This window comes from Podarcis erhardii (assembly GCF_964252035.2).
Source record: "Podarcis erhardii genome assembly, chromosome: 10".
In the NCBI taxonomy this organism is placed as follows: domain Eukaryota; kingdom Metazoa; phylum Chordata; class Lepidosauria; order Squamata; family Lacertidae; genus Podarcis; species Podarcis erhardii.
The window spans coordinates 50,225,115-50,431,279 of NC_138500.1; the positions used below are offsets into that span (position 1 = coordinate 50,225,115).

Consider the following 206,165-nt stretch of genomic DNA (forward strand, 5'->3'; position numbering starts at 1 on the left):
CCCAAGGGTCATCTAGTCCAACCCCCTGCAATGTTTTAAAATGTATGGTATGTACACAAAAGTCGATGCTGACTCTGGAGCGGTTGGTGTTGATTCTTTACCGCTGCTGATTTTTGCAGCTTTGGGTGTTAGGTTGCTTTTACTGTCCCTCTCTGTGTGTGTCTTATTTCTATTACATATTTGATATTGCGATCTGTCCTGGAGGGTATAAAAACTACGTATCTAATAAACATATGAATACCATGCTGTGTGTTACATGGTGCCTGCTTTGGCAGGGGGTAGACATTGCTGGAGGCAAAATGTGTCCAGTCTTCACCCTGAAAATGTAACATTAGATTCTAGAGAGTCTGTAGAACAGAACAGAGCAGCCGAACCCCGGGGAATGGCGACTTCAGCAAGTCATGGTAGCAAAAATTAAGCAACAAAGGGACATAAGGACTGATTGTGAATCCTACTGAGTTCACGGAAAATCAAAAAAGCATTTTTGTTAATCGTTTTCCACTGGATAAAGCATGATTTCCAAGAGACTGATGAAAAAAACATTCCTGTGACTGGGCCACATTTCCCAGTGTCAGAAACTGATTCCCAGTATTTTCATTGGCACTGCAGCGATGTATTAGAGGAAATTAAAATGACTGTGTATAGAAAAACGGTGCGAAGCAGCCATAACCCAATTTAGCATTGTTTCCAGTTGTGTATAACCCTCCAAGGACTTGTTAATTTTCATGCCTCTGTGCAAGTTCCAGTATGAAATGACGACAGTCTCTTTTGCCCTCTACTGAACTGAACTGGTAATAACAACTGACAATAAAATTTGCTGCTGATCATATAGGGAGAATGCTGAACCAACGTGTACTGTAAAGGTGCATTGCAGGATTCATGCTTTCATCATGGTGTGTGTGTGTATACATCCTATAATTCCAGTTGTATGCTAACACAGCCATAGGGCCAACCCAACGTATTTTGTTGCCTGAGGTGAAGGACAAGACCACACCCTGCAAGCCCATCAACAGAAACAGACTAAACTGGCAGCTGAATCTTAGTTCAGCACTGGTGGAAGGACAGCAGCCTTACTGCACCTAAAGTTAGCAAGGGGTTGCAAGGCACACACAGCTCTGCCCTCTACCACCTTCCTGCCTCTGCCTGCCTCCCAGCATCTTCAGCCTGAAGCAGCTGTCTCACCATGCCTAGCAGCAGAGCCGGCCCTCTGCAGCCAACTAAGGACCTTTTCTGACACTGCACGGGAGCAATGTCCTCAAACCCAACAAGCACCCGACATCCACTTAAAACACTGACCTTCTAAATAAATGCAATCATTTTTATAGATAATAGGCCTTGCAGAGTCACACCCATCTAACCCAGGGAGCACCTAACCCAGATCCGGCCCTGAAATAAACTAGGGGCAGAAATAATGTTTATTTAGGGGTTGGTTGTTGTTTTTTAAATAAATAAACATATAGTCAGGCAGGAGAAGGAGGAGGTGATGTGGGCAGATGATCACCACCAGCAGAGTTTCAATCCTGTGGGGTGCTGCTTAGCAAGGAAAGGTGATTGGGAAACAGCACCCTGCAGAACTGAATCCCGAGGGCCAAAGTGTGTGTTCCTTCACAAGTATCTTCAAGTAGCTTGACGTGCCGGTATACCAGTCAAAGCTCCGCAGGCCCCTGACACAACAGGTACTGCACAATGTGAAAGGAATATTATAAAATGGGTAAGGTAAAGGTAAAGGTGAGGGACGTGGGTGGCACTGTAGTTTAAACCACTGTGCCGCTTGGACTTGCTGATCGGAAGGTCAGTGGTTCGAGGCCCCGAGATGGGGTGAGCCTCCATTGTTCGGTCCTAGTTCCTGCCAACCTAGCAGTTTGAAAGCACACAGTGCAAGTAGATAAATAGGTACCATTCCGGCGGGAAGGTAAATTGTGTTTCCATGTGCTGCTCTGGCTTCACCAGAAGCGGCTTAGTCATGCTGGCCACATGACCCAGAAACTGTCTGCAGAAGCGGACAAATGCCGGCTCCCTCAGTCTGTAAAGTGAGATGAGTGCCGCAACCCCAGAATCGTTCGCGACTTGACTTAACTGTCAGGGGTCCCTTTACCTTTACCTTCTTAAAAGGTAAAGGTAAAGGACCCCATAACGGTTAATCCAGTCAAAGGCGACTATGGGGTTGCGGCACTCATCTCACTTTCAGGCTGAGGCAGCCGGTGTTTGTTCACAGACAGCTTTCTGGGTCATGTGGCCAGCATGACTAAACCACTTCTGGTGCAACAGAACACCATGATGGAAACCAGGGCACACAGAAACACCATTTACTGTATTTTTTGCTCTATAAGACTCACTTTTTCCCTTCTAAAAAGTAAGGGGAAATGTGTGTGCATCTTATGGAGCAAATACAGGCTGCACAGCTATCCCAGAAGCCAGAACAGCAAGAGGGATTGCTGCTTTCACTGCACAGCAATCCCTCTTGCTGTTCTGGCTTCTGAGATTCAGAATATTTTTTTTTCTTGTTTTCCTCCTCCAAAAACTAGGTGCGTCTTGTGGTCTGGTGCGTCTTATAGAGCGAAAAATACGGTACCTTCCTGCCACAGCTTTACCCATTTACTCTACTTGCACTGGCATGCTTTCAACTGCTAGTTTGGCAGGAGCAGGGACCAAGCAATGGGAGCTCACCCTGTCACTGGGATTTGAACTACTGACCTTCTGATCAGCAAGCCCAAGAGGCTCAGTGGTTTAGACCACAGCGCCACCCATGTACCTATTAGAAAATGGGGCAGCAATACTAGCAGGATAACAGGGAAACTAATGCAATATGCCCTATGTCTAAATGCAACCCAGCCAGATGGGCAGAATATAAATAATACAATTATTAGTAGTATTAAATGTAACAAATGGATGGTCACTTAAAGAAACTGTGCCCCAGCAACTTTGTCACCAACCTGTAGTAGACAGAACTGTGAAAAGCTGGGATATAAATATTGTGAATCAATAAAACCATCCTGCCAGGATGTTGACCTGAATATTTCAACTTTTGGGTGGTTGCTGCAGCCCTGCTTCACCTGAGTGCAAATGTGTTTCCTCTGCCTTGCATTTAACTTTTGTCACCGTTCTTCCCTTTGGCTATCAGCCAGCGAATCACCTAGGAAACCCAAGGACTGGTTGCCATGGGCACTCTGCTAAGCATCTGTTCCCTTCCTTGCACAGCACATCAGCACAGGAGGGGAAGGAGGGTTTTTCCAAAGGATCGTGGTACTGAAAGGATAGGTCTTGTCCTCATTTAGCCCACTCAACTTTCTGCAAAACTGGCAGCGTCGTCGTCACACAACAAACACGTATGCCATAGAACTCGCTGTGCTGCGACAACGGAGTTCTAGGAATGTTTTGACCTTACATAACTTGATGAGGCGCTGCCCATAGTTCAGTACAAACTGCTAACAGTGAGCCAAAGAGAGAAAAACTGGGAAATCCTGTTCCTTTCTACATACTGATGATTACACAGCTAGTAGTATAGACAAGGCCCATGTAAGCAAGTCTGCCTTTCTGTACTGTGAAGCTGTATTTTGATCCTACTGAAGGTTATAAGAAATAGGGCAAGGTGATGCATGTGTTTGGAGGCAAATTTTAACTCATGTTTTCAGGCAATGCCATTTCTTCCCGTTCTTAGTGCTGAGAGCATGTAAACCCTGTTGTTCCATCTGCCCAGTGTGTTTTCCCCTTAACTGCAACATCTGAGCATTTTTCAGTAATTGCAATCCATCATTTGGCCACAGGAGGGCATATTTATACAACCTTTAACTAAGGAAACATTTTTCTAACCATAAATAAAAAACCTTAACCTTTGCTTCTCAGAAATACCAGCATGGGCCTTACAAAATATTGAGGTCATATTAAGGAACATTTTCCCAGGCTGGATTTCTTTTTTTTTTCAGACATGCTCCATTGGTTTGCTAGCATGTTTCATCAATGTCCAATTCCTCCAAATGAAAGAAATCAAAATTCCTCACATGAGGAGACGAGATGAGTAAAACCCAGCCTGCATGTTTCTTTTATGACTTTTTCCCAAGTAAAAAATGGGGAAAAACACTACATAAACAGAAAACAACCCCTCAAAAACCATTTCTCTGAGAGTACTACAATCATAAAACACATTTATAAAATGCTTGATGCTTTTTCTGTAGAAATGTCAATATATTATTTGAAGCGTGTCTTAAAGTTTCAATTTACATTTCCCCCTGTGTGCCCTGACAACAAAAGCCCCCACTAAATAGAATGCTTCACCAGACAGAAAATCATTCCCTATAGAAGCTAGAAAAATTGCACCAATTATCCATCTGATGGGAGTAGGGTGCCAGGTCAAACACTGCTGGAAATAACGACTTCTAGTCTAAAATCCCTGCCTTTGAAACCTGACATTTTGGAATAGGATTGCACTTAGTTACTATTCAGTGATGAAAGCAAGCCATTTTCTGCCCTTTCGTTAATTCACATATTATAGAACCGAGTTCCACCATTTACTGCAGATTCCAGGGTTGATTCCCAGTGAACTCTCGTTTGGTTTAATGCTCAGCTTTTGTATAGCACTTTCAAGCACTTCGCATGCATTATCTAGGTGTGATTCTTACAACAACTCTACAAGGCAGATTTGGGATTATTTCCCCAGGGAATGAGGCTGAGAGACTGTGCCTTGCCTAAGGCAGCTAGTGATTTTGTTTCAGAGGAAAGATTTGAACCAGGGACTTCCAGGGAGCAGCAGTTTCTTAGCAACCAAACAGCACCACCTCTTCCTTGGCAGCTATGTGGCAACCATGTCACCCCAATTAAAAAGATCTTCTGCCATCCATGCCCAAGGTACATGCTAACAATCACTTGACCAATGCAAACTTTTTGGCTATCAGTACTATACAGGCTAGGTGATGATGCCTAGACATCACCTTGCCAACAAAGGTCCGTATAGTTAAAGCTATGGTTTTCCCAGTAGTGATGTATGGAAATGAAAGCTGGACCATAAAGAAGGCTGATTGCCGAAGAATTGATGCTTTTGAATTATGGTGCTGGAGGAGACTCTTGAGAGTCCCATGGACTGCAAGAAGATCAAACCTATCCATTCTGAAGGAAATCAGCCCTGAGTGCTCACTGGAAGGACAGATCCTGAAGCTGAGGCTCCAATACTTTGGCCACCTCATGAGAAGAGAAGACTCCCTGGAAAAGACCCTGATGTTGGGAAAGATGGAGGGCACAAGGAGAAGGGGACGACAGAGGATGAGATGGTTGGACAGTGTTCTCAAAGCTACCAGCATGAGTTTGACCAAACTGCGGGAGGCAGTGGAGGACAGGAGTGCCTGGCGTGCTCTGGTCCATGGGGTCACGAAGAGTCGGACATGACTAAACGACTAAACAACAACAACTATGCAGGCTAGCTAACTACCCTCCATTGTTATATTTCCTCCTGGGGCTTTGTCAAATGGGCCAACAATTTTTGTAGCTCAGCTACAAACTTCAGGTCACCTTGTTCACCACGGCATCCTGGAGGCAGTCATGTTTTGGTTTGTGGCCTGAAACAGTAGCTGCTACCACCTAAGCTGCATCTGCAATGGGCTAAAAACCCTATGTTCTAGGAACAAGCTTGGTTTGATTTAAGAAGCAATGCTGTGATCCTAATGCAAATTTGTACAACTCCTAGCTTGGAAGGTTTCATTTCGCTCTTACTAGAACTGACATATACACAGTAACACCAAACAAACAGATGTAGAAAATCCCAGGTATTTGATTATCTACCAAGCTTTGCGGATGGTGATGAGATCAGAAACTGGAATATTTGTACAGCTGTATGTATACAGCTGTTTTCTTCACAAATCAAGATGGCAACCAAAGCCTATTTATTCCTGTATTGCAGGAAGATGGTCTAGACAACTCTTGTGGTCCCTTCCAACTATACAATTCTGTGATTCTGTACAGTCAAATATTTCAGCACTAAAGCTTTAAATTGCAATCGGATTGTTCACTCCTACCTGAATTTATGTTTCAGGTGTTGGAGGAGGCCTTATGTGGGCCAAATCTTATGCAACTGTCTATGCTTATATAAGGGATGTGGGTGGCGCTGTGCGTTAAACCACAGAGCCTAGGACTTGCCGATCAGAAGGTCGGCGATTCAAATCCCCATGACAGGGTGAGCTCCCATTGCTCAGTCCCTGCTCCTGCCAACCTAGCAGTTTGAAAGCACGCCAAAGTGCAAGTCCAGCGGGAAGGTAAACAGCGTTTTTGTGTGCTGCTCTGGTTCTCCAGAAGCGGCTTAGTCATGCTGGCCACATGACCCGGAAGCTGTACACCGGCTCCCTTGGCCAATAAAGCGAGATGAGCGCTGCAACCCCAGAGTCAGCCATGACTGGACATAATGGTCAGGGGTCCCTTTACCTTTATGGTTATATAAATTCTTACTTTCTTTTTAAAAGCTTTTGCCCTGATTTTATAGTAGATATTAAAAAAGACAGTTCAGCATCAGGACACACAAATTCAATGAAGAGACATTCAATTAAACAGAAATCAATGGCTATGATCCAGACTTCAGAAAATCCAAGTAGTCCAGGTATGGAAGGCCTCCATGCCAGACTATCCAATAGGGTTTGTGTGTGTGTATGTGTGGCTCATTTGCACAATACATTTAACATAGGAACACACAATTATGGCTTCCCCAGTAAATCTTGGTAACTGAAGGTGCTGAGAATTGTTAGGAAACCCCTATTTTCTTCACAAAGCTATACCGTATTTTTCGCTCTATAACACGCACCTGACCATAACACGCACATAGTTTTTAGAGGAGGAAAACAAGAAAAAAATATTCTAAATGAAACAGTGGATATATGATTTTTGTGGTTCATGCTGTGGTCACAGACATGTGATCTGACGGTGAGTTTGGGGTAGCCCAATGCAAAAATCCTGAGGATCCATGTGGATCCATGCTTTGTAACCACGTTTTTGCGCCATTGCGACCCCATGAAACAGTGGGTGCGTGTGTGTTTTGGTGCAGGCTGTAGCCATGGATATGCTATGTGATCTGATGGTGAATTTGGGGTGACCTAGTGCAAAAATCCTGAGGATCCATGTGGATCCGTGCTTTGTAACCATGTTTTAAGTGGGGAGGGAAGGAAAAGAACTCAAGGGACAAGGAGCTCGCGTGGGGGGTGTGGAGAAGGATGCTGCTGATAATGCAGGAGAGGCTCCTCTCCAGCTTTGCTCCTTTAGAACAAGCAGGCTCTGCGTCTCTCCCTCCTCCCCGGCAAGGAAACCATGATAGTAACCACTCTGAGACAAATCAAGAAAAATTGCGACCAACACTCTCCCCCAACAAGCGCAGTGAGGTCAAAACACACACACACGCAGAGAGGGAACTGGCCCTAAAGTCGCAGGGCGCTGGGGGAGTGAACGGGAAGCAAGAGAAGGAGAAGGAGCCCTCACACACACAGAGACACACAGAGTGTCAATTCTAAAGTCGGAGGGACAGCGCAGGGAGAGTGACGGGAAGCAGGAGGAGGAGAAGGAGCCCTCTCTCTCTCTCACACACACACAGAGTGTCAATTCTAAAGTCGGAGGGACAGCGCAGGGAGAGTGAAGGGAAGCAGGAGGAGGAGAAGGAGCCCTCTCTCTCACACACACAGACACAGAGTGTCAATTCTAAAGTCGGAGGGAGAGTGCAGGGGCGCAGGGAGAGCGAAGGGGAAGCAGGAGGAGGAGAACTATAGCTCAAGCACACACACACACAGCCCCTACAGTGGCTAATCCAAAATCGGACAGCAAAAAACTGCAGGCAGGGACAGAGAGTACGGTTTTTTTTAAAAGCAGCCAACCCCGCTCTGCTTCTCTCCCTCCTCCCGGCTAGGCTGGCTGAAAAGCTTCGCTGCTACTTAGCAGCTCTGTGGGGAGTGCATCTCACTTAACCTTTCAGATCCCTTGCAGTGATCATGTTCCATATAACTGGCTCCCTCCTGTGCTTTGACATTTAATGTGCTCCCCCACCATGCTTCCATATTTATTTATTACTTGTAAAGTGTTTATAGAATTTCTTTTTATTTAAATATTTATAGGCCGCAAGGCGGCGTACAACATACAAAATTGCAATAAGACGATAAAAGTGAGGGCTGCGTACACACCATACATTTGAAGGACATTTTTTTTGCCTGCCCACAAAGAATCCTGGGAACTTTAGTTTAAGGGTGTTGGGAATTGTAGCTCTGTGTGTTCGCAGCCAAAGATTATGGCCGACAGTCCTCATGCACAGACAAAAGGCTGCTTATCTTTCACCTTATCAGTTTCAGATGATAAGAGGAGAGGAAACTTCAAAGGTGTACAGGAATCAAGAGTTATACATACTAAAGTCCTCTGAAATTCAGTGAGGTCTAGACAACTCTTGTGGTCCCTTCCAACTATACAATTCTGTGATTCTGTACAGTCAAATATTTCAGCACTAAAGCTTTAAATTGCAATCGGATTGTTCACTCCTACCTGAATTTATGTTTCAGGTGTTGGAGGAGGCCTTATGTGGGCCAAATCTTATGCAACTGTCTATGCTTATATAAGGGATGTGGGTGGCGCTGTGCGTTAAACCACAGAGCCTAGGACTTGCCGATCAGAAGGTCGGCGATTCAAATCCCCATGACAGGGTGAGCTCCCATTGCTCAGTCCCTGCTCCTGCCAACCTAGCAGTTTGAAAGCACGCCAAAGTGCAAGTCCAGCGGGAAGGTAAACAGCGTTTTTGTGTGCTGCTCTGGTTCTCCAGAAGCGGCTTAGTCATGCTGGCCACATGACCCGGAAGCTGTACACCGGCTCCCTTGGCCAATAAAGCGAGATGAGCGCTGCAACCCCAGAGTCAGCCATGACTGGACATAATGGTCAGGGGTCCCTTTACCTTTATGGTTATATAAATTCTTACTTTCTTTTTAAAAGCTTTTGCCCTGATTTTATAGTAGATATTAAAAAAGACAGTTCAGCATCAGGACACACAAATTCAATGAAGAGACATTCAATTAAACAGAAATCAATGGCTATGATCCAGACTTCAGAAAATCCAAGTAGTCCAGGTATGGAAGGCCTCCATGCCAGACTATCCAATAGGGTTTGTGTGTGTGTATGTGTGGCTCATTTGCACAATACATTTAACATAGGAACACACAATTATGGCTTCCCCAGTAAATCTTGGTAACTGAAGGTGCTGAGAATTGTTAGGAAACCCCTATTTTCTTCACAAAGCTATACCGTATTTTTCGCTCTATAACACGCACCTGACCATAACACGCACATAGTTTTTAGAGGAGGAAAACAAGAAAAAAATATTCTAAATGAAACAGTGGATATATGATTTTTGTGGTTCATGCTGTGGTCACAGACATGTGATCTGACGGTGAGTTTGGGGTAGCCCAATGCAAAAATCCTGAGGATCCATGTGGATCCATGCTTTGTAACCACGTTTTTGCGCCATTGCGACCCCATGAAACAGTGGGTGCGTGTGTGTTTTGGTGCAGGCTGTAGCCATGGATATGCTATGTGATCTGATGGTGAATTTGGGGTGACCTAGTGCAAAAATCCTGAGGATCCATGTGGATCCGTGCTTTGTAACCATGTTTTAAGTGGGGAGGGAAGGAAAAGAACTCAAGGGACAAGGAGCTCGCGTGGGGGGTGTGGAGAAGGATGCTGCTGATAATGCAGGAGAGGCTCCTCTCCAGCTTTGCTCCTTTAGAACAAGCAGGCTCTGCGTCTCTCCCTCCTCCCCGGCAAGGAAACCATGATAGTAACCACTCTGAGACAAATCAAGAAAAATTGCGACCAACACTCTCCCCCAACAAGCGCAGTGAGGTCAAAACACACACACACGCAGAGAGGGAACTGGCCCTAAAGTCGCAGGGCGCTGGGGGAGTGAACGGGAAGCAAGAGAAGGAGAAGGAGCCCTCACACACACAGAGACACACAGAGTGTCAATTCTAAAGTCGGAGGGACAGCGCAGGGAGAGTGACGGGAAGCAGGAGGAGGAGAAGGAGCCCTCTCTCTCTCTCACACACACACAGAGTGTCAATTCTAAAGTCGGAGGGACAGCGCAGGGAGAGTGAAGGGAAGCAGGAGGAGGAGAAGGAGCCCTCTCTCTCACACACACAGACACAGAGTGTCAATTCTAAAGTCGGAGGGAGAGTGCAGGGGCGCAGGGAGAGCGAAGGGGAAGCAGGAGGAGGAGAACTATAGCTCAAGCACACACACACACAGCCCCTACAGTGGCTAATCCAAAATCGGACAGCAAAAAACTGCAGGCAGGGACAGAGAGTACGGTTTTTTTTAAAAGCAGCCAACCCCGCTCTGCTTCTCTCCCTCCTCCCGGCTAGGCTGGCTGAAAAGCTTCGCTGCTACTTAGCAGCTCTGTGGGGAGGAGAGAGGAACATAGAGGACGGGTTTTTTTAAAGCAGCCAAGCCCGCTCTGCTTCTCTCCCTCCTCCCCAGCTCGGCTCGCTGACAGGAGCCGCTTACACCTGCTTTGCTGTTTCAAAGCAAGCCACGGACTGCTCACAACTGCAGCAGATTCCCCCGCCATCTGTAGGCATTCGCTCCATAACACGCACAGACATTTCCCCTTACTTTCTAGGAGGAAAAATCTGCGTGTTATGGAGCGAAATTTACGGTAATTCCCAAAGTTTCCTGGGAAGAGACATTGACTGTGAAACAAACTCTGAGAATTGTATTTCTGTGGGGGAAGCAGGGGTGTCTCCTAACAACTCTTAGCTCCTTTAACAAACCACAGTTTTCAGGATTAATTGGCTTCAAAATAACAGCAAAGCGAAATAACTCCCATCAGGCCCAGCAAGGATGGCCAATGACCAGGGTTGATGGAAAGCCTTAGTTCAACATCTGGAGTGCCAAAGTTTCCCCACACTTTATCTATATGATTTAGATAAGAATTTGGAGAAGGAAGAGGATGAAATATGATCATTTTACTGCTATTGTTGAAATTGTGCTTTCTTTTTTTTACCTTTGAGTTATTTGTATCTCTCCCCCCCCCCTTTTAAAAATTTTATTTATACTTTTCAGGTTTATACATTTCTTGGACATTTCAAAACTTGACTTCCTTCCCCCTCTTTCTGCGGTTCCTTAAATTCATTTTTAATATCATCTGCATATCCTAATTAACTTAATTTGCTCATTTGTTCATCTTCTTTAAATATATACTCTTATGAAACTGCAGGTTATTACAATAATCCTGCCAATGTTTTTATCTGTAAATATTGAATAAACCAATTCCATTCTTTTTTAAAAAGTTTGTTATCTTGATTTCTTATTCTTCCGGTAAGTTTTGCCATATCTGCATGTTCCATAAGTTTTTGTATCCATTCTTCCTTTGTTGGGACTTCTTCTTTCCATTTTTCGGCAAGTAACATTCTTGCCACTGTCATTGCACACATGAATAAGTTTCTATACAGTTTGAGTTATTTGTATCTTTTATTCTTTTAACTTTCTTATGTCAGTTGGTTAGAAAGTTAGAAATATTTTCAAAAAATAAATGCATACATATTTTTATTTGGAAAATTTAACTAGTAACAATTTGGCTTAAGTTCAAAGGCAAGAAACCATGTACTCTTGGGCAATAATTTTCTGACGCTTATCTACTCCATGATGTCTCGCCCAACATTTTTCACACTTGTGCTTTTTCAACATTAAAAGTCTTGAGCAGTAATTGGATTTAGCATATTTTTAAAAGATGAGGGAAAGGTCAATCGACAGCAAGCTTGTTTCCTTTTGATATTAGTCTGGCACATGAGCTAGCTATCAGTGTCAAAAGGGGTGAGATGTAAACGCGCAGAATGTCAGACAAATGCAGAACTCACATACTCCTTCCTTTCATTCACTTGGATGAAACAGTTACATAACATAGTTTTACAGCCACTAGAAAAAAAAAGCCAGATGGCAGCGATTAATCTTTGTTTGTCATGATGCACCTTGGGTGAAACCTATTGCTCATTAAGTGCTTGCAGGGAAATGTCACTGCAAAGAGTCACACAATGTGCTAATTGTATGATCTTGTTTCATAAACAACAACATGAATATACAGTGGTACCTCTGGTTGCGAACGGGATCTGTTCCGGACGCCCGATCACAACATGAAAAGAGCACAACCCGCAGCGGTGTGTCTGCGCACATGCGGGTTGTGATTTGCCGCTTCTGCGCATGTGCGTGACGTCATTTTGCGCTTCTGCGCATGCGCGAGTGGCGAAACCTGGAAGTAACCCTTTCCAGTACTTCCGGGTTGCCTGGGACGTAACTTGAAAGAACGTAACATGAAGCAGACGTAACATGAGGTATGACTGCATACACACACACACACACACACACACACACATCAACAGTGTGCAGAAATCAGTTTATTAATGGTGCTATCCTACACACCAGTTGGTAGAGCATGAGACTCTTAATCTCAGGGTCTTTTGCCCCACATTAGGCAAAAGATTCCAGCATTTGCAGGGGGTTGGACTAAATGACCCCCGAGGTCCCTTCCAACTTTACAGTTCTATGATCTATTTGATAATAAGCCTCACTGAATTTCAGAGGACTTTAGTATGTATAACTCTTGATTCCTGTACACCTTTGAAGTTTCCTCTCCTCTTATCATCTGAAACTGATAAGGTGAAAGATAAGCAGCCTTTTGTCTGTGCATGAGGACTGTCGGCCATAATCTTTGGCTGCGAACACACAGAGCTACAATTCCCAACACCCTTAAACTAAAGTTCCCAGGATTCTTTGTGGGCAGGCAAAAAAAATGTCCTTCAAATGTATGGTGTGTACGCAGCCCTCACTTTTATCGTCTTATTGCAATTTTGTATGTTGTACGCCGCCTTGCGGCCTATAAATATTTAAATAAAAAGAAATTCTATAAACACTTTACAAGTAATAAATAAATATGGAAGCATGGTGGGGGAGCACATTAAATGTCAAAGCACAGGAGGGAGCCAGTTATATGGAACATGATCACTGCAAGGGATCTGAAAGGTTAAGTGAGATGCACTGTGCAGCCCTAGATTTTTTGGGGGAGGTTCTTTTTTTTAAAAAGGCATTGCACCTGTTAAATATGCACAATTGGAGGGTTGGGAGAAGACATTTAATAACAAAGACAATTACTTTTTTTAAAAAAAGAACTCAATGCGGGTCCTTATAAGGCACCCACAACACAGCTGTTATGGCTGAATGAGATCAGTGTGCAAACTATATTTTTCTCTGGAACAATGCAAAGAAAAGACCCAGGGCAAAATCCTATAAAGAAAGATCCTTTCCAGAGCGTGCGTTTTGACACAGGCCTAGTGTTCTGTGGAATAGGTCTAAACAGTTAGCTCTGATTCTTTTAATTTTTTTATTTAAGCTTCCTAGCATAGCAGGCCCAGCCATGCTCTCATTCCTCTCATATGCAAATATTCTATTGTTTGAGTCCACCCCAGTGGAGGTTTTTGGTTTTGTTTTGTTTTTAACAAAGATTCCACATACACACACAACCAATTTGAAAGGGGGGGGGGACAACGACATAACTTACTATTGGCCTGATTCGTACAGAGATGGATATCGCTTACGATGTCGTGCTTGGAAGCAAACGAAGGCGCTTGTTCTTTGTGGGGAGGGCAAATTTGCCAACGTTATTTCATACCTGGGAGATTTCCAAAGTCCTGCTGTGATGACATTGATGTAGTGCTGCTACTCTGTTATCATCTGTGTATATTATCGAGTGTAACAAATACCTTATTCAGAGGATGCCCTAAACTTTGCATTTGGTGACATTCTTGCTGCTGTGTTAATATCGGGTCTATTAAGCAGCACCTCATGGTCCATTAACCTTTCTTTAGGCCTGACCCCGTGAAGTTTAGGGGTCTTGAGCACAGTGTGAAAAGGCAACGGGTTTCACTCTCACCCAAGGAGCTCATTAGGACTTTATAGAAAGACACACAAAAAAATACTCGCATAGTACCAACATTTGCAATGAGGAGCACTCACCAGACAAACAGCCTGGTGTCAGGAGGCAGCCATTGTTCTCCTTTTTCCAGCGCTGCACACCAATTTAGCAAGCTAACTAAAGGGAGTGCTCATTTGTAATCCACCATTTCATCCTTTGTCACCCAGATTCATTTACCAGCATCTCCATTGGTCCTGAAGTTCAGCTTCCTGAAATTCCCGCTTCATTCAGGAATCAAACGGGCTTAAGAGGGAATCACACCTGGCCTTTTCCAACGATGGTGTTTGGGATTTCTTTCTTTCTTTCTTTCTTTCTTTCTTTCTTTCTTTCTTTCTTTCCTGCAACGTTCCATTTGGGTAGGCTCTGAAAGTTTGTTTGCAGACTGAGAGCTGGGTTGTGACCATCTGTGCAAACCCAAACAAAATACATTTCAGTTGTTCTTGGGTAGGGGAACTTCCCAGCGGATTGTGCCCTAAGCATGTTCTGTCCCCTGCCAGAATAAGATATTTCATCCTCTTCTCTGTGAACATTAGACTTTATTTTGATTCATTAATGAAAGTCATCATGGAACCATCTGTAATTTTACTTTTCACATGGAGATGTTATAAACACACACTTCTAAACACTGCAAATTTGAAATCATTTTAGCTTAGCACTTTGTGCTTATATTGAATGATGCAAATATACCAAATACAGAATTAGATTTAGGGCCAAAAATATGCTGCTTCTTCCTCTTATTTCAGCCAAGTTGACTAAATTAGGATAAAGTAGTAACTGTAGATGAAAGCAATGTCGTTATTAAATAGTACCAAACCATTCACTGCAGCTTTAGTAAAGAGGAAAGAAAGAAGCACTCATTCACAGTTCCATCCACCAGGTCTCCTTAGTTTCTCAAGAAAATGTAACGAGTCATTGGCTTATTTCTAAAGGGAGCTGTTCTGAGGCTCAACCCCTCATGAGAATCATCCTTTCCCCCACTACCAACGTTTGCTTCTCTTCCTTTTTACAGGGTGGAATCTACACACATATAAAAACCGTTCTGAAAATGCTTTTTTAAAAGAAGCGTTTTAAAAAATACATTGAATTTTTCATAAGGCTCCCTATTCCCATGTAGAGTCACATTGTAAAAAGGTAAAGGGACCCCTGACCATTAGGTCCAGTCGTGACCGACTCTGGGGTTGCGGCGCTCATCTCGCTTTATTGGCCGAGGAAGCCGGCGTACAGCTTCCGGGTCATGTAGCCAGCATGACTAAGCCACTTCTGGCTAACCAGAGCAGTGCACGGAAACACCGTTTACCTTCCCACTGGAGTGGTACCTATTTATCTACTTGCACTTTTTGGTGTGCTTTCGAACTGCTAGGTTGGCAGGAGCAGGGACCGAGCAACGGGAGCTCACCCTGTCGTGGGGATTCGAACCGCCGACCTTCTGATCGGCAAGCCCTAGGCTCTGTGGTTTAGACCACAGCGCTACCCGCGTCCCAGAGTCACATTGTATATTGCACTTAAAACACACTTAAAATGTTTTATTTGCAGCTGTATAGCTGAGTCCCAAGAATGATTTAGAACAGAGGTGGAGTCACTGGCGGAGGAAGAGGAGTGCGGGGGGAGCACGCTGCCCCCAGCAGTGCGATCCCGGTGGGGGGCCATAGTGGCTGCACCCCCCCCCGCGCGCTGGGCACCACGCCCCCAGGATGTGCGCCCCTCCCCTGGGACACACGCCAGCCCCACCCCCCAGTGCCTGAGCATGAAGCTCCGCTACTGGGTGGAGTAACATTTTCAGTCTAGGAGGGCCACATTCCATCCTGATAGCCTTCCAGGTACCACATGCCAGAAGTAGGCAGGGCAGAAGACAAATGAGCGTAGAGCAATGAATATATTTTTTCTTCATACAGTAGGCTGGTTTCCAGGGAGCCAAGAGGCATTATTGAAGTTCAGGGACACATTTCAGCCTGGCAACAGCACTCAAGTAGGGTATGAAGTGCCCTGAGACCTGCAGGTATAAGGTGGCATACAAATTTAATAAATAATAACATGAAATCAGGCTTCTGAGGGAAGTGGCTGTGAAGGCAGTGTGGCCTGCGGGGAGTCCAACAAAACAAAGAGAGACACCTGGAAGGTCACATTTGACCTCTGGGTCTGAGGTCCCTGATGTACGGTAACATTGCCATCATCATCATTATATTACACTTTCATTTTACTGTATGTCAAAAGCTCTTTTACAGATGCAATACTGACCAAAGAATATATATATATACCTATGGATTGATTAAACAACTTTTAATATCTCCTTGAACTGAACCATTAAAGTCCAAAAGGGTTTGTCAGGTAATGCAGTGTGTGTGCAGCAATGCAAAATCCAGAGAGAGAGAGAGAGAGAGAGAGAGAGAGAGAGAGAGAGAGAGAGAGAGATGTTCAAAGAAAAAGTACACCTTGTATTCTTGGCTATACAACAGAGGGCTTTGCAAACACGTTTGGTACTGTAACATTCTAGACAGCATTATGCTTAGCAATACATATTTAGTACATTACATGCCTTAGAAAGCTTGCATTCTGTGCTTGTAAACTTCAGGCAAACAAACTAGATAACGTTAAAAAACAGAAAGAATAATCTATGGTAATCTGAAAGTAAGCTCTTTACCTCAAAAGTAGACTGGGTTTATGAGAACTTTGGTTTATTGTTGGTACTCTTCACTTCTCCCTGCAATTTTATTTGTACTAATCAGAGTGCCTTGATGCTAATTAATTGCTGCTGCTGTGCAAAACACAGAAATAGGACCTTCAAAGGGGCAAAAGCAGTGCCTTGATACGTTTAAGTCACTGATTTAAGTCAAAATTCATATGGTACATAAAATGGATAAAGTTACCTGGGGAGCTGGTTTACACCCCAATGGCCACTTGGGTAATTTGACATTCTGGACATAATGGTATTATTGTGGGGTGGGAATGTGCATTAGATGGGAATGTGTACTACTTCAGAATGTGCTAAATCAGATCTCCTGCATTGCCCTCTTGTTCCTAATGCTACATGGGAAACTGGAATTCTGTCCCAAATCCTGACCCAACAGTACCAATGACTTTTCTTTTGCCTGCTCACACCAGAGACCTGATGAAAGGGTCCATGTCTACATGCTTTCCCACCAAAGGCCTGTTAGCCTAGCAAGTGTTGACATTGCTTGGACCAACCTGAAGATGAGAGCATATGGTCTTGTGCTCTGTGAAGTTCAGTGGTTTGGGCCCTGCTTAGGCTTGTAACCTGTTCTCTATTTCAAGGAAAGCTTGCTTGTTGAATATCAAAATGCGGTAATCTTAAATGGAGAACAGGCGGAAATTATAATCCTGGCAAGGGAGGCCTGTGGTTCCTGTTTTGCCATTTGTCGACAAAGGTAACACAGAACTTGGAATGCAAAAATCTGAGAACGGCTAGGGTTCCAGCACATGCTCCATTTCCTGTGCACAGTTACTTTGGAGTAAGATTCACTAAATGCAGCGGGACTTACTTCTGAGTAAACATGCTTAGGATCACAGTGTTAACGACTCTCAATTTTTGGCTTACTCTCCAAATTCCACACAAATGTTAAAATAATTTCCAAGGGGCCGTAAACAGATCTTTTTACATACATATTGCTATTTAATTATCCAGCCTTAAATATTCTGCCAGCCGGTTATCTACAAAGGCATTCCTGTCTACATGGTTCCTAGTTTAGGTTTATTACCTCCCCCTCCAAAATCTTTCTTTGCACATGCAACTAAGTGTAAGAATTTAATCGTGAGGCTTTATAATATAGAAGCAGATTGTATTCTTCCTACGTTTTAGGTTTTTAAACAGTAAGAAAAGGCTAAACTTTTCCAAGTGCCTGCTTTCTTCTTCTTTCACAGCTATTTGTCTTTTATTCCTGTGGGAACCTTTGTCTTCAGCGCATTTGCTTCACCTTTTAGGGAAGAGAGAGAAAAGCCCAGTGAACTCTCTGCTAGTCCCTAATTGTCTTTCCACCTGACAATCAAAAGGAATCTGGGCTTCTGCGAGGAGAAGTCAGGAAACACTTTTGAGCAACAACAAATTGAAACATTTACACAAGGAAGCAGCTCTTTTGGAAGTGATGGGAAACTTCAAATTTGATTACAAGCAACCTTTGGCTTCCTATCTGTTGAACAATAGGCCCTGGTGTTAAGGGCAATTTCCATGCACAGCATGCGGGTCCCATTTTTTCATCCTTAGACATGGTTGTTTACTGTTCAGAACTGTTTATGCATTTTAATCAGGCTTATTCAGCAAGGCTTAATAAATCACCTCCAAGTGGATGTTCCAAAGCAAGAACTGTTGTGCTTGGTTTCTTGCTTTCGCCCTCCCCAGCTCCTTTCTTGCATTCCCAGTGTTTAGTGCTTTTGGGGCTTGGTGGATATGAAAATAAAAATCAAAGGTTGATGGAGTCAATGAAATGATCATTAGGTGCATGGCTTTAATGCCATCCCCTCCCACATTTTCTTCCAGTGGCTTTTTCTTAAGCTGCAGGGACTGGACTTTAAATTCAGTCCTTACAAGGATGATTTCACAATGGGAACCTACCAGGGCCAGATTTAGATGAACAGAGGCCCTAGGCTACTCCACTTGTGAGGCCCCTCCCCATCCCCCACCCTCACAACTAGAAGAAAATGGAAGTCTTATAAACAAAATTGAGTGAAGCCAAGGATGATGACGGGTATTTAAAATTCTACAATTCACAATTTCTCCTCTAAAGGACATAAGATATTATTGTTAAATACCATGGTGATTTTTTTAAATGCATAAAATTAACACTGAAAACTTTTGCAATAAATGAACTTTGTAAACCTTTTGTGGCCTAGCATTTAACCATGGCTCAGAATCCTCTGAGGTTAAACTTTGGAACTCTTGGACACCTTAAGGTTCTCAAACCTTTTCTGAGTTACTAACAACAGCTGTATCTGCTTTGACTGTTTTAGCCATCTCTTCAGCATACCTTTAGGGTGGTTTACCCTTTGTGGCCCTTTCAGATCTGCATACTATACACGTCTTCCATGCTAGGCTTCTCCTCTGTAGGAGAATGCTGGGTCGTCCTCTTATATACCTGCTGGGATTGACAAGGCATCTGACCCTCACCTGAATCTCATAGCTCTCCTGTATCTGCCTCTGATTAGTTATCATTTAACTCTTGGGGGAAATAATTAGCATCACACGTCATTTGCATGGAAGTTGCTGGACCAATTAACCAACTAGAAGCACCAGTTTTCCTATAATTTGATATTGCTGGATAGTTTTGATGAATTGCAAAAGCATTTTTAGTTTGCTTTCTGTTGCCACCCTGGAACTTTTCTTTATTATGCCACTTTGTTTTGTACAATTCCTAGCAAATGAAGGAAAACAACTTTTCTGCTTGTATATGTTGATAATATAATTTTGGTTACTGAGGACAAACAAAGTTGTACAAAAACTAGGTTGGGTGCAGGCCTGGCCAGGACATAGGCATCCTGACTGTGACAAAGGTGACCTATTTACTTGCTTGCTTGATTAACAGCTGTTCAAGGTCCCTGCTCTCCCTTCTTATGGTCTTTGTACTGGACCTGGAGACTCCAATAGAGAGCATTCCATGTCAAGAAGGAGGGCAAGTGGGCACTCTATCAAACGACAGGGCAGAAGTTACACGAAGCAGGGCCTTTTCACTGGTGGTGCCCATTGTATGGCTCGCTCTTCCCAGACCTGCTCTCTTTTGGCCTGTATTTTGGAGCTTTATAATTTAGGAAGGCTTTGGATGAACTGGTTGACAAGTCTTATCAGTTGCTGACGTATGAGCAGATTTTATTTGCTGCTCTTCTGGGCTTCTGGTGCACCAGGGTTTACACCAGTGTAATAAAGTTGGTCAAGATGCCAGAAGGGATATAATTTATGAGCTTTCTCCATTATCTGCACAGCAGGGAGTGTTCAGTCAACAGTGCAAAGGCTGAGCTGAAGAGTTCCCTGCTGGTTACCTGCTTTCAGCAATAGGGGTCACTGTTTGGTAGTACCCAATTAGTTAGCTGTCAGATTCTAGAGCTCCCTATTGGTGGCTCTTGGGTAATTACAAAATACAGAGTCCATTCATAAAACACAGTATTCATTAATAAAGTAGTAACATAAATCTCCATTGCTACATATTGAGTGTATATTTCAGCAGTTGAACATAGAATTTTATGGCCATGCTGTAGTGTAGTGCTTATGCGACTGAATAAAAGGTAGCTGGGCTCATTGTCTCGGGGTTTTTTTTTTTGGGGGGGGGAGAGGTGACAAAACAGATTTCCAATAAGTGCCCCCCTATTTCCATAACAAGTCCTTGAGTCTGTACTCTGAATGGTGACACCAGGGACCTAGAAGGTGCAGGGCTTGTCAGTCTAACCCCTGCACAGTCTCATCAGGGCTGAGCTTAAGGCAATTGGAGCAATTTGGCCAAATTGGGCCCCGCAGGCTGCTCCTAAGGGGGCCCCTGCACCAGGGCAAGCTAGATGGATTTTATTTATATCTATAAGATTTTGCAGACTTTGGCTGTGAACTGGGGTCCTACAAGAAAAATTAATTCAAGTTGTGCCCCAATGCTTCAAATTGGGCCCCACTTGGTCTGAAATTAAGAGAGACTTGGATAGTTGGACAAAATTGAAACTTTCTTTGTTAGGCCGAATTGCTGCTATTAAGATGAATGTATTGCCAAAAATGTTGTTTTTGTTTCAAACATTACAGATTGTGGACAAAACGGAGTGCTTCCGGAAGTGGCAGAAAGATATATCTAAATTTGTCTGGCAGGGCAAAAAGCCCAGAATTAAGTTTAAGATGCGAAAGAAAGAGGGGGCTTTGCCCTGCCAGACTTAAAGTTGTACTATGAAGCCGCAGCTTTCTGCTGGCTAAAAGACTGGCTACTTCTCGAAGACACTGACGTACTGGACCTGGAAGGTTTTAACAATGCTTTTGGTTGGCATGCATACTTATGGTATGACAAAGTTAAGATCAATAAGGCCTTTAAGAACCATATTGTCAGGAAAGCAGTGTTTAATGTCTGGACAAAATATAAAGACTTATTGGAAAATAAAACTCCAAGGTGGCTTTCACCTCTGGAGGCTAAGGCCCGAAAAAGATCCAATATGGAGGCCAAATGGCCAAAATATTGGGAAATATTAGAAAAAGATGGAGACAATTGGAAATTGCAGAGTTTGGAGAAAATGAAGGATAAGGTGCGAGACTGGTTACATTATGCTCAGATTAAAGAAGTTTTTTAAAAATGACAAAAAGTTAGGGTTCCAGGTGGAGAAATCGAAGTTAGAAACAGAATTGTTAGAACCAAAGACCAAGGTACTATCTAGAATGTATAACTTGCTGCTAAAATGGAATACACAAGACGAAATGGTTAAATCGGCTATGATAAAATGGGCACAGGACATTGGGCATAACATTATGTTTGAGGACTGGGAAAGGTTGTGGACCACTGGGCTGAACTTCACCGCATGTAATGCTCTGAAGGAAAATGTAATGAAAATGATATATAGATGGTACATGACCCCAGTTAAACTTGCCAAAATATACCATTCGTCTGATAATAAATGTTGGAAATGTAAAGAAAATGAAGGAACATTCTTTCACCTCTGGTGGACATGCCCTAAGGTGAAGGTCTTCTGGGAAATGATATATAATGAGCTGAAAAAGGTATTTAAGTATACCTTCACAAAGAAACCAGAGGCCTTCCTTCTGGGTATTGTCGGCCAGAAGGTGTTAAAGAAGGATCGAACATTTTTTATGTATGCAACAACGGCAGCAAGGATTCTCATCGCAAAAAACTGGAAAACTCAAGATCTACCCACACTGGAAGAGTGGCAGATGCAGCTGATGGACTATATGCAACTGGCCGAGATGACCGGCAGAATCCGTGATCTGGGAGAAGAGAAGATGGAGGAAGACTGGGAGAAATTCAAGATGTATCTACAAAAACATTGTAATTTGGTTGAATGTTAAGAAGGATGCTAGATTATAAAAAACTGGCCACCACTAAACTAGATTTAAATTTGATGATAAGTGAGACTAAAGAAAATATAAAATTTTTTGGAAGAAGTGCTAGATTATATTTGAATGAGTGGACATGAGATTGTAAACAAGTTGATAATTTGTTTGGAAAAAATTTTTAACGATGTAAATGGGAGCGGGAGACGTGAGGGAGTCCAAAGAAGTGATGAAATTGTTGTGATAGAAGTAAGATCGTTTATTATGTGTGCATTTATATTTAAAAACTTTAATAAATATTTATTAAAAAAAAACCAAATTGGGCCCCACTGGCTAGCCCTGAGTCTCATAGTTGCTGGGTCTGAGATGCCCTGCCCTTGCATGAAGTCTTGGGTTTACAATTTTGGGAGAGGGGAAACTGTGGCACTGGGGAGTAGGCAGGCTGGCAAGGCCCCCTAGATTTAGAGGCCCAAGTTGTCCTGCCCTCACATGAAGTATTGGGTTTGCAATTTTAGGAGAGGGGAGACTGCAGCACTGAGGAGAGGGCAGGCTGGTGAGGCCCCCTAGACTTAGAGGCCCGAGTCGCCCTGCCCTCGCATGAAGTCTTGGGGTTGCAATTTTGGGAGAGGGGAGATTGCCCGCTGGGGAGCGGGAGGGCTGGTGAGGCCCCCTAGATTTAGAGGCCCTATACTTCAGCCTACTAAGCCTATACATAAATCTGGCACTGGAACCTACCATTAACTCCTGGAATTTCAAGTCTCTTAAACGAGATGAAAGAGATGACCTAGTTCTTGCCTGGTGAGTGTTTGCAAGGCTGTCTCTGTAGACAAGCAGTTACAGGTATATCGGTGGAGCATTAAGTAAAGAGTGAGAGGAAGCCAAGGACAAGTGAGTGATGCAAAGTGATTCATGGGACAATTCCAGAAGCGAATAGTAAATTTAATGGTACACAGTTCTCAGGTCTGTATTTGAAAGAGGAAATATTTAAATTTGAAAGCCAGAATAGAAAGATATGCTTCAGCCGACTGCTAACAAGTGTCACATAATACCCGTTCCACATTTGTAAGAATTCAAGTCGTTTAGTGTGGCAGCAACCACAATTTTGGAACTTCCTGCCTATTGAGATCAAGCCTTCATTGTATACTTTTCGGTGCCTGCTAAAAACATTCTTGTTTAGACAAGGCTACTCAGATGCTTAGAAAGTTGAGGTAATCTTCATCACACAATCATGGAATTATAGACAGAGAGCCTGGAGAAAGGGAATTTCTATAGACCACAGAAACTCACTCTCCCCTACCTTCAAGTCTGCCCTGATGCTGCCCCGAGTACCCAGGTGGGCATGGCTGGGTTGAGACCAACCTGCTCACCCACCCAGGTCTCAGTGATGCAGGCCAGTCCCATTGTGTTGAATGGGGCTTACGCCAAGGCAAGCATGCTTAGCACTGCAGTCAAAGTGAAGGGTTAGATAAGAAATAAACAGTAGGAAAGGGCTGTTTGGTAGCAGATTTTGCAAAAAAAAAGTGGGATGAGGTTTCTGAAGGGGACAGAAACTGACAAATTGGAAGGAATTGTAATGCAGAGTATGCTGTTTCAGATTAGTGTCCCTTAAACTTTAATGCTGAACAGGAAAGAGGAGAAGGTGTATGGGTTTAGCAAGTGGTATGATTACTTGGGGGACGTGGGTGGCGCTGTGGGATGTGGATGGCGCTGTGGGTTAAACCACAGAGCCTAGGACTTGCCGATCAGAAGGTTGGCAGTTCGAATCCCCGCAACGGGGTGAGCTCCCGTTGTTCGGTCCCAGCTCCTGCCAACATAGCAGTTCGAAAGCACGTTAAAGTTCAAGTAGATAAATAGGTACTGCTCTGGTGGGAAGGTAAACAGCGTTTCTGTGTGCTGCTCTGGTTTGCCAGAAGCGGCTTAGTCATGCTGGCCACATGACCCGGAAGCTGTGCGCCAGCTCCCTCGGCCAATAAAGCGAGATGAGCGCCGCAACCCCAGAGTCGGTCACGACTGGACCTAATGGTCAGGGGTCCCTTTACCTTTATGATTACTTGGAAAGGAAATGCCTGATCAGTCTCTTACTCTTGTGTCTATCTGTCTGTGGGTGGGTGATGCTGCAATGGCCCACTGAGTGGCTTGTTAGCTTGTTGTAACAGCATCCTGTGGTGCTTTGTGAATGCACATTCACAGCTACATTGCTTTATTCCAATTGGGATCCTGTTATAAAGGGTGCTTCCAATCCTAGGCATGCAGGGCAACCCTGATTTAGTTGGCTCTGTGTGTAAAGGCTGAACTTTTCTTTAAACAACAATTAAAAAAGATTGAATAGATGGCATGGTCACACCCTAGCTCCCTTCTCAGTTTGATATGACTCAACAAGCTCTTTGCGAAAAACAAAACATCAAAAAAAGACCTTCTCTGGTGTCAGGGGCTCAGGAGCAGAGGCACAGGGAAGAGAGGAAATGGAGAGCGAAGGGGAAGAATCCGAGGGGAGCGTAGGAGAAGAGGACAGTGGCCCGAGGGATTCCATGAGCCTCTCCAGCGAATCGGAAGATTCACAGAAGGGGGCGCCAGTGGCCAGGGGTAGGGGGTTCCCAAGGGGAACGCCCCAGGAGCAAGGGGGCAGCAGGGACTCCCAGAGCAGTAGTTGGAAATCAGGACCAGCTTCCCCACCAGAGCAGAGTGGGGGGGGGGAAGAGTCCCAAGTATCGGGGCCAGTACATTCCCCACCAGGGAGAGAAGACGAGGCAGGGCTGACCACGCCTCCATCGGAGAGTCGGACAACGGAGGGGAGGTCAGATCCGGCCAGTATCCCGGAAGAGGGAAGCAGTGACAGAAGTAGTGTAACGGTTAGGAGGAAGGTCACGGGGTTGGCGCGAGAGGCAAGTTCAAATGTACAGGAGCGCGGCACAGCAGAGAATGAGGATTGGGAACCGGGTCCTAAAGCCCGCCGGAGGCAGGGGGAGGAGCTAAGCGACTCAGCGTCGGAAGAGTCCAGAAAGGGCAATGCGCCAGCGGGCAGGAGGACCCAGAGGAGGAGAGAGCAGCGGAAAAGGTGGAGCAGGGCTAGGATCTTAAACTGGTGTCAGAGGGGAGGAGACTCAGACGGGACTTCGCCGATCTAGGGTTTAAGACGTAGGGCTGCACGCTGTGGCTTTGAAATGGAAACTGAACTTCAATAAAGACTTTTGTACATTAAGACAGCCTAGCGTTGGTCCTCTGTGAGCTGGGACCTAGAGGCAGCTCTGACATCTGGCAAATTCCTCTTGACGGGCTTTGCAGATTTGGATGACGTGCCACATTAGCAAAGTGCCACAGAATTTGACTGAGGGAACTGAGCTATAAAAAAGCAGAATTGCTGTGTGTTAGGATGCAATCAGGATTTCAATCTGGACTTAACGCCGACAACTACCTTCAGTAAAAAGCTGATAAAACAGATGAAACGAGAGTCATGTGGTGGTTAGAGTCTCAGACTCGGACCTGAAAGACATGAGTTTGAATCCCCTCTCAGCCATGAAGCTCACTGGGTGCCTTTGCTCCAGCTGCTGCCTCTCAGCCTAATCTACCTCACAGGGTTGTTGTAGGGAATCGATGAGGAGGGGGCGAACCATGTACACCACAGTGAACTCCTTGGAGGATATAAAAGCAATAAATGCAATGCAATAAAATAAAAAAGTTATTCTTTTCCCTCAACCCCTCCACAGATATTCCACAAATACAGGCTTTGGCTGTTACTAGCTTCTTTTTTTAAATCATATTTTCTAACACGTTATTTAAAAACAAGGAAATGTATTTAAAGAAATTAAAACACCACCTAGTTGTTTTACAAAAGCATGATAAGGAGATTATACAGTATCTTACTTTGGTACCAGAGCCCAAACCATAAAATACTTGCACTTTTAAGGAGCAGTGAGATGAAAAAATATATACCACACATATACTTTTTTTAAAAAAACTGCAACATCTCCTAAATAGTTTTCTCAACAGAAGCGCATTCAAAAAGTTTTGCCTAGTGCAGCATCATGATAATTATGTCTGATATTTTCAGAGCAATTTAACAACTTTTGTTGTAACGCAACCAGGGTTAATGTCATCCTTCCCAATAGATCAGGTTTGGTTTTTCTTAATGCATCAGTGTTGGCAAATAATGAGGAATGCGCAATAGCTGGGACAGATGCCAATGGCAATTCTAATCAGCTTCAAAATTGGGAGCCAGTGATGGCCCATGTTGGATAAAGGGCTTGAAAGTCCTCTGAGGAACCTGGAAGACAGTCAGAATTTGGTTATCACTTCCCCACAAGCAGACTCAATAAGGAACTGAAGGAACTAATAAACAGATGGGGTTTTTGTTTGTTTGTTTTAATGACCATGGAACTGTCCCTTTAGAGATTTGCTAGAATTCTCCCCAATAAAAGGTATTTTTTTGTGCAACACCTTTTTACATGTGATGACTCCCTTGTGCATCCCATAGTAAGCTTGGAGCATACACTCGCACTTCTGCAAGACACCCAAGCTCAGCCACAGGGCATTTGCCCCCCATCACCGGCTGTCCCCCACTTCCCCCTCCCTAAATCCGGAGATCCCTTTGACAGTCTGTCCGGGAGAGCTACACTGATTGCATAGACAATCCGAATACAGTGGTACCTCGGGTTACAGACGCTTCAGGTTACAAACTCCACTAACCCAGAAATAGTACCTCGGGTTAAGAACTTTGCTTCAGGATGAGAACAGAAATCATGCGGCGGCGGCGCGGTAGCAGCAGGAGGCCCCATTAGCTAAAGTGGTGCTTCAGGTTAAGAACAGTTTCAGGTTAAGAACGGACCTCCAGAACGAATTAAGTATGTAACCAGAGGTACCACTGTACAGGGAAGAGAAAGTGGGGGGCAATAGCAAACGGAAGGGGGCATTAAAGGAGCCCTAAAGGCATGGGTACAGCCAAGGGGGAAGCAGCTGCATCCCCTAAATTAAATAAGTAAATAAAAACACTTAACTAAAAGTAGAAATTGTAGAAAGATTTGGACAGGTTTTTCTGAGCGTAATTTAAAACAACTGTTGTTGAGTTATTTCATGCTGAATCTGAGAATGATGACAGGTGGGTGTCCTGGCTCTTGCCCCCCTTACATGATAAATCCTGGCTACGCCCATGCCTATGGGGTTTACAATCCACATTAAGCCAAGGTGCGGATGGGCCCAGAGTGAGGGCAATCAGGGAGTACTCACAGCTCCCTTTTCCTCACCAGCTCAATCTGGGCAATATCTGCCAGGGGTGAGCATTGGAGGGGCACGCATAAGGAACCGGGAAGCCCCTTCAGCGCCGGCCAAGAAGGGGGACCCGGCGATCCAATGGTTTCGAGGAGGCTCCATGCCCATCCAATGGCGGAGGGCGCCCCCGCCCAGCTCTTCGCCCCCATCCGCGCTTGCTTTGTCGCCCTTGTCCATCACTCCTTAAGTCTCCTGGACGTAATTAATGAGGCCGGACACACCTTCTCGTCCGCCGCGTCGGATCTCGGCAGAGCGCGAGAGGGACACGTCGATCGCGCACGGAAGGAGACCCCCCTCTCGGACCCCACCCCTCTCCAAGGACTAGAAAGTGGGTGCGTGGAATGGGGACACGCGCGGCCCCCTCTACGGATCCCGTCTGAGGTGCCGGCAGGAGGCTGATCGTCCGGGGTGTGTGTGTGTGTGTGTGTGCCAAGGCGTCGGATCCGGGCCAGGCTCCCCCTCCTGCCGCCTCCCGTCCCCGGCGATGCTTCCCGGAGCCTTGGCTTGGCCCTGCGGCAGCTCGGCTGGCCTGTTCAGCCTGCCCGCCCCGCCGGGCTTCGGCAACTTCGGCAAAAGTTTCCTGATCGAGAACTTGCTGCGGGCCGGCGGCGGGGCAGCTCCGCAGCAGGGCCCTGCCGACCTGCCCGCCGCGCCCGTCCCGCTCAAGCTGTGCCCGGCAGCCGCCGCCCAGATCAGCAGCCCTTGGCCCTTCCCCGCTCCGGGCGCCTCGACGGCGGACAGAGAAGGCAGCTTTGCGCCCGCAGCCACAGGTGAGCCAAGCCAGCAGCCAGGCAGGCTTCCCCGCTCCCCAACCCGCTCTCCGCCTAAAGCGATCCCGGCTGCTCAGGATCCCCTTGCTCGATCTTGGGCTAGCTGCAGATCCACGCGCTTCCTCCTCCCTCGATCATTTCGGGTTCGGCGGCTGGAAGCGGCGCGCGGGAGAGCAAACCCGGGACTCGAACTTTCGCTTCTTGCTGGCGCAGAATCCGGAGTCCCGCTTGCTCGCTCGCTCTCCGCGAAGTGCAAGAGGCTTTCCCGCTCTCGATCCCCGTCGCCCGCTCCGCGTCAGCTGCGCAAGAGCGAAAAGTCGCTCCCTGGATCCGAACCGGATCCGGTTCTCGACTTCGCACTTGTTACGTCTGCCCTCTGAAACGACGCGGAAACGCGCCGCCTTAATCGTCTCTTTTTGCCACCTTCCGTTTTAGAAGATCGATCTCTATCGATCGATTTCTGTTTTATTGATTTCATAAAATTTATACATACACAGCTTGATAGAATAATGTTCTTTTTTTTAAAGCAGTGTATTTCCTTGGGCTATTTGATCCAGCGATTTCAGGTAGCTTCAATAAAATAACTATGCCAATACCCATACCCCCTCCCCCAAATATATTTAAAAACTCAGTAATATTAGCGAAAGTGAGTAAGTAATAGGGGGTGGTAGTTGTTCCATATGCGTTGGTGGTGAGCACTGGGGTTTAAATGTGTATTATGCGTAGTATTTGTGGGGTGATCTCTTTGGGATGCCGTGCAACTTGGGAGCAGCAGGCCTGTCTGAGCCGCCTGCTTTCGACCAGTAAGCAGCAACTTTCCCTGCGGATCTACCAGTTTATGAACTCTTCCAGTTTCCCTTTGCTCTAGCTAGTACAGTGGTACCTAGGGTTACAGACGCTTCAGGTTACAGACTCCGTTAATCCAGAAATAGTACCTCAGGTTAAGAACTTTGTTTCAGGATGAGAACAGAAATCGCGTGGCGGCAGCTGGAGGCCCCATTAGCTAAAGTGGTGCTTCAGGTTAAGAACAGTTTCAGGTTAAGAACTGACCTCTAGAATGAATTAAGTTCTTAACCCGAGGTACCACTGTATTCAGGACTCTGGTTATTCATTCAGTATGAACGCATCCCTATGGAAGTGCTTGCCTGAGGCATGTCACCCTAGTCAGCTGGTTTGTGTTTCTTGGGACCAGACCAGGCATGATGTTTTGTCACCTAGCTCACCCTAGCCATGGAGATGAGTGGGTTGCAGGGCTGTGCTATAAATCGCCATACCACCCACTGCTGTGGGGAAGGGCAGCACACCCTCCACCACTGCTGGGGGGTATGGCGGGACCCTTTGCCACCATTATAATGGCAACATAGAGGGCCTGGAGGGCTTCACCTAGACCAGTGTTTCCCAACCTTGTGCCTCCAGCTGTTTTTGAACTACAACTCCCATCATCCCTGACTAGCAAGACCAGTGGCAAGGGATGATGGGAATTGTAGTCCAAAAACAGCTGGAGGCACAAGGTTGGGAAACACTGACCTAGACCTGAGACTCTGCTGTGGAAGTTGTCCTCCACTGAAAGGAATCCAGTGGTAGCTCATTCCATGGCAGGCCACCTTTCATAAACGTATTCAGAGGCCCACGTTGAGAGCTGATATGTCAGGAAGCAGCTGTCCGAGTACAAACCTGTCCATCTGGGACAGTTCCAACGTAATTTCTTCTGCCTGTTCCTGAGCTTAACTTTTCAGAAATGCCAACCAGAAATACTTGGAGGCTCTTGTGATAGATAACAACTGAATCCTTAGAATCCTTTGGTAGAGGCGCTTGGACAACTGGTGTGTGTGTTTAAATAAGAACAGACTCTCAAGCTTGTGAAAGCCGAAAGGCCCTGTCAGAAGCATCTGTGGAAATGCATGCTCTACTTCAGGTTTAGTCACTTGGAACTGCGAAATGGCTTTTGGCAGATCTGCTGTATAATAAATGTCATGGGACTTGCAGCCTGTCTTAGTTGTTGATTCTCATCTATTTCTGTTCTCAAGCCTGCAAGCAATTGGCTTCCATGAGAGTCCGGCTGCCAATTAGATGAGAGCAGAATGGGCTCTTTGTGGGTGCAGTTTGGGGGAGCGTTTTTTTAAACAGTGCCGAGTCTTACCCTGGGTTTTCCACTGGGTATAGCATACTTTTCAGTGGCCGTGGACTTCTTTACTCAGTGCATCAGGAGTAGGGAACACAGTGCCCTCCAGGCTGTTGAATCCCCGTCAACCCCAGCCAGCATGGGCAGCGGTCAGGAATCATGGGACTTCAGGTTCAGCAATATCTGGAGGCAAGTAGCGAAGAAAGCAGGGAGGCCAACAGTAGATGGCGCTAGAGTCAACGACGGGTGGAGCCAACTACTAGTTTTCTTAATGCTCTCTCCCCTGTTGAGTTTTACCAGGTAAGAGCTGAGACTAAGGAGGAGGACACAGATTGCCAGGGCCTAGACTAGTAAGTAAGTAAGTAAGTAAGTAAGTAAGTAAGTCAGTCAGGCAGGCAGGCAGGCAGGCAGGCAGGCAGGCAGGCAGGCAGGGGCTGGATGAGGGCAGACTGTGGTTGGTTCAGATAGTGTCCCACTTGCTCCAGTGAACCAGCCTCCAACATCTGGAGGGCCACAAGTTCTCCAACTTCTGCTTGTTGTTGTTTAGTCGTTTAGTCGTGTCCGACTCTTCGTGACCCCATGGACCAGAGCACGCCAGGCCCTCCTATCTTCCACTGCCTCCCGCAGTTTGCTCAAACTCATGCTGGTAGCTTCGAGAACACTATCCAACCATCGCGTCCTCTGTCGTCCCCTTCTCCTTGTGCCCTCCATCTTTCCCAACATCAGGGTCTTTCCCAGGGAGTCTTCTCTTCTCATGAGGTGGCCAAAGTATCGGAGCCTCAGCTTCACGATCTGTCCTTCCAGTGAGCACTCAGGGCTGATTTCCTTCAGAATGGATAGGTTTGATCTTCTTGCAGTCCATGGGACTCTCAAGTCTCCAATGAGTTTAAATCCATCCATTCTAACTCTTCACCCCATGAAGGAGCTTCACTCCATAAAGGATTTCCACAACTTTCCCCACCCAAGAGATTAGGATCTAGGTCAAAAATTCCAGGTCTACTCCTTTGGAATCTGTATAGAGCAAGGCTGAGGAAACATGTGGCCATTTGGTGATAAGAGTCCAAGAATGCCTCTGAGGCTACAGGCTTCCCACCATCTTAAAGCTAATGCGAGACGCATGAAGTCAGGGATGGCATTGCATCTGGACCAAAAGGAGTCAGGACATCAGGCTGAGCACACAGAGGTTGCATCTGTGCACACACTGGCAGGGGGCAAGGCCAGAAAGGGCTACATGGAAGTCTGCACTGCCATTTTGCCAGCCCTCCCTGGATTGGCTTGACAGGCACCTGCCCAATACAGGGCTGTGGTACAGGAGCAACCAATTGCTTAAGGGATGTTTCATCTGGAAGGGGGAAGGTTTTGCCTGCAGAACAAATTGATGGAGAGTGACTTGCTCCTCTTCTTCTTTTAGCTCTACACTGATCCTATCGGAAGGGGAGTTTGAGACAAGGTGGCATCACATAGTGAAGTAGATTGGTCACAGCATCAGTGCAGTGCATGTAGATCATGCTCAGAAGTATCATTATGAAAGGGGGAGGGGTCCTTAGGCTTGCCAATCAGATCTTAGGGCCTGGGTCAGGGAAAGGAACCACTCTGCGGGTTGCTGGAAGTATGCACTAAGGGCCAGCTTTCAAAATTAGCCAGGTGCCAGGCGTAGTTTGTGACTGGGGATTGTCAGAATGTGAGCACTTTGAGAAGTCTTTTCGCCACTTCCCCTGCCGCAGCATGAGTCACCCTTGCAAAAAGGGAAAAAGGGCAACAAGACCTCTTCCTTTTTTCTGCCCACAGGCTAGGTTCCAGGAACCATGCGGTGAATAGCTTTGCTATCCTATGCTCAAGGCTCATCTATGTGGGATGTAATCCACTGGGAGCAGTCAATATAACATTTCTTGTTTTCCTAGAGTGGACATGCAAGGGGATGTTGGTCCAGCCATTTGAAACTTCCTGTTCCTCCTGGGCTGGAGCATCCATCCTTGCATGTGACTAGAAGTGGGTGTGACCTTACCTGTCCAGGTAATAAAAGGACGAGTCACGCAGCGCACTCTCTCTTTTTCACTTCCTTCTTCGTTGGACCAGCTTTTTAGCTAGGAGTGCTCTGCTAGCTGTCAGCTAGCAGAAGCACTGGGACTATTCCCCATATAGGGTAGATCCACATGTATATCTTTGTAACTAAGTCTGCCTTCAGGAATCCAACTGTGAACTGATGTGAGTAAACTTCTTTTATTGACTTTAAATAAGATTGTCGTATCTTTATTCTTTTAAGAGGGATTAAAGGGAACTTACCAGAAACACACAATTCAATCATAGACAGACTGAATTGTATAATAGTGAGAGGCTTACACAAGCCTGCAACCAGCTATCTGCTGTGCATGTAAGAAGGGGGAGTGTAACTCTGCTACATGAAGGAACTTGCTAGCACAAGTTAGGAAGGATATTAATAAACAATATATCCTCTCCTGCCACCCTGAACATTCTCACAATCTGCATTTCCATTTGTCTCACGATTTCTAGAAACAGGTCTGAGAGGTTTTTCTTTCCCTGGGAAAACCTGCCATTTAGTGTTGAACTGGAACAGACATCAGTTGGGTTTTCTGCGGATTGACACTTGTCCTACGGGCAGCAGTGGGATTAAATAAAATCATCTCATTCCCATACGTAGAAATCATGGGACGAATGCAAATGTGCACGAGCCCTCAGTGTCCTGAGTCTTAACACTTGGGGTGGATGGGACAAGTATTGATTCGGGATTTCCTCCTTCAACATCTGAAAGGTGTGGCAGAAGCAGGCAGGGCCAGGTTTGTCTTAAGGATTCCCAAAGGAGATCACAAGATGGTTCCTGCTTGCTGATAATTCACACTGGAGATCTTTCGCTGATAATGGCTAATAAAGTTATCTGCCCTGGTTTACCTTCACTATGTGCCCTAACTTTTTATTCCAGGTGCACACACCAATGTTATTTCTTCTATGGAAATTTAGCTTTAAACAACTGCTGGAGTATTTATTTACAGTGGTACCTTGGGTTACATACGCTTCAGATTACAGACTCGGCTAACCCAGAAATAGTACCTCGGGTTAAGAACTTTGCTTCAGGGTGAGAACAAAAATCGTGCTCCGGCGGTACGGCAGCAGCAGGGGGCCCCATTAGCTACAGTGGTGATTCAGGTTAAGAACAGTTTCAGGTTAAGAACAGACCTCTGGAACGAATTAAGTACTTAACCCGAGGTACCACTGTACTGCCGACACAGTCAGCCATAATTCCATTATGCTGATCATCACGTTGGTTAACAAGCATCTTCCTGAGTGGCTTCTTCATGTGTGGCAAAGGGAAGAGGACCAAAAGGGAAACTCAAAGCAGCACAACTCAGAGAAGTCACTCTTGGCAAATATCTCGTCAGCTGCCTTCCCACACTGGAGCTCAAACTGCTTTTGAAATGTGGTGAATACAGTGGGGGAGGGTATTTGGAAGAGGCAAGGAAGCACCACTTGTGCTCCTGCAATCAGTTCCAACAATTTGGTGCCTCATCCTAAAGCATCCTTATTTTGGGAGTCGGATGAAGGGAAGCGCAGTGAGATTTCTGGGCTGGTGCCTGTGAAGCAGCTGAGCGGAGACCCCTTCAATCTGTCTGCAGCGAGCCATTAGCATGCAACGGCTTGCCGTGCAGGTAGGGCAATCGTCCAAGAAAGGGTTGCACTTCGCAGTGCCATGGAGAACATTTCCTGATCCACGTGGCAAGTCACACTGCACAAACGACTGGCATGCAAATAGCCCCTTTCATTGGAGCGAACTATTGTTTCTAGGCATTCTGTATTAGGGTTGAGATTTAAAATGCGCTTGGTGGGTATTCAAACAACCTGTGTGTGGTTGGAGCAACACATTTACTAACCCACAACTCTGGCATTTTAGAACCACTAAAATTATTCAGAGTAAATAGCACAGTGGCGTAAAACAGCTGTTGCTTGGCTATTCTGCAAAATTAGTTATCAAACTGGAGATAATGTCAGCCAATGTTTCCAGAAGTTAGAAGCATTAATGAATCATGGAACTTAACCTAAGCAAGTATACGATTGACAAAATAACTGCCAGCAAATAAATGTGCATGGAGGGTTCATCTGGTTATATTTTTAAGCAATTAATGAGATGAAACGGATTTTGATGAAGTTTCTTGCACAAGGAGATGGCTTATCATTTCTCTGTGTTTGCATTTAGGCAGAAAAAAATGCGGCTCCCGTCACAGTGGATGCCTGACGGAATCCACTTTTTACCGAGAAAGCAGTGGCGAAACGCTAATTGGCTTTAATAGATTTCTATTGTAGCATTATCTATACTTAAAAGTGTTGTGAATGCCAGCAACATTCATTGGACTCAACCCTGTGTTTGCAGCTCTTCTGAAGCCCTTTTTCTTGAGAGCCCCGCCAGTTTATTCGACGTGCTGCGGTGGGTCCTGTCAACACCCTGCGTCTCCCACTGCTTTTCCAAGTAAGTTTTTATGCTTCATCAGTAATGCTTGAGTTATTCTGTAAACCAAAGCAGCAGGATTTAATGTGCGCTGGGAAGAGGGGGAAAAAAAAACCTAATTGGTGATGCAATGGCAAAGAGCTCATGCCTCTGTAAAAATCACAGCAATTCCATTCAGAAGGGTTCCAAAGATTTATCAGACTTCAGTACACTGAGTAATTGTGAGAGATTTTAAACCCCATTGAGAGAAAGTGCCAACTAAGGGAGGCATCTGGCTTTCAGAGAATTGGGAAAAGATCCACAATTTGCTTTCAAGGCCTGAATCAATGGTCATTCGTAAATGGGAAATGCAAAAACAAAATGCCAGTCTTTTTTTTTTATTAAAAAAGCAAACAAACAAGCCAAAACCTAACTCTTAGGAAACATAAGGATTCTGTTTTTGAAAAGGGACATCCTTTCCACATTTTAAACTTGGGGCATTATAGCGCCAAAGATTTTTAAGTCCCACAGTTATCAGTGGAAGAGTTCAACATATGGATGAATCTCCCTATTAAAGTTGGTAGGACTTGAAAATGTATGCATAATACCTTTTTAAAAAGTTTTCTTTCCGTTTGGTCAAATATGAAAACACACAAATAGGTGTGTATACAAAATTACAAATTACAGCTCACAAAGGTAGCAGAGAAATTTAGAAGAAATTTCACACCAAATTAAAGTCGTCATCATTACCATGACTGCTTGTACTGTTAGGATTCCTGAAATAGCATGTATCAGCAGATAATAGGGTGGAGGTGGAGTAAATGGTCATTTGCTCAGTATAAGAGTTTGTTTCACTCATTTGATTGAATCCCATACCTATTTCAAAGCTATTCAGATTTTGCTGTTTTTGTTAAGCATTTCCAGTGCTTTAGATATGTGCTTCTAGGTAGGTAGTGCTTCTAGAATTCCCTGTGAAAGGGGTTAATCATTAAACCACCTTGGGAATAGGTGGGCGGGGGAGGGGGGTCTCCTAAAACTCCAAGCACCTTTAGAAAACTACAACTCCCAAAATTATTTGAGGAACACCATGACTATTTGAAGTGGTATCATAGCGCTTCAAATGTATGGTGTGAACACGGCCCATGGTTTTTCTGAAATTATTCTGACATAGTAACTGCAAACTAACTTGATTGTACTATTCCGTCCCGCCCAAGTCTTTTATCTGAAGAGGTACTTTCTATGAGTTTAATTCATTTTATACCACTTTGATGACATAATTTTCAGGCTAGTCCAGTAGATTTAGATCCAACAAGATAAAAAGATAAAGGACCCCTGGATGGTTAAGTTCAGTCAAAGGCGACTATGGGGTTGTGGCGCTCATCTCGCTTTCAGGCCGAGGGAGCTGCTGTTTGTCCACAGGCAGCTTTCCGGGTCATGTGGCCAGCATGACTAAACCGCTTCTGGTGCAATGGAACCCTGTGATGGAAACCAGAGCACACAGAAACATTGTTTACTTTCCCGCTGCAGCAGTACCTATTTATCTGCTTGCACTGGTGCAGTTTTGAACTGCTAGGTTGGCAGAAGCTAGGACAGAGCAATGGGAGCTCACTCCATCGCGGGGATTCGAACCACCAACCTTCTGATTGGCAAGCCCAAGCGGCTCAGTGGTTTAGATGACAGTGCCACCTACGCTAGTCCAGTAGATTTAGGTAGGCTAGCACAGTAGATTTAGGTACGATCCCCTTTCTTGACACATCTGCTTAGGTTGCAGATGTTAGGAACCCAAAAGCTTCCATCCTCACAACAACAGAAATTATTGTTGATGGTAACTGGAATATCTGAAGGAAGCGAAATTGGGGTGAAATGCTCTCAAAAAGAATGAATATAGTGAAATAATAACATCAGAGCCCTGCTGGCTCTAGTCCAAAGGCCTATCAGGTAGGAATTTTTTTTCAACTGGAACTTGCCAGAACTCAGTTCCAGCACCTCCCAGGTGGGCACCACTGCCATTCTAAGAGAACAAGGGAGGTGTTCATGGTGAGTTCCGGCCCCTCTTTTTCTAGAAAAATAGCACTGCTGTCAGTACTGTGGGTCTGTTTCTTTGGCACTCCCTCCCGGATATGATCAGAAAGACCCTCTTCCAGTTGAACTTCAAGGTATTTGACAAAGACCTTTCCTTGTCATTTTAAAGTAAGTTATGCTTTGACTCTTTATGGGGCCGATGAGCTTTCTGTTTGTTTTGAATACTTCTCTGTTTTGATTGATGGATTATTTTACTGATCGCTCTTGTAAACTGCTTTGTCACCACCTATGGTGGAAAGCTGCCCTTGAATATTGAAAATAAATTAAATAAGCCAGAAAAATCCAGTTCAGCATCCCAATGCCTATGGGAAGACCCCAAGCAACAATCTAAATCCACGCTGGAAGATATGGCTGCTGGAAGGATCTCCTTGTGCTAGTGACAGATTTCTAGGAGGCGGCTGCCTAGTTGGTTGGGGGGGGGGGCGATGGTAGAAGAGGCTTCTTTATGAATGTTTCAGGAGGCCAGTTGCTAAGTCGAATGATTCTTGACAAGTGAGGCAGTAAATGCTGCCAGTTTAATGAGCTGCAAGTTTCAGAGCCGCTCTTTAGGGAGCTGACACTTTCCCACAGAGCGTTTTACATGGGCCCAGCTACCTCACAATGGGCAACAGCGCCGTGACCAATTGCCACTTTCACTTTACTCATCCACACGCGACCTCACCACCATTTTTCACTGTGCCGATGAACTTTAGGAACCATTTTGGGCTGAAAGGGCCGGGCCAGGGGTCACTTGCCCTTTTGTGTGGCCATAAAGCGGGGTTCTGTGCGCAGATCTTTTCTCCTGTCTCGCATTCCGCGAGGATTTCTGGACACCATTTAAAGCACTTGACTGAAAAATAAAGCAGTGAATGAAACTGACTTTTATAGACTCATTCTAGCTCATCTTCCCATATAACCCTGTCTACCTGAAAAGGGATTTAGTGAGCTGAGCCGAGCGCATACAGGCACCCACTGAATACACTGGGCCCATTATCAACTGCGGCAATTGTTTATTAACCAGGACTGATACACTACTATTTTGGAAGTGACCTATTAATTGTCCATTTAACTAGAGCGTATTGAATTGCAATGGAAAAAATGGAAACCATGACGAAAGCCTTTACTCGCTCCTTCAAGGTGGTCTCTGCCACAAAGGCAAATGAAGATTGTTCCACAGATTAAGGAGACATTTATCACCATATACTAGAATGCAAAGGAGAAGCTTTTCCCCCCAAAAGTATTTGGTACCATATTAGCGTTTGTGTCAACATGGTATTACATCCTTCAAGGGTGGAGTTCAGCTGCACAGGCCTGCAGGCTTGTTGCAGCTGATTTGTCCTGACAAAACCGTTGTGATCTATAGGTGAGCTTATTCTTCTGCCTACAGCAGATCGGGGGTGAGGGGTGGGAATCCATAAAGTTCTTTATCACAATGAGGACATTGCTCAGAATGTAAGATCTGATTTAAACTTGTGGTTTTATTTTATTTTTTGTAGTGGTTAGCTCTATACCTCCTGTTAAAACAGGTTAGATGTTCGGTTTGTCTGAACTAATCTGAACCAATCAGAGATTATAGGAATCTTGTGAGTTATCCAGAGTTTTCTAGAAGACTGTGGCCTAATTCAAATAACTTTACTTGGCCAGCATTCTCATCACGCACACTTAGGAAAGGGATGTAACTGAATGGCAGAGCATGTCCTTTTCACATAGAACATCTGGGTTCACTTGCTGTAGAATGAGATGTAATATTTAAGGACAGATAAGTTGCATGGGCTTTATCTGCAGCAGTTTATTGTGCTGCAACAGCATCTCTGAAACATAGCGGTATGGGAACTCTTTGAAATTGGCCTGCCAAATTATATGCAGGATTCCCCACCCCACCCCCAAAATCTGGCTAATTGGATTAATGACACTAATGTGCGCTGCTCCGTTTTTCTTGCTGCAGGACAGGAAAGTGTTCTGCCTCTTCTAACCCAGGATTCCCGATCCCGGAGAGGCATTTTAAGAAGAGCTGTTTTTTCTGAAGATCAAAGAAAAGCTTTGGAGAAAATGTTCCAGAAGCAGAAATACATCAGCAAAACAGACAGGAAGAAACTGGCCCTCAATCTGGGTCTCAAAGAGTCACAGGTAACAGAGAGGTTTGGTACCTCGTCAGCTGTGTTCTGAACCTCTGCTCAGTGGCGAAGCTGCATTGCTCTGCTACCAGGGGTGGAGAGCAGGCGTGGGCGTGGCTGGCATCCCCGAGGGCGTGGCACCCGTCTGCAAGGGCGTAGCGTGCCCCGAGGGGCATGGCACCTGGTGCGCGCACGGGGAGGTGCGCAGTGTGTGTCTGGGGGGGGGGGGACGACCACAATGGCACCCTACTGGAATAGTGGTCTGGGGGGGCAGTCTGCTCCCTCTGCACTCCTGTTCCTCTGCCAGTGCCTCTGCTCTGTTCTTTGTTTGAGCAGAAGTATAACAGGGTTTTGTTAAGCTTCTAAAGTGGAGTTCATCTTGGTACGTAAGGGTGGCTTTTGGTTAGGCTCAGAGAGGGGAATGAAAAACTTAAGGCCTCGGTCCAGTGTATCTGAAGGCGTGTCTCCACCCCCATCATTCTGCCTGGACACTGAGGTCCAGCCCCGAGGGCCTTCTGGCGGTTCCCTCACTGCGAGAAGCCAAGTTACAGGGAACCAGGCAGAGGGCCTTCTTGGTAGTGGCACCTGCCCTGTGGAACTCCTTCCCACCAGATGTCAAAGAGAACAACAACTACCAGACTTTTAGAAGACATCTGAAGGCAGCCCTTTTTAGGGAAGCTTTTAATGTTTGATGTATTACGGTATTTTAATATTTTGTTGGAAGCTGCCCAGAGTTGTTATTATATTATTAAGGTGCATATGGTAGGTGGAATTATCTTAAGAAACCAACAATAATAGTGTCGAATTACCCCACCAACAGGTCAAAATCTGGTTTCAAAATCGAAGGATGAAATGGCGAAACTCCAAAGAAAAAGAAGTGCTGTCAAACAGGTGCCTGCCAGAGGAAGGTCTTCAAGAGACCTACCTTTCCAAATCTTTGAATTTTACCTCCTCGCCATGTCCTGTTTGGGAAATAGCTCAACAGCAGTCAGGTCCAAGATGGCAGAGCCTCCCGGAACATTCTGAGAGACAGAACGGCAGAAGCGGCTTGCAGATACCTACGAGAGCAAACTCCTCTCCCGATACATTACATTTGTATCGAGAACAAGACAGCACAGAGAAGGACGTTGTATCATATGGGGTGGGGGGAACTGATGGAGCAAAATGATAACTGACCATTGATTGAGGATGATTCCTCCCACAAGACTAACTGTATTTTATATGGACACTGAATTAGTTTCTATACTCCGCCATTTGCTAAAACAAAAATGTAACACGCTGGCAAAAACTAATGCTATAAGAAAGATTCCCTAGTCAGTTGTCTTCCCTCATATGTGCCTTCTGGACTTGAACAGTACTTGTAAGTGAAGTAGGAAGGAACTGACGGTAAGTGAACTTTAAAGGTTGAATTTGAAGTTCAGAATACATGGTGGTACACACAACATGCAACTGGAGTGTTTGTGGTCATTCTCTCCAGACCAATTAATTCAACATTTCACAACACTAATGTCTTCTCTAAAGCTGGGATCTGAGGCCTTCCTTCCATGTGTTGTTGGACTCAAACTCCCATCAGCGCCTGTCAGCATGGCCAATGGTTAGGGATGAGGGGATCTGTAGTCCCAACATCATCAGGACAGCCACAGGTTCCCCATTCCTGTGACAGAGGATCAAATCATTTAAAAGCAGGTGAAAAGTAAAGGTAAAGGACCCCTGGACGGTTAAGTCCAGTCAAAGGCGACTATGGGGTTGCAGCACTCATCTCGCTTTTCAGGCCATGGGAGCCGGCATTTGTCCACAGACAGCTTTTTGGGTCATGTAGCCAGCATGACTAAACAGTATCTGGCGCAACAGGACACTGTGACGGAAACCAGAGCACACAAAAACACTGTTTACCTTCCTGACGCAATAGTACCTAGTTATCTACTTGCACTGGCATGCTTTCGAACTGCAAGGTTGGCAGGAGCTGGGACAGAGCAACAGGAGCTTACCCCGTCGTGGGGATTCAAACTGCCGACCCAGTCAGCAAGCCCAAGAGGTTTAGACCACAGAGTGGCAGGAGTTATGGCCCTGGCATTCTCTGCATGTTGAAAAAGTCAGCCATGTTGTGGCTGCCTGTTTTAAGAATGCCTTACTGCACTGCCATATGAGGAGGTCAATTTTATAAGTGCAATATGACCATCTTAGAAGTAGAAGCCGCCATGTGACGAAATGTTCCATACCCCATACCTCCTCTAAAGGTCATTAGGGAAGCGATAAAACCTATAATGCATGATGATATCAGCTTATCGTCTTTACTTGTCATAGATAATGTGGTAGATGTTGTGGGGCTAAGGTGAGATGATGTGGTAGAATGTAAGTCCTGGCAGTAAACTCAGTCATGGCTAAGAAGATACCAGAGAGTCAAGTAATGGCAGATGAGACAAAACAACAACAAAAAAGAACCTGAGAGCCTATTTATGCTACAATTTTATATCAGTTTTGTACCAATTTCCTGTCCTGTCTTCCCCAAAGAGCCCTGGAAACTGTGGTTTGGTGGATACACAGAGAATCCTCTATAAAGAGATTCCTTACCCTTTAGATCAGAAGAATCTTTACAGTGGTGCCCAGCAAGACAAATGCCTCGCAAGACGAAAAACTCGCTAGACAAAAGAGTTTTCCGTTTTTTGAGGTGCTTCGCAAGACGAATTTCCCTATGGGCTTGCTTCGCAAGACGAAACGTCTTGCGAGTTTGTTTCCTTTTTCTTAAAGCCACTAAGCCGCTAAGCGCCGCTAGGCCGCTAAGCCGTTAATAGCTGCTAAGCCGCTAATAGCCGTGCTTCGCAAGACGAAAAAACCGCAAGACGAAGAGACTCGCGGAACGGATTAATTTCGTCTTGCGAGGCACCACTGTATTTGTATCAGCCACTAGCCATAGCAATAAAATAAAATGTACTGAAGATAGAGGTAAAAACATAACTATACAAAATACATTTTGGAGGTTTACCTAACCTTTTATAAAACCAGCTTTTGGGGATGAAGAAATGTCACTTTTAAGCCAATTTTAGGCTCCAGCCCCAAGTAAGCTCACCCGGCAGCACGTTCCATTGAGTGACACAGAGCTTACTTGCAAGTAAATGAACATCGGATAGTGGCATATCTGTGGTGGAATTGTGCCCAAACAAGAAATGAGGCAGAAGCCAAGAAAAACCAAGGAGAGCTGCCTCTTCCATTGAAGTGAATGAGCAGCCTTCGCTCCACCACATCTCTGTGTGTGTTCCACTCTAGGCCAGGAGTGTACTGAAGCGAAACCATTTTAAAACCTTGAAATCAAAGTAAGGAGCTAGTCCATCTGATGTTATGGGAAAGAAATACAAGAGAGAGAGAAATAATACTATTACACACCATCCCAATCTATGTGCTGTGTGAGATTCCGGGGGTACTAGGTGTGCTTGCCAGGGTTTATTATTATTTATTTTCCATTCTGGGCAATGAGGTACCATGGAGAAATGTGGTGACTTTATGATCTATAGTTTATTTACACATATTTACAACCTGCGTCTAGCTGGAGGGAATTCCCAGCATCACACTTCCAAGAGATTGTCCTGCTTCTCCCATAGTTGCAACAGCATTTGGCTGCAAAACACAGATATCAGCCATGCGCTCTTTTTCACTGTTACAGCCTGTCATAGTCAGCCCATATGGAGTTCTGATCCAGCTTGCAAACTGACCTTCCTGCTAGCTTACATCAGGCCCAACGAAAATCCTAAACCTTTTTCAAACCTTTTTGTCTCTGCCCTTGGTATCTGGTACTGAATGTCTTGATGGCTCATATTTTGTTATGTTATTGCTGGTCTTTCAAGGCTGACACAAGTGTTTGGCACAGCTTACTCAAAACTGGATTAATTCTAACATTTACTATAAGGGGAAGATCTAGCACCCAGGAGTTTAAGGGATCCTTGTCCCCACAAACTTATAATAATCATTATCGAAGAACCAGGTGTGCTTTTCCGGCTAGTGATCATTTTACTAGTTCCATGCTCACATTAAAAAAATGAACTATTTAAAATGCAATTTCATGCAGCATTTGATTTGTGAGCTATCACCAAAGTGCATTTTGTCTGCTGTGTTAAGCCACATAGTCATAATTTGTCCTCTTTAATTTTTCAGCCGATTACAATGGAAAAGAAATCGGGGGCAAAGCTATCTGAATCCAGCTTTTCAGTTAATAATTCAATGAGACCGCAGGCATGATAAAGACCTTTATAAATTATTTTGCTCACCGTCCACAGACAATACGCAATGCTAGTCCTGGAAACTGCCTTGCCATTGCAGATTTAAAAAATTCAGCAACTATTTGCTGGCACAATCCTACATTTGAGAACTTTTAAGTAGTTTTGTACTTTGTTGGAGTCTCTCCTGAAGCAATGGATAAACTCATAGTCACTCATTAAATTGCCTTCATTATTAATGGATAAACCAGCTGCTTCGGATGATCCCACGCCGCTGAGCGAATTGCTGAAAATCCCCATTGATTGCATCTGAATAAAATAAAGAAAAATGAAATGAAATGAAGACAGGATGTACACAAAACCAAACCTACATTCCTGAAAAAAATAATGATAGGACTAGAGTTAAAAATATCAGAATCAGAGTTCGTGAAATATTCAGTAATAAATAGTTTTAACCAATGTGCTCAGAAATAACTGACATGGCATTATTCTAAACTTTCAAGACTAGCATTTTAGCATTAAACTAGAAATGTGGAAGTAGTACCAGGGATTTACATAGGCTGTGACTTAACTGCAGAAGCACAGAATTTTATTTTTTATTAAAAGAAATACCGTGGTAATCTCAGCATTCATTTAAAACAGCACAAGTTTCTAGTCCTTACAGATTATAGAAATGGTGGATTGGGCAGGGAGAACTGAGAAGGATTTCCAATAGTTAGGAAGCCAGGATTGCAGCATAGTTCTTTGCCTCTTCTAGTGACCACAGAGAAGAATAAATATTCATGGAATCCCATGTAAAAATCCATTCATAGCTGACTTTTTGATACTATACTTCTACCACTTGGGGCGTTCACTGGAAATTTCAAGGTGGAGAAAGCCAGGTTTATAGGATGCTAACTTGGGCTGAAAGCCTCAGAAGTAAGAGCTATTGAACTCAATGGGGCTTGTTCCTAGGTAAGTGATGTCAGGCTTACAGCTATGGACAAAGAGCATTCTTTCTCACAGGGATACTTTAGAAAACTTATACCAATGGGATCTCTTCACTAAGCACCCTTTGCTTCTCTGTTGAGCTCTTGAGATTCTCCTGAGGCTCCACCCCCTCCTTAGCCACACCTCCTCTTCCCAGGCCACACCCCTCTCCAGCCTGCTTCATACTCTCCTTGACTGCTGTTTGCCTGCCTGGAATTTGTCCTTGAACTCTGGTAAGGACACGTGGTTCTTAAAAGGCTGCTTAGAAAGGAATGAGGGCTGGGAAAGGGCTGAATAAAGATCCCTAAGCCCTGTTGTAAGGCTTGTTTCCCACAGGGCACAACATACAAGTCACAAGCAAAGTTCGGTCCTGCCTGAATTTAACCAAACTAGCCTTCTCCGTGATTTTTTCCACTCCCGTCTCCAACTCCTGCACCATGCTGCTGATTTCCTTGGCTTTGTGCAGGTTCCCATCTGACAATTTAGGACGATGGACTCTGCTCTGGTCAAAGTGGGACAGAGGCTCTTTCCAGGCTTGCAAAAGCCTTAGGATCAATTGCGTTAGCTCTTCTCTCTGAGTGTACAAGAGAAACAGATAAAAGAAGACAAATTTGCCTTGGCTGTCCTTTCCATCCCTGTTCCCTTCCAGAATATTCAGCATTGTGAGTTGGGTCAGGACTCCCCATGAGTGAAAATCTGCTCATGGGATGCTCTGCTGAAGGAAGCAGAGGAGGTGAGTCCCCCTCCATGCCCCAATTCCTCCTTCACCTTGCACCTCCCAACGCCACCTCCCATGCTGTTCCAAAGGGTGCACTGATCTTTCATGGCAGCTTTTTGGGGGGTGAGGGCACAGAGATGGTGGTCAGTGAAAACTGCTTCCTTCTTCCTCTGGTGCAAGCATGGCCAACATGGTGGCTTCCAGGTGTTGGACTCCAACTCCCATCAGCCATAGCCAGTGTTACCAATGGTCAGAGATGATGGGAGTTGCAGTCTGGCAATATCTGGAGGGCACCATGCTGACTGACTCTAGTGGGAGAGAAAAAGACTATTTTGTGACTGAAAGGAGGAAGAGGGCAAGGGAGATGGTAACAAGGAAAGAGGAAGGGATGAGATGAGGAGGAAGGGAGATTAGAAGGCGACTAGCACAGCCCTGAACTCTTCAAGCTAGACAGGTGAGAAATGATGAAAAATTACACAGAGCTGCAGGAGGAGAGACAAGTGGTAAAGAAGAGGAAGTAGGGAGAGGAAGAATATGAGGTTAGACCATATGGGCTCCGCGGAAAGAAGCAAAGACATGGGCAGAGTGCAAAAAGGAGAGAGGTGGTGGGCCAGGCATCAGCAGAGCAGCAAAGGGGGAGGAGAGCCACTGAGGATTCCCAAAGGTTGGTGTAGATCAGAGAGGTGCATGTTGTAATACAACTTGACCAAGTTAATGGCAGAGGAGAAGGAAGAGGGAGCATAAATTTAATGTGGATGCAGGCAGCCAACTCTTCCTCCAGAACATGAGCGGTTTTTGGCATTCTAGTGCAATGAATTCACTTCCTTAAAAAACAACAACCAACAACCACATTTTGCGATAATGAAAGTGCACTGGATAGAGTGGGGCATTTGATTGACATAATGTTGTAGAACCTCTCCACCAAATGTTAGACATAGTGTCACCTCCACAAAAGCTTTCTGTAAGCAAATCCAAATGGGTCCCCAATAAAACGTGGGCATCATAGAACCCCCCCCCCCCAAACTGGGCAAACAAATCAACTTGAATAATCACTAAAAAGTTGTATGGAAGTGATGTTTGTCAGAGAGACTGTGCTTGCAGGATCCACTGGTTGTCTAGTGGCCAAGTCCCTTGCCCCCAAGCTGGGTAACTGGCTACATCAGCAATGTAGATCATGCCCTGTTGTACTTACTGGCATTTTCTGAACATATTCTTTGGCATTGGGAGTCAACAACCAGGAGGTGTGGCATTTGCCAACAGATTTGGTCAGCTCGTTCCCACCAGGTAGAAAATATTTCCCCTGCAAATGAAAGAAGAAGGTCTCAGGAGTTAATTTGCCAGAGCATAGATCTTTTCCACAGTCGACAGCTTGAGGAGGCTGCATGGATAGGACAGCACCTAATACTTTCCTGATGGCACAACAAAACCAGATGTTGTCTGGTACCATGTGCATCCAAAGGTACCATATTGCATCCAACAGCTACGGCTCCCAAAATACATATGAGGAAATAGCTATTGAACTCACAGGTTTGCAAGCGATGCACACGGAGACTTCATGTTCAGGAAGATGGGGTTATGAAATAAAGACTGCTATCCTAGCATTATCCATCCATCCATCTTTTCATTTTAATCCCACCTCTCCTCGAAGGAGCTCAAGGCAGTCTACATAGTTCTCCCCTGCCCTCTAACTCTCACAACAGCCCTGCGAGGTTGGTTAGCCTGGGAAAAAGTGATGTTCCCCCCCTAAACCACAGCAGTGAGCTTTAAGTAAGAGTGGCAATTTGAAGCTGGTTCTGCCCCAGATCTCTAACCACTACATCACAATGGCTTTTAAACTTCTGAAAGGAAGAAATTAGTAGGTGTCTATATGTGTATGTGTGTGTGTACACACAAAAAACAAAACAAAAACAAACACACACACACATATTTATATGGGGTGGGAAAGAACATCTTTATTCAACATCTTTATCAACGACTTGAATGATGGACTCAAGGGCATCCTGATCAAATTTGCAGATGACACCAAACTGGGAGGGGTGGCTAACACCCCAGAGGACAGGAACACACTTCAAAACGACCTTGACAGATTAGAGAACTGGGCCAAAACAAACAAGATGAATTTTAACAGGGAGAAATGTAAAGTATTGCACTTGGGCAAAAAAAATGAGAGGCACAAATACAAGATGGGTGACACCTTGCTTGAGAGCAGTACATGTGAAAAGGATCTAGGAGTCTTGGTTGACTACAAACTTGACATGAGCCAACAGTGTGACGCGGCAGCTAAAAAAGCCAATGCAATTCTGGGCTGCATCAATAGGAGTATAGCATCTAGATCAAGGGAAGTAATAGTGCCACTGTATTCTGCTCTGGTCAGACCTCACCTGGAGTACTGTGTCCAGTTCTGGGCACCACAGTTCAAGAAGGACACTGACAAACTGGAACGTGTCCAGAGGAGGGCAACCAAAATGGTCAAAGGCCTAGAAACGATGCCTTATGAGGAACGGCTAAGGGAGCTGGGCATGTTTAGCCTGGAGAAGAGGAGGTTAAGGGGTGATATGATAGCCATGTTCAAATATATAAAAGGATGTCACATAGAGGAAGGAGAAAGGTTGTTTTCTGCTGCTCCAGAGAAGCGGACATGGAGCAATGGTTCCAAACTACAAGAAAGAAGATTCCACCTAAACATTAGGAAGAACTTCCTGACAGTAAGAGCTGTTCGACAGTGGAATTTGCTGCCAAGGAGTGTGGTGGAGTCTCCTTCTTTGGAGGTCTTTAAGCAGAGGCTTGACAACCATATGTCAGGAGGGCTCTGATGGTGTTTCCTGCTTGGCAGGGGGTTGGACTCGATGGCCCTTGTGGTCTCTTCCAACTCTATGATTCTATGATTCTAAGAACATTTGAATACTATAAATATGCACATGATTGGGCAGTTAGTCTTCTGTGTTCAACCATTATTATTTATTAAATTTTTATACCTAGTGCTGCCATTAGTCCAGGATTTTCTGGACATTACCAGGATTTCAAAGGCGGAAGTGACGCCCGGGGTGGAATTTCTGGAAGGTGGAATTTTGGAGTTTTCCTGAAAAAAAAACACCTCAACAATTTTGGGGGTGTCTGGATTTTTTACTTCTTGAAATATGGCAACCCTGTAGCCGCAGGTCTCAGGGTGTTTCACACCATAAAATTACAATATAAAAACACATAATAAATATATATATAAAAACAAGAACAACGCCATAATTTCCTCCCTCCTTCCGCCACACATTTTAAAATCAACCCACTTCGAGACTGGAAGTAAGGGGGCGCGGGGGTGGGAAGTTGGGACAAGCCCAGAAACTCACCACCAGATCTAAGTGGAGGGCTGTGGAGAGCCTGTAGATCCTGTTGGAGTGCAGGATGACCCGGTCGAAGAGATCAGCCACAGCTGAGAAGCGGCAGTCGGCGTCTTCCCCGGCACACTCGGCCGCGGAGCAGCCTCCTCCCAGCGGCTTCTCGAGCGCCCACAGCAAGAGCAGCACCGGCCAAGCGACCCCTGGAGGGAGCAGAGCGGAGCGCGTGGGCGGGCCAATCGCGCCGCGCCGTCGCCGGAGACGCACCAATCGCAGCTCGGCCCGCCCGCCCAGTGCCCGCCTCTTACCTTCCTTGGCGGCGTCTTGCGCGGGCCGCATGCTGCTGCTGCTGCCGCCAACTTGGAAGCGGGCGGCAGTGACGGTCCATTGCGACCCCCTCGCTGGTGGAGAGGCCCTTTATACGGTACGAGCGAGCGGAGCGGAGGCGCCGGGAGGTCGCTTAGTCATTCCTCGCTCTCCCTTTTCCTTCCGTCGGATTTGCAAAGCTGGCAGCGAAGATTTACCCGATCGTGCGGAGCGTTGGCTCCAGGGCAGAGCAAGCAGAGCGGCAGTCCTTAAAGGAACTCTGGGCTGCGAGGGAAAGAGGCGCCTCGGAGGTGGTCTGCTGGTGGCGCAAACGCAAAATACACGCAGAGCAGGGGCGCTCACTTGAATAAAAGATGGACTTGGAAGGCCGTTATAAGGATATGCATGGAAATTCAACCAAGGGGAAGCGAGGAAGTCACTTAACGATGTTAATAAGTGTAATTTTAAGAAGGTTATGATTTATGTTTGTGTGTTTTGTTTGTTTATAATTTTGTGAAAATTAATAAAAAAATTTGAATAAAATATGGAGGGAGGGGCAGGTAAGCCCCGCCCCGCATAACTAACAGCTTAATTACATTTATTTATTTGATTTTTCAGCTTCAAATTTTACAGAGATATGTCAAACATAAATCATAAAAACAAGATTCCATGGATTCTCCATCCTCCCCTATGTAGGTCCTATTATCAATGCATCTCCTGCATCTTTTACCATAATCCACACCCTTTACTTCTTCCATTATGTCCAGAATCAACCTTAAACGACAAGTGCTATTCCAATCCTACTAATGATTTTAACTGTTTACAGTGGTCTTTAAGTTTTAAAATTTTCCCCATTCCTCACATAATTGATCACTTGATGCTGTGCATACACACTATTTGAATGGCAATACCCATTAACTTTGGGGAGACTGGCCCCCTCCAAAAAATATGTGTGTGGGGGGGAACCAAAGGGATGCTAGATATTGTCCTCCATGGGCATAGCCAGGATTTGTGTTGGGGGGGCAGGACACCCACCTGTCAACGTCTTCTGTCTAGCAGATTCAGAATGAAATGTCTCAACAACAGTTGCTTTAAATTACTTTCTTTTGGCACCAAGTGTTCAGAAAAACCTGTCAAAACCTTTCTACAATTTCTACTTTTAGTTAAGTATTTTTTATTTATTTACTTGCTTTGGTGCGCCCCCCCCCCCGGCTATGCCCATGTTGTCCTCTCTGGCGATGAGGAAGAGCTGCGCACAAAACACCCGCATTTTCACATAGACAGCTGCCTTATGTACCATGTCGGATCACTGGTCTATCAAAGTCAGTCTTGTCTGCGCTGGCTGGGAGCTGCTGTCTCTGGTTTCAGGCAAGAAATGTTCCCAGCCCTGTCTGCACATTCTAGGGATTGAACATGTGCCTTTGCATGCAAAACAGTTGCCCTGCCACTAAGTGGAAGCTGTTCCACTAAAGAGGCATTTCATTTGAACTCTTGTTTGTTTGTTTTGTTTTATTTTTATTCAAAATTAAAACAAGACATATTATCCAAAAACATATTATCCTTGTCCGTCCCCCCATTTTTCCTCCCACACAACCCCCCCCGCCCCCACCCCCGACTTCCCTCAGTTCCAGTCTTTGGTTTCTCTGAGACTGCTGTTTTCTGCATGTTACAAAGTTGTATAGATCCTCAAACTATTTAGCTGATTATTATCAATGAAAGTTTGTGAATGTTTATTCAAAACCTGCCAAGGAGTCCAATTCACTTTGTTGCGTCTTCAGATACTTTGCAAAGGGTTCCCATTCATCCTTAAAGTCACAGTTATCCTTGTCCCGTAGCTTATATGTCAGTTTTGCCAGTTTTGCATAGTCTGTCAATTTTTCTTCAGTCTTCCATCCTTGTGCTACTAGAACTCTCGCGGCCGTTGTCACATACATGAAGATGTTTTTCAGCTTTTTTGGCAGGTCTTTCCCTACATTCCCCTCTTGTTTGTTTATTATGTTTTATCTGCCACCTCTGTTCCCCACCCACAAGGAGTCCATGATGTTGTACATGGTTTTTCTTTCCCCAATTTATCATCACAACAGTCCTGTGAAGTAGGTTAGGTTGAGGGACAGTAACTGACCCAAGGTCACTTCATGGCTGAGAGGGGATTCGAACCCTGGTCTCTCAAATCGTAGTCCAGCACTCTAACCACTACACCACCCTGGCTTTCCATTCTAAATATTTGCAATTAAAAGTACCAGGCTCTTAAGAGTGTGATCCTGGGCATTCCCACTTGGAAGTCACTTCCCACTGCGTTCAGTGCAATCTAGTCCTAGGTAAATTCCACCCTTAGGCTGAAATCCTATGCACTTAACAGGGAACAATTTCCACTGAGATCAGTTGAGCTTTCTACTAAGCAGACATGCATGGAGTAGAGCACCACATTAAAAACAACTAACAAAATCAAGCAACCAGATGCCGTTTCAAAATGCTTTCAAAGTATGTGTTAATTATATACACTTGACATGAGTACAAGGTTGAATGTCTTTTGTTTAGGTGAGTGCAGGTTAAATTTTGGCTAGGATATAGGTCAGGGATGGGGAAAGTATGGCCCTTTTAACTGATCAGATTTTTGGGGAACATTACTAGAGGGCACCACAAATCCAGGGCAGAGACCTAGTTCCTACTCACAAATCCTTCTCGATGATCCAGACAGGCAAGAGGTATTATCAGTTTAGGACAAATTCGAGCCAGGCAAAAACACTTGGGGTGTGGAGCTGGACAAGTGAGGGGCGTGGCTTGAGGAGAGAGGGCGTGGCTTGGGGAGAATTCCGGGAGTCTGATAGGGCTGAAGGGTTACTTTCAGCCTCTGGGATGGAGGTTCCTCATCCCTCGGTTATAGCATATAGACCTGCCCTGGAGGAGAATGCTCTGCACCATCATGGTGGTTCCTTTGTGAAAATGCTATGTTATTTGCAGGTTAAGACAGAATGAAAAGTACAGTCAGACATGCTAGTCCCAAGGCAGAATGTGACTCAGTCTCAAAGTCCTTCATCAAGGTCGCATCAATCTGCTTCTGACAATCCAATGTTCCCAAACTGCTTGCATTGCTGTCACCACAGCCAAGTAAGATTGTCAGGGGAGGGGGCCCACCAGAGAACACATTGCCCATGGCCCCCTCAAACCTGGTTTTTGCTTTCCAATAATGCAATATTGCAGTATTGAAATATTATGCCCCATCATTTTGAAACTGCATTTAAATAGCCACTTTTATTTTTATGGCAAGTCTTCTTATCTTTTACCTTTCCATCCTGCTTGGGGTATTTGTTTTTGGGTCACTACCATATGCTGCTATTTAGATGCACATGTTGGTGTTGTTTTTAATTCCCTGACTTCCACCAGATGACAACTTGGTTGTAGTGAGGAAGCCTCCAGGCTTTCTTACAAACCAGTGTTGAAACTGGAATAAATGGACCAAGTTTCCCTCCCTCCCTTAATGTGATGCACACAGATGACTAACAGAGGCAGCTTTCTCCTAATTTGTTGTCAGTCACATGGATGACAAGTTGGCTTGAAAATGCCCCAAAGCCACATGACACATGGATCTGCTTCCACTTCTATCAGTTTTATTTAGCAGTGAGGACAATAAACCAAGCAAGGTGTTATAGTAAGTTACCCAAACAACTTGTGCTATAGAAGGAAGTTTGGTGGCAGAGTTTTGCAGGAGCATTGGTGGAGGGTTTTGCCACCCTTCCTTGATGTATATATGTTGTTGTTGGCCCCTTGCTTGTCTTTAGAGACAATGGAGTGCACTTCCAGGGGTGAAGTCAATTCGCTGCATTAGCAGCACCGAAATGACTTCCCCAGGACACAAGCCTGGGAGTTGTGCATGGTGGTCTTGGGCTGCCCAGACAACAAGACCCCACTCTTGGCCTTGCTGATGTGGTCCAAAGGAAAGCAGAGCAATACATTTGCCACCAGCTTGGCTGCAGGAGTTGCCAGAAGGAGGCATGCAAGGCACCATTTAACTGTCTTAGGGACTCCAAGCCAGATTTGTGTAGGGTTTACTCAGTGCTTTTTTTCTGGGGGGTTGCAGGGGGATGCATACCCCTAAACATTTTGTGAATCTTTGTACGCATACTTCTTGGCCTCTGAATGTCTTCTCAGCATAAGGTGCGGGGGAGTGAGTGAAACCCTGGTGAAATATGTGGGATATTTGACCTATAGAAGGCATCATTTAGCAATTTAACTTTCCTTGTACTCGTATTTTTGACTGAATGTGTTGGTTTCCCTTTGTCCTTGCTGAACACTTTTTGTTTCTGTTGAGGTTGGTACTGATTTATTTCTTCTATTATGGTTTTCGACGTGTAAGAGGGCTTAGAGAAAGTAAACGTATCTATATAAGAGACGAAGGGGTTTCATGGTTTTGTACTACATTTGTCAAGATGAGGTCGCCTGTGTTTCTGCAAAGGCGCTTTGTGATGTAAAAACAAAAATACAGAGGGAAAGTCATTTGGTGAGTTGTATTCCATTTTATTTCATATCTGGGGACAGACAAACCAAAGTAACATTGTGAACCGCCCTGAAATCTTCGGATGAAGGATGGTACACAGATTTAATTACTGACAACAATTACTAACCATTTAGAACTTTCTCATTTGTAGATACCCTTAAGTCTTGAACCTTCTTCAGTAAAACAATCTCTGAGCAGCAAGAAGAGTCTGACGAATTTGCAATTTGCATGTGGATCACAGGTAAAATACTGGCTGGAAGTGTGCTATGGTCCTATATTTCCACATATTTTCCCTTTCTTTCAACCTACAATGGCAGCATCATGGTCGGATAAATAACTTGATTACTCTTGGAAACGTTGGCATTTATATGCATGCATATATAATTGAGTGGCTCATTTGGGGATCAGGCAGAGCCATAATTGTCTGGTATGCAGAAATAAGCAATCACTGTACATCATCAGATATCAGTAAGCTTTAAGAACAGACGATTCCTATCAGCAGAAATAGCCACAGACTTGTTAATGGAATGAGCCATTAAAGGCAGACTTATTACCAATACCCATTTCTTTAAATTACAGACTGAACATGCTGACGAAGAAACTTAATTGTCAAGAATTATTGAACCAAGTGAGGAGGAGACAAGGCTTTTGTAGGGAAGTATCTCTCTCCCCCCCCCCCAATACTTATTTTGCGTTAGCTATTCTATGCAATCCCTCCACCTTCTGACAATTACAGAAACAATAGCCAGATTTTAAGAAGGCATTTTTCCAACTCAATTTCTTGCTCCTCCTTAATTTCAGTGTGCTTTTTGCTTGGTCATGTTTTAATTTCACTGTGCTTGCTGTTTATTTTATCATTACATTTGGTTTCTACCTTTCCTCCAAGCTGTTCAAGGAAGTGTGAATGTCTCTTTTCCACATTTTATCCTCACACTAACCCTGTGAGGTAACTAGACTATGACATGTCCAAGGTGACCCAGTAAGCTTCACCACTAAGCGGGGATTTGAGTAAGAAAAATACAAAGTCACAGGAACCCAAGCAACAATGAAATGATATCAAAAAATTAATTATTTAAACACAAACAACGATACCTGTAAACATATGGAATTATATGTATGTATAATACAATATTAAGAAACATGAATTCTCCAGGCTATAGCCACTATATATGATACAATGAAGTGATTTACAGTATTACATCTCGTTTTATGCTTCTTCAGAATCAAACTGGGAAATTGCTTCTTAGTGCCTCAATTTTTTCTTCCTTTCAGCAATATGTTAGTCCTGCTAAGTGTGATTCTTCTATATACGCTTAGACATTTGAGTTTGACCCAAAGGTTGCAACTCCAACAACCATCATCCAAAAGTGAAGAATTTTGTTCAAGTTGTAGGCCAGGAGTGAGTATACCAATATGCATAGCCTCCTGCTGCTGCTTAATTACCTTGTAATTAAAGGTGGAAATGAATGTGAGAGTAAGTAGACATAAGCGGCACATCAATAAACTAGCACCCTGATCCTAAATATGTTTATTCAGAAATGCACACTGATTAAGTCCAAATGTCAGTGTTCTGCTCATTTTGAACTTTCAGCTTTCATATCCCTTGATCACCCTCTGTGCTTGGTGTTCACTGTACAAATATGGTCTGAAATCTGAGTTTGCTGTTCAACAAGTTAATATTGTCATTTTCACCCATTCGCAAATGTGTGACTCATGGAACAAGTCATTAAAATTCTGCTCTGAGCTGGATGGAGGCATATGTGCAGCTAATTTTTGACTACTAGCCCCACCATGTGATTGGCTTTCGATGTCCAGGAGGCAGAGGTTAGCGGATGTCACAATGCAGTGTAAAATTAAAGACGATTAAAGGTCATTGTAATCAGCTTTAGCAAGTGGGGGGGGAGAGGGGGGTCACAGAAGAGGCATGACTATCTCCTATTCAATAAATTGATCTTAACCTTGACCAGATGGATATGTAGATATTTTAGCTCCTATTCATTAAACTCTGGGACCCCTTTGCTGGCCATGCGGCTCATCCAATATTTGCAGCTACCAAGTATAACAAGTTTAGATGGCTATTCAGGAAGAATAATTAAATGTGCTGTTTAAAACCATACCCTTAGATAGGTAGATAGATAGAGTATATATTTAATAAGAATTGCCCTATCTACCATCTATCTATCTATCTACACACACAGAGATGTAAATTTTATGGCAGAAATTTCATTGTAATGGAATCAAACCTGGGCTGGCAGATGTGAGAGACTAGGGCTGAGATGGGATGAGAGAAGGTGATACCTGAACCAGGGTGAAAGTAGCTTTTATTTCACCCGGGTCAAAGACCCAGTTAGGGGAAAATAAAACTTTGTTCATTTGCGTACATATAGGCTTCACCCAGGGCAAAAAACAACAACTATCTATGGCTCTGCCTAAACTCAAGTCCAGGTTGGACAAAGTGAAGATGCTGGTGATTTGAAAACTCCTACTGAGACAGAAAACCAATTAAAGGGTGATATCAGGGCTGGGCTGCACTATGGTCAGCAATCTAAACTGAGCCATGAGCAGTGGAAGAAGCTAACTGGCAGTTGTCATGGTCTGGTTCATGGGCAATTGAAGTCCTGGCTGGGGACGTTGGGACTGGGGGCAAGATGGCGGGGTGGGAGCAGGAGCAGGAGTCCAGAAGCCAGGAGTCAGGAAGCCAAGAGTCCGAGGGTTAGAGAGCCGGGAGTCAAGAAACCAAGAGTCTGAGGGTCAGGAAGGAAGGAGTCATGAAGTCAAGGGTCCGAGGATCAAGAAGCAAGGAGTCAAGGAGCCACATGCGATAAGGCAGGGAACGTGTTGCTGTGGCAAAGAGCCGAAGGGAAATGCTGACCTTATATCCCTTCCCAGCTCTGGCCACCAGGTGCTGTGAGTTACCAGTCATCCTCACCTGTGAGGCCGTGCCTTGCCTCTCCAGAACAAACTTAGGAAGGCCCCAGTCCTGCAAAGTCCTACTGGTCACAGGGCCTGGCTCCTGCACGCACTCCTGACAACAGTGTTATGTATAATTGTTTAATTCACACTGAAGTGGAGGAATGCCTGTGTTTACTGTGGAAAGGGTTTAACTGGAAGATTCGATTGAAGCTAAAGAGGAGCTCTCTAAGTATCTGGGTGGCTTGATAATTAACTGTTGTTCTCTGCTCTGTCATGCGCCTGTGCTGGACATGCACAATACATATATGGTATGGTGGCGCTGTGGGGTAAACTGAGTCTTGGGCTTGTCGATCGGAAGGTCGGTGGTTCGAATCCCTGCATGGGGTGAGCTCCCGTTGCTCTGTCCCAGCTCCTGCCAACCTAGCAGTTCGAAAGCACGTCAAAGTGCAAGTAGATAAATAGGTACTGCTCCGGCGGGAAAGTAAATGGCATTTCCGTGCCCTGCTCTGGTTTTGCCAAAAGTGGCTTAGTCATGCTGACCAAATGACCTGGAAAAACTGTCTGTGGACAAACGCCGGCTCCCTCGGCCAGTAAAGCGAGATGAGTGCCGCAACCCCAGAGTCGTTTGTGACTGGACTTAACTGTCAGGGGTCCTTTACCTTTTTTTAATGGAATTATTTGGATGCATCTTTGATGTTTTTGTTCTGTTTTGAAGAAATGTCTGCAAGTAAAGTTTTGAATGACACTGATGGGTCTGGACAATGTTTTATTCCAAAAGGAGTCAGTTTTTCATGCACCCAGTTGCTTCAAGTCACGCAATATTAATATTTGCAATAGATAGGACTGAATATCAAGTCAAAACCTTCAACTCCTTGACCTCTCTGTTGTCTCACCCCTTCCTGGTAAATGGCAGTGACACACACTACTGCCAGGCGGCTAGTCTTGCACTTCTGCCCCATCAGGAGAAAGGATACAGGAATATGTCGGCACTCAGGAAGATCCTGCTGCTTAAGCAAAACTTAACTTGGGCAGGAAGCCCTCTTATATCCCTTCTTGTCAACAAAGATCCGACGACCATCATTGGTGGAGCAGCAACAGTTCAGGGCATGAGGATATTAAACCACCTGTGTAAAGGCTGCCACACACAGTTCAGTGATTCAACAAACCTCAAAGGCTTCCAGTTCAAAGTCCAGCAGCTCCTAACAGTTAAGAAGCTGGAATTTCAGTCAAAGGGAATAAGGAAAGAACTGGAACATGGCGTGAGAATGAAAAAAGCAATCAGAGCAGGGCTATAAGCAGAACAGGGGCAAATGAAAAATGGGTGTGGACTACAGAGTTTCTTCCTATGTTATGTTTTGCATGCAGAGGCTCACTTTATTGAAGAGATCTCAGCAGCTGAATACATTACACCCCAAAGAGGCTATTGATCTTACACGGAAGACAAGAGTGCCTTGAGCAAACAGCTTTAGCCTTGCAGCTCAGGTCTCATAGCATGGCAAGTGGCCAATCAATACTTTGTGGGTGGTTTTTGCATCCACTGTGGCTTGAAATTGATGGTTATGGGACTGTTGGAAGAGAGCTGGGTCCATATCTGTTTGGGCAGAGTAATCAGAAATAAGCAGCAAGAGAGGCACTTGCTAACAGGCAAAGAAAGGGATAGTGATCTTTTGTCACCTGATACCCAAGGATAAATAGTTACTGTTATTTTATTATTTAAAGACTAGCTTTTAGGGTCTAATCCTCTGAAAGTGGGATCCAACATAGACATTCACAATATAAAATCAATAATCAATTTAAATCCCTAAGATGCCATGAACAATAGCATTAATAATAATAAAAGAACTCAGAATAAAGCTGATCACAAGCAATATCGAGAGGTAGTACACACTTGTCCTGTGCCTAGAAGCATGGGGTGGTTTTGGCTTTGTCCCACAGCTTTCCCCTGGAAAACCCACTCTTTAGCGATATACTGGAACAAATGGCAATCTGCAGAAAACCTGATTGCTGTTTGTTCCAGTGCAGCACTAAAGATTGGGTTTCCCCAGGGGAAAGCAGTGGGGCAAACAGAGGTGTGGATAAACCCTTAGTGAGATCAATGAAATCATGTACATAATTACAATTTAAGACACACCCTATCATGTGGCAACACAATAGAATCCTGTTTTACACAGGATACCGGTTTTTACAAGTGGGTTACTAGAACCCTCATAAAGGCTTACAGTAATGAATCCATACATATTTCAACTGTAACAGAACAGAGATTGAATAATTATTTGAAAGTAAGATGGAAAAGAACAACAAATGCTCATCAGTTCCCATATGAACCTGAACTGAATCAGTTCAGGAATGCCAGACCCATTTCACTGATTTGATTGATTGATTGATTGCTCATTTGCAGAACTGATTGTGGCCTGCTAAACCAGAATATTTTCAATCACTACTGAACCAGAACTACAACCAATTACTTAATTGTTGTCTTTTGTTTTCCTGCTCTGATAGAAGTTCCACTCACGTTGTTTCTGCTTCTAAATGAAAACTGTTCTACTACTTGGCTGTGCAAAATAAAATTCCTTCAGGCTTACACTGCAGACAAACAGCATCATATATATTTTTCTCTGGGTGATGGATCTCTTGGCACGAGTCAAAATTTCATCTTGAAGTGGAAAATGCATTTTCATCATGTAGGTCAGAGTCCTTTCCATCTGCAATAAATGATTCATGACACTCTCATTTTTTAAAAATGGAAAGGATCAACACTCTTAGCCCCTGTGCCTGTTCCCTCAAAAATCTTAGATTAAGGTATCATTTCTGAGAATCTGGTGCCACAGCCATAACAAATCTGACGAGTCCAATCATGTATTCCTGCCGATACTAGAAAGATAAAAAGGTTACATTTAACATTGAAACTGGAAGCCTTTGGGAGGATTAAGAAAGCAGAGGTCAGATGATTGGTTACGAGTTGGAAGAGATGCTAAAATGTAATTTGGGAGACAGACTGTGGAACATTTTAATAAAAGTGTTGATGCTGGCACTGGTTAAGGAAATTACTGGTGAGAATGATAATATTAATATGTATCGAATAGCAAAAGAATCAGATGGAAGGTTGCAGATGTGGAAGAAAAAGATGATGGGGCTATTATTAAAGGTCCTGATATAAATAGAGAGACTAGGCATCCAACCATCTCTTCTCATGATGGTAGATTGCTGTAGATTGGGGGGAGATTATTATTTTCAAGGACTTCTAAGGTCCCGGATACGATAATGAAATGCTATGAATGTGGCATTTTGTTGGTGACTGTGATGGCAGAGGGCCCAATTCTGTCTGAGTTGCTACTTTTGTCTATATTGGAAATAATACCTCTTCCCATATGAATCATCTATCATGGCCATCTGTCATGGATGCTTTAGCCTGTCCATGGAGGACCTTAAGGTCCATAAATAGCAACACCCTAGAGGTCCCGGGCCCTAAGGAAGTCAGATTAGCCTCAACCAGAGCCAGGGCCTTTTCAACACTGGCTCCGGCCTGGTGGAACGCTCTGTCTCATGAGACCAGGGCCCTGCAGGATCTGATTTCTTTCCGCAGGGCCTTTGGCTTGGAATTAACTTGATCCCTTCCCCCTCTTTCTTTTTTCCTTTCTCCTTTTGTGATGGAACTCCTATTTGGGGACTTCTCTGGCTTTTTTCTGGCCCATGTAGGACCAGTCTGGATACTTAGCTTTGGTGAAGACTTGGCGTTTTCATCCCCCCAAAAGTTTTTGATTTGAGTTTCTACTGAAAGGAGGCTACATTTTAATGTTGTATTTTAATCTTGTTTTTAAAGTTGTATTTCAATCAATTGTTTTTATATCTGGTGTTAGTCACCCTGAGCGCGGTCTTCGCTGGGGAGGGTGGGGTATAAATAAAATTTATTATTATTATCATTATTATCTGGTGGGTGGTGCTTGCGCTTTAGAAATAAAACCGCTTTTCAAGGTACAGACAAAAATGACAAAACTAGATGCTTCTCATGTGGAAAAATAAGACATTTTTCAAGGAATTGTACAAAATAAAGTGGCACTAATAAAGAAAAGTTCCAGGGTGGCGACAGAAAGCAAATGAAAAATGCTTTTGCACTTCATCTTAACTATCTAGCAATATCAAGTTATAGGAAAACTGGTGCTATTAACAGTAACCCTTCTAGTTGGTTAATTGATTCGGCAGCTTCCATGCATGCTAATTTTTTTCAGAGAGTTAAATAAAAACTCATCAGAGGCAGTTACAGTCTCAAACGGCAACAAAATATCTGTGCAAGGAAAAGGAGCAGGTTTGCTCAAGTTTGTTGCAGGTAGAAATACTGTTTGTAATGAAGTGAGAGATGTAGTTTACTTGCCTGAATTAACAGACAGTTTGCTGAGCGTGCCAACCCTGACCAAGCGTGGTTTTAATGTAAATTTTAATCGCAGCAAATGTGTAGTTACCAAAGATGGAGTTTTGTATGCACAAGGTTTTGAAAATAATGGAGTCTTTGTGCTAGATACAGGTCAAGAACGAGTGAATATGGTCAAGAAAAATTCAAGTGCAACCTGTGTTCATCTGTGGCACAGAAGGTTTAGACATAGAGGCTTCAGGATTTATAAGCAGGCCAAAGAAAGGTTTGGTGAGAGGAATGGAAATGAAGCCTTGTAAAGTTGGCCTGAATAGTGAAATATGTGAAAGTTGTTTGTTGGGGAAGGAAACAAGACCTTCTATCCCCAAGCAAAGCCAGAAAAGTTCAGCAGAGCCTTGGCAACTTATTCATACTGATATATGTGGTCCAATTCAACTGATGTCTCATGGGAAAAACAACAAAATGGGAAAATAACTTTTCTGCTTGTATATGTTGCTAATGCAATTTTGGTTACTGAGAACAAACAAGATGGTACAAAAATGGTTCATGTTAAAATAAGAAAGTTTTGAGAATTTACATGCTAGATTAAACTGGATTAATTCAAATCAGGCACATTGAGAAGGTGATTGTAAGAAAAAGACTGGGGCCTAATTTTAGCAGTTGAGTGCTTGGTATCTGCTGGGCAAGCTCATCCTTTATTTCCACACTGTGGTTCCAGACCAAATCATCTGTCAGGAGAGCTAAGGCCTGGCCAGGATGCAGGCCTTGCCAGGGTGCTGGCTGGGGAGAGCATGCCACAGAGGGGAGCCACAGCTGAAAAGACCCTCTTTCTTGCCACTGCTTTCCAAATCTCCCTCAGACTGGAGACCTGGAAAAGGGCTTCAAAAGAAAATCTAACGGTCTAGGTAGGTTCATATCAGGAGAGGTCCTCCAGAAGATACTGGTGTCCAGAGCTGTAAAAATGGAGGTGTTGCGGGATGAATCTTAAAAGGTGAAAGCCTGTCTTCAAGAAGTAGTTCTCAATGCAGCTGAAAATCCACTAACTCAGTGAGAAGGACTGGACCCAAGATAAGATTTCAGGCCAGAAACAAAGCCTGTTATGTGAGTGATTGTTGAGGTGAAGAAAGAGAGGAAAATCAGGTCTTTTATTTAAAAAGGAACTTGGTCGTGCTCCCACTCAGCTGAGAAGTTTGCTGGGTGATCTTGGGCCAGTCAGCCTAACATACCTCACAGGTTGTTGTGAGAGTAAATTGGGGAGCCAAAGTATGTATACCACCCTAAGCTCCTCAGAGGAAAGGTGTAACGTAATAAGTAATAATATTAGTCCCAATGATTGCCAAAATGTTGCGTAGAATATACTTTCAAAGGATTATAATTTTATAGGGCATTATACAAGGTTTGTGATAATTAGTTTCAAACTGTTCTACTTGTTACTTCACTTTGTTCCCTACCATTCATACCATTGCTCATAAAGCCTTCATAGATGACGTTACCTACAATTTTAACATCGGATTTCTCCCACAAGATGGCACTGTAAACCTTTAGATAATAATTATGAAATGGAATCCCATCCCTTGATTTGAAATGAGCTTTTCAGAACCCCTTTCAATACTGGAGGAGATGAGCACCTGTTTTAGAAATGTACACAAAACTATGGCAAATCCTGGATAATCAAAGTCCTCTCTCTCTCTCTCTCTCTCTCTCTCTGTGTGTGTGTGTGTGTGTGTGTATGTGTGTGTACTTGACTTACAGAGTGGTGTCCTCAATCACTGGATATATGCATCAAAGTCATCTTCAAAATAATAGATCAGAGTGTGGTGTTGATAATGACAAGGTTGCAGGTTTGATCCCTGTACGGGACAGCTGCAAATCTTTGCATGGCCAAGAATTGGACTAGATGATCCTCAGGGTCTCTTCCAACTTTACAATTCTATGATCCTATAAAAATATTGGAAGGAACATTTCTTTGGTGCAATATTGCTCACAGTAGTCGTGTTAGAAAGGAAGAGCCTTGACAATCTAGAATTCCCATATGAATATATCAGTGAGTGCCAAAGATGGAAGAATATATAATGCTGCAATCAAGCACACACCTCTCTGTCCCTCTGTGTACACAGTAGGTTCCATTGAGTTCAATGGAAACTGTGTACACTTATTTACTTGCAGCAAGATTTAAGCTGGGCAGTCAATAAGCTGTTAGGCAAATATGTCATGATTTGCAATAAGGAAATTTCGATATTTCAGTATTTGCCACTTCCAGATGCTTGAAGAAAATGGATGTAAATGATTTTGCTGTCAAATTGATGGCATGCTTTTGTTGCCGAATTGTTTGCTGCTGTTTTATTTGGTCTATTTTATAGGTTACTGTAGGACTTTTATTGTAATGTATTGTTCTTTTTCTGATTTTATGTTTAAGTATTATGCTCTTAGAACATTGCATGTCACTTGGAGACTATTTATGTGGCAAGCGACCAATAAATTTCCCCTACTACTATACTAATGATGATCCAAATGATAGGTAGGTCCACCTTGCAAGACATGGAAAATTGCCAGTAAACAATAATTCAACCCAAACGTCCAAGGTGCTTGTTGCGACACCTCAAAGGATAAGAGACTTGAAATAAGCTTTTTGTACCTGACTCATCTCAAGCATTGTCTTCATATGCTTATGTATGGAAACAACAGCAGGATAGAAGGTCACAATAGGCAAGTGGTATATTCTAGGTAGTCTATGGCCATTCTATCCTGAACACTCTGGAAGCTAAGCAGGGTCAGGCCTGGTTAGAACTTGGATGGGAGACCACTTGGGAATATTGGGTGTCATAGGCTTTTTGGGGGAGTGTGTATGGAGTGTTAGGGGCAGGGTGGTACCTCTGGTGGGGAACATGTCATGCTCCTGGGGTAGTTTGTCCACCTTTGGTCCCTACCCTGCACTCAGCAATCACTTGTGGCTCCTAGACGCTGTCAGCATGTGACAGTGGTCACACCTTGGGAAATGACTTTGACTGGCTGGCTAAACCAGGTGAGGGTAGCTGATGGGTCTCAAACCTTCAGTGAGTTAGGGACTTGCCCTGCATGTGAATATAGGCTTCGGCAGATTTAGGAGAAGGAAAACACATCAGTGAGAATGGCTTTGGGACTAAACCCCAAGGGAAAATCCGTACCCACTGTCTTGTGGCATATCTTCAAGGCAAGAAAGGCTACGGCGTAAACCCTACACAAATCCGAAGTGGAGTCCATAAGAATGTACATCTTCTGGTGACTCCTACAGCCAAGCTGTTGCCAAAGCTATTGCTCTGCTTTCCTTGGACCACAATCAGCGAGGCTGGGTTTCTATCTTGTCATCTGGGCAGCCCAGGACCTCCATACACCCTGCCCAGGTTTGCACCCTGGAGATATTACTTTGATGCTGCTAATGCAACAAAAACAACATGGGAGGCAGCAGTTACAATGCAGTCTCTGCAGCCACAGTGGGTGCTGTAATTGTTATGTATTGAAGTTCTCACCCTGGCCACCAGGAGTATCGTGTACAGTGGTACCTTGGGTTACAGACGCTTCAGGTTACATACGCTTCAGGTTACAGACTCTGCTAACCCAGAAATAGTGCTTCAGGTTAAGAACTTTGCTTCAGAATGAGAACAGAAATTGTGCTCCGGCGGCACGGCAGCAGCAGGAGGCCCCATTAGCTAAAGTGGTGCTTCAGGTTAAGAACAGTTTCAGGTTAAGTATGGACCTCCGGAACGAATTAAGTACTTAACACGAGGTACCACTGTATATAGTTTTCACTCAGGTACACGTCAGTTACTTTAGGCGGGAAACCCTGGGTTGTTGTTGCTACAATGTTGACAGCCGGCTGCCTATAAAAGCAGGTCGGCTGAGCTGTTTGCTGTTCAGTTCTGTTCCAGCTTACAAATAAAGAGCTGCCGCATCGTCTGCTATGTCTACCCACTATTTAACAGTAATTAGGTTCATTAACCTGTGACCCTGAAATTCAGGATCCCCCCCCAATCAGATGCCAAAGTTTGGAAGCCACAAAACTAGCACAAAACTTTGGCATCAGTTGAGGGGGTGATCCTAAATTTTAGGGCCACAAGTTAATAAATCTGCTGTGATTCTCCAGTAGTTTGACTTCACCCCCCAGAAGTACACTCCACTGTCTTGTCCAGACAGACAAATGCCAGCATATTAGCATAGTGATCATCCACTACAATAAGAAGTCATTCCACCCCTGTGCTATGAGTAGAGGCATTCTCCTACCCTGTCTTCTTCCCCACCTAGCCCCTGAGATGTTCACGCACAGAGCTGTGGAAGTTTAGTGAGGATGGTCAAATCACTCCTATAGTTTTATTGACGCTTCTGCAGAAGCAGTTTTATCAGCAAAAACAAAACTGTTGAAGCGGTAGAGTTTCTTGACCGTAAGGTACTTTAATCAGTTGGTAATCTCATTTTTAAAAATCTCTTACCCACCTCAGTACTTGGAACATCCATGGATCAGCTGAATAAGGAATTTCCGTTTGAGTTTATAGCTGATAAACTTTAAGAAGGTCCATGTTTATCACCTTAGTAAAAGCTGCTGCCAAATATGCTCACGTAACCTTTTCAAGCTCTCGCCAATTGCATTTTCACAGGGAGTCCCAGTAAGCAAACACCATAAAACAAATAATCAGATGCCTTCCCTCTTAGAGCGGCATGCATCATTGATCACTTTTCAAGTCACAGATGGTACAAAAAGAGAAGGGCTGTGGGACACACACACACAAAAATCCAGCAGCCTCAAAACGGTCAGATTTTCTCGCCCTTTCCCCACCAATTTGCTTACAGTGTGAGCAGATCATGTGAAGACTCTACTGCTGCCCCAAATTGCAACTGGATGTGCCACTAACAAAACCCGCTTGGGGAGAGTTTGCCACAATAGCTCATCTTCCACCACTTGGTAGGTAAACAACATGGTGGCCGAAGAGGGTGGAGCTAGCCTGCTCGTCCCCACTGGTCCCCTCTTGTGTTCATTCATGCTTTAAAGCTGGGGTGCCTAATTTGTGGCCCTCCAGATGTTGACTACAACTCCCATAATTCTCGACTATTTAAAGGTTGCCTAATAATAATAATAATAATAATAATAATAATTTATTATTTGTACCCCGCCCATCTGGCTGGGTTTCCCCAGCCACTCTGGGCGGCTTCCATAGAAACCAAAAATGCACTAAAATATTACACATTAAAAAACTTCCCTGAACAGGGCTGCCTTAAGATGTCTTCTGAATGTCAGGTAGTTGTTTATCGCTTTGACATCTGATGGGAGGGCGTTCCACAGGGCGGGCACCACTACCGAGAAGGTAGTGCAGTTTGAAACTGCACCAAGATCCCTATTTTTCCTTAGCTAAAATCCATTAACTTGAGCTCTGAGTTAATGTATAAACAAAAAGCCGTCTGTGCTCAGAGCCCTCTCCTTTATCAGTTTGTGACAGCAGGGATGACCCTGACTGCACCAGTAGAACAGAGAAGACACATCTGTACCTTATCTTATGTCCTGACCACAAAAGACACACAGACCTAAGTCCGGGAACAACGCCAGAAGCGTGTCTTCGGAGATGATGACCTCTTCCTCCAAGATAAGAGTAGGAAGAGGAAGATCCTTTTATGGTCAGAAGTACAGGAAGGAATTCCCTTTTATGGTTAAGAATACCAGAGCAAGAACATATGTGATGTCAACCTGCGTACATAGGCTGACGTGGTTGGATTCCTGGGGAAGGAGGAAGAGGGTGCCTGGAGGATATATATATACTGCATGAAACTTCTCATTTCTTTGGACTTGCTGTGGACTGACCACGCAAGTGCCTTCTGCTATCCGGAGAGCAGAATAAACTCTTTCTTTGAACAAACCTTGGTGTCATTTGACTTCCTTTCTCCTGTCCCGGAGCAACGCAGACCCAATAGGTGAATTCCAATAAGGCTATATTTCTAGATGGGCAGCTAGTGCCAACTTTTAAGTGCTGGAGCTATGTGTTGGAAGTGATCTGTCCCCACCCACAATCTAGCCACAATATTTTGCACCAAAGCAGGCCTGAGGGTAGCTCCACACAGAGAACATTTCACAGAATCATTGAACTGTAGAGCTGGAAGGGACCCCGAGGGTCATCTAGTCCAACCCCTGCAATATTTTGTCCATGGGGCTCAAATCCACGGCCCTGAGATTAAGAATCTCATGCTCTACTGACTGAGCTTTGCAATAATTGAGTCCTGAGGTCACCCCTGCACCACATTTCCAGAGTTATTTTCCATTAATGTGGCTTCTTCCCACTGAAGTGAATGGAACTAAGATAGTCCCATTCACAGCCACTGGCTTATAGGTGAGAGCTTTAGGCTTTGTTCCCCTTCCCTGGGAGGATTTCTGCAAACCAAGATTTCCTTTCCATTACTTTCTTACTCCCCAAAAGGCAATTGATTCAATGTACTGTACAAAATTAGGATTGGTACTTTATTATATCGCCAACATGGGCTTTCTTCGTGATGAAAAAGAAGAGCAGACAGAGATGATGATTTGTGCTTAACACCTGGAAAGGCGACACCTTTCAGATGCAGAAGGAAAGGTGTTTGCAAAGATGCTGGTGGTCAGGATGCAGAGATTAACAGGGATCATATATACCGGTGCTTATCCTGCCCAGACTGAATACATTAAAAAATATATACTGCTGGCATTAAAAAAGGCTTTGAAACCTATATGTCTAAAAATGTGCCAGCCAATCCCCCCAAGTGCTTGCAAATTGTAAACAAATGAAACACAGAATCTTCCTCTTGAACCTCACACATTTCAGATGGTGGCTTTCAAGCTGTTAGATGGTTTTGTCAGAAGTTCCTGGTTAAGCGGTACATGATGAATGCACTTGGTGGAAAGATAGCTTGCCTGTGCCACTCTCGATGTTCCTTTGCAAAGTGAAGGGGCAGGAGTGTGTTGGGTCTTCTAGATATACCTTCCGTTCAAACAAGACAACAAGGAAGCCCCAAACACCTGCTCAGTCAACCCACATGTGCCCTAGAACAGAGGTTTTCAACCTTTTTGAGTCTACTGCTCCCTTAACTAACTACATTCTTTCTGTGGCACTCCTGTGGGGCTCAGGAGCCCAGTTATGTCACTCCTTGCTTGTAGAGCTGACAGCCTATGGCGTTTGCCCTCCTAGCTGTGTGACATCATACTGGGTCATAAGGAAAGGGTTAAGGTAAAGGTAAAGGGACCCCTGACCATTAGGTCCAGTTGTGACCGACTCTGGGGTTGCGGCGCTCATCTCGCTTTATTGGCCAAGGGAGCCAGCATACAGCGTCATGTGGCCAGCAGACTAAGCCGCTTCTGGCAAACCAGAGCAGCGCACGGAAACGCCGTTTACCTTCCCGCCGGAGTGGTACCTATTTATCTACTTGCACTTTGATGTGCTTTTGAACTGCTAGGTTGGCAGGAGCTGGGACGGAGCTCACCCCGTCGCTGGGATTCGAACTGCCGACCTTCTGGTGTAAAATGACTAACCAATAGGAACCCAAGGGAAGGTGTTAGAGTTAGAGTTGTTAAGAAGTCAGTCTGGAGTTAGAGAAGAGATAGAGAGGATAAGTCTGTGGGTTGGGCTAGACTGATGTGAGAGAGTGAGAGAATCTGTTAAGAGGAGTCAGTCAAACAGTTGATATAATCAGTCAGAAGGCATTAGGAAGGTATAGGCCGGTAAAGAAACTAAAGTTAAGAAACTGACAAGAATATTATCTGAGAAACCATAAACTTGTTAACGCTTATAAAATAAACTTGTTTATTTGGTTCAATTTTAATAACTGTCTGGACTCAGTGTGTACCCGAGAGTAACGTGTTGGTGGCAGTGGGAAAGCGGGCACAGTGGTGGCACAGGGATCAATAGACCGTCAAACGTCCGGGGACCCTGTGTGATCGCCACACAGCCCCTCACACTTTTTTGAACACCCCTCCTTGTGAAGCGTTCCCTCAGCCTCCTCTCCCCTCTCCTTGGGAGTCCTCCCAGCGGCTGCTGCTACCATCCCTGGTCTCTGAGCTGCAACCCTTGCTGCCCCAAGAGAGGTGTCATTCACCTAGGGAATGTAGCCAGGACTGCTGCAACAAAAAGCTGAGCAGGACTTTGGGAGGGGAGGACACAAGAGGGCATCAGAAGAGGGAGGGAAGGAACCAGGGACAGAGGCCAGTGTTGCCCACAGCACCCCTGGCCATCATTCAAGGCACCCCAGGGTGCCACAGCACTCTGGTTGAAAACCATTGCCCTAGAATATCATCTCCTCCAACATTCCTCAGATGAAAAGAGGGACATTTCTCACTCTCCCCCCAACTCACCCTCCTCGGCCCCCGTTTTTATGTGTCCCACTCCCGCAGAGCAATTCATATTAAATGAACGGTCAGTGCCACCACCGCCACACCAAGTGATAAGTGTTTTAAGATTATAGCCTTAAGGCCCTTTTTGCATGGAGTTATTTCATTTTCGGATGCAGTGCTTTGTTGGTTAGACAGTTCCAGAAATGTGTCACTTGACGTTTGATAATGTAATACCTTAACCAAATTTTAGACAGCCGCATGAAATGCATAATGTATGTTAAACGACTAAGACAGTCTTAAAACAACAGCCTGTATTCCTGGAGGAATGTGGAATGCCAACTAAATCCTTGCTTCTTCCCCCCCCCCCACCTGAAAATAATAACTTTATTTCCCCACTTTCTTCTAACCATAAATGATTGATGAAAAAAAAAGCATGACGTGCGTATCAGGAAAATGCACGGTGACATATTTGCACAGGAAATGTGTTGCACGTTGACAGTTTTTTGTTCGAAAACTGACAGTTTTGGTACAAGCTGTTCCTGCCATGACTATAGGGAACAGATAACAAAGGGAAATGTATCATACTATGCACACTTAAAATGGATCTGTCAGCACACAAGGTGGTTTAGCAGTGCTGGAAACCCAACCCTTTGTCTTTTGAAAACAGGTGTGGGGTTTTTTTTGGTCCTTTCTTTGGCTAGTATATGCAAATAAGAGGTTGGGTGGGGGTGGGCATGTGAACACCAATATGACTGTCCTCAGCTATTGCTTTTGTGCTCATAGCTAATAATAATTTTAAAAAAACCTGCCAGAGAACCCGTCATTATATTGTTATGAGGGGTTTTTTTTGGTGAGGGGGGGGGAGAGGAAAAGTGGGGTTATGCTGAATGCCTAAGCCCCCTTCTAATTCTTGGAATAGCCAGGCTAGCTTCCTGGTGAGGTAATGGGTCGTTAAGAGAACAAAGGAAGGGGCTCTGTGTGAGATGGCAAATGGGAAGGGCTGCCTCCCTCAATTCGAGGTAGTTAGAAGGACAAAGACAAGAGTTGGGAGCTGAGAGTTGAGAGTTGAGTGAAGTGAGCTAGAGGCTAGAAGCAAAGCAGCAAGCTGTAGAGAGGGAGAGAGAACAATGTTTGATTTCTGTTTGAATCTAAGGCTGCAGCTATGGGGGAAGGAAACGTGAACCCAAGGTAAGTGCCTGGAATCCCTGGAATCTCGCAGGGCTTGGAGACTGGGGTGGCTTGTGACTCTATGTTCCTTCAACACAGTGTGGGTGCGCAGGTGGGCAATTTTTAGTCAGCCTGGTTTTACCTATCCTGGTGTGACCCAAATTTCACAGCCTGTGTGGAGGAGCTTCCTTCGCTCAGCCCAGACACTGAGGTCCTCCTCCAAGAGTCTTCTGCTGGTTCCCTCACTGTGAGAAGTGAAGTTACAGGGAGCCAAGCAGAGGGCCTTCTCGGTAGTGGAGCCCTTTCTGTGTAACACCGTCTCTTCAGAGGTCAAGGAGATAAAGAAATACTCCACTTTCAGAAGACACCTGAAGGCAGTCCTGTATCAGGAAGTTTTTTTATGTTTGGTGTTTTACTATGTTTTTATATATGCTGTAAGCCACCCAAATGGGCGGGGTATAAATATTATTATTATTATTATTATTATTATTATTATTATTATTATTCTGCTTCCTGTTGCTAAATTGCATCCCATTTGTTCTGTCTGTCATATGCCAGTAGGTAAAACCCTTCTGGCAACTCCTGCAGCCAAGCTGGTGCCAAAGTTATTGCTCTGTCAGTGTGGTATAGTGGTTAAGTCAGTAGACTTGTAATCTGGTGAACCGGGTTCGCTTCCCCGCTCCTCCACATGCAGCTGCTGGGTGACCTTGGGTTAATCACGCTTCTCTGAAGTCTCTCAGCCCCACTCACCTCACAGAGTGTTTGTTGGGGGGGGGAAGGGAAAGGAGAATGTTAGCCACTTTGAGACTCCTTCGGGTAGTGATAAAGCAGGATATCAAATCCAAACTACTACTCTTCTTCTTCTTCTTCTTCTTCTTCTTCTTCTTCTTCTTCTTTGGACCACACCGGCAAGGGTTAGGGTTAGGGTTGAGAAGGCTGAGAAGGGGAGCTTGTTGTCTGGGCAGCTCAGGACTTCCATCCACACAGCCCAGGCTTGTGTTCCAAGGAGGTCACTTTGGTGTTGCTAATGCATCCCTTTGACTTCACCCCTGGAAGTGCACTCCATTGTACACCTTCGTACTCCATTGTATCTCAAAGGCTGATGGCTGCCAGCAATACCACTCCAAACGGTCATGGCTTCCACCAAAGAATCCCAGGAACTGTAGTTTGTTAAGGGTGCTGTGAGTTGTTAGGAGACTCCTATTTGCTTCACGGAGGTACAGTTCTCAGAGTGGTGTAACGGTCAGTGCCTCTTCCCAGGGAACCCTTAACAAATGACCATTCCCATGATTTTTTGGGGGATGCCACAACTGTTTTACATAACATAAGAAGGGACTGCTGGATCAGACCAATTGCTCATCTAGTCCACCATCCTATTCTTAAGGTGACCAACCAGATGCACATGGGAAAACCAGAAACAGGACCTGAGCACAAGAGCACTCTTCCCTTCTGTGGTTTCCACCAATTGGTATTCAGAAGCATGACTGCATGCGACCAAGGAGGAAGAGCAGAGCCATTATGGCAGGAGGTATAGTGCAACTTTAAATGTATAGCTCAGAGGTGACTATTGACATACACGCTCCAGTGCTGCAATGCCATTAGCAAGAACATTTGTCCTCTCCTCCTCACCTTCTTCCACACTATTGTTTAAAAAAGCAGTTCAAAATGAAAGCAGAGGAAAGCCAAGACAATCTTGCCTTCAACTCTCCTGTCAGCAAATTGTCCATCAGATGCTGGTTTGAGGAGTGTCAAAGTGTACTTGACATATATTTCATTTCACTATATTTATATGACTGACCAATAAGATGAGTTCTCTCTGGAAAGCTCATAGAAAAGGAAAAGTACAGCACAACAACACAACATTAAATAGCAGTTAGAAACAGTAGAAAATATCATACTTAGGATGCTGCAGTGATGCTATTCAATCAAAGCATTTTATAAAGTTTTTTGGCCCCAGCAAGGGCCCCCAAGTGTTTTGTTCATTAACCTGCTACAGATTATCAGTCACAACTTTTTAAATTACTGGAAGGGATGTGGGTGGCGCTGTGGGTTAAACCACAGAGCCTAGGGCTTGTTGATCAGAAGGTTGGCGGTTCGAATCCCCGCGACAGGGTAGATAAATAGGTACCGCTCCGGCGGGAAGACAGATGGTGTTTCTGTGCGCTGCTCTGGTTTGCCAGAAAGCGGCTTAGTCATGCTGGCCACATGACCCGGAAGCTGTACGCCGGCTCCCTTGGCCAATAAAGCGACATGAGCACCGCAACCCCAGAGTCGTCCACGACTGGATCTAACAGTCAGGGGTCCCTTTACCTTTACCTTTTAATGTTATCAAAGAGAAATTTATTAATTTGTTGCAGCATGTCTTATCCTTTTCAGTGGCTCTTATGCATATCCGCCCCTGTACTATAGGAGAAATGCAAGAGCTGATTGAGAATAAATTATATATGTGTATGCAAAACTACCACCCTGGGTCTCCCATAGTTCTGAATACTTGTTTTCAAGTTGCAGAAAGAGCCACACTATTTTTAGTAAATCAGATGTGTGCTGCATGGGAGATAGACGATTAATTTTAGATGAGAGTGCTTTCCCTCAAATATCCCTTGGTCCATAAAGGCTTGAATAAAAACCCCACAATGTATTTAAATTCAATTCAGGATGCTTTCCTGCATATCTTCTTCCTTTACTGACAATTCATCTCACTGTGCTGTTATTAAATATGCAACAGCCATATTTTAAAGTTTTGGGATTAAAAACACATTCAGAAATTTATCTTCAGATATCTGTCATGACCTCTCAGGATCTGGCTACCTGGACCAAAGTACTGGTGATAATTAAATGCTTCTTTGCATATAGCATGCTGGTTCTCCCCCGCCCCCAATGCAGCTGGGATGTAATTAATGGGATCAGAGAAGGCATTGATAGGGAAGTTGGTCCCTTTCTCCCTAGGGAACATATCCAGAAGATGGTGACAAAGATGTTGAGGGACCTGGAGGCACAGACCTCTGAGGATCAATTGAAGAAGTTGGGTAAATTTAGCCTTAAGAAGATACAATTAAAGGGCAACATGGCAATAACTTTATTTAGTTTAAATTTGAATGATCAAATGCATTTTTTGCTCCATAGGTCAGAAACTTATTAGGATCTGCATCACAGGACAAATGTGACAGGCAGGAGGAGCCATCAGAAATGATGTCAGGTGCTTTGGTGCTTTGAAGTCTCAAAGCTGGGATTTCAAAGCACCTCACAGACAGCAAGGCACTGCTAAAATGATTCAGCCTCTGCATTTTAGCAGCTGTTTCAAAGCAAACACCTTGACATTATTAAATCAACATTGTAATAAAATGTATGAATAAGTAACAAAAAAGAAATAGTAATGTATTATTTCTTATAGATATATGTGTTTACAGGGACAAATCAGTTAGTCTGACTTTAGAGCCCATTTTGAATAAGCCTGATGCAGCAGGAAAAGCAACTAGTATACAGGGGCTCTATAAAAGTCTAATTTTTATTTTTTGTTAAATCCAAATTGGTGGTATCAATCTTCAAAACATCAAAGGGCTTTCACATAGATGGCAGAGAACAATTGTCCCATGTTTCAGAATTCACCACCTTCCAAGGCAGCCTGTTCAATTGCCATACATGGCACATATCATCAGAAAATTCTTCCTGACATTTAGTCTAAACCCTTTCCCCCTTTTTTGTAGCTTGCACTCCTTGGTTTGGGACATAACTTCCAGAGCAACAGAAAACTAAAGGGTTCAAATTACAAGAAAAGGGGTTTAGACTAGACCAGAAGAAGAACTTCCTGATGGTTTTAGCTTGAACTTCTTGACAGTAGAACAGATTGTCTCAGACGATGATGGATGAGGTTGGTCAGCAGAGGCTTGATGGACACCTGTCAGCGAAGATGTAGCATTGGGAGTGGCTTCGCTTATATGCCCTCTGAGTTCCTTTCCAATTCTACGGTTCAGAGGAAAATCCCTCTCCTAAAGTTTGTATTTTCATTGTTGGAAAATCTCTCATCTCTACTCAGGCTTTTGTATTGATGGATTAGGAGGGGGAGAAGTACCATTTATGCACCATAAGCAGTTTTGTATGCTATGGGCTGCCATTTCCTCCGTTCTTCTTGTATTGATGAACACTGTTAGAATAAAAATGGCTCTTTATATTGGATTCATTGCTCTGTGGTTCTTTCTCTCAAGGTTCTGCAAATTTGGTTTGGTGTGGAGGAGACCTATTTCCCTGTGACTTCACTTCACTTCACTCCTTCACACCTGCCCTTGGAGGGCCAGAATGGATACCAGTAGAAAATCCAAACCATTTACCATTACCTTTGCCAATAAATAACAGCTCCTCCCCACTACCATTTAAAGAGACTCTGAGGAATTTCATAAAAGGCATGTGGTACAGTCCTCTTGGGTCTGCACATTAGAATGTAGATGGGAAATCTGTGAGACTGAATGTCACAAACTCTCTAATGTGGAAATCTAGTATGTCAGGAGATTATTTTAAGTCTATCCTTTCTAACATGCTTGTTTTCTATGTGGGGAGAAACCACACATAAATTCTCCCACCCTATTCTGAAATTATACCATGTGATTTTCTTCTGTGCTCCAACTCTAATTCATTTGGATTTTGGCTTCATGTGACCTTCTGTAGTTTATGCTACAATTTATATGATTCGGTAGAGTTTATCATTGCCTCTCATATAGTGTTTTTCATGTCTCTTTAGCAAATGTCTGAAGAGCTGAAGTTGCTTCCTTGGTACATTGATATTGAAGATCAATCCTTTGAACTGACTTAGAAGTTAAAGTATGAATCACTGAGAATAAATAAACCGGTGTTATAAATTCTTGATAGTTCAAATTACTGTGTAGGCAGCAAATCTTCAGCCAAGTGCTAGCAACTTCCAGCCGCCAACCTCATGCTTCAGCTATTCAGGTTTGCTTAATGAAAATGCTTCACCGTTTCAAACCAAACTAGAGCATTAATACTTCTGTATAAAGTTAAAAACCATATTTGACTTTGTAACAAATTTCTGTAACTCTAGGCCAAGTAATGTGACCATAATTTAGGAGGCAGAGTCAACAGTTGACCCAACTGGGTCATCTGCAGACATTCTGATCCGTGATTATACCCCACACAACAGTGGCACCAAGTTGGGCCCCATACTGTGGGTGCTCAGTGTCATGACATTGCAACGCAACATGACATCGCCACCGGGGCACTGGAGCACCAGAGGCAAGGCAGCGGTGGATGGCAGTGGGTAGCCAGTGCATGGGATGGAGAGCAAGAAACTGGGAAGACTGGGGCAGTGAAGACTGGAGCAGCAGGAGGACAGAGGCTGGGCACCCCCCCAAAAAAGTGGGGTACCCAAGCCCCCAGGGCCCTCTGGAGTTGGTGCCCCTGCCACACAAACACACCTGTATCACTCTTGCAGTCATGTAAAAGGCTTTCAAGGGCTTCATAGAAAAATATTTTGGCAAGCAAATGTATTACATGTAGGACTAGGCAGATTAACCTGAATTTTATATGGTTTTCAATTATTTAAAGTGGGGATGACAGAAGACCATGTGCTTCCATCTTCTGAAAACACACAGACAGACAGACAGACAGACAGACAGACACACAGACAGACAGACAGACAGACAGACACACACACACACACACACACACACAGAGAGAGAGAGAGAGAGAGAGAGAGAGAGAACATATACAGGATGTTTCAAAGATTTGCTTTTCCTGTTCACATTTTGAGCTCCTCTTCTCTAAGGCAGGGGAAGAGATGTTGTTGACCTTCAGATGTTTTTGGACAACAACTCCCATCAGCCCTTGCCAGCATGGCTGGTAGACAGGAATGATGGGAGTTATCCTCCAGCAGTATCTAAGGAATAAAGTTTGGAAGGAGGTTTCGTGATGCAGCCATTGCTCTGCCTGCAGAAAATCCCACACATTGGTTGTATTAGTTCAAAGGACTGCAGGTAGTAGAGCTGGAAAAAACTCCCCTCCCTAACTGTTAGTTTCACTGTACAGTGGTACCTTGGTTTACAACCATAATCCATTCCAGAGGTCCGGTTGTAAACCAAAACAGGTTGTAACCCAAGGCGTCCTTTCGCCAATGGGGCCTCCCCCCCCCCCAAATTGGTTGTAATCCAAGAAAATGGGTTGTAATCCAAAAAAGGGACACACACTTCTGGGTTTGACATGGTTGTAATCTAAAACAGTTGTAATCCAAAGCAGTTGCAAACCAAAGTACCACTGTAATTAAAACAATTGTTAGTTAGAATAGAAATTCCTGGATTAGGTAACTCGATGGCTTGGCTCAACACAAATCAACTTAATATGTTAAAGTTCAATCCTGAAAACTCTTTTGCACATTGTCTGCTTTTTGCAATGTTACATAATATGCCGGGAGTTCAATCTTTCTGCACAAACTCTTGATTCAATCAAAAGTGACTTCCATATTGTCTTAGCACTTTAATTTATGACACCGACTAGTCTAGAAGACTCCACTGTTGATGAAGACAAATGCAGGCTCTCTGCACAGAGCAAAACCTGTGGTGTTATTTGACGTTCTGGTGGTTTATTCTACGTAATGTGTTTTCTGACCTTGGAGTCCACATTTATTTTTGAAGAAGCAGTCTCACATTATTGGAACAATAGTTGCACACTACATTTTCTTCCCAGGGCTTTGCTTTCAATAGCCACCTGTTCTCCTAGGCACCTCTGCTGATACGTGATTGCACAAGATAAATAACTGTGGCATAAATTCTTCAAAATGGTGTCACTTGCGGTATTGATCCATATAAATGATTCTTACTGCTTTGTAAAAAAACACAACATGCTATCGTCGTAAACATTGAGAGAAAGTAGTATATTTGTGATTTTTATGCTCACTTGCGAGGGGTGTGTGTGTGTGTGTGTGTTTGTGTGTGTGTGTGTGTGTGTGTGAGAGAGAGAGAGACAGAGGGGATTTCCAGCACTGCTCATATTTCAGAGGCAAATCCAAAGGGAAATGCAGCTTTACAAGAAAATCTCAACCAAGGACAGATTCCTTTCCCTTTCCCTATAGTTAAGTAAGCCCTGGTTCTACACCCCTCTTACTGCATTGAAAATTAGCACCCAAGTGATAGGAGAAGCTGCAACCACAGAAATACTTATTCTGTTGTTGTTTAGTTGTTTAGTCGTGTCCGACTCTTCGTGACCCCATGGACCAGAGCACACCAGGCACTCCCATCTTCCACTGCCTCCCACAGTTTGGTCAAACTCATGCTGGTAGCTTCGAGAACACTGTCCCACCATCTCGTCCTCTGTCGTCCCCTTCTCCTTGTGCCCTCCATCTTTCCCAACATCAGGGTCTTTTCCAGGGAGTCTTCTCTTCTCATGAGGTGGCCAAAGTATTGGAGCCTCAGCTTCACGATCTGTCCTTCCAGTGAGCACTCAAGGCTGATTTCCTTCAGAATGGATAGGTTTGATCTTCTTGCAGTCCATGGGACTCTCAAGAGTCTCCTCCAGCGCCATAATTCAAAAGCATCAATTCTTCGGCGATCAGCCTTCTTTATGGTCCAGCTCTTACTTCCATACTTCCATACTACTGGATGTATACTTATTCTACACATCTATAAAATGAAGAGGATTCCTGTACCATACAGAATCTGGTACTCCCATGCATATGTAAAACAGCCCAGCCTTTGCTGAGTTTAATTTAAAAGGAAACCTAAAGCTTAGTACCTCAATAGCAAGCACGGAAGGAAAATGTTATTTATAATATGGAGTTTAGGATAAAGAAAAATATCCCCGCTTTCCTTAATCAGTGAGGGGCCTTATTCTATTTATGTATGAATCAGCAAAATGTTAGGCAGTCATTTTGTAACAAATGTTTAATAGTTGCATACCGCAGGGTGATATTCATGCCAACAGCAGGTCTTTCATCAGGCTGATTGCTGGCCAATTTTCATCCTGTTTCTCAGCCTTTATACCCCAAAAGGCACCCCAGGTAGCGCTCACATAATAATAATAAAAAAGGCTACCACAAAGCGAGTAAAATAAAATAAATAAAAATAAAAATAGAAAGAAGCATAGAGAGAGTTTAGCCCCCGCATCTCTGGGGAAAGAGTTCTTTAAAAGGAGATGGGGGAAGGGGCCAGCCAAGCACCCGATTTGGAAGATAATTCTGTAAGCAGGGGAGGGGCACCAAAAGAAAGGTGGCAGCATCTGCTGATAGCTAACCTAGATTTGTGCTGGTCCTGTGGGTTTCTATGAGGCGTGGTCTGAGTCCAGTCTGAGGTTGAGGGTGAAGTATTGAGGCCGTCCGTCAAAGTTGAAGCTGGGTCCGAAGCAGGGAGTCGGGTGAGGTCAGAAGATCCAGCAGGACAGGGTGCAGGCAGGAACTGGCTACCAACGACGTTGCTCCTGTAACTTGGGACTGGGGCTGGCTGGCTTTTATCTGCCCCGAGGCATAGGGCGGCCCCAGTCCACAGGTGACAAGCACTCCTCCTGTGAGAACTTAGTTCCCTCCACCTCTCTGCCCTGAGCCTCTGCAGCTCAGGAGAGGCTGGAGGGTTACTGGACCCAGAGGCAACCTCAGCTTCCCCTGACGGGGCTGAGAGTGGAGCACCTGCAGGCAATGGGTCCTCCATCACCTCAGGAGCCAGAGCAGACTCAGCTGGTGCCTGCACCTGAGGATCCGGCACAGGTGAGGACCCTTCAGGCTCAAGCCCCAGCCCCAGCTCAGCTGGTTCTGGAGGTGGGGAATCCTGTGCAGGCTGGGATTCCTCAGGTTCAGCCTCCAAGTCCAAATCCCAGGCCATTACAAGATTCAAGTGAGGCTGGAATGTCCATCAGGGCCCCCAGATGATGGTGTGACCAGGTTCATATGAGAACAAGTGGTCCCTTCAGGAACCCTAAGCCATTTAGGTCTTTATAGGTGGTGTGGTGATACCATCTGGAAACTAATTGGGAGCCAGTACCAACACTTCAATATGTGCGTCATATGCATTAAGTGACTGAGAGAGAATAGAAACTAGAAGAAGAAGAGTTTGGATTTGATATCCTGCTTTATCACTACCCTAAGGAGTCTCAAAGCAGCTAACATTCTCCTTTCCCTTCCTCCCTCACAACAAACACTCTGTGCGGTGAGTGAGGCTGAGAGACTTCAGAGAAGTGTGACTAGCCCAAGGTCACCCAGCAGCTGCATGTGGAGGAGTGGGGAAGCGAACCCGGTTCACCAGATTACGAGTTCACCGCTCTTAACCCACACTGTTCCACACTGGCTGTGGTGTAGTGCTCTGTCCAGGGTCCTAGCAGCTTCTGCCTTGCCAGTCATGGCCTTGCCTTACTAGTTTTGTCTCTGATGCGATCCTGCCTTATCATACTAACCTCTCTACCAGTAAGTGCTCCTGCTTCAGCCAGTTTCTCCTTTAAGCACCGAGCTGTGATGGGATAGCACAAGCCCTTGTAGAAGAAAGGAGCGACTGATTATCCCCAGTGCACAATTAGAGAAATCCCAGGCATTTAAAAAAATGCCCCAAAATAGGTTGAGTTAATGCTGCTTGTTTCTTGAAAAACAACCCCCCTTATTTTGTGTATTGTTGCCTTTCCTTTTTGTGAGCTGCCAGTGTCTGAATCCATCAATGTGAATTAATAAGATTCTACGGTAATTAACTCACCGCTCATTAGTGTTGCTTACTGGGTTTTAAAAATCAGTTTAGTCTATTGTACAAAATTTGCCCACACTAAATTTAATTTGCCACTCTCTTGCCAGTTTCCCTCCAGCTCCGCCATGAGTATTTACAATCCTCTGAGGGTCTGTCTAATTTAAACATCTTTGGTCGTCAGCAGTTTTGCCTTCTCATTATACACTGCCTCTTGTTGGCCATTAATTAATATACATGGCAAGGGTGGGAAAACAGGTCCTAACAACAGCGATCCTCTATTAGAGCTGCGGATATCCCTTACACTTTTCTGTAGTCTTCTTCTTTTGACACTGAAAGTCTCTTGCAAAGTTTCCATCTGGTGTCATGTGAATGATATAATGAAAGCCCTTTAGTCTTTCAGTAAACACGCATGCCTGGATTTTGTCTTTTATGTAAGAATTTCCTAACCCACCATACCATTCTAAGAAGCTGGAGAGGCACAATTTATCTTCACAGATAACAGTATCAGCTCCTCTGTGCTGACTTGCAATTTATTTATACCAGTTTCCTCGTCTATTCTATTTGTGTACTTTGGGAGTTATATGGCTCCCCCACCCCCAGCCCGATTCCCCCCACTATTTTTCTAGCTACTAAATGAAGGCTCTTTGGTCTTTTAGCTCCCTCAGTTAACCTTAAAAGATGCTTTAAAAGATTGAGAGAAAGCTGGTCACCTTCCACTTACCCAGCAGAACAGCTATTTAAATGATAAATTGCACATCTTCAGTTCTAATGGCAGACAATGCATTGTGCTCCATTCTTTAGATGCACAAGAACTTCCAATTAATACACTCTGGCTTTGTGAGATACTACAATTTTGACATCTCAAATGGCTTCATCACTAATAGGTTTTATTCAGCTTTATCAACAGCTTCAGCTCCCCTCCTGGATTCTCTGTACTATCTTTAATGTTGCTGAACCATAGAAATAACTCATTCCACATTATTTTTATTTACTTATTTAATTATAAGCATTTATATTTATATACTTGGCCTATTCATTGATGGGACAACCCAGGACATTTTGCTACCAGAGGTGGACACCTTGATTACATATATAGGAGTCATTTGGAAGCTGAGGTAAAAAGGTAAAGACCCCTGGACAGTTAAGTCCAATCAAAGGTGACTATGGGGTTGTGGCATTCATCTCACTTTCAGGCTGAGAGAGCTGGTGTTTTTCCACAGTCAGTTTTCCGGGTCATGTGGCCAGTATGAGTAAACCGCTTCTGGCGCAACAGAACACCGTGATGGAAACCAGAGCACCTTAAGGCCATTTACTTTCCCGCCACAGGGGTACCTATTTATCTACTGTATTTTTTGCACCATAACACTCACTTTTTTCCTCCTAGAAAGTAAGGGGAAATGTCTGTGTGTGTTATGGAGCGAATGCCTGCGGGTGGCGGGGGGGATCTGCTGCAGTCATGAGCAGAGGATCCATGGTTCCCCTTCCTTCCCTCCTCTGTGGTTACAAAGCATGGATCCACATGGATCCTCAGGATTTTTGCATTGGGCTACTCCAAACTCACTGTCAGATCACATGCCTGTGGCCACAGCATGAACCACAAAAATCATATATCCACTATTTCGTTTAGAATTTTTTTTTTTCTGGTTTTCCTCCTCTAAAAACTACGTGCGTGTTATGGTCTGGTGCGTGTTATAGAGCGAAAAATACGGTACTTGCACTGGTGTGTTTTTGAACTGCTAGGTGGGCAGGAGCTTGTGCAGAGCAACGGGAGCTCACCCCGTCATGGGGATTCGAACCGCCGACCTTCTGATCGGCAAGCCCAAGAGGCTCAGTGGTTTAGACCACACCACCACCCACTGAATCTCCCTTTAACACTGGTGATGGGACAGCATCTTCCAGCACACCTGAGAGCAGTGGGTTAGTTTAAGGAGGACACAGCAGACCACATGCCATCCGAAGCTCTATCCTCAGACACATCAATGCCATTTCCTGCTCCCAACATCTCAGACAGCTGGGTCCTTCCGCCTAGGATAATGGGCTTTATGATCAGTCCCTCTGTTTCCAGTGTTCAGGTGTGAGTGCCATGCTGGAATGAATGGAATGCTGACAGACCGCTGGGGTGGAGAACCAGAAAACCATATGGGATGGGGAATGTAATAAATTACTGTGGATGATGATGATATCATGTGTACTCAGAAATACATCCCACTGTGTTCAGCAGGACTGATTCTTAGTATCACAATATGAAAGCCCCGGTGCATTGCCAAAAGGAAACAAAAGCAGTCTTTTAAATATTAAATGGTTCAAGTCGGAAAACAGCAAGGCAAAATGTTTAAAGAGCTGAGGAATGCTGGCAAATTAGAGGTCCAGCAAAGGGAACACTGGGTGAGAAGTGGAGCTGATGGGGGTTCAGATACATTAGATAATGCGAGAGACTGAAGAAATAGAGGTCCTCATTAAAGACTGAAGAGGCATTTAAACTCAGCACGACTTAGTTCCAAGCACTTTTGTTTAGGATCAGGTGGTAAATGTTTTGAGGTTTATCAAGACAAACACAACTGCTCCTGGGATTTGCTGCTTTGAAGGTGTGACATTAGGATCAGGTGAAAATAGGCTTGGTGGCCTCGCCTTATTGTTGTTTGGGACTTGTGTGCACTGCAAAAGATTTACACATTTTTTTTTTCATACGTGGTATTATTCTGCCATGGGGGAATCTAGCTGAAGACAGGAAAGGCTGTCAAAGCCCAGAACCACAAGTGCCCATGAGTCATTGTACCTGGACTAATCTTTGATCTAATAAATGCCCTTAAGCATCATAAAGCATTAGATCAGCACAAAGCTGGAGAACATGCTTCTCTGTGACAACGGAACATGGCTTGTACTCTGTTTGAAAACCACGTCCGTCTATGTTTTACATATCATTTAGGACAGTGCTATCAAAACAATGGGATCAGCTTTGAAGATGTACACAAAATTTTCAACACAGCTAAAGAGCATCATCAGTTTTTTTGTTTTATAAGTAGGTCAGTGGTTTGCACTACTTAAAGTTACTTGGAATATCCAGGTTCTGGGTAAGAAATGCATGTCTAAAACTACAGCAAATGAAATATTCATGGTTTTCTTTAAAAATAAATAGACTGAGTTAAGATGAAGAAAGAGATGCAGTCTTTGCCTAATGCAATGGATGTCATCATTGGTTTGTTTTAAGAGTGCTTTTCATATTCTTATTCTGGAATCTGATGACCTTGAAGTATTGTCAATCTTTCATGTTTGTCTTTAGCAGCCAAGGGGGAATTGTGCAACTAAATACCAGATCAAATGTCCACATTTGGAAGCAACTTGTTTTGCATCAAGATTTATCCAGACATTTGTTTTTCTATCAAGAAAATTATTTATTTATTTAATCTGTTTCCTTTCTTCCTAACTTTGCTCCAATGAACTTTTCTCCAAGCAGTGAACATTTTCCTTACCTTCATTTTATTGCTACAATCACCAGTGTCTAAATAGGGCTTTGAACCACTCCTAATATGACCCTCGAGTTAGTATACTGGCCATCTCTTATATTTTATCGACACACAGTCTTCCTGCCAATCCCTCCTACTGATTTTTTAATGAAAAGCACTTTCAAATATTGGTTAAATCTCAAACAGTTAAGTATGCTTAAGAGTGCAAACCTATTTACATTGGCTCAGATTGAGATCTAGGCAGCAATCCGATGCATACAACCCTGAGAGTAAATTCCCCTGAAAATAGTGGGACTTGCCTTTGAGTAAACATGCGTGGATTGTGCTATAGTTTCAGGTAAGTTATGCATGGTGTGTCGCTTACACCAGGGACTTTTAGTAGACTAGACTCGAGTGTCTAAGTACCACTTTCAATGTGTGCATGAAATTCTTACATGTGATGTACAAACACACTCTTTAATGGCCACTTGGAGGTTGGGGTGCCATAACAATACTTTGTTTTCTTAAAGTGTCAGATGCCTTGAGAACCTGACTCCAAGTCAAATAAGTGTGGGGTATATAAAAATAAATATATTAAATATTATGGATTGTCAGATCACCCCATAAGATCTGTCCCACTTACTATGTCCCATTTTATCAATTGCTCTAGTATAGTATTAGTATATGTATTGAATAGAAATGGAGACAGTCTGGTAAGAAACCCTTACTCTTGCTTTTGATTTCAAAGGTAGAAATAAAATCTACATGCTTCTCAAACACCAGGTACACACTGAATTCATCTATTGATGGAAGAAGCATCTGTTCTACCGCTCATGTCAATTTAACATATTTGCCTCGGCAGATCAGAGGAACTGCTGTATCTTGCAAGAGGATGTATCAGCCTGCTTTGATGAGTCTTGTCATTCTCACTTATTTCCACCCAGATCGATACAAGAGTTCATGGAGATGCCTACAGATACAACGAAAGCTAACCGTTAGAGCAACAATGCAAAGGACTAGCTTCTCCAACATGAGCCTGACTAACCAAATACTAATTTAGGCTTAGGTACTCTGTGGGCCTCCAAAGACTGATGGACTCAAACTCCCATAATTCCCAGTTAGCATTGCAAATGTTCAGGGGTGACGGAAGCTGACGTTCAACAATATTTAGAGAGCCACAGCCTCCATATTCCTCCCATAAGTTATCAGAGGTCCTTTTCTGAGTCCCTCTACCTTTCAAAATGGGAAAGATAACCAGAGAGTGTACCTTCTCAATTGTGGCACACCATATGTGGAGTTACCTCCCTTGGAAGGATTTCCTGATGCTTAAGCTGATGTGTGTTTGGTGCCAGGCTTTCTGTTAGTACAAATGTTCTTGCACTCCATCAAAACTGATGCAACGATCTGTATTAGTGCTACTGATTTGTGCTGCTCAACTCAAGTTTTGATTGCTCTGCTCTGCTGTGTTATGTTTATGTTTGATGTTATTTGATTCTGGTTTTATCATGAATGCTTACAAGATGCTCCGTTAAACTGAAGGACAGCATTAAATTATTATTATTATTATTATTATTATTATTATTAGGTAAAGGTAAAAGGTAAATGTACCCCTGACCGTTAGGTCCAGTTGCGGACAACTCTGGGTTTGCGCGCTTATCTCGCTCTATAGGCCGAGGGAGCTGCCGTTTGTTCACAGACAGCTTCTGGGTCATGTGGCCAGCATGACTAGGCTGCTTCTGGTGAACCAGAGCAGTGCACAGAAATGCTGTTTACCTTCCCGCCGGAGTGGTACCTATTTATCTACTTGCACTTGTCATTTTTTCGAATTGCTAGGTGGGCAGGAGCTGGGACCAAACAACAGGAGCTCACCCCGTCACGGGGATTCGAACTGCCGACCTTCCAATCAGCAAGCCCTAGGCTCTGTGGCTTAGACCACAGCACCACCCTATTATTATTATTACCACCACCATTATCATTGTGCAGGCACTGCATTTCAGTATCATTCTTGAGACGTCTGAGAGAGCCCTGACACTGACATGTATATGTTCTAAAGTGTTTTGGGTTTTTTTGCCCCAAAGTTAGGCTGAAGGATTGCCTGAAGGTACTTTTAAATTGCCTGATAGACAGTTGACTTGCTTGGTAATCTAATCTCATCTGTATCTATTTGTATCTGTCTATATCTTTATGTATCTCTATGTATCTATGCATCTATTTATCATCTACCAATTCACACATAGATCTATTGACAGATTGATACATACATTTCAAAAGCATCTCATGAGTTTGGAACTGCTGAGAGTTGATTCATGGTGTTTGATGGAAATGCACTTGAACTTGGGGAACATCCAGGCCACAGAAGAACCAATGGCTATCACTCAGCTGCTCACCTGAGTCCCAGCTACTACACCTGGCTCCTTCTTCTGTTTTGGGGTAGCGAAAAGACTAGAAACCAGGCAGCTCACCTGAAGCCCAGCTGCACCACCTCACTCCTCCCTCATTGATTTCTGACAGTGTAAAGACCTAGACTCCTAAAGAGGAGAAAATATATGCAATGAGAGCATGTGCTGGAGAGGGTAGGAGTCCAATTTTTGCCAAAGTGTATTATTTTATGTAAGCTACTTTGAGGATTCTTTTAAAGGCAGGGCAGAAATTAAATGAATTAATGGATTGGGAGGCAGGGCTGAAACTGCTTTGTATGGTAATCCCTGTTCACTATATGCCACTTGTGTGCAGTTGGCAGCATTGCCAGAGACTTCTGCGCTCCATGTGTGCAGGGAGCCAGTTTGGGCAGTGAATAGTAACCCTGCAACCAGGTGGTTATGTGAATCTACCCCATCAACAAAATACTGCTATTTTTTTCCCTTTTTAAGTAACAGAACATTGGAAACTTTGAGTCCTGATGTGTGCTTTGATCCACAATATGCGGAATCAAACTTTTTATTTATTTGGTGTATTTATACTGTACCCTTTTCTCCTAGGAGCTCAAGGTGGTGAATGTGGTTTTCACCCACCTCATTTAATCCCCACAACAACCCTTTCAGGTAGGTTAGGCTGAGAAGCAGTGACTGGTTCAAGGTCACCCATTGAGCTCCACGGCCAACTGAGGATTTGAACCCTGGTTTCCCAGGTCCCAGCCTGATACTGTAACACCTACACTAATCCAAGTGACAAGAGTAATAAAGGTGCTTGCAAATGTATATACTGAAAGTTATCACTTAGGAGTTGCTTCCTGATAAATCTGGAAAGAAACTAATCTTGCAGCAATCTGGAGGAGAGTTTACATGACCACAAAATGTTTGGCGCATTTGCAGCTAAAGTGTCTTTTAGACTCCATGTTGTCTGTGTGCATGTTTAATTTGCTCAGCTTCAGGTTCTACCAGAACCTCCAGCAAATTATATGTTCCAGTGGCAGTCATCTCATACTTAAATATTATGACACCAATTCACAACAGGTGAAATGAATTAAGTGGCAGAGCATGGAGTGCTATCCAACAGAAGGCTGAATGAGTATTTATCTTAGCAAGGGATGATTCTGAGTGATGGGAAGCGATGGCAGGACTCTGATAATCAACACTCAGCAAAGGGCTCTCCAGCTGATTTTTTGAAACTAGGAAATCATCTGTGTTGTATGAAGAGTTTCTGCCAGTAGCTAATTTGATAAACAGTGGTTCCTGGGCTCAGAGTTGTCTCTGGGTCAAACTAGACTGGTATGCTTGGTTTTGAGTCACTAAAAAGCACTGATAGGAGTGGGGATTTAATCCTTTGTCTCTCAATAGAAGCCAGGCTCATAGTAATGGCATACGCTGCACATGTTCAGAAATACTATTGTTCCCTTTCCATATTCTATAATTGAACCTTAGCATTCCCCCCCCCTCTCTCTTAAAATGAAAACTCTGACCAGGACTGAGCTTAGGTTAAGGACCCCTGACCATTAGGTCCAGTCGTGACCGACTCTGGGGTTGCGGTGCTCATCTCACTTTATTGGCCAAGGGAGCTGGCGTACAGCTTCCAGGCTATGTGGCCAGCATGACTAAGCCGCTTCTGGTGAACCAGAGCAGCGCACAGAAACGCCGTTTACCTTCCCACCGGAGTGGTACCTATTTATCTACTTGCACTTTGACATGCTTTTGAACTGATAGGTTGGCAGGAGCAGGGACCGAGCAACGGGAGCTCACCCCGTCGCAGGGATTCAAACTGCCGACCTTCTGATCGGCAAGTCCTAGGTTCTGTGGTTTAACCCACAGCACCACCCGTGTCCAGTTTAGGTTAACCCTGCCACAAATTGTGCCTTGTGAGCTGAAGGTTTGTGCTCTTGGACAAAACTCCTTGTCCAGGTCATAACTTGAGTTGAGGTTCATCAGGCTCACTTTCAGACATAGAACCACAGAACTGTAGAGTTGGAAGGGACCTTCAGGATTCATCTAGTCCAACCCCCTGCAATGAAGGAATATGCAGCTGTCCCATATCAAACCTGCAACCTTGGCACTATCAGAGCACCATGCTCTAACCGGCTGAGCTATTTTATCGTATTTCTATCCCACCTTTTTTCTCCAAGGAGCCGAAGGTGGCATACATGGTTCTCCCCTTCCTCATTCAATCCCCACAACAACCCTGTGAGGCAGGTTAGGCTGAGAGAGGCGGTGATTGCCCCAAGGTTGCCCAGCCAAGTGGGGGATTTGAATTCTGCTCTCCCAGGGGCACTCTAACCACTACACCACATGTGCTCTGCTTACACATACTGGAGCTGAGGTTTGAAAGAAAACAATGGCCAGGGTGTCCCTTTGAGCGAGCGCAGCTCCTTCTCCATCGGACAACCGTAGCCTCCGAAGGTCTCGCCTTTTCTCTTGCAGAGCTGCTTTCAGGAGCTGTCCAAATGCTGATCTCCTGATCAGAGACGACGCCCAAAAGCGCAAGCTGGTGCCTCGATCTCGCGGCTTGGGAATTACCCCGCATCCCGCATGCCGGGGGCAGGGAGGAGGGCGAAGGGTACGGCTCTTTTACGCAGTCTCCTGGAGAGGGGGCTAGCGGGGTCCTTCGACATCGCAGCGCTGAGAAACCGGGGCTCGCTCTTCGCTGGTTTCTCCCTTCTCCTGCTACCACCTCCTGTTCACCGTTCAATATTTCCTAGGAATGGTGAGATGTCAGTGGATGCGCAAAGCTGGGACTCTGGCGCGTCGGAACGAGCATACCCAAAGGATCGCCGCCTCCCATTTGGGGAATTCTTCGGTTACATGCAAGAAAGATGCACTTCAACCATTGGGTCTAGGCTGGATTACACGGAGGTCTCTTTCACAAGGGCAAGGAGTCAATTCCGCTTTCGCTCAGGTTGTGCAGGGGGAATTGTATCATCCTCGCGCGGTGGCTGACCCTTGCCTGCAGATTACTCCTTCTTTTCCGAATCCCAAACTCGTCGACTTCTTATACACGTGTTCATCTTCTTTGGGGATCCCGCACGAGCTGTTTCCAGGCTTTATTCTGTACGTGGGCGTGGGGAGTGGGAGCGCGCTTTCTATCCTGAAGCATACCAAGATGGCATATGCACTGCAATACAATACAGCATGCACGTGTGAACCTGTTACTGCGCATGCTTGGAGGTTTCACAAGGAAGGAAAGTAGGGTACATGCTTGGCATGCAGAAGTTCTCAGGTACAATATCTTGCTATCTCCAGGTCGGACTGACAACTTCTTCTGTCTGAAATCTTGGCGAACTGCTGCTCCTAATACAGAGGGACCAACGATGTGACGCAGTATGAAGCAGCTTTCCATGAGAATCTTTCTACTTTTATGATTACTTCAAAGCTCCCAAGTCACGAAAGTATACGAAAAGTTAAAGGCAGCCATGTTGGCCCATATGAAAACATAAATTCAAAAAATAAAATAAAAATCCATATTAGCAATTCCTTTATTAGGCCAACCAAAATGTCACAGAACAGTCAATCATTTTATTTGTATGCCGCCTTTCCGAAATTAACACCATGCTCAAGGCGGCTTTCAACATATAAAAAATTACATAATTACAAATGTAAGAAAAGTAGTCATCAAAAAGAACAGAACTAAATTGAACAATTTCCACATAAATTGTAAGATCCAAAATAAAGATAAAAAAAAATAACAACACCCACCGCAGCAACAACCTGCCTGAACAATACCCCAACCCAAGATTCGAGTTCCCCGGAAATCTTCACCAGGCTGGATGGCAAAAACAGACCCCCGCAAGGGCAGCGGAGGCTGCTGTTCAAGGCATCCTTTGATAATCTGAGATTGCTTTAAAGATGGAGTGTGGGACCTGGAGGAGACATGCAGAAAAGAGTCTCTTTCAGGTGGCCTGCAAGTTTCAGGTCGCCTCCAGGCGTTCTGGGGAAGAAAAGCCAGGAAACGGCCACCCCCGATCTCTGCAACTACAACAGCCGCAGTCAAGAGAAGCGTTCCTGAACCTAAACAGCGGCTGTGGATTTGCCATTAGCTATTGGATGGGCATAATTTCAGCCAGCATTCTTTCCCCAGCGCTGAGCCCTCTTGGAAGCACCTCCGTGCTTCTGACCATGGGCAGAGTGCTTCCCCGCCCCTTCTGAATCAACCTCAGGCAGCTTCTCCCCCGCGTTTAGACTCCCGACGGGTTTCCATCCAGGTGCGCGCGGAAGGGTGGGGGCAAGTTAAGCGCAGCGACGGCTGGCGCCCATTGGGACTGGTAGGACGGAAGGCAGGGAGACCACCAGCAGGGGGCGCCAGAGCCAACGGCAGACGGCGCCCCCTGATTCCAGTGTTGCCCCCGCGCTCCTCCCTGCTGCTCGCCACAGCCCGCTGCACTGGCTCCTCTAAGTCAGAAGGCAGCCAGCAGCGGCGGCGGCGGAGCCTGGCTGAGGGCAGACTGCGGCTGGCAGGGTCCCGCTGGCCCGAATGGCGTATTCTTCTTCCGCGAGCAACAGCTCGTCTGTCTGCCAGGCTTAAGCTCCCGGCAGCACCTCCTGCTGCGGAGAAGCGAAGCCTGAGGAGGAGCAGCCACAGATACCAGCAGCCGGAGTCGCCGCCGCGTCCCGCTCCCGCCCGGTCTGGAGCCTTTGGCTCCTGTGCCGTCGAGGAGCCTGAGGCGGGGAGGTGTTCGAAGGCGCCTCCTTCCCGCCTCCCGCCGGCGCCTCCTCATTGGCCGCCGCCCGCCGCCTCCCCCACGTCGCCGTCGCCGCCCTCAAACCCGCCGCCTTCTCTCGCTCTTTGGAGGCTGCCTGCGAGGAGGAGCCGGGGGCAGTGAGCGCCGGCGGCGGAGGCGGCTTGGCGACCGAGGAGCCCTGAGGAGAAAGAAGGAGCCTGTGCGCGCGCGTCGTGTGAGGGAGCGAGCGAGCGAGCGAGCGACACAAGGCTGCCCGCTTCCCCTCCGCCGGGTCGCCTCGCGCCCTCCATTGTCTCTCTCCGCCGGGTTCCCTCCAACAGGTTCTGGGGCTGAGGCGCTTCTCGCGGCTTCCGGCTTTGGCGCCATTCCGCGCCCTTTTCGCGCCTCCGGGCGGCGGCGGCGGCGGCGGCTGAGGCGCCTCAGAGATGGTGCTGCTGCGGGCTGGGGAGGACTCGACTCGCGGCGCCGCCTCCTCCTCCTCCTCCTTCGCCCGGTGGATTCTGGCTTTTTGCTGAGGGAGGGAAGAAGGAGAAGGAGAAGGAGAAGGACGCCGAGGGGTGTGTGGGGAAGAAGACTGGGGCGTTCGGCTGCTTGGCTTTCCTTCAGACCCGGCTTCTGCCTCGAGGACTATGGAGTGATTCTGGGCGCCGCCGTCCTCGCGCGCGATGGAGTCCCCTGGCTGCTGCTGGAGCGCCCTGGGCTTCTTCCTCTTCTGCCTGAGCTCAGGTGAGACTCGAGCGGGGCGTTCCAGGCTCCAGCCTCTCCTTAAGGCATGCGGGGGGGGGGGGGGGCGGGCGTCTCGGGGTGTGTCTCTCAACCTCCCCCTTCCCCACCCCGAGGGGGAATCGGCTCAGTATGGGCAGGTGGGGGAGAGGGAAGACGGAGGATCCGGGCAGGAAAACGAGCGGAGAACTTTGCGAAAGGGATGCTGCCAAAGTAGGTCATGTAAATAGGACTGGCTGGTGCGGGAGATACCTGCGCCTTCCAGAACGGGAGTGGCAGCAGGATCGGGGTGGGAAAAGAAGGAGGAGGGTTGGGGGGGGGGAAGGTGGAGAGGAAAAGTTAGGGGATTCGGTAGTAATTTCTCTTTTCTCTTCCCCTCCTGGATCCAGCGGTCGGCTTTGGCGTGGACCCCTCGCTGCAGATCGACGTGCTGGGCGAGTTGCAGCTGGGGGAGTCGGTGGCCGGAGTGGTGCAAGTGCAAGGGCTGCACAACGGGAGCAAAGCTTTCTTCTTCCAAGGTATGGGACCTCCATCCATCCAGGGGTGCCAACTTGAATAAAATATTGGGTGGGGGAGGGAAGTGCCGCCCCACACAATCCATCACAGGATATGGCACACACACACTATTTGAATGGCAATTCCCATCAACTTTTTTGGGGGGGACAGGGCCCCCCTCCAATATTTTATTGTTGGTGGGAGGGACCCCAAAGGGGGCTCTGTCCCTAGGAGTTGGCTCCTATGCATGCATCCATCCTTCCTCATTCTCGCTTTGGCTCCTGGGCTGGCTCTGCGGGCAGGGTCAGCCCAGGCCACCTGAATAATTCCTGAACTTGCTGGCAAATGCGTTTGATCGAACTTTTTTGCATTAACCGGATGGCAGGCGATGCTCCTCTGGGCTCGCGATGCGACTTGGTCCATTTGCTCAGCGAGGCTCCTGCCTGCCTGCTCTGTTAAGCCTCGCTGATTCCTCCCCTCCCTCCTTCAACTTTTGTCTCTCTACTGTCACTTTTCTGGCCCCTCTTTTGATGGATAGGCCTTAATTAATGGTCAGCAGGAAAGCTGATGGCAGATGGCTTATTTTGCCAGGCGTGGGGAGCCCTGAATAATAAACAGATTCGTCTGGGCTGCCTGAGATTGGTTTATTTGGGAAGACACGCCAGGCTAAGCTCTTGTTCTCGCTGATGGTTAGAGGAGAAAATAAGACTAGGGAGAAAATATGAAACAGAGTGTGAATAAGTGGGGAATGGGGATAACATACTGCATTTTTCCCCATTAAAAATATCTGCAGGAAAAATATAGAAGCCCTTGCAAAAAGATTTGTTAACAGTTTATATACCCTTTATCCTTGTTAAATTTTGAACTTTTTGGGGGGTGGGTGGGAATTCTTTGTGTACACAATGGGTGGTATAGTCATACTCAGAGTAAACCTATTGAACGTAAGTAACAAATCCATGACTTTCATGAGTCCGTTCTGAGTATGACTTAGTTAGCTAATCACCCACTAATTTTAAGGATTTTTAATAAATCTAAATGTTCCTTCCAAGAATAAGGAGGCAGCTGTCTTTTGATTCGATTTTGCATTAATATATTCAAAGACACTTCTAATGTAGGATTCCAAAAAGCAGCATTTATTTCGTGCAGTTTATAGTCTATTGTATAAAGGTAAAATATTCTGAGATAAATGTTTTCCCCCATCCCTTGTATGTGAAAAAGATTACATACAGAATTAGATTTTTAAATCACAATGCAGAACATTTCTGAAGCTTATCAGACTGTTCATTTAAAAGAGGGCTGATATCATAGTGGCGTTGGGAAGGAAATGGAACAATGTTGCATGTGCGTGCTGAATGTTGCTATGTAAAGTTTGAGAACATGGTTCACACGGTGAATTAAGAAGAATTTTAATTTGCTTCTATATAGCCCATAGTCTATGTGTATCATTTGTTTTCTTAGGAGTTCCAGTTATAGGGTTTTTTAAATTTTTTTCTTTTAGTACAAGAGGCAAAGGGAGGCCTTGCAAAGAAGCTGTAATTTAAGGAAAAATCCAGGCAATGCTGTTGGCTTGAACTTCTGAATCAATAAGATCATGTATCAAAAGCTGACTACCTGAGTCACTGGAGGACTCTGTGGAGGGATGTTATTCTACATTCAACCAGAGTGTGTCACTGTGACCATTAACACAGAAAAGTCAGAGCATACACTTTTAAAAAGAGAAATTGACACCTGCTATTTTTAAACAGAAAAAGCCTTCTTTCAACAGGATGTAGACATCTACATGAAAGGGCTCTTGACAGAATAAAAATCTAAAATTCCAATTTTGAGGCTAATAATATGAACATTTCAGGACTGCACATACAGTGGTACCTCGGTTTAAGAACAGCCCTGTTTACGAAGTATTCAATTTAAGAACTCCGCAAAACCAGAAGTAGTGTCCCGGTTTGCAAACTTTACCTCGGTCTAAGAACGGAAGCTGAACTGTGTAAGGGCACCAGTGACTGGAGGCCTCATTAGGGAAAGCCCGCCTCAGTTTAAGAACGGACTTCCAGAACAGATTAAGTTCGTAAACCACTATATCACTGTGTGCATTTAAAAAACAAAACAAATGCAATTCCAGCAAAGAGAATTTTAAAGTTTGGACATTTCTATTTCTCCTATTTTTGCTGAGTCTGAAGACATAGCCTGCATTTCTCTTTTAATTTTCAGAAAAAAATGGATGCTCAGCATTCATTTTTTCTTTATACACCTTTAATTGCAGATGCGTTTTAGCTTTCCTAAATTTGCTATGCATCTTGTAAAGTGATATAATTTATAATTTCTTCTCCTTGGAGGAGAGCCAAGCAAGTACAGCAATTCAAAGACTTTACTTTCATTCTGATTCTTGTTGTTGTCTCTTTCTCTTACCATTCTCTCCCCCCCCCCCCGGAGTTGCGAAGAGGCAGCTTCCCCAGAATTTGTAGAGTTGGAAGGGCTCCCAAGGGCCATCTAGTCCAGACCCCTGCAATGCAGGAATCCTGCCCACAGCTATCCCTGGGTGGGCTTAAACCACCAACCTTCTGGTTAACAGCCAGATGTGCTGACCCATTGTCCCACTGGAGACATTAAGTTTATCTAGTCAGGGATGCCATCAAGGTTATATTGCTTGAAAGATGTGGCATATTAAAATTAAATAAAAGTAATTTATATAAATTGGGCAAATCTCAACCAGTACCGCTGGCCTTATGCAATTATTTACCCATACAAATCTCCCCAGTCTCTATTTTCTTGGCTTCGCCCAATGAACCCAAAGTGCTAACAACCTGGGTGCTTTTCACCTAACTGGCATGCATTAAAACTGTTTGCTCATGGTGCAATATAGTCCACTATGTATTTATGAACCATGTGGACAGAGTTGACTGGATGGATCTTTCTCATCTCTTTGGCCCTCAATGAGAGGGAGCATGCAGATTGCATGGGCCTCTTCCACCAAACTTTCCATCTATGTTGTTGTAATAGTTGCACAAGCTTATGTGTGAGTATGAATGAATGAAGGGGGGGGGACACACAGTTCCCGCAAATGAATATTTACAAGGATAATGTAAAGTGGGAATGAATAACTATAGAGATCACATTGGTCACATGTACATCTATTTCAGCTATGGAAATATATGTGTCTTAGGCTGTAAACTTGCCTTCGAGACATCTCATGGATGTTTTCAAGACTACTCTGGAGTACGTTGGCTGAAGCACTAATTTTTCTCAAGCTACAGCATACGGTAGTGAACCTTCTGCCTCTGAAACTTAGATTTTGCATTAAGATGTTTGCTGGAACACTGAATATTAATAAGATAGCACTAGTTTGCTGTGAGGTATAGAAAACAAGATGCCCTTGGCCTCATAAGCTGATGCATCTTTTCATGGACTTCTTTTTGATTGAGTTAATGAAAGTATAAGATAAATATCAACAAAAGAATGTCATAATAGATATAATATGAAAAAATGATATAGAAATGAAACATATAGATTGATTCCTGGGTTTATATACATTATACCTGACTGAAATGACCTCAAAGAAGCTTCTCTGAATTTGTGAATTTTGCAGAGTGGGTTGTCCTGGGCATTTTTTGAATGGAATGAAATAAAACAGCCAAACAATCAGAAAACATACATGAATAAGCTTCAATATCTATTATGATTGGTTAATTCTATTACTATGATCCAATGATGCATTGTACCATGTTTTTTTGCAAAGCAACTCACGGTAGTTAAAAAATAAAAGCAAGTTATATGGACACCGGTTATTAACTGCAAAAATCCATATTTTGTTAAATAAGCGACCCTCTATTATAATTATTTCTGGGATGAGTCATAGAAAACATATTGACTAAAAAGGAAATGGACAAAACTCAGTACTATACCATTAGAATTAATGAACACAGCTGTCTACTGACTTTATTTTACAGTGCTTGACATATTGAGGACAATTAATTACGTATTTGATAACTTTAATGCATACTGACCAGCTGAATAAGAGCTGGTGCTCAGTGTTAGAAGATGGGAGACATTCAGAAAAGATGTTCCTTTTTTGTTAGAACAGTTGGCATGTATGTATATAAAGTATGCTCAGTTATTTCAGCAAGCAAATGCATGCACACACCCCACCAGCACCAACAGATGGGGTGGAATTATATGGTGGGTTGTGATAAAGCACACCATGGAACAGAACACCAAAGAGCAGATTTAATCTGTCAGCATGATGCATGAAGGAACTTCACAGTTAGTGGCTCCTCAATGCTTCTTTCTGCTGTCATAAAATAAAACTAAAACAGGTCAATTTGTACTGTGGTATAGCAATACTATGTAGCTATGTTTAAAACTTGTTCTCTTTATGGGGTTACAGTTTTCATGCTAACTTTATTTCTGTCTACATTTTTGGAAACAATGTTTGATGTGACTCAATCATAGCTGATTTTCTCAGGGTGCAAGGCAAATGAAACAAACTGTTGCTGGTGTAGGGAACTTTGAAAAAGTAGTCTTTTTTCAGAATTCGGCTTGAAGACATGGGGGAGAGAGATCTTTTGGCTTTTCACGAGTGTAAGATGAAAGTATGAATGGACTGGAAGCATCCTGCTTTGTCTGTAAGCATATAAGCTATTTCTTTAAGAGATTCTCACTCGGTTCATTCAGGACCTGAGAGATGGAGACTTTTCCTAGCAGATATATGTTAAAAACATAGCATGCCCATTGCATAATGTCTTTCTACCAAGTAACAATAAAAACAATAAAAGTCATGGGGGGTCCAAGATGGTGGCGCGTGCAAACGCTGCGGCTGAGAGCTCCCGGGAGGGGAGTCAGGGTTTGTTAGGACGAATTATTTATAGTCGATACGAAATGCTGTTGTACAGAGTCAGAAGTAGCAGCAGATACAGGTGTAGAAACTGTGCTGTGTGGGAGCAGCTATGGGCGTGCGAGATTCCAGAAATCATAAATCACTGGTGTTGGAGGAAGAGGAGGAGGAGAGAGCGGAAGCAGAAGAGAGGCTGCAGAGGACAAGGTCAAATGAAAGAGAGAACAAAGACAAGGAAGATAAGGAAACAACGATGCAAACGACCTCTTCCAAGTATCTTTTACGCTAATGTGAGATCATTGGCAAATAAACTTGACGAATGGAGGCTTCGGGTAGGAGTGGAGGAAGACATCCGGGACTGTTGTGTGCTGATACTCACAGAGACATGGTTAAATTCAGCTATTCCAGACACAGCTGTTGAATTACAAAGTTTTACAACGTACTGGTGGGACAGGACACAGGATTCTGGCAAGAAACAAGGTGTGTGTGTATTTTTGTAAATCAAAACTGGTGTACGGACTCTGTCAAGTTGGATACCTACTGTTCTCCGGATGTGGAATTTCTGACAATTAAATGCAGATCTTTCTATCTTCCCCGGGAATTTACAACAGTGGTGTTAACAGTGGTGTACATAGCACCAACTGCAAATGCATGCAGGGCCATGAGCAGTATGCACGAAAACATCAATGCTAAATTGAGCAGATACCCGGAGCCTGTGCACATTATTGTGGGGGACTTCAATCACACAGATGTGAGGGCAGTACTCCCCAAATTCCATCAGCACATTGAGTGTGCAACAAGGGGAGAAAATACTCTTGACAAGGTGTATACGAACATTAGACGGGCATATGAGGTCAAGACCTTGGCGCACCTTGGTGGTTCAGATCATGTGTCCCTGCTTCTGACACCAGTATACACACCCCTCAGGAAACAAGGCCAGATACAAACACGGATGGTTACGGTGTGGCCTGAGGGAGCCTCTCAGCAACTGCAGGACTGTTTCCAGGAGACCGACTGGAATATCTTTGACCATGAAGATCTAGAAACTTATACATCAGCGGTGCTGGATTATATTAGATTCTGCACAGCAAATGTCACCAGGGAAAAGTATGTTAAGTTGTATCCGAATAGGAAGCCCTGGATGACAGGAGAGGTTAGGAGATTATTGAAGGCCAGAAATTCTGCTTTTAGAACTGGGGACTGGGTATTGTATGGCATAGAAAGAGTGAACTTGAAGAGGGGTATCAGGAAAGCAAAAGCGGAGTACAGAGGAAAAATTGAGGACCATCTGAGAAATCATGATACTAGACAAATGTGGCAGGGAGTCCAACATCTGACTGGTTATAAATCAAGGAATTCATCAGTGGTAGAGAGTACTGCTTCCTTGGTGGGAGAGTTGAATACCTTCTTTGCCCGATTTGAGGTGACACCAACAGTGACTCCAACAGGGATGCCAGAGCTATTGGCGTCACTACCTACAGGAAATGCTGCCAGGGTGGAAGAGGGATGGGGTGGCTGGCAGGGTGCTGAGAGATTGTTCAGACCAACTGGCAGGAATCTTTACGAAGATTTTTAACCAGTCTCTGGCCCAAGCCACTGTTCCACCCTGTCTGAAATCTGCTACCTTTATACCCCTGCCAAAAACATCAAAGATAGACAGTCTGAATGATTTTCGCCCTGTGGTGCTGACACCCATTATAATGAAATGTTTCGAAAAACTGGCGAGGAAGCGCATCTTATCTTGTCTGCCAGTGGGACTTGACCCTTACCAGTTTACGTACAAGGCAAAGAGATCCACAGAGGATGCTGGGGCAATGGCTTTACATGCTGTCATGACTCATTTGGAGAAGCAAGGGAACAACACGAGACTGTTATTTGTAGACTTTAGTTCTGCATTTAATACTATTCTTCCGCATAGATTGGTGCCCAAATTATTAGACCTGGGACTTCCACCATGTTTGTGCAGGTGGATATTAGACTTTCTATCAAACCGTTCCCAAAGGGTCAGGTTGGGTTCCCACGTCTCTGTGGATCTCATCACGAATACGGGGACACCGCAGGGGTGCATGTTTTATACACGCTGTATACAGCTGACTGTGCCCCCAAATACCCCAGTAATAAGATCATTAAGTTCACAGATGATACAACGGTGGTTGGTTTAATTACGGCTGGAGAGGGGGAGACTGCCTATAGGAAGGAAGTTGAGCAGTTGGGGGAGTGGTGCAGGAAAAACAACTTACTGCTTAACTTAAAGAAAACAAAAGAGATCATTGTGGACTTTAGGAAATGTAAATTGAATATTCAGCCACTTATTATTGAGGGGAAGTGCGTGGAACAGGTCTCAGTGTTTCGATTTCTGGGAATGGAGTTGAGAGACTACCTAACCTGGGGAGAGAACAGCAAAGACCTGGTGAAGAGAGCACAGCAGAGGTTATATTTTCTGAGAATCCTCTGGAAAAACAATCTCTCAAAGGACCTGTTGATGGCATTCTACCATTGCACTGTGGAGAGCGTACTAACTTATGGTCTGTGCGTGTGGTTTGGGAGCTGCACGGCCAGGGAAAAAACAATGCTATCCAGGGTTGTAAAGACTGCAGAGAGAATTATTGGGTGCACTCTTCCCACCTTAGATCAAATCTATGCTGCCAGGTGCCATAAGTTTCTATGCTAATGCAATTCTGGTTCTAAACGCAGCATAAGGGGTCTCTGTAGTATAGTGTATTTTAAAATGGGGTTTTAGAGTTTTTAAGGGGGTTTTGAATGTTTTATGTAGTTTTATGTAGTTTTGTGGTAGTTTTATGTAGTTTTTATGTAGTTTTATGTAGTTTTTCAATTTCATTGTTCCGCAAGGGACAATGACAATAAAGATATCATATCGCATCGTATCGTAACAAAAAACAAGCAGAACTAGTATATGGATTTAAAAGGCATCTTCTGCTGCAGAATGAATAAAGCTGAGATACTTTCTATTCTCTACGCACATCACGCCACTTCTTATAGCAGGGGGTGGGGTGGGGAGGTCCCCTTTTAGCCCAAGGGCTACTTTCTTTCGTGAGCAACCTTCTGGGAACTACATGGCCTCTGTTAGCAGAACCAATGGCCAAAAGACAAGACAAGACTGGCTCTTTACTTTGTACAGCAGGCTACATCCTAGCCATGCAAAACCATAGATTTCCAATACACACTTCTCCATCCAGGCAAGCAGAAATATTGCAGTTCATGGACACATTCTAACCAGGCAAAATAACTCAAAGAGGGTGTGGAATTTTAGGCTGTGTACATGTTACTCATATACTCTATCTCTAGTGCATTCCCACAACTGATGTCTAAAGCTGTGCACTTATGAAGCTGGCCACAATCCATATCTATCATTGAGAAATGCTGTTGTTTGATGCATTTCCCCCTCAAACTAGTTGTTGTTGTTGTTGTTGTTGTTATTATTATTATTATTATTACATCCTCTCCAACTGACTGGTTGCCCTAGCTGAGCCACTCTGGGTGGCTTCTGACAAATATAAAAACATAATAAAAACACCAAACATTAAAATCTGTCCTATACAGGGCTGCCTTCAGATGTCTTCTGAAAGTTGTATAGTTATTCATCTCCTTGACATCTGATGGGAGGGTGTTCCACAGGATGGGTGCCACTACTAAGAAGGCCCTCTGCCTGGTTCCCTGTAACTTCACTTCTTGCTGCGAGGGAACTGCCAGAAGGCCCTCGTAGCTGGACCACAGTGTCCGGGCTGAACAATGGGGGTGGAGATGCTGCTCCAGCTGTACAGGGCCGTTCCTTGTAATTTGAAACTGTAAGGCATATTTGCTTTACTGCTAAGCTGAGGCTTGTGCATTTGAGACAGATGACAGCTTTATGAATAGGAGTGTGTGTGGGGGATTGCAGGTGCAGAGAAACTAAACAGGTAATGAATGTTCATCAGGTGAAGACATCCACACCTCCACTTGTCTCATGGGTGAGCCAGCCCTGCCCAAAATAGAATGGAGTCAAACCACATAAACTATTCTACCCAGTGCTTCATTTACGAGAGAGGGGGAAATGCTGAAGTTTTTGTCCAAGTGGAATTATGTCCCTCTGGTCCGGAAAACTTGGTTGCTTGAAGTAACCTAAGATATTGCAAAGTTGTCAATATGATCCCCTGGGCATTCAGCTTGAAGGGCTCTAAATAATTAGCCATTATTGCTTGTATGGTACCATACAAAACATGAAGCCAACTTAACACCTTAGGATTGTATCAACTAAGTCTTATACAGTATAGTGTAGGCCCACTGAAATAAATTGGGATGACTAACTTAAGTTCATAGATTCCAGTGGGTCTGTTCCGTGTATGGCTTAGCTAGAGACAACAACATTTATGCTTTCAGATATGCAGGAGCCACGTTTCCATGTTTTCCTTTGCAGATATTCTATTAGAAGGCAAGAGATGGACTAGATTTGAAAATAATGTAGGGATCCCACATTATAATCCAGGTTAAAAATCTTTGTCCTTGATTTTGTTTTCTTTCACTTGTTTTGCTACAGTTTCTTGCTTTGCATAATTATAGTATGTTAAGCAATGATTGAGGTGGGTCTTGTATCAATTCTTTATCTGAGCTGGAGAGGGTGGAAGCTTAAAAAAGACTGTTTAAGTAGCAAGTGCTGCTCAAAATGCCCTTTATTGCTTGCAAGAGTGTATGTTAAGAAAGTACCCTTAGCTAAAGCAATTTTAATAGTTTTTTAAAAAGCAAATTGCTGATACACATTGTTTCCCTGATTTTGAGGATGATGCTAATTAATAAAATAGGTTGCAGAAAAATGCTAACTAGGTAGTTAATGTGCTAAATAATAAGAATCAAGTGTGTGTGTGCGCGCGCATGCATGCATGCATGCTGAGAATGAGTGTAGGCCTTGTTTTTAGTAACTGTATTATGAATTTGAAACACTAGTTATAACTCTGCTGAAATTACTGTGTAGTGAAGAATGGGTAAGAAATAGTTTAAATAAAATCAACAATAATAATAAGTTTAAATAAACTTATTCATGGGAAGAGATGGAACTCTGCTTATAGGTGTGATGAAAAAGCTTGTCACAGTTAGATAAATGGGGGCTTTCAAAGAGCATGAACACATATGCAGTTAACTTATCAGCCACAGACAGGTACAGATGGTAGTTCATGAAATGCTCCCTGGTCAGAATATAATAGGACAATAGATGCAGAAATGCAAAATAGTTTACAGTTGAAGAAAAAAATCATATATTTTACAAACAATGCATGTAGACCATAGTTCAGCTAAACTTAATTTACATTTATCAAGGAATAAGCCCTACTGAGCATAATGAGTCTTACTGTTGGGTAAACATACATAGAGCTGCACTGCACACCACACTGAAACCAATGAAGCAAGTTATTTGTGACTAGCCTAATATTTTTCTATTCATATAAAGCCAGTCCAATTAATTTCAGTCGTGCTTACTGCTGGAGAAGGGGGCAAAGGACTGCAGCCTGAGCCTATGCATGCTTGCTCCTCAGGAAGCATTCAAAGCCCCACAGTCTTCAATGGAACTTACACTGCAATCCTGTGCACAATAACTTGAAAGTAGGTTGCAGCTAACTTTAGCCAGATCAGGGCCCTAAAACTTAAATACTACACTAAGGGATATATGAAGTTAAGCAGGCTCCTTTGGAGCCCATCTGATAGTATTTTATATTAAAGTGGTAGGATATTCCTCTGATAGTCTTAGCTAGCTCCCTACACAGTCAACATCCATGATGCTATTAAAAACATGGCTAAATTCCATATGATTCCATTATATCAACTGCTCTGTATGTGTGTAAGATACACACACACACACACACACACACATACAGTGTGTTGAGAATGCAAAGGTATAAAACCTCCATTTTGGGCTAGAACTGGGTACAAGTGGCTTCTTGAAATTATCCACCCTATTTGTGAGCAGATAAATTGGACAGGGTGAGGAGAACCATGGGGCGGGGTAATTCTGCAGAATGAGAAAGCTATGTAATGATGTAACAGCTGTTTTGGATCCACTGGATATAAAGCCCAGTGGCTCCTTTAATAGAGTAGTGCAAGTTTATCTGTTATGCCAACTGGGAGCTGGCATGACAAAATAACAAATCCACCCCAGTTTCCACGCTTGCTGACATGAGCTGGCAGGGCTTTGGATGCAGCTCTGTTACTGCAATGCCCAACCTCTGGAATGACCTGTCAATCTATAATCCTTCACACACATTCCGTACTTGGCATTGTAACTCACCCTATGACATTCAGGTGAAGGGTGGGGATATAAAGGTTGAAAATAAGTAAACAAACTCCATCAAGCACAGTGTGTTTTCAGTAGATGTGTTCTGTTAACCATTTGTAAACATAGTCAGAATTGTAGTCTAACAGCTCCACCCTAAACACGTTTATGAAGAAGTAAGTTCTATTTATTTCAGTTGGACCTGCTTCAAGTGAGCATGCTAGGGACTGAAGATCCAAGTTTTAGGCTTCAAGGCAAAAATATGACAAGATTTAAAATGGTACTTGACAGTCTTCTAATTGAAAATTTCTTTTTTCTCAGCATGGTATGCATTTTCCATTGGCTTGTGAATTGAATATTTAGGGAAATATGAAAAAAGTGAAGTCTGCATTGAAAGCTGTGACAGTTGTGCTTTTTGTGACAATGCTGTGGTACCTAAAAAGAGCATGATAGAAAAATGCTGATTTAACACACATTTAAGTCAGTGAGAATATAGTAGGCTGCAGTGGCTGTAGAAGTACATGCAATTACAGTCAATCTCCATAAACCAAATATAATTTTGTTGGAATACGATGTGATTAGACAACAGTGGCTCTGGAGGGTACTTTATGAGGGTACTATTCAGAACAAACTGCAATCAAGTACATCTATAGGATCCTTGACAACACAGGATTATTATAAAAGATATATTCATCTTTAGAGAGATTCAGCACCTACGGTATAAGTCCTCACTCAAATTGGCTTAGATTTCTAAGGTTTAACTAAATGGGCTGAGGCTACTGATATTCAGCCTACTTCCCTGTGTTAGGTCTGATCAGTGGTAACCTGGAGGAACCAAAATTTCAGAAACTCTGTAGGGGTTATAGATAAGTGGTCTTCAGATTTTCAGACACTGACTCCAGCCTTTGATACAAGAACCAGTTTTAACTGGTTTAGGACTCTGTGAAAAAACCTAGCAGCAGATGCTACGTTAGATATCAGGTTCATGGCTTCTTTGCATCCCTAGCATTTTACAAAAGAAAAAAGACCCAAATTTTTGAAGAATGGTGGCAGCACTGAAGGGTGGCCTACCATAGGTTACTTTGTGTGTTCCCTTTATGTGACATGACCCACCAGCTGAAGACCACTTTTGTTTTTTTCATTCCAAGAAGCACAATTTGTCTTGCTGTAACACTGCAGTGTAAGAAGGGCTGTATTCACCAAAGGAGCCCCATCCTCTATTGCATTTTGTCATCCTTTGTCTCTTATGCCCTGCCACAATCTGGTGTCTCTTGTACTAATCTGAATGAAAATGTGTGATTAAAAATAGATTTGTTCTTTTGCAGAATCACAGTACTGATGTTTGTCTTTGTAATAAATGTGCTTATGTTCTCATCATGGCCATTGTCAGAGGAGAAGCACGTTGTTGCCTTGGAGAACGTACTTAGAGAGATTCTGACTGTTTGATTGGCTTTTTCTTCTATCACGTTTATTAAAAAAGTAGCTGAGTGTGGAAATAGCATTGTAAATAATGAAAGTGAATATCATTGCCAGATATGTATTCTTCTTTCCGGATGTTCTGCAGAACTAAGTCCTCTTCCCAGCCAATCTAGTGAAATCATTAATTTATTGCTGCATCATGATTCTGACACTTCTGGAATGCTTGCAGAGATTAAAGCTCCTTTATCAACATTCCCAAGACTGTGATGTCTAAAGACCTCAGCTGTTCACAAGTGGCTGAAATTAAATTCTGACTGTTCAACAAATCTACACTTAAAAATTGATTTATAGCTGAAACAGTTAGAAGCTGATTATATGAATACATACTCCAATTTGGTTGAGGAAGTTTTGTCAAAAAGCCTTTTTTGGGGGCTGGGGGTACAAAGTATATAATCCTAGGTATGCTTATTTCCATTGAATGAAGTTTAGAATGAAGTAGCTGATTGTAGAACAAGGATGCTAATATAGTATTTTCTTAATAAAATGACTTGAAGGTTTCACTGCCTGAGATTTTAAGCGTGGCCAGTGGCACTGAAAAAAGTTTCTATAGAATTAATTTCCATATGCCTGTTTAGGAATAGGGCATCAGCACAATATTCTCACAGTACTTTTCACAGCTTGCTTGCACCAAGCCTTGGTAATAAATTTAATGCCATTATCACCTTTATCAAAGCATGATGTAAATATGAAATGTGTAAATGAAACATCATGTAAGAAAGGGAAGTTTGGAGTCTTTCTTTAATACCTTGGGGGCCACATTGCCATATTGCTTGGAGTCTAATGGGATTCAAAAAATCATCTGGAAGGCTGTAGGCAGGTGTAATGTTAAGGGTATACATGCTTCTTATACAAACCATATGTTGAGCCTTTGTATCGCAGATACTCTTGTGGCAATTTGGTTTGACTGAGACGGTCCAGGAAGCTACTGTATGCCTCAGGAAGCAGTATTTCATATCTGTAGAAGTGTAGGAGCAAGTTGTGGTTATTCACTTGTCAGGTTATACAAAGGACAGTTCATTTAAGAAGCATATTGTTTTCCAGAACTCCGCCCTGGTAAACCCTGGTTTTGCTTAAGCAACAGTTGTGCAGCATAGCCTCTTTCTCTTAGTTAAGTGGCCAAATGTAGCATGGAAAATGAGGAGATGACATCTTATTACTTGCATTCTCTCTGCTCTTCTGCAGCAGCAACTTCCTCCTTAAGATCATTTCCACAGGCTGCTAGAGGACTCTCTGTGGTATATTTTGCTGGGCTCAGCAAGAACAGTGGTAACATCCCATCTTTTGGGAAACCTTATTGTGTATCTAATAATCTCACCAATTTAGAATTGTCATAAAGTGGTCATGTTAACTGGGGCTGTGTGAGTTGTTATAGCCAGATGTAAACAGGTAGGAGACTTCATTCAGTTTTGATATTACCTATTCCTGTAGTAATGACCAACGTTTAGGAGTGATTTAATTATATCTTTTTTTTAAAAAAAGTTAAATTCAGATATTATTAAAGCAATGCTTCCTGACATCCGTTATAAACCCCCTTCACCCACAGGATGAACTCTATAAAACTTTCTCATAGCTAGGAATGTCCAGTTAGGAATGTCCAGTTAGTAGCTGCATCAAACTTTCAAATGGATATCAGGCACCTGAAGGAGTTTCGGGAAACAGTTGTAGGCAACTATATTGGCTTCATGTGGAGGAAGCCATGGCACTGTTCAAGGCTGGTGCACAGCCACAGAGAGTAGTTTCAGTTCTAGAAATAGGTGAATTCAGGTATCAGCAGGAAAGCAGCACGGAAGAGCGAACAGTTCACATTAGGAATGTAGGATGTAGGCATCACATCAGGACCATGGACAGAGCACAGTAGGCTGTATGGAGCCTGGCAGACAGATGAGCATGTCTCAGAAAGAGTAGCTCACAAATGTAATCTGTCAATACTGATAAGTGTCTTGGAACACTACTTGTCACTTCTGGGTGTGGTATGGTAATGATGGCAGGATGCTGGGTGCTGCAGAGATTATGAAGAGCATTCCTTGCTATTCGAGGCAACTAGAAGGGAAGCAATCCTAGGGACTGGTGATCGTTGTGGTGGGGATTTAAGATGATTCTGTTACTTCTTTAGTGTAGGAATCTGTTCCACTGTGTTTTCTCATTACAGTGGTACCTTGCATTACATACGCTTCAGGTTACACACTCCGCTAACCCAGAAATAGTGCTTCAGGTTAAGAACTTTGCTTCAGGATAAGAACAGAAATCTGGCTCCGGCGGCGCAGCGGCAGCAGGAGGCCCCATTAGCTAAAGTGGTGCTTCAGGTTAAGAACAGTTTCAGGTTAAGAACGGACCTCCAGAATGAATTAAGTACTTAACCCGAGGTACCACTGTACTGTTATCTGAGATATCCCAGGGACAAGAAACTTATGGGTCTTGGAATTATTATTTTTCTCCAAACTTTTGACATGGTACTGAAGCAGTTTCTGCTCCTGCAACTATCTTTTCACTGAGGGAGAAAGTCTTAACTCTCATTTCACATGAATTTTGGGCTCTTTAATAGATCTCCTTTGAAATTTAATAGACAAATCAGTCTAAATTATATGGGCTTATAGGTTCTGGAACCTATGTTCCAGGCTAGGGAAAGAGAACATGTGACCACCGAGACACCAACTGCCACGCTCACTGTAACTGATGGGAGTTGGTGTTCAACAGTATTTGGAAAGCAGCAAATTCCTCATCCTTATTCTAAACCATGATTTCTATCAATAGTAAGCCAATAAACTCTGCTTCATCTTGTGTGCTCTTGTGTGTTGGAGATATATTTCCATATTTGGGATTAAATTTAAGCTTTGCACAATATAAATTGCTTATGTAAATTACATTAGACTATAGATGCCGTATTCATAAACCTTTTAATAACAGTATTCTGGAATTCATACCTTTGAAATATTTCATGAAAGTGCTCATTTTTAGGAAAGTGCTTAGGTTGGAAACGTTTTATTAATTCATGAACTATTACTTTAGGAGGCAGGTGTCACAATTAAACTTGCGCTAACAATTTGCTGAAACACAGTGGATAGAACATTTTAAAAATTACTCTGATAGTTCAAGGGCAACCAGAATAAAAAATGGGTTTGCATTTCAATTATCAGCACATAGACATTTTGCTGAACTTTTGTCCTGGTTCTTCTTCACTGGCACCTATTTGAAGTCTACCTGGTTCATTTTTCATATTCCTCAAGGAAGGGTCAAACAGAACAGGAAGTAATTGGTTTGGGTGAGAAAAACACCTAGAGCTGGGTCAAATTGCAGTAGGCTTAGTTAAGTAAAGTTCCCAGACATTTCATTAGTAATATGGGTGAAATTCTAGTAAAATCTGTTTAGGTCTGGTTGGATATGGGTTTATGAAGTCAGGCCATCCATTGGAAAAGATATTGCAAAAATATTACTTTCTATAAGTATTGCAGAGTAGCCATGACAAGTGAACTGTTTTCATCATCCCTGTGTCTATCAAAAGGTAGCTATCTCTCACCAAATTCAATTGGCATTAGAGTTGAAGGAAGTAGCTAAAATATAGTTTAATAATGAAACAGTCTCCATTCCAATTAACACTGGGAACATGCTAATTGAACACTCTGCAATCATTACTGATTTGCCTATTCTTCTTTTATGTTGTTTCATTTCTACCAAAATTTAACTTTTGATACTTCTTATTTTCTTCTCTGGCTCTAATTATTTTTTAATATATTTTGCATAAGTTTCTCTCTGAAGCTTTTTATACATGTCATTCATGCAGTCCAGCTCTGCATGACTGTGCAGAAGTAAACCCCACTAAATTCAATGGGACTTACTCCTCAATGAGTGAATTTACTATTATATTACAGTTGATTTATTAATTGTCTTCTAAGTCACCGTCTCAAGACAATTCATACCCAAATGTTTAAAAATGCAAATACAATGAATGCATTTTTTAAAAAAGAAAACCAAAACCAAAATCCTAATGAGCAGACACTCATGGTAGAAAACCCATTTACTCAACCAGGACCTAACTGGAGTATCATAATAAACATATATATGTTCTGAAAATGAAAGAGATAGCCACTGTTCTGGCAACTGTTTCAGAGAGCTTCTTCTATAATTTTTTCCATATCTAATAGTTATAAAGCACCTGATAATCATCTTAGAGTTATTAGTGGATAGTTTGTAGCTATTAGTCATTGTATCCATTATATTTTAATGTTAAATAATGCCAAACACTTTTGTGTCAATCCCTCTGATTTTTTAAAAATAGATTACAACAATATCCTCTTTTGGCCTCATTTACTAGGCTAAATTGGCCCACCTATTCTAATTCTGTGTCTGTCCAATACTCATTTTTATATGTCAGATGAAAACTGCAATCAGATAAAAACCAGGGAATTTCAACATTTTTTAAACTTTGGAAAACGTCACAGTTGTATCTGTTGTCTCAATCAATAGAATGATGGACTTAGCTCATGGGTATGTTATGCTTAGATTGCAATCTCTCTCCATTAGAGAGATATTTTCAAAGCGTTTAGAACCTTCCATCCTACCTGAACCAGCAAGCATGGTTTAGAAAGTTTAACACCAATCCAAGGCATGAAATCATGGTGTAATGGGAAAATAATTTCTCTATAAACCTGCATCCTGTGCACAAACCATTGCTGGGCACATATAGAAATAACTGAAAACAAGCCTATCTTGTTGGCAGAAAAGCCAGAACTCCTTTCCCTTTTAGCAAGTGGTACCCACTTTTGGCATTGAAATCTTAACAGCACACCCAGCTTTAAACCTACCTGTGCAGGGACACATTGAGAATAGGCGATGGGTGAATCAAATCTTTACTATTGCAGCAGACTCCATAATGTAGTCTTTTGATTCTTCTCTTTTAAGAGTTTTCACCAAGGCAAGAGAAGTAAATACAAATTTATTTCCAAAGGTTGGGTGAATCAGATTTCTTTGCAGATGTTGAGGCAGAGTGAGTTGATCTTTGTGGAGACTGGCCCATAACCAAGCTGGGGAGGTCCAGGAACTCAAACACTTTATTATAATATTGCTTTATTGATCGAAAGTTGCAAGGTTTAAACAGGTTTCTAATAACAGCACAAGGTAAAGTAACTTGGAAGCTTAGAAATAGCAAAGCTATCTTTTCTCACTAACAACTGAACGCAGCATAGATGAAGTTAGGTAAGAGATCGCTGAGCATACAGTCACTTTTCAGATTTAGCAGCATAACAGGCAATAGTAACTACATTGTGAAGAGAGCTCCATTTAATGACCTAAGCCAGATTCAAGCAAAATGCTGGACCCTATCCCTTTACTTCATGTAATCAATCATGATGCTTGATTAAAAGAACCTTCAAAACAGTGCACACTCATCCCTCCCATCTTGAAGGACAAACACCCCTTCCTATGACAGGTCTTACTTAACTGGTTCTCACTAGCACTGGCCTTGAAGGACCTGCACTTGGTGTCAGTGCCTAGGAAATTCAACCTGGAGAGGTTCACAGCATCAACATCCCAAAAGGCTCTTGTTTATCCCATAGCTGCAGCCTTGGATACAAACACAATCATGCATTCATCTCTCTGCTCTTTTGCTGCTTTTCTTCTAGCTCATGCCACTGAACTCTCAGTTCTTGTCTTTGTTCTTTTTCTAACTACCATCCAGTTGAGGACCCCTTTGTTGTCTCACACAGATCCATTCCTTTGTTCCCCTTAGTGGCCCATCACCCAGGTAATCACCTCATCTGTAAGCTAGCCTTGCTTATATTTTAACACTAACCCTGGATCCCAGGGTTTGAAAGGTCTTGGCATACAGCCTACTCCCTATACCCAAACTCATAACAATATTGTGGTGACGTGGGCAGTCCATGCTTAAGGTAGAATACAGCATAATTTAAGAATTACAGTCTTCCACAACAATTTCTAACTGCAAAATTACATGCCTCCTTAAATATTTATAAACACTAGTGCTTATTAGAAAACATACTATTTAAAATTTTAATGCTTTTGATTTGAATTGTGGATTTTATTCTTCATTCTTTGCAAAACGTAAAGTACCATTGTGCTTTGTAGAAGTTTGTTGCATGTTAAGACCTTGAGGTGAAAGACATTTCTCTGTGTGTGTTTTTCCTTCCGTCCTTTGGGGAATAAATTGTTTATATTGCCAGAAATTGTTAGTGCACATCAAACCATCATACAGAATACAAAAGCGTGTTACTTGAGTCTTAATATGCCATGGCTAAAAAAGAAAGAACACTGGGAAGTAATTGTATTTGAGTTGCTTCATAATTTATTAAACACTTCCATTAAATGGTAAAGATGTATTGCATTCAAAGAACCATATGAGCCAAAGCAGCAAGGATAATAAAAGTATTCAAAGTTTTTAAACTATCAGTTTTAATTTGATATTCTTTCAAAAATGAAATGCTTAAGTATTCTCAGTTGGGCTAAATCCATCCTTGGTGATCTCTAGAAAGAATTGGCTCTCATAAATAGTGCCATTTTATGCTCAGATTTTAACAATAGATTTCTCTGTAAGTCTTTAGAGACTTTAATTGACAGGATAACATTTTATTCTTCGGTATAAATACAAGACTATGTGAATCCACACTAAAAGCATGTAATGGTTTGGTCCAAAAGATGGTTGACAGCTTTGTGGGACTGAATTATCAGTTGAGTAGTTACTGGGCTACATCCAACAGCATTGCTCAGCTGATGTTGAGGTTTCTATCAATGGAAGAATGGGAAAACTAATTCCAGAGATTTCTGTTCTCTTGCTCCTCTCTTACACACACCTAAATATCATCTATAGGGTCCCCCAACACCCTGGAGCAGATCTGGGGAATGCAGAGACTGAAGGCAAGGGGGGGGTAGATGGTAATTGCTGCTTCCCCTATTTGTTGATGGAAGCACTACTGTCATCTGAGTTACATTGTGGAATACTATACAAACTACAGTTTCAAAGTTTAATCAACTGTAAATATTTGTCTTCATGCTTAGTACTACTGATACATAGAGTACATTTGGTAAAAAAAAGCAACTCTCATTTTTTGTTTCATTCTAGGTGCTTCAAGAAATGTAAAAGCATCTCCAGAGAAAGCAGAACTCTTTTTTCAGAAGCTAAGAAATAAACATGAATTCACAATTTTGGTGTCACTCAAACAAACTCGCTTAAATTCAGGTGTTATTTTTTCTGTTCACCACTTAGATCACAGGTAGGTGCAGATACCTAATATTTATTGTTTTTTGCTGGCATGCTGAAATGTGAAATAAGATTAAAATAAACCAGAAAGAGAAACCTGAGATTAATATGCAGCATAACCCAATGCATTTATACTCAAGAGGTAAACCCCACTGAGTTCAGTGGGACTTACTTCCAGGTAAAAGTGTATAGGACTGCTGCTTTATGCTGTGATACTAAGCATATCTATGTAGAAATGAATTTTGTGGAAGCAGATTGGAGTCACTTTCCACTAATTATATGATTGGAATATTAGCTGACATATATGCAACACTACTTGGAAATTACTGTGGCTCATATGACTGTGAATAATGTAAATAGATGGAAATTCACAAGTTAAGATCTATCAACAGATTATATAACTAGTATCTATCAACAGCTGTCACCATTTAAATGTCTCCCACTGCTAAGGGCATAAAAAGTTTTCCTACCATTTGCCTGTCACACTACTGTGGATCTCATCCTTATCTAGTGTAAATCAGCTCAACCTCATTGCCTGTAAAAGACCTGTGCTATTTCACAGCATCTGTTGCCTTACCTGTGTGCCTTCTTACTATTTGCCTCACTTTCAAACAGTGAAGACTATCCAAGGTTACAGAAATAACAGCGATAGTAATAAATGGAAAAGCAATGCTGTTTGGTTTAAGGAAAGCAATGCTGTTAGGTTTAAGAGACTAAACTATGTGACCTGAGGGCATTTGAGAATGATTTCATCATGATACGACAAGAAAATTGTTGTCACAGTTAAAAGAGGTGTTATTAAGATTGTTACGCATCTGCTGCAGCTGCTGAAATAGTCAACATATGACCCTAGCAAAGAATTGTCAACAATGATCCATGAAACGATATGAATTTTCAACTCAAACTTCAAGCTCCTATAGCATCTCATTGAAACAAATGGGTTTTGCTGCCATTAAGTAGCATATGATTGGCAACTGAGCTTTCATTGCTGTAATAGGGACATTTTCATTCTTTCTAACAGACTATGGGAAAGTTAAACTACCTTTAACTATGGTAGGGATGGTGTATACCTTTTATGTTATTACTGTTGAACAACTTTATATTGTATCTCACAGGGATTATAATGATTGTTAACATGGTAATTTTAAATTAAGTGTTAAAAGCTCCTTAGAGTGCCTCTTAAATTTATGTTGTCAATTGTACATGCGAAACAAGAGGAACAATGGCAGAACCTTTCTAAGAAGCTGTTTTTGTAAGAATTCAAGTCATTTGAAATTGGTACAGTTGGTTTGGCTAGAACTTTGTACATGCTTACGTAAGCAGATGCCTGAAGATATAGAAAGTTTTTCATCACAGGTCCATATCATATTTAATAACATTTTAGCATCTTTCAGATAATGCAGAGTAGCAGTGAGCTCGAAAGGCACACCACATCCAACATAGCTGGGACTATTATAATCCCAGAAAGAAGATGGTCATGGTATAGGGATACTTTGGGCTTTAGCGGCACATCCTGAAAATATTATTGGAGTTTTATTGAATTTTCTTGGTGGGTTAAATTTCTCAATTCAGTCCCTCAAAGAATTAAAACAAATATTCAGAACATGCTCCTGTAGAGGTTTAGGCACATGATTTGTCTGATTTCTACTCAGAGGTAAGTGTCATTGACCTCAAGGAGGCTTACTCCCAGGTAGGTATGCATAGTAGGAGTAGGGAACCTCAGGCTCAGGGTTGAATGTGGTCCTCCAGGCCTCTCCATCTTGCCACAGGCCACACCACTATGAATCCTTTTCTGTGCCCTCTTTGAATATTTGTTCTTGCTTGGAAAGCCACTTGCCGTGTGGATGGAAGATAGAGATGTGCGTGTGTATAAATCTGTGACTTTTGTTTGTTTGGAATATAGCCTGCTGTACAAAGGTAAAAGTTGGAATAGAAACCAATATAGCTCACCTACTCCCTACCTGTGAATGTGAGTAACTCCCAGAGCAAAATGTTAGGTCTGCTGCCACCAGCCCTCTTGTTTTCTCTCTGTCCTTGAATCTCTCAAGTCAATGAGAGATTGATTTTATTTAGGGAATTGTGGGAGTTTCCGCTTCCCTTCAGGGATGGGTCCAGGGAATCTAGGCACAGTGGGGAGAACACGGTCAGTCATGTGGAGCCACAAATTCACATCAAATGTCAGCAAACCATTTTAAGAGAGTTTATGAAGAATAAGGTTAAGAAGACAAAAGGGAAAAGGCAGGACAGCTTATACAACAAAATAAATACACATTTTAAATAGAATAGAATAGCTGATGGGGAAGTTGTTTGAAAGTCAGCCTTGAGAACTCCAGTTCTTGCAACACCTACTGTACACTTTGGGCCCACCCACTTTGACATGCAGCCCCTGGAGACCACACCCACTTTGACCATGCAGCCCATGGGTAAATGTGTCCCTTGGCCTGAGAGAGTTTAGCTACCCTTGCTGTAGAGCTTGTAGACCTGGCTCAGCCCACTGTCTAATTATGATAATGTGCTTAAAAAATATATCTCCCAGTGGCCTTCTTCAGACTCTTACTGGGCTGGTTCCACAATATGTATGGTAGAGGTGTGGTTGTGTGCAATGCCCGTCTTACATGGGTATAGTATGAAATGTCAAGTGGGCAGTTCACCTAAGGGCAGTATGTTCAACAGCCCATTTTTCTTTGTTTTGGGGTAGGAGCGGGAAAGTGTATAAATCAGACCATAACACGTATGGGCTTTCATGTGCAACACCCATGTCACATGTGATTAAGAGGTGGGACACACCTGTATTCTCCTTCACTATGTGAGTCACAGGACAATTGAAGTAAGGGTCCAAACTGGACCTACATTCTCATGTGCACTAGTGTCAGATATGGGACAATTGCAAGCGGTTCAAAATATGGTAGCATAGATGAAATTATAATTATAATAAGTTAGAAATTATAATTCAACAAAACAAGATTAGTATCAACAAGATTAGTATTAGTGTAAATCATATTATTAGGACGATGATGGCAAGACAGACTACGCAGAAAGTCAGTCTTGCCATCATCGTCCTAATAATATGATTTACACTAATACTAATCTTGTTGATACTAATCTTGTTTTGTTGAATTATAATTTCTAACTTATTATAATTATAATTTCATCTATGCTACCATATTTTGAACCGCTTGCAATTGTCCCATATCTGACACTAGTGCACATGAGAATGTAGGTCCAGTTTGGACCCTTACTTCAATTGTCCAAGTGAAGCTATAACATAAAAACTATGAATACAGCTTCTGATTAATGAAAGCATCTTAAGCTGTGTTGAATGAAATACGTTTTATTAGAATCTAACCAAGTACGATCTCTTAATTATATACAAATTAATGATTGCCACCAATTGCTCCTCTATTACACTGAACCATGGAGTGTGAATCTATTATCCATTTTGTGTGATTTCCTCATTAATCTTTCATCTTGTTGTTCATGATAAGAGGTCATCAGTACTAATAAATGTTAATCCCAATGCCCTAAGAAATCTTTGTGGATTTTGGTTTAAATAATGAGTGCAAATGGGTGAAGAACTTTTCCCTTCAGATGAGCAAATAAGAAAATGAGAAATTAGAAAAACTTCAAACATAGACTATATGTTTTGAGTTGAATACTTATTTTATTAAATGATGCTAGTCAGAAACAGTGAGCTCATTGAACTGCAAATGTGCTCAACTTATGACTGTGCTTGTACAGTTTATTCATATCTACTGAAGGAAAAACTGAAGTAAATACTTGCTTTGGTATTTAGATACATGGTTACAGCAGAAAAAAACAATATAAATATGTAAAAGGTTTTGGCGTAAAGTAGGGGGTAGATATCTAAAGTGTACAAGACCACTTGCTCCAAAATAAGTAAATAGATTTGGATTTAGAAGTGGGTATGATTTGCCATAGTCCTCATTATTTTCCTGCTGTTTCTGCTTCATTACCTGATCGCTTATAGTTTACAAGCAACATACCACAGCTACTTTATTTATTACTTGAATCTTGTAAGTTCCATCCAAAGAAGTAACAATGACATCAATTTCTTTTTGTCTTTTTCATCTAATATTTTCTTATCACTCAGTTTTAATAGCATAAGCATCAACCAGATTTCTTTAGTCATTTGGGCAACTGTTTGATCATTCTTGAACATTCTTGACACCGTGAGTAGTGGAAATGTGTTGAAGCAGTTAAAATAAGTATTTGTTTTCTGTTTAACCTTGTCAAGTTGGAATAACCCCAAATATTGGTTATAAAGCAGGTCATTAAATTGATGGATGTCCTGCTATATTTCTCTGGGTTTTTTCCAGGCAGCTAGGCTTCATTTAATTTTTAAAATTCTTGTCAGTGCACAAAATGAATTCTGGCAATATGGTGTAAATTATTCCAGTTTTTAAAACTTCCCATGAGCAAACACTTTAATGAGTTATATTTACCGGCCCACCTTCTGTATGAAGGTTCAGAAGTTACTCAGAATTTGCTGATGCAACAAAAATATCATGGGTTCGGGCTAGATTTCACCTCTAGTCATCAGAAAGGCTCTTATTTATAGAAGGCTTTTGATTCAGTAGAATGGGGTGTGTGTGTGTGTGTGTGTGTGTGTGTGTGTGAAATTTGCTGATCCCGCACACTCTAACACTGTTCTATGGCACCTAACCCTCTGGAACAGCATGGGAGGTGGTTCTGTGACTCTAGGTAAAGGTAAAGGGACCCCTGACCTTTAGGTCCAGTCGTGACCGACTCTGGGGTTGTGGCGCTCATCTCGCTCTATTGGCCGAGGAAGCCGGCGTACAGCTTCTGGGTCATGTGGCCAGCATGACTAAGCCGCTTCTGGCGAACCAGAGCAGCGCACGGAAACGCCGTTTACCTTCCCACCGGAGCGGTACCTATTTATCTACTTGCACTTTGACTTGCTTTTGAACTGCTAGGTTGGCAGGAGCAGGGACCGAGCAACGGGAGCTCACCCCGTTGCGGGGATTCGAACTGCCGACCTTCTGATCGGCAAGTCCTAGGCTCTGTGGTTTAACCCACAGCTCCACCCACCCTCTGTGACTCCAGAGGGAAGGCCAAAAGTTATCTACCACCTCTCTACCAGCAGGAACATCTGCAGAGAGGAACTCTACTTAGATCATGCTCCCAGTAGTTGAGATACCCCCCCTTTAGCATTGTATTGACATTGTGTTTTAAAGAGAAAGTTTATTTATAAGTATAATTTATGCAGGTCAGACACGAAGCCAAATTGTAAAATTTCATTCTTTCAAGTTCTTGCTTAAAATTGTTCTCTAATGGTAGACTCCAGTCACATTTGAGGGTATATTAGAGTTTTGGAAAAGAACATGTAGAATAAAAAAATAGATCTTAGCAAATGCTAAGCTTGTGAAGATTTGCATACTTTGCCTTCATCGGTTTTTGCCTGCATTGCATGGTTGTTGTTTTTTAGTAATCTCACTTCTGAACAAATCACCAGTTAGGAGAAATAGAATTCACTCATCTGTAGACACTTTTTTGCCACTTTCTTTCTAGCTTCCATTTTTGTAAAAAGCAGCAGCAGCAGCAGCAAGCTACAGAATAATAATTTGGGGGGAAATTAAAAGCAAGTTTGAAAAATTAAATGAAAATATCAATCTTTTAAAAATAGTTCTCTCAAAGCTGAATTTCAGAAATGGAGTTCAAAAATCTTTGAAAATGCTGGAATATTGCTGAATTTTGGATTTTAAAAATTGAATTTTACTTCTGCTCTAGTATAAAGTTTTGAGCCAATAGAATTTCCATATTAAGCATCCATGAGAAAAAGCAACACAAGTAAAAGGGAAATGGAAGATGCAAAAACCTAGTCATGTCAAGTAAAAACAGAATAAAGGCTATTTAGGTGTGATTTCTGCATTTCAGGGGTTTGGACCATATTACCATTGGGGTCCCTTCAGACTCTATAATTCAATGATCCTACAAATTATCATTATTATTATTTCCTTTGTTCTTATGCTTGGTGGGGTAGGGAGCTGGATCTGGCTGCCAAATTCTGACTTTTCCAAACTAACCACTACCTCTATCATGGTATCAGGTGAAGTGTTTTCATTTGCCCTTACAGTTTGAAATCAAGCAGCACAGGCAGAGGAAAAGGGTTTTGCACATGCTGCTGACCAGTACCTGTGAACTGTGCTTTTGGTAAAGGGCTGCATCTTTATATGCCTGCAAGTGATATCATATATGATGTTAGGTGTAGGGCAAGGGTTGGGGGAAATGGCCTTTGAGATTAACTAGACCAATGGGTAGAAGATTCTGCACCTCTGCTTTAAATAGAAAGATTAGTTTAGGAGTCACTGATACTATTGCACAGCCATGATAATCCATGAATCTATATTATATTCAAGGGGTATAGGAGCTCATTCACCATTCAGTCAGACTGAGAGGTGCATGTTTTTTGCACTGCTCCTGTAGATAATTCACTACTAGTTCATGTGAACACAATTAAAGGGGCTAGATTATTTTGTCGTAATGCCATATCTCTGTTGTTAGCGCTCAGAGTTATGAATAGTTCTGCTTAATTTTGCATTGTTTCACATGTTAATTTTAAATAAATTGATAATTAAGATGTGAAGAGTGCTTTGGCCTATTCTATCACTGTCTTGTTTTGTTTTATTAAAAATTGCCTTATTTCAATCCTTTTAAGATTGTGGTGATAAAAGAGGTAATTCAATTGGCATATGTTTTGTCAACTCTACTATTTTGTTTGCAGATATATATAAATTCAGTTGGTTTTGACTTCTTGCCAGTGCAATAAAAATTGGCCACAGAACAAAGAATTATTGCATGCATAACTTTTGTTGCTGACTTCAGTTAAGTGTTCATTAATACAGAGACTAGAGTGCTTTGAGACACCTTGAATGTTGAAGAGAAAATAAATGCACTTTGCTAGGTGTGCAAAACAAGTCAGAAATGCCTGAATTTTCCTGTTAGCTGGGAATGCTTCTTTGAAGAGAGAAGTGCAGAAATAAAAGAAAGGCATATGGTGCTGCTTTTCTAAGGAGATTTTTAACTATATATGTATATTTCAATAAAGGGAAATACAGTGGTACCTCGGGTTACATACGCTTCAGATTACATACGCTTCAGGTTACAGACTCCGCTAACCCAGAAATAGTACCTCGGGTTAAGAACTTTGCTTCAGGATGAGAATAGAAATCGTGCTCCGGCAGCACGGCGGCAGCAGGAGGCCCCATTAGCTAAAGTGTTGTTTCAGGTTAAGAACAGTTTCAGGTTAAGAACGGACCTCCGGAACGAATTAAGTACTTAACCCAAGGTACCACTGTACAAATACTGGAATCAACAGGAATGTTGTTCCACAAAATGGGGGCTGTCACACTGAAAGCCTGTTGTCCGTAAAGAAAACCCAACACATGGTGTCTTGCTCATATATAGGGGCTCTGCACGATGGAGGCATCTTCATGTATCATAATCATGGCAGAGGCTCTACTCAAAAGCAGGAGCTTGCTCATTGCATTTTCTTTACAGACAACTGTGCACAATGTGCTGTGGTTGGAGGAGGAAGAAGACATCACATCAGGGGAAGGGCTAAAAGTGGGACCCCATCCAAGAGGCAACAAAATCATGCCTTCGATGTGAATAATGTATAAATTGGATTTTCTCTTGTTTCTGTTTATAAACCAGTATGAATTCTGTTTCCTCCTTATTAACATTGCTTCATGAATTGATGATCCATTTCTGGTGCAGGTACTTGGAACTAGAAAGCAGCGGCCATAGAAATGAAATTAGATTGCACTACCGTTCAGGAAGCCATCGCTCACATACGGAAGTGTTTCCTTACATATTGGCAGATGACAAGTGGCACAGGCTCTCTTTAGCAATCAGTGCATCACACCTCATTTTGCATGTAGACTGCAATAAGTAAGTGAAGAGTTGTGTTTCAATTGCTTGAAAGTGCTGCAGCATTTTAGATCATTACTGGATAGTATGAAAGTAATTTCTTGTTCTTTTTTACTTTGCTCCTGTTCTCTCATTTAAAAAACAGAATTTATGAGAGAGTGGTGGAAAAGCCTTATCTGGATTTACCTGTTGGCACAACCTTTTGGTTGGGACAAAGGAATAGTGCACATGGTTACTTCAAGGTATGTTTTCCTCCATATACATATATATTTAATTTTAAAGTTAGGATCTTCTACATAGATTGTAGAAGTTATCTCAAATGAATGTGAACTTGGGGCACTCATATCTCTGATTTCAAGACTTGTACTACATTTCATTTGAATTGGCTGATCATTTAGTTACATTTTGGGGGTGCTATATCAGGCCAAAGAGTGCATTTGTAGCTTTATTGCTCAAGTCAGTACTTGAAAACTATGTTTTTGTTTGTTTGTTTGTTTGTTTACTAGTGCACTGGTGGTGTTTGTGTTAAATAAGAATTGTTAACATTTTATTTTCCTCTCTGTAAATGTAATATAATGACTTGCAAACATCAATGAGCCTGACCTGGAACTAATAGTCATTTATTTGCCCAGAAAAAACAGTACTTTTGGCAATAGTGTGTATTCAGTGTTGATTGGTTTCACATCTATGCAGCCGTGTGAATATAAGCAATACAAGAACTAAGATAACATATTGAGTCAGGTCAACAAAATCTAATACAGTGGTGCCTCGCAAGACGAAAAGAATCCGTTCCGCGATTCTCTTCATCTAGCGGTTTTTTCGTCTTGTGAAGCAAGCCCATTGACAGCTTAGCGGATTAGCGCTATTAGCGGTCTAGCGGCTTTTAGCGATCAGCTGTTAAGCGGCTTATCAGCGGAACAGCTGATAAGCGGCTTAGCGGCTTAGGAAAGGGGTGGGAGCGAAAAAACCCCGCGGGAACTCGCAAGATTTTTTTGTCTTGCGAAGCAACCCCATAGAGAAATTCGTTTAGCGAAGCGCCTCCAAAACGGAAAACCCTTTCGTCTAGCGGGTTTTCCGTCTTGCGAGGCGTTCATCTTGCGGGGCACCACTGTATGGCATTTTGTATCTGATGAGGTGACCAATACAGAAGGGTCAAGGAATATAGAAGAAAGAAGGACAGAACAGGGGAATTTGGAAACTTCTTTTTTTAATGCTGTACTTCTGTAATGAAAACACTTTTCTCTAATGCATAAGCTCTAGGCACTCATTACTCAGATGTAAGGCATACTCAAGTACAAAATGTGGTATGGCTGCTATTTTAGCAACCCCCACTTTTAAACAATTGCGCACAGAGCACAATTGTCTGTATAAAAAGGCCAAAGTTTGTCTCCTTGTACGTATGGAATCAGCATGATTGGAACACCTGCACAACCAGGTGTCTTCTATCTGGTAGAAGGTGCTCATGCAGTAGCCTTCCTATGCAAACAACCATGTTCAGTGCATGGCTTAAAAACAAACAAACCCCCAAACTCCCTGACATCAAGTGGGGCTAAAAATGCTGCCCTTTTCCATTCTGTGTTTGAGCATGCCTTACACCTGAATAATGTGTGCATAGGACTGTAGATCATTCTGCATGTTGAACAGAGGAAAGATGCTGATATGGAGTAGCACATGAAGAGATTGTTGCTTACATCTGGGCATATGTTGAGCCCACAGCTTTCTGTGCAAGAAGCACCATTATTGGCTTTCATATGTTGCTCTGAGAGTAGTACCACAGCCTACATGAATTAATTAATTGGCTGCCCTTCACCAACAATTATCCCAGGTTGGCATACAATACTTACAGGAGCATGGCATTATAATCACAAAACAATACATTAAAATGAAAAACAATTGGAAATCATTAAAACACACCAGCAGTCCAAACAGCAGCTATCAATAGCTCAGGACCTGATCAATTCGGTTTATTTCCAAATGCTTGCACAGATAAATATGTACTCAGACTGGGCAGAAACCAACCGTTCATGAGGCAAGCTGAGGGCATTTCAGTGGAATGCCAATGCTGAGAGTGCTCTGATAGGACTCACCATCACATTCAAATTTTGGGTTCCTCAGAATTCTTCTTCAGACTAGATGTTAAGTGAAGGAGGAAAAGGGTAAACAGGATGGGGAAAGCTCCAGACCTGTAGACATCCAGAAATTGTTCTTGTTTTTCCTTAAAGGGTTACTTAGGTTGCAAACCTTAGGACACCGTACTATACAGAAGATTAATTGGACTTACTTCAAAGTACGCTTACTTTGGCTTCTGCTGCAATTTGCTCAAGGCACAGCTGCTGGCAAGGCAACTGATATTGTCGGGTTATTTTATTATTATTTTAATTCTTTTTCCAATTTCTCAGTTTAGAGATCTGCTCCAAAATAAGTGTAGATTAAATCATGATGGTGAGGTTACCAGCAAGGCCCCCACTGCAGATGGCAGATTCCAGGAGAAGTATTTGGTAGGGCTGTGCGTGGAACCCTGACCCCATTTGTGGCTAATAGATTAGGGAGACAGGAATAAAACCAGTTATTTGGCAAGCTTCACTCATTCATAATTAGCTTCCAAGCCCAGTTCAAGACTCTGGTTCTGACTTTTAAAGTCTTTCATGCTTTGGGTATTATCTCCTTGAGAGAGCACCATTCCTTTATAAGCTCTTTATAAACTATTGAGAAAATATGCATGGACATTGTGCTTCTAAAGCAATCCACGCTAAGTAAACTAGATTATTTCCAGTTGGCATATTTTCATCTCTTAGCAAGCCTTCTGCTACACTAAACCTTGTAAATGTCATTATCTGTATTATTAGTCATTCTTTCAGAACTGGGCAGACTGAATATGAATATTCATAATGTATTTGGGAAGTGCTTATCCACATAGGCTTTCCATCCTCTTCAGGTGGGTTCTTCCCCCACCATGGACAGTAGGCAGGCACAAGCAACTGAGGGCTTGTCCACACTTCTGCTTGTCCCACCTGCCCCCCCACCCCATGGAAAACTGCTGAATTGGAGCAAATCCCAATCGGGTTTTTCCACAGATTGACGGTTGCTCAGATTCAGCAGTAAAGAATGGGTTTCCCCAGGGAAAGTGGTGGGGCAAACCAAAAATCTCATGGACTCTTGCTTTTTAGGTGTGGGATGAGCCAGGACTGCAAAGGAACAGTTATTCCAGCTCCAAAAGAATATCTCAAAGTTGCTGCAGTTAAAAAGCTTTCCATTTCTCCAGTCGTATTACTGTTTGAGAGCAATTGAACTGGGAACATAAGCTTTTAAGTTTGCCTTTCTACTTCCTTCTGGATCTTTTCTTTGTTTTCAATTTTTTAGCACACTCTAGTGGCCAGAGATTAAAAATATTCCATTGAGAGAAATGCGGCTACAGGGGGTTAGAGACAAGACGGCTGAAGGCAGCAGCTTTCTCCCTTCATTGGGTTGGACTTGATGCAAGGCACTAGAAGCTTTTTCCACTGCACAGAACCAGGAGAGCATTCACCTTGCCTTCCTGCAGAATAGGAAACAATGTTCAGAGGGAGGAAACACAATAAATATTTAAATGGATTTTTCTTCTCACTGGAAATTCTGAGTATAAACTCATTGGCTGTATCAGGAGAATATGGTCTGTTCACTGCCTTTGGAGGAAGGACTGTTCTTCATCAGCATCCTTTGAACTGGAACCGCAAGGCCTACATGATAGCCAGGGTCTGCTACATCCAGAGCAAGTTAATTGATAGTATTGATTGAACTTCCTTTGGCATACTTATGGGTTGCCTTTGACAGAAGAGATGAAAATACTAAGAAACCAGAAGAATGATTTATGTCTAGGAATTGATTCACCGTTGGCTTACTTGGGAAAGGGTTCATTGGTTAGGCTATTACTGTTCTGCCCAGAGAAATGGAAAAAACACTGCTTACTGGGTTCGTCTCTGGGTTCTTCACTCCCCTAGGGATGCAATACTATGTTCATCTGGAAATATATAGAAGTTAATTTTGTATGACCACATTTGAGTACATAGTGACCTTTGCTACTCTGCTGGATTACCTGCATATTTTAAAGGTGTAAAAAGTAGCTGAGTGAATTCGCCCTTGAGTCAGGGCCCTCGTACACTTAACTGCCCAGTCCAACACTCTGGTCACAGTTTTTGTTTCTTTCCATTTCACTTCTGTGCCTCATTGTTCTGGTTTTTCCATACATGGATATATATATTTCTCCTAGAACTAAAGCCTTGGACTTTTATTTGTTCCTTCTTGATAAACACCAAATTTCACAGATAAAAGCAATGAACATGAAGGGTTTTGTTTTGTTTTGAAGAAAGGGATCTGGGCTTGAGATGAAAGCAAGGTCTGAAATGATAGATCACGTTCACGGAGTTCTGGGATAATATTTTACTATTTTTATGATTATATGCTGTTTTGTGCATGTGAAATCATTTTTTTTTTTAAAAAGAAATGAGACAGCTACTCCTAGCATATATTAAAATAAATCAACAGGCAAACTTGGTAAAGCATATAGGTGAATGGATGTATTAACCATTTAAAATAATTGAAGTATAGAGGGGTAATGACAATGAAAAGATACCGCATAAGTTAAGGTGCCTACTTTTTAGACCTAAATCTCATGCCTCTTTAATGAAATGTCAGATTTTGCAGACTCTATCCCTCCCACCCCAAAACCCAGACAACCTTGTAGAGTGTAGAAAGAATCACAAAACACATATATAGTATGAATTGCACCATCTACTTGCAGTTTTCAGTACCTGCTTGCACAGGTTTTTTTTGTAGCTGATTTATGAAGTTTTGCTAACGAGGTCCTTGATGACTTGGTGCACAATCTAACATAAAAATCTCCTGCTTAAACTACATTGACATGAATGGAAATTTTGCAGTACAATATCATAGTTGTGCCTTGTACTCTTGCTTTTCAAATTTTATTTAAATGAGTGTCTTAAAACTCAGTGAAAGTACAAATTATTTTAAAATTGTTTTTAAAGGTCACTTGAAAGCTTTCGTTCAGTGACTAAATAAAAGTAATGGCAAAGTCACGGCAACTAGTCTCTTGCTGCTTAATTACACCTTGACATTTAATTTTAAGTCTCTGAAAATGGTTGAATGCATATGTATGTATCAGTGTGTACATGTACAGCTATTTTCTTTCTACTCTACTCTCCTAATGATACAGTGAAGGAGAGCAAGATATAATAATTTTGTGGAAACTGCTTTTTGTGGGTGAAGTATACCTATTTTGTGTGCTAAAATGTTTCACATGGAAATGCTAACTTTCTAATATAATGCTGACAGATAAAAAGATAACATAACCTTTCTCTTCCCCTACCCCCATTTGCGCAGGGCATAATGCAAGATGTGCAATTACTTGTCATGCCTCAAGGATTTATCTCTCAGTGCCCAGATCTTAATCGCAGTAAGTCGGCTACTTCTTCTACCATAAGAAACAATGAGATGCACTTTGTTTAATATTTATCCTGCAAGATCTCTCTTGAGATTCAATTGATAATCAATGCATTTTGACAGACTTGGCCTAAGTACAATTTGACAAATTTAGTGTTTGTAATTTCAGCATGCCCAACGTGTAATGACTTCCATGGGCTTGTGCAGAAAATTATGGAGTTGCAAGATATTTTAGCCAAAACCTCTGCAAAGGTAACAAGTTCTCAGGTTGCTGTTATTTTTGCTTTTGTGTGTGTGTGGGTTGGGGTAAATTGCTGGAACCATTGCTCTATTTAGGGACTTGTACATATGAATGCACATATGTATATTTTTATGGACTCCTGTATAACACTTTGCTTAATATTTATTTGTTCTTTGAATAAAAAACTGAACCAAAATCCATGAAAAATATTCTGAACCACTGATTGGCATACAGTGGTACCTCTACTTATGAGCACCTCTGGTTACGTATCCTTCAGGATACGCACATGGCAAACCCCAAAGTATTTTTCCGGGTTTTGCCGCATGCACATGTTCAGAAGCGCTCAACCACGCCACATGCATGCGCAGAACAGGCACCTCCGATTGTGAAAACCTCGGGATCCAGCTGGAGCTCCAGAACGGATCCCGTCCGCAACCAGAGGTACCACTGTATGGAGATTTGTTGTTGAGATTACCTATGGGATTAGTGGCTGTTAGATTAATATAATTCTAGGTTAATATAATTTTAATTACTGTCTTATGTATGATGCTAGCATTGCCAAGTCAATTGCATTTAATGAAACAAGAAACACTTTCAGCATTAAATGTCTTGGAGTTAGTAATTTACTTTATAATTCTTGATTAAGACAAATTCAATATTAGTATTAGTATTATAACATGGGAGATGCACAAAATATTTTCAAGGTGCTCCTGAAACCCTTTGACCATGTTATAATATATTTTTAGTGCGCAAAACAGCATTCCTGGATGTTGTGTCTATGCTAATGTGATAATAATTTTACTACACATGAAATACCTGCAACTACTTAATTATGTCCCGAAAATTATACATCAAAAGTTTGCTAAGGGCAGAAAGTTTCATTGTGGAGGAAAATTTCTGCTAAAAGTTTTAAAATGAATAAGCGCATACCCAAAATAATAATAATGATATATTAGAGTGTAGGTATTGTCATCACCTCAGGAATGTACAACATTATGGTGCAGTGGTTGGACTAGGACCCGGTAAGTCAGGGTGCAAATTCTCACTCAGTCATGAAGCTCACTGGGTAACCTTAGTCCATTCAGTGTCTCAGCTTAACCCACCTCACAGCTTTGTTGTGAGGATATAATGGGATCTAAGGGAACAATGTATGCCACCTTGAGATCCTTGGAGGAAAGGCAGAATAGAAATGTATTGAAATAATATAGATAGATATAGATATAGATATAGATATAGATATAGATATAGATATAGTTTGTGGGATCAGGCCAATTGCCTATTGGGTTCAGCCTCTGTGATATCCTGTTTTCACAGTGGCCAAACTGATGCCTGTGTGAAACATGCCAGCAAGATCTGAGAACAAAACCAGACTCCCCTCCTGTGTTTTCCAGCAACTAGTGTTCAGAAACACATTGACCATGGAGGCAGAGCATAATCTACATTATGTCTAGTAGCAACGGATAGACTTATCCTCCATGATATTTACACTTAAGTTCCCTCTAAGCAATCATACTCCAATGCCAGAGTAGTGAATATATCTCAAACTAACATTGATCACCACAAGCACTATGCATTAAAAACCAGTTGTCACATATGGCTCTGGGTTGCTAATTATCATCAACACAATCTATTTATTATCTGTAATCTTCTGAATGCATTCAGATAAAAAACACATATGTGGATCAATCCTATTCTCAGAGGAAGTATTTTCCATAGAAGAGATCTGTATGTTCATTCCATAGATAGTTCCATTGGAATTAATCGGGCAGCCCATAAGCACAAGAGATATAAATGCACACATTTGTAGCTAGACTATGGCATAAAACACCCAGTCATGCTTACAGCCATATTCTGAGTTGTTAAAATGAGATGAATTATATTCAAACTTCGCATTTTTGTTCATAAGTGTCTGGATATTTGTTTCCATATTTCACAATTTCCTTTTTTTTGCTTCAGTAGTGCTTGATGATACAGGATGGCTTAAATTGTTGTTATAGTTTTAGGTAAGCCTTTTCACAGCTAACATGTCCCTCTCTGTGCAACATGTACCTAGTTGTCCCGAGCTGAGCAGAGGATGAATAGGTTGGATCAGTGCTATTGTGAAAGAACCTGCACTATGAAGGGTGCAACCTACAGGGAATTTGAATCGTGGACAGATGGCTGTAAGAACTGCACTTGCATGGTATGCCTGTAAATTGCGTAGAAATTCAGGGACCTGGTTATGCAGCCTGCTGAAAATGTTTATGCATTTTAGACATGAAAAGCTGTCAGATTAAAAATAAATTTGTGTTGGAATGAATTTACTTACCTACATTGTTCTTTATGCATCATGGTGCATTTTCTGTAGAAAAATCTGGCTCTTGCCTATGTGGAGGGTGGGGGTGAGCTGTTATGCCCAGCGCTGGAAGGCGAAAGGAATACCGTAGTTATGAATGAAGATTGGCATGGCCAGGCATATCTTCTCTCTGTACAGTGGGTTCAAGGCTCAGGTTGTGGTACAATCCAATAGAAAGGCATTAGTCTGCTAGGGCTATAATGAGGGGCGCTTGAAAAGGACTCAAATGTGTTCAGCTAGGTTAAATTTATGTGGGACAAAATGAGTTTATATATCATGGCCCCGGTGCAAAAGAAATACATAAACTATGGTCTTTGGATCAGGTAGAAAGTACATACCCACTTCTGAAGTGTAGTGTGTCTGTTTTTAGGGTTCTTTTTTATTTAATAAAAATGTATTTCTGGAAAAGAAACCTCTCATCCAGTTTCGAGCAATAGTATTTGGAAACAGTAAAAAAAAAAAAAAAAGCAGGATGAAGCAGGTATCAAATTTCAGAGAAAGTGGCATATAAATGTGGCGTTGAAGTGCAGTACATTAACCACAATCCAAAGCTCTATGCTTTTCATACCAAGTGGGCCACACAATGCCTTGTCATTGGGGCAAGGGAGTGAGGCCAAAATTTGATGGCCCTCCAGCCCTTGTACTGCCGTCCCAAAGCCAGCTAAGCAAGGTGCCAGGCTTTGGGAAGGAGGCACAAGGATCTGGCAGGGTCCTAGAGCGATCTCACCTCCTTTCCAAAGATGTAAGAGTGCTAAAAGGCTTTGGGAAGGAGGCTGGAGGACTCTAGGACATTGTCAGAGCCTTCAGGCCTGCTTCTCAAAGCCTAGCGCCTTGCTTACCTGGTTTTGGGAAGGCAGCATGAGGGCTGCAGGGTGTGTGTGTCAAATATTGCTGAGTGACGCCAAAAGAGGCCTACAAAAGAGGCCCTTGGGTCATGTGTTGGACTGCCCTACTCTATGCCATTCTCATGTTTGGGAATGCTCTACAGGAGTGGGAAACCTTTGGGCTCAACATATTGCTGGACTACAACACCCATCATCCCTGTCCATTGGCCATGTTAGGTAGGACTGATGGGAACTGAAGTCCAGCAACTTCTGGAGGGCTCACAGAGTACCTACTATTGCTCTGCGTTTTGTGACTAAAGTATTTCCAAGATTGAAAAGAATAAGGCAGCTTATACATAACATATCCAACTCACTTTCTTATAAGAATGCCTCATTGCAGGCATTTTTTTTACAGGACTATGATATTATTTTTAAACATGCATAATGGCTGTCTTGTGGAAATTATTGGAAAGGTTTTATTCAATAGTGTTTTTATACTTCAGAGTAATCTTCCAATTTGTTCAACTGGCAGAATGTCAGGATAGCAAATGATAAGTTTTAAGGACAACATTGCATTGCTGTCACTATATAAAGAACCTGTTATGTGTGTATCAGAAATCTATGTAGATAGAAATATAAAAATATAGATATATAGTATATTGATTCTACTTTCACAATCAAGACAAGAAAAATTGTGTATTCGGTATGAGATGTTATCTTTTTAAAGAAACCTGTAATTTAAAAATAGCGATTTATCTGACCATATTCTGTCAAATTATTTCAAAACAACCTTTTGTTGCTTCTAGAATGGTACTATTCAGTGTGAGGCACTGATCTGCTCGCTTTCTGATTGTCCTCTTAATTCTGCTCCTGCATATATTGATGACAAGTGTTGCAAGGAATGCCAACGTAAGTGGTTGTTTTTCATAGATGTTTTGATGTCTCAGCATTATAACATTTCTAAAGCTTACATCCTATGCAGTAGTCTCCAGTTTGGATGGAACCATACTGTAGGCATGATTCATTTAAAGATAAGCATTTGAATACCATTGCTTTCAACAGGTGAATAAACGTATATGCTTAGCTCTCTATTGAAACCAATGACACTTGCACTAATGGCTGGATCATGACTGTAATTACTTTCTTCATAATTACTTACTGCACTGGTTGCCTATCTGCCACCAGACCAAGTTCTAGGTTTTGTTGTTGACATATTAAAGCCCCAAACAGCTTGGGACCATGCTGTTTAGCAGACTGCCTCCCCTACTCCAGTTCATATTGATCTTTACGATCATCAGACGAGACCTTGCTGGCTATACTGCAGCCAGAAGAGTACCATCTGGAAACCTCTTGGAAATGGGCTTTTTCATTTATAGCACCAACTCTGTGGAATACTCTCCCAAAAGAGATTCACAAAGCCCTATCTGTTGAATGCTTGACATTTTTTCCTAAAAATCAGTTGCTTACCAAGGTCTGTTTGGATTTTTGAAAGTACCTATCCTGTTCAGTAGCTGACTTTCTGTTTTACTTATGGGCTTCCAGTTAATCTGGTTTTCATTTGCATGTCATGTTATTTATACTTTATAAATACAGAATGCTAAGCAAAAATGCCAAAAATGCTAAGCAATATATACATTTTCTAATAAATGGCCAAATGTAACCAATTTTAGTTTTAAATCTCTGTGCAATCCGTATGAATTATGGGAAAACATGCATTTGGAGCACAAAGAATTAAATGTGACTTTCACAACTAAAAAGAGTTTCAGTGTGTAAGTGTGTGGGAGGGGGTGGGTGAGTTGCTGTTGAAACTGCAGCTAACAGTGCAGTGCCAACTCCCTAGAGTTTGCATTAAGTGACAGAGACCAGAGCATTGCTTATTTCAGTTATGCTTCTAGCAGGCAAGTTCTCAAAATGGTCTTTAAAAATGGTTTTGTATTGTCTGACATTTTTATTAAGTGTTTTAGTAAGGCTGCTAAATGTATGAATGGATGCAGTGAATGCTGACACTTCTTCAAAGGAAGCAGCCCAGAATCAATTGATACACTAAACAAAGATGCTTTTCCAGCCATTATCTTTTCATAAGGCTGTGTCTTCCATGCTTTCCATGGAAAAGGTTCCTGGTTCAGACCATGGTGCTTCAAGGTATGGCTAGGAATGACTCCTGCCCACTGAATCCCTGAAGATCGATTGTCGGTGTTGACAGGGCTGAGCTTGATGGACGAGGGGTCTCACATAGTATGAGACAGCATCTTCTGTATGTAATATACAAGTATATGTACATAATATAATATCCAGCTTCCAGACCTTACAGCTATTGGATTGTACCCAATGTTAGTCCCAACTACTAGAGAAGACCCATTGAAATGAATGGATCAAAGTTAGTCATGTCCATTAATATCAATGCGTTTATTGTGAGTAGGACTAGCAGTGGCTACAACCTATTGTATTTAGCAGACAGTACTCATACATGCATATGCAACATTTTTTTAAAGTCCGAGATACTTCAAATGATGTGTCTAACAATAATGAATAAATAACGAATCATGTAAGTAAATGTACTATGAGCAGGCTATTAAACTTTATTCTGAGAATTAAGTGGTACATGAACTCCTGAGCATTTATAAGATTCAGACTCCTCCATACTTCAAAAGATGAGCCTTCCTGTGGTGCAATGGGTCAGTGTACCTGGCTGTTAACCAGAAGGTTGGTGGTTCGAGCCCACCCAGGGACAGTTGTGGGAGGGATTCCTGCACTGCAGAAGCTTGGATTAGATGACCCTTGGGATCCCTTCTAACTCTAAGATTATATGAAATAACTAATAATTAATTGCTATATGAAATAACTAATAATTAATCATTCTCCAGTGGCAGAGATGCAGTAACTAGATTGAATATAATTACCTAACTGAATGTGATTGGCTTGTTTCTGAACAAATTTCAAGCTCATATCACTGACGAATCCTTAAATATTTCAGAATTTTCCTTCTAGATAATCTTTGTTACAGCTGTCAATCTACTTCCAGACTGCATAAGTTCTTGATTTCATTGCAGTGATGGCAAAGGCAGTGGAATCATACCACAACTCAGAATACAGTAGTCTATAATCATAAAATTCAGTAGCAGATGGACTTTACTCCTGTGTATGAAAATAGGTATTCATAACTAGCTATAGCTCTAGAATAAAATAAAATTCCCAGTAGCAGTTCTGCACACTTATGCTGAAATTTATCATATTTGCTGCAATCTTTCAAGCTCACAAGCAGGTGGGCAAGTGAGTCTAGGGCACTGAGTGCAACATAGTGTTTCAGCAGGTGAACTAGCTGAGAGAATGGGCAATCTAGTCAGACAGGGCTATTCACAGTGGGAGACAACCTCATTGAGCAATGTATATGTGCGAGCCAAAGAAAATAGCAGCTAGAGAGAGGCTGAGGATGACAGAGTAATTGGAAAAATGTAGGTGAAATTAGATGCTTTTTGGAGGCTGCAGGAAGTTCATTGGTTTAAGGATAGAAAACCCAGCAGGCATGTGTTTGCATTGCCTTCTTGTGAGAAGTAGCTGTATGCTTCATTTCTCCTAGAGAAACATTTTAAATAACTGGTTTCAAACCACTAGAGAAGTCCTTAATGCAAGAAGCAAAGGTCCAGTTCATAAAAAAGGCATCAGTGGTGTGTTTTATCACAAAACACAGTAAACCCTGACATTTTGCGGTTTGAAATTACACCTCTGAAATGAGGTGGTAGGTGTGTGTATTAGGACAGTCTGGTTTTCAGAATGCTTTGTTATCAAATAGCATTACTTCATCCATAAAGTGTTCTCCGAGAACCAAAGTATAAAGCTGTGCATTCTGCAAAAGAGGAATGTTAGGAAATTCGGGAGCAAGTATCAAGATTGACAAGATAAGAATGATCAGTTATTTGAATCAGATATGTCTACTCTAATTTCATAGCCAAAACACACTGTATCCCTCAGTTCACACAAAACAAAATACATTGGATATGGGCTAACCAAAGTTAAGCACTGTAAAGTTGCATTTGAACCAAATGCCTTTTGATTTAAGACTGTTTAGCTCTATCAGACTTCAGTGGACTAAATTGACAGATTCAAATAATTGTGCTTAATTGTATTGTGCACAGTGCTCAGAAGACTACTTTAGTGATCAGTGGAAATAATGGCTAAAAATAATGACCACTTTGGTGAGCTGTGATATGATTAACTCAGTAAAGGAAATGAGCATTTTCATTTCATATCACTATGAAATGATAGAGAAGAGCAGAAATTATAAAAGGGTCTATAAATGATAGGTTAAAATCAGATGAAGAGTTTAGATTAGAACAAAAAGAGAAGTTACGCACATTGGTTGTTTATTTTTCACCAGATTTTTGTACAGTTCAGTAGAATCTGCATGTGAGATTCCTTTTTACAAGGCTGCTTACAGACAAAGCTGCTAGATTTCACTTCCTTCTCTGTGTGTTTCTCATTTATGGCTTTTCAGACTCCCATATGTAACTAGTCTTGGAAGTGTGAATCTACTGAGTTTTGCAGTGAGACTTTTTTGTTTTGTGGTGCAGCAAAGCCACTGGCATTATCCAGTGCCTTATTTGTGTCAAAAAGAGATGCAGCTGCTTCATTATTTCCCAACTTGCCATCCAAGAATTCAGACTTTCCTGGGCTGCACTTCTTTGATCAATACTTTACAACAAATCATGATGTCTTTGAGAAAGCCATAATGCAGTCTTGTAATGGAGGCTAGTAAAGTGGAATAGAGCACTCAAGGAAATGTCCATATAAATTAGAACATGTTTAAGAGCAGATTGGATACGTGAGTGGTAAGACAGCCTTTGAAAATATGAAGTCACACTAAATGTTCAGAAAAATTTAAGTCAGTCACCTGCACGTGGATGTGGTATTCCCCTAGGGGGGAAAAAACATTTGTTCTTCCCCTGCTTGCCTCTGCAATGACTTGCACATCCTACCACTGGTTCAAGAATGTTCAGTGCTAATTGCTTATTACCCAGTTGCTGTGCAAAAGCTACAAAGAATAGCAGTAAACTTGTCAAGCACTCTAACATGGAGAAGTTCCTCCATTTGTAGAGATAAAATTGACAAAGGGTTTCAACTCTCTTATCAGATTAAGAGGAAAAAGCAGACAACAGTGTAATCCTAATTATGTCTACTCAGAAGTAGGCTGTAATGATTTCGGTGGGTATCACACTTGGGTAAACACATATAGGATTCCAGCATGAACTATGAAGAGGCTGTGGCTTGAACGCTGACTACCAGATATAACCTCTACGGTTTTTATATTTGCATAGTCAACTGATCAAACCTACAGTACTTGGTATTGAGTTGACTTGGTCCCATTGTTGTCACAGAATCTCTCCAATGTAATGCCCCAGCTAAATTGGCTAGATCCAATGGCTTAATTATTTATGAACCCTGTTCCCAAATGTGTGCCAAACCTACTTTTGCCCTCCAAATTAATTTGCATCATGACAGTAAACTCAGCATATACTGTACTCCCGGCTACAAGCTTGATTTGGAAACACTACAAGCTTGACTTGGAAGAGAACCAATACGACCATGTAGACAACTAGGATCTTTGCAATCAGGGTAGCCACTCTCTTCTCTCCCCTACCCCTCCTTCTTTTATGCATAGGCATCAAAATGCCTATGGAGCTCAGATTGCTGAAATGTGCTACTGTACTCCCACTATTTTTCATGGCTATACCCACAGTGCAGTAGTCTACCCTCAAATATATTTGTGACAGTTGCTAGACCCAAATTATATAGAAAATAGGTAGTTTCTGAACCAGTTTAGTTAAAAACAAAATACCTTCCATTAATATACTACTACCACCAACACTTACTCACTCTGAACTAAGGCTTCAAGCTAACTTCCCTTATATTGAGCTACGGAGGGGTTGGATTGAGTGGTGCTCATTTGCTTGCTTTTGCTGGCTCAGCTGGCTGCCACAGATGGAGTGACACAAACTTTCTTGTGCATCCACTGAATATGTGTGTGGGTAGAAGTCCTGTTGGTGATGTCTCTCCCAGTGGACACTGCTGGAAGATGGTCCCCAAAAGCAGGATTCTGAAGGCTGGACTGTGACAACACAGGATTCATTGGATCCTGAGCCAATCTCATCGCCAACAATGGGACCAGTGAGAATCCAATTGCTTCACCAGCCTGGAGCCAATCTGCCTACCCACCACCTCTTTTCCCTCCCTGCCAAACACTGTAACAAGTGGGATGCAGATGCCCCAGTAGGGAGTTAGGATTGGTGTACCACTTTGGTTTCAGCTACGTATTCTTGAGAAACAGGTAGGAATTGGATAAAATGGTTCAAAAATACATAAATACATTAATCTTTGTTGGAAGCTGCCCAGAGTGGCTGGGGAAACCCAGCCATATGGGTGGGGTATAAATAAATTATTATTATTATTATTATTATTATTATTATTATTATTATTATTGCTTTTATTTTGGTTTGAATGTATCGAAGTTTTCAATCCATTCTTAAAGTATTTGCCTTTGTGTACTGGTTCTGGTATCTACAGCAAATAGCATTGTCAATATGGGAAATTGTGTGAACGTACAGAAAAAATCTTATAATGCTAATTAAATAACTTAGAGTTATTCTGTTTTGCTGCCTAAGGTATAAATAATAAAATAGAATGTTTAAGGAAATATGAATTCATTAAGACGACGTGTCACACATATATGAAACTTGTCTTCTTTAAGGAGTTAAAGTATCATAATATTTGCAATATTTTGCCAGGGGAGAATTAAAAATATCATCATACAGCAAATGTGCTTTAGGGGTTTTTCTCTGTTTTCTCCTTTTAAAGAATTTATAATTTATTTTATGTCTAGATGTTTAGCTCTTTTCCTCTTCATTTCACCCTCACCAGGGAGTTTGCAGAATACAAAACTCCCTTCAGCTAATTATTACTGTAATTTTGTTTCCTGTGCATAACAACGTTTAAGATGTTTTAAGGGACAGAGTTTTCATATTGACTGGGAAATATCATTTTAGCAATGCTCTAATGCTGTATTCTTATTGCAGGTTAGTTTACAGTCCTAACCCCCCAGACACACCCCCAGAGATGAAAGCACAGATATAAAAGCACAGATATGCAGCTATTTCAGTATTCCCTAGCAAACATTTATTCATATTTGTGTAGGGAGTTCATATAACTAAAGCTGCTGCATAGCCCAAACCCAGAAAAGCTGTGACTGGCTGTAAAAGGTAGACAATATACTAATCATTCAGAGTGACTTACAAGTGAAATCAAAATCCAATAACGAAAAGCCCCTGTCAGGATCCTTCCAGCTGGGTAGCAGATGACTCTGTGGGAGGGAAGGGATATTTTACACTTTCTATTACCATTTTGTTGAGCTTTAAAGACAAATATATAGTTATTAGGAAGGGAACGAGATAAAGCTGGCCCTGTTCTATGTTCTATACAACAGTTTAGTGATTCTTCTGATCATTATTTACTGGAAGGTATCTGCCCCACCCCATCCCCCAAACACTAAGGAAATTTGGAACTCGACAAATGGTGACATGTAAAGAACTGTTCTGTGTAAGGGACAGGATTCCTTCTGCACACATGCAAATAATAATAATAATAATAATAATAATAATAATAATAATAATAATAATACTACAGTGGTACCTCGGGTTACATACACTTCAGGTTACAGACTCTGCTAACCCAGAAATAGTGCTTCAGGTTAAGAACTTTGCTTCAGGATGAGAACAGAAATTGTGCTCCAGCGGCGCGGCAGCAGCAGGAGGCCCCATTAGCTAAAGTGGTGCTTCAGGTTAAGAACAGTTTCAGGTTAAGTACGGACCTCCGGAACAAATTAAGTACTTAATCTGAGGTACAACTAGTAGTAGTAGTAGTAGTAATAATAATAATAATAATAATAATAATAATAATTTTAAAAAACCCACATACTCAAAAGGGCCATGAAGAAGCATAAATTCTTGCATGGGGCTTTGCTGGTATTTTCTACACCAGCTTACATAAACTTTTTGTCTTTAGAGAACATTAGCTCAAAGCTGTCATTGACAATTGCATGTTTTTGTTTAAACCTACATATACTGTAAATGGTAGGATTAGTGAAGCAAATTAGTTTCTCAAGCATGATGGTTTTCCATTGCAGCTGTAAAAGGCATCTTACATTGTTCTGAGAAAAAACCCCTGTTTTTTTCTGGTTTGCACTTTGGAGCATCTGTTTTTCCCAGTTACCATAGTAAGTGGACGGTTGGACTCTCTGTAGATAGGCAGTGATAAATGGCAGTGATTCACCCTATATAATCACCACCTTTAAAAATACGTTGGTAGACACTACTAATTCTCAAGCTATGTTTCTAAAATAGATATGGATTATTATGTACTATGCCTCATGTAGGAAATCACCAGTTAGTACTCCCAATCTTCCAGTTTCAAGCTGTAGTCCCTTTCCCTTTGAACAAACATTTTTAATTCATTCCTGGAACTGTAAAAATTTCTTTTCCGAAGTGAGTTTATAGATGTACCCATTGCTACATCTTTTCAGGCAATTGTTTTGTCATCCAATAAACACACAACAGTAGCTCAGTCAGTGTGGGGGATCAAAATGTAATTTGGCAGTTATGTTTCGGAGAATGCATTTTTTAAGTGCTCGCATTGTAGAGTCGTACCAGGAGGTCGTGTCAGCTTTCTTCTTTGTAACCCAATGTATTGGGGGGGGGGAGAGAATTCCACCTAGAGGGTTAGCTCTGCTGATGCAAAATCTCTGTGCCTGCTTCTTTCCTTGTACCGCAGCCCTACACAGACACTACTTTTCAAGGCCACTCAACCCTCTTGCAAGGATTTTGTTTTTTAAGGGCAATATAGAGGGGAAGAGAAAGTTGAGTTGCATGAATTGCATTCTGGTTGCATAACCATTGAATGTCACTCCTAATATTCGCTTATTAAGGAAATACTTTCTCCTTCCTTCCCTAGCACAGAACTGCTACGTGGTGCAGAAATTTTATGCATGGAATGTGGTTGCATGAGTGACAGGAGGCACAATTTTGTTGGTTGGTGTCCTAACTGTTATGGGGAGTAGCACACTCCCCATTTCTAACCCACAATCCTTTCTAAACCCTTTGATGGCTTGTGTTGGTAGTCTGCTTTCCCATAGGCATACTCAAGGTAGCCAACAAAACTTGGCATTGCTGTCAGCAATTATACCAAATCAATGCCAGATAAGTATATTAAAAATAGAAACGTTAGGATGAAAAAGCCCCAATAGTGCAATAAATAATGGAGGACTTGGTGTTACTGGGAGCTGATAAAGTCCTGGGGCCACAAAATGGATGTCAAGTAGACGGTGAACCTTGGCCTCTCCTACTTAGCAGTCACAGATATCTGCTATGTCAGTAGGAAATATTAGGTTACCTGTTTGGAAGCTGAGTGTTCCAGGCAGATGCCGGATTGTTCATGCAAAGTTTTTGTAACAGAGAAGGGGGAAACCTAGCAACTATCCACAAGGCTATCATCTTTGCTGATGGAATTCGTTATCATTTGTCTTCCTCAGCACCCTCTTTAGATCTGTTCTTCCTTAATATTATTATTTAAGTGACAGTTGAGTCAATCTTCCTGTGACAAGTTATGTGCTAGATTGGGACTAATGCTTGTGTAACATTAGGAAAGCTTGGGAAAGGGCTGCCTGAAAATACCCCATAATTATTTTTTTTTCTTGACATGCCACAGAAATCCCTTGTCCTAAATGGTGTTTAAATGTGAATGTCAATAGAAACTGGTGTTCTAATTAAAGAACAATGTATAAAGATAATCTCACTGCATGCTAAGTATATATAGCAACAAAAAACCACCCCACAAAAACCCATTTATAAACCAAAGTTTTCCCCATTGCAAACAGGTTTTAAAACAGGTGTTATTGTTTTTATATATTTAAAAAAGTGATGTAATTGTTATGGCAACACATTTGAGACTAAAAATATTGACTAGTGAGCAGTTCCTTAAGTGTTTTATTATATTCTGAGTACCCTGAATATTATACTATATAATATTCTAAGAACAATATACAGTATATTCAGTCTAACCCCAACAGAGTACACAAGGCTAATTGACAAATACTATTTGAATATTTAGGGATGATCTGTTTCATAGCTATAGGGCACATGCTTAGCTCTGTTGGTTTAATTTTCAAGGTAATGCTGGGAAAGGCTTCAATCTGGAACCCTATTGAGTCTCTTTAGTTAGTGCAGTGAACACAAAGCTAGATAGGCCATTGGCCTATTTCAGTATAGGTTTGTAAACCACAAACTAGCTAAGCAGGTGAGGTTTGACGTAAGCAAACATATTTTCATTTATAGCTTTAATGGAATGCTTATCTATTTAAGTGGATGTATATCACTTCAACAAGTTTATCGAAACTGTATCTTATTACTAGAAAAACCTGTGTGTCTATAAGGTGTTTGGATATCAAACTCTTTTTGCTTACCTACTATCTACAAAATTCCCCAGGGAAGAGCCTTCAGCAAATATCTGTTGGGAGATTTTGGAAGTGAAATTTCTGGAAGCAAGCCTGCAGCTAGGAGCTGTCACTCACAGTTTTCTCCTCAAAGCACTAGGGCAAGCCTTGTGCCACTGAAGAGAATTAGGGTTGATCCAGTGCAGTGCTTTAGAGCATCAAGCTGTCATGGTCACTTTTAAGAAAATTCAAGAAAATGAGTTATGCTAGACCTTTTCAGCAGTAGGGTGGCTAATCCTGTTCAGCTGAATATCAGTGGAACTAGGCAATAACAGATTGTTGTAATAATTATACTTGTTCTTCATGTTGCTTATCCCTTCCATATGGGTCACACACCACCTGTGACTCCATATATCTATCATGAAGATAGGTGAGAAGGTTAGAGGGTTATACATACGCTGTGAATGTTGTACAGGTCAAGTGTTTGGAATTGATATAATCAAGACATGTATGTTCCAAGTACATCCATCTAATATATAGAGCTGCAGTGAGCAGAAGCTGTTTAAATACAGTGGTACCTCGCAAGACGAATGCCCCGTAAGACGAAAAACTCGCAAAATGAAAGAGTTTTTTGTTTTTTGAGTTGCTTCGCAAGACAGATTTCCCTATGGGCTTGCTTCGCAAGACGAAAACGTCTTGCAAGTTTGTTTCCTTTTTCTTCAAACCGTGCATTCACTTCGAGGAGCAACTCATAGCACACGGTGTGGTAGCCTTTTTTGAGGTTTTTGAAGACTTTGGTGATTTTTGAAGCTTTTCCAAAGTCCGTGCTTCGCAAGACAAAAAAATCGCAAGACGAAAAAACTCGCGGAACAAATTAATTTCGTCTTGCGAGGCACTACTGTACTCAACAATGGAAATAAGGAAATGGAAATGCAGTACAGTATTCAATACAGTATTTAACTATCAGGTTGTTTTTGAAGGGCATGGTAGTACAATCTGGGCATTTCAGCATATATTCACTTTACAAACTATGCCTAATAAGGTTGCAATTAATTAGGCTAGAATCATTAGTCAAAAACACTTTGATTCACTAAAACTTTCCTCACTGATTAGTTCCATGGTTTAATGCGATCTGAACATAGATTTATCGCTGAAAAATATAAACAATGGGTTGGATCCAGACTTGTTATGCAACCCCAAATATGTATACTCAGAAATAAGCTTCACTGAGTTCAGCAGGACCTACTCTTGGGAAACTGTGTATGGTGTGCTTAAAGTAGAACATGTTATGCTCAGTTAAGATAGATCCGCACCTGAAAATAGTGTATCTGGTGGCCCTCAAAAAACATAGCTGGTCATTTGGATCTTTCAGATCAAATAATTTTAGGTGAGGCATTTCAAGGACAGTAAACCAATTTTCTCTTGACTAAAATGACATTGCAAATGGGCTATCTCTCACTCAGTGGCTACATTTAAGAAAAGCTCACTGTCCTGTTATTTCTGTGATATTTCTGGAACAGACGTTAAGATGAATGAAGATAAAACAGCCCAGTAGGGAGTTATCAGTGACAGAATAAACACATTCTCATTCCTAGGAGGGATGTCGACAGGCATAAATGAAATCTTCACTGGACATTGCACTTACATACTTCAGTTCAAGATGACCTGCCTTTCACCCTTATTTCCAAGGTCAAAATACACATCAAAATCCTGTTGGCACAGGAAACTGATACATCCAGGCTTGTGAAATTTGCAGTTAAGAGGCAGAATATATATATATATATATATATATATATATATATATGCTTTCGTAGATTTTCACGGGTACAGGAATGCAGGTTTTGGTGTCCTCGGGTGTCTTCCCGTGTAAAAGTTGGGGTGTCTAGGCGACGTTTGGAAATTAAACACTGAGACCCTGCTCTGTTCCAGTAACAAGAAGCCGAAAGCACCAGCCTGAAGATGACGAGTGAGACCTCGTCGAAACGTCGCCTAGACACCCCAACTTTTACACGGGAAGACACCCGAGGACACCAAAACCTGCATATATATATATATATATATATATATATATATATATGCAGGTTTTGGTGTCCTCGGGTGTCTTCCCGTGTAAAAGTTGGGGTGTCTAGGCGACGTTTCGACGAGGTCTCACTCGTCATCTTCAGGCTGGTGCTTTCGGCTTCTTGTTGCTGGAACAGAGCAGGATCTCAGTGTTTGAGTTCCTATAAATACTGTAGAGGGGGTGTGGTGTATAGCCTCCAATGTTCTGGGCAGAGAGGAAGTTCCCAGGCTAGTGTGCCTTTTCTTCTTTTGTTCCTTAATTACTTGAGAGATATCTTGAGTGATTTCTTGAGTGATATCCTGAGTACCACTTAGGTGGGTCATTAGGTGTGGATTAGTAATTAAGGAACAAAAGAAGAAAAGGCACACTAGCCTGGGAACTTCCTCTCTGCCCAGAACATTGGAGGCTATACACCACACCCCCTCTACAGTATTTATAGGAACTCAAACACTGAGATCCTGCTGTGTTCCAGCAACAAGAAGCCGAAAGCACCAGCCTGAAGATGACGAGTGAGACCTCGTCGAAACGTCGCCTAGACACCCCAACTTTTACACGGGAAGACACCCGAGGACACCAAAACCTGCATTCCTGTACCCGTGAAAATCTACGAAAGCATATATATATATATATATATATATATATATATATATATATTCTCTTTAAAAGGATATAGCTATTACAAGTCGGGAATGTTGAATAGAGCATTCCACATCTTGCTTGAATTGGAAATGGAACTTAGTGTAATCCATCACTTGGCATAGATGCATAGCTGTCAACTTTTCCCTTTTTAAAAGGGAAATTCCCTTATTCCGAATAGGATTCCTCGCAAGAAAAGGGAAAAGTTGACAGCTATGCATAGATGGTTCCAGTAATGGCACACTGAACAGGAGAGGGATGTTGCTTATACTGTACTAGATTTCTCCACGCACAAATTATCTGAACAGACCTTCTAAGCATATGGATGCATGTGAACACATAGACAGTCCCCCAAAAGAAATATGCAACCACAGACAATCACATGTCATCACAGGCAATCACATATTATGTTGGCATACATGTAGTAGAAAATACAAGAATACTATACTTGCCTGCTCCTTTCCATCTATGCTGGTAGTCTTCTCTGTTACTTACCTTGGATTTATAAGATTTTTTATTTTAACAAAACCCCAAAATGCTTAAAACTTCAACAACAACATTACCACTATTTCATTTCTTTTTCAAGAAAAGACTGAAGTTCTCAAAGTTCTTGGGATTTGGCTTTATTATTAGTATGTATTAAATTTGTATACTGTCCTTCACCTGAAGATTGCAGGGCAGTTCACAACTGAAAAATACAAAATGAGAACACATAATACACAATAAAATGAAAACAAGAAGCAGGCCAATAACCCCTCTCCCACAAACACATTTTTAAAAGCCATAAAATCAGCCGAGCACCTGGTTGAAGGAAATCATTTTCACCTGGTGCCTAAAGATATGTAAAGAAGGCACAAGGTGAGCCTCCCTGGGGAGAGCATTCCCCAAACAGGGAGCCACCACCGACAAGGCCCTTTCTTGTCTTGCTACCCTCTGGACTTCTTGTGGAGGAGGCACATGAAGACAGATAGGAAGTCCAGCTCTAAAGCATCCCATTCATGCTCTGACCTTGAAGCCAGTTATCCCACAACCGGTCACTTTTCTATCTCATTTACAGTACCTATGTTTCTAAGTGGCCATTACATTATGTCTAAGCTTACATGATCTCGCATGCTCTGCTAGTGTCTTAAATATGAAATATACTCGGGGTATTTAATGTTAAAACTTGTGCACCTAAATTAAACCAAAGTTTTGTACTGTTTTCAATTCTGCAGCGATATGTGTGTTTGAAGGCAAAACATACTTTGAAGGTGAAAGAGAAACCGTACGTTCAAACTCAGGGGATTGCATTCTGTTTGAATGCAAGGTAAGATCACTGTTAGCTTATTCTCTTCCTTGTATTGTGTCCTTACCCATAGTTAAACCTGACAAAAAATATTGTAGCAGTGGCTTTCTAGGTTTGATGTGTTTTGCCAGTTTTTATACCAATCTTCACTGAATATATATATATATTTAAAAATGGGGTTCTATGTAAGTTTAAGTCCCTTAGTAGCATGCTTGTTTTGCAAGACAAATGTTTTGGAAAAGTGGGGTGTTATTGAACAAGAGAATGCATAAGGTTGCTGGTAATGTCGCTGCACAATATATTGCACAACAGTTGCACAAACAGTTTTTGCCATTGCAGCTGTTGCATAGGATTTTTTTTTTGTTGAAAATTATTATTAAAACTCATCTGACACAGCAGGATAGCCCATACCAAGGGTCGGCAAAGTTTTTGTGGTTTGGGCCGGTTCATGGTCCTGGAGACGTTGCGGGGGGCTGGAGTGTGTGCTTGCGCAAATGCTATTTCCAGCGCTCCTTCCGGCACAGAGGAGGTGTGCGCAGCTTCCCATTGGCTGCAGGAAGCTCCTGCAGCCAATGGGAAGCTGGCCAGAGTTGCAGGAGGCAGTCCCTGCTCTGCTCTGCGCTTGTTTAGCGCAGCGCATGGGAGCAGACTGAGCTGGCAGTGGGGGTCCATGGGCCAGATAAACGACTCCCATGGGCTGCTTGTGGTCCATGGGCCTTAGGTTGCCAACCCCTGGCCCATACACTAGCAGACAGAGGATGTTGGATACGGGCCTGTTTTGTTTTGATTTCTGTTATCTGAGGAGAAAATTGAGAGCAAGTTTCAAGCCTGCACGTTCCACTCTGCCATTTCCCTCATCACTGGTAGAAAGGAACAGAATAACCAGGAAGTTCTCACATTTGGGACATGATCCTTATATATAAAATTCACTTCTTTATAATTATAACTAACTAATAAGCTCTGCACCACCCTAGCCACATTGTGTACAATATTTCACTAACTTTGTAATATTGTTTCATTATAATTATTGAAAGGTTGAGTAATGTGGGATTTTGTTAGTGCTTTTGCTTTTTACTTTAAAGCTGAATTTTGTACAAAGTTTCTTCCTCCAAACAATACTTTCCTGACATATGGCCATTGACTTTTGTAGAGAGAGAAAAAAAATATTGATAAAACTGAGATCAGCTTATTTAAGCTTCTGGATTGTTGTGAGAAAGGAACTCTGAAAGAAAAATGAGTTTTGAGTTTCTTCTATCTGTAGCAACCTGCTAGTAATCCATATCAATGAAAGCATCTGTCCTTTTTAAAAAAAACTTTTTGAAAACATTTTAGGAAAATTACAGCAATTTGGGGTAGAAGGGAAACTATTCTTAGTATTTTAATTAAACATTTTGATTTATTGCTTCTCTATGGTTTTGCGCCTATGGATTTTGTTATGAAGTTGGATGATGACAAAAAAACCCTGGCTGTTGAGTAACTTATACTTTCTAGCTGCATTTTTATTGCATGCTTTAAATCTGCATATGCACTTAATTTGGTGTGTTTTTTTTAAAGTATATAATGATCTTTCCCCCTCAACAGGACTACAAAATGCAACGTATAGTGAAGTCAGATTGTCCCGCCTTGAACTGCCCTGAATCTCAGCAAATCTCCTTGTCTAACAGCTGCTGTAAAGTTTGTAAAGGTAAGGCAAATGAAATAATTTACTCTTGCAACCACGCAGGGAAATGAACAGCTGAGATACAAAGACTTAGTGAACTGGGGCACATTTATATATTTATTCATTTAACCCCAAACCGATCCCCACGTGGAAACCAAGGTGCGGGATCTAACAAATAGAATGTGGGTGAGCCAACCTGTGAATGGTTCCTCTACTTTCTCTCTCAAGCATCACCCTCTCAAGTGAGTAAGAAGGCCTTCCTGATCCATCCCATTTTGGGGGCCCCAGCAAATTCAGGCGCATGATACTTGTTGGTACCGAAGGTGCTGCCTAACTATGCTGCTGAGCCCCACAGCCCTGAAGGCAAGTCTTAGGACTACGCCACCTACCCTTAAAGATGCCTGAAGTTGCTCGCCAAACCTAAACTGCCTCATAACTACCTGTACCTACCTTATAAAGGTAAAGGGACCCCTGACCATTAGGTCCAGTCGTGGCCGACTCTGGGGTTGCGGCGCTCATCTCGCTTTATTGGCCGAGGGAGCCGGCGTACAGCTTCCAGGTCATGTGGCCAGCATGACTAAGCCACTTCTGGTGAACCAGAGCAGCGCACGGAAACACCGTTTACCTTCCCGCCGGAGTGGTACCTATTTATCTACTTGCACTTCATGCTTTCAAATTGCTAGGTTGGCAGGAGCAGGGACTGAGCAATGGGAGCTCACCCCGTCGTGGGGATTTGAACCACCAACCTTCTGATCGGCAAGCCCTAGGCTCTGGTTTAACCCACAGCGCCACCCGCGTCCCTACCTTATAATGTGGTCAATTAACCTCTTTAAAGACTATCCCTCCTCTAAGTTCCAGGCTACCGCTTCAGTACAGTGGTACCTCAGGTTACATATGCTTCAGGTTACAGACTCCGCTAACCCAGAAATAGTGCTTCAGGTTAAGAACTTTGCTTCAGGATGAGAACAGAAAGCATGCTCTGGTGGTGCGGCGGCAGCAGGAGGCCTCATTAGCTAAAGTGCTGCTTCAGGTTAAGAACAGTTTCAGGTTAAGTACAGACCTCCAGAACGAATAAAGTACTTAACCTGAGATACCACTGTACAGAGCAGGCAAAACAAGCAGTCCAGCAAGGCCAATCTGCTCACGAGCAAAAAATCCACCCTCAGAGCCTCAAAACAACTAGCCAATGCTTGCACTGTCTATAGGGTGGGAGGATAGGTAGCCAAAAGAATTAAGAGGATGCCAGAAGAATGAGGTGGGCTTAAATAGCCCTCCCTCCCACTCCTAGTGCCAGTGTTGCATGCCTCTGCACATGGAAGTCACTTCTCAGGCCTCTACAATTCCTGAGCAGCTGCAGCAGTTGCTTGCCGCCAAACTGCTTTGAGCATAGTGACCGCGGGAATGCTGAAAAATGAAAAACTTCTCATGCATCTGATAAAATGAGCAAACGTTTATGCCACAATAAATCTATGAATCTTCAAGGTGTCGCGATACCCGTTCTGTTTTGTTGCTGCCTCAATTTACTAACATAGGTACCCTTTGAAGAAACCCCTTTGAAAAGTATCAGCCGGTGACTGAGGATGGAAGGGAATCTGTCAGCAGAATGGGGAAGAAAGCAATTTGTAGCATTTCCCCCCACACTCCTGCAGCACTCTCTAACCCCCTGTGTGTGTGGGAAAGTCCCCCAATCCACTGGGGCAGATTTAGAGGGGGGCTCCAGGAGAGAGGTGGGATTGCTGAATATGGCATCCTTCCATGTTCCAGCTGCTAGAAGCAGGACTGTTGCAGTTACCTAAATAGTAGGGAACATATGGATCGCTTCCATGCTGTTCCTGCTGGGCTGTGATCGTGGCTGATTGTGTGTACTTCATAATAGCTGTAGTTGCTTTATCAGTTAACATGGTTTGGTTTTCTGATAGAACACCGAATTCCCACTTTAATGTTGTTCACTACGGAGAGTTAAAGGAATACGGAGGATTATAGTCTCACATTTATCACATGGCGCTTTGAACAGATGGTGTGTGCCCTGATTTGCAATGCAGGGTAAAAGATAAAGGTATTCTCTGGGGTTTTCTTGTCTGCTGTTCTCATCCAGGGCGATATTGGTTCATTCAAAGCTGTGAACAGTTGCATCTCTCTCTCTCTCTCTCTCACACACACACACACACACACACACTCTTTTGGTTTTTCTAATAGATAAACCATTGCAAATATGAAACAAGTTACCAGTCTCCTGGGTTTTACCATATACCTGTGTTTCGAAAAAGAAAGCCACCTTCGGTTCCTGGGTTATCCAGGCACCAAGTATGTAATTAGTGAAATCAGACATAAAAATTAAATGAAAGTATATGACAGAAACTAAATAAGATCCTGGCTATCCTATCTATTGAAATAAACTCAAAAGGACATTTTCATGGATGGGTTTAAATTATTTAAATAGCTCTGAGGGATATGTTCATTACGATATTTCTTGATTATTCATGGAGACCACACAGGCTTGAGAAGTGTAATTGGCAGGTTTCATGCTTGTTATCAGAACATTCCCATGTCTGTGTGTGTGTGGGGGGGGGGGGCAGCTTGAATTTGCCTGTCAGGAGCTGCCTACAGATCTTATCTCTGAAAGCCTAAATTAGTATATAATTAATCTCCTGTACTTGCTCTCTCATAGTGCTGCATAGCCACAAGGAGCATATTGATCAATAATGAAAATGTAACCGCCATCTCCTGTGATGCTCAGTTTCTGACACAAACTGATAGAAGCCGGGAAAAGTCTAGCCTAAGGCTAATACTTTGTCCTTAACTAGGGCTCCTTTGTGAGGGAAGACAGAACAGGACAAAGGCTGCCATAGGACCAAATACTGCTATTCATAAGCAAATAGAAAAGCCATAAATGCTGAGGGTGACATACAGATTGGGAACAAAGAATGGTTCTTAGTAGACATTCTTGCTTCAGAATTAACTACCAATTAGCTGGCTACCCCTGCTGAGGAGCACAGGAGGTGGCTGGGCAGACAACATACAGCTTCCGAGTCATTTCTGGTAAGCAGTGTTATTGTCCCACAATGGCAGCTGACAATTTCTGCTTGTGAATCACTTGCACGGACCATGGCTGTCACATCCTTCCAAGTGTTGAGGACCATTTTACTGAACATTTGAACACAATGAGAAATCCAGGAATGTAAGAGGTGGGAGGAAAGAGAATGCACCACTTAGAAGGATGTTACAGGTGACATCACATGCATACTACCCATAAGTTACACCCCCCCCCCCGTAAATGTTTTCTGCATTTGCCCATAGTGACTTGCCCATGAATGCCCTCGGAGATTTATGGCTGGATAAGGCTTAAAACTGGTGCCTTGCACTTCAAAACACTATTACATTTCTTTTTAGCATTGGCCATTGTCAAGAGGTGGTAACTGTTAATTAAAGACAGATAGTTGAATTCACCTATGCTATTTAACTAGATTATATACCTGACACGGATGGTGCTGTAGTCTAAACCACTGAGCCTCTTGGGCTTGCAGATCAGAAGGTCAGCGGTTTGAATCCGCATGATGGAGTGAGCTCCCATTGCTCTGTCCCAAGACCTGCCAACTTAACCGTTCGAAAGCAGGCCAGTGCAAGTAGATAAATAGGTACTGCTGCGACAGGAAGGTAAACAGAGTTTCCATGCACTCTCGTTTCTGTCATGATGTTCTGTCACACCAGAAGTGGCTTAGTCATGCTGGCCACATGACCTGGAAAGTTGTCTGTGGACAAACACTGGCTCCCTTGGCCTGAAAGTGAGATGAGCGCCACAACCCCATAGTTGCCTTTGACTGGACCTAACTGTCCAGGGGTCCTTTACCTTTTTTACCTTTTAGATTATAATGATGATAGCATTGATCTGGGTCAAGTGAACATAAATTTTCCTCTTGAGCTTTAGAAGCCTTGGTTTAGTTCTCACAGTGGCAACCACCAGTTCAAGTGTTTTGATAATCATAATCAAGTTAGCCTTTGCCAACCTGTGTAGTTTTGGACCATTATTATTATTTATTAAACTTGTATACCGCCCTATACCTGCAGGCCTCAGTGCTCTGTTAGCTGGGGCTAATGGGAGTTGTGGTCCAGAAAACCTGGAGGGCACCATGTTGGCAAACACTGCTCCTAAGTACTTGAAAATGAGAGAGGTTGTAAACTATAATGGTTGTTGAGGAAGAAACTACTCACCGGTCCTGCCGATGAGGTGCTAGGCTCTAAGTATCAAAAGCAAAATTCATATAGCAGCTGGTGGGGCATTGTTGCTCACTTGGCTTCTCAGTGTCGAGTGTTGCTGTCAGATACCAAGAGGGAAAGTGAGAGGAGCTGGAGGCAGTGGGGAGTTTGGTATGGTGTGGAATGGTTCAGCTGCTGCATCTTCACCACACCAAGCTCCCTGCTGCCTCTCTTCCACTCTCAGTACCCAGCAGCAGTGAATGCCATTAGAAAGCCAAGTGAGTAATACTGCCCTGTCCTGGCAGCCACTACTGAATATATGTTTGACAAGTTTTTTTAAAAATCTGCTCCACTTCCTAGTGGGGAGGAGTTGCGGTGGACCACGTGGCCACCCACTCCCCACCGGGGGTGGAGGACTTTGCCCCCCGTTGCCTGGGGATCCCGGCCACGTCAGATCCCAGCCAGCCAATCCGCTGGTTGGGGGTGCGTGGCCAGGACAGTTTAAACCGAGGAGCGAGCCAGAGGACTTCCTCTTTGGCTCGCTCCCTCAATCACCCGCCCTTCCTCCCTATTTCACAGGTTAGGCACTGGCCTTGCTATGGACCTCGGTTGGTCGCCTTGGTTGTCCAAAGGGCCTGGTAGGATTTTTTTCCACTTGGCAAATTGGCACTGGCCACTTGGTTTTCGCCTACCTCATAGCAATCGTCACAACTTTGTTAGGGTTGCGGTTAGGCATTGTTTGGCCTTGTGTGGGGGAGGGGAGGTGTGGCGATCACCTGCCCCTCCATGCTTAAGGGTATTCCATTAAAGGAATCCGGGGGTGCTGATCTTGTCCGAAGCCCGGTTGGGGGCTAGGGCCTTGACACGACCCTGATGGGAATACCAGGGGGAGCTTGAGTTGGTTTGCATCGACAGGGCTCCCCCTACTGGTGGTTTACCCTTACCGGACTTGCTGCACATGGGCAGGAGTCAGATATAGTTGGGTCCATTCAATGCCTAAGCCAATACCACTCACATTCTGTAATTCAATAAAGTTGTGGCCAAAATTTGCCCAATAACATAAACCTAATATCTGTGTCCTTGTGTGAGTTATTTCCAATGAGGTGGTGGCTGCGGGGTCTCGACACGCAAATACAGAAATGGCCATGTGGCCCAAGAAAGACAATGAATGGATATATGTAAGCTTCAATCCTAGAAGGTTAAAATTAGTTGGAATTGTGCTGCTGAATTCAGAAGGAACTGAATAGCCTACTTCAGTTGTTTAGCGTTTCTAAGCATCATTTTTACTTACTTTTAGGCCACGACTTTTGCTCTGAAGGACACAAGTGCTTGGAGAATTCTTTCTGCAGGAACCTTGAAGACAGGGCTGTCTGTAGCTGCCGGGATGGATTCCGAGCTCTCCGAGAGGACAATGCATACTGTGAAGGTAATTCTTTGTAAATAAATCTGTTTCAGGTATAATAATTAGTGTGGATTACTGCAAAAAGTATGTATTAATTCACAAGTTGTCAAAGTGATGGGCTCATTAAATTCAGGGGATTTAATTTAAAGCATATTAATCAGCTGAAGTAATTATCTCTCCAATTAAGGTTCTCCCTTTCCTAAAAAAAATAATAATCTGATCTGTGTCAAAGTAATATGTTAATACAACTGAATTCTTGATTTGGAAATTAATATATTACTACAGTATGTACTTTTTCCCATTCACATCTCACTCAGATAAGCTAAAATTCAAATATTGTGTCATTTTAATACACCTCCTGAGTTGTTACACCTCTTAATTAATCCCCAGGTATATTTATGTTACCTTAAAAGTTGTATAAAGTAAGCAGCGGGAGATAGATTTAAATTACAAACATCCCATCTAAAAGATGTAGCATTGTTTCCATAAAGGGGGGGGGGGGGAGATGGCGGTTCTCATTGGCCAACTGTAGGCTGATATGCTGTAAAGCACATTTTTGCTTTTACGTTTTTTTCAAAGTTTCAGGCCAGTTTGTGATCAAGGCCAGATGACACACATTCTAAGTCATTCCGGTTATTGCCTGATGCCTTCTGATGGAATGAGTTCAGCTGTGAGTCAGCAAGTACTGAATATGGTTGTTGTGTAGGTGCTTGTACGAACCACCTCTCACATACTTGGCTATCATATGGAGAAACATTATTGCTATGTTTGGCCACCTGAATACTCTGAAATAGAAAAATGCCAAGGCATTGCAGTTATGAGAGATATCCATTATCTTCCTTTCCCACCACCATTTCCTCCTGGCAGGGCATGCTGAAGTAGAACAGCATGTAACTAAATATTTCCTTCTCCATTAATTACAAGTCTGTAAGCAATTACTTTGTCAGGTGAAGCTGGAAAATAATTGCATTTGAAAGCTTTATTTGCAAGATCTGTATTAAAATGTAGCTAAGCATGAACAAAATAATTGGTTTTACTTTTCAGGACAAATAAAATAATTATTGGCTTTTATCGTTGCAATCCTGGAATAGGTTGGGTTTTTTTGTGGCAGTTGTAGAAAACCTTTGCCCCCCCATGTTGTTGAACACCCTTAATCCATGGTCATTGGCCATGTTTGTTGGCACTGATGGGAGCTGCTGTTCTGCAACATCTGGATCTGCAACATCTGTTCTGCAACATCTGGATACCCAGAGGCTGCAGTTGTAGTCACTGTCAAAATGCTTTCTGCACTGTAAAGCTGAAGTTCACTTCTGAGCAGAGATACATAGGGCTGCACTGTTTGTGGTCTATATTATGCAGTTATAATTGTTTGTGGCTGTTGAGATAGTTAATAATAATAGAAGGAATGTGCTTGATGCCAGCCATGAAGGCAATTGGTAAACCTATTTTTCCACTAATGAAGCATTTTCTAAAGATGCCGTGTTTGAGAGATGAGAGGTAAATCAAACATTCCAACGAAAACACTGGCAAGACTTGTATCACCTGTAGAGTTGATAATTTATTCATGGTTTTGAAATTCTTGTTGGCGTTTTTAAAAGGATTGCATCACGAAATCTCAAAAAATCAGCACATGATCCTAAGGATATTTGCATAGGAGCTTGTCTTATTTATTTATTTAAGTTGGAATTTCTCCCAGTAAATCTGGATGATTTGAAGTTGGTATAATAAGTTATATTTAGTACCTTAACTTTCATTAGCTCTAGTTTCTGAATAAAATGGACAAATTGGGCAATTTTGGTTTCCTCCAGTTCCTTATATTTTCAGTGTATATTTTCACATTGCTTTCTTTTCAGTATTTTCTGTTCATTATTTTAATGTACATTTCTGCTAATACACATTTCAATATGCAATCTTACGTATTATATATATTACATATTATAAACATTTTTGCAAGCAATTTCTCCTAATAGTGTGCATTGTTCTATGTTATTTTCACTAATTATCCATTTTTGTGGAAACTTTCCCCTGACCTATGTACTTTTGTACAATTTCTTTGGCTGGGGTATTTTGTATCAAAAATTAGAGAACTGTGAATGTCAGAGGATAGCTATGTTTCTGTTCAATTAAATATAAATTGAACCAAATTTCTACTGCATCCCTACTTCTGATTACCTTGTTGAGAGCTCCTTGTTATTAAATGCCCACTTCTGTTTTTCTTGCTGTTAGCTGTCATATCTTCTAAGGCAACATCTGTATTCACCTGCCTCCTTGGCTAATTAGGTGCTGTGAATAAATTTGTCCCTTCCATTTTTTAACAGCTACTTGTAATCTGGCACAATCTCTTGCTTTCTCATACTACAGATCATAAGAAGGTGAATCTAAATCCCATTATGTACAGTGCCATCAAGCAATTGTTAATTTGTACAAAGGGGGAAAAAACATTTTCAGAACTGTTGCTATAGTAGCTTGTTTTAGATATTCACAATGTTATGTCTTAATTAAAAATAAAATAGATAGAAACTCCACTGCATGGGAATTGAGCCATTAATTTCAGTAGGCATCAGGTGCGCCAACTCTAGGGGGCCGAGGTGTCACCCCGGAAGGCAATCTCTATGCTGTTTGAAACCCCATTTGTTCTATGTAGTACAGTATGTCTTGACAAATTTGTCCTTTATAATGGGAGGCAGTGTGATTGTTTTACTGATGTCTTTTTAAAGGTTTATGGTGATTCTGAGTACATATTTCTGACAGAATAAACATCATTTTCAGTTGACTGCTGTGCAGAGTTATCTTTTAAAATTTAATGAGGACATTCAACCGGTGGTAAATTTCTGCCCATATCTCCCAAAATTAGGTCAAGTTTTATTTACTAGCTGAAATAAATAGATGGCTGGATTTTATTTTATTTTAAAGGCTGGGTGGGGAATTGTACTACTTCACAAAATGCAGTTCTAAGGAGCTCACACTCAATATTAGTTTGTGATTCCTGATTGATTTAAAGATTCTTGCATCTTGATACGGTTGGTGATGCCAGGGGTTCTAATAGATGCCTGCACAGTCTGAAAGCTGGTGCACAATTCGCTACAGCAGAGTTCAGTTTCCAGAATCCCAGCCCTGTGTTCCTATGCTACACCTAGTTGAGAGGAGAGCAGCCTCCTGGGACATAGACGCAGTTCAAAATAACCATGGCTGTCTCACTGAGCATGTATTTCTTCAAAGCTTGGCATTTTGGAAAGGTCAGCTGCTGAAGATATGAAGCAAGAAGTGGCAAGATATGTATCAGTTTACAGTGGTACCTCTGGTTATGTATTTAATTTGTTCCGGAGGTCCGTTCTTAACCTGAAGCACCACTTTAGCTAATGGGGCCTCCTGCTGCCGCTGCACCGCCGCTGTGCAATTTCTGTTCTCATCCTGAAGCAAAGTTCTTAACCTGAAGTAATATTTCTGGGTTAGTGGAGTCTGTAACCTGAAGCATATGTAACCTGAAGCGTATGTAACCCAAGGTACCACTGTACGTTTATATTGAGGTATCTTCAATTGATCAGAGAGAGTCCCAGAGAACAAGAACCATTAGTGCCCTGTGTGTTGCAGCCACTAGAACAGAAAGGATGCTTGATATCATGTGAATGGATGAAATCACTCAGCAAGCAGGTTTTCTTCTGCTGCTTTGTACTTTCGCTGGTCCTGCTACACACACTCTTGGAATGCTTTTATCTAGCCAGTATGTGTCCTTGAACTGTGATAATGTATCTTGCTTGCCAAGGCGGAGTATGGAGGTGTGTGTGTGTTTGTAGATATCAGGGGCAAGTGACAGGAGCAGATCAGTAATAACTCACATGACATCACAACTCTTTATTCAAAGAAGCAAACAGCTCAAGAGGTCAGGCCTAGTGAGCACAGAAACCCTTCCTGATAGGTCTTGCCCCAGTGAGGCAGTTGTGAGGACTGAAGATCCCTGCCTTCCCACAGTTGCCTAAGCCTCCTCCTCTTCCTCCGGGTTCTCCCAAGGCAATCTGAGATTCTGTTGATGCATCTGTCTCTGCTCCACCCTCTTCATACCTCTTCTGGTCCTGGGAGACCATGTGACCCCTAGAAGGTTGCCCATCCCGGAATGTGCCACTTAGGCAGAATAAGGTTCCAACCCCTGGCATAAGAGCCTGAGCCAGGAGACCCTTGTAAGAGTAGAACACAACAAAAGTCCACAGTGAGTATGTATTAAGTGGGGGGGGGGACCAACCACTATTTACACATGAGATTTAATGGATCTTGCCTTAATGAATACTCTTCATTATGAAGTAGTGTTAGAAGACCATCTTTGATGCTTTAGTTTTTATCTTCTAATTGAAACTATACAATAGTTTCAACATGTAAATATGTCCTTAATTTTCATTTCTGTTTCCTCCAGATTAATCAACTGAAGCTTTGCTTGATTAATCTGCCGATTAAACTTTTTAAAGTCTACCAATCTAATGTGTGTGCATAGACACCTATATGTAAATGACACTAAAACAGCAATAAATATAAAAATAGTTTTATTAAATGTCATTGTTATTACTGTTAGTAGTAGCTGAAGGCATTTAGATATGTTTTCCTCCCTTATATTCATAATTATAAAACAATTTTTTAAAGCTTTTGTGAAAGGTAAAGCTGGCTGCATCTATGAATCAATGCATCACAACTGGTGATTTGAGTTGTTGCAACCTGATCCTATGAGTAATGTAAAAGGCAGAGGCAAACGCTCCAGTGTGCAAGCTGCTTTCTAGTCTGTGTAAACAAAAGGAAACCCCAGCAGTACTTGCTCAATTGGCCTCGTTGCTCTGTCCACAGATGCTGATGAATGTGCTGAAGGAAGGCATTACTGTCGGGAAAATACCATGTGTGTAAACACACCAGGATCATTCATGTGCATCTGCAAAACAGGTTACATCAGGATTGATGATTACTCATGTACAGGTAAGAGACAGCAGTTAGTCAGTGAAAAGTCTCCATATTTCCAATGTTTTGAAAACGCTGCTTTGCTTATGGATAACAGCACTTTTAATTCCTGAATGGGAAGCGGCGGAATGGAGCGGTGTCATGGCCGTCACATCACAAATCCTGCCATTTGGCCTGGCCACATCAGAAGGTGGGAACTCTTTTGTCTTCTTGCTTTGCTGCAACACCCCCAGGCTGGCACAGCTGAAAAGCCCAAATGGCTTTAGATCCAACAGATTCAAAGTCATCAGTGCCTGCCTTGCCCCAAGACACCCTGTTTTGAGGAGAACAACCGGTAACCAGGGGTGTACCTAGGGGTTGGCTAGGTTGGGCCCTGCCCAGGGGAATGCAAAAATTGTGCCTCTTAGCTCTGGCTCAGAGTGGCTATGAGCCCATCTGCCTGTTTGTGTGCTTCTCAAGCTCTTTCCTTCACTGCTCTGGGTGGCTGGGGCAATACATGGAGGCTCCTCTGACAAGGGAGCAAGGGACAGAGGATGCCAGTGCGGCTCCTTGTGAAGGGTGCAAGGGAGTCTAGGTAGGTTGGTGGTAGCTTCCTGCCTTGTTGGGTGCAGTAGAGTCCTCTACAGAGTGCAGCTTAGTGGAGGGTCAGTTCCAGTTTATCTTAACCCCATCTAGTGGGGTTTAGGACTGCACTGGAAAGGAAGCAAGAAAGTTAGTTCATTAAAAAAGTTTCGTAAGTGACAGCTACCGTGAATCTAGCCCCAAATCAACTTGGTGGCAGGGCGAATGTTTAATTAGGTTTTTATTGGGAGGTGGGAGGCAGAAGGAAACTTCATCTCATTCCTCTTCCCCTGACCACACTGGAAGTAAGAGGGGTCAATGCTGCTGTGTGCTGCCTCCCCAGTGCATTCTCTGTGGAAACATGATGGCAATGCAGATTCCTCAACCAGCAGGATTGAGTCCTCCACTCACCAACTGGTGAGCAGATGATTCAATCCTGCTTAGGGTCTGTTTTCCCTGTGAGAGAATACACAGAATCTGTCTTCCTCTCCTTTTTCTCACTGATGGCCCTCCCTCTGACAGCCCCAGGTTTCTCCAGGCAACCTGATGTAGGGTGATCCAGGGCTGTTTCCACCTAACCCCAGTGAAGCCTGGATCCCACCCTCCCAGTTTAGTATGGGATGTAACAAATCCAGTGCACAGCCCTAGTATATGCACATAAAGGGACCCCTGACCATTAGGTCCAGTCCTGGCCAACTCTGCGATTGTGGCGCTCATCTCGCTTTATTGGCCGAGGGAGCCCGCGTACAGCTTCCGGGTCATGTGGCTAGCATGACTAAGCCGCTTCTGGCAAACCAGAGCAGTGCACAGAAATGCCGTTTACCTTCCCGCCGGAGCGGTACCTATTTATCTACTTGCACTATGACATGCTTTCGAACTGCTAGGTTGGCAGGAGCAGGGACCGAGCAACAGGAGCTCACCCCGTCTCAGGGATTTGAACTGTCGACCTTCTGATCAGCAAGTCCTAGGCTCTGTGGTTTAACCCACAGCGCCACCCGCGTCCCTTGTATATGCGCATACTATAGCCTTATCTGGGTTATACCAGATTGTATATCATGCTTGTGTGATGATGTCATCATTTCATATCACCATTCTGAGTCCTTTATAGGTCTGCCCTGAGGGGCACAGTGGTGGTCCATATAGACTACAGTTGTTCAGATCATGAGATCAATTAGTAAATTATTTGCATACTTGCTTTTAATTGCATAGATATATGTTTCTGTGATATCACAATTATATGTTACTTAATCTGTGGAAAGCTAATAATATATATAACTCATTTACTGGTTTCACAAACCATCAATAAATTGAACCCTATACTTGTTTCCTTTAAACTTCCTAGAAGCAATTATGAGCTGAATTGAATAAGTGACTTGAAATGAAAATAATACAACACTTGAAATGTTAGTTTGTTGGAACTCATTAGAAGTTCCTTAACTCAAACTGAAATATAAATTTGGTTACGAACTGCAAGTTATTTTCATATAAACTATAAATCTTGGTAGCACAACAATAAAACTGTTATGGCTGTGAAGAGATTAAATTATAAGAGAAGTTTTTAAGCAGCTATTATGCTGCAATTTGCTTAATGACGACTGAGAACATTTACAAATACAACCACGATCCGTGTTTACAATGATTACTGAAAAGGAAGAGCAGTTCCATTTGAGAGTACCGAATGCCTTTGACCTTATGTTTTGTAGAATGCATCAAAGTGGCATTTGCAAAAATGTTGCATAAATATACTTTTCCCTCATCAACATATTAAAGTGAATGATGTCAAACCAGATGCACAGTTCTTCATAGCTGAGAACAGGAACAGTTGCAGAGATGGCCTTTTAGCTTGGTCCCAAGCTTGTTGCTATGCTACAGAAAATCTGCAAAAGTCAGCATGCTATACTTGTGAAATCCTGAACATAGAATCTTTGTTAAATCTAGTAGCATTATTAATGGAAAGCAAAGAGGTCCCCCCCATACTTCCATTTTTTTTAGTGAAACCCAAACCTTTTATTATTATTTTTTAAAAAAACCAATGTTTCCTAATTTCATTTTTTCTTCCGAAGCCCAAATGCAGCTGGGAGCAGCTGTTTATAGCATCCAATTATAACGGGACCTGTTTCTTTCTTTGTCTTGTTAACACACCTGCTCTCTTTGCCCCTATACCTATTAATCAAGCTGTTCTGGAACCCAGATGCTGTCTTGTTCACTGCCACAGCCAGCTTTAATGCAAGTTTAGGTCTCTAAGGGCTTCTGTCTGGTACTTGCCAAATGAAGGAACACCCTATAAATCTGCACACAATAGGGAAGGTGAGAGCTGTAGAAACCAGCTGTCCCCCAGTGAGGCAAATGATAATAATAATAATGTGGGAGAGTAGAGCTTTGAGCAAAGCAGGCAATTTTTTAAAAAGCAGATTTTCCATGTGGGCACTTACATAAATTGTGGAGAACAGGAATGAAAAGGGCAAGAATAATACGCTTTGGCCAGTGCAATGATACACTTTTAAGATACAGGACTGAGACATTGTTTAGATTAGTAACTGTTGAATGGATTCTTTAAAAATGGTATTGTCGGCCTGCAAGGGAGTACTATTTCTCACAATTTAAATATGTGTGTGTGTGTGTGTGTGTGTGTGTGTGTGTGTGTGTGTTTGTGTGGAGAGAGAGCCTTTAGCACAAACTGCTGAAATTATGGTTGGTGTCAGCCTTGTTTTCGAATGAGTACTTTCACTCAGCAGCCACCTGCAATCTTAGAACCAGTTTGTTTTTCATGGGAGCCCCTTGGTTGTGGGGCTGCATACAAAAGTATGAGAAGTTCTTCAGTTCTTTGGTTATGATATTGACACACAGACTACTTTCATTTGTTAGAAGTGGGATTTTTATTTTTATTTTTTTGTCCTTTAGAATAAAATTGCAAAGTGACTCTTCAAACTCATATTGAGTGTGTTTGCGCATACAGTTAATGTTAAACAATGCAGCGTTTAAACAATATGGCCTCATTATCTCTGACATCTCTTAATGTCTATTTTAAATGCCAACAAAGATCACTAGTTGCCTGGTAATTTATTCTGAGTTTCTGGCAAATGTGCTCATCTGACACTTCAAATGCTACTTCACATTCTGCTGCTATGAACCCCTTTACTAATTTCATTATGGTTTCATGTTCATTTAAAAATGGTGTGTGTGTGTGTCATCTCAAGCATTGTAATCCAGTGATCATGATGGTGTTAATCAGCAGCAGCCCATTTGGGTGTCCCTACTGTTTACAAGTAAGGCAGGAAAGTGGCAAGGCTGGGACTACATATCCACACTAGTGGAGCTGCTGAAGTTTGTACTTCCTAGCTATCACAACAGATGGGCTTTTGGACATGTATGCAAGAAAAACAAGTCATTGTGATCTACTTAAGCTGTAGGATGCTCCAAAGATGCTCCAAAGATTCCCTTAGATACCGGTACCCTTTTGTGTAGAAATGGATCATAACACATAAAACGTAAAATCTGACACTATCATCAGAAAATAGGAAGGTATAATGGAGGTCCCAATCAAGTGTTAAAAACAGTACAGCATTACATATTAAAAACTTCCCTGAACAGGATGAGGGATAGCACAAAGTTGGAATAGATATTGCTCTGGGGCTGCTGTTTAAGGCTGTGAAGGAGGAGAAACCCAGTAGAGCTGTAGGCAGATAAAATTTGTGGCCATTTGTTTACTTACTATACTTTACACCCTGCCTTTCCTCCGGGGAGCTCAAGATGGAGTACAGGGTTTGCATACCCATCCTTTTATCCTTACATCCCTATATGCAAGCCTGAAAAAACCAGTAACTGCATACCCCTCAACCATCCCACTTTGAGTGGGACATCCTGGAATGTCCTGGGTGGTGTGTTTTTTTGGTCCAGTGCTTTGGCACAAGTCAGCTGGTTTGCACCAGAGCACTGGACCAAAAGACACTTGTTTTTGGTCTTACGCGCTGGCACAAATCAGCTGGCTCCATGAGAGCTCAGGACCAAAAAATTATGAGTGTCTCAATTGATCAAAGGGATGTTGGAAGGTATGTGACTGGCCAAAAGTCATCCAGTGAACTTCATGGCTGACGGGGGGGATTTGAACCCTGGCCTCTCAAGTCGTAGTTAAAAACTGTAACCCCAACACACTGGCTCTCTGAGGATAAATTTGTTTGAATATTTTTTGTGCATGTGTGGATTCAGTATAAAGTACTTTGAACATACATACATTCCAGATTTTGTTAGATTCCAACTCACATCAGCCTTAGCCAGCATGGCCAATAGTCAGGAATGATGGGAGTTGTAGTCCAACAATATCTGAAGGCCAGAGATTCTCCATTCCTGGTATAAATATATAGAATTTTGTCTGAATTCAATAGCGCTAACTTCCTAACCTAAGAAAGCATGATGAGACAATAAACAATGGTTTGACCTCAATGGAGAGATCATATTTAAACAGGATTTTTTCTTATACATAAACATTTGTTTAGCTAATTTTTTTTGTCTTTACCATTCATTCACATGTAAAGTCTTTGTATTGTTTGTGTTCATAACCCCAATGACATGTCAGATGAAAATAGATGATGGCTAATTAGCTTGCAAATTAATGTTAAAATGATAGGAATTTGTTTAAAAAGCAGTGAATTTACACGGCTTTCATCAGTATTGGTCTTTAATTAATGGGATTTCAGGAAATCAGTATCCGCATAACGATATTACAAGCAAGTTGAGGTTAGGATTGCACTGACAAGAAAAGAAGAGGAGTCTCATAAAGTGATCACCAGGGGAAAATATATTGTCAGTAACAGTAATTACAGCAGGTAATTGTGTCATTTGCTCTGTTTCAGTCCACTGAGCAATGAACCTACCAGCTGCAACATGCTTTTCCCCCTTTGATCTTCAGGGTTTTAGAAAATCTCACACAGCTTAGTAATGAAGATAACTGCTAAGAACATCTGACATTGTATAGATAGGTAGATCTCAAATTAATTGGATTGATTCCTTGGAAAAACGACTTTCCTCTTAGATATGTATTTTTATTCATGCTTTTCATTGCTTAATCAATGTGTATGTTTATTAATAAAATATTGCTTATTGTTTTGGCCAGTGATTTTGTTAAAATGTCATATTAAATAATACCTGGACTGAGAAGAATTAATTTCAGGAAAATTAATTTGGGATCTGATTTAGCCAAAGTTACATACATATTTAATTACTTATATCTACCGACATATTAAAAACATTGTGTTAGTGTAGGATTTAGGGGCCTACTGGCTTTCTGGAAGATTGATTGCAGATATCCATGGCTCATCAGGTCTTCAAAGTATCAAACAGGTCTTGCTACAGGTTGCTAATGAGGCCTACACAATAATTAATGGAAACTTGCAGAATATTCTGGGAATGGAAACTAAAGCTTATAAACAGGTGTTGAAGATTACACCCAAACTCTTAACGGACGGTGCTGGCACTAATTGCACCTCCGCAAGAGATGGGAGTTGCCCCCCCAATCCCATATCGTCCTGACCCAGCCAAAGGACCTCTGTCTTCGAAGGATTTAACTTCAACCAGCTCCCACGTAACCATCTGGCCACAGCTTCCAAACATCTGATCAGTGTGTCTGGGGCCGAGTCAGGATGGCCATCCATCAACAGATAGAGTTGGGTGTCATCAGCATACTGATGGCAGCCCAACCCAAAACTCCAGACAAGCTGGGCGAGGGGGCACATAAAGATGTTGAAAAGCATCGGGGAGAGTATCGCACCCTGCGGCACTCTACACACCAAGGAGTGGCATGGCGACAGTCCCCCCCCAAGCGCCACCCTCTGTCCCCTGAAATTTATCTGAGAGATAGTCAGTAAACCTGATTTAGAAATAATTTGCGGAAATAGCTTGCTTGCTCTTAATGAACATATATGCAAATCCAAACCTGCAAGTTATTGCAAATGTCTTGCAGTTTTATTTCTTTGAAGTGTTGTTATAAAAGTGTAATTCAATGACCACCAAAGCCAATATTGCTTTGCCAAAGTCAATGTAATGGACACTGAATCAATTTGTAAAAAACTTTAATTCCAAAAATACCGATTCTCCAAAGCAATGCAAACCTAAAATGAAAAACACACTTAATGCTGCTGATGTTTTTGATTTATGCTCTTTTAAAACATCTATGAAGGTAACAGAAAGTGCATGGCATAATATCTAGAAAATCAAATTAATTCTGGTTTTATTCTTACTTCTCGCTTGAATAGCCAGTGGTTGGTTTTAGGTGTGATTTTTTTTCTAATTCGTCACCTAAGCCATGCACAGCATTCTGTCTGCTCCCTTGGAAGAAAAATGGAATGTAAAAATAATCAATGAAGAAGAGCAAATATATCATTTTGTGTATTTAGTCCTTGGTTACAGATGAGTATGAGTTCCTTAAAGCAGTTCTTCTCAAGCAAAATATTGATCTGCACATATGTTTATGGAAAACTGAAAAGGAATGATACCACTCCTCGACTTTCAAAGGAGTACTTGCCAAAGGTTGTTGTACTCTGCAGCTTGTTCCTCTATTAACGATGTAATTGATACAGTTAGTGGACTGACAATAATTCTGAGACTAAGGAATTAGATAAATGTGAAAAATAAATATTCTCACACTTCCACTTTTTGAATAAAATTAGATTCATTTTATAAAGATGCCAGAATGTTGCATTACTTTAGGTTCAACGTCTTCATTGCAATAAAGACCTCCCCGTTTGTGGAATGTTCTCCCGGCGCCTTTAGGAACCAGGCAGAAATGTTCCTCTTTAGCCAGGTCTTTGGCTGATTGGCATCCAATGCCTTGTGTTGGGGAGAGTGGGGGTTATTGGGTTGTTTTTGTTTTTATTATGCATCTTGTGTTTTTATATTATGATTTTTTGTTGCAACCGCCCTGAGACTTACAGGTATAGGGCTGTATACAAATTTAATAAATAAAAATAAAACATTTCATGTGGGTGTTAATATAAACTATGGAATGCAGCCCCACAAGCTGTAGTTCACTTACTTGTTTTTGAAAATGTAATTGTTTTAAACTGTTTTTAATATTAACGCTGTGTTTTAATTGTTGTAACCTGTCCTGGAATCTTAGAGTAAGGGCAGGCAATAAATTGTAATAATAACAATTGCAGCAGCAGCAACAACAGCTGCTAACTTGGATGGCTTTAAAACAGGGGTCAGCAAACCTTTTCAGCAGGGGGCAGGTCCACTGTCCCTCAGACCTTGTCGGGGGCCGGACTATATTTTTTTGGGGGAAATGGAACGAATTCCTATGCCCCACAAATAACCCAGAGATGCATTTTAAATAAAAGGACACATTCTACTCACGTAAAAACATGCTGATTCCTGGACCGGATTGAGAAGGCGATTGGACTGGATCCAGCCCCCAGGCCTTAGTTTGCCTATCCATGCTTTAAAAGATTAGGCCAATTTACAGTGTATAGGGCTATGAATGTCTTCTGGCCTGCTGACTATGTTGTATCTCCACTGTTGGAGGCAGTATGCCTCTGAAGAGCAATTACTGGGAACCACAAGTGGTGAAAGTGCTTTTGCACTCAGGTCTAGCTTGCAAGCCTCCCGTTGGCATCTGGTTATCCTCTGTGAGAACAAGATGTTGGACTATAAATGACCTTTGCTTTGATCCAGTAGGGTGGTTCTTAAGTTCACAGTCACAGGCAAGGCTTATAGACGCTGAGCAACAGGGAGTTAGCTTGTAAAGGTAACCTTTCCACCTGTCAAAAATAGTGGCTGGTTATCTGACCCCAAGGTGAACTCCCCTTTCCACATCTGATTGCCCCTGGGTTCCTTTTGAATTCACCAAAATATGCTTTTGAAATAGAGATACAGTCTTGTGTTCCTTAGAGAGGCAATGGCAAACAACCTCTTTACTGAGAGTTCCTGATTAGTTCTGAAAAAAGAAAGAAAATAAATGTGCTTTAGAGGCAACTGAGTATAGAAAGGGTTGAAGCAGGAAAAGGGTTTACCTAAAGCAGTGGTGAGTAACCTCTGCCTCACAGGACAAATTTGGCCTGCCTGGCCTCCCCATTTGGCCTGCCATTTGTGGGCGAAATATGTTCAGGGGGTGCAAGATTGGATATCTGTATGCTAAGCTCTTGGTCCAGTAAATTTCAGGTTCAGATCTCACCAATATATACAATCTTTGTTTGAAAATAATGTCCTTGGTCATCTGAACAGCTTTCTCAGAAGCGATGTGGAAAGCACATTAGGTGCATCATTCAAAGCGCATGCTGTAAAGCAAATGCAGAGTGCAGTTTGTATTAGACATTTAATGGAAACGCAACCACTTCATTAACTCTGCAGCATTATTATGTGCTCTATATCATTATGTGATCCAAATAGCTGTCAACAAGCATTACGTTTTAAGCAGCTTTAATTTAAATGTGATCTTTGCTTTAAATTTAGACAATGCCTTCAGGAATCCATATGATCACTCAGTGATAAAGCTAATTATTTCTTCATGTAAGCATTGAAATATACCTATATGTGGCAGAAATTTAAATCAGCCCTTTGCTCGTTGTCCCCATCCATCCCTGAATTAGCAATACCTTAAGTGTGACTCTGTTAGGAACGTGATATATTGTACTAATATACTAGTAAAAGCACCGTGCACCCAATAATTTTGGTCTGGAAAAACAATGTTGGCTATTTTTGTGGCAATAAAGCTATTGCATCTGACTGTCTACTCAACCTGAAATCTTTAAGAAAGCATCTTTCTCCTGAGAATTCCATTACAGCAGTATAGTAAAAAATGGATGGGCTCCCTTCCCAGAGCACTGCAGCATTAAAAAAAAGAAAGACTGTCTTCTCTCTTTCCCCTCTCTGTTGCATTATTTAGCTGTTAGAGTGGTTACTTCGATGGTGGTGTATATTTTGAGGAAAATTCCATTTTAAAAGCTGTGAATGCCTAACCCTTTTTATGCCAGTGCTGAGAATCACTGAAAAACATATTATTTCTTAGGAGGAAATAAACCATACTTGATCTTCTTGAAAGCTGTAGTTCATAGGAAGCAATTTAGGCACAAGTTCTATTTCTATGCATGTAACTAAAGGTCAAGCTAGATGTGTGCATTAGTTCCCAGCCCCTGTGTTTAGTCCGAATCAATAACAAGGAAGTAATGTTTTGTCCAGTTATGTTCGAAGAATTTCAGTTAGTTCAAGGATGTGGACAAGGTACATAGATAGGTGCAGGCAGACACTTGCATTCCCGACCCATAGCCCTGGTAAATTGTCCAGGCACATAGTACTGAAAGCTGGCCAAGTTATTTAGGCATCCAAGGCAGGGAATCACTTTGCCTAATGGTAGGGCCAGCTCTGTCTGCTTATCTAAAAAAAGCTTTACCTGTTTAATTAATGCACATTTGGCAGTTAGATGCATGGCAGCAAGGAGAATGTAAAAGCTGGAAGTGAGTAGTTTTGATTGCTTCAAGACACAGTCCTATGCATTCTTACCAAGAAGAACATGGATAGGCTTTGGCCACTCCAGCATAACCCTGTGAATGCTGGCTTAGAAGGAAGCCCCCTGCAATATTCAATGGCTGTTACTCCCAAGCAAGATGTCAGCCTCCCTCCCAGATAAATAAGTTTAGAATTGCAGCCCACTAGGAAGCAATTAACTAAGTGGGACTTACTTATAAGTAAGCATATGCCAAATAGTTTTGCATTCTTCTCTTTTATTGATAAGATCCCTCCTGTCCCTGTTAAATGCATCCTGTTTGTCCCAGACAACCATCAAGGCTTCTCAGGTTGTTATTTAAGCTAGTGAATGGTTGTTGGGGCATGGCAGCCCAGTGCTGAATGGAAGTCACCTTAAATCTCACACTATTTGCTCTCCTAAGCAAGCCATAAAGACAAAAACAAGTACAGTAAAAGGTAGGGGAGGAGAGTCATTAGTCTTTAATCCACCACATCTCATTTTCATTCACACCCCCCCCTTCTGAGGTTTGTAGCGGAGATGGAGGACAACATTTCAATGCAGAGTGACAGGAATGAAAATGCCTTTAACAAAATTAATAGCCTTTCCCTTTTACCTTGGACACCCCAGTGAACCACCTGCACTCCTTGCCTCATTTCCAGTTTTACTTCTTTACTTACAATGTGTTTTTTTCAGGCAGGAGATCCCGTAATCAAAGTGCATCCATAAAAAGGCTCTGTGTCTGATACTCACCAAACAAGTCTGATGTAAAGGGAGACTAGATAACAGAGCCTGGGAAGACAAGCTTATAAGTTAGGGAAGTTCATATGGGCAAAGGTGCCCCTTTGAATAACCTCTAAATTTGGGCAAAGGGGGGGGGGTCCTTTTAAGATTATGATCATTGTGAGCAGAAGCTTATAGATTTGGCTTTTCCTGAGTTGCCATGGTCCAGTAATGCTATAGGATTACAGCTCCCCAGGCACCAGGGGGTGGAAGGAGAACAGCTGAGAATTGAATCAGCTGAGCTTAAAATATGATTGCATTTCAAAGCTGCCATTTCTAGCTCAAGGCCTTTGCCTTGCAATAAATATATTAAAGATCACCTGCAATTCTGCGCTCCTCCATGTCTTTGCACATCTAAACAAGACGGTATGGCAAGGGAAGAAAAGGTAACAAAATTTCACCAGACCAACTAGTCCACCGAATGGGATATATTACATGAAAAGAGAACCCAGCTAGATTTCCATAACCTTAAGATGATGATAAAAAGTAGCCAAGCCTATCTGTTTAATTCTGTAGCATAGCCAATGTCCATAGCTCTCATTGTCAGAGTTGTGACTTCTCTTTCTTTCCTAATAGCTTGATCCTATATAAACACTTCTTTTTCCTGCATAGAGGCAGCCTGTGGACTTCATGGCTGCTGGAGGTCATTAAGTCATATAGTGAAACAAGATTACTGAGGTAGCTAGGTAATTTTATGAATAGTAATATAGTTATACGTACTGAGGTGAAAGTAATTAAACTGTGTACTTCAGGAATCAAAAACAGAAGTTCTTTAATATAGTTTGCTAAAGACTAAATAAAGGCTTGCAAGACCAAATGTTCTGACCATATCATTATGATCTGAAGCAGATGAAAATGAAGCAGTTGCACAATGACCCACTTCGGACAACCTTTTCTAATTTTCTGAACTATTATTTGGACCACTGAGAACTTACTGTGTGAGAACTTACTTTCCCTGCCTCCTCCTCTGGAAGATTTCTAGCTTCCTTTTTCTTGTTGGTTATAACCATAGTTTCCTATGATATCAAAATCAGCCAAAACTATGTAACTAGGATTGCCTCAAAACCATGGTTTGCAAAACCAACCCATACATAATTTCAAGTTATGTGTTGGGGGAATCCTCTCAGCTGAGCCACTCAGTGCTATGAAGTCATGAACCACAACCCCAAAAGAGGTGCTACTTCCATACTGCAAATTGATGAGATATTTGCATACATTATACAGTTTTAACTATTAATCAAAGCCAGTTTCAAACTTGCATCCTTCAGATCATTCTTTTCATATCTACCAAACAGCCAAGGAGCCTCTGGTACATTTGTCATATAATCCTTGCAGATTGTAGACAATTTGGGCGCACATTTCCAGGTCCATAGTTCACAAAAAGTGGTTGCCGGAGGCTTTATTGGACTTCGATTTTGCCCTGCAGTGTATATCCTAGTACACACTCTGTACCCTGTGGCAGCACACTGCAGGAAAAGACCAATAGCAGTAGGCAAGCTGTCTTTTAATGAAGTTTGTCTTGTATAACTGATCTTTTCTTTCAAGTACCTCTGATAAGCTTCAGAGGAACTCCAGGGTTCCCTGAAACACAGTTTGAAACCTACCAATCCAAAGCATCAAAAGAGGCTGATGTGATGTATCTCAGGTATCTGAAATTATATTTCTAAAAAGAAAAGGTGTCTAGCTAGCACCTAGGCAGTAACCTGGAGTTCAGATGGGTGTGCAGTCCTAAACTGGTTAGCCTTGCTTAAAGGACTAGCTCCACAAAATTACTGCTTTATTCCCATAAGCTTAGAAAATGAGTGACTATAGTTCAAGAGACCTGGGGAAGGTTTCGGAAGAATTAGTGTTAAATTCAGGAGTTCTTGACTTCAATCTCTGTTGTTAAATGGGACAGAAATAAGGAAGTACGGTAGCAATAAGCAGAGTGAGCATAAAAACTCTGGACATTTTGATGGACAATATTCTGAGAAATGTTTGTTGAGCAATTGTTCTGTGATGGTTAGAGGGTCAAATTCGGACCTGAGGAGGCCCAGGTGCAAATCCCAGCTCAGCCACAAAGTTTCTTGGATGATTTTGGTCCTCCCACTCTTTCTGGGCCTAATCAACCTCACAGGGTTGTTGTGAGAGTAAAATGGGTGACTTGTATTGAACTCTTTGAAGAAAAGGCATGGTAAAACTCTTAATAAAAATAAAATAAAATAAAATGCTGGTTTAATTCTATGCATCAGTTGCGGTCGGTATGAAACTTTAAATTATATTGATCTTCTCACAAAAGTGCAAAACATTTATTTCTGCCATTTTAGAATTGTATGTGAGAATGGAAGCACAATTATTAAGATTGTGGAGTACTTCTGTTATTTTTATTACATTGATTTGTGGAGACAATGATGGCAAAATTCCCACTGATTTAATGGTTTTGGATGGTGTACTCTGTTTTGAGTGATCATAAGAGAGTTATACCACATTATTGTTATTGTTATTATTATACATTGCTTTCCCCCCTGATTGGACTCAAGGCAGCTTACAGATACAAATAAGGACTGCTAAAAACAATTAGGGGAAAAACAACATTTAAAACAATTAAACGTTGATAGAAATAAAACTATATACATACATAAAATTATTAAAAACCATACCAGTAATTAAAATAAAAACAGCACAGCACCATCCCTTTCATTAAAAGCAGTCAGTTCCCAAAAATGTGTTGGGATTCCCACTGTTCAACACCCAAGCTTTGAAACAAAATATCAATTTTATTTCTTACAAAGCTTTTTGAGTAAATAAGCATGAACCACTCCTACAACTTTCAGCTTCTTAGCATCAGAAATATAGTCGTTGTTGCTGTTCTAAATAGCATTGTTTCACCTTCTAGAACACGATGAATGTCTCACAAACCAACACAGCTGTGATGAAAATGCACTCTGCTTCAATACCGTGGGAGGACATAACTGTGTTTGCAAGCCAGGTTTTACTGGAAATGGCACTGTATGCAAAGGTAAGGTATCAGAACAAGACCGCAATTGTTTATTGTCTTGCTGGATTTTACCTTTTCATTGATAAATGCTAAAGCTGTACCTGGAAGACGAATAATTCAGGCCCAACAACTTTAAGCAGAACCAATAGAAACCTAGTCAATTCATTTTAGCATATACTCTTCTTATAAATAATGCTGTTTCACACCAGACAAAGCAGTGATTTCATGTTTACCACCAAATGCAGTGGAGAATTGTGAGCAATTACAACTCCCAGGAATATGCATTGATGTAAAACATTCAGTGATAAATGCACTGCCAGTGTGTTGTGTCAATATCTGCTTTGTGTTTCATATAAGTGTTTGTATTTCATATAATCATAGCATTTGTAGAGTTGGGAGAGACCATGAGGATCATCTAGCTCAAGCCCCTGCAAAGCAGGAATATTTTGCGCGAGTGGGGCTTGAACCCACAACCCTGAGATTAAGAGACTCATGTTTTACCATCTGAGCTATCCCAGCTGTCGTTCGTTGATCTTCTTTTGCCCAGAATGTTGGAGAGGTTGTGATGGACAGGCTCTGGGTCAGCCTCCTGTTGATCCAGCAACCAGTGAGAGCTGGGGAGACTAACAGCCAATCAGGAGCCAGGGGGCAGGGAATTAAAGTTGGAAGCTTACAGTTTAATGGCCAGATAGGGAATTGCCTCTCATTGAGGACTATTTGTTAAGATAGGTGGGCGCTAGCTGCCAATGTGTGCAGTTGGGGGTTTGGGCTATTTGAGTGGGGTTAGCTACTCAAGGCAACACAGTTTGAATTCCTCAAGAGGAAGTTGGATGAATAAGTGTTGCTGGATAGGAACACAGATAGCCATTCTAAATGGGAAAAGTCTACCTGAGATTTGGTTTGGAAAAGGGTTCTGTTTAACAATTATCTTCAAAGGGTGTGTATCTTAAACTAGGTTTTGTGCATCATTTGTGAAACAATAAACCCTCATAGGGTGAAATTAAATAAACCCTTAGTTTTGTTCCAGAAGTCCTTCCTTATACAGTGGTACCTCGGGTTACATACGCTTCAGGTTACAGACTCTGCTAACCCAGAAATATTACCCCGGGTTAAGAACTTTACTTCAGGATGAGAACAGATATTGTGCTCTGGCGGCGCAGCAGCAGCAGGAGGCCACATTAGCCAAAGTGGTGCTTCAGGTTAAGAACAGTTTCAGGTTAAGAACAGACCTCCAGAACGAATTAAGTACTTAACCAGAGGTACCACTGTACTTTGAACTTCTGGGTGAAGAGTGAATAGACATTGGGCCATCTTTACATAAGTTTAATACCTTGCAACTCTTTAATCTTAAATGCTATTAGTTATTTCTAGACCCCTCCTGTGTGAATAGCAGGAAGAGTTTTATCCATCAGCACACCCACAAAATCAGTTATGTTGCCCAGCCCCCATCTTCAGGTATGGCGTCTGTCACAGAGGCAAGCAAACTTGGTTATCGGCTGAGTTTTAGAAACTTCCAAAGTCTGTAATTGAAGGCCTTTGCTTCCTGCCAAGGGAGTGACCGTCATTAGCTGAATAAGCATTCATGCAACATTTAAAAACATACCAAACATAGAAAGAGCCATTTGTATGGCTCTGGCTCCCTCCCTTCTAGCAGGATGTCAATTTTCTTGAGAAGATCGCAGCAAATGACCGCCCCCCCCCCAATGTTTTTGAGTCTTAAAATGTCAAAGCACCATTGAATGAAGGCTGTGCATCCATGGAAAAGGGCCTACCATAGCACTCCTGCAAAGTTCAAAGAAGACCTCAGGCTGATGTAATTAAGCCCATCAGATTTATCACTGGCAAGGTGACAAACATCACATTAGACTTTTTAAGATCATGGATCAAAACATGATGGGCTGGAAGGCTACAGTGTCTAATAGATGAGCAAGTGAGGCTCAAAATCCTTCCTAGTCAGGCATGTAGGAAATGTACCTTTGCCCTTGGATTCAGTACAATGAAGGCTACCACATTAACTTAAAACATTCACAGTGTGTTAATTTAAGATATTTACAGTGCTTTCATTTTTTGGTATTTGCAGTTCATGTCTACTCTCAGGTAAGTGGGTATAAGATTGTTTCCTTAATATTTTGTTTTTTACAATAGTATTGTGGGATCCTTTCCCACAATACTATTACTAATACTGAGAGCCAGTGTGGTGTAGTGGTTAAGAGTGATAGACTCGTAATCTGGGGAACCGGGTTCGCGTCTCTGCTCCTCCACATGCAGCTGCTGGGTGACCTTGGGCCAGTCACACTTCTCTGAAGTCTCTCAGCCCCACTCACCTCACACAGTGTTTGTTGCGGGGGAGGAAGGGAAAGGAGAATGTTAGCTGCTTTGAGACTCCTTCGGGTAGTGATAAAGCAGGATATCAAATCCAAACTACTACTACTACTACTACTACTACTACTCTTCTTCTTCTTCTTCTTCTTCTTCTTCTTCTTCTTCTTCTTCTTCTTCTTTCATTTTTCTTTTTTTATGGTTTCAGCTTTCTGCAAAGATGGTTGTAGAAATGGTGGAGCCTGTATTGCTTCCAATGTCTGTGCCTGCCCACAAGGATTCACAGGCCCAAGCTGTGAAACTGGTGAGAAATCCTCTCGTTGACTTGCAAAGTCAGTCTTACATTCTTATATAAAGTCATACCAAAAAATACACTTTTTAACATGTATCTAAAATTAAGTGCAGCTGTGGAAGGATAACTAGATCATTTGCTCCGTGTTTCCTTTCAGTAAATTCTTCTGCATCAAATGTAGTCATGGAATATATTTTTTGCATCACTATTTTTGGTACATAGAATTGTTACTGCGTGTATGTGGGCATTATTTTAGTTTTAATTGTGATTGTTTTCAGTTGTTGCTACAACCTATAATGGAGTTGCGCAGATCTTGAATTTATGTTTATCTCAGGTTGAAGCAAATAAGCATCTTTCTGCAGCATAGATATATTGAAATATTATCTAAAGCTAGGTAATGACAATATTAGCAATGCAGCGAATCATAAGTACATTATATTGTAGCAGTAAGCCCCGCTGAGTTCATTAGAAATTATTTCTATCTTATGGCTATGATCAAACCAAACTACTTATGTGTGGCTTACAGTGTACTTGGGCAACAAGAGGGAAAGTCTGGGTTTTGAAATTTATGCAAAAAGCTTTCCAGTTGTGTAGTTTTTATTTGTATAACCCTGTTTGTCTTTGTCCACTTTCACATGCATACTGCACGTTACATAGATTACAGGACTACTACTGATCCATGAGCAGAAATATATATATATATATATATATATTTGCTTTCGTAGATTTTCACGGGTACAGGAATGCAGGTTTTGGTGTCCTCGGGTGTCTTCCCGTGTAAAAGTTGGGGTGTCTAGGCGACGTTTCGACGAGGTCTCACTCGTCATCTTCAGGCTGGTGCTTTCGGCTTCTTGTTACTGGAACAGAGCAGGATCTCAGTGTTTGAGTTCCTATAAATACTGTAGAGGGGGTGTGGTGTATAGCCTCCAATGTTCTGGGCAGAGAGGAAGTTCCCAGGCTAGTGTGCCTTTTCTTCTTTTGTTCCTTAATTACTTGAGAGATATCTTGAGTGATTTCTTGAGTGATATCCTGAGTACCACTTAGGTGGGTCATTAGGTGTGGATTAGTTGTTAAAGTCTTTGTGTCTTGACCTCTTGAACTTTGTGAAGAGTTTTCCTGAGAAGATGGCTGTACTGTACTTAGTTGTGCTCTGGCTTGGCTTCGTGTATAGGGGCGAGCTGTGGTTTTGTGGCTTGTGTCAGCCAGATCTGTGTAGGGATTGCAGGGGGGTGCAGCATCCGGAGGTGCCACCATGGATTGGCTACTGGATGGTGTCTGTAATTCATCTGTGGAGAGGGTCTGGGTTTGGGTCTGGTGTGGTTGATTGGTGTTGGCGTTCTGTGTGCCTCTGGATCTGGTGTCAGTTTTTGTGGGGAGGGCTAATTTCCAGATGTCTGGCAAGCGGGATGTGTCGTCACGCTTGTTCATGTTGTGAGGGTGTTTCTCTATCTCGATGGCTTCCATGATTATTCTCTTGTGGTGATGTTCCGTGTTAAAGAGCAATTTGGAATCTGCAAAATTAATTTCGTGTCCTGTTTCTTTCATGTGTTGGAAAAGAGAGGAAGTTTTTTCTTCTTTTTTGACGGCATTCTTGTGTTCTGCGATACGTGCATTTATTCGTCTGTTTGTTTGTCCAATGTACGTGGCTGGGCAGACTTTGCAGGGTATTTCATAGATCCCTTGGTTTTCCAACTGGATTTTATCCTTGGGGTTTCTGAGGATATTGGCTATTTTTTGGTTGGTGCAAAAGGCTGTTTTGATATTGTGTTTATGGAGGATTTTGCTAATTTTATCTGTAGTGCCCTTGATATAAGGAAGGAGGGCCATGCCATTGTTTTCTTCTGTGTCTTGGTTTTTGGGGGGTGTTTCCTTTTGGATTAGCTTCGTAATCCTGTTTTGCTGGTATCCATTGGCAATTAACACGTTTGAGAGATTCTGTAACTCAGTTGTCAAGTGGTCTTTGTCAGCCAGGCGTTTGGTTCTGGAGATGAGAGTCTTGGCTACCAACCACTGCCTAACCAACACGTACTTCATCCACAATGGACAAAGATACAAACAGATAGAAGGAGCACCTATGGGATCACCCCTCTCACCGGTCATCGCAAACCTGTACATGGAACACTTTGAAACCAATGCTTTAGACAAGTCAGAACACAAACCCAAACTTTGGCTCAGATATGTTGACGACACCTTTGTAATTTGGCCACATGGGAAAGAAAAACTGGATAGCTTCCTCACACATCTCAACAACTTACACCCCAAAATACAATTCACTATGGAAATAGAAGCCAACAACCAACTTCCCTTCCTTGACGTCCTAATCTACAAAAAACCTGATGGCTCCCTAGGACACACTATCTACCGGAAAAAACACACACCAACCGCTACTTACATGCACAATCACACCACCACCCTGCACAAATAAACTCCGTAGCCAAGACTCTCATCTCCAGAACCAAACGCCTGGCTGACAAAGACCACTTGACAACTGAGTTACAGAATCTCTCAAACGTGTTAATTGCCAATGGATACCAGCAAAACAGGATTACGAAGCTAATCCAAAAGGAAACACCCCCCAAAAACCAAGACACAGAAGAAAACAATGGCATGGCCCTCCTTCCTTATATCAAGGGCACTACAGATAAAATTAGCAAAATCCTCCATAAACACAATATCAAAACAGCCTTTTGCACCAACCAAAAAATAGCCAATATCCTCAGAAACCCCAAGGATAAAATCCAGTTGGAAAACCAAGGGATCTATGAAATACCCTGCAAAGTCTGCCCAGCCACGTACATTGGACAAACAAACAGACGAATAAATGCACGTATCGCAGAACACAAGAATGCCGTCAAAAAAGAAGAAAAAACTTCCTCTCTTTTCCAACACATGAAAGAAACAGGACACGAAATTAATTTTGCAGATTCCAAATTGCTCTTTAACACGGAACATCACCACAAGAGAATAATCATGGAAGCCATCGAGATAGAGAAACACCCTCACAACATGAACAAGCGTGACGACACATCCCGCTTGCCAGACATCTGGAAATTAGCCCTCCCCACAAAAACTGACACCAGATCCAGAGGCACACAGAACGCCAACACCAATCAACCACACCAGACCCAAACCCAGACCCTCTCCACAGATGAATTACAGACACCATCCAGTAGCCAATCCATGGTGGCACCTCCGGATGCTGCACCCCCCTGCAATCCCTACACAGATCTGGCTGACACTAGCCACAAAACCACAGCTCGCCCCTATACACGAAGCCAAGCCAGAGCACAACTAAGTACAGTACAGCCATCTTCTCAGGAAAACTCTTCACAAAGTTCAAGAGGTCAAGACACAAAGACTTTAACAACTAATCCACACCTAATGACCCACCTAAGTGGTACTCAGGATATCACTCAAGAAATCACTCAAGATATCTCTCAAGTAATTAAGGAACAAAAGAAGAAAAGGCACACTAGCCTGGGAACTTCCTCTCTGCCCAGAACATTGGAGGCTATACACCACACCCCCTCTACAGTATTTATAGGAACTCAAACACTGAGATCCTGCTCTGTTCCAGTAACAAGAAGCCGAAAGCACCAGCCTGAAGATGACGAGTGAGACCTCGTCGAAACGTCGCCTAGACACCCCAACTTTTACACGGGAAGACACCCGAGGACACCAAAACCTGCATATATATATATATATATATATATATGATTTGCATTCCATTTCTGATTGAAAAATGAAAATAGAAATTTAGCATTTTGGCTAAAATCTGAAAATTGCCTTGCGTTCTGTCAGAACTGCCTCCCATGATCTTACTTTGGTTGTCATTCTAATGCCAAGGAATGTATTCAAATTTCAGTGAAGTCCAATCTTCGTTGTGAACTATCTTACCTGATCAGTCATAAGCTAAACAGTATTTGTACAAAACATCTGGAAGGAAGATGCTATAAAGAGATACAGGATAATCAAGCCATATTTCTATCAAAAAGATTTTCAAACAGCTGTCAGGTCTCTGTGTGATGTTATCAAGCTCTAAACAGCAATGGTCCACCTGAGAAGTGAAAAATAATCCTGTTGTTCTTAGGTAAAAACTGCCATTGTAGTAACAGTTTCATCTAGAAAGAATACACATTTCTCTGCAAATGGATGGGGCTATTTTCAAACATTACTTGAGGGCAAATAATGCATATAGGTTTGTTTTGCTTTGGGTGGTATCCAGTGGTGTCACTCAGCTGATGGTAAGGCTTCTAAGGATCTCAAGGTGGCATATATGGCTCTCTTCCTTCTTATTTAATCCCCCACAACAACCCTGTGAGGTAGGTTAGATTGTGAGGCAGTGACTAGTCCAAGGTCCAAGGTCACCCGGTGAGCTTCATGACCAATAATACATCATTTCTCTGTTTTATAACTTCATTTGCATACCTGAGGTTTGGAAGATTTAAATTCAGCTCAGGTTAGAGGCTTGCCCAGGTAATTGCTATAGATTAGATCTCTCTAGAGTTACGTGTCACATTCTGTGGAAGCTAAACATTTTGCATGTGTGACTGCTGCTCTTCACTGCAACTTTAAATTAATTTGTTCAGGTGCACTGGCCATGATAATAGAAAGATTTAGATTATGACTGTTCCTAGGGGAGGCTTGCATAAAATCCTTTTAATTCCGGTACTCATGGTTTCTTAGAAAAATAGTTTTACTACTACTCAAAATATAATTTATTGTCAATGCTGCCACAAAGCTTGTTAAGTGTGCTGATACTGCTAAAGCTGCTGGAGTATTTAGCACTTCAGATATACTGCTGTGTTCAGATAACAGTAGTCACAATGAACCCATACCCACTTGATTTGTAAGATCGCTAACTGGATTTGGTCTGAGCAATTATATAGGACTCCAGGTGACCCTAACCAAATTCTAATCAAGAAAGTTTTTTCCTCAACTCTCAGGAAAGAAGTAACGCTTCATTTTCCCTTCTCTGGTTTCTTTTCGTTTCTTCCTTTGCCCATCCCACTGAATGGGTAGCCAGGTAGCAGAAGGACAAGAACTTGCCTCTTCCTGCTTCGTCTCTGGCAAGGCAATGAACAGATTCACTCACTGAAAAGGAAGTGAAATCTATGGTTCCTGATAGGTTGCTGATCAGCCCTCAACAAATATGTAGATATATCACCCTTGTACCTGGCACTGCTCAGGAATTCTTGTTATTATTGTTTAGTCATTTAGTCGTGTCCGACTCTTCGTGACCCCATGGACCAGAGCACACCAGGCACTTCTGTTTTCCACTGCCTCCCGCAGTTTGGTCAAACTCATGCTGGTAGCTTCGACAACACTATCCAACCATCTCGTCCTCTGTCGTCCCCTTCTCCTTGTGCCCTCCATCTTTCCCAGCATCAGGGTCTTTTCCAGGGAGTCTTCTCTTCTCATGAGCTGGCCAAAGTATTGGAGCCTCAGCTTCAGGATCTGTCCTTCCAGTGAGCACTCAGGGCTGATTTCCTTCAGAATGGATAGGTTTGATCTTCTTGCAGTCCATGGGACTCTCAAGAGTCTCCTCCAGCACCATAATTCAAAAGCATCAATTCTTCATCGATCAGCCTTCTTTATGGTCCAGCTCTCACTTCCATACATCACTACTGGGAATTCTAAGAAACCCAAAAGTCAGAGCAGTTTTGAAAGGTTCAGCCCACCATCTTGATTCAAAATGGACTCCAATTGTATCCAGTCTTAGACAAAAGCCAGCTCTGTGATGTCAGGAACCATTATTTAAAGTTTGGTGATGGCATATTGAGCAAACAACTTTCTGAAGTATACAGTAGATACAATCAAAAGAAAGAGAGAATATAACTCAAGGATCTTTTACATTCTGTGTGCATCCTAGCCCTATTTCCATAAATCAATCTTTTGCCCTCCTTTAATTAGTATTCAGGATGAATGTCTGTTTCTACAGATGTAAAGATAAAATAGGTCACCATTAAAGTTTGTACTTTTCACTAAGTAAGAAGTGTGCCAGGATTTAATAAGTCAGACTGGGGTCAATTTCCCTAGCTCCTTTTATGCCATAAAGAAACGCATTGTGGTTCATTTTTCCCTAGCAACTTAAATGTTATACAAAATAGAATTTTCCTGTCAAGTTAATCATGCAGCTCATAAAGCACTTTGAGGAGTGTGAAAGGAAGAAGAAAATTGCTTAGTCTCTGCTCAGACTAAGATTCTGTTTCTTTTATTTGCTGCTTTTATTTTATATTTTAGTCAAGGGATCCCCTGCACTTCTATAGGAAAGGGGAATAATAATTGTGTATTTTGATAACTGCCTTCGTATCTCCTTGGAAAAATTAAAGACTTCTTTTACAACAACAATGTTAACAAGTTGCTAAAGATGTGTCAACAGAAGTTCACAAATATTGTCTTGGCTTGTTAGCTAGCTATTATTTCTTCGCCCATTTGCGTTAGGGGGTGTAGAAGGCAAGAAACAGCAAGAGTCTCCACTGTTGCTCATTGAAGAGATTACCTTCTCCAAACTCTGCCAAAAAGAATCCTACTTACTAGAAAGCCAAGGGGACCGTCCCCGGTGAGCTGGCAAGTTGATCTGTGGGTATAGTACCACAAAGGACCAATTTGTGTGACCAAAATGGAAGCTTTGTAGAGCAGCAGCCTCTAAAAATAAAATGAATGTGTGTTGCAGCTTGGGTTGTCTCCTGACTTGGCCACTGCAACCTTCTCCTCTCTAGCTTTTCATTATTTCTTACATCTCCATTCACAACTCTGCTACCCAAAAAGGTTCACCTTCCTTCTTATTACTTAAGATGACATGCAGCCCCGTCTTTAATCCCTACACTGGTATCCTCTCTACTCACAGTGTCAGCACAAGCTCTTCATCCTTCAAAGCTTTTCTCCATCCTCTTAACTAAACTTCAGTATGTGGAATTGAAATGAACATAGAATAATTCAGTGCATTCTTATGTACATCTACCCACTGGGTTAAATGAGACATATTCCCAGGTAAGCGTGCATAGGATTGCACCTGATACTTCAAGGTCCTATATTCCCACCCCCTTGCTGTATTGCCTGCTTATATATGGTTTCTTATAACTATATCTGGTTTTATGTTGTGTTTTATTTTGGGTTTTTTCTTATTATTATTTTACATTTTTTCTGGACTCCCTTGGGAGGAAGAGCAATTCATAAATGCAATAAATAAATAAATCCATTGTGTTGAATTCCAGATTGCAAGCTCCAAGGGGTGGTAGGAGTCTGCCTTCGTGTTTATTTTCTGTAAAGCACCCTGAACACTGATTGTGTGCTGCATAAATAACAAAATAATTTGGGGATTTCCTGAATATTTATCTTGCTTTGGTTTTACTAAGAGATCTTTGAAATGAGAAGGTTTGATTCTGTTCGCTTCAGGATACAATGCTAATGTATAGAGGATTGGCCAGGAGAGACTGTTATCACTACCTTACCATGTTGAGTCGGTCACCTTTGCTCTGTCAAGACATGTGAGGAGGTGGGTTGGGGGCAGGGATAGAGGAAGACCTCCCATTCTCTGTCACAAATGTGTATAACCCTACACAAGGCTACGGAGAGAGGGAGAACAGAACTCTATTATTTCTTATGGCAGTCTTTCATTGCAGAGGTGCTATGCTTGGGTGGACTGGATCAAACCCTTAGTTCTTAAATTTATAGTGTGGCATAAATAAAACATGAAAAGGAAGTTTCAGCAATACATTATAAATATAATTTCTTTCCACATATGAAGAGAATAAAGAATGACCTTCATTACTCACTCCAAGCTTTTTCCTTTATGAATTATGGTCCATTATATTATTATAGGAAATAAAGTGAATAATGACAACAGCCAATTCCCCCTCCACCCTTTTATTATCCCTTTCCCTGTGTTCATTTTAGAGGTGGCAACAGTGTTCATATTTAGTACAATATACATATGGTCTACTTTTGGCCCAAGCCTGTATTATCACTAAAACATTGTTTTAAATAGATTCACAAAATGTATACTTTTCCATGGGCACATGAATCCAAACTAAAAGAACAGTACATTACCCATATAAAAAGAGCAACCTGATGCAATTAATCAGCAACAGGTAAATGCTACTGTTATCAGGCTTAAATCCTGGTCCAGAAAAGAGAAGAAAGTTTGTGAATGCGTATTTCTTTGAAGGATTGCAGCTGTTGCAGATCACATGCATAAGGGACAGAAAGCCGTTCCATACACCTGCCTTCCATTGGGCAGATGGGAAGGTGCATTTCATTGGCCTTGCAAGGCTGGTGCCTATACATCCATGAACTCAAGCACTAGGCGTGTGCAACATCATGACAAGGCTAGGAGCTTGGACTACATATATCCAGAATTTACTTTTCATCCTAAGCCATGGTAAGCCGTGTGTGACGGGTCCCACCTCTGTATAACTCCATAACGACCAAGGGTTATCTTGAGGTTTTGGAAATGTTAATTTAATATACGTGCTGAAATTGATTGATGGATAGTTGTTTGAAAAGGATTTAAGTTAAAGAGTAAATATATTGTAATGACAGCCTTGGCTATGTATACCTGAAGGAGCATCTCCACCTGCATGGTTTAGCCCAGACACAGAGGTCCAGCTTCCAGGGCCTTTTGGCATTTCCCTCACTGTGAGAAGTGAGATTATAGGGAACCAGGCAGAGAGCCTTCTCAATAGTGGTGCCCGCCCTGTGGAATACCCTCCCATCAGATGTCAAGGAGATAAACAACTGTGTGGCTTTTAGAATACATCTGAAGGCAGCCCTGTATAAGGACCTTTTTAATGTTTGAAGTCTTACTGTGCTTTTATATTTGTTGGAAGTTGCCCATAGTGGCTGGGGCAATGCAGTCAGATGGGTGGGGTACATCCATCTATCTATCTATCTATCTATCTATCTATCTATCTATCTATCTATCTATCTATCTATTTTGGAGGTAAGCTTCATTTTACTCACTTGGTCTCACTCCCTAGCAAGTTGCCTAAGGAACAAAAGGAATTGAAATAGGAAAGATTCATGATGACATTCTGTTTACCCTTTTTAAAGCGTGCAGCTGAAAATATTCTTTCTGATACTATCAGGGAGTTAGATGCATCATCATCATCATCAATTTTCTATTTTTCATATATTTCAAAACTATGAAGGTCATAGGAAAACCAGTTTAATTTTAGAGGATGAGTTAAGAGAGAGGCACAGAAAGTAGATGTACCTAAAGATTCTGTCTGAGTCAGGATCTAAATATAGTAATACAGTATTTTCAATTAGCCTGTCTCTTTAATGGGCAGTGACATAGCCAAAGGCACACATCCCAGTAGACAAAAAATATATTCCCCCTTTTTTAAAGTATTCAAGCATGCACTCAATTCATCATGCCTAATTAGGTGCTATGAATTATCATCTTCAATTGTTACAAGTGTCATATCTTTTGATGCTATTGGCTGCCTAATGAGAAACTATTGTAGCCTCGGTTGTTGGTAGGGTCTGTGATTGATCAATTTCTGACAACAAAGAAATGTTAACAAGGCCACATGGTGAAGCATTCACTGAAAAAAACCCACACCTTTCATAATGTTTCTATCTAATTTTGGAGCACTGCCACACATGAAATAACAACAGGACTGAATTTCCTTTCACTGGCATTTAGTAGGACTTATAGGGGTGTGCAGAAAAATCAATGGGGGATCAGGAGTGTGGGAAATTACATACTTGAAGAATTAATGAACTATAATTCCATACTACATTCTCAATCACATTTTGCTTCCTTCTCATTAATGGAACTAAATTAGTTTTCCATGGACAGGGTACTTTAAAAAAAACACAAAATACCACAGCCATGCTCTTGCAAAGCTACAAAAAGCCCTGATATGTCGTAGAAATAAGTTTGCTCTTTCATACAACATGACAGCAGAAATATTGCATTGAAGAACTGCATTAATTCGACCTGTTGAAACAGTTCGGAAATGGATTTGCTGTAACCAATTTCCTCCTCTTTGTGAGAGATTAATACTTTAAGATAATTCATGTAACATTTTTGCTGGGTTCTCGCTTTCAGCATTACAGGAGCAGAATACCCGCTACTCTTCAGAGGAAAAATGGGCAAATTTGTCATACACCGGGCCAGTCCCCGCCTCCCCACAAATGAGTAATTACTGAGCATTTATTAGTTATAACATATTCTAGGTATGCGATGTCCTCCATAGAAATGCTTGTTGTCTAAGATGTTGCCAATTTGGCACCAAGTAAAGACCTAGTTTTATCCTCTTAACTGTGTTTTGGCTTTTTAAATAGTGAATTACCTTGATACAAAATGTGATCGTTTGGGCACCTTTTACAGTTGAGCCAGACCACATCAGTTGGTAAAATGGAACCTTGCTTGCTTTATCTATTTCTGTTCCTTTGCAGGATGCTTATGCTGTGTGTTGTTGTGCTATGGCAGTGTAGGAAACCAAAAGACTGATAGCTTGTTTAAACATGGAAATAGCTGCCATATATCAAAATACTTCCAGGCGGTTATGTGTCCCAAATGGGGTCTAAGATCCATGCACAATCTCAAATAAAATATGTGACTGAGGACTGTGGTGTGCTTGAGCATGCTAAAACTGTACTACATGCTCTTTTTGTTTGTTGAATATAAAACACCGGTAGGCCTTGCAGCATTAAAATAAAACCTTTTATAGCCATTCCCAAAAGTTTAACAAAGAGAGCCAAGAAGATATTGAGGATTTTTTTTCAGGTAGGTTTGGTCTTGCTAGTAGATACGGAAATGCTCAAGATAGGTATACCAAAAGCAGCTTGAGATACTTCTTACAACCCTACTAATCTCAGTTGACAGTGATGGTTAACATATAAATTTGTAGCTGAAAGGGTCAGCTCACAAAAGAAGTCCCTGGTTCAACTAAAGTTAGTAGCATTGCAATGCATGGAACCTGTTGGTTATAAGTCATTTGTTTCCTTGATTTTGAAAGGATTTAACAATCAAATTTAGGATTATTAGGGCCAAAAAGTTTACTTTTCACATCTGTGGCAAAACATTATGCATGCCTGTGAATAAGTAATCCATTTCCCTCCTTCTCCTATCAAACCTGAATGCATTATTGCCTTACGTTTTTCTGAAATTCAGTAATTATCAAGAGTGTGGAATTTGTTTGTCTGAAAAAAAAATATTAGGGATGTCACCTGCATTTCTGAACTGGATTAGGGCATTCTATTCTCCATTCTATTTCCTGTTCTTTCCCTTCCCTCCTTTCTTGATCAAACCTTTTGGTAAAGCACATCTAATTATTAGGGGGTATGCACTAAGCATGAAATTTTGCTTGTACTCCCAATTTAGCTGCTTGGAAGTAAGCCTTGATTTGCTTCTGAGGACATCTGCTTCACCTCAGGTTTGAATGAGAACCTGTGAAGATTTGTGTCTCCACATTCACTGTCATGGGGAAATAATAAAGCAGTTTTAATGCCTTTAACTTTTGGTGACATTCAGTGGAATTTGTATGCTTAGTAGCCCCTGTGGAGTGGATATAAAGCCTGCCAAATTTCAGACAAATATTTGTAGGGGCATTTTTGCTGGTCACTTTTCTCATTTAGTCTCATTTAGAAGAGAGAGCAGAGTCCATATAACTTTTTTTCTGGCAGAATTCCATGGAAATTGAAGGGACTCTGATAGGCCATCCTGTGGGGGTGAATACTGCTAAATTTCAGAAGGGCAGGTGCAGGGGTAAAGGGCAGCCTTTACCATTTTGAGTTGTTGAAAAGGATTGGCCATGACGAATATGTTCTGCCTCCACTGTTGAAGAAAGCATGTATCTGAATGGCAGTTGCTGAGAATCACAAGTGGAGAAAGGGAGGGAAGTTGTGCTTGTTTTCTTCTTGTGAACCAGGCATCTGGTTACTCACTATGGAAAGCAGGACTTGATGGGCCATTAGCCTGATCCAGCCAGCCATTCTTATCTTCTTGTGATTTACTGTTGTTTTGTGGGCAATTTTCAAGAAAACAACAAACATCAAAGAGGTGCTCTTGATAAAGAAGCCAGTGAAATTTCAGAAGCATTCATGTGGGTATAAGGAATAAGAAAACAGTTCGTGGTTCTTCCTGGGCTTGTTTTCTGTCCAATTGACAATGAGGAGATTCATTCATTCTGCATCCCTTCCCAGACCACTGTGATTTACAATAAAATGGAGAGTCCTGGAAAAGCTATTCTCTGTTTAGAAGCTAGAGTTGACAGTCAAAAAACTTCACCTCCCATCTTCCTCCTACAATTGACCTTGTCCTTAAATGGGAAAATGTAACTATTTGAAAAACACAGTCTGAGCCTGTCCAAGTTCTCTGGGACCTCCAAAGCAGTCCAAATGCTTCAGAAGCAGCCTGATTCAGTTTGGGACACCTCAAAGGATACCCACTTGATCTCAGGAGAGCCTCATATCTCTCTGAAACTGCCATTTTTATTTTCAAGTTTTGGGATTCATCAGAATCAAATGCATGCCCCCTGATAATTATAGTAGTAAATGTTATACTAGACACTAGTATAAATATCTCATGTCTCCCTGAAGACCCCTAAGCTGATTCATTTTCAACAAACTCTTGCTGTCAGAACTGGGTCTTCCTGATTCTTTAGGATAAGAATCCAACCTTGCTTCCCAACTGAGAACAATGACCACAGTCTTAGGCACACTTACTAGGAAGTAACACCCGTTGATTTTAGAAGGTCTTACTTTTGAATAAAATGAATTAGGGTTGCACTCCTAGGATTGTACTCCTGGTAACTGTCCCAGATGTCTCCAAGACTGGTCCAGAAATGATCTGATTTATCATTATCATCTTCATCAAATGTGCTAATTTCCTAAGACAATGGAAGGGGCTTGGGAAATGAAGCACACCCACTCACCAGCTCTGCACCCCTAAAATGACCAACCACATCCTCTTTGTTTACCTGCAAACAGGGGTGCTTGCAGTAGCAGCATCAGAATATTTTTCTTCTCTCTGCCCCACCCCCTTACTTATTGATGTACTTAAACAGCAGTGGCCTTTGGAACTGCAAGTCTTCTAAAGGGCTACTGCAATAAAACTGCTTCTTGTAGCTTGGGGAGCCTTTACATCAAAATCTATTGCCATTGCCATGTACTGTCTTGGGGATAAAGGTCTTCTGCAATTTACAGCTGATCAAAACTCAACTTTGGGAGTCCAGAGAGCTATGTTAAATTATTGTTTTAAAAGGTTAATCCTGGCACCACATTCTTCTAAGTAAATAAAGGTCAAACTTCCCACAGCAAATGCTACTCACCATCTCTACATCTGTGTTTGGGATAAGTAAAAAAAAGGAAAGGTTTTCAGACCAATAAATGCAGTTGCCCATTTGCAATTGTCCATAATTTTCAGATACATGGAAATGAAATTTCATTGAGAGTGCCTTGTGTTTTGCTTCTTTATTGAAACATGCTTTCATTCAAGGAAAACAAAAATAAACAATGGAATCCACCAGCTTATAAAGGAAAGCATAGAAAGTGATAGGACAGAAGTGTGTGAAATCAAGATTGCTATGGAAATGTATTATGAAAATCTTATTTAAACTCCAGCATAATAAAACCCACTGGTAGAATGATTAAAAAGAAGGGGAAGTATTTGGCTGGCTTGTGGAATTTTTTCTCTTTATGAAGATAAACATTAATAGTCTGATAACTAACAACACAAGGCATTATTATTATTATTATTATTATTATTATTATTAAAAAGCTATTACATGATCTAACAGATGGATTTAACTTTACGTCAAGTTGCAACAGGAACTTGTGGAGCTTCAAGTGTTGTTGGACTCCAGTTCTAATCAGTCCCAGGCAATATGTCCAATAGTCAGAGATGATGGGAGTTGGAGTCCATCCTTGCCCCCAATAAAACTTGAAATTGGCTGACAGAGAAACGCAGCAGGGCATCTCAGTAGTTGCTTAGCAACTGCTCTGTGCAGTTTTGCCCCAGAGCTAATCAAGAGACCCAATGGGAGACATTTTTGTTGCTGGCCAGAAGCTGTTGTGTAAAAGGTGAAGAAAATGGCTCCTGATGATTAATTGGGAATGACCTGAGATTAAAAGTGAGAGCACACATTGGGTGAGAAGAAACCCACTGGAACTCCTTTGCTTTGGACCGCTAAGAAGAATCTGGCACAAGTTGAGTTGGGAAGGCCAGCTTCACATTTAATTATGTACAATTGCAAGTGTCTGAAAACATGCCTGCCTTAAACTGCATTAAATGGCATGTCTATTAAATAGGCATGGGATCCATTTGATCACAATTATTGAGTAATAATCTTATGCAGTGCCAACTAGTAGAGGCTCCATAGGATAGTCAGGTAATGAGCTAGACAGATTTTTCATGCCTCTTGCTATAAATTGGCTTCCCAGCAGCATCAAGATTTGTCATTGCTTTTAAAAGTCACTATCTTCCTATGAAGAAAGCACATACTTTTCACAATACCTCATTGTGTCACATTGGTCTTCACTGGGTTTTTCCCCCTAGATCGCAAAGGCATATATTCCTATGTTAGAGTCAGCTTTCTAATGTTTAACCAGTTCAGTGTTAAATTGGCCTTCATTAGGAATGTCACTGCTTCTCAGAGCTCAGAGCTGCTAGATAAGCAAAACTTTTCAGTGAGCCACTAATTAACCATCAAATCACATCACAATATAAATCCACTGGAAAAGGAAAGGAAGAATATTCCACACAAAGAGTAATAGCTCAGACTAATACTAAGCATAATATACTATTGTACTATTGTCAAATTACTGGTGTGCTACTCAAAACTCGTGAGTCTTCTGTTTTTCTGGGGTACAGTGATGTTAGCATCAGAAAAGAAAGCCAGTATGATATAGTGGTTAGCCAGCCTTTCTCAATCTTGGACCCCCAGATGTTGTTAGAGTACAACCCCCATCATTCCTAGCTAGCAGGACCAGTGGTCAGGGATGACGGGAGTTGTAGTCCAGCAACATCTGAGAACCCAAGGTTGAGAAAACCTGGATTAGACAGTTCATCCTAGGTCTGGGGAGTCAGCCTTGAAGGTCACTGGATGACCTTGTGCTTATCATTCTTAGCCTAATCTAGCTTGAGTTCTTTGGAGGAAAGATGGTGAAATAAAATGAATAAACAAATCACACAAATGTTTGCATGAATTAGGACAAGGGGTATCTACATTACCCACTTTGCATTATTATTTTTTATCCAACATGCTTAGCTAATCCACTGCTACATCTGGAGTTGAGAAGAAGGCAAACTAAAGCTGTGTCAAAACCTCCTGATCAGTGTCCCCTGGCAATGTCTCCTGGATTTTAAACAACATTGGAGACAAGAGCTGAGAATTTTACAGGCTGAGAATTTTCGTTTCGTTTGTTACCTTACGTATGCATTGTATGCTATGGTTTTTAGTGTGGAACCTGCCCTGGAATCCCTGTGTGATGAAGGGTGGGGTAGAAATTGAACAAATAAAACCTTTGCAACACCTGCTAAAGAACTGCCACAGGGTTCCAGCTGGAAGAAAAGCCCTGGCTCCACCATCATTGGTTTTCCCTCCAGCGACTGTTGGCATGTTTGGTTGGTCTCCACCTACAGATTATCCCTGAGGACATGCAGACCTTGGCAGAAACAAAGGTTGTCCATCATTTTCAGTGGAATTGGTTGTTAGCAGACAATCTGTCATTTCCTAGAGACCAGCAGAATTCTTCCATCAGCATATTAATGGCAGACAGTCATACACAGCTCCATTCAACAACTTTGCATCCTGACATAAGGAAATGAGTATTTCTTTCTTTATTGGCATATGTAAAAGCATTTCATCCGAAGTAATATTTCTTGTGATATTGGTTTGTCAGTTTTTTTGGAAAATAAATACAGAATAGTTATTTTGGCTGTCAGTTTACCAATACTGACATGTCAATCAAGATTTGTGTCCCCCCCCCACACTTTTGAATAATCAGTAAGAGTGCTCATAAAAATGCATAATGCCTCTGACTATGATGCTCTGTTCATAATTAAGAAGTTTACAGCGTCACAGTGTTGTTCTGAAGAGAGGAGTACAAAATTTGTTTAATTCATTAATACACCTTTGACCTAACTTGTGTGTTTTCTTTCCTGTTGTTCTCAGTAAATGAATCCAATCTCTCAGCAAGAGAGAAATCTGTCTTTCAGTATTTTGAATGCATGTTGCTAAGTAGTTGCTATAATTCTAAATGCAAACTCTCTCCTTCCTTCCCTTTGCAACAAAGACTGCATTCAACATTTTTGTGGTTTTGGCTTGGAGATTTTCACTATTCCTAAACCATCAATAATTCTATATGACAGCCACTGTGGCCTTTAATTCAATGGCTTAGTTCAGACATCATGATAAACTATAGTTTATTGTGATGTGAACCTAGCCTCTCCCTCGATTCACCAGCAGTTTTGCCACACTTCTCCAATTTAGTTGTAGGAAAGAAATTGGAAGTTTTTGCTTTCAGTTTTGATTAATCACAGCTTAGTGTTACATCCAAACTTCAAACTAGTTAATTTTAACTATGGTTTGTTTTAAACCAGTCTGTTCCTAAATTATGGCTTGAAGTTTTGTTTCAAACAAGTCATTGTTAAAATTAACCAGTGTATTACTGTAGGTAGTTTTGACAGGGCAAACTGGGGTTGATCAGAAATTGTAGCCAAAACTTCCAGACTCCTCTTTTTGGCCATGTCAGGAGTTTGCAAAACCAGGAAGCTATGCTAGTTCCCATCATGATAATCCATGGGTTCTCAAGGCATTCAGATTTGGCCAATATGTACTAGCAGGCATTGATAGCATCCAAGGTGTCAGATGAGCAGGAGGAAGCATGCAAGGCCAGGCTGAAGCTAGGCTCATTCCCATCACAATAAGTCGTGTTCTACTATGATGTCCAACATGGCCAATATGTGGTAGTTGGCATGAAAGCATCAGAGCAATCATTTCCAAGGAACACAGTGAGGTTTCTGATGATAGGCTTTCATTTTTCCTTGTGTGTTGTATAGCACGTCCAAATGCATTCTTCCTGCCAACAGAAAAAGGTTCATTCCCTCCAAATCAACACAAACAAACAACAAGTTTATTAAATTTGTGAGCTCCATGCCTTTACACAAAATGCCATAAAACATTATTAAAAAGATAAACAATAAAATTATAAAAATAAGCTAAAATTCATGCCATGCTGTCCCAGCAAAGGAAACTACCCAAAAACCCCCACCATTCAGGAAAGAAGCTACAGCAACAGGTTAGGAGAGCAATGGGAGGGACCTCACCATTTCATCCAGGAACCATACCCTAGTTTTCATAGCCTTCACCACAAAGACTGCTACCACATGAGAAATCCGTGGATCAGCGTCCACCAGTAAAAACTTTACTTGGTCCTCAGAGTTGACTATTGATTTGGGAATAGTTTGTAACATCGCATCCCTGAAGGCCGAATAGATGGGACAATACAACATGTAATGTGTGAGATCCTCTTTGGTTCTCATATGACAAGGACATATACGCAGCTCTACTGGGATTTTTGCATATCTGCCTGACAGATAGGCCGTAGGAATGGTTTGAAAATGGGCCATGGTGAAAGCTCTCTGAAGGGTGGGATTGGTGATATTCGCCAAGTAATTGGCGCAGGTTTTGACTGTTTTCAGTCGGGGAAACCAGTGGGAGGACCCCGGGTTCTGTATTTTTGTGATGTCTAACAGGGCGTCTCTCTCCAGGATCCATTCCCGAACTTTGTCCGGGCTCCACAGTTTGAGAGTATTAAACTCCGGTAGGGTGTATCTAACCAGGATCTCAGATAGGTTTTGACGCCAAGTGGTGTTCTTTTGAAGAGATACAAAGGCTTGTTTGGCCAATAAGGTGTTTGAAGTGTTTGCAAGGTTGATGTAAAATCGTAGGAATCTTAAGTGGGCCCTGGCAGACACAGAGGGTAATCTATCCTCCACCCTCAAGAAAGCTGCCGGGGTTCCTTGAGGAAGGCCTGGAATCCTCTTGAGATAATAATTTTGCAAAATTTCAAGCCGTTCCAACAGCCTCTGGTTCCACCCCCAGAGTTCTATCTCATATAACATCTGGGGGATAGCTTTCCCAACAAAAGCTCTTAATGCCGGGATCACCAATTGTCCTCCCTGGGTATGGAAGAAACTAAGCAGGACACCAATTGTTCTTCGTGTTAGGATGGTTACAGCCTTAAAGTGGGCTAGCCAACTAGATGTAGCCTGGAATGTAACACCCAGATATTTTAAAAAAGGGCACTGTTCAATCACATGTTTGTCTAAAGACCATCTAAAAGTGTGGCGAGCTCTAGTGAACACCACAATTTTTGTTTTGTCATAGTTTATCTTTAGTGAGTTATGGGAACAGTAGGCTGCGATCCCCTCCAACATGCTGCATAAGCCTCTTCGGGTGAGTGCCATTAAAGCCATGTCATCGGCATATAACAATATATTCAGACGTTTACCTTCGAGGGCTGGAGCCGATGACTTGTACTTTGCCATGTACTGGACAATGTCGTTTATATAAAAGTTAAAAAGAAATGGGGCTAGCAGGCATCCCTGTTTGACCCCTTTCCCCAATGGCAGTGGGTCCGTAAGAGTTCCCGATGGCCCAGTTCTGATTTTAACTGTAGTATCTGTGTGTAACTCTCTGAGAATTTTTAAAAGTTGTCTATCAATGTCCGTTTCATATAATTTTTTCCATAGTCTATCTCTACAGATTGAGTCAAAGGCAGATGTCAAGTCTACGAAGGCCACAAAGAGTCTGCTCTTATACGCTTTTGAATATTTAGCTACCAGGGTCTGTAGTACCATACCGTGACCTATCGTATTGTGGCCCTTTCTAAATCCTGCCTGTTCCTGGTTGAACAGATTAGTATGGTCCGCCCAGTCTACCAACTTGTTTAATAAGTACCGGGTATAAAGTTTGTATGCGATGTCCAGAAGGCTTACAGGGCGGTAGTTTGCTGGATCTTGAATATCTCCCTTCTTGTAGATGGGGGCTACCACACTTAGTTTCCAGTTTGCTGGAATTTTACATGTGTTGTTTATTTCCATAAAAAGTTTGGCCAAAAAGATGGCCCACCATTGGACATTTGATTTAAATACCTCAGGGGGGATCCAAATCAACACAATTCTCATTGATATCTTCATCTCATCTCCCTCCACCACCCAATATCTCACTTAAAACTTCTTTCCAAGAGCAAGCAAAAGCAGAGGCAGAAGGGAAGTTGGGCTTAAATTTGCAAATAGTTTCCTGAGCATAGTTTGTTTTATTGGCACCTAGGGATTCGTTACAGACCTGGAAGGTCTGGTGTAGATTTTCTTCTGTAGCTGCAAAAACATTTGGGAGGGAGGGTGTGAGAAGCTGTAAGTAAAAGCATTGGGTTTGGATTTGCTGCTTAATACTATAAAAGGGTAGCCAGAAGGAGGCTTAATGGTCTACTGTGTATAACTGACAAAAGGAAATGAACTCTGGGAATATATTTTAAGTCATATCGCAGAGTAGATTGTAACCTGAGTACACAACATTGTAGCATGCGATTTACTTCATTAATTACCCAATTTATGCATTATGTAGACGGGGGGGGGGGGGGTCCAACCATAGTCTTGGTTTGTTGTAACTGGGAATATCAATATTGCCAAACAAGATAGATTTCAAATTAAGCATTTTCCCCAAGGTATAATGAAATACTATGGTTTTTTGAGAGAGCTGGATCAATTGTTCCTATGTGGGTTTTTGTTAGTTTGTTTGGTTTTTAATACACTAGCTGCTGTCCTTCCTATTTCTGGAACTAATTTGTAGAGAACTGTTCACTACTTACTCTTTATTACTTTAGCAAACTCTAGACATAGGTTTGCTTTACTTCTCTCTTTTTTTTTTGGTTCCACTTCTCAGAGAAGTACTAAACAGCATCAGCAGAGATTTCGTACAATCGCTTGTGTGGCTTGAAAGTTCTACCTTTTCACATTCTCTGGGAAAACAATATGTAGGTCCAGGAAAATTGTTTGTTACAGCTCAAAAAGCGTTCTAATTATTAAGAATCAAATGGTGCGATTCATATTCAAAAATGTGTTTAGGACTATTCTGTCTCTTCTATCAGCAGTCTTTGCAGTCATTCCCAGCAGCATTAGCTCCTAGATAATGGGAGTTAGGATTTAATGTCTTGACATTCTACAGAAATAGATAATCCTGGTTTACATGAGGCAGCCTGGTGTAAGGATTGCCGGGAGGAGATAATGGCTAGAAATATAACTATTGCTGGAATCATATTTTTCTCCGCTTGCCATGGTCAGTTGAAACACAAAGCAGTCTGTTTATCATTTGTCTTCATTGAATGAATTAGAAATGTTTAAACAATACAGAGTATAATTTAATGTTGTTTTGTTTATGGTTCTCATTTATTTTTTATTTCACTTTTTTTTTTCAAGAAGGCTTGCAAAGTTCCAGTTCCTATTAGATTTATTGCATACTAGGATATGGAGTTTAAACACTTCTGCTTAGAAATATTCATATATCCTGTTCACGAATGCATCAGTTTCTTTTGTGTGTCCACAAACAGCAGCTTATGCTAGTTTATGTTACAGTTTTGTTGCTGTTTTTCCTTTTCTGTTTGATGAACAGACATTGATGAATGTTCAGATGGCTTTGTTCAGTGCGACAGCCGGGCCACCTGTATTAACCTCCCTGGATGGTACCACTGTGAGTGCAGGGATGGCTACCATGATAATGGCATGTTTTCACCAAGTGGAGAGTCATGTGAAGGTCAGTAAAGGGGTAGCATAATTTATGTGCTTTTGCTATGCATTTGTGTTTGAGTCATGCTTGGTGTGACTGACTTTAGCCTGGTTTGCACGACACTCTAAGCCAGACTTGGCTTCGCTCAGTGTGGTGTAGCAGCAAAAAGGACTAAGGTGGCTGCAAAATCCTCTCTAAGAGCTCATACTCTTGCATGGCCTTGCATGTTGTGCAAACCAGGCCCCAGACTGAATTCATTGTGCTTGGCCCATCTTCAAATGTAAGCTTCAAGGTACTTTCTGACCCAGGGAACCTAAATTCTTTGATGACCTAAACAGACAAAGAGAAATATTTTTTAAAATAATATTAATCTGCAATTAATCAACTGGTACATAGATAGATAGATAGATAGATAGATAGATAGATAGATAGATGATAGATTTCTCCAGAAAACTCAGTATTTCTGTGACAGGATTTTTCCAGCAGTGTGAAATACTCAGAGCAGACCCACTGAAATTAATTATCATGACAAAGTTAGGTCTGTAAACATCAAGGGTTCTAATCTAATTAGAACTTAGTTGAATACCACCCTATATCACTTCCAGAAACCTATCACACCCAGACCAGAAGAGCAGCCTGATCCATAACCAAGTAAAAAAGGGATTCATTTTCTCATAGATTTCTTGATTTGCTTCTCCTTCACAACTCAAAGAAACAGGGTCCCAGCACTCAGTGGTGCATATTCATGTCAAAAAAGGCACTGCACACTATAGCTTGGCTACAAAGCTAAATCCATGGAAGGAAGTTCATGGAAAGAAAGAAGCGTACAAGGTGCCATCCAACTGACTTACTCCAGATTTGTGTAGGGTTTACTCTTTAGCTTTTTCTTCTCCTAAAGATGTTTCACAAGGCAGCGGGTATGGATTTTTCCTCGAGGTTTACTCCCCAAGCCTTTCCTCACAGATGAGTATGGCAGCAAGGCAGTGGAGGTTTCCTTCTCCTAGAGTTTTCCTTCTTCTAGATGTGGCAGTGGGATGTTGTGTAAGAGAATACAAAAATAAGCATGTCACTGGTAACTTCTGTTGCTCAATAGATTGCGCAGCTTTAAAACTCACTGTCCACTAAGCTCAAGAGAATGTTGGATACAACTCTTAGTTCTATCTAGTGCTAAACCAGAAACGCTAGCCTGTTCCTATCAGCCATTCAGAAACTATGGAACTGGGCAGAAATTCAACAGTTTCCTCAGGTGTGGGAGATAGGAGGAATTCTAAAAATGGTGCAGAATGGTGGGCTCAGGCTTATTAGAATAATTGGCAGAGGTATTGTTGTATTGTTTTCTTCTTTTTAAAAACAGCTTATTGTTTCCATCAGTGCTGAAGCTGCAAATGACACTCAGCGAGCTGCCATGTTCTATTACAGTGCCTCATTGGGAACGACATATTATGATGGACTGTAGTCCCATTCCAGGCTAGAACTGGGGAAAGAAAGATGGTGGCTCCCAATGACTTGCCCCATCTCGGCTGCTGTCTCCAGATAGCTACAGTATGCAGAACTGTATGCTCAAATACAGTCTGAAGGCATGAAATGCGTGACCAGGCTCAGATTATGTAGAAAGAATCCCTGATTAAAAAATCTGGGAACTGATGAAGTAAGCCAGGCATAGATAGGCAAACTCGGCCCTTCAGATATTTTGGGACTACAACTCCCATCATCCCTAACTAACAGGACCAGTGGTCAGGGATGATGGGAGTTGTAGTCCCAAAAACATCTGGAGGGCCGAGTTTACCTATGCCTGAAGGAAACTGTGCAGGCTATTTTGTGCACATGGGCCCTATTAAAATGTAATGCCTCCATTGGAAGGTGCACTGTTCATTCTACTGTCTATGTTCATTTAGGGTTGATCTGAAGAATTGTACCTCTAAAAGGCAAGGAAGGCATTAACTTGTGTTCTCTGTTTAACCATAATGATGAAGGTATGGTTCACCTCTTCCACTGCTGACTTCTCAGTCTGAGACAGAAAGAGAGAAGTAGATTGCAGATGCAATGCTAGCCATATAATCACTCCCAAATTTTACTGGTTTCTGAGTAAAAACCATCTGGTTTTATGTACTTCCTCTTTTGCTGTAAATAATAAATATACATTTTAAGGAAACCTCTTATCGCACAGTGAACCTACTGCCACCCGTGGGGTAATATTATGCTGCTTTTGCAGCTTGTAGAAACTACTGCATTTAGCAAAAAGCAATTTGAGCAACAGTATTTCAAGCTTAGAAACACAGCGATCGTTGGATGCTGTGGCAAATGGCATTACATGGAACAGCAGGTTAGTGGGCATGCAGTTATTTTAAGCTGCTGCTCTTCTAAAACAAAACATCCAGTCGTATTTATTTATAAGCTTAGGTTGAAATGTATTTGAGGAAGACAACACAGCATGCTCAGATATGGTCTGTTAAAACCAAATTGTTGCGGGAGGGGGGATATTATTTTCTCTAAACCTAAATTTCAAAAATTCTCTTAACTTTTTTTTTTTTATCATTGATGGTCCAGATTCTGTACATAATCATACAGAAGGAAGATTAATCTTTGAAGGTCTACCAGTGGATTTTTCTTTCTCTTCTCGGAGATTCTTTTTTCCTTCAAAGTCAGAATGAAGCAATGTCTGTTATGTATCTTCTTCTGGTGAAGTTTAATTTTCAGGCAGAAGGGATAAGCAGGGCTATCACACATATCCAGATTCAAGACGTTGGATTGTTTGCATCATGGGATAGCTATGGGGAAAAACCTGAAAGCAACCAGCTTTACTTTCAAGCAACGATTGGAAAGCTAGGACTGGGGTGCAAAATATTGTCCCCATATTATATAAAAATAACACAGAGAAACAAATTGGCTGGCACATATTATGCACATATAGTCTGTTAATACAGAGGAAAAAATAAGGCTAAATGTTCTACATAGCATGGCAGTACATAATGAAACACAGCACAATTCTGTGAGGTAGAAGCTGCAATGCATTTATATAATGTATCATTTTAAAATGACATGGGAGTGATAATAGTGACATACCACCTGGTGCCTGGAATTAACGATAACTCCAAGCTCCAACTCCCACTCTCTCTCTTCCTTTTGCTGTGTGCAGCAATAATTGACACTCTGTTTGGTCCCTCCATTCTCAGTATTTTATGGGGCTTGGTGTTCCTGTTACAGCTGTAAACAAAATGTCAACCGCATAACTCACTCTTTATGGTGGTTTGCTACCAGTCCAAAATCAAACCGTAGAGCAAGATTTTTGCAGGGATGGATGATTTGTGGTGCAACACTTTTGCAGATAACGGCTGAAAGTTTGATGCTGCTAAATAATGCAGATGTGTATTTCATTTGTGCCGGCTTCATGTCTATTTCCTTGCTTTTTTTGGTTGTTGCCGATTTTCATAATATTTATTTCCAGAATGCCGTAGGCACATGGCAACCCAGTCTGCCTGCACAACAAAAACAAAAACCAAATATTACGCAGCAGCTTGCAAAATATTAAAGTTAAACAATTAAAATTTAAAATAATACTAATACATATTAAAAGATAATATTTAGGAAATGTAGCACATGCTCCATGCCTGCAACCCAAAGGCTTTCCTGAATGCTAGTTTAAGGAAATTTTAAGGTTGCTTACCAATCTTCTCTTTTAGACAAAATTGCAAGCAATGAATGCAACCAGGGAGATCCCAAGATCTTGCTGATTTCAGGATGTAGGCAGTGTTAGCCTTACTCAGAGTAGACCCACTGACATTAATGAATATGAGTAACTTAGGACAGTTGATTTCAATGGGTTTACTTTGAATAAAACTTAATTGGACACAACTCACTTTCTGTAACTTTGTGAACTCGAAGTCGGACCATCTCTAGAGAGCAAATGACAGCATGTGTGAGAGAATATATAAGCACATTAATTTGTAAATACATGGATATCCTGCTACTAGTTTAGCCAGGCCTGTGCAGAGCTTATATGAGGCCTGGTGTGTGAGTCTTGTCTATGAGATGTGCCACTGCCTCATTTGAACTGGTGACACAGGTCTGGATTTTACTATCAAAGCCTTGTAAGTGCATACATTTTGCACATGGCCATTCCACCCATTAGGTCCCCAGTTGGCTGGGAGGCACGGGGTATTCTTGGCATGACAGCATTAATCTGGCAGGCCTCTGGTGGAGGCCCCCAGCCAGCTTAGCCTTCTGAGGCCTGGGGCAAGTATACTCAGCTGCTTCCTCACAAGGGTCTGATTTTAGCTCTAAAGGATTCAGCATATTTATTACCCATAGTCCATATTTGTTATATCATCTTTAAAATCTGTTTTGTATGTTTTGGCTTAATATGTTTAGTTGTGAGATCTTGGCTTGCTTGTTTTTTTTAAAAAAAACTAAAACAAAATCTACTTAAATAAACTTGATATACAGTTTAATCAGCAAAGTTCTCTCTTTATTGCTCTGCCACCCTGAAAATGCCACTTTTTACAGCTGTAATTAAAAGACCTGATGCTGTAGTAGAGAGTCTGAGATGTCCTCAGGCTTCCACTAAGAACAGACACTAGCTTGTCCCTAAAGTTGAGACTCAACAAGGCAGGAGTTGATGGAAAAGTTAGATGAAGTAATCTTAAAATATAACAAGGAAGAACTTGTGCTGATCACATCTAACAATGTCCTTGAAGTCCATCTTGTTCTTGCTTAAATAGTCCATAGCCCATAAAAGCAGAACCAGTGTACCTGAAGTGCATCTGAGGATGGTTCCAAGTTGCAAGCCACCCTGGAGCCAATGCTGGCAAAGCTGGCATCCATATCGGGTTGTTGCATGATGAAAATGAGGCTAGCTGACAGGCACAGCAGCACCCATTCTCTTCTCACATGCCTTACTCACCCAGCTTGAGCAAGGTGTATATCAGGATTGGGGAACCTTTGACCCTTCAGATGGTCGCTGACTATTGGCCATGCAGCCTGGGGCTGATTGGAAATGTAGCCAAGGGCCAAGGTTCTCCATCCCTGGTGAATGTTGTGATGCAGTGAAGGTATGCCAGCTGTAGATTGCACCAGCAAGGCAGAGAGAGCTCAGTCTGGGTCTACAAGCCACATGCAAACTTAAGGCTTATCTGAGTATTTGGCAGTTCTGCTTTTTCCAGTGCCACATGGGTCCTCAATTCTGCAATGTAGGTTGGGGCTGCCTCCAAGAACTCTCAACAGTTCTTCTCGTATGGGTCCAACAGCCCCACATATTGGGCTAGCAATCAAGTAGCCCTTTGGCCTGGCCCAGTCAACTTCAAGGCACCCATGAACCTCAGCAGGTTGGAATCCAAGGGTACAATAGATTGAATAAGAATACTGCCCCAGTACTTAAAGCTAACATCTGGAAGTTCATAAAAGAATTTCCTTGCTTAATATACAGTAAGTAAGGCTCTGCAAAGTCATTTCACTTGAACTTCCACTCACGTAATTAATGGTGTGTTAATTGTAATACGAAGAATTTAGACTTGAATGCATATTACTATGGAGCTGAGGCTTAATGGCCGAGGATAATTTCTATCAACTATATAGTTTTTGTTAGTGTCTTTAGTTTAAAATCAGTTCATGGCTGTTTCTTTGCAGACATTGATGAATGTGCGACAGGAAGGCACAGTTGTGCCAATGACACCATTTGCTTTAACTTGGATGGTGGCTATGACTGCCGGTGTCCCCATGGGAAGAACTGCACAGGTGACTGTGTCCACGAAGGCAAAATTAAACACAATGGGCAGATTTGGGTTTTGGAGAACGATAGGTGCTCTGTCTGCTCCTGCCAGGTAAGTCTGATCAGCATTAGCAGGGGGTTCTTTGAGGGGTGGGAGAAGGTGAAAAAGCAAAGGAGGAAACTGAAGATAGAATAGTTTGTTCACTCCTCCCCTCCAAGGGATGAAGGTGGTATGCTTAAGTCACCACTGCCAATTTACTGAGGCAGAAAAATAATCAATTTCGCCCAAATTTCCTGTTTCCAACAGATGGCAAGGTGGGAGGAGCTGTCGGCAAAACTCACGTGCCACAATTTGCACCAGTAGTAACTCTTTCTGCTAGAGCAAGGTCACAGCTGGATCCAACCCACTATATTCAAAGAACATAGCCCATCCTTATTTGAACCATTATATTGTCAATTGTGCACAATATTACAATTTTTTAATCCTTTCTTTCATTTTAAATTAGCTTTGAGAATTGAAGAAGAGCCCTGCAGACTTACACAAAAGGCCTCTCTAATTGCATGCAACAGCACACTCCTCACTTGTGACTGTTGCTCTGGGGCAGTGGAGGTAGAACTTAGCCTTACCTTCAGTGAATTAGTCTAATCCTGTTTTAAACCAAATCTCGTGGAAATGCTTTCCATAGTTTAACTATGCACTGTGTGAAGAACCATTTCCTCCTTTTGACTTCCCTGAATCTCCCATTCTTAAACTAGTCCTGTATCTTCGCAAACTGTTAGTTATTCATTTCCCTCACCATAGTTATGCAAGCTGATTCTAATTTTTACTGCATGCTGCTCTGTCTTGCAACGGTAGAGTGGATACGTAATGTGTCGGCGAATGGTATGTGATTGTGAGAACCCCACAGTTGACTTATTCTGCTGCCCTGAATGTGACCCAAGGCTCAGCAGCCAGTGTCTACATCAAAGCGGTGAGATCTTATACAACAGTGGAGACACCTGGGTTCAAAATTGTCAACAATGCCGCTGTTTGGTAAGTCCTCCTCCTACAATAGACAATTAAATCAAAACCATTTGCAATCATTATGAGTTAGGTAAAGGTAAAGGTACCCCTGCCCATACGGGCCAGTCTTGACAGACTCTAGGGTTGTGTGCTCACTCTAGAGGCCGGGAGCTACATCTGCCTTAATTGTTCTTTTATTGTGCATGTTTGTTTCAATCAGTTTTCAAAAAAGGAAATTAAATTTTTCTATTGCTCAATTGATCAGAGACTGAAAATTTCAGACTGTAGATAGAATCATGGAATTCTAGAGTTGGAAGGGACACCAAGGGTCATCTAGACCAACCCCCTGCAATGCAGGAATATCAGCCAAAGCATCCATAGCAGATGGCCACCCAGCCTCTGCTTAAGAAACTTCAAGGAAGGAAGAGACCATAACCTTTCAAGGGAGACCATTCCACTGTCAAACAGCTCTTACTGTCAGAAAGTTTTCCCCCATGATGTTTAGTTGGGATCTCCTTTTTTTGTAACTTGAAGATACATCTAATCACAACATGAAAATCTATTGTTCATATTTGACTGTAAAAAAATGGTTGAAAGAGCAGCTTGAAATAATTGAAACCCAAGGAGTACACTGCAAATATTTATTGAAAGTGAGTCCTTATCACGGAAAGAAGTTTTCCCCCAGCACAGGGTGCAATTCAAAACATGCTTGACACCTTTTGAGATCCGTGGAACTACATGAACAATTCACTGTTTAACTCTGTTGAAATCAATGTGACTTTAGCATGCCCAGTTTTCTCAGAGCTAGATCCTTTATCATTCAGTTTCCATTGCTTGCCTTTAGTAATGGCAAACAAATCCACATCACAAACCTCTGCCATTTTTTGTTAGAAGTCCCACTGTGTTCAATGGGGCTTCTGGCAGGTTAGTGGGAAAATGCACCCCCAGCAGCACTCAACATGGCCCTCAGCCTGAACAAGCTTCCCTGTCCCTTTTTATGATGGTATAATAGTGTATTAACATAATATGGATGATGATGATATAACAATGTAGAATTAATGCTCCTTTGTCCATTTTTTTTGTAAAACAACAGCAGGGTGAAGTGGACTGTTGGCCCTTGCCTTGTCCAGATATGGAGTGTGAATTCAGCACCCTCCCTGAGAATGAATGTTGCCCTCACTGCGTCACTGACCCCTGTCAAGCAGATACCATTAGGAACGATATCACCAAGACTTGTCTGGATGAAACTAATGTGGTTCGCTTCACCGGGTCCTCTTGGATCAAGCACGGCACAGAATGCACCCTCTGCCAGTGCAAGGTACTGAAGAGCTAAATCGAGCTGTACAAGGGTCTTTTCTAGTTGGCCTTACGGTTTATAAATATTGATGCATCTCATCTAGTCACTGGGATGTCTCTTTCCACACTTGCAACATAAATCATTCAGTGTTGTTGACATCATTCTTTTCTGCCAGGGGGACAGGAGCATTCAAGAATCTGGATAATGGTTTATATGTACCAGCAAGGCAAAATTCTCAAAGTCCACGCACTGTCTGACCTTGAAGCTATCTAGCCCTCTATACATCTACATATGGTATACTTTTTATGGAAATATATTGGCTCAGCTGTGATTGCTGATCTTGCTGTTATCAGTTTTTTGGGGGGCATTTTGAAGATATTTAAGCTATCAAACAATTTCTCATATAGGCTATAACCTTCTACACCTCCCCTCCCCCCAAAAGTATTTTATGTCAAGAGAAGAAAATTACCCAAGACAATCTTGAAGCTTTGCGGTGATCAAACAGTTTTTCATGTTCTGTCGTGGCAATAATGGAAATACAGCCATTGCTTCCTTGTTTTTATAAAGCGAAGGGAACAGAATCCACATGATAATTTGGGTCTTTAGTATTCCTCAGGGTCAACAAGAAACACTTATCTGAAGAAGAAGGGCGCACAGTGATATGCTGACATGACTCTTGCAGCCTCTAAAAATAGTTAAGAAAAAGGGACTGGAATAAACTGTTCTCATTTATACAAGTGATGTAAAGTGCATTTCCTACTTTTCTCACTGAACCCAAACAAGGACTCTACCTGCTACACCCCACCCCACCTTTAGGGCTCTTCAGTTTAGAGAAAAGGTGAATAAGGTTCTTCATGGTGCAGACAAAGTGGATAGAGAAAAGTTTTTTCTCCATCTCTCATAACACTAAAACTCTGGGACTTCCAATGAAGCTGAAGATGTGAAGATGTAGGGTAGACAAAATTGCACAACATGTAGTTCAAATATGGAAGATGCTCCCATAGGAGGTTGTGGTGTTTACCACCTTGGATAGCTTAAAAAAGAAGATTATGAATGATAAGGCTACTAGCCCTCATGGCTATGTTGTGCCTTCACGGTTGGAGGGAGGATGCCTTGGAATACCATTTGCTGGGAATCACAAATGAGGAAAAGGTTGCAGTCAAGTCCTGCTTGCAGGTTTCCCATAGGCATCTGGTTGTCCACTATGAAAGCAGCATGATAGAGTAGATGGGTCATTGCCTCATCCAGCAGGGTCTTCCTATGTTCTTAACATACCAATAAACTGAGCAGAAATAGCTAAATTGGACATTTACCACCTCCTCTTCCCAACATCCACAGTCTTATTATGTCATCCATATGATCCATGCCTGCGCAGCTTTACTTGAAAGTAGCTCACGTGCATTCAGTGCGGTTGGCTCCAAGTAATGGGTTACAGGATCACAACCTAACAGTGTAATTCTTTACACACTTATTTTGAAGTAACTCCTACTGGCTTCAATGGAGCTAATTTCCAAGTAACTGTCTATAGGATTGCAGCTTAGTGGATGAAAAGAAAACTCAGCTGTAATTTTAGGACAGTGCACAACTCCCTGATCCACCGTTGGGGGGGGGGTGCTCATCTGTGGCCCCCATGTTGTGACCCAGGGACCACCCATCCCATATCTGTTCCCAAATTTAGGGGTGGACTAATTGTTTTTTTGTTTGCCCTATGGATTTATCAGCATACATCCAGATTTTATTTTTCCTTGTAACCACATACACAGGGGAATGGCTGGGGAAGAATATGTGAAATGAAAGAGCAGCTGGTTTTTTTTTTTATGTTGATGCACTGGAAATCATAATATACCACTTTATCCTTGAAACAGAATCTGTGCTTTATTTCTTGCCTAACATATGGTATAAGCATTTTGGCACCTGAATTTTTAAACAATCCAAAAAGGTCATTCAAATTAGACTAATAGTACGGTATACTGTGTATACAGTAAAAAATGAAACATTAATGCTCTGTACATTAATAGAGTGCATCTCACAGAAGGTCAGAGCTACAGGATAAGCCTCTGTAGCCAAGCTACAACAAAATAGGTTTACATAAAATCATTTAAGAATCCAGAAAAGCCCAGCATCGGCTGAAGCAGCTTTAAGCACAAAACCATTTTAAAACTCCAAGTGGAAAAAGTGAGCAGCAGGATTGCTGTCATGGTTTTCTAGGACCCCGTCATACAGCAAGTCAAGAAAATAAAATAATAAATTGCCCAAATGCAATTCTAAGCAAACTTGTACCCTGAACGCACCCGATCTCGTCTGATTTCGGAAGCTAAGCAGGGTCAGGCCTGGTTAGTACTTGTATGGGAGACCACCTGGGTATACCAGGTACCGTAGGCTAAACTTTTTTATAAAGGCAGTAACTATGTGATGTTCTTAACATGGGACTGCCACCAGAACTGGCAACCTCATGTCAACATCTTTCTTCCTGTAATGTCTAAGCACACCTCAGTGTTCTGGCATCATGGAGTCTGTCTTTCCACACATTCACCACCAGCAGCCAATGATAAGAAAGCAGAGAAATTCATAACTTGAAAATGTCACTATACAGGGATGGGTAGATCTGCTGCAAAAATGGTGAAGCTTAAACTTCAGGGTCCCTAATCCTGGAGAGGCTCCAGAAGTGACTTAAGTCCACACTGCTTAAAACTTTTGGGTTTAGTAGACCCAGTTTGAGTCACAAGACTCAAATTGATTACTTCTTTGTTGTATATATTTCAACAACCCCAAAGTCTGAGAGTCAGTAGCACAGATGATGTAAAGGTGTGGTGAATTGTCGCGGAACAACCCCATTGAGTAACAGTGGTTAGCCAGACCTTGTTGCTGGTTGCAAAAAGGCCCCCATAACTGTTCAAGCTTCAGGGCCACAAAAATGTAGGTCCACCACTGTACACAGCTAAATGTGTCAAAATATTACAGAGAGACAATTTGTTTCTCTCTTCACTTGCATCCCAATATGAAGATAAACATGTAGTTCCCACAAAACTTCTACTGAAAGCAAGTAAATATAGTCAGAATTGACATGTAATTGCATTTAGTCCTTTCAAGTGTGTGACTTTATCAAAATGTGTTTGCTTTTGTTTTGGTATTGTTTTCCTGAACGATCACCTACTTTAAACCTTCTGTACTGTAAGAGAACCAGACTGGGAAAGGGAAGGAGAAACAATTTTATCCTCCCTTTCTTGAATAGTTTAAGTTTATTCAATCACGTCTTTCCCTCTGTTCATGGGAAATGTGTGTTGGATGAAGAAACAAAATAAAAAAATTCCTTCAAGTAGCACCTTAAAGACCAACTAAGTTAGTTCTTGGTATGAGCTTTCGTGTGCATGCACACTTCTTCAGATACACAGATCAACAGAGCCAGACTGATACCCAGAGAGAACTTGCTGCAAGACAGACCCCAAAAAGAAAATAATAGAACACCTCTAGTCATCACATACAGCTCCCAAGTTAAAACAGTACAACGCATCATCAGAGATCTACAACCTCTCCTGGACAATGACAGTTCTCTTTCTCAAGCTCTGGGAGGAAGACCTTTCATTGCCTACAGACAGCCACCCACTCTTAAACAACTCCTAACCCACAATAATACTACAACCAGACTTAACACGGACACTGGGACCAGAGCCTGCAATAAACCCAGATGCCAACTTTGCTGCCACATACACCCGGACAACACCATTACTGGCCCCAACAATATCACACATACCATCTCAGGACTATTTAATTGCTCATCGTCTAACATTGTGTATGCCATCAAATGCCAACAGTGTCCTTCAGCTCTCTATATTGGACAAACAGGCCAAACCTTACGCCAAAGAATAAAGGGACATAAATCTGACATCAGGAATCACAAGACAGAGAAACCAGTAGGAGAACACTTCAATCTCCCAGGACATTCTATACAAGATCTCAAAGTAGCTGTTCTATTACAAAAGGAATTTCAGAAATAGACTGGAAAGAGAAGCTGCTGAATTGCAACTTATTACCAAGCTTAAAACCATGGAGAGACCTGGTCTGAACAAAGACATTGGATTCTTATCTCATTATACATGACAAAGCCATTTTTCACCTTCTCACCCCTTGCTTTTTCCTGTAAGACCTATTGCAGTCGTTAAGAGTCGTCATCAGGCTCATCACAGCTATCTGCCAATCACCCAATCCCACCACCCTTCTGAGTAATACCCCTCCCCACCTTCTCACTATATAGAAGGGTCTGGTGACTTCTGTTTCAGTGTATCTGAAGAAGTGTGCATGCACACGAAAGCTCATACCAAGAACTAACTTAGTTGGTCTTTAAGGTGCTACTGGAAGAAATTTTTTAAATTTTGTTTTGACTATGGCAGACGAACACGGCTACCTATCTGTAACTGGATGAAGAAATGTAAGTTAAGTTTGAGTTTTGGGGTCCAAAGGCTTCACAAATCCATGTTTACAAATTTATCTATTTAGTGCCTTAATGTTCTGCCTTTCTTCCATCATGAAACTCAAGGTTGCATACAATAGATGGGCCATCCAGATGCTGCCTTGTCCCATATCTGCTTAGGTGCAGCAAGGTGGAGGCATTGTGGACCTAGGCTTTATAATCAGGAGAAATCAGGCCCCATCCACAAGCCATTTAAACCAAGCTACATGGGGGAAAGCTTATTTAGTGCTGCTTGCTAGAACATACAGTCCAATTTAAACCAAAGCAAACGGATTTCAGCTAATTTACAATCTTAATACCTCTATTTAATTAGCTTCTGGACATGGTTATCCATCTCGTGTGCATCAGTACTTTATAGTTAAAATGAATTGTGGAAACTTGCAAAAGTTATTTCTCCAGTTTCATTCACCTAACAATTCAATTTAATGGAAACACTGCTTTAAGTTAGGCCTGTAAAAAGCTTCTGGATAAGTTACTTCTGGCCAGTGCTGTTTTCCTCCTCTAGAAAAATAGGTGCCGGTACTCACCATGAAGTTGTTACAGAAAGTGCCACACTTTTTAACAACAACGAAAGTTCAACCCTTGAGTATCTCCTAAAAAAACACTGCTTCTGGCTAGTAAAACAGGTGAAAAGGAAGGAAGGCTACTGTAAGCTACAAAAAAAATTGAGTGTTATTTTTTTATGCAGTCCTTTCTTGACATTAGTGGAGAGTGCTGGCTCGTGTGGCAGTTTCCTCCTTGGAACTGCTGAGCATTCATGAAAGCAGCATTTGCCTCGCTCTGCACTGTGCAAATGTGTGGTTGTTGACAGCATGGCTCAGCAGTGGAATCTGCCTCTGCCATGCAAATACACTGGATGATTGCCTGATGGGAAGTCAAATTGCTCTCTTTATGTTGACATTCAGAAGTAAAAAAGCCACTAAGTTAATTTTCACCGGAACATCAGAAAGAATTTAATGCAGAATTACTAGATAGCAAATGCTGGTATTTCATCACATGTCCAAGCAGTCATGTGTAAATGCTTATACTCTGTTTAAACAAAGTTGTTTGCATGAATGTAAATCACTTTCTCTTGTTTTTCTTTGTCTTCTCTAGAATGGGCATGTTTGTTGTTCGGTGGATCCACATTGCCTTCAGGAACTGTGAAGCTAATGACCATGTATCACAGGCAGGCAGTTTCTGTACAGAATTTTTTCCTTCGCAAAAGACTTACAGACCAAAAATTGTATAAAGCCAAAACTGGAGCAAGGCCAGTTTTCTCCCCCAATTAAAGTGCAGAAATGCTATGAATTGAATGAGCTGTCGCTTTCCTCATTCTGGGTGAAATGTGTAAGGCTAGTAATGACTTCAGATGTATAAACCTGTGTTTGGGTGTGAGGTTCAACTTCTGGTCCAGTCTGTGTTTGACATCATTATGTAAGATACTGGACTAGAGGAAAATTGACATGTTGTGCGTATAAAGGTGTCAGAATCCTCAAGAATGTAAAAAGCTTTCTGGAGTTTTGAAAATACACCTCATCCATGGCCACAGATTTATTTATTTTGTAGCCTAATGATATTTGAATCTACATCATCATCATTTTTTATTGCTCACTACAGAATTTGCCAGAAATCTTTTTTAAAAGGAAGATATCTTTTGGAAACACTGAATGTTGAAACAACATATGTACAGCTCTGAGAAACTGATTCAAGTTATTGTAAAAAAATAATAATAATGCACAGGCATGACTACTTAATATTGTCTGATGGGAGAAGTCATCTATATTTCCTCGTTCGACTGCACTTAGTTCTTGATTAAATTTGTTCAGTATAAGCTCGTTCTTGTGCAAAATTTAAATAAATATTTCTCTTACCTTATACTGTTGAGTATCTGTCATTGTTGCGGGCTACAGAATGCATTCTTTCATTGCTTCTCTTCTTTTGCTAACATTGTTGTAAGTAAATTTTTCCATTTGGCAAGTTTTATTTGACATAGTGCATTCTGCCAGGTCTTACCTCTGCAGCCGTTACTTCAGCTGGTTTTAATGGGGCTTTTGCAGTGGAGGTTTGATAGCAGCTGTGTTTGATAGACAAATCAAACTCTGTGGAGGAAACCAGCAGAATCCTATGCATGCTTACTCGAGGTAAGTATCACTGGATTTGCTTGAACTTATTCCAAGGAGGTGTGGATAGAATTGTAGCTTTATGCCAGTCCTCTAAAATCCTTTATACACTCCCCAGTGTACACTTGCTTTTGTGCAGACATGCACAGGATTGTACAGTTTCTGGTACAAAGTGAAGCAGCTGTTAGAGTTCTGTTCTTCTGAATGTAGCTAGAACTTCACAACAATGGATTCTTTGACTGGGATGCAGGAGTGATCATCAGATATAGGTAAAGGTAAAGGGTGTTGAAATATGGTTGGAAAATGTCAGATTAGCAGTTAACTTCAAAATAATAATACTAAAGATCTTAAATGTTTTGTGGAAAATAATGTAACATTCTGCTGAAAACCATGAAACCT

At 42.1% G+C, this 206,165-nt stretch overlaps 3 protein-coding genes across 4 annotated transcripts; 2 read left to right on the plus strand and 1 right to left on the minus strand.

Moving 5' to 3' along the window:
* The first annotated feature begins 27,191 nt into the window (after window positions 1–27,191).
* DBX2 (developing brain homeobox 2) lies at window positions 27,192–40,137 on the plus strand. The gene is made up of 4 exons (XM_081878101.1): window positions 27,192–27,961; window positions 34,465–34,560; window positions 38,525–38,706; window positions 39,514–40,137. Exons 1-4 carry the CDS (start codon window positions 27,676–27,678, stop codon window positions 39,859–39,861), a joined length of 912 nt encoding a protein of 303 aa, XP_081734227.1. The 5' UTR covers window positions 27,192–27,675; the 3' UTR covers window positions 39,862–40,137.
* A 1,986-nt stretch (window positions 40,138–42,123) lies between these two features.
* Window positions 42,124–48,275, minus strand: LOC309351741 (prolactin-like). Its single transcript, XM_081879559.1, has 5 exons — window positions 48,226–48,275; window positions 47,930–48,120; window positions 45,781–45,888; window positions 44,265–44,444; window positions 42,124–43,210 (listed from the first exon to the last, which is right to left on the minus strand). Exons 1-5 carry the CDS (start codon window positions 48,254–48,256, stop codon window positions 43,016–43,018), a joined length of 705 nt encoding a protein of 234 aa, XP_081735685.1. The 5' UTR covers window positions 48,257–48,275; the 3' UTR covers window positions 42,124–43,015.
* A 41,350-nt stretch (window positions 48,276–89,625) lies between these two features.
* Window positions 89,626–205,521, plus strand: NELL2 (neural EGFL like 2). 2 transcript variants are annotated; one of them, XM_081877901.1, is made up of 20 exons: window positions 89,627–90,408; window positions 90,795–90,923; window positions 110,533–110,683; window positions 118,429–118,602; window positions 118,727–118,823; window positions 123,958–124,030; window positions 124,187–124,269; window positions 126,312–126,440; window positions 128,224–128,326; window positions 141,804–141,895; window positions 143,456–143,558; window positions 149,026–149,154; window positions 153,958–154,083; window positions 167,736–167,858; window positions 170,365–170,460; window positions 191,079–191,219; window positions 196,815–197,008; window positions 197,753–197,929; window positions 198,993–199,217; window positions 204,760–205,521. In XM_081877901.1, the coding sequence occupies exons 1-20, from the start codon at window positions 90,348–90,350 to the stop codon at window positions 204,808–204,810; spliced, it is 2,457 nt and encodes an 818-aa protein (XP_081734027.1). In that variant the 5' UTR covers window positions 89,627–90,347; the 3' UTR covers window positions 204,811–205,521. The 2 variants fall into 2 exon arrangements, with proteins under 2 accessions (XP_081734028.1, XP_081734027.1); XM_081877902.1 differs by lacking the exon at window positions 191,079–191,219 and having other exon boundaries at window positions 89,626–90,408.
* Window positions 205,522–206,165: the final 644 nt, after the last annotated feature.

Coding starts and splice junctions, on each gene's coding strand:
- DBX2 (XM_081878101.1), top strand. CDS start 27,676: ATGCTTCCCGGAGCCTTGGCTTGGCCCTGCGGCAGCTCGGCTGGCCTG. Junction 27,962..34,464: donor CTTTGCGCCCGCAGCCACAG/GTGAGCCAAGCC, acceptor CTGTGTTTGCAG/CTCTTCTGAAGCCCTTTTTC. Junction 34,561..38,524: donor GTCTCCCACTGCTTTTCCAA/GTAAGTTTTTAT, acceptor TTCTTGCTGCAG/GACAGGAAAGTGTTCTGCCT.
- LOC309351741 (XM_081879559.1), bottom strand. CDS start 48,256: ATGCGGCCCGCGCAAGACGCCGCCAAGGAAG. Junction 48,121..48,225: donor GCAAGACGCCGCCAAGGAAG/GTAAGAGGCGGG, acceptor TGCTCCCTCCAG/GGGTCGCTTGGCCGGTGCTG. Junction 45,889..47,929: donor CCCTCCACTTAGATCTGGTG/GTGAGTTTCTGG, acceptor TTTCATTTGCAG/GGGAAATATTTTCTACCTGG.
- NELL2 (XM_081877901.1), top strand. CDS start 90,348: ATGGAGTCCCCTGGCTGCTGCTGGAGCGCCCTGGGCTTCTTCCTCTTC. Junction 90,409..90,794: donor CCTCTTCTGCCTGAGCTCAG/GTGAGACTCGAG, acceptor TCCTGGATCCAG/CGGTCGGCTTTGGCGTGGAC. Junction 167,859..170,364: donor AAATGGCACTGTATGCAAAG/GTAAGGTATCAG, acceptor TTATGGTTTCAG/CTTTCTGCAAAGATGGTTGT.